The sequence below is a fragment of the Pelobates fuscus genome, chromosome 5 (genome assembly GCF_036172605.1).
Source record: "Pelobates fuscus isolate aPelFus1 chromosome 5, aPelFus1.pri, whole genome shotgun sequence".
NCBI classification, from domain to species: domain Eukaryota; kingdom Metazoa; phylum Chordata; class Amphibia; order Anura; family Pelobatidae; genus Pelobates; species Pelobates fuscus.
In genome coordinates, this window is record NC_086321.1 from 333324588 (window position 1) to 333612945 (window position 288358).

General features: G+C 41.1%; 1 protein-coding gene across 1 annotated transcript; it reads right to left on the bottom strand.

Moving 5' to 3' along the window:
• Positions 1 to 4672: 4672 nt before the first annotated feature.
• On the bottom strand, positions 4673 to 216637 carry RALY (RALY heterogeneous nuclear ribonucleoprotein). The gene is made up of 9 exons (XM_063455725.1): positions 216525 to 216637; positions 148397 to 148470; positions 50943 to 51211; positions 37568 to 37640; positions 29629 to 29676; positions 21646 to 21806; positions 8395 to 8508; positions 6799 to 6947; positions 4673 to 5985 (listed from the first exon to the last, which is right to left on the bottom strand). The coding sequence occupies exons 3-9, from the start codon at positions 51196 to 51198 to the stop codon at positions 5977 to 5979; spliced, it is 810 nt and encodes a 269-aa protein (XP_063311795.1). The 5' UTR covers positions 51199 to 51211; positions 148397 to 148470; positions 216525 to 216637; the 3' UTR covers positions 4673 to 5976.
• Between the last annotated feature and the right edge of the window lie 71721 nt (positions 216638 to 288358).

Genomic DNA, 288358 nt, shown 5'->3' on the forward strand with positions numbered 1-288358 from the left:
TTAGAATGGATGAAATATAATGCCAACAAACATAACCGAACCGCATGCTATGTGTGTGGTGGTGCCCGGCCTCATCTGGGCACTGTACCTTTAACCCTGCCAGTAGATGAAGAAAAATGCATTTTAAGTCTTTTTGCCTACCAATATAATTTCAACAGGTCCCAATGTCAAGCATGGACAGCGGAGTATCCTCTTATAGCCAAAAATGTAAGACCTCCTCATGGTGTTACCGTATATAAAGGTAATTACACTTGCTATGTCAAACATGATGGGATTGGTAAATTTGTGGGTAACTTTCCCGCAGGTTATTGTACTACATATAGAACTGTTCCTGTACGTTTGCTGCAGCAGCACACTAGGTCACTGGGAGATATTTACTGGTTGTGTGGGGATTTACAGTTAAGATCCAGAATGGACACAGAGTGGTGGGGGGAGTGTACATTGGCCAAGGCCATTATGCCTATACACATTATTTCTGACACACACACCAACACCCATGAGTCCAGCCACACTAAGGCCAAGCGTGAAGCCCCAGTAAAAGGTAGTTTTGACCCTCACATTTACATTGATGCCATTGGGGTGCCTAGGGGGGTACCCAATGAATTTAAAGCAAGAGATGAAGTTGCTGCAGGATTTGAATCAATTTTTACCATAGTTACTGCAAACAAGAACTTAAATTGGATAAACTACATTTATTACAATCAACAGCGTTTCGTTAATTACACCAGAGATGCCCTCCAGGGATTAGCCGAACAATTGCAGGCAACATCCCAAATGGCCTTCCAAAATAGAATAGCCCTGGATATGATCCTAGCCGAAAAAGGAGGGGTATGTAAAATTTTGCCCGACACCATGACATGTTGTACCTACATCCCAGAAAACACAGGTCCTAATGGTAAAGTTACATTAGCCATAGCAAAATTAAATGACCTCTCAGAAGAATTAAAAAGGAATTCTGGGATAAAAGATCCCTGGGACAGATGGTTTGGTTGGATGACGGGTTGGAAAAAGGCTTTAATGCATATTGGTATGGCAATACTAATTTCTCTTTTTATCTTTGCTCTTCTCTTTTGTTGTGTCTTCCCCTGCCTGAGGAAAGCTCTCACGAAGACTATTGACCAAGCGGCACCCACTTTCACACTACTTGATGTTGATGACCAAGATTTCCAGGATCTCAACTCACCCTGTTTGCCGCTGCAATCCATCCCTTTTGATGATAAAGTGCGAGAGTTCTAGGAAGGGACTAGAATAGGGACAGCATCTGTCGGTGAATGGTAAAGGCCCCATGTGGAGAAGTGGTGGGTTAGCTGCCATGGGATACCCTTGGGTGTGAAGTGTTCGAGAGCCATACTGACAGATGAGCTAGCCTAGTAGGGTCAGAAAATAGGGACAGACTTGCACTTTGCATTAACACCTAGCTAGCGGCCACGGGGTTTCTGTGCCTTTGGGCTAACACGTCTTCTGGTATTAACAAATAAAGTTTTTATCTCTTAGAATCTAACATTTCATAGGGGGGACTGATGTAGAATTATTAAAAAATCTTATTGTATTTATATTGAATTGCTGCTCTAACTCTGTATTAACCTGATACTGTGACAAATCCTCCATTTTGTCCTCATAACCTGACTTCTTCATATGAAAACTACATTACATGACAGTATTTCTCAGCACATCTAATACAATAGACAAGGACAGTATTCTCCATAAGGATATGACTAACCCAGGAACTGTTGAATTTCCCCTAACTCGCAACAAAGTATAATTTAAAGGCCACGAGAACACAGTAGTAATGAAATGTTCTATTCATAAGAGACCTTGCACCTAACCACGAGATTTGACATCACCGACCGAGTAAAATGACGCTCAGGACCCCTTGTCCCCCACCCGTGTCCGAAAAAGTACCACCTCTTGGTGGGTGGACACGGAACTAACCACTTAGCTTTTGATCCAATTAATTATATTGATAGGTGGACACTAACCCAGACACTTAACAATTAATCCAATTAATGATGTTTATTCACTGATATCTTGATAATCAATGATGACGAAAATGTCTCTTAAAAGGGCCTGCGCGCCCGCTGATTCTGGACTTGCCAATAAATTTCCTCGAAGTTATTTTAACCTGAACTCCGTGTGTCAGACTGAATTACTTCAGCGTATATACGCAATTCAATTCTCTTTAATTTGGACAGGAACAGATAGACACTTAAACATTTTGGTTTACTGAAAAAGTACCATAACACAAGTAATAGAAATCTCTATAGTACTAAATATGTTGGCGATTGCTGCAGTAGCTGGTGAAAATATTCAATCCTATTTGAAGGGGCATTTTAAATACCAGAACCATCACAGCCAGAGAGGGTCCCAGGTGCCTGAAACTTGGCATATTGCTAACTGTGGAAGCTTCATTTCTTCGCTAGTGGAACCGTCCAAGTTTTTGTCATGGCAGTAGGGCCAATGATCTACTAACCCCCTTAAGGACACAACTTCAGAAATAAAAGGCCAGTATGACGGAAAATTTCCGTTATGTGTCCTTAAGGGGTCCAGTCCAGTACTGGGACCTGCTTGAGGCTTTTAAAGTGAACCTGCAACTTTAAGTGCAACAGTTCCCAGAGCAACACATATATAATTTATTGTTGTTTACTAGCTTTTTTATTGTTACTCATTTGTTGCCTCTTTGCTTCAGCGCTGCAATTCTCAGAAAATCCATGGATTACACTGTTGTAACATCCACCATCCAGTTCCACAGTTCTGCCACCTCTGATAAGTGGTTTACTCTGTTTGGTAGTGTTAGGCAGTCTTACCTAATGATGACAGCTAGGGATCGACCAATTATTGGTCTGGCCGATATTCAGCATTTTCAGCAATATCGGTACCAGCCTCAGCCTATAATGATACAGATATTGCTGATAACGCGAACACCGTTTTCAGCTCTTCTCTCCATTGCAGAAAGAGACGGTAGCGTGTGCTGTGTCCCAGCAGCTCCCAATTCAGTGTTATGCCCTCAAGCAGCCTCCACAAAGCCTCTGGACCACCTGTAATGTCCCCCTGGCCACAGGTAAAAGGCAGGGAGGGGCAATAATATTAATATTTAGAATTATAAAAAATATATATAATCAATAAATACTTTTTAAAATTTGTATTAAAAAGAAAAAAAAAGCTTTTAGCCCACAAAAAGGATTAGCCACACAATCCTACCACACACACACACACACACACACACACACACACACACACACACACACTCTCAAATACTCTCTCTCTCTCTCTCTAATGGCAGATTTGTGTAGAATTAGTTTTTTTCTTTTTTCAAAACTGTATATGTACAGAATATTGTTACCAGTTATCTGCCCGAAAGGCCACTGATAATAAGTCTCGTCCTAAAAAAGAAATATCTGATATCTGATATCATAGAGAATGCTTGCTGAAAAGGGATCAGAAGAACCATCTGTAGAGGGTGTTTGTCGGCTCTCCTCTGTCAGTCAATCCTCCGTTTAGCCCAATATGCAATCCTGCATACAGATTTCACGAATGCTGATTGATGGATTCGTGCCCATCAAGATCCAGGTGTTTGTTTGTCTGGAGCTCCTGTAATTTCTGATGTCAGCCCTAGAATCGGAGAACAGCTCTAGCGGCATGTTGGCACCGTAGCAAGTGTTTATTGTTCTTAGAGTGCCCCTTTAAAACACATTTTTCAGAGCTTGGAAAGCTTTACAGAACATGTATTTTAAGTGTTGCTAAATAAATCTGAACAACTAATTAACTTGACTGAATATGAGGCCTAAAAACATGTCCTACTCATAGACTGAGCCCAGGTTCCGTACATGGCATTAGGTTTAAAGCACTTCTGTAATTTTACCTTATATAGTTATTCCCTAAACTGTGAATTGTAACAAATTCAAAGTCAATGTCATAATTGTGTCAAAAACAGTCAAACTGAAAGCATTGGATATTCTAATCTGGTATTCTGGCATAACATTTGAAATTCACTTTGAATTGCCAAAAATTGCACTTAGGAACACTATAGACACCCAAACAACTACAGCTTAATGTATTTGTTCTGGTGTGTATAGCCTGTCCCTGCAGCCTAATTAATAGAAACACTCTCTTTACAGAGAAAAAGGCAGTGTTTACATTACTGGCTAGTTACACCTCTAGTGGTAGTCATTCAGACGGCCACTAGAGGTGCTTCCTGGGTCAGTTCTGTACACTGTGCAGCACTGACATTCAGCGTTTCCACGCTCTGCATGTAGACAATGAATGCTTCAATGCATCTCTACGAGGAGATGCTAATTGTGCAGGGTGGCTTTTTGACGCTTTTCCTATAGAAAAAGAATTGGATTGACTAAGGATGCCAAATTTGATGAACTCAGCCAAGGAGGCGGAGCAGCCGCGATAAGACCTGTCACGGCGCTGGAAAAAAAAAAAAACTAAATTTTTAAAGGCGGGGGGGGGGGGGGGGGAGGGGGGCAGGGGCCAAGGACCTAAACAATGTTTTTTTTCAACTGCAGTGTCAGGAATGCATGTAGTACATCTTCCTTGGAGTCTCAGTGGATCTTCATTGCACGTTGAAAGGCAGTCCCGCTACAGTGCTTTATGTGGTTCACAAAAGCTCAACTTTGAGTATTCTCTACTAAAAACTGTCAATCATGCACCAATAAAACTGCGACTGTGCTTTTTCAGGTTTTTATTTTACAGGATCATACATATATATACAAGACCAAATGGCACAGATTTAACACGCTTTTCAAGAGTAGACACAATATATATTTTTTTTAACACAAATATATACTGTAGATCAGTATGTTCGTGTCCCCCTCCTCCTGAGTTTAGTGAAACATCCTCTCATTTTTGTTTGTTATATAACTCACATCCCACAGCACTATATAGACCCATATACTTAGCCATACATTTGTTTGTATTGAAATACAGTATTTAAAAAAGTTAGAAAACATTTTTTTCTTTTTATTTTAACTTCCCTTCTTAATTACATCCCTTGTATTTACAGGCAGCAGCTCGTTACGGCTTTGATTTTCTTTACGTGACGGACAGATTCTGACGAATAAAGTTGAGAAAAGTGAATGCGCGGTGTGGTCCATTTACAGAGTTTTTTTGTTTTGTTTTTTTTAATCTAGACATTACTTTAATCATCTTCACAAGCTATCGGGTGGCAAACTGCTCAATTAGTTTTAATAGATCAGAGAATTTTTTCAAAGATGTACTTCGAAAAGCAAAAACACATAATATACTTACAAGTGTAAAAATCTGTTCTGATGACTGCAACATCTGGCCGGCTACGGTATGATGCTGCTGCGTTTTGATTTTAGAGAGAGGGGTCACCCGAATGTATGGAGCCCTTCGATGTTTAACATCAAAAGTTTGCCAATTTTCAACTTTGGACATTGTGTAATACTATCACTGCACACGTATAATGGCACAAAATTAATAGCTTTACATAGAATGCCTTAGTCCATAGAGCCATTATCAATATGCAAGTTAGGATTTTTACATATATCACTTGATTCTTTATTTCGCACACCAGATAGCCATAGACCTGTTGTTGGCAGAGTTAAAATACCATTAACAGAATCTATCCATTACTGTGCCTCGTCCATGTTATGACATGGAGAAAGGATTTTAAAGAAATGTAAATTCAGTTATTTCCCCCCCGCCCCCCACGTTTTTACCTCCCAGCGCTTAAATACAGGCTTGTTAATGCCACGCCACATTATTCCACGTCTTCCTCCTCTTGTTCTTTAGAACGTAGGTATAAATGTGGCTTTCCTATTCACACTGGTCCCCGGTGGTCTCTGTTGCAGAATGGTACGTAATTACTTCAATTTTACAGACTGTTGAAAAACAAAATACTGTTCTGGTGTGTTTTCCATTGAAAAGGGAGGCAGGTTGTAATCCTTGGATTGAAGCTGTCCATGTGTAGATGCGTGGGCCCTCATCCCTTTGCAGTTTATACACCCTCTAATTAAGCTAAGGAAGAAAAAAAAGAAAGGAAAATAGAAAGGTGTGTTTATTAAACTGTAATGTACTTTACACCGTTTAATCAGGATGGTTGCGGAGGTAGGATGCTAATGTGGAATAGACTGTGCTACCCATAATCCTTTCAGTGCCAAATGGGGGGCTTTAAATTGCTCGGTGATGAGATGTATTCATTGGGGAAAAAGATATAGCAAAGGATCAATTCATGTTATGTTTAATGATTAAGATGCACCTGCACAAATTATTTCTTGAAGGGAGGGAAATACATTTTACACCCCCAGAGTTTTCTTAGAAACCTTTTCATCCATTCAAGGTAGGGTTGAGATGATTAACACAGTGTCAAGTGACTTGGGGAAAAATTTAGAGTGGAGTTTGGCAAATCAAATTTTTCAGGCTTGTACCTAAGGATGTATCAGCCTGAGCACTAATCACGGCAAAAGTCTACTGATGATTCATTGTGAATAAATGTTACTAAATACAATTGGACAATTTGACTATTTTTTGTACATGCCGGGGGACAGGCCATTAGCCCTTTAGGTATATATGGTGGGATGGATGTGATGTTATTCACTTAGCATTGTATTTTCTGGTTGTTAACAGAATTTGCCTTGAATATAGGCAACCTGCAGCGAGGGAGCATTCTCGCTGGAATCTCCCTTTAAAAGACTGACGTGGGTAGCAACTTTGCGAGGTGGTCACACAAAAATATCTCAGAATTTTAATTTGTGAACAAAAATCTTTACACTACATCAATCACAAAATCTCTATCTCAAGGCATGCTTCCCTCAGTACATCCAGACATACCAGGACATCTGTGCAGTCATCTTGCGTTAAATCCTCTCCTTCATCCCCGTTGAGTGGCTCATCTGTGTTTGTGTCTCCTGCCTCTGACGTGCTGTCTTCTTGTGAAAACTCACTTCGACTGCAGTCTGATTTCTTCCTCGCTGCTATAGCTGTCAGGGAATCAGACACAAGTCAAATTAAGTGTTTTTCCACAATTCTTTAGTTATCCGTCTGGCAATTGTCTTTAATATATTTTGTATATCAGATCTACAAAGAATTATTAACTCAAACAGGAGGTACATTTTCAAGTATTTAAAAGGAGTCAACAGAAAGAAAGAAAAAAACAACAACATAAAATAGAAATTATTGGTCCTGCCTCACTCAGCAAGTATCTCGGATTTGTTTGTTGTTGACGGTAATACTTTAACAGGTACCCCGTTATGCAAAAAACTGGGATAACATTCACTTTCTTCCAAAGAATTAACATTTTTTCAATGTACAATTCCTTTGTCAGTTCCTTGTTTAGGGAAGGAACTCAATGAGACCTACACAGCAGTTCTTGTTAAATGGAAGGTACCCCATTCTCTTTTAAGAATGTTTTATATTACTTTTTGTTTTTCAATGGGTTAAAAAAAGAGTTTCTGTATGTGCATGTTCACAGAGAAATAGAAATTGCCAGGATTGCAGAAGAAGCATATTCTGAATTGCTGCAAAGCTGTACATTATTTGTACATACATTTTGAATAAGCCAACACATGTTTGTACAAAGTATAAACAGTACAGACATTATGTGATAAATCTCAAAATAAAATGAGACAATATCAGAACGAATATAGAGAAGAGTAAGCATAGCAAGTCATGGAAACTCGTGCCTGGTATGTTCCATTCAAAATTTCACTCACATAAGCTATTCTTTTTGAAAAGATCTTGATGCTAAGAAGGGTCTTAAATTTTATATACGGTAGATTTTTAATCGATAAATAGGAATTTACAATTTCAAGTGCCTTTTTTTAGTTTTGATGGATATAATAGAAATATGGATCACCAACCTTTAACAACAGTGCCTATTAATATTATTTTTTTTTAAAGGGTTACTCCAACCATGATTTGAAGTGTCCGTGGTCCATATCTATATGCATTGTTTCCACTTGAAACACTGCAATCACTGAATTATCAGCACGTGTGTAGAGGGTTAGTTGCACCCCAAGCACATGTGATCCAGGCTTCCTAATGTTTATTCTGTGCATATTTTAAGGCTGTTGTCAGCACCCTGGCAACAGATGTGATATTCTTGTCCCTTATGGGCAGGGCACCTGCGTGGAGAAGATTGCTCTCTCCTCTCTCCCAACCACTGTGCACTCCCTCCATTGACAAAATAGGCAGTAGCGGCCTGGAAAGTGGCGACTGGAACGTTGCCCTGTGCTTGATTCCAGGTAAGTTTAAACCTATTTTGTAACAAAAAATGGGGGATGGGCAATTGGTATAGTGCCCAACATGACACTATGAGCTTGACATGTCTCCACTGCCAGTACTTTGATTAAATATAGTATTAATACACATGATGCACGATGTCTTGTCCTGTGTCAGGCTAAATATTCCACCACGTATTTCACCAACCTGACACTGTTTTTTGTTCATCTGTTATCTGCTCCAACCTTCCGAGCAAGGCGTCAATGTTGGACTTGATCTGTGTGAGTTCGGATTTAATGGCCTGGATCTCATTGCTTCTCACTAGAAACAGAAGAGTGAAAAATAAGAAGGCTTGATTTGTTGGCTATTTTTTATGCCTTTTTTTTAAGCAAAAAATAAAAAAATTAAGAAAAAGTTAGTCAAACAGTTATGCAGATATGCTTAATAAGTATAGATTCTTCATATGACCGTTGATTAATGGTGAGATAACAAGGAACCTCTTGTTACATAGCAATGAAATGACTAGTTACATCAATCCACAGATAATATTGAATTAGTCTTTTATTAGACAGTATACTCAAGTTTACTCAATTTTTTTTGCTTTAAAAAAAAAAATGAAATGGGGGGCGGGGCCTGACCGGGTAGCTGAGCAGACACGCTTTCTGCGAGCTCCCGAGCCTGAGCCCGATTTTCGGCGATAAACTAAAGAAACCTTACCCGAATCGGATCCTCCAACACAGAAACCGGCACTATGCAAGCTGGGGCACCGAATGACACCCTACAAGCCGGTAAACAAGCTAAGATTCCGAATAACCAATGTGTGAGCGCTAAAATCCCATGCAGAAAATATGGCAGCGTTCACAAATACAATGCACAAGAGATTGTGAAAAGCAAAACAATAGTTACCAAAAAGAACGCGCTAAAATAATCTGTAAATATAAAGAAACAAATAATGGTGCAGACCATCTGGTAATAATAGTATGGGGAAAAGGTGTTATATGTAATAAACTCACATGTCCCAGAGCCCTATCACCCCTGGCTCTGGGTTTGAAATGCTCCTTGGGAGAGGGGATATTCCCACACTGCAGGATAGTCAGGAGGATATGTCCACTGATAATTCCGTTGTGCTGTATGTAAAAGGAAAGAAGGGCAGGACCTCCAATTGAATAGTATCACAATTCGTTTTATTGTATAAAAAAGGTTAAAAACCCTTACTTTGGATGTGGTGGGTACAAACTCGCAGAGTCACCCACATAAAAGCATAAAACACATGTATTCGAAAAAACGCTTCCTGGTTATGGTCCGGTCACGTGATCGCTTCCGGGTCCGCCCTCCAATGACGTCCGTGTGACGCGTTTCGCCCGCCTCCACAGGCTTCTTCCGACAACGTCATGGGGTTTCAGTCTTCCTTTTAAGTCCATAGTGCCGCCCTTCTCTCGCCTCATTGGTCGGGGGGCGTGGTTTCACACGATCTTTTTCAATCATTCAATTGCACACTAATAAACTTCATAGACTTAACCCCTTCCAGCACCCACACTAAAATGGTTATATTCAGTGTCACATAAGAAATGGAATCATCTAAGTGATGTTAATCCCAATTATTTCTAATGTATATATAGACCTTATCTAAATTATTCTACATAATGATTTATCAAAGAGACATCTTCTTACTTCATTAAATTATATTTTTAAGTATACACAATGGATATTATACGAGGGTAATTGATAAAAATTCTATACAAACAATACAACAGAGATCAATTCTAGACAGCAGGAAAAACCTTAACTTTTCCCATATCCCTTAAGATAGACAGTGCAGATATATTATGCTCATTTCTAAAGTATACAGTTCTTATACTAAATACAGGCTGACATTATTGCAGAGTACCTGCTGATTGAAAAAGGGGGGGGAGAGGTTGGAAAAAACAGCCATTATAATTTATTTACAAAAAATGACATTACAATTTATTTACAAGAAATGACAAATTTCAAATTCTCCATTTAAACCCCTAGGGAACAACGATTTCAATTTAAACACCCACCTCATTTCTTGTTTCGACAATTTATTGTCTAGATTTTCACCCCTCCAATTTCTACCAACTCTCTCTATCCCAATAAATTGTAATTTGGTAACATCTCCCTGATGTTTGTGAATAAAATGGGAGGATAGGGGGTGCTCCTTAAAACCTCTTTTTATGTTACGCACATGCTCCTCGATACGAGTGTGCACTTGCCGGGTAGTTTTGCCGACATAGTGCATATTGCACGGGCATGTGAGGACATAAATACAGTTTGTGGTGTGACAAGTTATCAGTTGTTTCACACTATATACTTGTTGTGTATTGCCCCCTATTAGTTCTTTTTTGACACACTTAGTGGCTCCCGTGGTTCTGCACGCCAAGCAGTATCCGCATTGGAAAAAACCCACATCTTTATTGAGGAAGTTCTTATTTAAATTTTCTTGTCTAAAGCTGCTCTTTACCAGATGGTTCTTGATACTCGGTACTCCCCTGTAGATGATCCTTGGTTTTTTCGAGATTATCTTGTCTAACAGGGGGTCCTCTTTTAAGACAAACCAATATTTATTGATTATATTTTTTAAATCCTTATTCTTCCCTGAATAATCAAAAATTAGGGAAACTTCATTCTTGTTACTATTCTTTTTATTTTCAATCTTTTTACTTGATTTGTCTAGTAGCTTTTTCCTATCTATTTTCCCCACTTCCTTATGTGCCTTGTCCAATAGAGTCCTAGGGTAGTTTTTAGCCGTGAACTGTTCTACTAACTTGTCAATCTGACTCTCGCAAGTTTCTCCACTTGTGCAGTTTCTTTTTAACCTTAACATCTGCCCTTTGGGGATGTTGTCCAGCCACGGGCCATAATGGCAGCTGTCATAAAAAATGAAACTATTAACGTCCACCTTCTTGAAGAAGGTTTCAGTACATATTTGGTTGTGGGAAATAAAAATTCGTAAATCCAAGAAATTAACCTGACTATCACTATGGTCCATAGTGAGTTGAATCCCCCATGAATTGGAGTTTAAATGTGTCAAAAAGGCTGTAAGCTCTTCTGCAGAGCCCCTCCAGATCCAGAACAGATCGTCGATGTAACGGCGATAGGTGACCAGGTTCTGCACCCAGCCATGACCACCATATATAAAGGATTCCTCCCAATATGACATAAAAAGGTTTGCATAGCTGGGTGCGAACCTAGTCCCCATCGCCGTCCCAAGGATCTGTAGGTAGAAAGAGTCCAGGAAATAAAAATAGTTATTAGTCAGAATAAGATGGATACCCTCCAAAATAAATGTCTGTTGGTCCGGGGATAAATTTGAAGCCGACAGAAAAAATTGGACGGCCTCCATACCCTTAGAATGTGGGATAATCGAATAGAGTGATGACACATCCGCCGTTACAAGGATGTCACCATCCTTCCACTCGACTTCCTCCAATATTTGGAGAATTTGACTAGTGTCCCTTAAATAGGCTCTTGTTCCCTTCACTAGGGGTTGTAGACATAAGTCAATATACTCCGACAAGGGGGCTGACACCGAACCTATCCCAGAGATAATGGGCCTCCCTGGTGGTCTAGTTTCATGTTTATGGATTTTCGGTAGAAAATAGTATACAGGTATCTTGGGATAGATGACAACCAAATAGTCATATTCTGTTTTAGAGATAACTCCCATTGATAAACCTTTGTTCAGAAAATCCATAAACATGTCTTTTTTCTCATGAGTGGGGTCACCTTTCAATTTTTCATACGTAATGCCGTCATTGAGTTGTCTCAATAATTCCTCCACATAGTATTCCCTGTCCATAAGGACGATGCCACCCCCCTTGTCGGCCGGTTTGATAATCACGTCTTTGTTCTCTCTTAAATCAGCCAAAGCTTGCTGTTCTTCCTTATTCAAATTCATTCTATTCCTATTTATTCTTTTGATACGTTCCACCTCTCGCATCACTAGTTCCTCAAAAGCATCCATTGACTTAGTCTTACAGCCCTTCGGAAAAAAGGTGGATTTCTTTTTAAGTGAGGTGAGATTGGGCTCCTTTAATTGCACATCTCCATTTAATCCCTCAGTAGTGTCCACCTTCTCCAGAAAGAAGCGTTTCAAACATAATTTTCTAACGAACTTCTTCAAATCTATATAGACTGAGAAATGATCCATATTCGCAGTAGGGCAGAATTTTATCCCCCTAGCCAATACTCTATTCTGCATAGTATTTAGTGTAAGTTTCGAAAGATTGTATATTCCCTTGATGTCTATATCCTTCCCCTTTTTCCTTCTCTGTATCTTATTTCCCCCTCTTGTTCCTCTCTTTCTATTCTCTTTCTATTCTTCTTTTTAGTGGAGAACTTGGGAGGTTTAATTTTATTCTCTCTTTTCTTTTGTGTTCCCAATCTAAAAAATCCTTTGGAGGGACCCGGGAGGGACATCCAAAGGATTTTTTAGATTGGGAACACAAAAGAAAAGAGAGAATAAAATTAAACCTCCCAAGTTCTCCACTAAAAAGAAGAATAGAAAGAGAGGAACAAGAGGGGGAAATAAGATACAGAGAAGGAAAAAGGGGAAGGATATAGACATCAAGGGAATATACAATCTTTCGAAACTTACACTAAATACTATGCAGAATAGAGTATTGGCTAGGGGGATAAAATTCTGCCCTACTGCGAATATGGATCATTTCTCAGTCTATATAGATTTGAAGAAGTTCGTTAGAAAATTATGTTTGAAACGCTTCTTTCTGGAGAAGGTGGACACTACTGAGGGATTAAATGGAGATGTGCAATTAAAGGAGCCCAATCTCACCTCACTTAAAAAGAAATCCACCTTTTTTCCGAAGGGCTGTAAGACTAAGTCAATGGATGCTTTTGAGGAACTAGTGATGCGAGAGGTGGAACGTATCAAAAGAATAAATAGGAATAGAATGAATTTGAATAAGGAAGAACAGCAAGCTTTGGCTGATTTAAGAGAGAACAAAGACGTGATTATCAAACCGGCCGACAAGGGGGGTGGCATCGTCCTTATGGACAGGGAATACTATGTGGAGGAATCATTGAGACAACTCAATGACGGCATTACGTATGAAAAATTGAAAGGTGACCCCACTCATGAGAAAAAAAGACATGTTTATGGATTTTCTGAACAAAGGTTTATCAATGGGAGTTATCTCTAAAACAGAATATGACTATTTGGTTGTCATCTATCCCAAGATACCTGTATACTATTTTCTACCGAAAATCCATAAACATGAAACTAGACCACCAGGGAGGCCCATTATCTCTGGGATAGGTTCGGTGTCAGCCCCCTTGTCGGAGTATATTGACTTATGTCTACAACCCCTAGTGAAGGGAACAAGAGCCTATTTAAGGGACACTAGTCAAATTCTCCAAATATTGGAGGAAGTCGAGTGGAAGGATGGTGACATCCTTGTAACGGCGGATGTGTCATCACTCTATTCGATTATCCCACATTCTAAGGGTATGGAGGCCGTCCAATTTTTTCTGTCGGCTTCAAATTTATCCCCGGACCAACAGACATTTATTTTGGAGGGTATCCATCTTATTCTGACTAATAACTATTTTTATTTCCTGGACTCTTTCTACCTACAGATCCTTGGGACGGCGATGGGGACTAGGTTCGCACCCAGCTATGCAAACCTTTTTATGTCATATTGGGAGGAATCCTTTATATATGGTGGTCATGGCTGGGTGCAGAACCTGGTCACCTATCGCCGTTACATCGACGATCTGTTCTGGATCTGGAGGGGCTCTGCAGAAGAGCTTACAGCCTTTTTGACACATTTAAACTCCAATTCATGGGGGATTCAACTCACTATGGACCATAGTGATAGTCAGGTTAATTTCTTGGATTTACGAATTTTTATTTCCCACAACCAAATATGTACTGAAACCTTCTTCAAGAAGGTGGACGTTAATAGTTTCATTTTTTATGACAGCTGCCATTATGGCCCGTGGCTGGACAACATCCCCAAAGGGCAGATGTTAAGGTTAAAAAGAAACTGCACAAGTGGAGAAACTTGCGAGAGTCAGATTGACAAGTTAGTAGAACAGTTCACGGCTAAAAACTACCCTAGGACTCTATTGGACAAGGCACATAAGGAAGTGGGGAAAATAGATAGGAAAAAGCTACTAGACAAATCAAGTAAAAAGATTGAAAATAAAAAGAATAGTAACAAGAATGAAGTTTCCCTAATTTTTGATTATTCAGGGAAGAATAAGGATTTAAAAAATATAATCAATAAATATTGGTTTGTCTTAAAAGAGGACCCCCTGTTAGACAAGATAATCTCGAAAAAACCAAGGATCATCTACAGGGGAGTACCGAGTATCAAGAACCATCTGGTAAAGAGCAGCTTTAGACAAGAAAATTTAAATAAGAACTTCCTCAATAAAGATGTGGGTTTTTTCCAATGCGGATACTGCTTGGCGTGCAGAACCACGGGAGCCACTAAGTGTGTCAAAAAAGAACTAATAGGGGGCAATACACAACAAGTATATAGTGTGAAACAACTGATAACTTGTCACACCACAAACTGTATTTATGTCCTCACATGCCCGTGCAATATGCACTATGTCGGCAAAACTACCCGGCAAGTGCACACTCGTATCGAGGAGCATGTGCGTAACATAAAAAGAGGTTTTAAGGAGCACCCCCTATCCTCCCATTTTATTCACAAACATCAGGGAGATGTTACCAAATTACAATTTATTGGGATAGAGAGAGTTGGTAGAAATTGGAGGGGTGAAAATCTAGACAATAAATTGTCGAAACAAGAAATGAGGTGGGTGTTTAAATTGAAATCGTTGTTCCCTAGGGGTTTAAATGGAGAATTTGAAATTTGTCATTTCTTGTAAATAAATTGTAATGTCATTTTTTGTAAATAAATTATAATGGCTGTTTTTTCCAACCTCTCCCCCCCCTTTTTCAATCAGCAGGTACTCTGCAATAATGTCAGCCTGTATTTAGTATAAGAACTGTATACTTTAGAAATGAGCATAATATATCTGCACTGTCTATCTTAAGGGATATGGGAAAAGTTAAGGTTTTTCCTGCTGTCTAGAATTGATCTCTGTTGTATTGTTTGTATAGAATTTTTATCAATTACCCTCGTATAATATCCATTGTGTATACTTAAAAATATAATTTAATGAAGTAAGAAGATGTCTCTTTGATAAATCATTATGTAGAATAATTTAGATAAGGTCTATATATACATTAGAAATAATTGGGATTAACATCACTTAGATGATTCCATTTCTTATGTGACACTGAATATAACCATTTTAGTGTGGGTGCTGGAAGGGGTTAAGTCTATGAAGTTTATTAGTGTGCAATTGAATGATTGAAAAAGATCGTGTGAAACCACGCCCCCCGACCAATGAGGCGAGAGAAGGGCGGCACTATGGACTTAAAAGGAAGACTGAAACCCCATGACGTTGTCGGAAGAAGCCTGTGGAGGCGGGCGAAACGCGTCACACGGACGTCATTGGAGGGCGGACCCGGAAGCGATCACGTGACCGGACCATAACCAGGAAGCGTTTTTTCGAATACATGTGTTTTATGCTTTTATGTGGGTGACTCTGCGAGTTTGTACCCACCACATCCAAAGTAAGGGTTTTTAACCTTTTTTATACAATAAAACGAATTGTGATACTATTCAATTGGAGGTCCTGCCCTTCTTTCCTTTTACATACAGCACAACGGAATTATCAGTGGACATATCCTCCTGACTATCCTGCAGTGTGGGAATATCCCCTCTCCCAAGGAGCATTTCAAACCCAGAGCCAGGGGTGATAGGGCTCTGGGACATGTGAGTTTATTACATATAACACCTTTTCCCCATACTATTATTACCAGATGGTCTGCACCATTATTTGTTTCTTTATATTTACAGATTATTTTAGCGCGTTCTTTTTGGTAACTATTGTTAAGCTAAGATTCCGGGCCGGGAACTTGGGGCCTACAAAGCATGGTGGACGGGAGGAACGACCGCTCTCCCGACCCGCCAAAACAATCGGCACCCGCAGCATCAGGCCTCTCAACCCCCCCCCCCAGGACCAGAGGGGGTTATCCTGGTCCACACCAGCGTACACCCGAAGCCTAAAGTGAGCGCAAGGGGTAAGAACAGCAAAGAGCGAGCCTCGAGCACTCACAACTGGGAGCAGCAAGGAGAAGCCAGACGGAGCGTGTCCAAGATGGCCGCCCGCCATGAATCACAGAGGGGAATCACGAACGAGGATGTGCAGCCCTCCTCTCTAGAGGCCCTCGACAGGCTCTGCTTGGCCTTTTACAAACTACAGTGCAGCAGGGGCATGCCCAGTCTTCAAGCGGTACGGGCGGTAGCCATGTGGATTCGACCGCTGACCCGCCGACGCTATTATGGCGCTCCGCTGCAGGTACTCGAAGCGGGCGTTCGCCCACACAAGCACGGACAAGAGACTAGGACAGAGACAACCCACCCCAAATTGGGCACCCAAACTTCCTCACACGCCTGCTGTAAGGTGCAAGCCGTACCACCCGAAAGCCCCAAGCACACCCCCGACCAGCTGACCAACAGGCGGCTACCTGGGACAGAAGCGGCACAACAAACACCGCCGGCATCACCCACCCGCCGCACAGCCACTGAAACGGACCCGCAGGGAAGAGGCGCTCAGTCACCAACCATGCACCTAACTAGCAACCACCTCATACCGCTGCAGGGACCAAAGATACCACAGCGGACCAGCACCTCCCCAGCACGAAGTCACTCTCCCTGGCTATCCGGACACTACACATCGGGCATAGGCTGAACTGTCCACACAACCTGTCAGCCACACGGACTAGAGCCATATAAGCTCCCCAGTTCCTTACCACCAGTGGCACTCTCTTATACTATATGATTGCCTTTTTTCCCCATGTTCTTTCTTTGAATTACATACTGCCTATTTTAACGTAATATTGTTGCCTGGACTACACTTAATCCTCAATTTCTGCTACTGGTAAATATAGCTTGTCTAGCTAGGCATATTTGCTCTTGTCAATTAAGGTGGTTTACTAAATCTAATCGCATAAGCTACCCTTTGGCTGTTAATCAATGCCAGAAGTTTCGTTCATCTTAAATAAGCGCACAAAGTTCAACATATACTGCGTAATTGTTTAGCTCTAACTTTTAATTGCATGCCATTTTGTACTGCTCTCTAGGCACTAGCATAGATAGCGGCTAAAATTGCCTAAGCCTATAAGAAAGCTTGAACTGGCTAGCTCGGTGACTTGCAGCCCCCTGGTGGCCAATATTAAGCAGCGCGGAGAAATCTGCACCTGACACCCTGTCATATAAGCCTGAAACTTAACAACTGTATCATACTCATTCAATTAAGCATATATAGCTTAGCCATACGGTTTATTAACATGTACTTAACTTGATATACCTAAAAACTCAAACGTGCTGTTAACTTTATCATGACTTAGTACATCATTACTGTTTAACTTTCTTACATAAAAAATGTATGCATACTTATCGTGCCACAATACTGTTACCATATGTTTATATAACTTGAGCCTGCCAATGCTGTTGTGGCAACACAGGCACTGTTGTACATACCTGCATACCAAAAATAAAGAATTAAAAAAAAAATTAAAAAAATGAAATAAATCTGGAATGAAAAAGTAAAAAAATATCATATAAAACAAACAAACAAAAACGAGCAGCCCAAAATTAAAGTTCCTAAAATGTCAGCACTTGCCGATCAAAATATTGCAGCTGTACAATCCTTCCCAGACTAGGAAGAGGCTCCACCAATCAGGACTGTCTCATTCTGGTCTATGGGCTTCAATCTTATTGCATATACCCCATGTGGCAGAACATACTGCAAAATTTGTATATTTTATCTTTTATCTGTTTGGGAGTTATGGTATCCAAACACTCAACATTCGACTCCCAAAGGAAGACCACCCTGGTACCAAATTAGAAAGTTCTTACCTAGTAACTTAAGTGCGAAATCGCAAAGGAATTAATTAATTAATGCTTCCCCTGGGTGGCTGCCATTTCGTGTAACCAAATGCACGTGGTCGGCACAAGAGTGGCATTTTGTCTCCTGAACGTGGGCAGCGGCACTTGGTCGTCGAGTGCTTGGAACTCTTATCGGCTATACCTCTGCCCGTTCTATTTCCAGACAAACTATGCAAATGACATTCGGGAGATGGGAACTACCAACTGGGGGGAGCATTCACGTGGTTTTCGCACAGGAATCCCCGAACAGAGGTCAAAATTTTACCACGGTGGCAATACAATTCTACTGAACGGATCTGAGTGATACTTGGTCAGGTTGTACACTCAGATCAGAGCTATGTGAGGATATAGGGAGTTTCTAGTTAAGATGAGGGTACTTTTGGCGTACTGTATATTTTGTATAGGTGTTTCTGTACCCAAGAGATAATTAAATTATAGTTTTTCTCACTCACTTATCTCTCCGGCACAAAGGACCCTGGGAAGGAAAACCCTATTATGTTGTATTGGAGACCCCATGTTAGGGGTCTGTGCATAAAAACCATGTGTGGCCTGAATAAAATCTGTTGACTCCCAGAACTATGTTTCGTCTGGTTACTGGGATAATGGATGCTTGCATGTTTAATGGTTCCAGTCTGGCTGAGAGGAGGAATTAGTGGAGGTAACCAGTCAGATTACCTGGTGTTCGCTACAACCCCTGGCCTACAGAATTTTATAGGATTTGTAGTTTATTCCACTAGTCACAGATCCACTTATCACATAGGATGGTGGATTAATATCAGCCTTTTTCATCCTTTTTGCAGCCTGGTTCACAATTTTGTACAGCAACTCTGTATGTGCTGTGTTTCAGGGAGATTCCAAGAACCATGACCACCTCAAGTCACTGAAGTAGTCATGGTGCTTGGAGTAACTAGGCTTGTGCATTTAGTTTTAAACTAACCATGTTTTGTCCGAATTCCTAACTTCACATGGACGTATCACAAAACAAATGAAACAGGCAATGGATGAGCCATTTCTTTATTTGGAGTGATGTGCGTGGCGCAAGGAAAAGGGGGAGAGAATGGAGAAGAAGCGTTTCTTTAAAGAAAAATAAGCAGCTTAGTTTGCCATGACGGACAAGTGCTCATCCGAAAGATAAGGGCTACATCTCCTGTCCAATCAAGAGGTGAAAAAACATAAAATAAGAGATTATTGGTTCTTAGAGGACAATAACAAAATCTTATTTTTTATTTAAAATTCAAGCGAGAAGTGACCACTAAAGTGAATTGAAAAAGGAGCAGTAAAAAAACAGACAAAACTCTATAATTGCAAGCAGGTTTCTGCTAGGCCAGGTAAATTTATGTAGTTTTACATTGCTGTATATTGATAGGTGCATTTTCACACCATTTTTATTTGTATAGTTTTACCCGAAACAATTGCACGGATTAAAGTATAAAGAGTAAAATGTCACACAGAAAAAACTTGGTTAGTCCAAACCAATTTTCTAGTACTAACTAATCATGCTGATACAGGCAGTAAGGAACTAAAAATATATCTACAGAACATAAAACTGTAGAAAATTTAAATGTGAATGGCAAAAGTTAGGCTAAGACAGGAACATTTTACAGCTTGGCTATTTTTAGGCTGAATTTTGCCATTCGAATTTCAATTTGCTACAATTTAGGGTTTGCCAAATCAAACCTTTCAAACAAGTTTGATCAAACAGTAGATGAGAATTCACAGAATTATTGAGCAGCGATTCCCAACCTATTGCTTCGGCACACCCACTATTCAGGTTTTAACCACTTCCCTATTTTGTTCCTGTGGGGATCTGGAAAAAACCTGGACGACTGCTTTGAGGACTGGTTTGCGTTATGCTGAGGACTGGTTTGTGTTGCGTTGAGAACTGGTTTGCATTATGTTGAGGACTGGTTTGCGTTACGTTGAGGACTGGTTTGAGAACCATTGCATAGGACACAGAGAAACAGAAGAATCAGATGTTTAGAGCACGCATGAAGGAATGAAGATATTGGTGAAGTATGCTGGAACTCGGTAAAATGATTGGGAACGTTGACAGAGGAGGACACATGAAGGAAATGGTTCCGTAGTTCTTGCATGTGTCCCCATCTTTCACCTCTTAGGTATAATCATCTTCCATGTTTCTTACAAGATTTCTCACTTACTGGAGAAGTTGTTCAAACAAATGCAGGAACTGGTAGCACAAAAGGTCAAAGCCAGCTTCAGTAAATAAAGGGTGGGTCACGCCACCAGCTAATGGGGGAAAATACAGCTCAGACCTACAGAGAGTGAAAGGATAATTGCAACATCTTCTTTAATGGAGAGCACGGATTGATCATGTATGCAGGAATTGAGGAGTCACATATACAGTGAGTGAAAGAATGAGAGGCAAAGAGGGGCAGATCAAAGTAAAAAGGTAAAAGCAACATCAGAGATGAAGAACAGAAAATTAAAGTTAATGGCTATAAGTCAAAGGAAAACGATACTTAGAGATACATTGCAATAATTTAGGCCATCTTTATTTCTCTCTACTTTCTTGCCTTTTAACTTTTATCCTTTCATCCCTCTCAATCCTTTACTTTTCTTAGGCTCTCTTTCGGCGTGAAAATATGCAATCTATGAAGTTATATGCTAATGCAATGTTTTACAAATTTGAAATATAGGTTTGGTAGGATAAGGAATAGATTCATAACGGAATCAATCTGACATTACAACAAGGGTCTACAATTGTAACTTAGAACACCACCACCCCTCAATACAAGGGTAACACTGCTTGCAACATATAAAACGAATGGTACCCGAGTAGGCTGGCACAGACAAAAAAATACATCTGAGTGACAGGTATAGCAGAACGAAAGGATAAGTGAGACTGGTGCAAATAGAGAGACTAGAAAGATTGGCTTGGAGGGAGGGGAGAATAAGGGAACGGGTACATTGAAGGACAACTGGCAACTCAAAACTAATCAATTTCCTTTCAAAACTTAATGAAAGGATTATTATATTAAAAATAGTTTTGAGTTGACAGTCGCCCTTTAAGAAGAGTGGTGGCTTGCGTAGACAGAAGAATACAAAACAAGGTAGAGTCAAGGGAGGCTAGAGAAGACTGGCATAGATAGACAATATATGGCTAATTGATTTTTTGGCATAATATGTCTGGCAAAGGGGAGCATATGAGTTAACAGAAGGAGATGGAAATGTCACATATGTTGACAGAACATACAAAAAGGGAATCTCTATCTATTTTTTGAAGGACTGTTATTTCCCGCTTTTTCAGATTGTCCCCTTTTTTCCATAAAAGGTGAAATGTCTAGACAAGGCGATATAAAATGTCCCTGGATATCACGTTGAGAGCGACCAGAAAAATCAATAATATAAAGATGGTTCATTTACTAAATAATTTTGAGCAGTGTACGTTCTGGAAATGTTATTAGGCAAATCTATGACTCACGTTTTAGTCTGGCCGCATTCCCTGTGATTGCCGCTGACCTAGCAAGCAATTTGACTGGAAGTGTTGTTTTTACTCGACGCACTAATGGCACAGTGACACGTGGACGTTTAGTTGGCACGGCCCGCGGTGCAGGAGAAACTCTGCCACGATACTCAAACAGCCTGAAAAGAGACAGAATTATCCAATTAAATTGAAGCCATTTCTACATGCTGGAAAAAAGTCTAGAACTCTAAAATACTCTTTGTTACAGTAATACATTTTGAGACATGATCCCATTGTGGTTTTGCAAAATTTAGGTCAAAATAGTGTAGCTGGAAAAATTCTCCAAGTTGTATTGGAGAATTACAAAATGTGTAATTTACATGTTAATTACATGTTAATTTACAGAATGACCAACTGATATACTATTATATATGTCACAAACTCTTTTATGATGTCATACATCTACATCATAGTGATGTCATAGTACATTCTTCCATAGTTTCTGATGAGCTACATGCTACATGTGTAGACTATGACAAGATAAGCAGACACTGCCTCCTGTCCAGGCTGCTCTGGTAAAGATTCATTATAAGGGATCTAGTAAAATAATAAAGCAACACTATACTGTAGTTCCAAGAATACAAAGCTGTATTCCTGGCACTACCGATTCCTCTGTCTCCCCCCTCCCTCGCAACCACCCCCGATCCCCAGTAAATAAAGGGTTAAAAACGTAACTTATCCCAGCACCGATGTCCCTCCGATGTTTTGTCAAACAATATTGCTTGACTATATTTAATAACCAGGAAATAATTCTGAGAAATGTAATTTAAGATTTGTACTGAAGCTGGATTATGTAGATATATTTGTGTGTATTTTTGTAAATGATTTGTTTGAAATTGTGACAGTGGGGACGTAAAGCCTTCTTGCATTTGTAAGTTGAGTGACAATAAACTAATTAAAATAAGCAAACAGAACATATAACCAAAATAATAGCAATAAAATTACAGAGAGATATTAGAGTGCTTGAGTTTGTTTGGAAGCTCAGGTCACCACATCCGACCCTCTAGGGGTTTCGGGGTTCCAAGCATGCTGAGTGAATGGTGATTGTGAGTTTGGTATGTTTTGAGGGAGTCCCAATGCTTGGAGGACATCCTGGTTGACAGCCGTAGAGTGAAGCCGTTCTTACAGTGAGAGAGCTCGGTATGGACCACCTGTAGGCTATGCCTGCATCTCACAATTAAAGGGCTTAGAGTCCTTCTCCATTGCAGAGTGTTCCTCGACAGATCTTAGAAGAAGGTAAGCCGAGCGGACTCAAAGTCATAGGGAGTCTTACCCCGCACAGCAGCTAGGATTTGAGACTTATCTGAGAGCAATTGGCACCTGATGTTCACGTCCCGGGAAGCAGAGGTGGGAGCTTGTGAGGATTTATTAATACTAAAAAAACCATAAATCCTGACTTTTTTAGCTTGGACTTGGACAATCTGAGATTGTGCAGACCTCGTCAGGATCTGACCTGATGGCAAGCTTGTAGGCTGCGGGGCATTGCAGCATGATGCCAATGTCTGCATTCTCCAACCCATAGTTGTGGTGTGTGGTAGCCAATAACCGGAATCTCGGGAGGCCAAGCTGAACTCCGTAATGGGGGTTCTGGAGATTGAAGGCCAAGGTAGGCCCATCTGGCCAAATAGGAAATGCATCGTCTGGTGGCACATTGCATGGAGAGTTAAAGGCAAAAGGTTTCCTGAGCTGGAAGCCTAAATCTGTCCAATTCTGTGGTGTCTTTTTTTCTTTAATTTGTAGGGGCACAAGTGAATTGTGTTTTCTTCATTATCATTGATTTGCTGGAAATGGTCTACTCTGGTCTGGAGGCGCTGCGTAGAAGAAACTGGAACCTATGCCACTCTACTCGACTGTTTTGAGATTAAGTAGAGGGCATTAGTTTGGCGACCTATTCTTCAACTGTAACATTAGTTCAGTAACTCATTCTACAACTGTAATGTAATATATTGAAATACATTCTGCAAACAAACCTTCATTAGTCCCTTCCTCATTTCAAAGAGGCATCCATTGCACCGGGGAAGTCTGTGCTGCTACAGTAACCAATTTATTGCAGGCAGTTGCCTGGGGCCTGACAAATATGATGTGCCTGTAAGAACCAATGGGGACCCATTTAAAGGCAAATAGAACTGTATATTTTATTCATGGCGTCATTTTGAATGTATGGGTATGTACAATGCCTGATGGAAAATAAATGTGCATTTATGCCTCATTGTTTGCAGAAACTATTGTCTACATATTGATTCAATCCAGTATAATAGAAAGGGCCCTGGTACAATATTTTTTGGGGCGCCAATATCGAAAGGATGGAAAAAAAGGTAGATCCCCATCTGTCATACAACTGCCGCAATGCTTTGCCAACTGGGGATCTATCATTTGCCAATCTTCGCAGGGTTGTATTTAGCACTGAGCAGTGTTTGCAAGCATGTTTTTGTATGGAGTATGTCTGTGTGAATGTACGGGTGTATTTATGTGTAGTGTTGTGTGTTTTTATGTACTGTCTCCATTTGAAAACAATGGTTTACTTGTGTGTACGGTTTGACTTTTAATGTAGAAGTGTGTCTGTAGTGTTGACGTTTGAATGCAGGGGTGTATTTGTGTACAGTGTTCGAGTCTGAAGGCTGAGATGTATGCACATATAAATATACACACACACACAAACACATACATACACACACACACATTCAGACACATAGATTCACATACAGATTCAAACATTGGCACACATACAGATACACAGGTACATAGATGCAGATGCACAACACACATTGACACACATACAGATACACAGATGCACAGATACACATGCAGATTCACACAGACAAACACTCACACGCATGCAGATACAAAGACACATACTAATACACATGCAGGTACACATACATACACACTAATACACATGCACACAGGCACACACTGACACGCATGCAGATACACACACACAATGACACACATGCAGATACAAACAACGACACACATACAGATACACAGGGGCACACATTGTCAAACATAGACACACAGATAGATACACAGACACACATGCAAAATGTACACATTTTAAGCCACCGTCCTCTTAACTACACAGTGGGTGCAGAAGGGTGGCTTCCCTAGGCTCCACTAGTCTGGCTGAGGCTGATGCTCTACCAATCTGTGCTCCCCTCCTCTCTGCCTTTTGAGATTATCGGGCCCAGTCGCACTGTTAAAGAGCCGCAGAACACGACAAGGCCCCTGAAAACACTTTGCCATCAGAAGGCCGTAGATGCATGGGCCACCCGATGGTCCCCCTGAGCGTGCGGGCCCCGGTGCAGCTACACCAGCGGTGGTTCCACAGCTGATTCAATCAAAAATAGCAAATTATCAGTTTGTTATCTTTATGGGGAAGTAAGAGTCTTTCTCAACAGTGCCATATAACTCTCAGTGTTGCCATGTTATTCTCATGTGATCCCACAGAGAAACATTGTTGTGGTTGTTAACTTGAATATGTGAATTGAATAAGAGGATTCTTATTCCTGTATTCTTTGCCTTGCAGTATCCTTAAGTGGCCAGTTGGGAGAGCTGTGGCTCTAAAGAACTTAGCTAGCTTCCACATCAAGAAATCTATTTGCATGATATATTTGTACATGCAGGGAAGGGTTAACACTATATATATATATATTGTATTTCAGATATAAACCCTGCCATTATGTCGTTATTTAGACTATTGCATACATTTAGCAATTGGAGGTATTTCTATCATCCTTAACACAGTACTGTCTTCTTTTCCTATACCCCCCCCCCCCCCTTTTTTCCCCTTCTCTTTTCCTTTTTAGCTATTATAAAACACAGGTTTAACCTTTATTTCATCCACTTCCACTAAATCACTCCCATTCCCTAACCTTACCCCTATACATCCCTATATTAACCCCAATGTCCTTTATTTTATTTTATTCTTTACTTTACCTACCCTATCGTTTTTCCTATCTTTGTTTGGAGAAAGAGCCCATTCATTTCTTTGACTGAACTACAATAATTGTCAATTTCTTTATGCGCCCATTTGGCTAGTCCCCTTTCTCCTTATTTGATTGCGCCTTCTGTCGAGCATGGAAGGAGGGTATGTGGGAGAACTTTATATGTATCATGCTACATGTCCCTCGATCCCCTTCCCCTACTCCAGTCTATAAACCTGGATAGCAAACCATCTTTGATCAATTTATTTTCATAATTCTAATATTTCTATCCAAATATCCCAGTTTTCTATATGCGTGTAATGTATTTTCTAAGCTCACTAAGATACCTTTTTACATTTTTGCTTGCCATATTACTTGTATCACTTCTCAGACGGATGGAATTTTTAAAGTGCTATCAATAATTTGGCTGCTGTTGTGATGTGTCTTCACAGTATATTGTCCGCATGACACCCACTTTAAACTCACTGTATCAGTCAAAATTACCCAGTTTAAGATTTCCCAGTTCTGGTGCAAAATCTGCCAAACTGCTGATGATAAGTGAGTAGGTCATTCCTTGCTCGGATAAACTCTTTATGGACCAGGTTGTGATGACGGCAACTAACGTTATTAGTCCTTAAGAGGTTAAAATTCCAAAGTCACTACAGAGATGCATATGAGCACTTTGAATGCCATGGAATTGTACAACACATTACTGTACATGTCTCTGTCTTAACAGATTCTATTTTGTTTAATGAATTCTAACTATCATGTGTATCCCGTGTGCTACTCTGGTGTATGCCAGTTTCTAAAGCAATGGTTCCCATTATAATTTTCAAACAACTACAAGCACTTTCTGACTATTATAAAAATAACATGTAAACAGACTCAGAAAATTCGTAACCATCTAGAACCCGCATAGAACAGTCTAAAGCAGGAATTCTAAACGTAATACTATAAGCGGCAGGAATAAAAAGCTATATTTCTGGCACTATCGCTCCCCCCGCCAGCCGCCAACCCCCTCCCTCGCACCCCCCAGCCCCCAACTGGGTAAATAAAGGCCTAAAAAAACTTTATTTTACTTACCCTTTATTTGCTTACGATGTCCCTCGCGCTGGATGGTGGTTCCACCCTCTCCACTGTCCTGTGATGAGTGGGCTCTAATGTGCATGCGCAGCAAATTCTGCACGCGCATTTGATCTCCCCACAGGAAAGCATTGATTCAATGCTTTATTATGGGGAAAAATCTGACGCTGGGTATCCTCATGCAGAGCGTGAGGACGCCCTGCGTCATTTACTGGACCAAAGGTCTGTATCGTTTCAGGAAGCCCTCTAGTGGCTGTCTAGTAGACACCCACTGTGGGCAGACTTAGAGCTGCAATGAAAACATTGCAGTTCTCTGGAACTGTAATGTTTTACATTGGAGCACTAAGTGCAAAAGGGACACGGCAGTGTCTCTTTAGCCTTTTCGTGACATGGATCCTATTTACATACATACAGAGGCGACTCTCTAATTAGGTGGTTTATCTATCGCTCCCCCCGCCAGCCGCCAACCCCCTCCCTCGCACCCCCCAGCCCCCAACTGGGTAAATAAAGGCCTAAAAAAACTTTATTTTACTTACCCTTTATTTGCTTACGATGTCCCTCGCGCTGGATGGTGGTTCCACCCTCTCCACTGTCCTGTGATGAGTGGGCTCTAATGTGCATGCGCAGCAAATTCTGCACGCGCATTTGATCTCCCCACAGGAAAGCATTGATTCAATGCTTTATTATGGGGAAAAATCTGACGCTGGGTATCCTCATGCAGAGCGTGAGGACGCCCTGCGTTATTTACTGGACCAAAGGTCTGTATCGTTTCAGGAAGCCCTCTAGTGGCTGTCTAGTAGACACCCACTGTGGGCAGACTTAGAGCTGCAATGAAAACATTGCAGTTCTCTGGAACTGTAATGTTTTACATTGGAGCACTAAGTGCAAAAGGGACACGGCAGTGTCTCTTTAGCCTTTTCGTGACATGGATCCTATTTACATACATACAGAGGCGACTCTCTAATTAGGTGGTTTAGGCAGCCGCCTAAGGCCTTGCGCTGGCTAGGGTAGACTGTGTTGGGTCCTATGCCGCTGGGTGTGAGGCCCTTCCTGTCTGCCCGGCCAGCAATCGCAGACACCGGTCTGCAGCTCCGCAGTGTGCAGAGCTGCAGACCATGTGTCTCGCGAGAACTGGCCAAACAGAGCGTTGCTGCAGGTTTCCACGCCAACGCTCTGACGGATCTAGCGTGATACATTGTCTGCAGCTCTGCGGAGCTGCAGACCGGATATAACGGCCACCAGACCACCAGGGAGCCCACCAGACCACCAGGGAGCCCACACTGGACCACCAGAGAATAACAAAAGGTATTTAGTCCCCCCCTCTCCCTAATACCCCCCTCCCTCACACCATCAACCCCCTCTCCCTCTAACCATCACCCCCCTTCCTCTCACATCACCCCCCACACCATCACCTCCCTCTCACCATCACCCCTCTCTCCCACTCACCATCAACCCCCTCTCCCTTTCACCATCACCCCCGCTCCCTCTCACCATCACCCCCGCTCCCTCTCACCATCACCCCCGCTCCCTCTCTCACACCATTACCCTCCCTCACTCACACCATCACCCTCTCACACACAGGATCCCACACACACACACAGTATCACCCCCCTCACACACACTGCCTCCCCAAACACACTGTTAGCATCCCCTCACATTGTCACCTCCCCACAAATTGTCACACTTTCTTACACTGTTCAACCCCCCCACACACTGTCAGCCTCTTCATGAATCCACACTCACATTAACCACTCCTAATCCTGTTAATCTCACCCCCTCCAAACTCACCTGCCCTCACTCTGCCACACTAACCCTGTCACATTAACCCCCCTTAATCCTGTCACACTCATCCCTCCTACCATGCCACAATAGCCCTGACACACTTACCTCCACTCGCCCTGCCACACTCCCTCATCAAACCATGTCATACTCCCTGTCCCTCATTCTCTCTCACAACCCCTCCCCACACCCTGTCCATTTACCCCCTTCGCCCTGTCACACTCTCCCTGCCACCGGTACCCCTTTACTCACCTTGTCACAGTCACCATCTGAAGACATTCATCATACACACACAGTCAGGAAACATAGCTTTGCAATAAACACAATGCACAAAGGCTACAGGCAGCCCCCTCCTCCCCCCCCCCCCCATACACACAACACGCTTCAAGCAGATACCCCATACACATACGGTCCCAGACAAAAACGCAAACATGCTCACAGAGACATACATTCACAGACACAAAGATCCTCTCTGTCAGACACACTCTCAGGCACATACACAGGTAAACTGTGCATCAATGTGTATATGTGACAGTGTGCATGTATTGCAACTCTATTTTTTTTTCACTTTTTTGTTAGTGGGGCCTCATGTTTGCTTTCAATTTGCTTTCCTTTTGTCATACTGAACACCAAAACTATATCTCTTCAGGCATTTTTAAAACAGTCTGTTTGATCATCTTGGTTGCCATAATTGGGTCCAACGCATTATTTTTGCCCGTAAAGATGCAGTTCTGCCAAGGTATTTTTACTAAACAATGTGTTGTGAGTTAACTGCAAGTGTAACAATGGTGATGTTATCACTTTAATGTTTGTACGGCATTTTATATATATATATATATATATATTTGTTCATAGAAATTGATTATTTTTTCCATTGAATTACACTGCACCACATTTCTCTCATATACGTGTGTATATCTGTCTATCTTAACAATTTTTCTATCTGTATCCTTTCTGGGTTTGTTAGAATGAGCGACGGCATTAATCCATATCCCGGCTCTCCCGCTGTGCAGCCTGACAATGTGAAGATATGATTCCATTTGCGTGAGCCTCTGATTTCTCTCCCCCACTGCCCACTCCCCTGCAGTTACAATGCAATTCACACTGAGAAGAAGAGTAAAAATAGGTCCCAGTGCATAAGGGCGGTTTCACTCACCTCTCGTAGAAGTCATCTCGGTAGTAATCAAAGTCAAGTTCGTAACCACTGCAAGTAAAATACATTGTTAGATTGTAAGCAAACCAGGTCAATTCGTCTTTTTTTAGCTCATTTAGCTTTTTTATATGGAAGATATATAATATTTATTTTTAGCCATCATTTCTTTTTAAATTAACAATGATACTAAATACCATTTTTTTCCCCACTGAAACGCCTAGCCCTATACAAGCATATCATCAATATCCATGATTGATTTTCAGTAATTTATTAACCATACGCAAACTGATCCAGGTTTTTAGTAAGCGCTAAAATGGGGGCAAGTAGGGGAGGAAATTGTAGTACTATATTATGGTGTGCCTGGGTGACCGTTCTAGGTATTTACCGCTCTACCAACAAAAGCCTAATGTTTCCCTACATTTATTGCTTGTACAACATTATACATCAGCACTACATGTTGAAACTTTATAAATACATTTATCCATAATTTCATCACGCCTCTCCCCCATTTAAAGCTCAAAGTAAGAGCTCTTGTAGCAGATTTATCTAACACATGTGTGCAATTTAAAAAGTGCATTTTGTTTGTATTCAGTCTATTAACCCCTTAAGGACCAAACTTCTGGAATAAAAGGGAATCATGATATGCCACACATGTCATGTGTCCTTAAGGGGTTAAAGGGACACTATAGTCACCTGAACAACTTTAGCTTAATGAAGCAGTTTTGGTGTATAGAACATGCCCCTGCAGCCTCACTGCTCAATTCGTTGCCATTTAGGAGTTAAATCCCTTTGTTTATGAACCCTAGTCACACCTCCCTGCATGTGACTTGCACAGCCTTCCATAAACACTTCCTGTAAAGAGAGCCATATTTAGGCTTTCTTTATTGCAAGTTCTGTTTAATTAAGATGTTCTTATCCCCTGCTATGTTAATAGCTTGCTAGACCCTGCAAGAGCCTCCTGTATTTGATTAAAGTTCAATTTAGAGATTGAGATACAATTATTTAAGGTAAATTACATCTGTTTCAAAGTGAAACCAGTTTTTTTTTTCATGCAATCATAGCCAGGGGAGGTGTGGCTAGGGCTGCATAGACAGAAACAAAGTGATTTAACTCCTAAATGACAGTGAATTGAGCAGTGAAATTGCAGGGGAAAAACTGCTTTATTTAGCTAAAGTAATTTAGGTGACTATAGTGTTCCTTTAAGCTGGTCTTAAAGATCCACTGAACTTAGATTCTTAAAATGACAAACACATTTAAAGGTACATGGCATTTCTTTTTCTGTATATAGAAGTTTCCACACCTTACAATTAAACAACAAGTTGCCCTGGAGACTGACACCCATTGTTCTTGGAGTGTTGACGTTGGATTAAGATTCCTTTGACCAAGGAGGTACTACCAATGGTCCCTGTGCCAATCTAACCCTCTGATGGTAGATGAAGGATAGGAGAGATTCTTAAATGATCACCTACCGTCAGTTTATATACTAATCATTTCTAGAAGAATTGTGCCTTGTCTATCCATATAAAGGCACCGCACTACGCGTTTTCTGTCTGCATAAGGGGGTTCTGTATTCATCATCTACTCTCTTTTTAATTGATGTAGAAGTGAGGTTTAGCCAATTATTCAAAGTCCTTTTACATAAATATTTTATTTCCGAGGCGACTGAGATTACATTATTTTTTAAACCACCTATAGTTTTACATAAATGAGGGGCAATTGGTGGCTGACCATCCCCTGTTGTTTTTTTTTAATAGAGATGGATTTGGGGAACAGACCAGTCACTTTCTGTCTACATAAAAAAAAAAAAAAAAATACAGAGAACGAGCAGGGGGTGACGGACCGGTGGCACAAACGTTACGCGGCTGGAAATCACTAAGGGAACAGCCACACATCTCGCCAACACCCAGCCCCCTTCTACCGGTGACGCACAATAGCAGAATAGGTGGAGGCTTGCCAGCTAGGGTGTGGAGCTTCCTGGGCGATGGAGACTATCTTCCCATACGAAGGGCCCTAGAGGATGGTGGGCTCCGAGATCTGGATGCGTTGCTGGAGGGTAGACCGTGGACCGCACTAACTACACTCCGATACATGCAACTAAAACAATGCTATACTACCCTCACACATAGAGAACGACTAAATAGGGAGCTAACGTGGTTCGAGGAGCTCTGTGAGCAAGGCTCTGGACTGGATCACGCAGTATCCATACTATACCAACATCTAGTCACGAATGGCTGCATGGACAATAACACATTCCGAAGGCAGTGAGAGGAATCGCTCGGTAGAACATTCACACCACCACAATGGGACAAAGCACTCCTGTGGCAACATAAGAGCTCAATGAGCTCCCACTACCAGGAGGTTAACTATAAATTGATTTCCTTCTGGTATAGAACACCAACCGTGATACACCGAATCTTCCCAACAACCCCACCAACGTGCTGGAGATGCCAAACAGAAAGAGGTACACTGCTACATATCTGGTGGGAATGCAGCGACATAGCCCCGTACTGGGAAATGATAAAAAAGAGATAACCAGGGTACTGGGAGAAGTCCCAGACTGGTCTGCGGAATTCGCACTCCTGCATATCTCTCAACAACCTATATCGAGCTACAAAAAATTGATCATGCGCTATCTGCTGAACGCAGCTAAAGCCTCCATACCGGCATACTGGAAACAGACGGAGATCCCGACGAAGGAGGAGTGGGTCAGGCGAGTGGAGGACATTCAGGGTGCGGAGGCGCTCCATGCCTCCCTGACGGGCAGGGAAACCAAACACGTGGAAGCGTGGCAACCCTGGTTTATGTATATTTCCCAATACCCGCGGAATGGGGGGAAGCCCGGGGGCGGCGCACGGGCTCCAACTCCCCCTTAGCATGGACCATACACTGCTCCCCCTAGCCCTATCTCCTCTTCTTCTCCCTCTATCTCCCTCCCATACCTACCCCTGCTCCCCTCACACTCATACTTTGAATAGGAAAGACTGAGGAAAATCTGACGTAGAAAAGTGAGAACTACCTCCCACCGAAAAAGCGCCACATCACATAACTGACGCAACAAATATACAATTCAGCCAGCAGAACCCTCCCACCACCAGTGGGCACATATCATACACACATATAACGCACAGATCGCAAAAAGCAGTAGGGAAGATGCATGAAAGCCTTGGAACGCCACCTTTGACCATTCTAGATATCACTTACATAACTCCCCAAATGAAAGCAACAACCGCTTCCCCATTAGACCGAATTAAAGGGAACACATATCAAATTGGCACATAATAAATTAACGGGGATGACAAAACGCTAAATATTGGCAGCGCAAGCTCCGAACCCAAAGCATAACTAGCAGATAAGGCAGGATCGCAAATTGAGAACGAACACTAGTTTCAGAGATAGATGCCCTGTGCCCCTCGGAGAGGTACGGAATGAGGGATGTGGAAAAGGTTCGGCTAACAAGCCAAAAGAACCAGGGGATCAAATTACAGCTTTGATCCTCGACCTAGTCAGGAATCTTAACATGATGTGAATAGTATCCTCAAACTGATGATATGTTGGAGACCTGCGTGTCCCAAATTGCAAATCTTCTTAACAGTATTGACTGTTTGAACAAATTTTCAATAAAAACAGATTTACAAAAAAAAAATATATACAGAATGACCCATTGAAAAACTGATTTTGGCACAGAGAGTCTGACCTATTTTTCTTCTCTCAACTACTGGTGCACAAGAGTGGACTATGGTACTATAATGGTTCTTTTATTTTACATCACCTCCTATCCCTCTAGCAGATTTTGGGAATCAGGGGGCACAAAAATAACAAAAAAAACAAAGCTTGATTAGTTGTTTCCTACATTACTTCTGCAAAAAATTAAATTGTATGTAATTCAAGGTATTCACAGAATTTAGGAACAAATTCGATAGCTTTATTTGAAAATCAATATTACAATACATCAAACATATCAACGGACAAACAAAAAGTGATAAGGCTAGAAAGTAATATACGTGCAGTATCACCACATCAATAGCCTACCAGAGCAATACGGCAAATCTAAGCTCTGAGACTTCTAGCTGCCAGCAGAGAAATAGTTAAAAACCATTGGCAGCTCGACGCTTAATTATGTGGCCACTGACCCAGTACTGGCTAGCCAGCGGCCACATGGAAATACCAAAAATAAACAAATAAAAATATTATGGGGGTCAATAAGACCACCTTATTACTATCATGAAGGTATCCAGAATTCAGGATTTTTATTTGGCCTGTTCTATTACTGAAGAACAAAAGAGTTAGAAGAAAGATGACTTATGATGGTAGATATAATATATTTTTTATTTGTACAGGTTTTAGATTTTTTTTTGCCTCCTCCTCATTGTTATTAGGGTGAGGCTGAGGGGGTAGATAAGGACTTTTAGGGGGTGGTTAGGAGATTGGGGACTTTATTTTTATTTGGGGGTGGACAATGGCATGTCCACCTTCCCTACATTAAATTTAATTAAAGCCCCCACCTGCCTACATAATATAAGGAACTTGTAACCCAAGGTTAAATGTATCTGGTACCCTGGTAAGTTGAATATAAAATGCAATGAGAGGATATTAGAGAGGTTAAACAGACCAAATTGTGTTGCTCAAATTAAACTCTAGAACCAAGTAGTGTGGGTCTCAGTTTGAGTTGGCCCTACGTCATAAATTATCCTGAGAGTGGGGGAGAGATGGCCTTGAAGTCATTCGATGTCATGCTAACTTAAATTTTTTTACCAGTTTTTAAGTATATAGCTAGATTGTATGTTGATGTACTTGGTTTTTCAATAAATTAGATGCCATATGTATTGGTATTTATAATTGAAACATAACTAAAGTATGGCATTTCTGACTGCTGAGGGTATTCGAGAAAGAAAGGAGTAACCGCGTCCGCGTTCAGCATTGTGATAATGCTAAGCTCTCGTGAAGACACCATGATTTATATTCAAAGCTGCAAGATTTTATGACTTAATGGGATTGGATTTTTGTGTAGCAGGCCCATGATAAATCCTTAATATGAGAAATCCAATAATTATTTTAATTGCTTCTAAAATTACTGAAAACTGCTACTGATTCCATTTTATACTTTCTTTATATCTAATTGGTTTTAAAAGATAATTATGGTACGTTAACCTTCTTTGTCATGAGGGTCCTACTGAGCCCCTGTGTACATCAGAGATTTAATTTGCTTGAGTACTTTTTTGAATGTTTAAATGTTGGTTTTAATACCCGATTTAGTCGGTAAAAGGGAAATATGAATTAGTTAAAAGTGTTTCTAAGAACATCAGACTTTTAAGGATTTGGCCAAAAAATAATTGTGATTCACCGTTCAGTTGAATTATCATCTTCGAGATTTTTGGCTCATTAATTTAACCTTTTTTCTACATGACATGCATTTTATTTAAACACTGTAATTATTTTTCAAGACCTTAGTGTTACTGCCTTCTAACCAATTTTCTGTGCCTTGGGTAGCAGATATGTAAATATAACAGTGAGGTATATAGAACGAGCAAAAATCAATGTATATGTATCTACAAAGTTCCTACATGTGATTCCTACATGCAAAATATATATTCATGGACGCCTTGCGTCCATGCATTGACACGCCACATTCACACATTTATACAGTACAAACAAGCAGCAGCACGGTAGGGGGTTTATTCACTAAATACTGAATAAATTCTAGCTTGATGCGTTGCAATTGAAAATCAGTTTGCAAATTTTATGCGAAATAGCTAATTAAAGACAAAAGCCTGCAGCTCATTTTCAGTCATAGTTTGGCTATTTTAGTCAACATTTCGCATTTTAGGTGGAATTTCACTAGAATTCTGTGTTTAGTGTATAACCCCCTACATTCTTACATGGACACACTAACTAAGTGTGGTATGCAGGTACCTGCATGTAGTAGCACACAATATTACTAGTGATATAAACTACAATCATTTATTTACACACTACAGGAAAGATGTAATACATTTTTTTTGCAATTCAATTTTTTATTTTCTCAGAACTGTTAACACAATTTTGTACTCGCAATATGTTTAAGACTGTTGCCTGGGGGTGTTGCTTTATCTGAAAATTGTTTGTTACGGTTGTTATTCTAAATCAACATTAACACGCTTATTAACTATCTCTTTTAATGCAGTGATTGTTTTTGTGTGTGGGTGGTGGGTGTTGCGTATAAATGGTTAAGGGGTGAATTTAACAATCTGCATTCAGGGACTTGATATATAATGTGCCATGTGTGATACAGTGTTTTAATTAATTTCTAAGTTCTAAGAAGTTTAATCACTGTTTACAAATAAGCACTTGGCCTGGTTTTGGACTTTCGTTCATCTCAGACTGCCTGCAGAGTTGAAAGCAGATCAAGTTAAAAGGAACATTTTCCATATTTATTTTGTAATTTATTTCTACAGAAAGTCTGTGTTGCAAGATTAATTTAACAAAATCTCCGGCTTAAAATGGTTTCGTGTTGGTATAAATAACCTACTTAATCATATCTATTTAATCAGGCACATTTCTATAAAATAAGTGAAAACTGTGGATTTTACCTTACTTTGATCACAATGCACAGGATTATTTTTTTTTTTACTTTTTTTGAAACATCAAAAACAGACATACAAATGTAAGCAGGCGCCAATTAGTATACACCGGCGGCATGTTAAAGCAACAGTGTCACCATCTGGGGACTTTACCGAATTTGAAAAGACCCCCATCGGTGACATAGCCGCTGCCGGACCAGTGGCAGGGGGTTCAGATAAAAGTGAGATTTACTTACCAAAACCTGACATCTTCCTATGTCTGCTCTTCTTCCGCTCCTGGCTCTTCAGTGCCAGGAACCAACATTATTGCTGTACTCTTGTGCATAGGCAAGAGTATAGCATTAAAGGGACACTATACCAAAACAACTTTAGCTTAATGAAGCAGTTTTGGTGTATATATCATGCCCCTGCATTCTCACTGCTCATTTCTTTGCCATTTAGAAGTTAAATTTTTTTTTTTATGTACCCTAGTCACACCTCCCTACATGTGACTTGCATAGCCTTCCTAAACACTTCCTGTAAAGAGTCATCTACAATTTATCCTTCCTTTATCGTAAGTTGTGTTTTAAATTAGATTTTTTATCCCCTGCTATGTTAATAGCTTGCTAGAGCCTCTTGTATGTGATTAAAGTTAAATTTACAGAGAAAGAGATACAGTTGTTTAAGGTAAATTACATCTGACTGAAAGTGAAACCAGTTTTTATTTCATGCAGGCTGTGTCAATCAGAGCCAGGGGAGGTGTGACAAGGGCTGCATAAACAGAAACAAAGTGATTTAACTCCTAAATGGCAGTGAATTGAGCAGTGAAACTCGAGAAGCATGGTCTACACACCAAAACTGATTCATTAAGCTAAAGTTGTTTAGGTGACTATAGTGTTCCTTTAAGGTTTGAGACAGCGGGATGCTGCCAATTCCATGTAGCCATCACTGGTGTCGCCTGTTAGGATTGACTCTGTAGCTCTGCCCAGAGTCTAAGGAAGTCAGGCAGAGGAGAAATACAGAGACAAAGTAGTCCCTATTTATACTTGTATATCTCTTGACTGAGTTGGAATTTCAAATTGTATCTTTATGAAATATACATTTTTCAGTGGAGGGGAGTGCAGTGCCGCTTCACTGACATCTCAGAACATACAGATTCAGAAGTGGCCCTTTTGGCAGTAAAATAGGGTCAACATTAAAAACATATCAACCAGGATTGGGGTAGTGTTTTTTTTGAGGCAGAGTTATTTCCTCCACTATAAACAAAAGCTGGAGATGTCCCAGGCAGCACTGTCCCCGCTATAAGCACTGTTTTGACGCCCGCCATTTTAGATGGCTGATGCTATACAAACTTTTTATTTAATATTTATATTGACTGATATCATTCTTTGAAGAACAGTTCTTACCTGTACAGAGCAGCTGCGGCTCGCTTTAACCCTTTGGGCCTGTTGGGTTTTGGTTCCCCTGCCATGTTAATATCTGCCAAGAAAAACAATACCAGTTAGTGTGATGTAAAGGTTTATCCAACCAGTACGCTGTTCAACACATGTTCGATAAGAAATATGAACTCTTGAAGTGTATTTTATAATTGTGTATTCATTGGAAAAGATGGAAGTAAACACTCAAAGCACCAGTTTTACTACAGCTTGCTCTACTGTTTATGGTGTTACTGAACTGTCTCGGAAAACATATCTTTAAAATTTGTTTTCGTAAATTCGTAATATACTATATTATTTCAGCCACTTGAAATCTCCTGACTTTTTCATAGCAGGAGTATTCCAAGTTATACTATTGCAAGCTGAAACATTTTACTTTAATTGCATTTGGACCAGCATTTAATGGTACACTGGATTTCCCTATTTTGTTATTTTATTGATCATTTATCTTTTTTCACTGTTTGGTTGATATACCTTTTATATGCATACCGACTCCTGGTGGAAGGTTCGAGTATTCACTCTCTTTTCGATACTTTTTATCTTTGTGCAAAAAATTTTGGGGTCAAAGTCAAATGCCTTTTAATCCACATCCGGACGAATTAATTTGTTTGTGTTTACCTGTGGTGTATTACTTAATAAATAAGGCATCACAAGTAAATCTCGCATTGCTCGCTTCGTCAGGATATGGTTTAAAAGGCATTTGATTCTAATGAACTGGCGTCAACTAAGTTTTGAACAAGTCTACGGTACATACACAGCACGTGTCCCTGCCTCCATAAGAGCACTATGCTTGACTGCCATATACGATGTGAGTAAGTAGACAGTGGAATCAAGACAGTAGAAATAAAGATGACTATCATAGAAACAGTGACGATTTAAAGTGGATCTGTCATGACTGCTTTACCTTTATATTAAAGTGCTAAATATATAATTTATCTTAAAATAAATTATATAGTTTATTGTTTTTGGAGTTGTCATCTCAATACTTATCTCCTTTCTAGTGCTGGTAATGGAGCCATGATCCACAGCTTGTGAATTTTACACTAATGTAACATCCACCCCTGCTTCCCTCTTAAAGGGACACTTCAAACCCCTAACACACTTTGGCTTACTGAAAAGCTTAACGTGTGAAGAGTGTGTTCTCTTTATTTCATTTTGTAAAAAGTGCAGAATTCAATAGAAATTACATTGCACTTTTATAAATTATACTGGTCACACCCCCTTGTATTTCAAGCAGACAACAGGTTCTGTTACTTCCTGGTTTCATTAGTTCAGTGGAGCTAAACTAAAGAAGCAGCAACTGCTCGGTGGCAAAGACTTCTCATTGAGCTGCATTGGAAAGTCTGTGATTGGACAGCCACAGGAAGCCTGGGCGGGGCTAGAAGGGGAAGGCTTGCAAAGGCAGAACTGCAACTTTTGCAAGCTGTTTTTAGATTAACATCAATAAAAAAAAAATATGAATAATTAAATGCATTTAAGTTTTATTTTAGGATATATCTACTAAACAATATTTTTTATATATATTTTGTATTTGGGCAATGGAGTGTCCCTTTAATAGGGATGTGCATGGGCAAAAAATTTGGTTCGGCCATTCCGAAATTGTACTTCGGCAATTCAGGACTTCGGCACTTCGGTGCGGTTTGGCACTTCTGAAATTCGGGAGTTCGCCAATTCTGCACTTCGGATTGGTTGGGCACTTCCGAAATTTGGGACTTCGGCAATTCCCTAACCCTAACTCTACCCCTACCCCTATCTCTACCCCTAACCCTAAACTTACCCCTAACCCTACCATTAAAACCCTACCCCTAACCTAACCCTACCCCTACCCCTAGCCCTAAACCTACTAGAGTTATGGGTAGGGTTAGGGATAGGGTTGGGGTTAGGGTTAGGGTTACATTCCTGTCATCATTACCTTAATTCTCCATCCCTCTCCTGTTTTGCTACTTTTCAGAAATCCGAAGCACTTCGGCACTTCTGAAATTTGACACTTCGGAAATTCGGCAATTCAGACATTTGGAAGCATCCGAATGGCGGAATTTAAATTCGGACTGAAATGAATTGCACGTCTACCCTTTAAGTTTCTCTCCTAAACTACTGGACCCAATTTAATAAAAGCAGGGAGGGCATCCCCATAATGTTTAATTAAATCAGAATGGCGTCATCTTCTCTTCATTCCTTTTAATTGTGCACTGTGAACAAATGTAATTACATGCTCACACTGCTGTCTTTGGGAACTTTTCATTTTGGGGACACCAGAGAAAGAAACAAGACGGGAATCCCAAATTGGACTGTTGCGCCAGATCCCAATAATTCGGAAGGCATGAAAAAATGACAACACAGAAGAAAATCCACACATTTAACTTCCTGTACATAACACCTATAAGTGACATTTTATATTTACTATGAGTAAAATAATCATAATAATATATACATATATGCAGTATAAATATTTTAAATTAGCGCTGTTCACCTCCAGCAGAAATCCTTCAAAGCAGAAATAATTCCCGCAACAGAACAGTCACCCATGCTTTTAAAGCATTCAATCAAACAAGAATTGCCTTACGCATGTTTTGCAGTGATTTTTTTCTCGCCACAATGCAAACATAACCAGTCAACGGCAACATTTCCTGTAAAGAGACACAGCGGAAACCACCCATTCTTTGCTGTAAATGTAAGTTATCTGCTTGTACACAATGAAAAATGTGCATCATTTAAAACGATTGATTTACACAAGAAAAGCAGATAAAGGTTTTGGTCCACAAATGGACCTTTGTTAAATATATACCTTTGTATAACTACAACCTTTGTTCATTATATACCTAAATATATAAACACATTACGCATCCTTTCACAGATAGTACATACACACAATGTTCTTTTGGTGCACAATGCAACATTTCCTTGGCAAAGTGCATTAAGCTTATGTGTAGCGCAAGTGATATTTATGAAGCTTAAATGTGCTATCTAAATCACCGTAAAAGAAAACTCCAAGCACCATAAGCACTACAGCCCACTGTAGTGGTTACAGTGCCAGAAGTACTAGGGTGCACTCACAGAGTACATAGTCAAACCATTTAAGACAACTTACATAAAGTCTTTTGGACACCCACTGTCTCCTGTACTATCAAAATTAATGATGGGCCTCATGCCTGTAGTGCTTGGAGTGATTCTTTAAATCCCCACATGCTGATGTAGGGGATATGGTGCTATTTAAGCCACAGCCACTCTCCTCCAGTCCTAAGTCAAATCACCTGGGGTCTTCAAGGTGCATATAGCTAAGTTTGGGGATGCTTGGCACGTGAATGGGGTGAGTTGGGCTAGGGGGCTTAATTGCAGGGACCACCTTCTCTTGGTAGGGAGAAGATTGATTGTCAGATGAATGAGGGGGGTCTGCATTTGGGATAGAGTTTGTCATGGAAAATCCTGGGTGGGTGCACTGAGTCTAGATGCCAGAAGGTGTGGGCACCGCCATGAGCAGGCCAATGGCCTGTCACAGGTGGTCAAGAAAGTACCATGCTATGATGCTTAGAGCCAAAAAAATATTTCACTTCAGCCCTGGCATCACTAAATTGAGTGCAAGGGAGCAGTGAGGAACTGGAAGATTGCTGGAGCCACTGGACTGCATGGAGAAGATCCCCACTGAATGACATGGAGAGGACACACACCAGATCTCTTAAAGGTAGAGACCCTGGATGGGCCTAAAAAAATATAACCACAAGAAATAAAACTAGTTTGTGAATGTGTGTGCAACAATGTGTAAGTATCTTTCAGTGAGTGTGTCTCTCAGTCTGTTTGTGTCAGTGAGTGTGTTTCAAATCAGTTAGAGCGTATGTAAGCTTGTCTGTCAGTGAGCGTCTGTCATTGATAGTGTGTGTCACTGTGTCTGCAAGTGGGTATGTGTGTGTCTGTCAGTGAGTGTGTGTCTCTTTCAGTGAATGTGTATGACTGCATCATATCATGACTGTATCATAGAGTCTCACAGTAATGCACAATGTGTATGACTGTATCATATCATGACTGTATCATAGAGTCTCACAGTAATGTGTACTGTATATAATTGTATCATAGAGTCTCACAGTAATGTGTAGTGTGTATGACTGTATCATATAGTCTCACAGTAATATGTAGTGTGGATAACTGTATCATAGAGTCTCACAGTAATGTGTAGTGTGTATGACTGTATCATAGAGTCTCACAGTAATGTGTAGTGTGTATGACTGTATCATAGAGTCTCACAGTAATGTGTAGTGTGTATGACTGTATCATAGAGTCTCGCAGTAATGTGTACTGTGTATAACTGTATCATAGAGTCTCACAGTAATGTGTAGTGTGTATGACTGTATCATAGAGTCTCACAGTAATGTGTAGTGTGTATGACTGTATCATAGAGTCTCGCAGTAATGTGTACTGTGTATAACTGTATCATAGAGTCTCACAGTAATTTGTACTGTGTCTGTGTATAACTGTATCATAGAGTCTAACAGTGATGTGTAGTGTGTATAACTGTATCAGAGTCTCACAGTAATGTGTAGTGTGGATAACTATCATAGAGTCTCACAGTAATGTGTAGTGTGTATGACTGTATCATAGAGTCTCGCAGTAATGTGTACTGTGTATAACTGTATCATAGAGTCTCACAGTAATGTGTACTGTGTCTGTGTATAACTGTATCAGAGTCTTACAGTAATGTGTAGTGTGTATGACTGTATCAAAGAGTCTCACAGTAATGTGTACTGTGTATAACTGTATCATAGAGTCTCACAGTAATGTGTAGTGTGTATGACTGTATCATAGAGTCTCACAGTATTGTGTAGTGTGTATAACTGTATCATAGAGTCTTACAGTAATATGTGGTGTGTATCTCTGTATCATAGAGTCTTACAGTAATGTGTACTGTGTATAACTGTATCATAGAGTCTCACAGTAATGTGTAGTGTGTATGACTGTATCATAGAGTCTCACAGTATTGTGTAGTGTGTATAACTGTATCATAGAGTCTTACAGTAATGTGTGGTGTGTATGACTGTATCATAGAGTCTCACAGTAATGTGTAGTGTGTGTGACTGTATCATATCCTGGACATGATGGGACACCATAGCAATTCTGATACATCCCAACTTTTGTCCCAATCAGATAGTTTTGATGCATATTAAAGAGGCGACTGCTACAGCTGGGTGTATTAGTGATGAACCTCACTTCAAGTTACGAGGATTGTCAAACCACCCATGTCATGGGCTAGAAACTCTGAGGTACCCTCTAAACAGGACTCACTGATTACCCCTCTTTCACTTCCTACTAGCAGGTAGATACTGTCTACATTATAAGTGGCAGCAGCTGCTGGGAATATGATGTCATATCGCCACACCTTTCACACAGTGTAGTGTCCTGATAGAGCGTTATCGTACTGTAATTTTAATGCTGCTCAGCCGCACTACTAAAGAGAGATAGGGGAGGAAAATAATAATATTTTTATATATTTTTATTTTCCGTCCTACCGCTCTCTGGGTCCACACTCTTTTTTCCCCCTCTCCTCACCAGATCAGATTGCAAGCATGTACTCTGAGCCTGTTAGATGGTCCAATCAAAGGTTTGTCTATGAGAAGTCTTTGATTGGACCTCGTGTGAAGTAGTTGTGGGAGAAGGGGACGTGGTAATTAAGGTTGTGATTGAAACTAATGTTCCAATCTCCTGATTGGCCTTATGTATCAGAATCCACTGCACCACACCTTGATGCACCAGAGCCTGTGCGAGTGGCTCTATTCCACTCGTTACTTGTGAGCTGCCCCCTGTAGGACTTATATGCAATTTCTATTTTGTTTGATGTATTAGATGGTTTGCACTATATGCTCTTTGGTTTTTCTTAAAGGCACAATGCAGTTTATATGAATTGACTTATTGAAACCCCTAAAAGATATTAAGTATATTTGTGTGCAAAATATTTTACTTTTATTTTGTTCTTTAAATGGAGTTATTTTGACTCCACTCTTTTATGGTTTTTATTGTGGTTCTATAATTATCAAGGTAATTTTGCATGTTAATCAGCACTTTAACACTATTTATATGTAATTAATTATTTCATGTTTTACAGCTAATTGCATTAGAAGCACTTTGTCTTTTGGTCTCCAGAAAAATTAGCTGTAGCACTTAGCGCCTGTAAATTACACTTTTAGTGCTTGGAGAATTTCTTCTGTATTTTTTTTTTTTTTTTTTAATATAGTTATCATGGCTTTTAGAGTGGGGGGAACCTAAAGAATATTGCCCAATAGGGCATCATTCATTAAAAACTATGATGCATAAAGGAGGGTTGTAGTAACTCTTTAACCCTTGCATTAATTTGGCTTTGTTTTTTTCAATTCAATTTAAAATTTGTCACAATTCACTCTTTAGTGAATAAGTCCTTGTTTAAACTCACCTTGATCTTCGTCTGCTAGCCATCTCTACTCTGTACTACACAGTGACTGTGTAACAATATACATTATTCAGTGTCTATTTGCCTGATTGTGTCTGCAGTACTGACCTTGTTGCGGCCTATCTGATCTATGAGCTCCTATCCGTGTCCTGCAAATCATACCGTTGGGCTGACAGTCTGTTCTATAACAGTAATCTTAGCTCAGCTGTCTGTGCCAGCCCCTGGTGAACCCACCGTATATTAAACTGGGTACTGCCAGGATGTTGAGGGCAAAACGGAGACAGATTTAATGCATCCTCAGGATGATGTTTTGATAATTTACTTGACTGTCTAGCACAGCGGTATTCTCGACTAAGTACCACTATCGACGTCTGTTTGTATAATTTGCTAAGATGCATTTCACTGCTTTCCAAGAGTCTAGGGCCTTTCTGAGCAGCTGGGTGCTGAGATTCACAGGGATTACAGTGTCCTGATTTTACAAAGAAAGGTCTTATGTAATGTAAAAAGTATAAGAAATTAAAGTGTTACTCTAAGCATCATAACCACTACAGCATGCTGTAGTGGTTATGATGGGATGAGTAGCCTGGCCCAGTTGCCCAGTAATGGGGCAAACTGTTTAGCAACAGCTTATTCCCTTACCTGGTTACCACCAGATTTCGGGCCCAGTCACACACTTTTGGCATCTACAGACGCCGGAAGCCGTGGCCCTTGCCCTTCGTTAAACGGAAGGCATCAGCTGACGTCTCTCACCAGTGAATAAGAAATATGCACAGAATTGACAATAGCCAGCCTTGAACTTTCGTTCTGGGTTGGCTGATGAAACTCCAATGATGCTTCCGGAAGTGTAGTTAAATCTCCAACAGCTGTTGGACTCCTGAGTACAACATCAAGAGATTAAAAGGACACTATAGACAACCAGACCATGTTATGTCAATGAAGTGGTCTGGGTGCTATGTCCCTGTAGTTTTGTGTAAAACATTGCTGTTCCGCATGTTTAAATGCCCATAGTGGCTGTCACTCAGAAAGCCACAAGAGGTGCTACTGATGAAATAGAGTAAAACTCGACTATTTCCATCAGATCGTCTCATAGGCGTTTTGCCGTGCAAGAGCATTAGCCTCCCAGTGATTTCCTATAAGAAAGTAGTGGATTGGCTAAGATCATCGAGGGTGGGATGGTAGCACGGGGAAAACGTAATACTGCATTTTAACTCCTTACAAGGGGAGACCGTGGACCGAAACATTTAATATTTGTATTCCTAATGCTATAGTGTTCCTTTATTAAATAAAAATCATAGTTCAAGACCGGTTTTACAATATCATTTCCAAACATCCACCGCATTACCAGCACAAAAATAGTTTGGGAAATGTAGATTGTGATTGTGTTGATAACTGTTGAGCAATAACTTTAAAATGGGACACCCTTTAAAAAAAAAAAAATTAAAACACTAAACGGATTAATCACTAAAGTAAGAACTGACAGGAATTCAAAGTGAATTTAAAATTTGAGGACAAAATAGCTAAATTGAAAAAAATATTCCTTGGAACGTTGAGGTCCCAACAATTCTCTCACTTTGGTAAACAACCTTTGTAGTCTGATCATACTATATGTTTACATGCGATACACAAACACTACAGACTGTAACAGATAGACACCATGCCAGCTGATGACATCACACACATCAAATGTGTGACATCACAAAGGTAGGGCAAGTGTAACACAGCAGTGACAAGATTGTAAGGCAATTTGCAGCAGATTTTAAAGAGCTCACATTAAGCAACTGAAGACCTAATCTGAGGAGGCACACACAACAATCAATTTAGTGTTAACATGAGCAGCATGAAAAATATTTGGCACTGTGAGGTAGGTTTAATTACTTGAAAACATGAAACATGAAAACACACTCCTGGTATGTGGAGCCATCACATTCATAAATATGCGAGGCATTCTAGGGGGGAGCCACAAGAGAGAGCTTTATATGTGTGTGCTTAATGGACTGTGGAACTTCTGCGTGGAGAGGTGAGTATCTATGAGGACATTATACTGCACCATGAAGACGGAGCTTGTATGGTCTATTACAGTGCTGTAATAGACCATACAAGCTCCGTCTTCATGGTGCTCCACATACCAGGAGTGTGTTTTCATGTTCCTAGAGGGAACAAGAACCCACCATGTGTATATATATATGGAAGTCATATTCTGGCGAGCAGGGCGACGACCATAGATGGAGGTGATCACCACAGCACTTGTCACCTGTTTGACAAGTGTTCCATATGTGGCATAAGGGTGTATGAAATGATGAACTTCTGCAAGGCTATCATCTAGTAATAGCATCCCTCAGGCATGCTCCCACCATAGTGGCCACAATGTCCTCCTAGTCAAATCCTAGCAATGAACAAAGGGGTGATGACTAGGTGTGACCCTGTGGCAACCAATAATAGGTATGCTTCATTAGCCATGCTTTACTAGACATTACCTAAATGAGAGACAAGTATCCTCTGATTTCATCTGTCAATGTGGATATCGCTTTAAGCACTATCACATCGGCACGATGCTGGCGAGCAACCACTTCTTCGTTGGTTCTTTAACTGACTATAATATGTATTTTCTTCTAATTATTAGAAGAGTGAGCTATCCACTCATTCTAGCTGCTCACTGTCTGACATATCCCCCTCAAGCGATAGAAGTTGTTCGGACCCCGATCAGTTAGGGGCAGATACCCCTCTGAAAATCCTTCATGTGACAAAAAGCTTAGTGAGCCGTTTACTTTATTTTTCATCAGCTCATTTACTGATAACTTCACTGAACGGATTACTATCAGACAGTGAGAACCGGCGAGTAATTTTTTCAATGCCGGCATGACTCCGCCCCTGTTACTCCCATGTGGGCGGTAACAACACTGAGTGACAATGTATCCAGCAATCCGCAGCTCGGCGCCAAAAGGCAGTACACGCCCACTGCCCAGATTGGCTGTTCGAGTCATCTGACTCGCTATTTAAACGCTGTAGGTTCAGGTACATGCCTTACCATTGACAAAGGCGCTTTAGGAGCGCCGAAACGCGCGTTAGGTCCTATGTTTTTCTTGTTTCACTACACAGTTTGATGTGATCACCAGGGGGTGGGAAGCTTTTGGTACTAGAGCTAGTCTTTAGCTCGTGGCAATCTCATTCATTGCAGTGTAGAAATCATTTTTCTCTTGACAGCTCATCCTACTAGCTCTGTATCACACAGGAGAAAGGAGTTTGATCCAGCCGATATTATGTGACTCTGCAGCACCTATAGTAACATCACTGTGTGATTTAGGAGGCAGCCCTTATGCGTTGAGTGAGTGCAATATAGCAATCTTTTTTCCTCTGTGCACAATCTCACACAGATCAGTGTGCACTCTCTAGCATAACCTGGCAGCTCGCATTAAGTTTAAGCCATTACGGTTACTCTGCTGCAGTCCTAGCTTCAGCTTCAGCTTTGCAACATTTTCAGAGATCTATATTATGGGATCGAGTACACTCTGTTGCAGAATATAAGAGACACAATTCTCTCTTTCTCCTCATACTCTGTTATTCCTGATATTCAGCTACCACAGAGTCCTATATATGTTACTGTCTGGTGCTGTTTTTTAGCCCTAGCATTTACATATATCTAGCCTCCATATATAGACTCTATATCTACAGAGGCTCACTCGATATTTGTTTTAGCAGGGCTACCCTCTAGAGGCATCTTTTCAGTCCCCTGTATAGACAATCTATATTTTTCTATAGACCCTGTCTTACTTTAGCTCCCTCCCCCACAGTCTGGGTGTATAGTTGTTAAGGTGTAGTAAGTTTCCTTTTCTCTATATATTTTATTGGGATCATATATATATTTTTTATGATGCCCGCAATAAAGTTTATTATCTCTTAAGGTCCTCTCATCAGACACAATCGCCACTGCAGTACTACTTTCTAGTGTCCCTGAAGCCGTTCCAGCTTGGGTTCACATTTCCTCTTTCTGTATATATACAAGGGTTATGCCCTACTAGTACTGCAGACACACTCTAGTTCCCACTTTTGGGAACCTCAGCACTTCTGTGCCCCCCCTTTTATACTAATTAATGACACAAATTCAGGAATTATGAGGAGGTCTCATTACACAAAACTTGCAATAGCAGCAGAGGTCATAGGTATAACAACTTTCCCGATACTAAAACCAAACAGGTTGTAGTTTTAAATAATAGCAAGGAAAGAGATTCTGTCAATTAAGTTTCTACAACTGGCCATAAAGCTTGAATGTCCATACTACTGGTGGCACAGTAGTGTAGGGTTCATGGCTGGACTCTCCCCTGTCTTGTATACTTCAAGGCTGGAGAATGTCCCAAACACAGAAGGCCAAATCAGAGTGAACAGGTCAAAGAGTAAAGACACTGTGTTGACGTAACTCATATTTTGGATATTTTCCAAAAGAAATATCCAGTATATATTTTTTGCTCATGAGTCCCTTATACAAATTAAAAAGGATTAATAATACTATATACAATTGTACGATTTTTTTCACTCAAATATCTTAAAGAACAAGTGTATGTCATGTCTTAAAACATTAACCCCTTCTGTGCGGGAAAGGTTGCACAAACTTCCAAGACAATTGTTGTGTTTTTTCCAATTCAAGGAAGCAGTTAAACTTACACACAACGAGAAGGGATTTTTTAATTTAATTTTTATTTTTTTATTATTTTTATGTGTCAGAGACATTCGCAAGTGCAGTAAGGCAGTGTGATCTAAAATGCAAAATGAAAGGAAAAATTATGCACAAATAAATATGACTTCAATTTATAAATAATGCCTGTCATTTTCCACTTTCCTTTTAACATTCTTTTTGTTCCCATGACATATCTTCCATCTCTTTGTCCCCAGGGAACAAACCATTTACATATAAAAAGTGCATTAAAAGACTGATGCTCTGGGTACCTTCATGTGTTTAACTACAACCCCAATAAGCATGACATACAGCACTATTTGCCACATTCTGCTATACCTGCAGGGTCCACACCTGCCCCAAACCACAGCATTGGTTTTAACTACTGCTTTTAAGTACCTTCTGTGATCCAGGCAAGATTTAGATCAAATGCTCGGCTGGAATCCTCAGAAATAAAAGGACTTTTCTGTCTTAGCTTCATATGTGTGTTCTGTCTATAAGTGAGGATTAGTTCATAGCTTAAAGAGAAACATTCACATAGGTGATTATGGAATTTTTAATTAACAATAAACTAAAGCTATTAATTGTTAATGTGTTTTTATTAAATTTGGGTTTTAAATGCATGTGGATGAAACAAAATGCCATAGATCATTATATACTACATATATATATATATATATATATATATATATATATATATATATATATATATATATATATATATATATATATATATATAATGTCCAATGTTACCCAGCACACACACTCAAAAATATGAAAAAATGCCGGGTGCATAAGAGCCATAGCCAAAAACTACTATAATTTGTAATAAATGAGGGCTTGCACTCACGGTCTGTAGATAAGTAAAACAATTCTTGTTTATTTCAATTCGATTAAAACATGGTTGCTGCCATCAACGTTTCAGCCACTCCTGTGGCTTTCATCAGGATCAATTCAGCATACAAAAAAAAAAAAAAAAGTGGCTGAAACGTTGATGGCAGCAACCATGTTTTAATCGAATTGAAATAAACAAGAATTGTTTTACTTATCTACAGACCGTGAGTGCAAGCCCTCATTTATTACAAATTATATATATATATATATATATATAATATATATATATATATATATATATATATATAAATTCAGTCATTTCCCATGATATCTCCTGCTTTCCTACATGTGCACATTTGAACTATTTAACAAATTGGACTTGTGGGACGTGTACTTGAGTGCTTAAATTCAGGACTACAAAGGATATTCAGCTTGCGAAAACTGCTTTAACTGATAACAGGAAACTCTCCATGGCCCAATTCGTAAAAGACAAATCTGCATTTTTAGGAATGGGTTTACCCTGTAAAGGTGTCAGCCAGGAGGGCTGCCTTCCTCACTCTGCTTAAATGAAAGTGATCCATAGGGATGCATTAGTCTAAAGCTTACCTATGAGAAGCATTAGACTAGGTGATCAACACATTTAGGGCAACTGTTGCGTATGCTCCATTTACCCTCCATTACGCTACAAGAGGCAGGCAGAGAGCATCTAAAGTGGTTAAGGAACACCCTAGACCAGTGGTGTATCCTGGTTTTGTGCTGCCATAGGCATCACTCTGCGGCGCGCGAGGGAGCTGAGCAGAGAGTTCATTAATCAGTGCTTCCTCACCGGCGCCGCCCGCCCGACTGGATTTTTAGTTAGCCGCGAGGCTGACAAGACATTTGCCCTAGGCATTTGGGGGCGGCTTTTTTTGCCGCCCCCTGGAAAATGCTGCCCAAGGCAAATGTCTTGTTTGCCTCGCGGCTAATACGTCCCTGCCCTATACATTAGAATTGAACATAGTTTTTTTTTTTTTAACAAATTAGGACCATCCACACTCACAGCTCATTATAGTGGTTTTGGTGGCAGGAGTCCCCTGGCACTTACCCATTGTAAGGAGTCAAAACGTTTTTGAACAGTTTGACTTCTTAAATGGAGTCCTCCTGGCGCCACTCCATAGTTTCTTGAGAGCCGTAAGTTCCTCAGCAGGAACTTCCATTATCCCTCCTGAATGGACTATTTCTGCCAGTGCTCTCACTCCTGGCACCATAAACACTACAGCAAAATGTAGTGGTTATGGTGCCTGGAGCATTCTTTTTATTTTCACCTTTTTGGCCAATATAGCCAAACATTTCCGATTTGGCTATTTTGAGTTAGATTTTGACATTTTTTGTCAGCATGGAGGGGGGTTCCTTTAAGTATTGAATTAATTCTTGAGCATATATATGATGCTACTTACCCAATGTCTGTCCAGCCAGTACTCGACCGTTCTCACCAAGGACAGCCCCCCGCGCATGCCTCTCATTCAAATATTGTACAAACGCATATCCCTTGTGCACTGAGCAGCCGACCACCCGTCCATATTTAGAGAAAATTGATTCTACATCACTCTTCTTCACAACCGCTGTGTTTAGATTCCCAATGAACACTCGAGAATTCAGTGATTTTGGATCATTTTTGTTGGTGATGTTGCTGGTAGCTGCTTTCAGGGACATTTTCCCCCTGTGGCTGGAGACAAACAATGAATAGGTGTTATGCAGCACTGACATTAATAACAGGAATACAACTAGAAGTCAAGATATACAGCATTAAATAATGGAAGAGACAGAATCTCGTCTGGTATTGAGTGATAGAAGAACGGATTCTTTGTTGGAACCCAAAAATATGCCAGTGATATACGGAACAACGACAAAGAGAATAAATGTAGCTTGCAACAGGTTAGATGGAAGGTCATAGACTTGAGTTCAAAGGGCAATAACTGGTATATAGAAATTGGCAGTAGGGATTTCTTTTATGCATTAGTTATTTAGTCATTCAATTTTTAAAAATGAGAATAAAACATGAAACAAAAACACACACGCACAAGCTAAAACATTTATTTTAGACAAAAAACCTTGAAAACTATTTAATTTTACAACAAACGCACTGGAAGCTCTTTCGCCAGTTATTGCTATAACATTAGTCAAGGCTGCCCTCTTCTGAGATTGATTTAAAGGGGATTGTCGCTTTTCAGAATATATATATATATATATACTTGTCAAACATTTTAAAATCTCTGTTCTTTTTTGTCATTAAAATAATCAACAAAAAACAAGCACAAAACAAAAAACACCCACACCTAAAAACCAAAACCCACAGTCTTTACACCTCTCAATTAGCATAGAGAGCTCTTATATCTTCATGAAGGTGTGGAACCAATGGTTGGGAGAGAACCTAGTGGAGAAGGTTCCTTGGGTACCTTGGCTGTTCCAGGACTGAACTTGATTGTCAACTTATAAATATTTAAAGGGTCACTGTAATCATAACTGCTACAATCTGTTGTTGTTTTATGGTGCTAGGAGGCTGTACGACACTGATTAGCAGAGGGTGTCACCTCTGAGCTAATTAATATAGTCCAAATTTGAATGAAACAAGCATGTAAATTCAACATTCTATATATGAGAACTGGAGATGATTGTGCCCACTGATTCCTACCAAAGGCTGCACATTTAATACACATTTAAAATTTGTCAATTGAAAAAAAAGGTTATATCGGCTTTGCAATGTTTTATCAAATTGTGTAATTTCCAGAGAAGTGATGGTTCCATTTTAGTGTCAAAGTTTTGTGTCTAGTGGCATAACTAGTTGAAGGTTCAGTATTTGCCAAAATATGACAACCATGTTTAATTGTATAAAATTGACAATTTTATACATTTATGTATAACTTTGAGACACTGTATTATTCTGTAAAGCAAACCAAACTTCATCGCATGTATGAAAGATCAGATTTCACACAATTTATTTCACTTTATTTTGTTCTTCAAGAATGTGGGTATGAAACCAGTGCTGACCTAAGTCTACAACTCAACTTGACCATTATTTATTGTCAGTATCGAGGCAGTCCACCCAAGTAAATAATGAGCAATAGATTTGGGTCAAAAAGATAAAAAGCGACAAATTCCATAGGAAAATGAATATATATATATATGATGTTAAGAAGTCTAATGCTAATGTTTTCCATGTAAGCTGTTTTGTCCAAGCTGCTGACTGCCTCACCACTTTATTTTATTGTAATTTTATGATGATGAATCATATCAAACTGGTAGCAATGACGTGCATTTATGAATTTACACCATTTCCATGTAATTTGGTGGCCTATTGAAACCTGAATCATTGAGGTTTATTTGCCCTTTTGTGTTTGTTTGCAGCTCTTAAATCAATTTGAGTATATTTTCTGATATTTTGTTCTGGCTATGGCTCCCAACTATGGCTAGTTCTCTGATATAGTGTATTTCTGGAATTCTCAGTGCAACTAGCTTTCAGTTTTTGTGTCTTTCTAGAACACTGACAATGGCTAGGACTACATTATAATTTTTTGTGCTTACTATACATTCTTTTCTTCCTTGGAGGTGTTCTGTTAAGACCAGTTGCTCTAAAGTCCCGTAATATGCCTCTCTGTTTTCATCATCCGAATCTTTTTTCCTGCTAAGGTTCTGGCCTTTTGATTTGCTTGTTAAGGTTGTTCCAGATTTGTCAACTGCTCATTTGTCCCAATGACAGTGAATTATATTGAGGGCCAGGAACAGATACAGGACAGTAATGTGGGGGGAACATTGGTAACATAAAAAGGGGGGAAGAGGAGGGCACAACCCCCGAGATAGCTCCAGTGGGTACCCAGAAAATATATGAAAATATTAATATTTCTTCTCGTTACCGAGTGGCATCGAAATGACAGTCCTGAAAGTGATTATGCACACTCAGGATGCTTCAGGAAAATATTAATAATTTTATATATTTTCTGGGTACATGCTGGGGCTATCTTAGGGGGTATGTTTTAAAATAAGCTATTCTAGCCTTGATATTGCCATTCAGATATATCTTACTAAAATTTGTTGTTTAGTAATTAGCCCTGTCAATGCAGTAATAGTGCAGAACGCAGTATATACTCACAACATCAAGATCAGCTGTTAAATGGTTAGGAGTTGAAAGTTGAATTTATCTGCAAGATCCTCTAAGGCACGCAAGAGAGATATTTGTTTTAAACAACCATATCTTCTTTCAAGATAAATTGGTGTAAGAAATGTATTTGGAGACTTTCCAAATAACGTGTATGCTATTCATATATAGCATAAGATGTTGATTTAGGTCAAGTTTACCTCAATTTCAAGCACAATTAAAAATATGTACTAAATATAAATGAATCCTCAGGTTTCTCATTTCACCTTCATTAAAATGTCTCATTATTATCACAAAGATGATTAAAAGAATGTTTCCATTCTACATTAACAAATACGCCAACACAATGGCACTTTAAATGCTCTCAGTTGTCTGACACCAACGCGTTTTATGCAACTGGAATGCCAGCTTTGTCTATTTTAATGGCACTTAATGTATTGTTATTTTTTTTTTTAACTTCTGCATACACTATGTTAATTTCATTTTTTTATTATAGTAAATTCTTATTTTTTTTACACACCTATCCTCAAAGTATTTTAGATTTCCCCCTTAATGCCAGGAACGCCCCCTAAGTCCGCCTTAATGCTACATTAACATTACCCCTTCCCTACCCCTTAGTTCCGCTCAGTCTACAGTTTGGGGTATACCTATGTACTCTGTGCCATTACAGAATCATGTATAGCAGTGTACATGGTACTTTAATGACACACAGATTATGCATGGTGCAATGACACCACGTACTTTTTCATGCAGCATAATTATAGTTTTACTTGAATGCAATCAAATATTTTTAAGTCAATATTTTAAATCTGCTCTCCTTTATTTCCTTTGTGAAACTAAATGGACCAAAAAGGTCACCCAGACGACATCATCTCGAATAAATTGTCTAGGTGCAGTGGTCCTGCCATTTTAACCCTGCAATGTAAAACATTGCATTTTTGTACAAACTTGGTCCATGGAATCGAATGCTGCAAATAGGCCCACCTGGCCATCATTATTTATTGCCATAGTTTCATTTTTCTTTTCTTTTTTTTGTCAATCTTTATTTAAGATTTTTTTTTTTTTTGATCAAGGGAAATCCTACATGTTTATTTATGTGCGAAATTAAATAAACTTTACACTTGGACAAAGAACTGAAAACTTTATGGAAATGATGCAAACTTTTGGATGGCAGGAACAACCTAAGACCCCCACAAATAAAAACTAGCATGTAGCTGGTAACAAGAGATAAAAAAATAGCATGTAGCTGGTAACAAGAGATAAAAAAAAAATAGCATGTAGCTGGTAACAAGAGATTCAAAAATATATCTGTTACAACACTCCCAAGAAAGCTAAATTGTATCCCATGTGTGGACATGCGTGGACATGACGCAATAGCAGACCTAATGACACTCAAAAACACGAGGATACAGCTACTTTGACGAATCTGCCCAGAGGCAAATATGCCACCCAGGGATACTGCTGTGGACATCCAGGTCACCACTGAAGTCTCTATGGTAACAATAAATATTTGCTAGCTGTCTGGCTACAACAGTGTATAGATGATAAAAGCAAAGGTATTCAAGCAAGGCCTTGCCGTTTTTGCAATATAGCTTATTTGAGGTTTTGTAATACACAATTCTGTGAGATTGTCTCCAACACCAAAAAGAGCCGCAGTCAAATGCAATACAATAAATAATTTGTTGTTCAAAAATAATATTATAGGAAGCTGTTACCTTTTGTGAGTTTAGCTGAAGATATGCTTGAAGCACAGAAAATTCATCACCGACAAAAGAGACTCAGAGACAGTTTTCTGATTTAAAAGCCGTCTGGTTATTTAAATCCCCATGATCAGTCCAATTAACTCAGTGCCAGGCTCACTTGTACTGGAGAGTAGAGGTGTGTCGGTGGGGAAAACCAAAACATGTGTAGATGTCAAGGGGCCAAGAGGCTTAAATTAAATACTTCGGGTTAAGGGGGAAGACATTTACCTTTTGTTTCAATGTTTTGCCCTATTGAACTATAGAACAATGACAGACGAGTGAGAGAAAGGTCACTTGAAGTCATATTCTGTCATGCAATTTATCCATTCTAATTTCAGTGTACTTGTCATAAAAAAAATTATGCTGGTACGAAAACCCAGAGACCATGTTTTTGTTATATTTTTCCAACTTGTTATCTTGAGAAAACAACTTGTTATCTTGACATAAACTTGTTTTGTTGACAAACCAGGTATCATTTTTGAGAATGTGGAGCTACTGATTGGCTTAATTTAATTTATTTACACTAATTTAAAAATAAACAAATGTTTTCATTTACTTAACTAGGAATCATGGCAATTTGACAAGACAACTGCAAGATGACAGCACCAGTCAGAGCACCATAACTACTGCAGCTCACAGTAGCGGTTATGGTGCCAAGAGTGCTCTGACTCTCTCATCATAATTAACTTGCCAAACTCTTTTCGCATTGTTTGACACTTACCTAGTTCCTGCTGAGTATTAGCACTGCTCCAGGTGAGCGGGATAACTCAATGTTGGCGTTCATTCATTGAGAAGAGTGAAACCGAGGTAAATGTCAGACCATGATAGTATGGTTTCACAAATTACAGTGGGATAGTGCCGTTGCCCTCCTGACACCATATTCACTACAGTGAGCTGTAGGTGTTATGGTACTTTAATTGTTCCTTTAATGGTAAAATTACAGATTTGTAAAGGATTGGAGACTAGGATAATTTCCAGTTTGCCATTTTTATGCTGATATTTGCAATTCCTTTATTGATTTTCCACAATTCTCAGTGACTTAAGTGAATAAACTGCTACAGTTTCATGCAAGATTTCCCACGCGTTGATAAACACCATTTACTGATTTAGAAGGGGGATATGTTTTGCACAGTCTTACCGCCTGATATTTCTTTGTAATTAAATATTAAAACATCTCTTAATGGAAAGCTAAAAGAACAACAATGAAAATTATTTTTTATAAACGCTGAAGAATATTTAAGATTTGGGAGCTGTCTTGATTTAAGTCAGTTATAAATTAGGTATTAAAAACCTACTCATTGAACTGATGACTTGTTAAATGAAAATCATTTCCTGACAAGAGGTAAAGCATTTTAAAATGAATTACTAAATCACGCAATTATGGGATTTTAACTGATGAATGAGCGTGAGACATTGATCTGCATAATGTCTGCACTTTATTAGCACTAAGAAATCCAAATTGATAGGCACCTTTATACATTGCAAACTCATTTGTACATATAGTACATTTAGTAAATCAGACATGTGTGAAAGAAAAAAAATAAAACAAAGTCAATATATATGAAGGAGCCCTGTTGCTGATGTCTTAGCCATGACTAGGTTCCCTAATGCCCTCTGGATCAAACATTCCTCAAGGTCTTGGAGCCACTTATCATGTGTTATGTACATTGATAAAACCATCAGGTAATAAATGATCCTCCACTTTATAACCCCTTCTTCCCACCCTCTCCTTTCCCCCTTTTTATGTCTTTCCCCTTCTTCTTATTCTCTTTATTATCTCTGTTTTTCTCTTGCCTTCCCTTAGCAGTTCATCTTTGGGAGCCATCTTCTGATGTACTTGTGGATGCTCCGTGTTTCATCCAGGACTGTGGCTTTGATACTCATCAGGCCCCAACCTCCTTCCTGGTATATAGTTTCTGGATGATGGATTTCAGGTGGAATCCTCCATTCATAGTGAGTAGGTTCCTGGTCTATACCGCATTTATGTTCACTTGTGTTATAATCCTGGAATGGGCTTCTAGAGTTGTTTTCCACACCATCGAGTTCTTGATGAAGACTCTTAGTGTCTTGCTGACCTTGTATAAAGCCATGCATTCCAGTATATTTATATGTGCCATCGTGTCATAGGCTTTATTGTAGTCAATCCAGGCTGTGCACAGATTGGTCTAGCTGGTCTTAGAATCCTTCGTGACTGATTGGTCTACCAGCAGTTGGTGTTTGATCTTCTAGTGTTTGCAATCCCTTTTTGAGTATTGCTTATGTACTGACTCCTATGCCCAACGATCCTGAAGACTATGATGCCTAACTGGACCTTCCATGTTGTGGGAAGGCAAGTGTTTAGATGATGTTGTTCCCTTGTGAGGGTGCTTCATGACCAGTATTGTTCCACCTTGTGTTAGTCAGTCAGGGTGGGAGCCTGTTGCTAACAGCTGATTCATTTGTGCTGCTAGGTATTCATGCAGAATTGATCCTGAAGGTGTGGATCATATCAGGTCCTGGAGCTGACCAACTCTTCATCAGGGCTATTTGCTGTTGGATGTCTCCCACTGTGATGGTGACTGGTTCATCTCGGGTAGCATGCAGTGGTCTGCTATTCATTCTAGTAGCTACTGAGCCCACATGTTCGTCTAGTACTGTTCAGTCTCTGTTCTAGGCAGGGCTGGTGCAAGGATTTTTGCCGCCCTAGGCAAAAATAAATTTGCCGCCCCCCCCCATATGTCCTGCCCACCATGTGACATCACAATGCCCCGCTCATATGCTCTGCCATATGGGCCAACGTCAGTCTGCACAAAGTGTCTTTTATCTGAAAAGACAGTGTGTTTACATTAAAAAGCCTACAGGCACAGGCTATAGACACCAGAACCACTACATTAAGCTGTAGTGCTTCTGGTAACTATAGTATCCATTTAATGTGAGGTAAATTAGAGATTAGTGCCACTAATAATATATTGGATTGCCTACTTACCACCAGATGAGGACAATAGGCTGATGATGGGCTCAGTCTGGCTCCACAGGTGTGGTGTAGAACAGGAAGCAGCGCCATTTTTTGGGGCCCCTTACACAGCTCAAGGTCTGGGCCCCCAGGGCTTGACCGTGAGTATGCCTACAATGCCCACACATAAATCCACCTACATGGCCCACCCATGAGTTCTCTCACAGGTAGTGGAGTGTATGTGTGTAGGGGATGTTTTATGTGTTATTGTAGAGGATGTAATGTGTGTGTTCTTATAGAATGTAGTGTATAGGGATACCAATTTGTGTAAGGGATGTAGTGTGTGTATAGTGGATGCAGTGTGTGTTTGCGTGTAAGGAATGCATTGTATGTTTCTGTGTGTGTGTGTGTGTAAGGGATGCAAGGTGTGTTTCTGTGTATGTAATTGAATGCAGTGTGTGTCTGTAAGAGATGCATTTTGTTTCTGTGTGTAAGAGAATGAGTGTTTGTGTGAGCGTAAGGGATGCATTGTGTGTTTCGGGTGTGTCTGTGTGTAAGGATGCATTGTATGTTTCTGTGTGTGTGTGTGGGGATGAATTGTGTATGTGTGTAGTGTAAAAGAGAGGGTTTGTGGGGTAGGATAGGGACTGAGAGGGGAGCAGCTCTTTATTTATTTTTTTTAAATGTCATAGTGCTCTCCCCTCCTGTCAATTAGTGATTTCCCCTTCCCTCCTGTCCCTCAGTGTTCTCCCTTGGCCCCCTGTCCCTCTGCAGTCCCCCCTTGGTGGTCTTCTCACTCCCCCCTCCCCCTCTTAGTGATTCTCACTCCCCCTCTTAGTGGTCCTCCCTCCCTCCCACAGTGGTCCTCCCTCCCCCCTTTGGTGGTCCTTCCCCTCTTCCCCCCTTACTGGTCCTCCCTCTGGCAAACCCCTAGTGGACCTTCCCCCCTCCTCCCTCAGTGGTCCTTACTCCCCCCATCTTCCCCAGTGGTCCTTACTGCCCCCCTCCTCCCCCAGTGTTCCTTAGTGCCCCCCCTCCTCGCCCAGTGATCCTTAGTTTCCCCTCCCCCTCCTCCCCCAGTGGTCCTTAGTCCCCTCCCCCCTTAGTGGTCCTTAGTCCCCCCCTCTTCCCCAGTGGTCCTTAGTCCCCCCTCCTTCTCCTTCTCCCCCAGTGGTCCTTAGTTCCCCCCGCCTCATCCCCCAGTGATCCTTAGTGTCCCCTCCCCCTCCTCCCCCAGTGGTCCTTAGTCCCCCCCCCCTCCTCCCCCAGTGATCCTTAGTGTCCCCTCCACCCCCCTTGTGGTCCTTAGTCCCCTCCACCCCCTTGTGGTCCTTAGCTTAGGTTTCCCTCCCCCTCCCCCCCCAGTGGTCCTAAGTGTCCCCCTCCCTCCTCCCCCAGTGGTCCTTACCCTCCTGCCAATGTAGCGTGGCCGGGCGGCGCGGAACGCGGGACAGGAACCTTTGTTTCCTGTACCCGGCCGCCGGCGGACTGAAAGGAAGTGAGCACTTCCTGTCAGTCCGCCGGCGGCCGATACAGGAAACAGAGGTACCTGTCCCGCGTTCCGCGCCGCCCGGCCACGCTACATTGAGAGACCGGCAGGAGGGAGCGCTCTGCGCTTCCCTCCTGCCGGTCACTCAAATCCGGCCGCCCCCACACAGCAGTGCTGCGCCGCCTGGGGCTTGTTAAAGCGCTCAGGCGGCGCAGCATGAGGAGACGCACCGGTGATGGCCGGGTGCAGGGATCCGGCGCCCCCTGCTAAGTTGCGCCCTAGGCGGCTGCCTAGGTCGCCTTACAGGTGGCGCCGGCCCTGGTTCTAGGTGTGTCCTGGGTGGATATTTTGTGGCTACCCTGCAGTTGTGAACACAACTTGATGTTTTTTTGGTAAACAGGGCATTTATTTTTTAGCCTCTTCTTCTCTGGTTTATCTGCTCAGTCCAGTTGCCAGTGTTGTCAGCTTTTACTTAGCTGTTTGCAGTGCCTCCGATATGAGCATACCCTTCCATTTCCTCGGTAACCAGGATTTATCCTTGATCTCTCCATCTCTGTGAAGTTGATTCAGCTTACTACCTTCCTAACGTGTTGCCTTTACTGCATATTGGCTTCAAGTCTTAGTCTCCTTGGTGGGCATTGTTTCTCCTTCAGACTGATCCTGTGGTCAAATATTTGGAGAAGCCCTGATCCTGTGGCACACATGAGCATATCCCTCAACCAACACTATCACTGAATAGATATATAAAATCACCTATAGACCTTGCACTTGAGGACTTCAAATACAGCTTGCCCAGTGCAACGTTAAGCAGATAATCACCTTCTAAACAAACAGCACACTTTTCACATTTCAGTTAGACTGGTATTATTTATATATTACAGTCTCGGACTTGCATTATTGAGTAATGTTAGCTCAGGTTACGACAGTTTTCCTTTAATTTAATAATAAAGTAGCACTTATGATAGTTAGCAGATTGGCTTGAACAATGCATGCTTATCCTTTGAATAAAAAAGCACCTGTTGCCATAGATACGGGCTGCATCACTGTAAGACCCTTCTTTTATCGGATGGGAGGCAACTTCAAAATTCAGAATGCAGAAGATCTCTGATGTCCTTTGTTATGCCAGTAAAAGCAGCAGACAGAAGACGAGTAGCCTCCATAATGCTCTCCCTTGAGTATTAGTCCAAGGTTTTGTCTAAAGCCAGCTTGCGTGTGCCTCTCATGCCTGGGCAGGCACACTGAGCAGAAGGAATCAGATAAATGCTTCAGAACATTTACTGTAAGAGGCAAATGATTCTCAAAGAAGCAATGCCTACATGTGTAATCAGATATTTAGTCTGACTGTCTGCTGTGGTATGGTGTTGGTGAAATACTCTTGAATCTGATCCAGACTGCATCAAAGGGGAACTTTTACCACTCCGGAATTTCAAGATATTTACCTATTGCCTATATTTAACAAATATGTTTTTGTGAGGTGTGAGAAATAAAATCACAATGATGCATTCATTTAGATTATTTATGTAGACTTCATTTACATACTTTATTCTATCTAGAGACTGCATTTTTTTTTTCTTTCAAATTTGACTTTTATTGTTTTTTTTTCAAATGAAAAAGGGAGGGGAGATGGGGTACAGAAAGAAAGAAGGGTGGGGGGGGAGGAAAGGGAGACAACAAATCATAGGACTACATGTCCTTTTTATGCATGTTCCGACATAACAAGGTGTTTTCGTGACAAAATAGCAACATATCAAGGTTGTGCATGATGATTCTTTGGCTCAAGATTACAGAATATTTCCACCAAATAAGTTAGTAGTAAAGAACACAGTGGGTTTGACAAGGTTTAACAATTAGCCCTGATTGTACCACCTACAGATCAATCAGTAAATCTTCACTAGGTTCATTTGTTAATTAGTAAGTTGTGTAACAGAAAAATAATAATAATAATAATAATAATAATAATACTAATAGTAGATTTAAATTAAGATCGAGTTGAACTAATCCAAACTTTTAGGTAGCTAAGTCTTGTATGTCGTGTTGTGTCGGGTCGTGTGGGACATAACATGGCAAGGTACTATTTTGTTCCTGTGTTTGTCTGGATGGTGTGTACATATCTGTCTCATATTGTGCCTGTCAGTAGTATAGGTTGTGTCGCTTAGCGGTGAAGGCCGTCACAAGTTGGCCTGGGTGTGTCAAGTTGGTAGAACGTAGGTATTGCGTATTGTTATCTTCTCGTCATGGGGGTCTTCTCTGATCCTTTGTCTTTTTGTTCGGTATCTCTTTGTTCAGAAGTGTAAGCCAAGGTAGCCATATACTTTCTATTCGTTTTGCTGAGATGTGGGAGACTGCTGAAAGCAGTTCGTATCTATAGAACTGGTAAATTTTGTCAGACAATTCTTTATGTGACAGGCAATATGTTGTTTTCCAGTGCCCAGCTAGAAGGTTCCTTGTCGCTAGAATGATAATTGTAATTACTTTGTTTGCTGCAGAGTTCCATGTAGTTGGAAGAAGTAGTAGAAGGCTTTCCCGTGGGGTAAGATGTTGCGTTTTGGGCAGTATGGTTGTTATGAGCTTTTGAGTTCTATCCCACAGGGGTCTAATCCTCTTGCAGTCCCACCACAGGTGCATCATAGTTCCTATATGTGACCCGCATCTCCAACATGTGGGGGTTGCATTAGGGAATATCTGCTGCAGGCGCTGTGGGGTGAGGTACCATCTATAGACCATTTTTCTGTGCGCTTCTACATGTGAGAAGCATGAAGTGTTACCCTTGAGTGCATTAAGTGCTTGTAGCCATTCTTCGTCTGAGAGACCAGACAAGCCATCCTTTTCCCATTGGGACACATAGGTGAAGGACTTGGGAGGTAGAATGTGTAAAAGAGTTTTGTAGCATAGGGATAGAGATTTGGGTTTAGTGGGGGCCGAGCGACATCTCTCAATCAGGGACGTAGCAATATTTGCCTTTGATTCTGATGTTTGGGTTTGGAGGGTTAATTTATCTTGGACAATACTTTTCAATTGGAGGTATGGGAAGATGAAGGAGCTCGGTAGGTTATATTTTTCTTGTAACTCCGGGAAAGCGAGGATCCCGGTTCGAGAGCACACATCTCCAACATAATAGATGCCGTGTGTTGTCCATGTCTTTAGTGAGAGCCATGGCGATATTTCTTCTATTGCCGCTAGAGGGGCATGTACGCTATATTTCCCTTTGTCGACCTTGATGGTTAGGAATTTATCCCAAATTTTCATTGTTAGAGACGTGGTAGGGTACCATGGTAACCCTTTTTTCCTATATATCTTCGGTGTCCACAGAACTGTCGTCAAGGATGACGCATTAATTCTGTCTCTCTCCATATCTACCCACTGGAAAACTTGTGGAGTTGTGTGGAGGCGTATTGCTGATTCGAGAATGGCAGCTTCATAGTATGTGCTTATCTTTGGTAGGCCTAAGCCCCCTTCTGACTGAGGGTTTTGAAGTAAGGAAAGAGGCAACCTAGGTTTTTTGCTATTCCATATAAACCTGTTCCAGGTAACTTGGAGTGTCTTAAAGAAACTTGTCGGGACTTGCAGAGGGAGCATTCGAAATATGTACAGGATTTTCGGTAGCAGCACCATTTTAATAGTGTGAAGTCTGCCTAGCCACGATAGCTTGACCTGTCTCCATTTCTGAAAGCTAGAGATGCAGGTGTGTTGGAGAGGACTATAGTTTAAGGACACCATTGTCTGTTTGTGGAGAGCTAGTTTTACCCCCAGGTATGTAATATGTTTCTGCCGCCAGTCAAAGCGGAATGTGGTGTGTAAATGTTGTATACGTGTTGTAGGTATGTGCAATGGTAAGGCTTGTGTTTTAGCAGTATTTAGTTTGTAGTATGAGATGTGTCCAAATTCGTGTAGCAAGGACATAAGTTTAGGTAAAGATGCCTCCGGATTGCTCAGGGTTAACAGGATGTCATCTGCAAACATGGTCATACGGTATTCAGTATCTTTGATTCGGATGCCAGTGATGGTTGGGTCTTGTCTGATCTTAGTGGCTAGAGGCTCCAGTGCTAGTATGTAAAGGAGGGGGGATAAGGGGCACCCTTGACGAGTTCCATTTGTCAAGATAAAGGGCGCGGAGAGGAAGCCTGAATGGGACACTTGAGCAGACGGGCCATTGTACAGTGCCATGATCCCTTGGATTAGCTTCGGTGGAAAGCTGTATTTAGTCAACACCGAAGACATATATCCCCAGTGCAATCTATCAAATGCCTTTTCGGCATCTAAGGCCAGCAAAAGGCTTTCTATGCTTTCATCTTCTATGTGGGAGAGTATGTTCAGCAGTTTTCTGGTATTATCCGACCCCTGTCTGCCTTTTATAAACCCAGATTGGTCGTTGTATATCAATCTCGGGAGTATTGGTGCTAACCTGCTCGCTATTAAGTTGGCATATATTTTAGTGTCACAATTTAAAAGAGAGATGGGTCGAAAATTGGCACAATGGGTGGGGGGTTTCCCTGGTTTCGGCAATGTGGAAATGTGTGCCCTCAGCATCTCCGCGGGCATAGTGCCCATTTGGAAGCACCGATTGAAGAGGTTGGTCATGTGTGGTGCTAAAATGTGTTTGAATGTATGGTAGTATAGATTAGTAAAGCCATCCGGCCCGGGTGATTTTTGTTTTGGTAGGTGGTTGATTATGTCTAGTATTTCTTGAGTTTGAAACGGTTGTGTCAACATGTGGCATTCTTCTGTCGAGAGTGTGGGGAGATGGACATCTTGAAGATAATTAACTATATCAGTCTGGTTGGGGGAATGTGTGTCGCTATTGTGGGCTAAATTATAGAGATCGCTATAGTATCTACCGAATTCTTCTACAACATCTTGCGGATTAGTGAGCTTTTGTCCCTTCTTGTAATGTATAAATGCTATTTTAGATTGTATCATTCGCGATTTTAGTTGGGCTGCTAGAATTTTGCCTGCTCTATTGCCTTCCTTAAAAAATTTCTGTTTCAGTTTAGTCAGAAAATAGGTTTTTTTTTTCGCTAGCTCCATGTCTCCGAGTTTTGCCTGTAGCTGGAGGATTCGTTTCGTCATAGTGTGTGATGGTGAAGCTTTGTTCGTGCGGGTGAGTTCTGCAAGGTCGGTGACCGTATCTGTGTAAGCTTTTATACGTTGCCTTTTGTTATAACTGGCTTGTTTGATGAGTTGGCCCCGAAGGACCGCTTTGTGTGCCTGCCAAAGTATGTCTACTTCTATGTCTGCCGTTTTATTCGTGGCGAAGTAGGTCTCCATGTCTCCTGTAATCTGCGTTACAAATGAATGGTCCCTAAGGAGTGTATCATTAAGGCGCCATGACCTGTTGCCAGATATTGGGTACTGAGTCATGTACGATATTGTGATCGGAGCGTGGTCAGACCAGGTGGTGACACCGATGTCTGCTTTGTTAATCTGTGCCATTTGTGTTGTTGGGATAAGGAAGCGATCGATTCTCGAGTACGTATTATGGACCAGGGAGTGGTGTGTGTAATCTCTCCCTAGGGGGCTAGAGACTGCATTTTGAGATTTTTAAAACTTATTGTACTTTTACACTTTTTGTATTTTCTACATATTGTTTTCTATTTTTTATTTCTTGTATTTTATGATTGTTTTCTCTATCTGCTATTTTGTGTTTTTGTGCTTTTATATGCTTGTGTTCGTGTTTTTGTTATGGTTTTAGTAGTATTCTAATCTTTTATACTATTTACTGCAATTTATAATTTTATTTTATTTCATTTTATTGTCATTCTCTAAATACTTGCTCCTGGCAACTCTTTAAGTTTCTAATTTACATTAACTAATTGATAAATCCATGCTGCTGCTTTTAGTTCTGTCCTCGATTGAAATAATTGGTATAAACTCTGCCTTATGCACCTGGTAGTCAGCATAGAGAGAGGAGGAGAAATTTCCTCTTAAACCTTCTCCAATTCCTCACGTGCCCTGGGTGTTCATAGGCTGAAGTGGATTGTGATGTCAGCTTTTTATTAATCGACATAAACTTAAAAGCAGTTATAAACGATTGTCAGTGTTTTATTTAATAATGCAACTTGCACAGAAATGATGATTCTCCTTTAAGTGAAACTTCAGGGAGCAGGAATGAGAGTCTGCCACTTCACATTCCGTTGTGTAGTATTGTTGGCAAATTTAATCCATCTGTCATGCGTCAGTGCTAAAGGGACCTGGCTTTTTCCCGACTAATGTCTGAAATTACTACAATTTGTAATGATACTGAATTGTTTTCTGTCACAATGTGTGCTCTACATAATACATTTGTAAATAATGTGCTAACAAAATAAGTGCGTTTTAATTTCCTCTTAAAACTGTTTATGTCATGGTTTAGAGCTCATTTTTAATGGGGTGAAGCAGGGGGATACACACTAAATCAAAATGTGAAAGACTAATACCTGTTGCTGATGTTTTTTCTGAGAAAAGCGAGAAGCACATTTTTTTCCTGCATTATAAAATCCTCTGTAATGTCTACTCGCAGGCATAGGCAACCTTCGGCACTGCAGATGTTTTAGACTACATCTCCCATGATGCTTTGCCAGCATTATGTGTGTAAGAGCATTATGGGGGATGTAGTCCACAACATCTGCCGAAGGTTGCCTATCCCTGGACTCTACTGCATCAGAAAAAGCTGTAGTCCAATGCCCTGGAATATCTTGGTGGGGGCACTGCCACTGGGACAAGGGCCCTCCATGCCCTATCACAGGTTAGGGCATGGGGGTTCCATTAGGTTCCAGTGTCTAGCAGAGCTCCTTTGCAATACAATTCATAGTACTTTTTCAGTATATTTGTATCACAGAAGTCCATAGGAATGATATCTATGTGTGATAACTATAACAAATACGTACCGTTATAACACAATTCTTCTTTTTACTGCACTACCAAAAAGAAAATCTGGATCTAAATCTAGAATTTGTCTTCTGGGTCTGCCCCTTCAGCTCAATGTACATCTAGATGTGTCCTCTTACAAAATAAGTCATGTAAAGGTTCTCATAGATTCTCTTAACCAATGAGGAACCAAATTAATCTCTTATTTATTGCATTTTTCTTCCAGTTGAACCCTTATGTGTAGGATTTAGCATGCATGAATGCTTGTGTCCTGAACTCCGCACTTGAGAATTATTAAAGTTAAAGTGGACTGTGGTATACAGGTCGGGAATGTTTTTTTATTTTTCTAAATCATTTTTTTTTCTTTCCATTGTAATCCCTTTGAAGCATCTAATGATGATTTGGCTGTTTGATAATAACCAGGTGGAAAGACCAAAGATCTCAGTTCAAACTTCAAGGTCTACGGGGGCATTTCAAAATGACGTTTATTACACATTTCTCTGCTATTAATGAACATTCCATATTCCTTGGGTCTTAACAAGCTGATAATGAGCTGTTGAATCAAAGAAAAAGGAATGATATTTATTTAATCCTTACACAAGGTATCTCAGAACTCAATGTTACTAATCGTCAAACCTTTTGTTAGGTTGAGGAGCATTATACATAGGTCTGATGTCAAACACAAAGAAGTTCCAACCATCAACTTTAAAGGGACGATTCAGCTGTATTCCTTACACTATAGTTCCCTCTAGTCCCCCCTCTCTCCTCTACCTCCTCCCCCCCCCCAGGGCCGGCGCTACCATTAAGGCGGACTAGGCAGTCGCCTAGGGCGCCCCTTAGGAAGGGGCGCCGCCAGGAGCGCCGGCCCCCCTAATGCTGCAGCCGCCCGAGCGCTCTGCAGAGAGCCTCAGGCAGCTGCAGCTTCGCCCGGGCTGGTGCGTCCATGAGGGCGCACCGCCCGGGCGCAGCATGAAGAGAGGAGCTGACAGGAGGGAAGCGCTCAGCGCTCCCTCCTGTCACTCCCTCACTGTAGCGTGGCCAGCCCTGTATGATCCGCCGGTACAGGGAGCATTTGTCTCCTGTACCCGGACGGACTAACAGGAAGTGAACACTGAGTGTTCACTTCCTTTTAGTCCGGCCGGGTACAGGAAACAAATGCTCCCTGTACCCGCGGACAGTACAGAGCTCGGCCACGCTACAACATAGGTAGGGGAGGGTGGGGGGAATAAGGGGGGGGAAAGAAATAAATGGAGAGGGAGGGAGGGGGGGGGGAATAAAGGGAGGGGAGATAAATAAATGGAGAGGGAGGGAGGGGGGAAATAAATGGAGAGGGAGGGAGGGGGGAAATAAATGGAGAGGGGGGAAATAAATGGAGAGGGAGGGAGGGAGGGGGGGGGAAATAAATGGAGAGGGAGGGGGGGGGAATAAATGGAGAGAGAGTGGGGGGGAGGAGAAATAAATGGAGAGGGAGGGAGGGGGGGGAAATAAATGGAGAGAGAGTGGGGGGGAGGAGAAATAAATGGAGAGGGAGGGGGGGGGGAAATAAATGGAGAGGGAGGGGGAGGAGAAATAAATGGAGAGAGTGGGGGGGAGGAGAAATAAATGGAGAGGGAGGGGGGGAGAAATAAATGGAGAGGGAGGGGGGAGACATAAATGGACAGGGAGGGGGGGGGAATAAATGGACAGGGAGAATAAATGGACAGGGAGGGGGGGAATAAATGGACAGGGAGGGGGGGAATAAATGGACAGGGAGAATAAATGGACAGGGAGGGGGGGGAATAAATGGACAGGGGGGAATAAATGGACAGGGAGGGGGGGAATAAATGGACAGGGAGGGGGGGGATAAGTGGACAGGGAGGGAGGGGAAGGGTGGACAGGGAGGGGGGGATACATGGACAGGGAGGGTGGGGGAATAAATGGACAGGCAGGGTGGGGGAATAAATTGAAAGGGAGGGGAAATAAATTGACAAGGTGGGGGGAAGTAATTGACAGGGAGTGGAATTGACGGGGTTAGGAGGGGGAATGAGAGTGGGGAGGGGAGAAGAGAGTGACAAGGGAGGGGGGAGAAGAGAGGGACACGCAGGGGAGAAGAGAGTGACAAGGGAGGGGGGAGAAGAGAGGGACAAGAGGGTGGAGAAGAGAGGGACAAGAGGGTGGAGAAGAGAGGGACAAGGGGGGGAGAAGAGAGGGACAAGGGGGGGAGAGAAGAGAGGGACAAGGGGGGGAGAGAAGAGAGGGACAAGGGGGGGAGAGAAGAGAGGGACAAGGGGGGGAGAGAAGAGAGGGACAAGGGGGGAGAGAGAAGAGAGTGACGAGGGAGGGAGAGGGGGAGAAGAGAGTGACAAGGGAGGAGGGAGAGATCGACGTCCATCACACACACACAATGCACCCCTTGCACACAGAAAAACACACAATGCATTACACACACAGACACACACACACAAGCAATTCAACCCTTACATACAATGCATCCCTTACACACACAGAAACACACAATGCATTCCTTACACACACTCAATGCACCCCTTACAGACGCACAAACTGCATCCCGTACATACACAGAAACACACATTGCAGCCCTTACACATACAAACACAGATTCACACAATGCATTCCTTACACACATATCAGGACATCCCCTACTCCTGTGAACAAACTATTTGGTGGAACATGAAGGTGGACCCTGGGGCCCAGACCATGAGCTGTGTAAAGGGCCTTTAAAAAAAATGGAGCTGCTTTCCGTTCTCCCAGAACACAAACAGCCTCCAGAGAGCCTGTTATACACTAGACGAGAGGAGCCAGACTGCAGCTAGAGCCCATCACCATCCTCATCTGATTGTAAGTAGGCAATCTAGTATATTATTCGTGGCACTAATCTCTAATTTACCTCACATTAAAGGGACACTTTAGTCCCCAGAACCACTGCAGCTTAATGTAGTGGTTCTGGTGTCTATAGCCTGTCCCTGCAGGCCTTTTAATGTAAACACGGCGGCACTGCAGCACTTGCGTTAGTTAACATGGGGCATTGTGATGTCATATGGGGGGGGGGGGGGGCGGCAAACTTTACTTTTGCCTAGGGCGGCAAAAATCCTTGCACCGGCCCTGCCCCCCCCCCCCAGCACTGTAAGGGATAAAGAACACTTACTGCACTCACCCGATTAAGAAGATCAGCGTTGGGTCGGTGCTCCACCTCTTCCAACGTCTCCTGATGGGGGGAGGAGTGCTAATGAGCACAGTAAACGCATTAGGCCCACTCCATAGGAAAGCATTGATGTAATGCTTTCCTACAGGGTTGCTGGATGTCCTCATGCGTCAGTTAGGCGACCAAAAGTCACCTAGCAAGCAGGATGTGCCTTTAATGGCTGTCTGATAGTGGCTGTCAGCCACTAGAGCAAGTCTCAAGCCTGCAAGGTAATTATTGCAGTTTCTCTAAAACTGCAAGGATTTACATTGCAGCACTAAGGGGGACCAGGGCACCCAGGCCACTTTAATGAGCTGAAGTTGTCTGGGTGCCTATTTTTTAAACTTTTTTATTTTTTATTTTTAGTGCTAATTTCTCTCTAAATCCACTTAGTAACACCTCTTAGATGTCAGTCAGCCAGGAAGGTTTCCTGCCTCACTTATTTGAACTGTGGCTCATAGCATGTGGTCTGTGTCAATTGATGCACATATGCTGTGTGTTGCTATACTTCCTTCTGAGAAGCATCTGAGTGGACACAAGTCATCAGTAATAATGACTTCACAGGAGGCGGATCGGTACTCCCAACACTGGGGGGAAAAAAAGTTACGTTTGCTTTATTTATTATTTTTTAAAACCTTTAAATGGGTGTCCCGGTAATCTAAATACAAATAACAGTATTTTTTTTAAAAAAATTACATATTTCCTTTAATACTATTACCACTCTTCACTTATAATTGTCACGCCATTTGCTTGATGACCCATTCAAATGGGAAAAAATAACTCCATGACCTATTCTTTATATGAAATATAATAAATAATTTTAAAAAATCTTCATTAATTTAATTCTATCCATTGTCGTAAGGATATAATTTGCTTATGGCAGTGCTACTACAATTAACCCATTACTGTAGCTAGTTTCCTGGAGGCCTGATGAATAAGATATGCTTGACCCTATCAATGAGGACTCACTGAAATTGGGAACTATTTTTGGATCTTGACCATGTTGGTTAAGATGGTTTAGCAGCTACCTACCTTCAATGTGATGGAAACAGTAACGCCTATGTTTCTAATACAGGTAAAGTCATACAGTATTGACATAATAGAATCAGATAAAGCATTTGAGTATTGGAGTGTATTTCATAAGCTATCCTCAGGGTGAATATGGTAGGGTACAACTATTATATGCGCAGGTTATAGACCGTAGCAGACCCTGGAACTCCGGAGAGTGGAATCGAAAATAAATCAAATCTCACCCGTTTTTAATGTGATCTAGGGGCTAGTTGTGCGGGATTTTGCACAGTTTTATAATCCATGAATTCTCTGGAAACTATATGCCCAGTTCAGCTTGATTTCACATGGCTTGTACCTAGCTTCATATGCTTTTTCCTCGCCATTAATCCATTATCCGATAATAAAAGCCTTCTTTATTTCTTCACGTTTTTACTAATTTTACACGTTACACACATAGCAAATTAAAGTACAGAAAGTAGGAAAAAATTACTCAAATTAAGCAGCTTGTGCTCTGTGGGGATGAAATACCATTCCTTAACCCCTTAAGGACCAAACTTCTGGAATAAAAGGGAATCATGACGTGTCACACACGTCATGTGTCCTTAAGGGGTTAAAGGGATACTCAACTGCCCAAGTACAAAATAGATAGCAATTACCGTTTAGTAGATATGCCCCCAATAAAAACATGCATGCATTTAATTATGTATTTTCTCATTGGGGTTATATTTAAAATCTGCTTGCAAAACCTGCAATTCTCTTGTCTGCTGCCTTTGCAAGCCCTCCCCTTTTAACCCCTCCCAGACTTACTGTGGCTGCCCAATCCCAATACAGCTCAGGGAAAAGTCTTTGTAAGTCAGGTGCCCTGGGCAATTGCTGTCTCTTGAGGTCAGCTGCACTGCGCTAATGAAACCAGGAAGTAATACTACCCGTTGTCTACTTGAAAGCCAAGAGGTGTAACCAGGCTAATTTATAAAAGAGTCAATTTCTATTGAAATCTGTACTATTAGCAAAATGGAAAAAAGACGACATATTTTTCACACATAAAGCTTTTCAGCAAGTTTAAGTTGTTTAGGGGTCTAGAGTGACCCTTTAATGTATTTGTGCTTTTAGCTACAAGTCAGGTCTTAAAAGTTACTTATCACTGCAAGATATAGTATACCCTCTGGGGGTGAATTTCTACTCGCCAGGGCTAAATTTACACTCACCAATGGCTAGTGGTTAGTGGAAATTCTGACCTCTTTTAGAATATAGATTTATTTATAAAAAGTCTTCATTTTGCCCCAGAAATCTCCAAGTGTATTTGGAGAAGAATTGTGTATAATATTGTGTCAGAAAACCATGGCTGAGTTTAAAAGGTGGATTTATTTAAAAAAAAAAAAATGCTTTTTCTAGCAATCCATACAAATGTGTTTCAGTAAGTAATCAAAATTCAGTCCTTAATTATTGGTCAGGAATATGACATTTCTTCCTACATAAGTTGTAATACTAGCTCAGTAATTTACCAACTCTTGCGCACAGCATGTCAGATACGTGGGTAAAACTTAGCACAAATAAAAGAAAGTATGAGGGAGTATTTGAATAACATTGATAATAGACTTGTGCAAAATGCGTTTTTCCCCCTTGCTTTCAAGACGTGAGATGCTTTCGATTTTTACCTTACATACTAGAGTACCACAAGGGTTAAATAAAGAGTGGGATGTGACTTACCGTCTTTCTATTAAGCTTGGATAAAAGTGTTTGTCGGTATTGTTAATTAAGACGCTACTGTAATACTAGGTCACTTGAGCTTGTTTTCTGCAAAGTGTTTCAATGTTTTATTTCCGATGTGGCATACAACAATGTACCACTGCTAAATAGTAAGCTAAAATTGTTTGCTATAGTGGGTTTAATTTCAGTACAGTTTAATGACTAAAGCTTACACGTTTGAGACTGCATTGGATTTAGTTAATTTCAGAGGAGTGCATATATGATTTCACTTGTATTACCCAATTCCTGTTAGCCTTCGGTATGTACACACACTTTGAAGGACAGTCTCCATTTTGAAAAACTACATACAGGTGCATAAAAAGCGTAGAGAGGTTATATTCCCAACTCACGGAGCCCAAGCAATTTAAAGTGCAATTTCCCTTTCTTCCCTCCATTTTGTACTTTACTTTGTTATTTTGTGGAACACTCACAATTTTGCAAAAATACAAGATATTATTTTATTACCAATGAAGAATTAATATGTTCATGTCTGTGAGTCTGTGACAGGGGTGGACTTGCCCAGAAAGCGACACCTTGTGTCACTGGGATTTAGGATTGATAGTGTGTTGGGACTTAACAAGTAAGTAGTTATAATCTTGTGCTATACCACAAGTCAACCGACTGAACTAGCATCATTGCAAAGGAACAAATCTTTCCTCAACTAAAACTTCCTGTCTGGCGATTAATGCACATTAGTGGTAATCTCACCCCTAATCCCTTTCATTCTCTTTTAAATTGCCAACTGTTTACCCAGCAGGGAGTGCAGTCAGGCTGATATTGCTGGCTTGACTAGCAATGGTTTGACAGCCTATCCCCATTTGAAAGGCCTTGGAAGGAGAGGCTGAAGGGGCACAAATTGACTCTGATGTAGGAGCACAGAACTACACAACTAATTTATTTATTAAATATTTTACTAGAAAGGATACACTGAGATTTCTCTAATTGTCAAGTATGTTACCCGACCCTACCACAATGCTGCTCTGAAATTTTTTATTAGTAGTTAATTTTACAGGAAGGATGTTAATGAATAAAGAGAGGTGTTTTTGGTCCACTCTCCCTATTTCCCTAGTTATCTCTTTTATAAACATATTGATTTGTAATAATTTGCATAATTTAGTGTTTGCACATACTGTTTGGATTAACTGGACCTTGTTTGCATTTAGATTTTTTTTGATACGATGACTCTTAATCTTGACCAAGCTTTTATGATCCTGCCCATATTTCCCCCAGATATGTTTATTTACAAAGCCTGGGCACTTAAATGAAAGGTTAATTAAATAAACACCACAAAGACAATGATTTCTATATTACTTTTTATTTTTAAATACCCCCCCCCCCCCCCACTGTACTGCTGTATACTTGTACATAAATTACAAATATTGAAGTATCTAGGGCTAATAGCTAATAAACATACCGTATATACTCGAGTATAAGACGACCCGAATATAAGCCGAGGCCCCTAATTTTACCCAAAAAAACTGGGAAAACTTATTGACTCGAGTATAAGACTAAGGTGGAAAATGCAGCAGCTACTGGTAAATTTCTAAATAAAATTAGATCCTAAAAAAGTTATATTAACTGAATATTTATTTACAGTGTGTGTATATAATGAATGCAGTGTGTGTGTGTATGAATGCAGTGTGTATATGAATGCTGTGTGTGTATGCAGTGTGTGTATGAATGCAGTGTGTATATAATGAATGGAGTGCAGTGCGTGTATATGAGTGCAGTGCGTGTATATGAGTGCAGTGTGTGTATAATGAATGCAGTGCAGTGTGTGTATGAGTGCAGTGTGTATGCAGTGTGTATGAGTGCAGTGTGTGAGTGCAGTGTGTATATAATGAATGCAGTGTGTATGTATGAATGCAGTGCAGTGTGTGTATATGAGTGCAGTGTGTGTGTATGAGTGCAGTGTGTGTGTATGAGTGCAGTGTGTATGCAGTGTGTATATAATGAGTGCAGTGTGTGTATATGAGTGCAGTGTGTATATAATGAATGCAGTGCAGTGTGTGTATGAGTGCAGTGTGTATGCAGTGTGTATGCAGTGTGTGTATGAATGCAGTGTGTGTATATGAGTGCAGTGTGTGAGTGCAGTGTGTATATAATGAATTGAGTGCAGTGTGTGTATGAGTGCAGTGTGAATGCAGTGTGTGTATCTGTGTATGTATGCAGTGTGTATGAATGCAGTGCAGTGTGTGTGAGTGCAGTGTGTGTGTGTGTGTGTGTGTGTGTGTGAGTGCAGAGCATTGGTGGGGGTGGGCATTTTATTAATTATTATTGTAATATATATATATTTTTTAATGTTATTATTTTTTTTTTTTTTTATTATTATTTTTTTTTTCGTCCCCCCTCCCTGCTTGTTAGCTGGCCAGGGAGGGGGGCTCTCACTCCCTGGTGGTCCAGTGGATGGGCTGTAGGAGGGGGGCTGTCAGGAAGCTGTAACTTACCTTCACCGCAGCTCCTGTCAGCTCCCTTCTCTCTCCTCCGTCCGTACAGCTCCCAGGTCAGCTTCCTCTGCAACTCTCGCGGCCGCGCGGAGCGTTGCCACGGTAACCCGTGGCAACGCTCTGACCCCGCGGCTCTCGCGAGATTTGCAGAGGGAGCTGACCTGGGAGCTGTACGGACGGAGGAGAGAGAAGGGAGCTGACAGGAGCTGCGGTGAAGGTAAGTTACAGCTTCCTGACAGCCCCCGGTCCTTGTCTGTATTATGGCAATGAAAATTGCCATAATACAGACAACTGACTCGAGTATAAGACGAGTGAGTGTTTTTCAGCACAAAAAATGTGCTGAAAAACTCGTCTTATACTCGAGTATATACGGTATATTGTTTTAAATATCTGGCTCTACGGATAATAGTTACACTCTTATCACTTGGGCACTAGTTAGTTGATTAGACACTATTAAATTATAAATCTACTCCAAATTATTAATATATGCATTTAGATTTAAAGGAACACTATAGGCACCCAGACTACTTCAGCTCATTGAAGTGGTCTGGGTGCAGTGTCCCTATTGCACTTAGTGCTGCAATGTAAAACATTGCAACACTAAGTCTGCCTCCAGTGGCTGTCTAGCAGACTTCTGGCCCGGTAACTGACGCTGGACGTCCTCACGCTCTGCATGAGGACATCCAGCGTCAGCTATTTCCCCATAGGAGAGCATTGACTCAATGCTGTCCAATGGGGAAGACTAATATGCTGGCTGCTCACACTACGATAGTCAAGAGATGTCGGAGGAGGCAGAGCCACGACCCAGAGCTGTTGGACTCAGGTAAGTAAATAAAGGGTCCCCTGATGTTTTAAAACTACAACCTCGGTGATGCTGTGTCATCGTAATTTAGCCCCATGTAGCCAAAGCGCAGCTAAGCGAAAAAAGGCCTTGACAGGGTTTTGGAGGCGGGCATAGGAGGAAGCAAGGAAGAAAGGAAGGGAGTTATGGGTAAGTAGGCTTGGCTATTTAAATAGGCAGCCATTTTAAATCATTCACTTTTAATTACTACCTTGCCGAGTTTGTGTACACTCCTGTGTCCACTGATTTGGCTTGGTGGGCCTTTTGTTTTCTCTCCTTCTGCAGGGTCGATGGATGACATGGAGAAGCTGTTGGAGGGGATCTGGTCGGCGGCTTCAGGACGTGGAGTGGACTGGCTGTGGGCCCAACTTGGACCGGCTCTGGCAGGAGCTGCGGATCCTAAGGGCGGCAGAGGTTGGCCTGTGCGGGCCCGGAGGCCGCCGAGACGGCTGAGCCCGGGCGCGGAGTTCAGTGGGGACGGAACCAGTGGCCGCGTGGCCGCGGGACCAGGCCGCAAAGGACCCGGTAGCCGCATGGTTGAGGTCCCGCCTCCCGGCGCGCTACCGGGACATCGGAGGAGCTGTAGCCGGCGGGCGGCTGCCCAGGAGGAGGACGGCGCAGCTCCCAAATCGGGGAGGGATGCGCCTGAAGCGGGGGCCACGGAAGACATCGGGCGGCCCCCTGGAGAGATGGCGCTGGATTGTGGCCCAGGAGGGCGCCTCCTCCACCAATGACGGGGAATGGCGGGGCCGGTTCGGGAGGAGCGCATGGACGGCCCCTGGAACCGGCAAGTGCAGGGGGATCCAGCAGGTGCCCCCTTGCGTGGATAAGCACCTGAGTGCTGAGCCCGGGGTCCAGAGGCCTGCGAGGGTTGTGGTGAGTGGTCAGGCCCCTACTGGATCGGGTTCAGAAGGGCCTCGGTGGGGTGCACAAGGCAGTACAGGGATAGTAGTTGAGGGGCTAGGGCCTGTAGCCGGGGGGGTGGATGGGTTAGGGGGGTCCTTGGGCCAGGTCGGGGTAGGGGGTGGGTTGTCGTTGGGTGTGGGCAGGAGGTCTAGGTGCGCAGGGCGGTCAGGACAGGTTAGGGGTAATGGGTCTGCAGCGGGGTCAGGGGCTGGTCTGGAGGTACCGAGGGGGGGTTCTTCTAGCCGGGTTTTTTTTTCCGGGGTGGGGGGTGGGGATCATCCCGCACTGGTGAGCAGTGAGGTAGGTGTAGTCCTGGGAGGGGCTCAGGGTCGGGGTCTAGTGGTAGTAGCCCGTCACCTGTTAGGGCCCGGGGGTCCGAGGGGTTATGGGTAGGGCTCAGCGTGCTAGGTCCACATCTGGTAGCTCAGGAGGGGACAGGGTCATGACCCCCAGGCTTGGACGACGGGGGCGGGCCTCTGGTAGGAACGGGAGGAGTCGTAGTCCCAGAGGCAGGGCCACTCGGGCCTTAGGTGGGCGGAAAGGAGAGGTTGCGCGACGGGAGGCTTTGGTGTCCAGCGGGCGCTCCCAGGGTCGGGATGGGGGGCAGCTTGGAATCAGTATGCTCTGCCCAGGACTTCTTCTCCTCGTTACAGATCTCGGAGCCGCTCCGCCTCTGCAGTGGCCAGGCACCGGGTTGGCTCCCCGGTTGGAGGGTCGTTGACGGATGTTGCTCATCCTGGTCGTGGGACGGTTCACGACGCAGCCCCGGGAGCTTCAGGAACGAGGGGCTTGGCCGGTGAGTCCTGTGCTTCTCTGCAACCCAGTACGATAGTTCACACACTTCAAGCGTTTCTCCACTCACTGGGAGCGGGGGTTGACACAAGGGGCGGTGTGGGTCAGGTGTGGGCACAGGGGGCTGGGGTAGCGGGCCCTAGTGAGATTCCTTCCGCGGAGCAGAGTTCGGGTGGGGACACTGCAACAACGGTTACCGGGGCGGACGCGATGAGCAAGCGGGCTGAGTTGGCTGGGGGGGTGGTTCCTGATGCGGCCAGGCAACACGCATATGTGTCGTTTGTGGGTCCGCTGAGGATTCACCTCAAACAGGAGGTGAAGGATAAAATCTGGAAGGGCGAATTTTGCGAGATCTTTTCTCTTCTCCCTTTGGAGGATTTTATCGACCTCAAGGAGGATGATAAAAAAGATGAGAAGAAGGAGGAGGAGGAGAAAAAGAAGCGGTATCGTAAGATACCTAAGTCTTTCGGTAACTGGCTGAGGGCGTTTTGCTTGTTGGCCAGCGTTCTGGGCGAGAAATCGCCGGGCTTGTGCTCCTCCCTGTTTCGTTATTTGGACAGTATTTGGGAGGCGTACCGCACCTATGGCGGACTGGCATGGTGGTGGTAGGACGAGGTGGGATCAAATGGACCTGCCTCTCTGGATGAAGCTGATGATGGCGCAGAAGGCGCACGGCCCACGGCCGGCGCAAAGGGGCAGTCCGCCTCATCGGCCGCCTTGCACAAGGGCTTCTGCTGGCTCTTTAACGAGGGCCAGTGCAAATGGGGAAACACCTGTCGCTTTAAGCACGAGTGTTCGGGCTGCGGGGGCGCCCATGGGCTCAACCTGTGTTTCAAGAAAGGGAAGTCGGGGCACGCCGAAGTCCCTACCGCGGCTGGGGGGAGGGGGAGTTTCGCTTGCCCCGGGGCCTAACCCCGGTGAGGCTAGACGCGATGGAGACGTGGCTAAGCCGCTACGGTAATAGGGCGGAGGCCGCGGTGCTCCGGGCGGGGTTTGGACAGGGGTTCTTTATCCCTTTCCAGGACAGGGGGGGGACAGGGGTTCTGCGCAACCTTAAATCGGTGACTGAATTCCCGAGTGTAGTGCGGGAAAATCTGGGCAAAGAAGTCATGTTGGGGAGGATGGCATGACCGTTCCCGGCTCCTCCGTTGGAGGGACTGAGGGTTTCCCCACTCAGGGTGGTCCCCAAGAAGGAACAGGGGAAGTTCCGGCTCGTTCACCATCTCTCCTACCCGAAGGGGGAGTCGGTGAATTATGACATTGACAGGGACCTGTGCTCGGTCTCCTACGCATCGTTCAACAGGGCGGTCGAGCTGGTAAGGAGGGCCGGGCATGGGGCACTGATGGCTAAGGTGGATATTGAGGCAGCATTTCGGCTGCTTCCGGTCCACCCAGCGTGTCATCACCTGCTGGGGTGTTTTTTCGAAGGGGAGTACTTCGTGGATTTGTGCCTCCCAATAGGTTGTTCTATCTCATGCTCCTACTTTGAGAAATTTAGTACGTTTCTTGAATGGGTGGTTAGGGTTGAGGTGGGGAGTGGAGCAGTGGTGCACTATCTGGACGATTTTCTTTGTGTGGGGCCGGCGGACTCCCCCGCCTGCCTACACTTGCTGAGAACGGTCGAGTGGGTGGCTGGCCATTTCGGGGTCCCGCTGGCAGCGGACAAAACGGAAGGGCCGGCTACGTGCCTTAGTTTTCTTGGGCTGGAGATAGACGCTCTGCAAGGGGAGTGTCGGCTGCCGTTGGAAAAGCTGCAGAGGCTGAAAGGGGAGGTGGCAGCGGTGGCACAAGCCCACAAGGTTACCCTGCGACAGCTGCAGTCGTTGATTGGGATGCTGAATTTTGCGTGCAGGGTGATCCCAATGGACAGGGTGTTCAGCCGTAGTTTGTCGGCAGCGACGGCGGGGGTGCGATCCCCACGTCACTTCATTCGGGTATCGTCAGCCATGAGGGACGACTTGGCCATATGGGATGCCTTCCTGCGGGAGTTCAATGGGACTGTGTTTTTTAGGCAGGAGGGCGTGGGGAAGCTGGGATTGAGGGCGGATGAGTTTGGTACCACTTCTTTCGCATTGGGGCGGCCACGGAGGCAACACGGTTGGGTCTGGGGGATGACATAGTGAAGCGAATTGGGAGATGGGAGTCGGTACGGTTCCGTTTGTATGTGCGCTTGGGTTTATTGGATTAGTATGGTGGGGGGCCTTCGAGGATCCCGGGGGGCTGGATACGAAAGGTTTTTTTTACGATCTGTTTTCTTCTCTTCCCCAGGCCGTGTTGCATGGATCGTGGGCCATTCATTTGTCTTCTGGTCTTATGGGCTTTCATAGGGACCAGTTGGCAGTGCAATGGTTTGGGTACAGGGGTGTTTGTTGGAGGGAGGTCTGCGGGATGGTGATCCGGATGGTGGCAGGCGGGCAAAGGCCGGACCTGCTGGTAATCCATGCGGGGGGCAACGACTTGGGCCTCACACTGCAGCGGCGGCTGTTGAAGAGGATGAAGCAGGACCTTAACAGTTTAAGGGACCTGCTTCCTGGGGTGATGTTGGTCTGGTTGGAAATTGTCCCGAGGAGGCGATGGCGGCACGCTAGGGACCCGGAGGCTATTGACAGGTGTAGGAAGAAAGTGAATAGCTTGATGGCGGAAACTAGGGGGTGTGGTGGTACGGCACAGCGAGTTGGAAGGTTGGTTGCTGGGGTACTACCGCTTGGATGGTGTCCATCTTTCGGCAGTTGGTTGGGATCTGTTGACCCTGGGCTGGCAGGATGGAATAACCAAGGCACTTTTTCTTTGGGGTGGCGGAGCTCAGACAGCTTAAGGAGTCAAGGTCTGAGCTTGTGGCGGGATAGGGAGCTGAAGGAGAAGAAATAGTGTTACAAACTGCTATTTGTAACTGGCCCTTTAAATGGAAAATTGCCCTGCTTCCCTGGATTGTGGAGAAGCCTATTTGCCAGCCTCCTTCCTCATGACTATGGCCCCTGGAAGATTGTGCCCCTGAAAACTTATTAACTTTTATTGGGTGTGTATGGCCCTTTAAGAACCGTCTGGGGACATATTGTGACTTTGCTGAACAATGCCCCTTCAAGACTATGTCCCCAGACCTGTAAAATAACTTGCCCCTGGCTCTCTCCCACTTGGTTCAGTAAATAGGGCTTACTGAACCAAGTACCACACAGGCGGACCACCCAGAAGTTAAAGTATGCAGGCAATTTACCTCCCAGGCTGTGAGGTTACTGCAGGTTAATTGCACGTGGCGGCGGCCATCTTGGTTCATTCGAATGCGGTCAGCGGTGTATGCTAAAGATTCTGTGGAACTGATATCGGCTACACATTTTACCGAACACCGCTGACCCTTACCTTCTCCTACACTTCGTTTTTCAGCTCCAGAGACTAAGTCCCGTTCGAAATGGGACTTAGTCGTTTTTCGGCATGAAATTGACCGACCGCACAGTCGGTCATAAAGGGACCTCCAGCTAACTTTTGATCCACTGGAGGGATTTGGCAGATTTTTGGAAGTGTTTATGTTTGATGTATGCTAAGTCTGAATATGTAAGAGATTTTATGGAGATTTTATGGAGATTGAATGTATGGTTTTAAAGTTACAGTGTGTGTGTGAAAACTGTATTTTTATTGTATGTAATAATTGGTTTAACTGTTTATCTGAGGGGAGGGGATGTGTGGGTTGCACCAGATGTGTGATTGGTGATTTTATGCCTCCCCCTGGGAGTGTCCTGTTTGCATGTAACCTCAATAAAAGCCAGGCTGGGTGTTCCAGCATCTCAGACCTCTTCTGACCCTCTAACTTGCAGCCTTGACTCATGTTTGTAGGGGACAGCTATAATCACTACAGGGATTGCTATGCTCTTCATACTCCCTTAGCTACTGAGCTCTTGTAAGAGCTCTTGTTCCTGATCCTGCTTCGCTCTACAGAAGGAAGAGGTTCGCCTATTGGAACCTGGAGCCTGGTCGTAGGTCCAGGGCGCAGAGCAGACGGCGAGATACCAGCCCAGCAGCGGTGGTTCGTGGAGTCCGCAGTGCTTATGGTGGCTACGGTGCTGATGGTCCTTTGGTGAGCGCTAGGAGCATCCTTTTCTACGGTCCAACTTCCAGCCAGCCTGGAGGCAACCGTAACAAATAGGCTCCCTAGGATGAACGTCATGGAGACGTAAAACTGTGGTCATTGGTGGTTGGTAGGTTCCGAGTCCTGTCGGTGGCTCAGAACCTGGTGGGGCAGGGGTATCCGGGTATACCCCTGCCATGGTTAATTTATGTTTGGCACTTTAAGTTGGTATGTTGGAATATGTTGGTATGTATGTTATATATATATATATATATATATATAAATATATATATATATATATATATATATATATATGTGTTATTTATATGGAGTCATTGCCTTTTATATCAACAGAAGGATTCGGATGCGAGGGCGGAGTATCGGGGGCAATGACCCACGTTTATTGTTAAATTATTCTTATTATGGTTATTAATATTGTAATTAATAAATTGTTATTATTCAGGATTGTTTTAAATAAAGCTGTGGACAAATTTTCCCATATACCTGCGTGTCAGTGAGTTAGTGGGTTAGGTATGTGGGGGGGTTGTCCTGGAATCCGACTGCCCATATGGCGACTATACACCGGTCAAGCATTCTAAAGGCATGCAAAGCATCATGGGAGTTGTAGTTCTACAACATCTGGGGATCTACCTTTTGGGCACCCCTGGTGTTATAGGGATTTGGGATAGTGCGCAGTTAACTTTTTTTTTGCTTATGAATTTGAGCTGATGTACCCTGTAGCCATTGCTGCTGTCCAGAACTAGTGGGAGTTTGAGCGCAGGGCTTAATTGTGTGCTTCATGTATTTATTTAGCTTCAAAGGGATAACATCTCACAGTCCACCTCTGGTATGTGATGGGCTAATTACACTGGCCAGATGCTTAACATTATTCTAAAATCCAATATGAGTAAATAGCTAAAAAAAAAAAAAAATTATAATTGTGAAAAATGCTGGCTTTTCATCTAAGTGCAAATTCTGGGACCTGCAGAGTTAATTAGTACTGTGTCCTGTTCTTCAGTTCTTGTAACTGTGACAATAACATATGTAAATGGAATTTAGCTGATCCATTGTAGCTTCTTCACAAAGTCTCATGCAGTAAACCTTGTGGGGCATCACTATTCTCAGCAATCCCTTGTTGCCTCGCTAGCTTTGTTTGTTATTCCAGCCTTTGTGTATAAAGTAGAACAAAACCATATTTATGCTTTCTTTTGCATGGATCTGTCACGGGGTTTTAACATAATATCACCCTGCTCCTATCTATACAGAAAAAAAAAATCCTTTTTTTTTTTTTTAACATGCCCAGTTTTCACGTCGTTGTGTAAAAATAGGGATTATACTTAATGAGTTTAACTTTGTGGTAGAAATGGCTGGGCCAGGGCCAATCCCAAGGTCACGGACACCTGGGTGCAGAATTTTTGGCATTTGTTTTCCTATTACTAAAGCTTCCCTTTAATGGACTGATCACTACACTGAAAATATGCATTTCCATAGAACTTAAAAAAAAAACCAGCATTTAAGAAAAACTATAAGCACCATTACCACTACATAGTGGTTATGGTACCACGAGTGCCCTCGTGCCTCCTTGATTGTAAGTAGTCTAACCGTTTCAGGACAATTTGACTTCTTAGCTGAAGACTGTTATGTGCCACTTTGCTGTGTTTGGGGTAGTCTTTAAAATACATGATATAAATTAAAAAATACAGTGATACACTATGAAACCAAATGTAACCAAATAGAAAATAGTATATAAAAATATAGGTAAATATATATATATATATATATATATATATATATATATATATATGCATAAAAAAAATGAAAACTAAAAAGATTTTCCCATGTATTTCCCTTCCCCTGTTACTTATAACCATTTCTTATAACTAATTTCATTGCTCTGTAAAATCAATATTACCTTTTCTATTCCTATGGCCCTATCTCTTCGAGCAATTTCTCATACTACTCAACATATGCTCTTTCTTCAAATCTTACAATTGCACAACAAGATCTGAATGGTCACTTGTGATGTACTGGGTTTAAAATCCAGAATAAAACTCAGCAATGAATGCTCTACTTATAGTCAGGCAGAGACAAACGTAATTTGCCATGGTAATCAGAATAAAAGATGCACCCCATGAACCGCTCAAAGCATTGTAATAGCAGATAGATGTGCTTGCTGCATTTGCTATTGATGAGTGGATTCTCAATGGTCATCTGCATTCAAGAGCAGGATAATATAATGACATTGTAGGGGATTAGAAAGCAAAGGAGGAGGCCTGCAGCTATAGAGTTGTGCAGATAAAAATCATTGAGTACTTACAACAGATCATAGAGACTATTTGGATCACTATATTGGGTATCCTTACAAACGTCTAAATACATCTTCTCCTGTGTGCTACTTCAGTTTAACCCCTTAGGGACCAGTGATTTTTATTTTTTGTGGTCATTACAACATGGTCCTTTAAAGACTTATTGCAGGCATGGGATGTAGTGCTTATTCAGTATCAGCCCTGGTGCATCCCTGCCCAGCTAGTAGTCAGACCGTTTAGCCTGGCACCACCCCCAGCCTCCATTACAGCTCAGTGATCTCTGTCTGAGCTAATACTGGCTTTGTTTCTGGCTCTCACTCCCACCAGCAGGGAGAAGGGGAGTGGTACCCAGTGCACCCCAAATAAGAAGTCAAACCATTCTTTACAATCCTTTACTACTTACACTGTGTGGTGCCTGAGCATGCCAGCCCTGCGCAGATGTTATACTGGTTACCATGCTTGGAGTGTTCCAAGAGTTAATTCAAAATAACAATAGAAAACAAAAGTTGCAAACTTAACCTCTTAAGTGCCTGTGACATCATCATCAACAACCTCGTTTTCAGGTATCATGTTCCAACATGGAATGTTCCACTCATGGCTATGGTCATGTATAGTGTTGCTGATGCTGAATAAGCACTCCATCCCATGCCTGCAATAGGTCTTTAAAGGACCATGTTGTAATGACCACAAAAAAATATAAATCACTGGTACCTAAGGGGTTAAACTGAAGTAGCACACAGGAGAAGATGTATTTAGACGTTTGTAAGTACACACAATATATTGATCCAAATAGTCTCTATGATCTGTTGTAAGTACTCAATGATTTTTATCTGCACAACTATATAGCTGCAGGCCTCCTCATTTGCTTTCTAATCCCCTACAATGTCATTATATTATCCTGCTCTTGTAGGCAGATGACCATTGCGAATCCACTCATCAATAGCAAATGCAGCAAGCACATCTATCTGCTATTACAATGCTTTTTTATTCATATTTGTTTCATACAAGTCTCCTTAATTTTGTACTTTTCATCATCTATCATGATTGGTCTATATATCTCTCTATCCATCTTCTGTTACTGTCTATCTGTCCCTTTACCTGTCACTATCTGCCATCCTCTCGTTCCATCCATCATCACTATCTATCCATCTCTCCCTCCATTATCTGTCACTATAGTTTTTTTACTCTCCATTCATGATCTATCACTATCTGTTGACCTATCCCTTCATCCATCATTTGCCAATGTCTTATTATTTCTTCATCTATCCATTATCTATCACTGTCTGTCAATCTCTCCCTCAATTCATTATCTGTCACTGTCTGTCAATCTCTCCTTCTGTCGATCATCTGTCACTATCTATCTGTCTGTCAGTCTCTCTTTTCATCCATCATTTGTCACTATGTGTCTGTCAATTTCTCCCTCAATCCATCATCTGCCACTATCTGTCTGTCAATCTCTCCCTCAATCCATCATCTGTCACTATCTGTCCATCAATCTCTCTTTCCATCTATCATTTGTCATTATGTTTGTCAATATCTCTCTCAAGCCATCATCTATCACTATCTGTCTGTCAATCTCTCTTTCCATCTATCATTTATCACTATTAGTGATGTCCCGAACGGTTCGCTGGCGAATGGTTCCTGGCGAACATAGCGTGTTCGCGTTCGCCACGGATGGCGAACATATGCGATGTTCGGTCCGCCCCCTATTCGTCATCATTGAGTAAACTTTGACCCTGTACCTCACAGTCAGCAGACACATTCCAGCCAATCAGCAGCAGACCCTCCCTCCCAGACCCTCCCACCTCCTAGACCGCATACAATTTAGATTAATTCTGAAGCTGCATTCATTTTTTTTGTGTTTATTATACATTATCCTCCATAGTCAGTAACCTGTGTTTATTATATATTATCCCCCATAGCCAGTAACCTGTGTTTATTATACATTATCCCCCCATAGCCAGTAACCTGTGTTTATCATACATTATCCCCCCATAGCCAGTAACCTGTGTTTATTATACATTATCCTCCCCATAGCCAGTAACCTGTGTTTATTATACATTATCCCCCCTATAGCCAGTAACCTGTGTTTATTATACATTATCCCCCCACAACCAGTAACCTGTGTTTATTATACATTACCCTCCCATAGCCAGTAACCTGTGTTTATTATACATTATCATCCCCATAGCCAGTAACCTGTGTTTATTATACATTATCCCCCCATAGCCAGTAACCTGTGTTTATTATACATTATCCTCCCATAGCCAGTAACCTGTGCTTATTATACATTATCCCACCATAGCCAGTAACCTGTGTTTATTATACATTATCCCCCATAGCCAGTAACCTGTGTTTATTATACATTATCCCTCCCATAGCCAGTAACCTGTGCTTATTATACATTATCCCCCCATAGCCAGTAGCCTGTGTTTATTATACATTATCCTCCCCTAGCCAGTAACCTGTGTTTATTATACATTATCCCCCCATAGCCAGTAACATGTGTTTATTATACATTATCCCCCACAACCAGTAACCTGTGTTTATTATACATTATCCTCCCATAGCCAGTAACCTGTGTTTATTATCCATTATCCCCCACAACCAGTAACCTGTGTTTATTATACATTATCCTCCCATAGCTAGTAACCTGTGTTTATTATACATTATCCCCCCACAACCAGTAACATGTGTTTATTATACATTATCCCCCCCACAACCAGTAACCTGTGTTTATTATACATTACCTCCCCCTCCCCCCCATAGTCAGTAACCTGTGTTTATTATACATTATCCCCCATAGTAATTTATCGTTGGACCTAGGCAGCATGATGTCTTAGGCCGGCCCAGAGAGTGAGTGAGTGAATAATATAATATATATGTTCACAAACATATTAGTAATATATGTAAATCGGGTTCATGCAAAGAGGGTGAAAAGGTATTAAATAAAAACACACTTATTGCATCAAATTTACAAAGCCAAACTTTTAAAAGCTTTCCTCATTTCTTTCTCGGGATGAGGAATATATCGGTTGTAGACTGAGGATTTCAATCTGCCCAATCTTTTAATAATATGCACTGGAGTGTCAGTGTTGAAGGAGACCGAAGCTGCCCCTATTCTAAATGAAAGACCCGAGACATGGATACAACCCAATCTTAGGAGTAGTGTTCTGATGTAGAAGATTAATTTAGCCGTAGTCAGAGGGATTCAGTGGGAGTAGTGGTGAAATGTGTGTGGCATGACTGAGTGTGGGTAAGTAAGAGTCAAGTATTTTAACTGGGCACTAGTTCTAGGTGGGATAAAGTGGTATAGCGGATGGATGAGTAGTTTGGTTCGTTTTAGAGGTTTGTAGAGAAAGTATATAGTGATCATGATTTTTAGCGATATCCAATATTTTTAAGGTGGTCCCAGTGCCACCACTCATATCTGGTGTCACAATAGCTTGCATTTAAAAAAAAACAAAAACTTTTTTGACTGTAATATAATAGCAGTCAGTTTCCTTCACACGTGTGCGTTTCAGGGCCTGCCAGGGCACAGTGTCACAGCAGTGCAACTCATATCTGGTGTAGCAGTAGTGTACATTAAAAAAAAACCTAGAAATTTGACTGTGAAATAATAGCAGTCAGTTTCCTTCACACCTGTGCGTTTCAGGGCCTGCCAGGGCACAATGTGTACAGTAGTGTAACAGTAGTGTACATTTAAAAAAAAAATACAGGGGGCTTGTTGTCACCTTTAGGGGACCCTTGGTGTTGTACGTGGCTGGGTGGAGGAAGAGACCTTCAATGACATCAGTGAGGACAAGGAACGAGACATGGCTAGCTTGGTATCCAACCTTGTGCAAATGGGGAGTTTGCGGTTGTGCAAATGGACTGTTTGCGGTTGTTTGCGGTGCGTTAAACGGGGAGTTTGGTCTGTCAATGTGAAGTGGGCGTAACCCTTAAAATACCTTATCGATACAACATCATACCTAAAGCACGTTATTCCAAACCATTTAGGAATGTTAGGTGATTTATGCCCTTTATGGATTAAAACCAGACTCTGCATTAACTATGTAATTTTCCATGGGAGTTTTGCCATGGATCCCTCTCAGGCATGCCACAGTCCAGGTGTTAATCCCCTTGAAACAACTTTTCCATCACTATTGTGGCCAGAAAGAGTCCCTGTGGGTTTTAAAATTCGCCTGCCTATTGAAGTCTATGCCGGTTCGCCCATTCGCGAACATTTGCGGAAGTTCGCGTTCGCCGTTCGCGAACAGAAAATTTAATGTTCGCGACATCACTAATCACTATGTGTCTGTGAATATCTCCCTCAATCCATCATCTGCAACTATCTGTCTGTCAACCTCTCTCTCAATCCATCATCTGCCACTATCTGTCTGGCAATCTCTCTTGTCATCCATCATTTTTTCACTATGTGTCTGTCAATCTCTCCCTCAATCCACCATATATCACTATCTGTCTGTCAATCTCTCCCTCAATCTATCATCTATCACTATCTGTCTGTCAATCTTTCTTTCCATCTATCATTTGTCACTATGTGTGTCAATATCTCCCTCAAGCCACCATCTATCACTATCTGTCTGTCAATCTCTCTTTTCATCCATCATCTGCCATTATCTTTCTGGCAATCTCTCTTGTCATCCATCATTTTTTCACTATATGTCTGTCAATCTCTCCCTCAATCCACCATCTATCACTATCTGTCTGTCAATCTCTCCCTCAATCTATCATCTATCACTATCTGTCTGTCAATCTTTCTTTCCATCTATCATTTGTCACTATGTGTGTCAATCTCTCCCTCAATCCACCATCTATCACTATCTGTCTGCCAATCTCTCCTTCCATCCATAATTTATCCCTGTCTTTCAATCTCTCCCTCAATCCATCATCTTTCACTATCTGGGTGTCAATCTCTCCCTCAATCCATCATCTATCACTACCTGTCTGTCAATCTTTCTTTCTATCTATCATTTGTCACTATGTGTGTCAATATCTCCCTCAAGTCATCATCTATCACTATCTGTCTGTAAATCTCTCTTTTCACTCATCATCTGTCACTATCTGTCTGTCAATCACTCTTTTCATCCATCATTTGTCACTATGTGTCTGTGAATATCTCCCTCAATCCATTATCTATCACTATCTGTCTGTCAGTCTCTCCTTCCAGCCATCACCTGCCACTATCTGCCTGTCAATCTCTCTTTCCATCCATCATTTGTCACTATGTCACTCTCTCCCTCAATCCATTATCTATCACTATCTGTCTGTCAATATCTCCTTCCATTCATCATCTATCACTATCTATCTGTCAATCTCTCCTTCCATCCATCATCTATCACTATCTGTCTGTCAATCTCTCTTTTCATCCATTATTTGTCACTGTGTCTGTCAATATCTCCCTCAATCCATCACCTGCCACTATCTGTCTTTTAATCTCTCCTTCCAGCCATCACCAGCCACTATCTGCCTGTCAATCTCTCTTTCCATCCATCATCTGTCACTATCTGTTCTTCTCTCTCCTACTATCATCTATCACTGTCCATCACTCCCTCCCCATTTGTATTTATATAAATATCTCCTTCCATTCATCATCTATCACTATCTATCTGTCAATCTCTCCTTCCATCCATCATCTATCACTATCTGTCTGTCAATCTCTCTTTTCATCCATTATTTGTCACTATGTGTCTGTCAATATCTCCCTCAATCCATCACCTGCCACTATCTGTCTTTCAATCTCTCCTTCCAGCCATCACCAGCCACTATCTGCCTGTCAATCTCTCTTTCCATCCATCATCTGTCACTATCTGTTCTTCTCTCTCCTACTATCATCTATCACTGTCCATCACTCCCTCCCCATTTGTATTTATATAAACACTGCCTTTATTGTCTTAACTTCACACTTAAAACCGACTTTTGGTTGTGATACTGTTAACATGCTAGCATTATAGATCAGTTTACCACAATACATTTATTTGGTCAAGTGTAAACGTATTAACAAAGAAATATTCTGTTTTGTAACCTATGACCACAGGCTATTTAGATTTATTTCTAATCAAGTACACATTTTATTTTCTCTATCATTATTATTTGCCATGATAGCATTAGATGCGGCTTAAGGTTCCAGGGAGGTAAAAGGTTCTGTTAAACCTGCATTCTAGTCTCCACTTCAAAACAAATTCTACAACACAATGCTGGCTCCATTAACTAATAATAGGACTGACTGAGTCAGTGTTTCCATGGCAACCACATCTCCATAGAGGAGTGAGGCCTACAGGCTTCATCTGTTACTGTGGTGATTGAAATGGGCACTGTACCTCTGTCACCATGTGTTTTTGCGGTGATGCAATGCAATTAACAGACTGTTAGAATAATTTGGTAATTACACAACACACCAATATAGCATTTTCCTAATCTGATATGCCTAACAAGAGGAATTACTTTAAATTGGCCTTGACAACTACAATTAACAGCTCTAACCATTTCACTACGGGTACCGATATACTTGTCTAACCTACTGCACATACTAAAATCCTCTTCACATCAGTTGTATTCATTGCCATATGTCTTTAATTAATTGTTCATATCAGTCTGAATGAAGATCGACTATAAATAGCCCATTCACAGAATTCCCCCCCCCCCCCAGATATAGTCAAATATAAATATACAAAATTAAGCCCTGCGCTCAAACTCCCACTACTCCTGGGCGGCAGCAATGACTATAATACACATCAGCCTCAATACATATAGTAAAACCAAAGAAAAGTTACTTGTGCACTATTCCAAATCCCTATGCACATTTATTTAAATGTGCGCAAGTAACTCTTTTCTTTGGTTTTTATTATATAGTCAAATATGTCTTCCAGCCTTGCTTATATCAGGTGTAATAATAGTACAGGAAAAAAGGGGAGAAAAGGCTGCGCCAAGAGATACAATAAAATAAGTCCAAATAAAAATATAAAAAGGATATATATAAATATATATAAAAGTCAATATAAAAAGGAGGATAAATGTCTATGTTGCGCTGGTGTTCTCTCTTCTTATGATGCTTTGGATCCTCCCGTGATATGTAAAATATAAAAGGGAAAAGGACCAATGGTGCAGATTGTGGGGTACGTGGAAAATGAAGAATAAAGATGTAATAAACTCACATTTGTATGAGCTATAACCAGCTCAGGTGGAATGGGCGTTCTGCAGTATAATCCTTCTAGTACTGCAGAACGCCCATTCCACCTGAGCTGGTTATAGCAGGCATACATCTATGTGGTTTTCCTCACCGTGATCTTTTTGTGATTTTATGACCGAAAGCCACAGGGTACAAGACCAGAAAACATTTAACTGTAGGACATGCTGGTAAAGAAAACCCAGCATTCGTTTCACATTTTTGGGGTACAATACCCCCTCCTATAAATAAAGCCAGTGTTAGGGGAGGTAGGTTGGGTTAAAGTCACATATTTTTATTTTATTTTTGGTCTGTTTAAATTTTAGATCCGTACATTTTGATCCATGCATGGAGCTAGTGGACTATGCAGTGGATGTATAGATTAAATCATTTTTGCTGTAAGAGATACAGTTTCTAGCAATTGTAATGTGCTGTAGGATCAGTCCCAGAGAGCCATGTGTGTGGAATTACAAACTTTCCACAATGTAGCTCATGAGGTATTTATACGTGGAAAGCAACAGAATTTGTAATGCCACAAAGTTGAAGGACTTAACTCAACATTTGGAAATGAACCAACCCTTGTACAGAACAATTATGCAGGGCATCAGGAAGAGTTCGAAGCTGCAGTTGCATTAGGAAGTCCTAACCTCCAGTTAAAAGCAGGATGCTAATTAAAAATGCAAACCACAGACTGGAACCTTCCAGCCAAATATCTTAACCTTCCGGTAGGAGAGTGTAATAATTCTGTATGTATCATGTTTACAAGGATATATTACATACATTAATCATTTTTAACCCCCAGCTGATGCTGGTATTTCCTGATAGGATGGATATGTGTATTTTGGTGCCAAAAGACAGCAACTATACACAATTAACTCAGATTTTCTGGAATATTTGTGGGACATGTTGTTAAAAGAAGCTGTACATGCACACCCCCAACATTGCAAATGAACAAAGAGGGGCACGTTACATTTAAGGGGTGTGGCCAGCAGCAACGCTAACAATCTCTAAAGTTAAAATGGAATTTAGACAGGGCTGGCGCAACCATAAGGCGGTGTAGGCAGCTGCCTTAGGGCACGGCACCTCGGTTTGTGTAAGTTCCTGGTGACTGGCAGGAGGAGAATACACAGCATTGGGAGCACCGAACAGCTTTCTGTCAGACCAGGTAGAGGATACAAACCTGCTCTACTGCAGATTGTGCAGCCTTACAGCGGTAAGCAGGCACAGGAGGGGTTAAGAGACCATAAAGTAAAGAGACTCACAAAAGCGCTGTGGGGGAAAGAGATACACAGAGGGACTGCACACTCTGTAGGTCTCCGCAAGTCCTTCTGTTTCCAGACCCTCTGTATGTCTCTTTCACATCATCCCCACTGTGTGTCTTCTTCTTCCTTAGCCCCTCTTTGTGTCTCGTCCCCCCAGTCCCTCTGTGTATCTCTTTCCCCCACAGCGCTTGAGAGCACTGAACAGCTTCCTGTCAGACCAGGTAGAGGATACAAATCTTCTCTACTGCAGATCGCATAGTTTTGCAGCGGTAAGCAGGCACAGGAGGGGTTAAGAGACCATAACGTAATGGGGGAGGGGATAAGAGACTCACAAAAGCGCTGTGGGGGAAAGAGATACAGAGGGACTAGGGAGACGAGACACAAAGAGGGGCTGAGGAAGAAGAAGACTCACAGTGGGAATTAGGAGAAAGAGACAAACAGAGGGACTTGGGGAGACATACAGAGGGTCTGGAGAAGGAACAAAAGAGACACAGAGGTGCTGGGGGGTTGTAGAGTCACACAGAGGAGCTCGGGGGTGGGACATACAAAGGGGCTGCCGCTTTCTGAAACTCAATCTCTCTAAAACTGAACTCATTGTCTTTCCTCCTCCTAATACTGATCCTCATCCTTCACTCTCCCTTCAAGTTAGTGGTACCCACATTAGTCCATCCTTGCAAGTGCACTGTCTTGGCATTACACTTGATTGTGTCTTCACATTTAAGCCTCTCAACCAGTCTGTTACCAAATTCTGTAGATTCCACCTTAAAAACATAGCCCACATCCGCCCCTTTCTTACGCAAGATGCTACCAAGAAGCTTGTCTATGCTCTAGTAATCTCTCGCATGGATTATTGTAACTCTCTCCTAATAGGTCTTCCAGGAAGTTGTATTGCCCCCCCCCTACGGTCTGTAATGAATGTTGCAGCTAGACTGATTTTCCTCTCACACTTCTCCACTGTCGGTCATTACATTTGCTTCCTGTATCCTATAGAGTCAATTCAACGTAATAATCCACACCTATAAAGCACTGACCAATTCTAGCCCCTCCTATATCGCTTCACTGATCTGAGGTTGCCCCTTCTCGGTCTCTCCGCTCTGCCCATGACCTTCTCCTGTCCGCTGTACGGCCAACTCACGCTTACAGGACTTCTCACGGGTAGCTCCTTTCCTTTGGAATAGCCGACCATCAAGTTCTCCATCTTGTTTGATTGCCCTCTCCTGTCTTGTTGTGTTTTACGCCCCACCTTAGACTGTAAGCTCGTTTGAGCAGGGCCCTCTTCAATCTATTGTTCCTGTAAGTTTTTATAATTGTCTCATTTATTGTTAAAGCTCCCTCTTTGATAATATTGTAAAGCGCTACGGAATATGCTGGCGCTATATAAATACCAGTAATAATAATAATAATAATAATAATAATAAAAGGGGCTATGGGGAGAAAGACACACAGAAAGGTTGGGAAAGAAAAAAAACAGACAAAGGGGCTAGGGGGAAGTGATGCACAAAGGGGCTCGGAAGAGGTATGAGACACACAAAGGGGCCGGGGGAGAAAGGGACACACAGAGGGGCTTAGACAAGGATGAAGAGACACACTTAAGGATCTGGGGGGGGGGGGGAGACACACAGATGAGCTAGGTAATGGAAAAACACACATGTGGGCTGGTTGCAGAGAAAAAGACACAAAGAGGGGTTGGGAAGGGGAAAATGAAAAACACACAGTTGCTGGGGGAAAAAGAGACACACAAAGAGGCTGGAGGAAGTACGAGACACACAAAAGGGTGGAGTAAGACAAACAAATAAGAAAAAAGGGGGTGTAAAACACAAAAGGGGTAAGCAATTTAATAGGGGTGTTAAAGATGCATTTTAGGGGTGGTGGATCTTTGCCTGTGTAGCTGTAAACCCATGTACCAGTCCTGACTTTAGAATCTTGATTACATATGCTGATTTCTAAACTAATTTATAATAATTTAAAGACACATACTGTGGGTAGTATTGCAGAGGTGCTCTCTTATACACTCAGGCACACCCACAATATAGAGTTCCTATAAAAGGGGGACATTAGGATGAAGAAAAGAGGCAGAGCGATTTGGGTCCAAAATAGTCCAAAACGAGACTGTCCTTCCTAAATAGGGACACTTTGGAGGTATGTATATATGATGTCTAAATAATGAGTAATGCATTAATTATCCTTTAGTGCAGAGATCTGAAGTAAGCAAAGGCACTGGAGCCTTGTGCTTTAGTATTGGTGGGGTTAACTTGATCTGACAATACATGTTTAGTCAGTCACAGTTACAGCTGCCAATCTCTTGGGATCCCACTGCTGTGGCCAGAGGGCAGGTCAGGATACAGAGTGAGTTGTACTCACAATATCCCTGTAAATAATGACCTTTGAACAGACAGCATGGTACACAGTGTATGCTCTGTGGATATGGCCAAGGCATTCGAGGCTTAGAGATATGACAGGCTGGTAATTACTAGAGAACAGGCAGGGACACAATGCCAGGGCTTTGAGCTAAAGTCACTTATTAGGGGGGAGGCAAGGTAATGGATGAGGTGGAGAGGAAGCTCACAACAATAATAGCTCATACCAGGGCCTTATTTATATAATTGGTTCTATCCACAGTAATTACCGGTAAGTGCTCCAACTGTGCTATTTCAGTCATGAAAATATCATGGATGGATTTGATTTTATGTGTTTTATGGAGGAAATCACTTATGGTCCTATAATATGTGTGCTCAGAGACCTCCAAAGTGATACTCTGAATCCTAACCTGGAATAAAGAGAATAGGAATCCAGACCTGGAGAATAGGGAAATGGAAAGCTGACCCGGAGGATGGAGAAATGGAATTCTAACTTGGAGGGTAAGGAAATGGGATCCTGACGTGGACAATGGAGAAATGGAACCCGGACCTGGAGAATAGGGAAATAGAACAATGATCTGGAGGAAAGAAAAATAAAATCCTGACTTGGAGGATAAGGAAATAGAATTCTGACCTGAACAATGGAGAAGTGGAACCCAGACCTGAAGTATTGGAAAATAGAATCCTGACTTGGAGGATAAGGAAATAGAATCCTGACCTGAAAATGGAGAAGTAGAACCCATAACTGGAAGATAGGGAAATGGAACAATGATCTGGAGGATAGAGAAATTGAATCCTGATTTGGAGGATAAGGAAATGGAATTCTGACCTGGACAATGGAGAAGTGGAACCCAGGCCTGGAGGATATGGAAATAGAACAATGATCTGGAGGATAGAGAAATTAAATCCTGACTTGGAGGATAAGGAAATGGAATCCTGACCTGGACAATGGAGAAATGGAACTCGGACCTGGAGGATAGGGAAATAGAATAGAATAGAATGGAAATGAATAGAATACAATATTAATACTTAAAAATAAGGAACATACCAAACCACAACTTCCTTCAGCTTCACATTTTAAAACTCCTTTATTTTTTCTTATTAATGCCAAGCAATGTAATGTGACATGATAAGATACTTATATAACCTGATGTGTTTTACCAATAAACACAGAATTTAGTTGAATCTCACATTGGTGTTGTCTCAGTCAAGTCTCCAGGCCCGTAGTCATGGTGTGCTTATTGAAATTCCTGAAGCCGAAATATTTATCAGAGAAAGAAATTTAGCCCTAACAGGATCCAAGGTTTCGCAAGTGTAAGGTTTGTACCACCTGATGGCGGCCCTGACAACAGATACTCACGAAGGAGTGATCGAACTATGCTAAAGGTGCTACTATGTGTTCTTACTTAACCCCTTAAGGACACATGACATGTCTGACACGTCATAATTCCCTTTTATTCCAGAAGTTTGGTCCTTAAGGGGTTAAATGGATTTCTTTCCAGTGGAAAGCAAGTTTATACGTCTAACCAAAAGTTAGTAGCTCAAGAAGAAAGCAGGAATAATGCAAATACCCCAACAATATAACATTGCATAAAAATCAATATACATACAGAAAAAGAACAGAAGAGAGGATATTCACTTAAAAAAAAAAATCTAAGGTATCTGAATTGTATTACTATAATTCTCACCCACCATTGGATAAATTCACTTTTTTTTCCTTAAGGAAACTAAAGTCGTGCAGAATCTAATAAATTAAGCCAGTCATCTCTTAAGAGAATATTGTTCCTACCATTACCATTCTTAATGGTATCTGAGATTGGCTTCAAAATCTTTCCATCAGGACTGGGATTTTTTCCAGTATTTAAACTGGACTTAAATATGAGCAAGATATCGATAGACATCCCACTACTACTGTGAATTCTGCAGTCTTTGCCGCCATGGTCGGAGAAGGAAGAAAGTGGTTTATTCAGACCTGCATTGTGATTAGCTTGAAGTAATAATCAGCATATAGCACCGAAGGGAGGGTGGATACAGCACGATGCAGAAACATAAATTACATCCGGTTTTACAAGGTTTCATAGTTAAATGGGTTGAAAAACGACTCAAGTCAAGTTCGGCTTTCAATGCATCTGTTTCTGCTGTTGATCCAAAAGAAGGTGAACCTTTAAAGTGATTTCCAATTGTGCCACAAAGTAACGAAAAAATAATTTTTAACTCAAAAGCAGCAGTCAGATTTCTCTTTGGATCACTGAATATTAGCTATTATGGCCCTGAATGTCCAGAATAAAATAATAAAATAAATACAAATCTTTTTTTCTTTTTAAGATATAAGCTTGAAGTGGTTAGGTTACCTAGAGTTTTACTTTATTTATTTATTTGAAGTGGTTATGGTGCATCCCTCAGTTCTGTGTCAATCCATTCTTGTAGGCTGGAGGTATGGCTAAGGATCCTGCCTTAGGCAAGCTAAGTGATCCAGTGAAAGGATGAGAGCTGCAGCCAGCTTACTCAATGAAATGACGTTGGACATCCTCACGCTTTGCATGAGGATATCTAACGTTTTCAAATTCCCCATAGGAAAGCATTGATTCAATGTTTTCCTATGGTGTAGCTTTAATGTGCACGTGACACTCGCCTTGCATGTGGATTTGGTCCCCCCCATCGCTGTGTTATTGCAGTTCGAGGAGATATAGCCTGGTCTGTGGGAGCCTTAGAGCTGGAAAGAGGTAAGTGTAAAAAGGGGTTTTAACCCTATCATGCTCGGAGGTGGGGAGGGGGAACCTATAAGGGACAGCAACATGGCATACCTAATGCCTTCCTTTAATGAAAGTAATAGAGAGAAATGAGAATGAGAATGACCATTTTTAGATATTACTATTAAATATTAGTATTTTTTATAAAGCCAGCATCTTTGCAGGGTTATTATACAATGAGGGACATATAATAACAAGTAATTGCCAGGCATTAATAATCTTGACAAATACTGAAGAAGGCCCTGCTCTAACAAGCCCTCTGTGTATGAGAGCCAGGAATCTTTCTTCCCTGCTCTCCTACCGTAACATACCATGACATCACACGTGCATGCTCCACCAGGGTCGGCCATTGAGTATCATTAAATGCAGCGATTCTCTATGGAGGAATCTTAGGTGCATCCTGGTGAGCGCTGCACATGTTCTCTATGAGGAGCACTGTATTGGCCTGTCAAACTAAAGGCACACCTCTAGAATTACACAACCCGAGGACGATGTTGCGGTATGCAGGTATGTATGCCTAACGCTACAGGGTGCCTTTAAATGTGTCATGATGTTTAAGAGCCATTTACTTGTTATGGGCATTTTCTTCTTAACTGGTTAACTTGGGTATAAACAAGTTAATTTGAGCTTGATTTGCATTTGCTTTCTGTAATTTTTCTTTCTAAATAAGCTAAATAATTTCACACACTTGTACTAATGATGTATATAAACACTTGCAAAAAGTTTAGTGAATACAAAGGTCAGTCAGCTCCGAGAATCTTCTCTAGGTGCGTGACAAACAAAATTGCATTCTAAGAAGCCAACATATTCTTTGATCTTATGGAGCATGTTTTGCTTTATTATTAACGTAGGCTTTGAACGCATCATACTTACCGGTACATTTGGACATTACATTTAAAGGAACTGTTTGGGCACCATAACAACTTCATCAAAATAAAGTTGTTATGGTGCCAGGATGTCCCTGGCACTTCTTCACCATTATAGGTTAAACTGTTCACAACCGGCTTAAGCCCAAAGCTGTCTCTCCGGCACCATTTCTCGCTGTCACTGTCCACATCCAGTTTTCGAAAATCAGTTTGAGGGAATACAGGCAGGAGGGCTGCTGATTGTCTTAGAGCAGTCTGTTGACGCTTTAAACCAATCAGTTGCTCCCCATTCATAAACCGGTACATATGGCAATAGTCTATGGCTTCCCCAAGCTGAATTTTTTTAAACTGGATGTGGACAGGGAGAGAGAAGATTGTCAATGGAGAGGCGCCATTGGACCGACTGGCACCATAACAACTTAATTTTAATATTGTAATGAAGTTGCTTATTTTTGTTTTACAACAGAATTTGACGATTTCCTACAAACATAACATTTGGGTTTATTGCACTAGCACAAGTCTGTTAGTTAGAATTTCTATCCTTGACATTGTTTGGGGAAGGAAAACTGAAACCGTTATATACCCGTGCAATAGGACATGTGGCTAGGCAGTGCAGTAAGTTAAATAAGGTATAGAGCATTTGTATTCTTAGTAAAATTAGTAACATTAAGGTCCTAGTTTCTGTAAAAGTGGACAGTTGATTTAAAATTAGGAGACAATTATTCTACGGATGCACCTTTCAAGATATTAAAGCGTCACTGTCATCGTCTGGGGACTTTGTAGAATTTGCAAATAACCCCGACGGTGACATCGCTGCTACTGGTCCACTGGCAGGGGGGAAAGCAGGTCCTCTTCACCGCCAGGAGCTGATGTCACTGCTGTACTCTCGTACATCTGAGCGCAGGATTCTCTATAGACAGAGCCAATTTCCTGCAGCTGTCACTGAGATGGCTGGGGGATTAATACTTCTAGACAGCGGTAGCTCCTCCCAGTGTCAGGGCAGGATTAACATAGGGACTGATGGAGCTGTAGTTCCAAGCCCAGGCTCATGGAATAGGTCCATTGTTTAAAAAAAAAAATGGAAACTTGAGAGGGATGTAGGGAACAAAACTGACAATGAAATTAGTTAAGGTAAAGCTGACTTTGTGCACTATGCTAATGCTCTTGCTGCTTCAGTCTCTCTAACACTGCGGCATGTTCTCTTTCTTCTACACTCACTACATACACCTTTTCTCTGTCCCAGACTGTCTAACAGGAGCTTCTGCCTGCTAGTAAGAATGTTAGGAGAGGAGTGGACCAGTGAGTGCTAGGGCACAGTCGTTAGAAAGCATGGAGCAAGCGCTCCATGACACTTTTATGCCAAGCTCAGGGTGCTGTCTACATGGTATGCCCTTTGTTGTCCAGCCTGCGTGATTGGCAAGCAGTCGGACAAGCATTCACACCAGGCTGACCATCTAATTCTTCGGGCAGACACGCACCCTCTTTAGGCATGTTTGTCCCTTTGGGAGTTTCTGGATACATGATTTGCGTCAGTGGCCCATCCTTTTACCCCACCCATCAAAACCCTGCTTCACCAGACACTGCTTTTAGGGGATATGAATTTACTTGAGAGATGAAAGCGAGAGATTAGCATAGGGTATGTGTTTCCTTATAGCTATATCCTGTGAGTTCCCCTCCAGCACCACCTCCACCAGATACATGACGATTGGGAGGTATAACTGTTTTAGTGTTTTCTGTCGATAAGATTCTCTAATCAGGCCCATCATAATGGTCAGCACCAAGCCCAATGGACTCTTAATATGTCAGAAGTAGGAAATATACTGAGACAAAGTATGGACTACTTTGTCCCTGTATATTTCATGCCAAGGATGGAATTTTTAGTGAAGATTCTATACTTAAGAAAAAAAAACATTTTTTTCATGGAAGGGGGAAGAGGGGAAAAGGGCAGCATTAAAAAAGGCTAAAGAATGCCTGATTAAGAAGAATGTGGCATGGTGGGTATATGTGTTCCAAAATACATCAATGTATAGTTCAGTTAGGCGTTGGCTTGAGAATCAGTGGGTGAAAATAAAATTACCTATTACACTGAATTTATCCTTTGTGGCAAACCTTTTACATTTAACATACTTGTGTATGTATTTACGAGAGGTAAATGTCTTATTTGTTCCATTTGTACAGTCTTCATAGGGGGTTCACCTTAACCAGCAGTGAGTCCAGGTGCTCACCGGCAATTTAGCAACACTTATGGTAATTGCAAGTTAAACGGATTATTATCATCAGATTTAGTTGTGTAAGGAACTGCAGGCATAGATTTTCTGATTGCCTGATCTTTATCTTTAAGGTGACTTAAATCGGATTGGTCATGATTAGGAATATTAAATAATTTATTTGATTAAAAACTTCATACACATTGTGTTTTTATCTTTGAATTTTTTTTTTAAAAAAAATATTGTGAAGTTATATTAAAGTTAAAGTGGAAACGAGAGCAATTTATGAAGCACTAGTTGCCCCGGTGACAAATGCATGTAAAATCTCTTTAACCAGACAAGCATCCCTTTTATCCAAGATTTCACTTAGTGTAAGTTGAGTTGATTTTATCAGTTTCTTCTTGTGTGATCAGCAACAGATGGGCATCTTAATCACATGTAGACATGTGCAATTAGTTTCGGGCAATTCGGACATTCGGGTACTTCCGAATGTCCAAATAGATGAATTACCGAATTGTCGAAGTTCTGAAATTACCGAATTTCCGAAGTGCTGAAGTTTCCGAAGTTCCAAAGTGTTGAAGTGCCGAATTGTCGAAGTGCTGAATTTCGGAATGCCGAACCGAACCGAAAATTTTCCCCATGCACATGCCTAATCACATGTGCATATGCATAAAAATGCCAGACACACCTACCTACTTTCCAATCAAAAGCCAATATCAAGATAGTAGAAATAAAGTTACATTTTGGCATAATTTAGCAGTGCAGTGTCTGGGATTCAAACAAAAGAGATATAGGGGCTTCCATGAGTTTGGTGGAATATGGAAGGCATTGAGTTAAGCTTAGAGAACAGCATTTTTGACACTGGTTTGTAATTAAATGACATTTATCTATAATTCTAACGAACTGTACTGAACATTGTCCAAGCTATTAAATGTAATGAGAAATGAGAAAGATCTGTTTTGAGCAACTGGCCTTCTCCAATATTGAGACGTTTCTTGTCAAATTGTATTTTTTGCCATCAATGCCAATATGGAGAATTACATTTAGTTGACTTTGAATTTATGCTTCTGCCCATTTTGCTACATCTCAACACCTTAACCAAATATTAATTTAGGAGCAACTACATGTTAATTTCTAAACCCAATGGCCATACCATTTACCAAATGGGCCCTCCAACTGGTGATGCTTATTCGTTATGGATCAAGTTTGACAATACACACCCAAGATTTGGTAATTCTCAGAATCAACATTCATCCTTATTTAGGGATGACTCGCCAGCAGAATTTTATGTCTTTAGCTTCTGGAGAGCTCCCATGTTCCATTAGAACTTTTACTTAAAGTTGTAAGTTCAGTTCAAGCAGAACTGTAAAATAAGATACCCCAAAGTAGGAAGGACAAGATACTAGGAAACATAGGACAGGAGGCAAGGACAAGGTGCATATTTCATATGGCAAAGTTTGATGATCTCAGCCAAGGGAGGAAAGTGCTGGCAGGGCCCACGCATTGCTGGAAAAAGGTGAGTAAAATACCTTTTTATCAGGGGTAAGTGAAGACCGGCAACCTAAACAGCTATTTAGACCTATAGTGTGAGGAATACATGTTTGTAATTTTTGATACTATAGTGTTCCTTTAATTGACTTTCTGTGAAAGGCAGTGACATGTTAATCTAGAGTGGTGGAGGCTGCTTGAAAACTCCTGCTATGCACAGCACTATAAACACTGGTACGGGGGACACACGGCTGGGTCAGGACAAAGAACTGTATAACAGGACTGGTGCAATGGATGGCTAGACCATCATTAGATGGTTTCAGTATTATATTTGTTCATTTCATGTTTAAGCAAGAAGAATAAATTGAGATTCATCCCAAGTCTCCCCTATAAGATGATGTTTATAAAAAAATACAAAACATCCTTTTATGGAGCAATATAAACAAACTAAAAAGGCAAAGATTTACTTATTGTTTTGCTTCTTTGGAAAAGAATCAGAGATTTGTTTTTATACGAGAAGAGACGTCTGCTGCATTGTAAAAATGACAGATAGTGACAAATTCATGCCAGCCAGACTCAGTCTCTCGTACATCATGCTTAAAAAGGAAAAATAAAAGCATGCTTTTGTTTCTCATGTATTATATAAGGGGTGACACATGAACAGACTAAAGGTAGCCCTCTGCTGTTTGAACCATAACTCCCATGATGCTTTGCCAGCTTTATCAGCTGGAGATCTACATTTTGATCATTTGGTGTGACAAAATGGCAACTGTATATAAATAGCAGAGACCAGGTTATACTGAAATTAAACATGCTTGGACTGTTCAAAGCCAACGTAGGTCCTTTCAAGCCATGTAATAGTGCTTCTTTGGCTGACAGTTCATGCTATTTTTGTCATTGCACATCCCCAGTGTCTCTCACTGTGTCACCGACACCGTCATCCTGATTTAAGTCGTTCATTCCCAGTGACGGGAGTTAGAAGTTTGGCATCCTTGCCATCTTAGTGACATTTGAAGATGGCTCTTTGCCCATACTATTCTTATTTATCAGTCGTGGACACAAAGATACAAAGATAAAATGAGGTTTTCAGTGCAAATGTTAATGTAATTTCTCATGTGAGGATCACTATAGATTTATTCACTGTATCATTAACTGTTATACAAATTAGATTTAGATTTACTTTTTTACACTCACTTATTATAGATTTTATGACGTGATGTGGTTTGGTTAGCTGCTTATACTGGCTCTCACTGAAATGTTTCTTCCTACCTATAAATTGCACTGCTCATGCATATCCACCTTTAATATACTGTCATAGGTGCCCCTAGTGTCTGGATACAGTAACTACACACTAGGAATGAGCAATCTACAGGGGCAGGCTGAAGGGGACGTGACCTATGAAAAGCTTTTAAAGAACAATTAGGTGACTTTATGCAACTACTACTACTTTTTATTTTATTTCTGTATAACTACTAACTCCAAAATAATTTTATTTCTGTATAACTACTAACTCCAAAATAATTTTATTTCTGTATTCCTACTACTCTTCAGAATTTTTTATGTGATTGGAAATTTAATTAAGAATAGACCAAAGTCTATTTTTTACACAGAATAATTTACAGTGAAGCAATGTTATACACTTAAATACACCAACAAAAATGGAGCTCATAGAAAAGAGAGACATTAGGGTCGAGGGTCAGAGGTATTCGGGTCTAAAATAGGGACTCTCCTAGATATAGACATTTGGGAGATATGTTACTGCCACAGTTTGTACGGGACAAAACAAGTAGTGCATTAGCCTGTTCTCAAGATATAATTATATACTTGTATATCGATTTCAAAGGTCAGTTAGCAAACAATATAATTGACACTCTATCCATGTCCAATGTACACCAAGCTGTTAGACTGGTGCAAAAAAGAGGTAGACCTACGGACTACTTTTTTAACCTCACGAAAATGGATATACAGAAACTCCTCCCTTACCGACCGGGCTCCGTTCCTACGACCCTGTTGAAGTTAAGGGATTCCCTGCTCTGCTGCGTTCTTCTATGTTCGGGGAAATGTCCCTGAACATAGACAAACGCAACAGAGCAGGGAATCCTTCTAATCAATGTTCGGGGAAATTTCCCCAAACATAGATTTAAGGGATTCCCTACTTTGGTGCGCATGTCTGTGTTCAGGGAAATTTCCTTGAACATAGACGAACACACAAGAGCAGAGAATCCCTCTAATTCCCACGACGACTTGCACTTGCCACCCTGTGAGAGATTGGCGTAAGTGCGAGCCGTCGCAAAGAAGGAAGGTAAATCTGTCACGTCCTGCTCTGTTCTGTGAAGATGTCTGGCAATGGCTTCTGGTATCCAGTACTCTTGTTACAATTCTTGTTTAGTTTTTCTTGGTTTTTGGTTTTCTATTCTATGTCTGGTTTTCTTTATGCTGCTGGGATTTCTGGGTTCATTCCTGTAATCCATCCCTGGGATTCCCAGTCTCCAGGTTTCATTTAAATGTTTGTTTTATGTTGCCACACCCGTTTGTTTTCCATCCTTCACTCTGTTTCAGTGCTCCTGCAGGCAGCTCCTCGAGGCTTCTGCCCTTTCTTGCAGGTAAGTGCTATATATGTCTTTTGGTTGTTTTAGTATACATTAGGCAGTGTAGGACCTGCCAGATATGGGGTACATTGACGTTGTTGGCAGGCTTATGCAATGTATGATCATATAGTGTGACTAAATCCCCATAATTTCCATATGTAGTACTTAGTTATTTCTCCTCTTGTTTTGCCTATGTTAACTTGTCTTGTTTTAGTTTGTATACCCTGTCCATGTACAGTCCTGTCCAGTCTTGCCCAAGTTATGTTCATGTTTTCCTCATTTCTTGTGTGTATGTTCTGGGTTTAGCTTACTATCCTCCTCTGGTTCTGGGTTCTACTAGTTCTGTCTTGTTTTCATGTTTGGTGCCTATATCTAGTCTTGCCTTGTTTCTAGTACTGGATACAATCTTGCTGCAGAGCCTCCCTATTCAGCTCCTGGGAGGTCTGCTAATTTCCTTGCTCCTAGTTCCTGGTATCCGCTTAAACTGATTCAGGGTCTTGGTATGTGGCTGCACAAATGCTGGTGCTCAACACCAGGGGGCGTGCGGTTACCCTGCACCAGACCCTGCTAATCCACCTCCACGCTGAAGACTCCCACTTAACATCAGGCATATTGGGTCCCGGTCCATGCGCCGCCACCTGGACACTGTGTCTGGGTCCTGGGCACCGGACCGCCACCCTGACAAAATCAAAACGGACCACCTGTACATCAGATATTTTATTCATAGATGTTTTTATTATGTAGCTAGCCACTTAATGCTGTTTATTACTCTCGTATTAAAGTATTGGCCTGACAAAATGTGTTGCCTTTGGCCACTGGAAAACAGATTTTGGATTTCGATGTCGTAGCTTGTTATAACTTTCTCACTAGAATGTATAAACTCCACAGTGTTTAATAAAAGCTGATTTCCTGGCATTTCCTAAGCATCGTCCTTGTTTTGCCAGCAGCCCTGTTTATTTACGGATTTTGCACATTGCAGACTAATGCAATGCATCTCTCCAACATCATATCTGTAGGGGATGATTGCCAATCTGCAAAATCAATATTTTCCGCCTCAAAACCTATCCTAGCCCAGCAAGTTGAGCGTTAAATGTAAACATAATTCCTTCTGAAAACACCTACAATCTGCCATCTGCTGGAGGCTTGTTTGTGGCCTTAATTAAAACAAAAGCAGCCTTTGCTAAAGGTAATTACGTCCTGGCACTGATTTCCTGGCCGCGGTGTTTTTGAAGAATGTTTTTCTTTGAATTACAATCTGTCCAGGGCAAAAGGACCGATGCCAGGATTTAGAATGGGTGTTTATTTTTAATTTTTATTAATTCTATTTAGATCTGTTTTTTTTTTTTCTTTGTAGTTTAACAATGCATGACCAAACCCTAACATCGAAAATGTTAAATTAACTTCCTACCATCAAGGAACAGTCTAAGTACCAAATCCAATACAGCCCACCATAGTGGTTATGTTGCTTGGAGTACCCTCCCAAAGAAATTTGTCAAACCATTTTTAATACTCTTAGCCAGCCAAGGCACTCGTATCACTATAACCGCAGCAGCTCCCTGTAGTATTTATGGTTCCTGGAGTGTTTCTTTAAGAAAGGGGGTTATTCGCTAAATGCCAAACGTATATAAATTGAAACCCAAATTTCATAACTGCCATAGCTGAGTTTGAGCATTTTCCAGATCAACGTTTTTTTTTTTTATTAATTCTTTATTTTTGTAGTGCATGAAGGTATAACAGTGAGTGTGTGGTACCCCGACGGCATTCCACACACGTTTTAAGGACATTAATAGCATTGGGGTATTTAGGTACTGTGCACATTTTTAGTATATTAACATGAGAGGTCAACTGCATGCGCTGTAGCTTAGAGGAATGTTTAACGCGTGAAACAAGATAACAATAGAATTAGAAAGATAGGTTAAGTTATGCATCAGGATTGTCAGACATTGCTAAACAGTGGGTCCTTGAGACCTTTTAAGAGTTTTAAGTAGTAGATTTGTAACTAGCAAGATACTTTTGCAGTGTTGTTGCTTGCCTGATAAGTTATGCATGGACAAACATAGATAGACATTCTGTAGATTGACATAAAATTCAAGTTAAAGATTACTAGCAAGGGCTTCTGAGCATGTAATAAATCAGGGTAAACCATAGGTATAAGTACATATCTGTTTGCAAAATTCTGGCACGAACGGGTAAGTCCAGTTAAAGTTCAGCCGACCCCTGATACTGGGAAATGCTGGCGCTCTGTCAGGCAGTTCTTCTGGGTCTCGAGCACACATGGGGGTCCACTCTTGTCCCCAGTGGGTCGTGAAGGAGCTCTCCGCTGGTTTCGTCTCCCTGGGTGTCGTCTCGCTGTATCCCGCCCGGGTCCGTCGCCAGTTGGAAGCTGAGAGGCCTTCTGGTAAGCCTCTCGGCCTTTCTCTCGAAGGCTTGAGTGCTGGGTTTTGTCTCTTTGGCCAGAGGAATCCGGCGTAGCCGAGTGGCAGGTTAGGTGTGCAGGCTTGGTCCCATCCTGGTGCTCAGTAGGGCGATGGCCGGTGCTTGTGAGGCCTGTTAGCTTTTCCCGCTGTGAGGGGCTCTGGGGGAGGCGTCGTCTGGGGGCTCTGAGCGGGCCACTACTCAGTAGGCGCCGGGTAGCCGGGCGGATCCACGCCATTACACTCTGCAGTGCTCGTTTAAGGTTTTGTGTGGAGCCAGAGGTTGTTGCGGAGTCGGTAGAAGAATGTTAGTGTGCATTTGGGCGGTGTGGGGAGAGCGTTTCTTCTCACCGCCATCTTGTCTGCGCCTCTGTGTTCCCGTGCTTGCGGGAGTTTCGTCGCTTTGTGGATTCGCATTGTGGGGGTTACCGTCCCCAGCGAGGACCGGGATATCCCCCGCCGGTCCAGAGGGGGGGGCAGCGGGGTAACCTCCGAGTGGGACGTGTGAGCTGGACCTGTGCCGGGGGATCGGCCGCCTCCCCCTCGCCCCAGGCTCCGCTTCAGTGTAGGCCGCATGGCTGGTAAAGGTGCTCCCGTGGCTTGTCGACGTGGGACAGGTATCGCTGTGTGCCCCGTGAGGTCCTGCACCTGGTTCTGGGCATTTTGAGCCGTTAACATGGTCAGATCTCTCTGGGTATCTCGATTTGTGCTCGTTGGCAAGGGAGCCCTCACTGAGCACGTCCGGCCATCTTGGCAGTCAGGCCCCGCCCCTCCAGATCAACGGTTTTTAATTGACTACAAGCTGCTATTTAGAGAACAAACCCCGAAGTCATTGGCATTATTTAAACTGTGATTAGCAATAAAGCACATAATAAAATATCCAATCTTGTCATTAAATGGTTACATTGTAAAAAAATATGAACAACAGTGCTCCATTAGAATTAATAATGCTCTCAATAATACATTTATTTTTGTTAGTGGGTATCATTAAAGAAATGATCGAATCACATTAACTTGATAGATAGCCAGGCCAATGCTTTTTTTTAATGGAATAATTAATCAAATATTTTGCTTCATTTTCTATAATTTTAAATAAGCTGCACAAAGTTTCTTCTAGAGCTTAATGACCCCCTTTAATATCATCCTGATCCTAAAGAAAAATACTTTATGGGGTGATGGTTATCTGATTTAATGAAACCCTGAATCAACTGGATGATACTCAGTGATCGGAGATCTGGCATTTACAGGACATTGACACAAAGTAATATGCTAGATAACCAATGAATTTACAATCTCAAGGTCATAAGGGGTGGACAGAATACGGAGCAGGGAGGGCGATTTGAAGGTGATGACCATGAGCCTTAAAGAGCATTTGCAAGATGTGAAATGATCGAGGTGGTAACCGGGGAAGATGTTAAACACAAGGAGAGGCATGCTATAAAATAGGCAGAGAGTAGGGTGGGTCGGCGGGATACTGCTTGTCTAAAACGAAGGTTTGTTGATAGTAGATGGGATGTGGTGTGAGACCTCTACATAGGAATGAATATCATAACAGTTTGGTCAAAGTATGCTGTTTGGGATAGGATAGAAAAAAGAAAGGAGGAGGGCAGAGCAAGCATTTGTTGTCTAAAATAGAAGAAAAAAACAAACAGATTATATACACTATCTGCATGTACCCTAAATACCAATAAACTGCATGTACAAATAACACTGCAAAACTGTATATGCACAGAAAATTAAATTGAAAGCGCAAAGGTGACAAAAGTAACATCCAAAAAAATAAAAAATAAAATCTAATCTATATTATTCAGGAAGAACAATATGTTTTTAGTGACTGCTTAATATCATACCCCAAAGGAGATGAAGAGAATAGGATGCTGAAACGTAAAAGTGGGAGACTAGCCAAAGTCGAAACACCAGAGATACATGATGTATCAATAAATAAGCCAGGTAAAGGATTTCAAAGTTCTGAATAATTGTAAAACTACCCAGGTCATACTAAAGTAGAACAAAATAACTCAAGGGCACCTTTCAAAGCAGCAAGGTCCCTGCGAGTGTCTTGTGGTTGTGGCAACGGATGGATTAGACTTTTTTTGTTAAAGGGATACTATAGACACCTTTTTTTTACCTTCATTTTAGGGATTAATTGGCAAATTTGGATCAATTCAAACCGAGCCATAATTTTGAGTCAAACTGAATTTTTTTTAAAGCAAAATTCTTCAAAACTGAAAAATCAATTCAGAAGAATCAAATGTTTTTGCCATGCACACGTCTAGTATGTATGTCATATATTTCACATATGGACATAATTGATGGACCTAGTGGAAATTGCGTCATCAATAGATCAATTACTGATACAAGACGGTGGAAATAACTCATGGTGTCAATCAGAGCACAGGGGTCTCGAGAGAGGCGCAGAGCACACGCCTGGATAGCAGGTAACCACACAATCCATTAAAAAAAGCTAATTCACTAAAGTGAGAATTCAAAGTGAATTTCAAATTTAAGGTCAGAATAGCTAAATTGGCAATTTACTTGAAAATTGGAAAAACTCTAAGTCACCTATGCTTTCAGCTCGGCTACTACGATCTTAAAGGAACACTACAGCGTTGGGAATACAAATGTGTATTCCTAATGCTATAGTGCCCCGGTGGCCATTTAGGTTACCTTCCCCCATCCTGGTGGAAAAAAAGTAGTTTTACTTACCTTTTCTCCTATCTCCACGGTTGTTCCCATGTCCTTGGCTGAGATCATAGAGATCAGTGATCTCAGTCAATCCAATGCTTCCCCATGGAGTTTTACTCTGCTTTTTGATCAAAAGCGCCTCTAGTGGCTGTCTGGGTGAACGGCAATGTTTTCAGCTGCAGGGTTATAACGGGAGGAGGAGGGGGTGGAAGATGGCGCCCTTAACACTTCATTCAGATACCTGTATTGTCCCTTTAAGTTTGAAATAATTATCCTTTTAGTAAATAATCCAGAAAATTAGAAATTTCAGGACAAACAAGTAAGCAGTTGGAAGATCACAAAACCTTTTTTAAAAAAAGAAATATTTTTGCGGTATACAGTCTCAAATCCAGCAGTTCTAGAGCCACAGGAAAATCATTTAAAATATTGTGGTTAAAGGACCACTATAGGCACCCTGACCACTTCAGCTTAATGAAGTGGTCTGGGTGCCAGGTCCATCTAGGATTAACCCTGCCTGCTGTAAATATAGTTTCAGAGAAACTGCTATGTTTACAAATGGGTTAATCCAGCCTTTCGTGGCTGTCTCATTGATTTTCACAGTGAGAAGACGCCAGCGTCCATAGGAAAGCATTGAGAATACTTTCCTATGAGACTGGCTGAATGCGAAACGGCGGCTCTTGCCGCGCATGCGCATTCAGCCGATGACGGGAAAGGAGGAGGAGAGTCCCGGCGCCGAGGGAGCCCGACGCTGGGGAAAAGGCTCCAGCCCGGCGGGAGTGGGACCCTGAGGGTGGGGACACCCTCAGGGCACTATAGTGCCAGGAAAACGAGTATGTTTTCCTGGCACTCTAGTGGTCCTTTAAGCTATTATCTTATTCATACCATTTTCATACAAAGTGCCCATTTCTTTCTACCAATAAAAATTCCATATATTAATATGTAAAAAGCACACTTTCATACACAGGATCCCCTTCCTAACTGCCAAGGGTTGATTTACAAAACCAGCGTCACAGTTGAGTAGCATTTAACATTGAAACTCACAGACAAATTACTCATAGTATATAAGTGCTAAAGGATACAATCTATAACAGACCAGCTGCAGCTGCTTAGTTTATATGCACAGAGATTCTGTTTGTTTACACATGCCTGTAATGACGATTACATTTGAGAATTACAGTACATTGCTAATTATACAGTGATGAAGTTAACTTGGCAGAGGGGGTTTACAAATTGTTATAAAAAAAAGCATAGTTTTTCATCTCAGAGCCATTATCTATATTTGCCAATTTTTGCATATAGGCAGTCAGAAACATTTCACATTTTAAGGTGTATATTTAATGAATAAAAAAACAATAATTTTACGGTGGCTTATTAAAAGAGACTGGGAACTACAATTGTTAAATCTACGTTAACGCAGAGCTGGCTCCCAAATTAAACATTAAATTAATGGGTTACTCCAATTCTTTTTATTACAAAGGGCTTTTTGATTTGAAATGTCCTGTTGTGCATCTTTAATTAGGTCCCCCTCCTTATATAAAACATGTAAAATGAAGCAATAAAATGAGATAAAATCCAGCGACAGGTGATCCACTGCATCTCCCACAGGACCACCAGGGATTAGGTAAGAGGTAAGGTAGAGGGGATAAACTTTAGTTTATTTAGGTTTTTTAAATTTTATTTAAAGACACCCACCATCCCCCTCCACTGCTGACCCTATCACCCTTGCTACAACGCCTAACCCCTAAACCTCATCCCCACACTACATCCCCTATTCCCCTTGCTTCAGCACCTAACTACCTAACTGCTTTCTGTCCCTATTATTATCACAACCATCCCAGCTTCCCACTGACTCACAGCACACTCATCTATCTACATGGCCCTCACAGTTAGCCACACACAGCAATGCTATTCACTCATAGGTACCCACACACATCACTCACAGCTGCCACACACATCAAGCACTGCCACACACATCACTAAAAGCTACCCAAACATATCACTCAAACATATCACTCTCATATAGCTACTCACACACATCGTCACATATAACATACAAACATATACAACACTTACAGCCACCCCACACCTACACCAAACAAAGTTACCTTTCGCACACAGCCTTCTAAAAAGTACTGCCGGCCGGATGCTTTAATGTTTAATGTTCTGCGCATGCATATTTTGTATAAAAAAATTAAAAAATCACAATAAAAGCTATTTTAATTCTACGTTGTAACACTATAAAATATTTAAATGTCCAAGGAAGGGTGAAGACTTTTGTAGACGTGTATATTACATTCACACTTTGTGTCTGTACAGTAAAACCGTTCACAAGCTTCTTTTACAAGCCTGTTATCTAATTTTATGTTTGTGCTGTGGCTGAATGCAGTACGTGAGCCCCATAATTTATGTATTGTTGCCAGGGGCGGACTGACCGGTCGGGCACTTCGGACATGGTCCGAGGGCCCGGCCGGGAGGGGGGCCCGCCATCAGGGGGCCCGGCCGCCCCTTTAAATGCTGCAGCCGCCTGAGCGCTCTCTCTTAAGAGCGCTCAGGCGGCTGCAGCTTCTCACCTCCCCTCCCCGTAGCGTGGCCAAGCTGCTCTGCGTCCGCGGTGCCGGCCGGAGTGATAGGAAGGTGCACACACACTGAGTGTGCACCTTCCTGTCAGTCCGGCCGGGTACAGGAAACAGAAACTCCTGTTCCGCGCGGAACAGGAGTTTCTGTTTCCTGTACCCGGCCGGACTGACAGGAAGGTGCACACTCAGTGTGTGTGCACCTTCCTATCAATCCGGCCGGCACCGCGGACGCAGAGCAGCTCGGCCACGCTACGGGGAGGGGTTAAAAGAGAGGGGGGGGGGTTAAAAGAGAGGGAGGGGGGTTAAAAGAGAGGGGGGGTTAAAAGAGAGGGAGGGGGGGTTAAAAGAGAGGGAGGGGGGGTTAAAAGAGAGGGAGGGGGGGTTAAAAGAGAGGGGGGGGTTAAAAGAGAGGGAGGGGGGGTTAAAAGAGAGGGAGGGGGGTTGAGAGGGAGGGGGGGTTAAAAGAGAGGGAGGGGGGTTAAAAGAGAGGGAGGGGGGGTTAAAAGAGAGAGGGAGGGGGGGTTAAAAGAGAGAGGGAGGGGGGGTTAAAAGAGAGAGGGAGGGGGGTTAAAAGAGAGAGGGAGAGGGGGGGTTAAAAGAGAGGGGGGGTTAAAAGAGAGAGGGAGGGGGGGTTAAAAGAGAGAGGGAGGGGGGTTAAAAGAGAGAGGAGGGGGGGGTTAAAAGAGAGAGGGAGCGGGGGGTTAAAAGAGAGAGGGAGGGGGGGTTAAAAGAGAGAGGGGGGGTTAAAAGAGAGAGGGGGGGTTAAAAGAGAGGGAGGGGGGTTAAAAGAGAGAGGGGGGGTTGTTAAAAGAGATGGGTTAAAAGCGAGAGGGAGGGGGGTTTAAAAGAGGGAGGGGGTTAAAAGAGAGAGGGGGGTTAAAAGACAAAGGGGGGTTGTTAAAAGAGAGGGAGGGGAGGTTAAAAGACAGAGGGAGGGGAGGTTAAAAGAGAGAGAGGGGGGTTAAAAGAGAGAGAGGGGGGTTAAAAGAGAGAGAGGGGGGGTTAAAAGAGAGAGGGAGGGGGGTAAAAAGAGAGAGGGGAGTAGGGGGGGTAAGAAGAGAGGGGTAAGAAGAGAGAGAGAGGGGTAAGAAGAGAGAGGGAGGGGTGTAAGAAGAGAGAGGGAGGGGGGTAAGAAGAGAGAGGGAGGGGGTAAGAAGAGGAGGGGGGGTAAGAAGAGGGAGGGGGGTAAGAAGAGGGAGGGGGTAAGAAGAGGGGGGGTAAGAAGAGGGAGGGGGAGTAAGAAGGGAGGGGGGAGTAAGAAGGGGTAAGAAGAGGGGGAGGGGGAGTAAAAGAGGAAGGGGGGAGTAAGAAGAGGGGGGAGGGGGGTAAGAAGAGGGGAGAGTAAGAAGAGAGGGGGGGAGTAAAGGGGGTAAGAAGAGGGGAGTGGGGAGTAAAAAGAGGAAGGGGGAGTAAGAAGAGGGGGGAGGGGGTAAGAAGAGCGGGGAGGGGGTAAGAAGAGGGGGGAGGGGGTAAGAAGAGGGGGGAGGGGGTAAGAAGAGGGAGGAGTAAGAAGAGGTGGGAGTAAGAAGAGGGGGAGGGGGGAGTAAGAAGAGGGGGAGATTAAGAAGGGGGAGTAAGGAGAGGGGGAGGGGGAGAGTAAGAAGGGGGGTAAGAAGAGAGTGGGAGTAAGAAGGGGGTAAGAAGAGGGGGAGGGGGGAGTAAGAGGAGGGCAATTGCCCCCTCCCCTGTCCGCAGGCACCGTGCGGGCAGCCGGCAGGGGAGGGAGGAAGAGAGGACCCGGGAGCTCAGCCTGCAGCTCCTCTGGGTCCTTCTTGCGCGAGCACAGATCGTTGCCGCGGTTACCACGGCAACGTTACGGTTCTTGCGAGAGTAAACTCTAGCCCTGGAGCTACGGGCTAGAGTTCACTCTCAACACTGTGACCACCAGGTATTCCTGGTGGTCGCAGTGGTGAGAGTGAACTTTAGCCCCATAAACACACTGCCCCCACACACCATACACATTCACACACTGCCCCCCATACACACACACTGCCCCCACACACACCATACACATTTACACACATTGCCTCACACACACACACATACACTGCCCACCCATACACACACAGCCCCCCATACTAACATTGCCACACACATACACAGCCCCCTCGTACACACATTGCCCCACACACCCTACACATTCACACACTATACCCCCTCACACACACTGAACCTTTCACACACACTGCACCGCTTACATATTGCACCACTGCTCCTATACCCTACTACAGCCTCATATCCCAGCAGACCCCAGGTAAGTTGTCAAACTGTTCTTAAACGGTTTGACTACTTACTCTGGGAGGGGGGCCCGGCCCTCCTGGCACCATAACGACTACACAGAGTAGTAGTGGTTATTGTGCATGGATTATTTCTTTAAATAACCTACGAGTGCCCCAGTAGCCAGCAAGCCAGCCAACCCACAGGCCAGCCAGCCCACAGGCTGGCCAGTAGACAGCCAGCCAGGCTACAGGCCACCAGTTAGGCTTAAAGCCAGCAAACCCACAGCCTGCCAACCGCAGCCAGCAAGCCACAGCCTGCCAGCCAGCAAGCCACAGCCTGCCAGCCGCAGCCAGCAAGCCCACAGCCTGCCGGCAGTAGCCAGCAAGCCCACAGCCTGCCAGCAAGCCCACAGCCTGCCAGCCGCAGCCAGTAAGCCCACAGCCTTCCAGCAAGCCCACAGACTGCCAGCCAGCAACAGTAATTAAGGTAAGAGGAGCCAACTTGGCCTAGGTATCAGCTATGTTGTGTTGCTATATTGTGAATAGGAACCAGAGTGTTGGAGAGACCCCCCTCCAGGCCCCATTAGACTCCATTGTAGTCTCTAATGGGACCTGGAGGAAATTCTTTCTAACACACTCTCTAAAGGACACTGAGATAGCCTCTGCTAGAATGCTCCCCCCCCCTCCATGGCCCATTAGCCCTCAATTGTAGTCTCTACTGGGGCCTGGAGGCGACTGTTTCCAGCAAGGACACTGAGATGGCCTCTGTTAGAAAGACCCCCTTCCAAGCCTATTAGACTACATTGTAGTCTCTAAAAGGGCCTGGAGGGGATTCTTTCTAACACACTCTCTAAAGGACACTGAGATAGCCTCTGCTAGAAAGACCCCCCATGGCCCATTAGCCCTCAATTGTAGTCTCTACTGGGGCCTTGAAGGGATTTTTGCACTTTTGTTCCTTGTGTCTAAAGATTGTGTAGGGTGTGGCTGGAGGCGGGACATGGGTGGCGCTTGCTGCGGAGTATGGGTGGGGCCTGTAAGGGGGCCCTTGATTTATTTTGCCCGGGGGCCCTGAGGGTTCTCAGTCCGCCCCTGATTGTTGCCTTCCACTAAATAGGCACTGTGTAGTTATCTCTGCTGCTAATGGACATCAGTGTGATTCAGAGATAGGTACATTACCCTTCCCAGGGGAATAACTAAATATTGGTGTTGCCAAGTGAGCAATGCTCTGCCTTATCCCACCGGCACCACCCTTACAAAAATAACCCTTCATTCTATAATGTATAGTTCTAGTCTAGATGTTTGGAGGCGTGGGTAAGACTGCTCAAGCAGTTGCAAAAACAAAAGTCACAACTGTATACATAAAAAGGCTCTCCGGTGACCTGTTTGTTAGCAGGAGTGTACAAAGCACACAGGATCACCCAATGAATAAAAAATATTATTTTCAGTAAGAACTGTAAAGATATGGAACTACTGCTTAGAAAGACTACACTATTAAATTCGACTCATGTGATGTTCAATTATCTTTTGCATTTTATATCAAACATTTAGCTAGTTACATCATATCCAAGTTTAGTCCAGTCTTAGCTACCGCACTCCGTGCAAATAAGCAGAATAATTTTTTTTTTCATTTCTCTGCTATATGCTTTCTGTCTACTTAGCACCACGTTAAAAGGAAAGAGCTTATAACAATGATTGACAAAGAACTAAGATGGAAGTGTCCAGTTGTATGAGTGTGTTTTTACTATAACTTGAATTTAATTTTTTTTACACCTCAGAAATGCAAATTTGCATGCTCTAGATGGAGACACGGAACATTCCTCATCGAGATGCATTGTTTCAATATATCTTGACGAGGAAATACTGATTGACGCAGCGCAGTGTTTTGCTGCGCATGCGCACTAGCCTCCCTATATTTTCCTATGGGAAAGCATTAAATTGGCTGAGATGATCAATTCTGATTATCTCAGCTATGGAGGGGGAGCCAGGCAGGGGCAGCTGCAGCGAAACTGGTGTGATGTGGGGAAAAAAAAAAAAGAAGATTAAAAAGACCTTTCCCATGCAATGGGTGGGAACAGTTCAAACTAAATAGTTACACACTATAGTGTTCCATGAAACCTCTTATGAGCATTTTATCACAACTCAACTTAACTTTGAGGAAAAATTCCTTTTATAATTATATAAAGGGGATTGAGGTATATTTGGTCACCTAACCTGATGGAAGCCCCTGTGTTCTTGGCTCGTGGAGGGGCCTGGAGGTCAGCATCCTCACCACAGACTATCAATCCTGTCTCAAAACACTCTAAAATAACATAAGGACTATGTTTGGGGGCTATAAGGGACAACCAGGGGCTCATTCTAACCCCAGCTGGAACTGGAGGAACTCTGAAGATTGCCAGAACATCTTTACTCACCTCATGCCTGGCTAGGAGATACCCGGAGATTCTATGGGACTATTCACTGGATCGGAACCGTGCTGCGATCTAGTGACTATCACATCGCATTTCACTTGTTACCCCGCCCGCCAATCACAGAGAGCGCTGGAGAGGATGAGGCGAGGAGAAAGAACTGAGGAGAGGTGAGGAGACATCTGGAGTTGGGGCACCACCTTCCAGAGGACACCAGAACCTCTGGAAATGAGACCAGAAGCAACCACGAAACCGCATGGATCGTGGATGGCCTGCAATCTGGTGTAACTTTAAAGTACTTTTGCTTGGGCTGGATATCTCTGACCCATTTAGGACAGTGTGTAACAGAGGATGCAAGCTACCCAAAGATTCTGTGTTGGGAAAGGGAGATTTGTGTCTCGGACTCCCTAGCGCCCTGTTTGGACATGACACAGCAAGGGAGAATGATCTCATTAACAATTATCAGCTCAGATAGATTGGCGCCGGGAAGTGATTGAATTGTATTACATTGGATTGTATAGATCACCCCCTAAACCTCTTATGAGCATTTCGTCTCAACTCCATAGAAGCAGAGATTATTATTTAGAGGAAAAGATGCATTTTAATTATAAAAAGGGACGTTTGGTCACCTAACCTGCCAGTACAACTGTGTTCATATTAAAAAAAAAAAAAAAAAAAAAAAAAAATGATAGATGAAACCATATTAAATACATAATTATTTCTTAAAATCTTTTGTTTTTTTCTTTAAACTTGCTTGAAAGGAAAATAGATCTGTAAGATTGCAAGCCACAAGATGGGGTCAGATCGGAGATTATGTGCTGAACTTGTACCACACAAAATAAAACATCATACATATACGTTTCATATGCAAATACAGTCTCATTATGTAAATAAGGCACACAGGGTGTCTCGTACAGTCTTGTGGCAGGAATTGTCCCTGCTGTGATCAAGCTGCATGTGTCGGCCAAGGACGGGTGCAAATACAATATTTAGTGATTCTTTTGTGATCTGGTTTGACCCTTACAGATATTAACTCCAAATTTACTAACGTCTAATGCCTATAATCAAACACACGGGCTGTGTAAATGTCCTTCTGTAGATCCCCGTTAATAAACTAGCAGATAAGAGGGTGGAAGATGAGATGCCCAGAGTCCTAAAAATGTAACGTGCTTTAAAATATGACTAAAATTTTGTTGCCAAAAATATCTCACGACTGCTTCAGGTATTAAAGTTGTCACTTTATCTGTGTGACATTTTTGTCACAGCCTTACAAACAGAGGGTGGGGAAATGTGCAACCAGCCTTCAGCAAGTCGCCTACTCGCCGTGAAGGAGGGTTTGTTGCGTTAACGATTTTCGGCAGTGGTAAACATTCTCAGGGGCCTGTAGAGAAGGATGCCCATGGTTCAAAGGGAACTGACTCAAAGGGACACTGTAGGCACTATAATCATTTCACCTCATTGAATGCGCTGTCCCTCCATTCAGTATTAAATCATTTCTAAGCAGCTCAACACTGAATGAGGGTTCCTGGCTTCCTATAAACCTTCCCCCACTTGAGATATGGCTATGGCAAACATTATACACTTCCTTGTTGCCATACCGATTCATACTAACAATGGGCACTGTGATGGCTGAATGTGGTCAACTGTCGCTCTTAGCCAATCACAGTCTCCCGTTACTGCTCAGTGCTTTCTCATTAGCCAATGCAGCACAAAGGGGTTGGGTTGCTGAGGACTCTCATTTAATAAAACATTAAAAACGGTTTAATGATGAATGAAAACAGAGCGCATGGGCACTCAGTGAGATGAAGCAGTTATGGTGCCTTCTACTTTAACCCCTTAAGACCAGAGGGCGTACAATTACGCCCTATTTTAAGCGGCTCTAAACGCCGCCGGGCGTAATTGTACGCCCTCCGGTCTTTTGTTACTTACCCGGTCGCCGGCGATCCCACGCCGGCGATCGCGGTTGGGGGGACTCCCAAGGAGCCCCCCCGCAGCACGTCCATCCTCCTTCAGCTCCCCCGGGGCCATGTGAGAGTGAGGTCCTTGCGAGGACCTCACAATCACATGGCCGGGATAGCTGTCTGCAGCAATGCCAGCAGGGGGACTAACTGTAATGACAGTTAGTCCCCTGCTGGCTGGAAATAAAATAAATAAATGTTAAATAAGTGTAAAAAATATATATATATATATACTTAGATCATATATATATATATATATATATATATTATATTTATATGATCTAAGTATATATATACACATATACACACACATACACCGTCTAGGTGTATTTTACTATTAATATATATATATAATTATATATATATATATTAATATCAAATTACACGTAGACTGATACTGATTAAATATATATATATAATTTTTTGTTATATATATTTATATATAATATAAAAAAAATGTAAATACGTAAAAAAATTAAATAAAAAAAATCATTAAAAATAAATAATTAAAAAATATATAGATGTGTGTTATTTCGTTCTAACTGTATTGTGATATTAATATATATATTTATATCAAAATACACGTAGAACAAAATAATATATATATATCTATATACATAAATATATAGGTATATATCACTATATACGTATATACCTATATATAAACAAAACTATTTTTAAAAATTATATATATATATATATATATACATATATATACACATATGTGTGTATATATATATATATACATATATTAATTCTACACATATATTTATGTAATATTTTTACATAATTAGGTATCCTAATTAATTACAATTAGCGGGACCTGCCTGACAACCCATGCCGAAAGTATAGGGAATTTAATTTGCTAGCACTATATTTAACCCTATAACTTTCCAAGACACCATATAACCTGTACATGGGGGGTACTTTTTTACTCGGGAGACTTCGTTGAACACAAATATTAGTGTTTCAAAACAGTAAAATATATTACAACGATGATATCGCCAGTAAAAGTTAAGTTTTTTGCATTTTTCACGCACAAACAGCACTTACACGGATGATATTATTGCTGTGATACTTTTTACTGTTTTAAAACAAATATTTTTGTTCAGCGAAGTCTCCCGAGTACAACAATACCCCTCATGTACAGGTTTTATGGTGTTTTCAAAAGTTACAGCGTCAAATATAAGGCTTGTGTTTCATTTTTTTCACATTAAAATTCGCCAGATTGCTTACGTTGCCTTTGTGACCCTATGGTAGCCCAAGAATGAAAATTACCCCATATGATGGCATACCATTTGCAATAGTAGACAACCCAAGGTATTGCAAATGGGGTATGTCCAGTCTTTTTTAGTAGCCACTTAGTCACAAACACTGGCCAAAATTGGCGTTTTTTGCATTTTTCACACACAAACAAATACTAACGCTAACTTTGGCCAGTGTTTGTGACCAAATGGCTACTAAAAAAGACTGGACATACCTCATTTTCAATACCTTAGGTTGTCTACTATTGCAAATGGTATGCCATTATGGATGTAAATTTATTTCCTGGGCTACTATACAGTCTCAAAGGCAACGTAACCAATCTGGCGAATTTCAATTTCAAATGTAACACGCTATATTTGACCCTGTAACTTCCCAAAACACCATAAAAACTGTACATAGGGGTTACTGTTTTACACGTGAGACTTTGCTGAATACAAATATGTGTCTTTTATTGCAGTAAAAGCAAACAGTATTATGACATTGACAGTTAAAATGTCATGTAGAACTAAAAAAATAAAAATAAATTCTTATTTTCTCCCATTTTTTCATAATAAATTATGTTTCATAGCTAAATATTAAATGAAAGCCCTGTTTCCCCTGAATAAAATGATATATAATAATTGGGGGGTGCATTTAATATGAAAGAGGTGAATTACGGTTGGACAGACATATAGCGCAAATGGCAGGTTTTGTTTACGTTTTGTTCTGTTCACAACGTGTACATTTGGCTCAGTCCTTAAGGGGTTACAAAAAAGACAGCTGGTAAATATTTACATTTAGGCACCACATAATCTCCAGCATAAACTAACATTGTTACATATAACAAAAACATATATACTATGGTTGAATACCAGCATGTTGTTGTTTTTCCACACTTGATAAAATACACAATTGGAAAATGTTCAAGAGGCCTTTCAAATATTGAGCTATTCATCTAACTAAAGATATGAACCCAAATCTCAAACTGCAGCACAATAAAGAGATCAGGGTACAATCATCACAACAAAGATAGTGTATGTGTATATATATATATATATATATATATATATATATATTTAAAATTGTCGTATTAGATAAAGTATCAGAACATACATCACACATTTGCGTCCTATAAATTTGTATAAGAGCTGGGTTGCAAACCCTGGGAAAGTCTGTATTGCAAAGCATTTTTGACACTAGAGATAAAATAAATTAGAGCACACTTAGAGGATTAGCCATCTCATTGGAAGAATGGCTTTGAGTTTAGTAAGCAGACGATTGGATTTGTGTTCCCAAAGTAATAATTATGAGAGATAAGGTTACATAAGGTCCAGTTCTAGACTAACACATCTGTGTTGACCTATTGATGAGTGCCACATCACAATTTGTGTATGCTGAACTATGTAATAATAGAAGAATAAAATCAGCCCTCTCATCCCCCCCTCTCCACCCCCCCCCCCCCCCCCCCCCCCAATTCATCCCATGTTGCACAATTTTACAATGTTTCCAAAGAATTGTAATTGGTAAAATTCTATCAATGGTGTCTGTGAGGGACTGGAAAAGATACACTATTCTAAGCAGAGTTCTGATTTTTGACAGACAGTGTATAATTTTTGTGATTTTTTTTTTTTGTCTGAGTTTAAACACAATATTGGCCTATAATATTGTCTTTATTTGATTTAGGTAGAAGGGTAATATTTGACAATATAGGATCAGACAGAAAGAAGCCACTCTGAGCATATCCATTTATAATTTCTGAAATGTAAGAGAGTTGGTAAAAAGAAAGTTGAATAATATGCATTTACAACTGGGCTTGAGCCTTTATTAGGCTCTAGTCTAGACAATAAAATCAGCACATCAATATGAGTGTTTTGTAACTGCGGACGTTGCAAATATTCCAGGAACTGCAAAGTATTATCAATAATATTTGAGTCAGAGAACGTGTAAGTGGGGAAATCATTATATACCATTAAGAGAAAAAATCTTAGGATGAGTCCTTGATGTGTTAGTGCTATGTGCAATAATTAATTATTTGAGAGTGTACGTAGACATAGTCTCCTTGCTACAAAAGTGCCCATGATTTTGACTTTTTTATAGAATTTCTGTTTTCACCAAATTCTAGATTTGGAGACGTTGTCCTAATACAGACATTGGGTGGATTAGACCTCTATCTAAATTGTAGCTTTCACACCCTAGAGAGAGTAATGGTTATACCAGTGGCTTTCCGTTACATATAATCTGTGACCTGCTGAATACCATAATGTATGAATTGAAGCAGTAGAAGTATCATTTTACTTAAAGTACATACGTAAATCTTGTTGGAGAGAGGCAAAAAAATTAGAGTTTATGTAGCAGGGGGTATTAAGATTCCATGTTCAAGTAGTAAAGGATCTTAGTAGGTAAAAACTGTGTATGTCTGCATGGTCAGACAATGTTATTGAATTTGATTCTGATTTAATGACATCAGGGAAACATAATGTTTAAAAAAAATAATAAATTAATCAATCCAAGAACAACAGGAACGTGGATTGGAAAAAAGTAAAACCACAAGTATCAGGGTGTTGTACACACGAGGCATCAGTAAGATCAATATCTGTAATAAATTGAAATAACAATTTATCTTGGGTGTTAGGATGGTAAGACGGTACATTTTGATTTTTTTCACAGTCATTCACTAAACACTGGATTTTGTCCAAATCAACAAAATCCAGTGAAAAAGGTCGCATTCCGACCATAATGTCAATTCACATATTGACTAAAGCTAAACGCGGCCATAATTCAGTCAAACTGGGTGAATCTGCCCAGATGCATTTGTGTACAGATTAAAACCAGTGCTTTTGCATCTGAACTCTAAACAAAGTATAGGATATGGAAGATTCACAAATCAGTGATTTTAACCATAATCAGAAGTGAATGCATCCTGCAGGATGGACATTCGCAAATGATCATCCGCTTTAAGCTGAAGAAAGGCAATAGAGATATGGGTCTACCATAAACAAATAGGCAACCTCAACAAACGTACAGCAACTATAATTAAAGGGTCAAACCCATAGCAAATTTATGGCATGTTTTTTTTTTTTTTACTGAAAATGCCCTTTAAGGTATTACTGCCCTCCTTAAAATCTGAAAAAAGTTTATAACTTACATTAATCCAGCACCGTGCAAAGCTCCAGGCACTGTTTTTTCATGCCCCCTTTCAACGTCATACGGCACTTGCATGGTCCAATCACAGGCTTCTCATAGAGAAGACTGTGATTGACCAGTGTCGCTAGCAGAGTGCATGCATGTGCTCCAGGCTGGCGAGGAAGAAAGAAGGAGAGGGAGGTTGGGAGGATTATTTTTATTGAAAGTTATTTAAGTTACAAAGGGAAATGTGAGAGATCGTCCACAGGATGGTGGGAGAGTTAAGCTATCTTCCCCTTTACCTCTGACGCCAGACATTTTTTATGCACAGAATTGACTTTAGGCATCCTGGAACAGGGTTCTGGGCAGTCAATGTCACATGTGCTGGGGGCAACTAGCCTCCAACACACAATTGGCAATGTCTCAGTATGTGCAGTGTTTTAAGCAGAAACACTGCACATACTGACTCCTACCACCATGACCAATTCAAATCACTGATGTGCTCATGGTGGTTGGAGTAACTCTTTAAGACATTACTGACTTCAAACACGTGAAGGGGCTACATTAATATATGTACAAAAGTAGACATTCTCTTACCCAAATTTATAAGTGTAGAATTCCTGATCTCCATTGTGATTAGACATTTGCCAAAAGTATAAACAAAAAGAATTAAAAAAAAAATCAGAATGAGCCAACAAATAAAACATTTACCAATTCTAAGACATGAATTCTTAGTGCAAATAGGTGATCTGAGAAATTTGTAAAATCGAAATGTTCCATAGCAAAATTCTTCAACCAAGCCAGCTAGTGGCAATCAATCAATTTTTTTTTTTTTTAAATTCTTTATTTTTCCGTGCAGAGAAAATACAATACGGTCCACTATGCCACGACAGCAGAGCCAACCAAGATATACATGCAGTTGTACAGTGTCATGTCACATAAAAGAAATGCACATTTTTCCTTTTTTTAAACTCGCTATTACATTTTAGTTACTTAGCTACCCTGCACATTGCTTGTGATCAGCTTTTTTTTCAAGAGAAACTGGAAGCAGGGGGGGGGGGGGGATTGGTTATTCAGGCTAATGTTTCAGGACGTTTCAATATAGGTTTGCTTTAGATCTAGCTTACATTAGGCAAGTGAATAAATTGTAGTTATGCAGACTTATGCTTATATGGAACAATAGCTTAACGTAAGGTGAGTATTGGCAATCAATCAATTTAGGGAAAACTCTGCGTTAATGGATTGGCCGACTGAGGTCCAAGACCGCTAGTAAGAGATTGAAGCCATTCCTCTCGGATGTTATCACGTCCTGTATAAATAGTGACCACAGTCCATTCATGTTCAACGTAGACCAGAGATACAGAGTTATTCACTAAAGTAAGAATTCAAAGTCAATTTCAAATGTAAGGTTAAAATAACCAAAGTGGAAAAATGCATAATATTTTGTACCCTTTCCCACTGATGCCCAATAAAATGACGTGGAGACTTAATTATGGTTCCTGACACAGGGGTTAAGAACTACTGAACTAGACGGTAGAAATAGGCATGTCATAATACACTGATCAACAGCACAGTTAGAAATTATAGTGGATGTTCATTATAAACTTTAGGATGGATTACTGTATCAAGGTATTATCTTGCGTATTCAGTCGGGAGATACTGTAAGAGTGGGTTTTGCTAGAGGCAAGCCGAGGTATAATGTCACCTAGGTATTTTGTAAGCTGATGATTTAGAGACAGCATTAGACTACATGTACATTATTAGTAGGTTTTATTCACTAGACAAGTTTTTAATTAGAGATTATAACCCACAAGGGTTAGCGATAGCAGTCTTCTGTTCTACATATGGATTTAACAGGCTTGTTACACCCCCTTAACAGTTATATCTGTACAATTTCTTCTTTATATTGTACCTACATGGGAATTTGTAATTTCTGTAGAAATATAATACAGTAAGAGTTTCATACACTTTTTAACTTGTATGATCCTTCTTGTACCCTGTTTCCCTGAAAATAAGACACCCCCCCAAAAAGAAGCCCTAGCTTATTTTCTGGGGATGCTTGTGATATAAGCCCTACCCTGAAAATAAGCCCTAGTCGCTAGTTCTCTAATATCTGTTCGGGGAATTTTCCCCGAACATAGATTCGCAGGATTCCATTTGTGAGTAAGCTAATCTATGTTCAGGGAAGTTTCCCAGAACATAGATTTGCGGGATTCCATGCCCTAGTGTACTGGTCAATTTTCGGGGGAAGTCCCCCGAACAAGGCTGTCTTTAACACGGGGCAACTGCTCTGGGCCCAGTTACTATTGGGGGGCCCAAAACAGCTGCCCTGTGGGCCCCACTGCCCTCAACAATTTTTTTCCCCATGGGTCTGTGGACGCAACCGGCGGCACGCACACTGAGGAAGCCCACCGGTTGGCCCATCCACTAAGGGACACCCAATAGACATTTGTAAGCAGGGGCCTGGTCACACCGTGTGACACTTTAACAGCGCGACCGGGCCCCTTGCTTTTTGGCAGCGCTGGGAGGAAGTGACAGCTGCGAGTCACTTTCTCCCACTAAGGAAAGGAGACGCATGGAAGATGGACAAGGAAGGGAAGAGGGAGGCTGGGCCGAGAGAGGCATACCCTAACTACCAACAGCCTCAGCCTCCAGAGTGGACACTGGGGAAACCACTCTCCAAGGTAGGAAACTGGTGTGTTTAAAAATGTAAATTTATGTCAGTGTATATGTCTGTCTGTGTCAGTATGTCTGTCAGTATGTGTTTGTGTGTGTGTCAGTATGTCTGTGAGTGTCTGTGTGTGTGTCAGTATGTCTGTCAGTGTATGTGTCTGTGTGTGTCAGTAAGTCTGTCAGTGTATGACTCTGCGTGTGTGTGTGTTAGTATGTCTGGCAAGGGGCAGGGTCCAGGGGGCCCAAGCAAATGGTTGCCCAGGGTCTGGTCAATATTAAAGACGGCCCTGGCCCCGAACTAGTGATGTCGCAAACACAAAATTTTCGGTTCGCGAACGGTGGACGCGAACTTCCACAAACGTTCGCGAACCGACGAACCGGGCAAACCGCCATTGACTTCAATGGGCAGGCGAATTTTAAAACCCACAGGGACTCTTTCTGGCCACAATAGTGATGGAAAAGTTGTTTCAAGGGGACTAACACCTGGACTGTGGCATGTCGGAGGGGGATCTATGGCAAAACTCCCATGGAAAATTACACAGTTGATGCAGAGTCTGGTTTTAATCCATAAAGGGCATAATACACCTAACATTCCTAAATCACAATGGATATGGATTGACACCTGACATATGACATATTGACACCTTGACATATGGATTGACACTTGTCCTCAGAGCCCCTGATACACACTGACACAGAGCAGAATAGGGACTGTTCCCCCTACATAGGGTCACTTGCCAGATATGGATTGACACCTGTCCTCAGAGCCCCTGATACACACTGACACAGAGCAGAATAGGGACTGTTCCCCCTACATAGGGTCACTTGGCAGATATGGATTGACACCTGTCCTCAGAGACCCTGATACACACTGACACAGAGCAGAATAGGGACTGTTCCCCCTACATAGGGTCACATGGCAGATATGGATTGACACCTATCCTAAGGATCCCTGATACACACTGACACAGAGCAGAACAGGGACTGTTCCCCCTACATAGGGTCACTTGGCAGATATGGATTGACACCTGTCCTCAGAGACCCTGATACACACTGACACAGAGCAGAATAGGGACTGTTCCCCCTACATAGGGTCACTTAGCAGATATGGATTGACACTTATCCTAATGATCCCTGATACACACTGACACAGAGCAGAATAGGGACTGTTCCCCCTACATATGGTCACTTGGCGGATATGGATTGACACCTGTCCTCAGGGACCCTGATACACACTGACACAGAGCAGAATAGGGACTGTTCCCCCTACATAGGGTCACTTGGCAGATATGGACTGACACCTGTCCTCAGAGACCATGATACACACTGACACAGCAGAATAGAGACAGGTCCCCCTACATAGGGTCACTTGGCAGATATGGATTGACACCTGTCCTCAGAGACCATGATACACACTGACACAGAGCAGAATAGAGACTGTTCCCCCTACATAGGGTCACTTGGCAGATATGGATTGACACCTGTCCTCAGAGCCCCTGATACACACTGACACAGAGCAAAATAGGGACTGTTCCCCCTACATAGGGTCACTTGGCAGATATGGATTGACACCTGTCCTCAGAGACCCTGATACACACTGACACAGAGCAGAATAGGGACTGTTCCCCCTACATCGGGTCACTTGGCAGATATGGATTGACACCTGTCCTCAGAGACCCTGATACACACTGACACAGAGCAGAATAGGGAATATTCACTAAATGCCAAACATTGTTATACAGGGAAATATTCAGTAAATAAGGATAAGGGGTGGACCTACTGTCCTCCCGCCCGCCCCCACCCGTGAGCGGTGGGTGGGGGCCATAGGAAAAGGTTAGACAACTATAATAAAGTGATACCTACAAATCCTAGTGAGCATAGGTGTATAATAGAGGGAGAAAGGGAAAGCAGAGTAATGCTTCCTAATACCGTGGTTAGTACCCTTTGTTAAAGTAAATTGAGTAATGGACAAAAGTCTTTATTGTATCATTTATAAATAACAAAGGGATACTATACTCAATCCACCATAGTGGCTAATTGTGTAATAATGGTAATACTATTACCTATTATATAATATTGGCAGGGGCAAGGAAATTCCCTCTAAATAGATGGGTATAGGCAGAGAGTATGGAGACCGGAGTGATAAAGTGTCAATAAGGTGATATAAAGTTAAATGTATCACAGACACACAGACACCCTTTCTCTTAGCTAGTTTCCAGAAATGCTGGATAGGTAGAAGGGCTATAAAGACTCAGAGAGGTCTAAGAAGAATCCTCTAAACTAGCCCTAATCTCCTTAAACACCTTCAAGGGTGTTCTAAGCTAAAGCTCAATCTAAACGTTTAGATGACTGCCTGATTTCCCATCACAGATACTGGCTAGGAATAACACTGTGCAAGACAAAGTGTGGGTCTAAGTGCCCATAGTGCAGTAAAGTGTCCCTAGTGAAGTGAAAAAGAGAATAACGAGCTGTCGCCCAAGAGAATAACGAGCTGGCGCTGTATCAGGGACGTGTATATGGCATCGATTTTAGGAAGCGGGAGATGGAAAAAGATGCTTGGTCGGTCCTCCTACTTCAAATTTGGGGCACTGCGCGTGCACTCTAATGTGCCACCAGATAGGAGTGGTGTGTTAAGTAGTACTATTCCTATCAGTTTAATCCCTGTTATGTGCCTTTTTTTGGTTTGGTTTTTGAAGCCACAGTGCAGCACCAGAGGCCTGAAAAATTAGGCATGTACACATGCCTGAAAAATAAGGTATTGTTGCAGCCGCTGCTATAGCAGCGGCCAGAAAAATTGATGTTTGTTTCCCAGGCAGAAAGGGCCCTAAAACATTGCGGCTTGAACCCTAGTTGGTGGCAGATAAGTCACGCAAGTCAACCGGCATTCAGAGCTAAAATACAGCAGCGTGTGGACCATTTTTAGCCCAAGGCAGCTCATCTCATCAGGCCATTTTTAGTCGAATGTATTGCCCACTGTCAGTCCCTTCGGGATCCATCCCTCATTCGTCTTAATAAAGGTGAGGTAATCTAGACTTTTTTGACCTAGGCGACTTCTCTTCTCAGTGACAATACCTCCTGCTGCACTGAAGGTCCTTTCTGACAGGACACTTGAAGCGGGGCAGGCCAGAAGTTCTATCGCAAATTGGGATAGCTCAGGCCACAGGTCAAGCCTGCACACCCAGTAGTCAAGGGGTTCATCGCTCCTCAGAGTGTCGATATCTGCAGTTAAGGCGAGGTAGTCTGCTACCTGTCGGTCGAGTCGTTCTCTGAGGGTGGATCCTGAAGGGCTGTGGCGATGCGTAGGACTTAAAAAGCTCTGCATGTCCTCCATCATCAACACGTCTTTAAAGCGTCCTGTCCTTGCTGGCGCGGTCGTGGGAGGAGGAGGATGACTTTCACCTCTTCCCCTGTTAGATTCCCGTTGTGCTGTGACATCACCCTTATACGCTGTGTAAAGCATACTTTTTAATTTATTTTGCAAATGCTGCATCCTTTCCGACTTGTTGTAATTTGGTAACATTTCCGCCACTTTCTTCTTATACCGGGGGTCTAGTAGCGTGGACACCCAGTACAGGTCGTTCTCCTTCAGCCTTTTTATACGAGGGTCCCTCAACAGGCACGACAGCATGAAAGACCCCATTTGCACAAGGTTGGATGCCGAGCTACTCATTTCCCGTTCCTCCTCCTCAGTGATCTCAATGAAGGTATGTTCTTCCCCCCAGCCACGTACAACACCACAGGTACCAGATAGGTGACAACGAGCACCCTGGGATGCCTGTTGTGGTTGGTCTTCCTCCTCCTCCTCAAAGCCACATTCCTCCTCTGACTCCTCTTCCTCACAATCCTCTTCCAGTGTTGCCGCAGGTCCAGCAAGCGATGCTGATAAGGCTGTTTCTGGTGGTGATGGTGACCACAACTCTTCCTCTTCCTCTTCATGCTCATTTACGGCCTGATCTAGCACTCTTCGCAGGGCACGCTCCAGGAAGAAAACAAATGGTATGATGTCGCTGATGGTGCCTTCGGTTCGACTGACTAGGTTTGTCACCTCCTCAAAAGGACGCATGAGCCTACAGGCATTGCGCATGAGCGTCCAGTAACGTGGCAAAAAAATTCCCAGCTCCCCAGAGGCTGTCCTAGCACCCCGGTCATACAAATATTCATTAATGGCTTTTTCTTGTTGGAGCAGGCGGTCGAACATTAGGAGTGTTGAATTCCAACGTGTCGGGCTGTCGCAAATCAAGCGCCTTACTGGCATGTTGTTTTGCCGCTGGATATCTGCAAAGTGCGCCATGGCAGTGTAGGAACGCCTGAAATGGCCACACCCCTTCCTGGCCTGCTTCAGGATGCCCTGTAAGCCTGTGTACTTATGCACAAAGCGTTGTACGATCAGATTACACACATGTGCCATGCACGGCACATGTGTCAACTTGCCCAACTTCAATGCCGCCAACAAATTTGTTCCGTTGTCACAAACCACTTTGCCGATATCCAGTTGCTGCGGAGTCAGCCACTTTTCCACCTGTGCGTTCAGGGCGGACAGGAGTGCTTGTCCGGTGGGACTCTCTGCTTTCAAGCAAGTCAAACCCAAGACAGCGTGACACTGCCGTATCCGGGATGTGGAATAGTACCTGGGGAGCTGGGGGGTGCCGTTGATGTGGAGCAAGACGCAGCAGCAGAAGAGGACTCAGCCGAGGAGGTTATGGAAGAGGATGGAGTAGGAGGAGTAGAAGAGGTGGCAGGAGGCCTGCCTGCAATTCGTGGCGGTGTCACCAACTCCTCTGCAGAGCCACGCATTCTATGCTTGGCAGCCGTCAGCAGGTTTACCCAATGCGCAGTGTAGGTGATATACCTGCCCTGACCATGCTTTGCAGACCAGGTATCAGTGGTCAGATGGACCCTTGCCCCAACACTGTGTGCCAGACATGCCATTACTTCCTTTTGCACAATCGAGTACAGGTTGGGGATTTGTCACAGCCTGCTCTGATTCTGTTTCCTGGTAATGCTTCTGTTTTTGAGTGGACCTTCTTTTGTTGCTGGTGGTTCCTATGCTGGAGGCCTTTCCGGTGGGGGATCCTTACCTCCGTGGAATTCAAGAGGACTTCGTTGCAGGATCCGCTCACCATTCCTGGTCTCTGCCTTGGGAGCTGTTTGGAGCGTCCGGAGTTTGCTCCTTAAGAGGGGCGTTATGTCACGTCCTGCTCTGTTCTGTGGAGATGTCTGGCCTTGGCTTCAAGTATCCAGTACTCTTGTTACAATTCTTGTTTAGTTTTTCTTGGTTTTTGGTTTTCTATTCTATTCTATGTCTGGTTTTCTTTATGTTGGGATTTTTGGGTTAATTCCTGTAATCCATCCCTGGGATTCCCAGTCTCCAGGTTTCATTTAAATGTTTGTTTTATGTTGCCACACAGCAGGCAGCTCCTCAAGGCTTCTGCCCTTTCTTGCAGGTAAGTGCTATATATGTCTTTTTGTTGATTTAGCATATATAAGGCAGTGTAGGACCTGCCAGATATGGGGTACATTGGCGTTTTTGGCAGGCTTATGCAATGTATGATCATATAGTGTGACTAAATCCCCATGATTTCCATGTGTGAGTACTTAGTTAATTCTCCTCTTGTTTTGCCTATGTTATCTTGTCTTGTTTTAGTTTGTATCCCAGTCCATGTACAGTCCTGTCTAGTCATTCCCATGTTATGTTCATGTTTTCCTCATGTCTTGTGTATATGTTCTGGGTTTAGCTTACTATCCTTCTCTGGTTCTGGGTTCTACTAGTTCTGTCTTATTTTCATGTTTGGTGCCTATCTCTAGTCTTGCCTTGTTTCTAGTACTGGATACAATCTTGCTGCAGAGCCTCCCTATACAGCTCCTGGGAGGTCTGCTCATTTCCAAGCTCCTAGTTCCTGGTATCCGCTTAAACTGATTCAGGGTCTTGGTATGTGGCTGCACAAATGCTGGTGCTCAACACCAGGGGGCGTGCGGTTATCCTGCACCAGACCCTGCTTATCCACCTCCACACTGTGACTCCTACTTTGAACATCAGGCATACTGGGTCCTGGTCCTGCACCGCCGCCCGGACAGTGTCTGGGTCCCGGGCATCAGACCGCCACCCTGACAGGATTGCCTTTTGTGCAAAGAAATTTCGTCCGGGTACCTTCCACTGCGGTATCCCAATAGCCACAAATGTTTTGAACGCCTCAAACTCCACCAGCTTGTATGGTAAAAACTGGCGGGCTAATAGTTCAGACAAGCCAGCTGTCAGACGCTGGGCAAGGGGGTGACTTTCTGACATTGGCTTTTTACGCTCAAACATGTCCTTGACAGACACCTGACTGTGGGCAGATGAGCGGGAACTGCTCAAGGCGAGAGACGGAGTGGCGGATGGTTGAGAGGGGGCAAGGAGGACAGCAGTGGTTGACGTTGCTGAAGATGCTGGACCAGGAGGAGGATGGCGGCTTAGAGTAGGCGTGCTGCTTGTACTCATGTGTTGATCCCATAGGCGTTTGTGATGTGCGATCATGTGCCTACGCAAAGCAGTTGTACCGAGGTGGGTGTTGGACTTCCCACGACTCAGTTTCTTTTGGCACAGGTTGCAAATGGCATCGCTGTTGTCAGAGGCAGACACACAAAAAAAATGCCACACTGTTGAACTCTGCAATGACGGCATTCTGGTGGTGGACACAGCATGCGTTGATTGACGTGCTGTCGGGCTGACCCCGGGTGCCGATGCATGCTGTCTGACTGTGCCACTAGCTCCTTGCGACGACCTCCCCCTGCTTCCAACTCGTCTCCTCCTCCTCCTCCTCCTCTCTGTCTCCCCATCTGAACTTTTGCCCTGTTCTTCTTCTAGCCGAGCGGGCACCCATGTGACATCCATGGACGCATGGTCATCATCAACCGCTTCACTTGTATCTGTCAACTCAGCAAAGGAAGCAGCAGCGGGTACAACATCATCATCATCACACTGTACGTCCATGTGTGTAATGCTGCCTGACTGAGACATATCCCTGTTATCTACATCCTCATCACTCATTTCTTCAAACGGATGTGTAAATAACTCCTCTGACATACCAAGTGAAGCGGCTGTGGTGCTAGTGTTGGCGGCAGGCGGGTGAGTGGTCTTGAGAGGTGCCTGAAGCTAAGCTGGAGGAGGATGGTGCGTCAAGGTTCCGAGCAGAAGCTGTAGAAGATTGGGTATCCTGTGTTAGCCAGTCAACTATGTCCTCAGAACTTTTCAAGTTCAGGATACGTGGCCTCTGAAAACTGGGCATATTTCTAGGGCAAAAGGGAATCACAGCACCACGACCATGATGGCCCCTGCGTGGTGGCCTGCCTCTGCCTGTCTTTTTTTTTTTGGATTAGTGGTACTATGCGTGCAAGCTACTGTGAGACCAGATATTTGTGGCAACTGGCAGAGGTTGGCAGAGTACACGCTGTAGGCCTGACACCTGCTTGAAGACAACTAACTGCTATTCAATCTATAACAGTGGAAAAAGTTTTTTGGTTTTAAATGCATGCTATAGTGACACCAGATATGAGTGGCAATGTGCACTTGCAGAGGTTGGCAGAGTACACGCTGAAGGCCTGACACCCGCTTGAAGGACACTGACTGCTATTAGCTTACAGTGAAAAACTTTTATTCTTTTTAAAGGCACGCTATTGTGACACCAGATATGAGTGGCAAAGTGCACTTGCAGAGGTTGGCAGAGTACACGCTGAAGGCCTGACACCCGCTTTAAGGACACTGACTGCTATTAGCTTACAGTGAAAAACGTTTTTTCTTTTTAAAGGCACACTATAGAGACATCAGATATGAGTGGCAAAGTGCACTTGCAGAGGTTGGCAGAGTACACGCTGAAGGCCTGACACCCGCTTTAAGGACACTGACTGCTATTAGCTTACAGTGAAAAACGTTTTTTCTTTTTAAAGGCACACTATAGAGACATCAGATATGAGTGGCAAAGTGCACTTGCAGAGGTTGGCAGAGTACACGCTGAAGGCCTGACACCCGCTTTAAGGACACTGACTGCTATTAGCTTACAGTGAAAAACTTTTTTTCTTTTTAAAGGCACGCTATTGTGACACCAGATATGAGTGGCAAAGTACACTGGCAGAGGTTGGCAGAGTACACGCTGAAGGCCTGACACCCAGACACTTGCAGACAACTAACTGCTATTCAATCTATTACAGTGAAAAAAATTATTTTGTTTTTAAATGCAAGCTTAAGCTATTGTGACACCAGATATGAGTGGTGGCACTGGGCAAGTGGGCACAGTATCCACTGTGAGCCTGTCACAGAAGCTGGCAGGCTGGCAGGCAGGCAGGCAACATTACACAGAAAAAAAAAAAAAAAAGCAGACTGATGTTCTAGCCCTTACAGCAGAGATCAGATGAGTCCTTCAGGACTGTAGTGGACACTGAATACCCTAGCCTAGCTATTAATTTCCCTATCAAATGAGCAGCAGCTACACTTTCCCTCCTCTATCTAAGAATGCAGCTTCAGAATGAATCTAAAATGGATGCTGTACAGGAGGTGGGAGGGTCTAGAAGGGAGGGTCTGCTGCTAATTTGCTGGAATGTGTCTGCTGACCGTGAGGCACAGGGTAAAAGTTTACTCAATGATGACGAATAGGGGGCGGATCGAACCGCGCATGTGTTCGCCCGCCGTGGCGAACGCGAACACGCTATGTTCGCCAGGAACTATTCGCCGGCGAACAGTTCGATACATCACTACCCCGAACATAGACCTGCATTCTAGCACACGCTTACTACCGTTTTCCCCCGAAATAAGACATCCCCAGAAAATAAGCCCTAGTGTGTTTTTTCAGGGGGAAAATTAATTAAGAGCCAGTCTTATTTTTGGGGAAAGATGGTAATATGTAAAAAAAAAAAAACTGAATAATATCGTGATTATCAATCTTTTGTATTTTTTTATTTTCTCTTATTGGGTTCTTTGAAATATTGAGGATTACATCTTACATGGGAAAGATGGGATATTAGGTGTATTTTTTTTTTTGTTTTTTTTGGATTGAAAGGTTAAGAAAACTTTTTGCATGAATCATTTTATACCCAGCAAATTTTTTAGCAGGTGTACAAGATGGAGTATGCATTGTTACTCTGTCAGTTTGTTTGTCTGCTAAATGTTTTTTTTCCGTGTGGGCTGCCCTGTTTTTTTTTATTTTTGCAAAATAATGACTATTTGAAATGTTTGAAAAAGGAAATGAGGAAAGTCTTATATAGAACCAGTAGGCTGACAAAAGTTAACAAAGGATGAAGGTTTAGTCAAGCTCCACATCCTTTGTCAACTTTGTAATTGGCTGTCAAGCTCTTACACACCGCCTACCAGCGTCAAGGCACTTTCTGCAGTGTTGAGTCACCTTTGTTGTGTGTTGACATGATCTTCCAAAATACTTCAAGGTCCGACGCAAATGCCCTAGAAAGGGCAGAGATCGAGACATCAAGCAAGCAAAATACGGAAGACACAGTGTAGAAAGGCCAGCATGACTTGAAAAATGGTGAGTAACAGGGTCACACAAGAGCATCGGAGGGCTGGGAGGACCCAAAATAATACCAGGTGACAGGGAGGTGAGAAAAGGACATCACACAAACATTATATGGTAGCAATTGATTAAGAATAACGTTGCCTATATACTGTGCTGTACATGTGTAGAAAATGCTGCTTAAATTGTGCCAATTCTGTACTCTTGTACTGTTTATCCTTGTTCCCACAATACTTTTTTGTTTGTTTGTTTGCGCTGAACAACCAACAGTGCTTTTCTTTTCTTAACAAGCATGAAGTCTGACAAAAAATATAAGCTCAACCAGTCGGGCACTCTATTTTAATGACTTCCCATGTGCAATATTAATTACAAATTGTGCAAAAAGGTGCTTATTACAACACATGAAAACCACATGTACCAATATGTGACAATCAGCACATAGTGTTACTTAATTTGAAAAAATCATAACATAAAACCACAAAAGTGTAACCTATTTAACCCCTTAACGACGAGTGACGGACGAGGTCCGTCACTCAGGGGAATGCGTTAAAGGACCACTCTAGGCACCCAGACCACTTCAGCTTAATGAAGTGGTCTGGGTGCCAGGTCCAGCTAGGGTTAACTAATTTTTTTTATAAACATAGCAGTTTCAGAGAAACTGCTATGTTTATCAATTAGTTAAGCCTTCCCCTATTTCCTCTAGTGGCTGTCTCACTGACAGCCGCTAGAGGCGCTTGCGTGATTCTCACTGTGAAAATCACAGTGAGAGCACGCAAGCGTCCATAGGAAAGCATTATGAATGCTTTCCTATGTGACCGGCTGAATGCGCGCGCAGCTCTTGCCGCGCTTGCGCATTCAGCCGACGGGGAGGAACGGAGGCGGAGAGGAGGAGGAGAGCTCCCCGCCCAGCGCTGGAAAAAGGTAAGTTTTAACCCTTTTCCCCTTTCCAGAGCCGGGCGGGAGTGGGTCCCTGAGGGTGGGGGCACCCTCAGGGCACTCTAGTGCCAGGAAAACGAGTATGCTTTCCTGGCACTAGAGTGGTCCTTTAATGACGAGTGACGGACCTTGTCCGTCACCCGTTAAAATTAACCCCAGATCGCCGCAATCGCGGCGATCGTGGGGTTAATGGTGCTCCGGTCTGCCTCTGCATTAGAGGCAGAACGGGAGCACTGGATCCGGCTGTCCCAGTACATGTGCCCGCTCTGACAGCATGTCAGAGCGAGCACATGTGCTGTGTATACTCACCTTCCGCCTCCCTGCACTTCCGGGTTCAGTGTGAAGTGCAGGGAGACGGATCAGTGTTGATCCTGCCCCCTGGTGACAAAAAAATAAAGTGTATTTAAAATCCCACCCCCTTTACCCCCCCTTTACCCATTTTAATAAAAAAAATAACCCCTTCCCTGACAATTGATCACTGACTACAGTGATCAATTGGCAGGGATTACATTTTACTATGATCTGATTTTTTTTTAACCCTCAGGGGTTAAGTTTATTTTATTAATTAATTTAAATATTTTAAAATTATAAATTTAGCTAGCTGGGGAGGGTGGAAGTTAGGGGTTAACGTTAAAAGTTTAAAAATAAGCTTTAAAAAGTTAAAAAATTAAGTTAAAAAAAAAGTTTTAATAACGTTTAAGTAAAACATTAAAAAAAATAAACCCTTTACCCAGTCCAAATAAAAATTAACCCCTTCCCTGCCAGTCGATCACTGCCTACAGTGATCAAAATACAGATCACAGTAATATACTGCGATCTCATTTTTTTTTTTACCCCTGACGATTAACTTTTATTTATTTTTTAACCCTCAGGGGTTAAATGTATTTAATTAACTAGTTTAAATATTGTATAATTAAATATTTTGCTAGCTGGGGTGGGTGGGAGTTATGGGAAAATTGGGAATTTACTGTTAGTGCTGCTTACTGCTAGTTAGGGGTTAACGTAAAAAAAAGCTTAGAAAAATGTTAAATCTGTAAAAAAAAGTTTTACGAAAGTTTAGGAAACTTTAAAAAAATTAATAAGCAAAACAAAAGTTTAAAAAATAGTTTTAAAAAGTAAAAATATACATTTAATAACGCTCATTACCACTACACCTGGTACAAGCTAGCGGAAAAATGATCCCACGCTAAGGTTCAAAATATGCCTTTTGAAATACCCTGGGATGTCTTCTTTAAGAAATGGTATGGCTTTATGGGGTATTTGGATTATATAGCCTGGTAAAATGGTAAAATGGGACATGGACACAGCGTAAAAATTTAAAGTTTGAAAAAAAATGGAATGGCTGTGTCCCAAATGTGCCCCATCCGATGTCCACATATACCTTGTAAAGTTACATACGGGGGTATTTTTGTACTCAGCAGACATAGCTGAGCAATATATGAAGTATTATACAGTGGTAGTACACATATGGTTTGCAAAATATACTGTGCAAACTCACTTTGTGTGTCAAAAAGGCAGAAAAAAACGCTTATTGCCACTACACCTGGTACACGCTAGCGGAAAAATGATCCCACGCTAAGGTTCAAAATATGCCTTTTGAAATACCCTGGGGTGTCTACTTTAAGAAATGGTAGGCCTTTGTGGGGTATGAATTTAAAACCTGCGAAGATGCTTGGAAATTGCACATAGGCCCAGCGTCAAAATTCAAAGTTTGGTAAAAACTGATATGGCTTGGTCTCCTATATGGCACTGTAGCTTCACAAAATAGTGCCATAGACATACAATGGGGGTGTCCTTTTACTCAGAAGACTTAGCTGAGCATAATTTGGGGGGTTTGAACTTAGTGGCACATATGAAATATACAAAATGCCCAGCAAAAATGCAATCCGTATGTAAAAAAATGCCACAAATTATTTTTTACCACATACTTTGGCATATATTGGTGAAAAAATGGGGGCATGCTAAGGCACAATATGCACCTTATGATATACCCTGGAGTGTCTACTTTTACAAATGGTAGGCCTTTGTGGGTTTTTTTTGAACAGTCAAACTGTTATAATACCCCAAATGGAAGCATAGGCTCATTAAATCCGTCTCTCAAAATTCTACTGTGAATACTGAAAAGGACAGGTCTCCTATATGGCACTGTAGCTTCACGAAATAGTGCCAAAGACATACAATGGGGGTACCGTTGTACTCAGCAGAAGTAACTGAACACATAATAAAACTGTGTACAGGAATAGCACACACCAACTTTACAAAATACACATGAGAAGTTCTTTGTTATAAGTTTGTGTGCAAAAACCCCCAAAAAACACAATTTTACTCCAATATTTAGCAGAGGTTGGCGGTAAAATGGCTACGTAGAAAGTGTCAAAACAACCCTAGGTAAATAGCCTGTGGTGTCTACTTTATATAAATATATACTTTTGTGTGGCAATTTTGTTTTATTTTATGGCTATTAAGCTTACAAGACAAACATACCAAATTCTAAAATCGCTCCACATTAAAAGTTTATTTTACTCCTTGTGCTTTGTGACCTGTAACTACGAAAAAAGCCTTAAAATCCCAGACACATTATATATTCTGTAAATCAGAACAACTAAATGAATTTATTTTTAATTACTTTCCTTAACCTGCACTAATTGTGCACACATTATTATTGCAAAAACTGTAAAAAAAACACAAACTTTTTCATTTTTTTTTGCATTTTTCTGTATTTTTTTTATAATAAATAAGCATGTATATATATATATATATATGTATATATATATATATGTTACATCAAATTAAAGCCCTTTCTGTCCTTTAAAAAACGGTATATAATATGCGTCGGTGCAATAAATTAGTCAAATGCAAATTACAGTTGAACGCAAACAGCAAAAAATGCAAAAAATGCTGTTGTCATAAAGTGAAAGACAAGCTTCCGAAGCTCTGTCCTTAAGGGGTTAAGGCCTCATTTAATAGTTTAGACAATTTCTCAGGTAACTCACACTCTTTAGAACCCAAACGGGATGGCCCTAATTATTTTCTATGCGGTACTCTCTTTGCAGGATGACCTTCTTCTTGTATTATTTTATGGTACACTTTTCCATTATTTATTTTACAGGGACACTCTACTGGTTAATTACAAAGGGAAAACAATGTTTAGTAGATACACCCCAAGTGAAAACATGCATGCATTTAATTATGCATTTTTTCATTGGGGTTATATCTAAAACAAATTGTAAAACCTGCAGTTCTCTTGCCTGCTGCCTTTGAAAACCCTCCCCTTCTAACTCCGCCCAGACTTTCTGTGGTTGTCCAATCACAGACTTCCCAATGCAATACAATGAGAAGTCTTTGCAAGGTAGGTGATCTAGGTAAATGCATGCCTCTTCACTGAGTTAAACAAGCCAGGAAGTAACAGGACTGGGTGCTGACTGACAGAAATTGCATGTAACAAGGTTAATTTATAAAAGTGCCAATTTCTATTAAGATCTGTACTTTTTTTTAACAAAACAAATAGACATACGATTTACACATAAAGCATTTCATCCAGTTACAGTGATTTAGGGTCCAGAGTGTCCATTAAAATGCTGATTTTAAATGATCCTTTTAAAAATGATAAAGATACAAATCATAGATTTTATTTTTTATTCAAAAACGGTACACATCAGTAACGTGCAAAACTTTGTTAATAAACAACAATAGTAGGATAAAAAAAGAGGGATGGAACAGCGCTATCCAAACTGATCACAACGGGGAGGGGGAGGCTGCACACCTGAAAGGAAGGGTAACCCGCAAAACCCTTCAAAGGACTGGAAAAACAGGAAACAACAATTACAGGGTGCGCCAATAACAAAGTAAATAAATAAAATGTATAATAGGAAAAAAACAAATACCAGGGAAACAGGCAAATTAAAGTCTCTAATTCACAAGTATATTCTTCAAAAATTCTCAGGACGTCTTGGGTCAAGTTCTCATCAGCATATATGAAAGAAAAAAAAAACACACATAGGGGACCAATGGTGCAGTAATCTTAAAGGAGTATGGCTACAGACAACACTGATATTAAGAAATGCCAACTCACATTTATGGGAGCTATAACCAGCTCAAGTTAAAACAGCATACAGTGGTATTTAAACTCCCAATGGAAGGATAGTTAACTCATTCAGATCAAACGTCAATAAAAGAGGAGTAAGCTTAGGGGACAGCTAGAGAATGCTGTCTGACAACAAACCAATAATTGTATAATACCAGCTTGTTTTAGTTAGTGTTAATTTGACAATACAACCAGATGCACAAAATAAAATGGGAGTTACAGACAGATTGCATCCAATGTTATTAGAACCCATGCCCTCATAAGCTCTAGTGCAGGCTTCCCCCAACTCCGGCCCTCCAGATGAACTACAACTCCCATGATTCTCAGCCTATCTATTTCATTCATAGAATCGTGGGAGTTGTAGATCAGCAACATCTGGAGGGCTGGAGTTTGGGGAAGCCTGCTCTAGTGAATACCGTTGAGTTTCCTGAAAACAGGAAAATCTGGCCCAATATCCACTGGTAGGTAAGGAAAGTGTGTGGACAATTTGCAATAAGCAATAAAAGGGACTGTGTTGTCATACCTCCAACTGCCTCGTGACATGTGCGCTCTCGTGTCCAGCTAAAAGCAGCACGCTCTACTCCTTCCAACTCGGAAGGCCGTGCAGGACGCGATCTGCACATCATAGGTCAGGTGAGGTTGCCGGGTTACTATGGCAACAGAGTACATAGTGCAGCAGTCCCTAAAGTTACAAGACCCTGAAATACTGTGTCTTTTTATAGATTATTTGAGTCAGCTGACACTTTCAGTCAATCACAGCTGCCCATTGCTGCTCAACCTAATTTTTCCTCATTAGCACACGCAGCACAGAGGAATTGGCTTTTGGGCTTCTTTGGAGATGTTCCCAGATCAGACGACCAGGCCTTGTTTGCGGAATGTTAACTCAATGTTTGATCTGTTGCTGGCATAGAAGAAAGGCTGTGGCAAAAGTTGCCATTGTTGACAGGCTAAGCTCCATCAAGGAGCTCCCATGTCCCGGTATTCCTTTTTCCTCTTATTTATACCTGTGGTGAATTGCAGAACTCATTATAAAGCCCCCCACCTGTTATGTGATATTAAAATGGGGACGCTATAAAATTGAATTAAGTTAATTTCTCAAATTAAAATGTAACTGCAGTTTCTATTGCCATGCTAAATAGTTGTATTTATGTGTTTTCATGAATTAAATAGTTTCACAAACATTGAATTATATATGCGATAAATCCCTGCAGGCCAAGGGTTTATAAAATACAAACCAAACTTCCACTGAGAACCATGGTAAAACTAGGATCGGCTTTAAAATCTCAGCCATTTTCTAGCCCCATGTAGGAGCTGAATATTTACAGCAATGTAAAACCACAAGTCAATAACAACATTTTTTTTTCTTTCAATATATATTTTTATATGCATTTTTTTTATTCTAACGCATTCAAGAGTTGGGGAGTATATTTATATGCATGTATAAAACTAACATTTACTGAACCTCCTTTTGTAGGTATTGTGTTTAGTGTATTTGTGAAAACCTAGCTTCGATCTTCTCCTCAAGGACTACATTTCATTACTCATGCCATAGACATTCTTCATTAATCCAAGTTAACATTTCTTGCTATTGCAAAAAAAAAATAAAAAAAAAATAAAAAAGCTTTAACCCCTTAAGGACACACGACATGTGTGACATGTCATGATTCCCTTTTATTCCTGAAGTTTGGTCCTTAAGGGGTTAAATTGGTCTGTAATATAGGCAGAAAAACACACATATCCTTTAATTTACTGTCATTGCGTAAAACGTCCATTTTCATTACACAATGAAAAATCAATTTTACATTTGCAGAGTGGTGGGAAAGAAAGGGTTGAATCCTAATTTTAGCAAGCCAGCAACAAGATAAAAACAAGTCACGTCATTTTTTTAAATCATTTTTTCACCCTCTTGTTCAAAGTAGTATCATTACTCTCTCTCCAACCATCCTGCCCCCACCTCCTCCCCTCGGCAGATGCAATATCCCTTATTTTCAGTGATGATGGATGAGATTAGGATTCCTCATCTATCCGCTGGGCAGGTTCATTTAGACACGAGTACAGTTTTGGGAAGGCCTCGTTCTCTTTTTCCCTAGCCTCACTCTTGGTTGGACAGTCAGGTGCAATTGATTAATTTTTGTATTTATTTTTTTTTGTATATATTTTTTTCTTTGTAATTTAAAAAAAAAAGAAAATTGTATTTCCTTTGGTTGAATCAATCAATAATTTGATCATTATTACTTTCACTCTCTTAATAAGAGCCATCCCAACATGTCTATAGAGTAAAAGGTTTATGCAATTTATAAAGTATACTGGTACTATGTATTGCTTGCACATGGTAGCTCACCCTCTCAATAGCTGCTAACACTTTCATTGCCAGAGGATAAAATGAAGACAAATATATCTCACAAAAGCTTGATGTAGCGTTCACACTTCACTGCGGTTCGGGTTTCCTCTCATAACCAGATGTTCCCCTTATATCACGACCGGTATTGCCTCCATGGTAAGCATCAAACATAAAAAAAACTGCATCAATCAACAGCCAGTGTTGCTTCTACGTTGAACAACTAATCTTAAAAAACTGTAAAAGTGTGATCCCTAAAAAAATTATAAAAACAATAATAAAAATGTAAAAAATAAAATTAAAATATATATATATATTGTGCCAGGTTGCACCAAGAGTGTATTTTTCTTATGTAAACTATCGAATAGAGAAGACATGGGTATCTGTGAGTAATCTCTTTTGTCAGGATAATATCCTATGCCCGGGATAGGCAACTTTTGGCACTCCAGATGTTGTGGACCACATCTCCCACAATGCTTTGCCAGCATTATAGCTGTGAGAGCTTTATTGGAGATGTAGTCCACAACATCTGGAGTGCCAAAGGTTGCCTACCCCTGTCCTAGGCCATAGAATGCGTACATAAATACTACACAGAATTCAACAAAATAGTGGACAAGCCACTGCTCGGAGCTGAAGAACTTGATTGACTGCTCAGTTCTGACATCAATTCCAGTCATTACCTTTGAGATGAATTTAAATACCAGATCACGTCAAACAACACCAGGGGTTAAATGGAACCATATTCCAATAGTAACGCATCAATATATAGTTTATGGTTTGTTTTCTCCAGGAGATTGAGGATTGTTGTGGCAATAAGGAAGAATAAACTCCAAATGAATGCCCACGAGTTTGAAACGAATGGTTTAACAAGCAGATGTCCACATTTTCCTGGACACTTGCCTATTCTTTAATAAAACAGTCATATATTGCTCTGATTTCCATATGTTCTATTCCCTGTTGCCCCCCATTCCTTATTTCACTTTGTTCTCCTGGAATCTCCTCCAAGAAGTCGGTGTTAAAAATAACATGACGGAATTCTTATTTCTTTACATCTTTGTCAGCGGTTGTAGCCAATTAGGGCAGCCAGGATTGTAATCTAAGAGCTCAGATTAATTATTAGTGTGCATGGCTTCACTCCACCATGCAGTCTGCGAGCTTCACCCAAGAAGAGATTAGCATCAATCACCCTGCACTTTAGTAATTCAGGATTCTATATATATAATTCTAGGTAGAGATCAATCCCAAAAAATGGTGGCATGTTTAAAAAATATTGCTCCTGTAAAATAATGCCAATAAATACCATGCTGAGTAAGAGTGTGGGACAACATACCTATACCTATCTATGCCAGCCTCTATAACACCTGTTTTCTGGAGCCAGCAATAGTGCCAAGGCAAAAATTAATTCTCACGGTAGTAACATATCCGAAAGCAATACTAGCACCATCATTAAAAAATAATGGGACTATTAACCAGGTTTGAACATCAAACCCCAAAACCATGTGACATATAAAGTATATAAGATATTGATACAATTATGCAAATATCTATATACATATATTAGTGACCAGTTTGCATATCTGTACAATATATATAGGGAAGATAATGGACACAATATTAAACTAAAATTCATTCTAGCATAGTGCTATTTTCAAACAAATCTCACAAGAATGAAGTTCCGAGCCTATACCCTAAAGGAATCACACAGAATTGCCAAGACACAAACCATATTTAAAGTGGTTTTAAGGTGGGTTTTGTTAAGCGAATCGTGGAAGTAAGATGTGATAATGGTAACTGGGTAATATGAACAGAAGGTCCTGTTTCCCTATATTAGCAGCCCGCACGTGATAATTAGGTAAAGGAGTAGCAGATTGCAAGTACGGCTCCATAAATAATGAAGGGGTGGGTGCTTGTGGAGCAAATGGGTATGTTTGCGCCTTGGTGAATAAATTAGGATTCTGGATTTCAGGAGGAAATAAATATCTTGCTGAACAACATATTTAATGATGTTAATGACATTATTTATTTTCTTTTTTTGATTTGAGTTTCTATTGAAATGGGATGAAGAATACATTAACAGAGAGTAGAAAATAGGCGATCTTAAATGTTTTGAGGTGTAATTTTCAGAGAAGTTGCAGTTATTACGGTGCAATGAGCCAATATCTGTGGGTACTGTCCCTGGGTTCAGTCAATGTCTTTTAACTTAGTGGCTTGGCAAAAACTCAGGCTACCTCGCCACCCATAGGTCGGCACCTCGTCTGTTGCACGCATAATTTGGATGTGAACTTTTGTATTATGCATTTAAGCTTAAACAGCAATGATTGGCTGCGTGGACTTAGCCCAGCTCTCCCAAGCTATTATATAACTGCTGTCCTATTTTGAATGGCTGAAGATGGATAATGCTGAAGATAAGGTGGGTGAAGGTCTCTCAATAAAAAAGGTGCTCTCCCACCCCTATTAAGCAATTCAAAAAGGTTTTGCAAAAATCTGGATTGGTAGCACCCAAAAACGTCTTGCACTGTAATAATTACAAAAATCTATGGTGTGTATGTTACTAAGAGTGATCCTTAAAAGTACACAAATAGTATTACCCTTGGGACTGAAAGACAACTTCTCGAATTATGAGAGTACATTACGCTCTTTAGTTATGGGTTGTGAGTTATCAAAGCAAAAACAAGTGATATATTGGGGCTAAGTGATAAATGTTGAGAACCAGCTCATTGGTTCCGATGGTGATTGTGCCTAATTTACTACTTTGCCGCAGGTAAATCAATTCAAATTTAAAACCACCGTATACTTGGCAAATAGTGGAAACCCTGTACTCTTACTTGAAATCAAAAACATCTGGCTAATGAACAGCAGGAATTGCCTTCACAATTATCAAACTGCAATTTGACAAAAAAAAAAAAAAAAAAAGCCAGTTTGGCCATTTTTAGGAAAAAGTTCAAAAAATTGTAAATTCTGCATTTTTTTTCGTCCTAGGTCTCTGTATGCATAATTTGTGCAGCTGCTTAGAGCACTGATGTCAGATTAAAGCACAGCGAGGTGGATAGCAGTTCGGCTGCTCTGCTCTGCGTGTGCATTTACAGATACATTTTTGATGTTCATCGAGGCACAGTTTGTGACTCACTAGTAAAATGTGTCCCATTGCATCAATTCCAGTTCACTGCCAACCCAACCTGCGCCCAAAATCCTTTCTATGCCATTGCTGAATCAGTTCACAGACCTATGTGCTTAAGAAAACACACAGAACAAACACACCGTGTGCAGAAGGGTAACAAAGGCTCCAAAAAAAAAAAAAAATATGTGGATGATGATAGACACAAGCTTTCAAAGAAGCTCACCCAGGGACTAACATCACTTAGCCATTCAGCATGTTACGCAGCAATCAATTTGATTTCCCAGCTTGGTGCTACCCTACAGTGCTGCACTATAATAATTTCAGTTGGCACAATATGTTGGCCTATATTTTTAGCATTGTGGATGTGTACCCTGTAGGTTGTTTTTCTCTAAAGTTGTCAAAAGAAAAAGAAATCTAAAATAACAGCACATGTAATTTTAACTGTATTGTGTAGTGCTTTTAGTTATATATGGAAAGGAGAAGATTTTGAATTTAACATTTAATGAAAATTTTGCATAATTTAAATTTAGCTTAGCCTGTTTTTATGACCAGTGACAATTAATGAAGCCATCACTATCTTTTCTATATAGGTACTAGCCCACTATGGAATGTCCTGGATATAAGAATAGGCAACTTATTAAAAGTCGATTCCCTGTTGGAATAGGGATTTTAAAGCAGCACTGTCATCCCTCCCCCCCACCCCCCTGAAAAATGAGTATTTCATAGAGATAGAATCTTTATGGAATACTTGTTTATGCCTATATTGGATGTTAGCACCGAGGTGGACCCCGTCAGACCAGGATGGCAGCGACCGTGAGGGACAGTTTAAGGTAAGTAAACTCACCTTTACCTGGCCACCGGACCCCCAATGGCATTATCACCATCGGAGGACTTTGTCAAATTGGGCAAAGTTTCCAAACGGTGACAGTGCCACTTTAAATCACTTCACGAGTGTATGATGCGATAGGCTTTAATAAGCCTTAAAACGGAAACCACTCTTTCTCTGTAAAGTACAGCAGTTAATATAACATTGAAAATTACATATAACTTGTGTTAAAACCATGCTGCTCAGTTTTCCTCTAAATGTACATTCAATATTTAGCTATTGACGTTACTATGCAGTTCAGTCCAGGCACAGCCAGGGCACAGATTGCATTAAAGTAGATGAAGCAAATATATTTAGTTTTCTTCTCTCTTACTTTAACCCCTTAAGGACACATGGCGTGTGTGACATGTCATGATTCCCTTTTATTCCAGAAGTTTGGTCCTTAAGGGGTTAATGATTGACAAGTGCAAAGGGCAGACCTCATGACAATCACTGACAGGGAGCCAAGATGGTGGCATTGCGTTCCATGGTCTCAATGAAGTTGTCATGGAGCCTGGAGGTCCTGGGCGCTGTCTTACCTTAAGGGGTAAAACCGTTTATGAATGATTTTACCCCAAAGTTGTATAGATGGCATCTATCTGCTCTGCCCCTATTCTTCCGGTGAAGTCCTTGGCTTCAATGGAGAAGCCTCAGACTAGACGCAGGTGATAGGCCAAGAGTGTCAGCTGATGTTCTCAGCCTGTCACTCGTTTCCCATTGAGAAAATAGAGTGAGAAAGGTAAATCGTTAATGTTTTTGTTCATTCCCCGTATTCAATAAACTATAAATTGTTGGAAATTTATAGTGAGTTTCAGATTTCTTCCAAAATAGTTGAACTGAAAATATAGATAACAGAGAATATATTTTAATGCTGGCTACTCTGTGAATAACCCCCAGAGACCACTCTAATACTGCTGATAATAGTAGTGGATTGCTATATGTTTGGATAACGATTGTGTTGCCTAGCAACCCTTTGTATTCTTAACCAAAGGAGCCTTGTTGGCTTTGAAAAATATGAAAGATATGCTTGTATTGCCAGTAAAACTTCTTGTGTATATTACATCTGTATAGCAATTTGTTTGACTTATTTTGCACTATTTGCGTGCTGTCTGCTCCTCAGATAATATTCTGATATTTTTTTGCTGACCATGTGCGGTCGAAGACATGGGTTCCTGACATGGAGGAAGGGCTAACTACCACGATGGAGGACACGGCTCGGGTGTCTCTCACTGGAGTTTGGCAAGAGGTGGAGGTATATTTATGTGTAAGTGTATGTAAATTACTTGAGGGCATTTTTTCTTGTACATTAAAAATGGGCTTTGTTGCTCGAAACGTCTGTACTCTATTTTGTGCTTTCTCTGCATTTAGTAGAAGGTGTGGTGCTGTTTGCACCTTTGTAGCAAAACCTCCATTGAGTGCTGATGATGTCAAAACAGCACCCATGGCTCCCTGGCAGTAGTTGATAAATCTTATTGTTATGGTTGGGTTCTGCAGTTGCATAGTCCACTTTTGTTGTTGTTTTTGCACTGTTGATGATTAAAAGGAGAGACATCCTTAAAATTCCCAATTTCTTAGTTGAACTAAGGTATTTAGAGAAATGTCATACACAAATTCAATATTGGGTCTTATTCAATTAATTCATTTCTTACCTGGGATGGGATGTCTGTTAACAAACGTAGTATGGCCTACGGAGTCCAATAATGCAGCTACTGATTCCAGCCAGCTAAGGAGTGAAGAGAAGAGAATGATCTTTAGGATAATTAAGGAACACAAATTTAATTTTCTTGGAAAATCAATTGTAGTGTCTGTAGCTCTGGGCAGAAAAACAGAAATATTCATTGAGAACGGCTAAGAATCAGTGCAAGAGGTCATGACATACAGACAGAGACAAGTTAAGCTAGTTAAAGGGAAACTTTAAAAAAGGGTTTAAAATCTGTATGATGCAAACAAATACAACTTAAAATGTATACAATGTATACATGTAGAAGGATTTCATGAGCTAAGTGAATGAAATTGCTCATCATCAATATAATTATATAAGTCGTCTGAAGTATATATTTGAAGAGGTTTTGGATAGTAATGTCACTGTAATTATGATTTTCATTGAGCAGATATATAATTTGCATTGTTGGTATGTACATCAAAGCACTATCACTTTAATTGTTTCGTTTTGACACTGTGTTTTTATAATTGCATTTATCACATTAATTTTGCATTATATATGGTCACAATATTCTTACAACAGATTATTTAAACACACTTCAGCTTATTTAGCACTAGCACTATTTAGTTTGTTTCCCACATTGGAATTAGTGTAGAACCCACCAATATTGGGGTACTGTGAAGTAGTGGTGGGGGTTAACACAACATGGCCATATGGTGGAACTGAATCCCCGTATTTGTTTGCAGAGATATTTTAAGTAGCCTTAAAGAACTGAGAAAACTCAGTCATTCCCTGTTTTTTTTGGTGCATCGTCATCATCATCAAACACAATTCTAAATTGCTACTAGGGAAAAAAAAAACCATTTAGCAACAAATTTCAGGAGTCTAATAATTTATTAAATTTTACTCAGAAATATACACGAAACCCGTTGATTGCTAAAAATGTTCATGTCCTGAAATGTATAGGACAGGAAAAAAATAAATTTACCAGGCTAAATTGTGATGGGAGACAACTGTATATCAAAATTCCTATATATTTAGTACTACCAGCATCTTTTTATTTAAACCTGCACTAGATTGCATTACTAAACCTATAAAACGTTAATAAAAATTAACAAACTGCCTAGTTTCCACTACAAGTACCCTTTCAGAGCTGCAGCAGAGAGCAGCAAGTAGTCCCTAAATGCTGTTATATATCCTTCGGCCAGATGTCCTCGAACCTAGAATCCAAAATATGATGCTCTAATCTACATCACACAGGACCAGAGATGCAATACTAATCATTAACCCTAACTACCATTCTCACACTATAAAATGGTATGGTCTGATGAAACCCAATACCTGAACATGTGTAATATTAATTAAACACTCTCTCCTAAAATTCATGTTCTGCCTTAAATCCATTCCTTGTTTTGTTAGTAGCATTGGGGGTATTACCTTATCTGTACAAAAATCTAAATATCTGTACAAATAACTTAAAGGTTTACACCAAACATCATATACATCACTATAGTACATTGTAGTGGTTATGATGCAAGGAGTACCCTGGCCTGGTTTTCAGTAATTGGGCAAACCATTTAGGAACATTTTTCCTCCTTTCCTGGGTCCCTGCTGGACTCCAAAGTTTATTTCCCCTCTGGTGACGTGTATGTGGCCTCTGTATAAGCCAGTCCATTTGCCATTCATTGGGTGGCAGTGTCAGCTGACTGCTCTTAGCCAATGAACAGTACACTGTGCATGAAACTTTGCACAGAATTGACGTTAGCCAGCCCGGAACTCTTGTTTCAATCTTGCTGATGATGCTCCAATGATACTACTGGAGGTGGAGTTGCAAGCCAAGGAGTTAAACTTGGTATGAGCAACATTTCACAGCCAAACTCTGCACATATAGATTCCAGGCACCATGACCACTTCAAATCACTAAAATGGCCATGCTGCTTGGAGTAACCCTTTAAAAGATCCCAGTTCTTCTGCCCATGGACATTGACTGAAGTAAATACAAGTGACTAAAAGGTTCTGAAGTAGCTGAGTTTAGTTCCAATTTATGACACAGCAAAGCTGAGCTTAGTCCCAGGTGAACACACAACAGGACTTCCCATGTGATTTGCAGAATTAATTATAACCATTGTGACAAAAGACACCAGAGACTACTGGGATGCAATGGGGATACATGAAGGGTCTTACCAGCTACACCACAGTAAGGGAAAGAGGGAAGGCGACTTTTTATAAAGTGTTAGGGTAAACACGAAACGTGTTTAGAAGCCGCTTAGGGTATTCCTAGCCTTCATTACCTCCCCCTCCCTTATCATAAGTACTTGGACTTTGAAATGTCAATTTTATCTAGATCGCAAGTTACTTATAAGGTCTGTGTGTATTTTTTGTACCATTTTGCATATGATTCAATCACGAGAGTACTTTTAAGGATCCACTTTGTGGAGAGGATTTGGCGCGTACTAATTGCTAAGTGTGGTTCTTTTTTGGAATTGTGATCACAGAGGTAGATGGTAGGGCACTACCTGGCTCCTAGGTGTCTTGCTGACCATCACTTTTATTTTCGAAGCTGCCCATCTTCTATTTTACTCTCTGTTAGCTAGTTATGTGTTGTGCAGATCCATCAGCGAAAATAATATTTCTCACCTATCAACTTCATCCATGCTTTTGTGAGCCCAGCACCTTATAATGTAGCCACATGCAGTGACATAAAAGCAGGCAGGAAAATATAAAATTACCAGCTGCCGGCTCAAAATACGTTACTGCTTGTTTAAGCAGCATACACCAAGAACCATAGAACCAAACCACTCGTGCCTCAGGTTCCCACGCAATACAGGGAAAAAGGCGATTAAATAAGAGTCTTATTTTCTGTCAGCTTGAGCTCCTCGCTTCTGATATAAAAAAAAAAGGGGGATATTGTGGCAGAATTTAACACTTGCTAAATGTGACATACATTTTTTGCTGAAGCCTTGTATTTTCTACGTTATTCATACTTTATAAAATAACAATCCCATTACAGTTAAACCATAGCACGCAGCAAAAAATATTCTCCTTTTCTAACCCTGAGTAGTCTTAAAGTGAGGATTTCACCTATAAAGCCTATGAGAAGTCATTATTTTTTTTATATATAAAGGATCTTTGCAAACCAATCACAGCTTGCTTTGGAATTTATGTGAAATGCCATCTCAATCAATAGATATTGTGAGATTTGGCAGGGGTTACACTGTTTTAAGAGGAGCCTTCATTTTGCATAATGGGGCAATCGGTTGATAGTCAAACAGTTTCCACCTCCGCGACTTGCCACCACAGCCAATGCTTGCAATGGCAAAGTGAAGCATACATGTTCTTGAGTGATTATGCACAGTAGATGTACATATATACTATATCATGTATTAAATCTATAGATACCTGTTTGTACTCTGCCACAAAGTGCACCATTTACATGGCTCCAGGCAAATATTGCCACCAAGTGCTTAAAACCAGCAAGTAGATGGCCAAACCAAAGAGAGAGGGTTCATACAAGTCTACCTTCCCTCTTTGTCCAGGTGCCACTAGGTAAGCAGACCATAATCCAAGTGCCATTTTTTGGACACTTTTCTTTTAATTTAACACCAGCAGAACTGATATTTGGTATAAAATCTACCATAACTAACAGCATTATGTAAAAAGGATGAACACCTTAATGGAGCATATTATGAGATTGCTAAAGTGGCTGCTCCATCGTACATTTAAGAAAGACATCTCAGATTCTGGTCTCCAAGATGTTGGGGAACTCTACAATTCCCATGATTCTTTGACCATCTATTGCATTCCCAAAATTCTGCAAGTTACAGGCCTTCAGTATCTGGGGATGGGGGTAGAGTTTGAGGTATTTAATCTAGATTTATTTAATAAAAAGAAAACAAAACATCTCTACGCTGATTTGCTCATGTTTAAAAGGTCTATCCAAGCATCAAATCACAAACAGCTTAAACGTCACATGTATCTACTCAATCCTGCCCTTTGGCACATGCACTCCAGATTTTCTGGACGACAAATCCCATAATGCTGTTAAAGCCATAATGATGGCAAAGAATCCGGAGAGAAGTAGTCCACAACATCCCACGTTAATTAGCATCAAAAATAGTTTGGGCATTTGCCGTGAAAAGGTTCAGCTGATGAGAAGAATTAGTTTTCTTTCTTTTTTTTTTTTTAGTTAGTATAGACAATTTAGGCTGAAAGTGTGGAATGGAGAAATTTTTACCTTAAATAGCAAGTAGACCATTTTTAAAAGGGACAAAAGAATCAAATCTCTTATCGCATAACAAATGTATCTCTATGCAATGTTCATTATAGTAACACTCATTTCAAGAACTCATTTCTGAAATCACGGGTTGAGTGAATGAATCCACAAGATTAAGTGTGGAACATGAATGAAGGACTACATGATGAGCCCATGTGAACACAGTTTCAATGCTTTTGCTGGTGTTCAGTTTAAAGCAGGGGGCAAGCTTAAAGGAGCACTGCTGGAACTATACCAGTGCACTGTAGTGGTTATGGTGCTTGGAGTATTTATTTAATGCTCATGGCTAGATAGACTTGGTTGCGGACATCAAAGAACGAAATTCTGGTACTTACTGTCCCCCCTCCCCCCTCTATCACCATATAACACCTTGGAGACAATGGAATATATCTTCCTGAGATTAATTTGCCAATGACAAACTAATTTTAGGCTCAATTGATTGCTAATGTTGTATGTGAAATGTCAGCCGAATTTCCAATACTATTGCGGAAATTAGTTTATTTTCATACAACTAAAGGGACATTTCACATTTTAAGCTCGAGAACATTTTGGATGAGATGGTCAATTTCTCACTTCATCAGAAAATAGGGCCTTCATAGGGCTCTACGAACATGTCTGGATGTTTTATCTGTATGTCCAGCCCTGAACCTGCACATGGATAGTGTGTGGGAAGAAGGATTTATGAACTATACCACCTTAAAAGAGAAATATAGAAAACTCTATTTTTGGAAACGTTCTCTCTTTATATTGTATTGTATTGCCTTAAAATGGTGTTCTGTTCTGTATGCTTTGTATCATTTAAAAAACAACAACAAAAAAACAAAACGTATAACAAAAGTATTCCTTTTAAATGGAATAGGACACGTTTGGAGTTTTGGCTCCTTTAAAGTTTCCCTAGTATATTCCATTCAGGGCTCAAACTCCACACTCAACTAGCCGATTCATTATTGGAGAGTGAAAATTAAGTCCAGTTGAGTAGAAATTTATTTTTGATGAGTGACTGTGTACCATGGACCCTTCGGGCTTGTGGTGACATGTAAACTTTGGGCCTGGCTACTAGAATAAAAGAATGAAAATCTGAGTCTTGAACCATGAAAGCTCAATTGAACAAGCAGCAGCTACCCCACAATTGGACTCCTCAAAAGGTATGATAATCAGTTAAATTTGGAGACAAAGGCTTAAATGAGAACGGAAGAAATCCAAGGTAGGTTAAACGGTAGTGGATGGAAGACAATGGGCTACTAGATGGCAGAGATCAAGGGTTCTATTGCAGTAAGTAAAGTAATATTTAGCTTCTTCTCACATACTTCTCTCTTCATTAAAAAATTATCTTGCAAATAGCGTCCAGCAGGGCATGAAATGTGTCAAGCTATCTGGAATGCTGCCCACTGACTTGTATCACCTATGTGCCGTTCCTGTATTCTGTTTTTAATTCTCAACTCAATTAAAAACTATTACATGTACTTTTTGGTATTTTGTGTGCTCCAATATCTAATTGGGAACTGCCTCCTATATGAAAACCATTTCTCTTTGTAGTCTTGAAAACCTGCCCATTTATCAGAAAAACTGTGAATCTGCATCCTTATAGCTGAGAAACTGGCTACTGAGTCTAAATGTTAGAACCTCAAAACAACACTACATATGTCTTCTCTAGGAAGCCACCACGAGAGGTTTTGCATGCATTGTGCACTGAAATTACTATGTGCGTACTCTGAAATACCAGCACTGCATGATGTGGAGCTATGTGTCATTCCCGAACCAAACTATAACAACTCAGGAGGCCAGACTAATACTGCTCACATGTTACAGAGCTTGCTTATGTGCATTTCCCAGAGTACCGACCCCAGCAACCTTTTTTTTTTTACATTTGATATTTGTTTTTCTGACTTTGTTATTTGACTGTTTATTGACTCTAAATGTCTACCTCCTGCATTGATTATTTCTGCCAGCTTTGAGCTGAACTGTCAACTGTGATTCTGTAATGTTCTTTGGTATTGCTCTTAGGATGGCTATGCTGCTACCACTTATTGCTTAAGTGCTTCGTAAACATTTGTCAGCCTTCTAGAACACTGTTTGTGCTTAGCAGCATGCATAAATTGCTCCTGAGCTTTCTATAGGATGAAAAGAAGAAGAACCATCACGATAAGCTGAACCCCCAAGTTGGATGAAATTGACATAGAAAAGGAAAAGGATTACACCTCTCTTTCAACACACAATGAAGGATGAAATGATTGTCGGGGGTGGGGGGTTCCGTATCTTTCATGCAGAGGAAGTTTTTGGCATTTCAGACTGCCCTTGTTGGGATCAGTCTGATATGCAACTGGCTAAGGTTCTCTCTGTAATGGTACAAGTGCACTAAAATCTATATGAGATGTGAGCGGGACTAGCCGACTACAAACTGCTCGAGCTGTTGTTCTCACTCTCGTTATAGTTTACAATCTTCTATTGATGTGTCTGAGACAAAGTAGCAGGCTTTATATAAATCACTGTAATTCTACTTCACCATATTCAGAGCGAGTGGGTGCAAGGTATTCGCAGCAACACAACCTATGGAATTATGCATCATTTTCATTGTTCATGGATTGACCCTCAATTTTTTAAATATGACACCATGGACTGGTTTTGGACAGATCTTTGACTTGCCTACCATACCGGTTCTGCATGCGAGTGTAGATTTGTACCTTTACTCACTTCTTGTTTCTTTACCGCATTGCTATATAATGGTTGGACAATAACTCTAATTTGCCTCAGACAGCACTCAACTGCTGAGGAGAGTGATGAGCAATTTAAAACCAACCATTAGAAATCTACCACCTAGCTGCCCTGCTTCAACCTCGTTTGAGAATAACAATATTAGCATTTCCCAAAGCCTGCCCCAATGTTGTCAGTGAGGATGTGCATAATTTTGAGTGTTGGTCTCAATTTTGTTCACATTCTGTTTTGTTCACAAAACATTCTAAATGCCATCTTTTAAGGGCTACATATAATTAGTGTGTGTTTTTTTGTTTTTGTTTGGAAGGACTGGTTAATGCATTTACTTGGAAGTGCTACGAGTTACACATTTTCCATTGCAAGAGAAGCCTGGATGAATATGTTTCCTGCTATACCCAGACTTACTAATGTAAGAAGATTCCCCGATGGGGAATACAGACTGAATTGTATTCTTTTCATTTTCAACTGTGCCAATATAGTGGTATTAGGAAGCTATTAACAGTATGATAATTTGTCGGCATTGTGCCAACCCACCTTAGTCTCCTTTATTCTGTTAGTAATCCCTGGTGGAATCAAGTGAGCCAGCAGCAGTCTGACATTTAGTCAAAATCTGTGGAATTGTTACTAAAACCCTACAATTTTTCAATATATCATTTGTTTTCATAATTGCTTGAGCCCTTTGTGAGACATTGCATGAGCTTGTTTAGGAAAACATATGTCTCTGTGTGGGGCATAATTGCTAATGGTTGAGTAATATTAGTGACTGTCCTATTCTGAAACATAGGCATAAAAGCCAGTTTAAAAATCTGGAGGAAAGGGACTTTTTTCATTAAAGTATGTCCTAGGCATCTGGTACTAATGCTAGGGGACATCATTTCCATATAATCTAGTACCCATACTAAGGCGATAGATAGCCACATTTCTTTCCAGCATACCTCCCCCTCATCCTGAACTTTTGGGAATTTGGGGTAGATTAGAGATTGAGATCTGTGAGTCCACACCACCTTTGCTGTGGTCAGTCTGGAATCAGACATGGGAGACAACTATAATATCTGCAAATCTAAATGTTTTCTAGCAATTCATCAAGAAAAATGTTGAATTAGATCTTCATCCTTGCCAACTAAAAAGCTGACTTTTATTCCAAATTATACTATATGAGTGCAAAAATATGCACTAGAGGAACTCCATATGTACCCCCTAAAAGAAGGGGGGGGGGATGGAGGATAGGATAGGGAAATCTCAGAGAAATGGATGTTACCACACTGGATGATAACCATAACCATAATAGCCTAATAGTAAATACTCCCAAGTGGACAATACCAAAAGTCCAAAGATCCCCTCCTCTAATACCTTGGGACAGAAGTCCCTACAACCAAACTAAAACTCTAAATCCAAGCTCTGTGTAAATTTCTCAAATAGACTGCCCCTGATAAAGATAAGCATCCACTAGATAAACCCTAAATGGAGACTACATTAAAAGACAAATTCCCATTTCCGCAAAACTTAAATAAAAAGATAACAAGAGAAAAAGCAGACATGCGTTTCGGCGCTAGAATAAAGCGCCTTCATTTGGGGCTATATGATATGGGGAAAAACATATAGACCCAGATGAAGAGGAGTGGATCTTTGGACTTTTGGTATTGTCCACTTGGGGATATTTACTATTATGGTTATCATCTAGTGTGGTAACACCATTTCTCTGAGATTCCCCCATCCTATCCTCTTCCCCCCACCCCCCATTCTTTTAGGGAGTACATATGCACTTATATAGCATTATTTAGATCAGGACAGATTATCTCTCCTATGACTTTATCTCTGTCCCCCCATTTACTTCAACTTTTAATAGGGTTGTTATTCACATAACTATTGGTTAAATTCTGTAACTTTGTACTAGTGGAAACTTTGTTTCAATTGTGTCTAAAATATGCTTAAAATCCTATATAAACATTGGAGAATTATCCTCTAGATCCCTATATAATCCTTAACACATTTTGATCCTTTCCACTTTATAAGTATCCAGTTAATGTTCCCTGGATTATAGTAGACATTTAGGAGATAAGCCCCTTTGTAGCACTTTTTTATGTTTATTTTCACTTAGATTGATTATTTAAGCACAGATTTATTATTCACTATTTTAACATGGCTTATAATTAAACTAGGGATTCTCCCACCTTTATCATTATTATATTATTTATATAGCGCCGACAAATTCTGCAACGCTTTGCAGTGGGTGCACTAACAAACATGTAGTTGTAACCAGACAAGTTGGACACACAGGAATAGAGGGTTTGAGGGCCCTGCTCAATGAGCTTACATGCTAGAGGGAGTGGGGTAAAGTGACACAAAAGGTAAGGATAGTATTAGACTAGTGACAGTTGCAAGAGAGGAATCAGTCGAAAGCTATTAATAGTTTAATTGATACGCTTTTATGAAGAGGTGGGTTTTTAATGAGTTTTTGAAGGAGTGGAGACTGGGTGAGCATCTAACGGAGGAGGGAAGTGAGTTCCACAGGAACGGTTTAGCCCTCGAGAAGTCTTGAAGGCGAGCATCAGAGGTGGGAGTACGGACAGAAGATAGACGTAAGTCTTCAGCAGAGTGTAAGGGCCTAGACGGGACATACTTGTGTATTAGGGAGGCTAGATAGGTGGGAGCAGCATTTGAAAGCAAGAACCTGAATTTCAAATTGAGCCCTATAACTTACAGGAAGCCAATGTAAGGACTGACAGAAGGGTGAGGCATGGGAGGTGTGGGCAGACATGAACATGAGCATTCATTATGGACTGTAACGGCGCAAGTTGGGAGTACGTAAGACCATGGAGAAGCAGATTACAGTAGTCAAGGTGACAAAGGACAGTGGAATGGACCAGCACCTTAGTTGCATCTGGCGTTAAGTAGGGTCGGATGCGGGCAATGTTTTTGAGATGGAAGCAACAGGATTTGGCGATAGACTGAACATAGGGCTTCATGGAGAGGTCAGAATCAAAGAGAACACCTAGGAAGCGACCCTACGTGGTGGAGCTGATGGTAGCACCGTTGACTTGGAGGGAGGGAGACACAGGAGTAGCAACACTTTAGAGGGGCTTTACCTCTTTCTTTGTGATCTGGTAACCCTATCTATACAGATACCTATCTATTGATATATTTAAACCCGTTGCACCATTACCTACTTGCACGGTTCCCCATCTTTTTTGCAGCTCCATAAGTTTTGTGTAACTTAGGTTTTGTTACGGACTATGCTAATTGGGGATAGCCTGGCTTCTCTGGTTTGACTTGACTTTAACAATTCTCCATTCTAGTTACTGGTTTGTCTATCATTTATCTAATTATCTGTTAGTAGGTATTTCTGGTTTCCTTCTTGGAGGTGTTTATGTTCACCCAAACCATTCTAATGAATGGTAATACCCCCTGATATTGCTATGGCTATTATCCTATAATGAGGTCTATGCAATCAAAGCTTTTACTTTTTACAGATGAGTGAAATAAAGTCAGATATCGTACCTGCTAGCTTTAAAGTAATACTTCTCGATATTGTGAATACAGGAACATAACATGTATAGTTTAGATAGAAAATGACTTCCCTTGCACAAGGAAATAAAGTCTCCTCTTTAGTATATTCTAACTATAGTCATTACTCTTTTCTAGATTAGGGGGACAATTGATATAATTCTGCAAAGGAAGAGGACACAGCCTCATCAAGGCATTCGTTAAGAGTAGGAAAAGTGCTGAGCCCAAACTCTTAATGCAATATTAATGAGTCAAGTTATCTATATAAAACCAAATCATGCACTTCCCAAGGGATCATGTTTGAGTGAAATGCGTTGGCATCCCAATATTACTAGGCAGTGTACAGAACTCTATGCCAGTACATGCAGAAACATGCTGGTAGATTTTGAATGGTTATTGGGAGATTCCGAATAAGCTGTGGAATGGACAATATATAAAGATCTAGTTGTGAATTGCTGGCAGTCAAGGGGTCTCACTTGTGAATTGATTCTCCATGATTAGAAATGAGTGCTTGTTGAAATACGCTTCAGTAGAGTGTAAATCTTTAAAGCCACAATGTGGCTTTGAAGATAGAACATTATACATATTACACTAGTTTTTTTCTATCTTCCTATTTTTGTGCCCTTACAAAGGTGAACTAGAAATGGATTTTAAGACTTGCTGGTGTGTTAGATATAAACAATATTTCTAGAGGTGCTCCACTTTTTTCATATTTGGGAAATTCTTTAAACTGTTCACCAACTATCCTGTGCAATGTATTTCTAGAAGTATGCAGAAGACTTGGGTAAATATATTTCAGTTTATAAAAAGTTGGGCTCGATTTTTTATATTTTTTTTTAAATGTCATATGGGCACTTTGTTCTCAGCGTTCAGTAATGGACAAAACCTACATGTAACTAGACGCAATTTTACACATGGTAAGGTATTAAAGCAAATGAAATTCAGAGCTTTTTTTCATGTCTTGAATGCACTACAAAAGGTAAAAAGAGGAACAATAATGCTATTTCAAAAAGAAGGCACATGGTGATTATGAAAAGGATTGCCATGATTTCTTTTCAGCAACTCAGTTTTCTTTATAAGTGGCCTTATATGTTGCAAAATACTTTTCAGATCACTTTAGATGTCACTTTACATATAATTGAAATTTCTTGACATTGCGATTTACTTGTTTTTTTAAGTCTTTAATAGTCCAGTTTGGAATCTATTCTATAAACTAGAACATATATTTTTTTTCTAAGGAATAGAAATGCAGTGACATGCCAAACATTTATTATAATATTTCAGCTAGTTAGAACAGAGGTAAAGTCACTTAGAATTTTTAAACCACATTTTATATCCCTGTAAGACCACCCCACCAGTATGTATCCTTGGATAAGACACCTAATAAAATATAATCGTTGTATATTTTAACCCCTTAAGGACACATGACATGTGTGACATGTCATAATTCCCTTTTATTCCAGAAGTTTGGTCCTTAAGGGGTTAAGCTCATTTGAGACGGGCCTTTTTCAACAATCCCCCTTCTATACTTGTAAAGGACTATGGAATATGTTGGCCATAATATAAATACTAGAATAATATAAAACATTTTTTTTTTTATCATTTCAGACTTACGCAGTTACCTCAGTGGCCACTTGGGTCTACCTTTCCAATACTGACTAGGATCCCTCTTTGCCCCAAGAAATGTCTGAATCATTCATAGCACGGATAAGACAATTTCTGTTGACATGACAACATCACACAGTTTCTGCTGATTTTTCAGCCACACACTCATTTTGCTAACTTTAATTCTACCACATATTGAACGACCTACCAAAGGTCCTCAATGGGATTGATATCTGGTAACTGTGAAGGCTCATGTAGTATACTGAATATATATTTTATATTCATACAGCAGCTTTAGAGGTCTTGTAAGATGGTAAACAGTACTCAGGTAGCTTGTGGTATTAAACAATGCTCTGTTCGTATAAGAGAGCCTAATGTTTTCTAAAAGCCTCACATCAGAACATCCCCATCACCAGTCTGAACATTCACTTGAGAGATCCATGGATTCATGTTCTTTATGTCAACTTCTGGCCCTGGCATCTGCATTTGTTGAAGGTTTTCAGATTTGTCAGACGAGGCAAATTTCTACAAATTTTTTTTTCAACATTATTAGAATTTATGTAGAAAATGTCCAAATTCATAGAGATTGTGTCCGCGGTAGCCTCCGTTTCTTCTTCTTCGCTGAAAGAAATGGGACACGGTGTAATCTCCTTTTGCTGTTGCTCATTCACTTCAAAGTTCAGGTTCATGTTAATTCAGAGATACTCTTCTGCATAGCACGGATGTAAAACATGGTTAATATCAGTTACTGTTGCTTATCAGCTTGCGCCAAACGAGAAATTCTTCTTTGACCTTGTTAACCAGACATTTTCACCTATAGAACTTTCCTTTTCAAATGTTTATTTTTTCTTTTCAAACGTAACCTATAGAACTTTCCTGAATTTTTATTTTAAATAAATTTTCTGTCAATTCTACACTGTTATGCAAGAAAATCTCGGAAGATCAGCAATTTTTGGAATACTTAAACCACCAAGTATGGCACCAACAATCATTCCATGGTCAAAGTAATTCAGATCACATTTCCCCTCCAATTTGATGTTTGGTTTAACCCCTTAAGGACCAAACTTCCGGAATAAAAGGGAATCATGACATGTCACACATGTCATGTGTCCTTAAGGGGTTAAACTACAACTGATTCCTCTAGACACCTTAATGCATGCAGTTGTTTCCAATATGACTGACTTATTAGATATATGCACATGCACCTAATAAAATGGGAAGTGAATGTATCTTGAAACAACTAGACTGGGAGTTTATTTTTTTCTCTTTAATGGGACATCCTGTAAATTTGATTTGCAGTATTTCACATATTCAGTATTCTCCATGGGTTTATGGGTATTTGAGGATACCCATTCATAATTACCTTGTATGTTTTAAATAAATCATGCAGTATATAATCAGTGCTAATTTTGACATTTAAAGGAACACTCCAAGCATTATAAACCCTGCAGGGGTTATGGTGCCAGGAGTACCCGGGCACCATTCAAAATAAGTTGGCAAACTGTTTGGCAATGACTTCTTATCAGGGGTCTGTCACGCGCCACTGCTAGGAACTTCCACTCCCCTGCAGCTCATGCATGTCAGATGACAGTATGCGTTTGGTTTTCAGTGCCCACTTAACACACAACTACTGCGTGAGATCATTACAGGGTAGGTATTTTTGTCCATGTAAGAACACTTAAAATGACACTATAGGCAATGTGTCTGTTTCATCTAATTGAAGTGGCTAAAGTGTCTAGAGCTCCCTGGTGCTGCCCATTTTTAAAGTTTTAATGCTAAACAAGAGTTGCCAACAAAGTCCCCGTGATGAACACTTGTGCATTGATAAAGGAGCAATCCGAAAATCTGTTTACACCCTGTGTCCTTCAATAAATGATTTGTAGCAATTTTATGTGCAGCACTGCATTATGTTACGCTTTACTCTTTATTTTTTTTGGTTAGCCATATCTCCAGTAAGCGTAGAGCTGAGAGTGGCCAGTGACCCTTACTTAGTGGTAAAATATTTTGACATGTGATTGAGGGACAATATATATATATATAGGGGCATTATAGCCAATCCAGTGTGATGGAATGGTAATAGTGCCTACAGTGTTCCTTTAGGCACCTAAGGAGTTCCCTCCATCATAAAATCTAATTACATGGTGATACAGTGACATCTGACCTATCGATTGGAATGTTAGTAATCCAGGATACACCAGAGGGTTGTGCATTTGCAAGCCTCGCAGAACAAGACACTTCACAACATATTGAACTGCGCATACATAACCACAACCACAGAGACTCTCTTCAAAGCTGTACAACTACTTTAGAACAAAATAAATGGGCTCATTGTGAATTTTAGCAACATGGCATTTTTGTTTTCAGGGAATACTCCAGCCCTCTCACCACTGGTCATTATGGACATGTCGAAGAAAAAAAATGCAACCACATATGAACATCAAAGGCATTGCTGCTGTCTACAGTGACACTCAGCCAATCAGATGCTTAATTAAGCATCCTGGGAAATGTAGTTTAGAAAGATCAATGTTACCAAGGTTAACTGCCAATGATCTAAGGCATCCATTCAGATGACCTGAATTAATTGTGTGATATTAACTCATCAGAGCACGCAAGCATATCGAGGTTATTGCAGTGATGTAGTACTGAGGGCAGGGGATGTTATGGTGAGTGATATACATGAATGGACACTTGAAGGGTATTGATAAATAAGTGGTGCCTGCAACTTGCAGCTCAAGGTAATCGTACAGTACGAAGAAAGATCATCTTTCTCTGAGCCAATGCATCATTTGGGAGGGAAGATGAATGAGCAGGAAATGTCTATGGACCAGCTAGGTCCAGTGCTCTGTCACCAAACGCAAACACTAATTAATCCCAGGTGTAATCACTTGTCTGGCTCATTAATCAAACTCTCGAAGATACTGAGCATGAGAACACAATGAAAGAACTCCGGAAGTATGTGAACAGCAAAGCGGTCAAGTAAATTATACTGATGGAAGTTGTGAAAAATGGATTCTAAAACCCACGCAAACATTCTAAAATGGTGCTGTTACTCTTTTTTATCGCATTTCCTCTATATTTTAACTTTCAAAACACTACATTTGCCAACTTGGAAGGTATTAATTAATTATTTTAGGGATACTCACAACGAATGCCACATCTCTGCAATTCCCCCTTGTACCCATGCTTCAACCCTAAAAACATCAAAACAAAAGATGTATAGATAGAGTGAGCCATGGATGTGCAGAGTTAACCAGAGGTCCAAAACCCCTGGCTATGCTGTAATGTAGTTAATTACCGGTAGATATAGTCCCTAGAACAATTTCTGGTTCTTAATACAAATTCAACTACCTATAATGTAGACCTATCATTAGATATCAAGGTCCAACATAGTATCAGGTTTGGATCCAGTCTTGGTGTCTAAGCGAACATTGCATGTCTGAGAGGTAGACCTCCATGAGTGCAACTCTTCACCAGGGCCCCTTCTCTGTTTATCTGAATGTGAACTTTGTGCACACTCTTGTAGAGCAAAATAGTTTATCAGTTTCCAGACACGATAAAATAAAACATGCATATACATGAAAGTGTTTCTCCTGATTATAATATACATGTAACTAAAAAAAACAACAACGATGACACAAGGTTAAGTAAAAAGGAGCGTAATGATTCTTCTTGTTTAATCCATGTTCCTACTCGACAAAAAAAAAAAGTGCAGCACCTCTTGACTATATATCCCAATTGTTCGCAATAATATTGTATACTAAACATGTCACCGATTAAGCCTGTAATTATCTCTGCACTCAAAAAAAAAAAAAATAATAAAAAAAAAGAAAAAAGGAGCGTAATGGCTTTAGAATCCAAAGAGAAGGCTGGTTAACTAGCACATGAGGGAATTACTAGGTCATCTTGATTCTGCTTAAGGCATCAGTAAAATGTACGGAGCTGAGAAATAGGACAGTGATGGCTAACCTCGACAATCCAGAGGTTTGTGTTGTGAATGACATTTAATAGGTAGTTATACTGTAGGACAGGTGGAATAATGTAAATTAACAAAAGCATGTTTTTTAACCTTTCCTTTAAACTACACTTACATGTGGAAGGCAGTAAGATGTCCTTTTAGCCAAAAATAGACCAAGAAGTGCTTCACAAGGCCATACGTTCGTTTACAAATGTCAGCAATGTCTACTTATTTAATACTTGCGCCAAGTTATTTATTGCTACAATCAGATGAGCTATAGACACACACACATACATATTCAATGTTTCAATGTATTCAATATTTTTTTTTTTGCACAGCTGGAGTCAAAAAACCCCCTGTTCAAAAACAAAATCTCACTGTGATCAAACATTGACCTGACTTTCTAGTCACTTTGTACAGTGATTGTGAACATCCTGATATTCTTGACAATCTCAGCCAATCTAATGCTTTCCCGTTGGGAGGCTATTGCTCATGCACATCAAATGCTGCGCTGCCCCAATCAGCATTTCCTCATAGATATACATCGAATCAATCTCTCTCTATTGGAAGCATTCCGTGTTTCCATGCAGAGCATGTAGACGATGAATGTAGGTGCATCACACAGTCTTTACATTGAATTCTCACTGAAGTTGTCTGGGTGCAGTGTCGCCGCTCCCTTTAGCCTAGTTTTAGAGAAACTGGGAATATTTACATTGCAATGTTAAGACTGCCTCTACCCATTAGAGGTACTTACTGCAGTTCTTGGAGTTTAACTCCATGAAACAATGCTGGACATCCTCACACTTTGCATGAGGACTTCTAGCATTTTTAAAATACCCATAGGAAAGCATTGAGGCAATGCTTTTCTTTGGGAAAAGACTGACACGCATGCACTTTAGGTTCCCCCCATCGGCTGATGTCAGAGGGGGAGCCTGATCCAGCGCTGAGACACCTTGGTGCTGGATCGGGTGAGTATTTAAATCATTATTTACCCCTTTACAAGGCCGAAGAGAGGGACAGGCGTGGTGGGGAGGTGCGTTAGAGCTGGACACAGTGTTAGGAATATCAGCTTTGTATTCCTAACTCTATAGTGCTCCTTTAAGCTGTAGTGGTTCAGGTGACTATAGTGACTATAGTCCCTTTAAGTAAAACCATTTTCCCCCCAGAGCTTTATGTATAAAAATAACAGTTTTTCCTATATATACTTTTTATAATATAGTCAAGCATGTTTGTCATTTTTGTTGAATGACCAATTACACTGCAAGTTATTTAATCCTAATCACTTTGTGATAGGAACCCATACCTATTCCTTTTGGATTACTGTTTTTTAATGCAGCAGCTGCTTCTGCCAGCATTGTAGGAGCCCGTCCTTTTTTTATTTTTGGGACTAATACTATTTTAAAGTCTTGAGTGCTCTATTTATTTTCAATACCATGGACAGCGTCAAGCAATGCTGGTCTATTATCAGCGACAGCACATCCCAATGCCTTTCCACGTACGTAAGCAGTCAGTTTAAAGCATCTCAGAACCAACCTCAGTGGTTTTGTTTGTGCTTGCTATGCACAGCTGTGTCCAGGTACATTAGTATACAGCCCCCTGCTGATAGAGCATACATTAATGAATGCAATAGTGCTGATTCAATAATAAACCAGTGATGTAATTTAACTTGAGCTGCTATAGAATGCGGGAATAGGGTTGACTTGTGCTCTGTTTGGAGAGGTAACATGCACGGTAATATGCGCTAAAGGCCTGCCCTCCCTGATCCCATCTTGTTACCTATATTGCTTTTCTATTCCCACCTGCACCCTCGTTAGCCTGTTCTGATTCTCCTCTACCCTGCTTAGTTTGCCACTCACATGCGTCTACCTTCTATAGGATTAAACTTGAACAAATTATACTGGACAGAAACAAGAGAGAAGGGAACAAGACTGAGAAAGGAAAGATGGCGGTGGTTAGGCGAGGGGCTAGGGGTCGTGGCGAGGGAGGGAAAGCTAATAATAAAGGATAAAAATCTGGAGGAAAAGATATAGGACAAGGGTGGCTCACCCAGATATTATTGGACTATGTCCCCAAAATTTCTCTGCTTCTCACAACAATTTGACATTCCTGGCATAGGGGTAGAGATAAGGAAAATAGTCCTCTTCTAGAGCAAACTATAAATTTTGTTTCATTACTAAATCATACTCACAAGTCGCAAATTATCAGGGTTATTTACTAAAGAGAGAATTCAAAATAAATTTAACATTTAAGGTCAATATAGCCAAACTGGAAAAATTATCTAAGCCAGTTATGCTTACAGATCGGCTACTCTGGCCTTATCATTTCTCACTTTAGTGCATAACCCTGCAAATATTATATGTAGAGCGGCTCTTACTAAGTACCATAGTATTTTCATTATCTTCCAGAATCAGAAGGATTAGAATATGTGGCCCCACTCTGACACTGGATATGCCTATTTGTGGACCAGACAGTGTGCATTTTTTGATGTTTTTATCTCATAAAATATACTTGTGGCACTAATGACATAATTATGTACCCATGATCTCCTTAGGACTCTTTTAAACCATATTTGATTTTATTGCTATTTATGTCTTTATGAATTAGGCAGTGACTTTCAATAGGCCATTCATCTGTGTCCACTGAGTGCACAAAAAAAAATCACATTGGATTTTTCTGTTCACAAATGGCAAAGACAAATATCCCTCGAGGTTTTTTTATGGGGTGGGAATGAAGAAAGCATGAATGGATGTGTACTTAGAATCCAATAAGAGGCGTTTCGGCTAAGAGTAGTGCAGGACAAGAATATGTTCACATCATTTAAAAAAAATTAATAAATCCAAGAATAATTTGTAGAAAGGAGCTATCACTGAGGACTGAGAAAACAAAATATAAAATCAGCTTGCTGGTTATTCAGTTGCTAAACTACTATTATTTATTTTTATTATCATTTTCTGACATTTTATTTTTTCCATTTCAACAGCCCTTCTTGATTCCAATGTTTTCTCTTCAAAATGCAGTTCTTCCTTCCATTTCGTGAAATTGCTGATCCCTCAGGTTACATAAGCTCAGCCTTATTTTCTCTACTCTGTCCCAAAGCGATGGCACAGATAGTGTTTCCAGTGACATTTCTCTTGTAGCCAGAATCTGCAGGTGGGAAGTCTGGGCTCCATCTGACTGACTCCAGTTCTTGTTTCTCGCCGTTTGACATGACATTAATTGCTGTTAAATATTCTTATCTCCTTTACACAGTTCCCTGTGCAAAAAGGTCAGCATCTTACCACAGACAGGAGAGCTAGAGCTGCCTATCCGTCAATCCCTCTCATCTCCCTCCTTCTTCGGTGCCCACACCAAGTTAAAAGATAGTTAAGTCTAAAAGTATCAGAAGTCCTCGGACATATTAAAAGCACATTTCAAGATCTTGGTTAGTACGGCAGGGGCGTACCTAGAGCATATGGCACCCGGGGCGGGTCCTAGTTTTGGCACCCCCCCCCCCCCCCCCCCGCACTTTAAAATGTACAAAACACCCACAATTTTTTTAAATGTATGTAGCATTGAGCAGTGCTTCCATGTTTCAATGTAAGCATGCTTTTGTATGGAGTAAGTGTGAGTGAATGAATGGGTGTGTTTGTATGTAGTGTTGGCATTTTAATGCAGGCATGCTTTTGTGTGTAGTGTTGGCGAGATGCAGTGGTGTGGTTATATATAATGGTGATGTTTTAATACAGAGGTGTGTTTGTATGTAGTGTTTGCACTGGAATGCAGGGATGTGTTTGTGTGTAGTGTTGGCAAGATGCTGAGATGTGGGATTGCCATATTTAAGGACACCAAATAAGGGAGCTATCTGCTAAACAGCACCCTAATTTGGTATCTTTACATATGGAATCTCACATAAGGGCACCAATTTAGGGAATTCTCTACTAAATAGCTAAAAGATCTACATTTTAAAAGCCTTTTTCTTAATTTTAATATTTAGGTTGTTTAGTAGATAACTCACTTATTTGTTATCCTTATGTGGGATTGACATATTTAAGGACACCAAATTAGGGAGCTATCTACTAAACATATACACAACCACAGATATACACACGCATTTAGTTATTAAGAGGTCCAACCAACCTCCCTACCTTACTCTGGGAGTGACAAGCGGTTGCTGCTGGGATCTCTGTGCTCTTCCTTCACAGCTCACTTGCACGACCAGTAGTGATGCCGATGCCAGGATGACGTCATACCCCGGCTGCCGGCTTACTGCAGGGCGTACACAAGCTCCTATATGGTCCATAAAAATGTTTAATCTCACTGCCTTCCAGTATATATCTGTCCTATCTGTCTGGGGGAATGTGACAACGTGGATGTATATGTAAGTGGGTGAGTATTACGATCAGGAGAAAGGTATATGGCAGGGTGGGACAGTGTGGTGGATACTATGTCAGTGTGTGCCATTGCACACAGTGGATTGAAGGAGGTGACTGCAGGTGAGGTGGTGAGTATATGGTGTTTTATGTCACGGGTGGGAACAATGGGATTGGGTGTTATATGGAAGAGAGGATAGTATGTCAAGGCAGGGCCAGGGTGTATGGCAGGGTGTGTATTATGATACGGTGGAGGTATATAGCAAGGAGGGGATTATGGCAGTGTGGGTATTATATGACATGTTAAAGGGGTATATGCCAGGGAGGATATTATGACAAGGCAGGGGTGTATATGGCGGTGGTGTATATGGCAGAGAGGGCAGGGGTGTTGAAAGAGGGTGTGACAGAGTGACTGAGGGAGGGGGTGACAGAGTGACTGAGGGAGGGGGTGACAGGGAGACTGAGGGAGGGGGTGACAGGGAGACTGAGGGAGGGGGTGACAGGGAGACTGAGGGAGGGGGTGACAGGGAGACTGAGGGAGGGGGTGACAGGTGACTGAGGGAGGGGGTGACTGGTGACTGAGGGAGGGGGTGACTGGTGACTGAGGGGGGGTGACTGGTGACTGAGGGGGGGTGACTGGTGACTGAGGGGGGTGACTGGTGACTGAGGGAGGGGGTGACTGGTGACTGAGGGAGGGGGTGACTGGTGACTGAGGGAGGGGGTGACTGGTGGCAGAGTGAGGGGGTAACAGAGTGACTGAGGGAGGGGGTGACTGGGTGACAGGGTGACTGAGGGAGGGGGTGACAGAGTGACTGAGGAAGGGGGTGACAGGGTGACTGAGGGAGGGGTTGACAGGGTGACTGAGGGAGGGGTTGACAGGGTGACTGAGGGAGGGGTTGACAGGGTGACTGAGGGGGGGTGACAGGGTGACTGAGGGGGGTGACAGGGTGACTGAGGGGGTGATTGGTGACAGGGTGGGTGACAGGGTGACTGAGGGAGGGGGTGAGAGGGGGACTGAGGGAGGGGGTGACAGGGTGATTGAGGGGGTGACAGGGTGACTGAGGGGGGGGTGACAGGGTGATTGAGGGGGGTGAGGGGGTGACAGGGTGAGGGGGGGTGACAGGGTGACTGAGGGGGAGGGGGTGAGGGTGAATTTACAATAATAATATTAACTTACCATGATTCAGGGGCTGGCTCTCTCCATCCCAGCCCAGGCAGTGCAGGAGGTGCAGGCAGAGTGGCCGCAGGGGAGAAACCTGGCAGAATACACGCTCTGCGCCCCCTGCTGGCACACTCCATAACAGCATCCCTGGGGCTCAGTGATGACTCAGAACACAGGCTGGGAATCCCCTCCCTGTGCTCTGACTCACTCACTGAGCGCCGGAGCCGCGAGGGAGAGGACGACCAGCAGGAGGGACAGAGTGTGGCACCCCCCTACTGGATGGCACCCGGGGCGGACCGCCCCCCCCGCCCCCCCCTTAGTACGCCACTGTAGTACGGTCACAGGCTGCTATGTATATAAATGCAAGATATGAAGTCTTTAGGAAGAAAGAACAGGATCCAAAATGACATTGTATCAATCACATTTGGTTTTACAGAGAGCTTGGCAGCCATTTTAGGTAAGCACCCCCCTCTGCTCCCCCAAAAAAGGAAGAGGATGAAAATAAAGGTGCATACAATATATGCAGTAAATACATATATCTAGATGCAGAGCATGACTTGAAATGTATCTGAATTGTTTAACTGGTACATAATAATCAAACCACTGCTTATCTGCAGCTTAGGGATGGTGCAAGATGGCTGCCAAAGCAGGGAAAAATTACAATGTCCTCCTTGAGTAAATAATGCAATTTCATCTACACGTGGTGCTGTCGAAATCAAAAAGCAAATTTTTATTTCTAATTGAAATTGTCCAGAAATTCCTTTGGCACAATCACAGTAAGCAATGCACGAAGCATGTATACTGTATGGTTTCTGTGACATTAAAGGATCACTATAGGGTCAGGAACACAAACATGTATTTCTGACCCTATAGGGTTAAAACCACCATCTAGCCCCCCTGGGCCTCTCATGCCTCCATAAATATAGCAATATCTTACTGTATTCAAGCCAGAAGCTGTAACTCTGCATGCTGTTTGCATCAGTCTGCTGACATCATCAGAAGTAGTGGCCTGATCCAATCACAATGCTTTCACATAGGATTGGCTGAGACTGACAAAGAGATCAGGGGCAGAGCCAACATGATGCAAACACAGCCCTGGCCAATCAGCATCTCCTCATAGAGATGAATTGAATCAGTGAATCTCTATGAGGAAAGTTCAGTGTCTGCATGCAGAGGGAGGAGATACTGAATGTGTGGATGCATTTTAGGCAGCCATGACCCAGGAAGGATCTCTAACAGCCAGGGGAGGGCTGGCAGCCTTAGGCCTGGGGGGCAAAAAAAGTCAAGTGGCCCACAGGGACCGGCTATAGACACCAGAACCACTTCATTAAGCTAAAGTGGTTCTGGGGACTATAGTGTCCCTTTAATGTGAGGTAAATTATAGATTAGTGTCACTAATAATATACTAGATTGCCTACTTACAACCAGATGAGGATGATGATGGGCTGCAGTTTGGCTCCACTGGTCTGGTGTAGAACAGGATCTCTGGAGGCTGTCTGCAACTGTGGTCACAAAATTCAATGTTCTGGGAGAATTGGAAGCAGCTCAATTTTTTGGGGCCCCTTACACAGCTCAAAGTCTGGGCCCCAGGGCCTGACGGTGAGAATGCCCATAAGGCCCACTAATAAGTCCTCTTATATGTTCCACCCACCCATGAGTTCGCTCACAGGTAGTGGAGTGTGTAGGGGATGTGTTATGTTATATGTTATTGTAGAGGATCTAATATGTGTGTTTCTGGTATGTAGTGTATAGGGATACCAGTTTGTGTAGGCGATGCAGTGTGTTTGTGTGTAGTGGAAGCAGTGTGTATTTGTGTATAAGAGATGTATTGTGTGTTTCTGGTTGTGTGTAAGGGATGCATTGTGTGAATCTGTGTATGTAACGGATGCAGTGTGTGTCTGTATGTGTGTGCATTGAGTGTGTGTAAGAGATGAATTGTGTTTCTGTGTGTATGTAAGAAAAGCAGTGTGTGTGTTTGCATGTGTGTGTAAGGGTTTGCATTGTGTGTTTCTGTGTATGTGTGCAGAGGATGCATTGTCCTTGTCCCCTCCCTGTGTTCTTCTTACCCGCCCTCATCCCTGTGTCCTCCTCACCACCACCCTCCCTGTGTTCTTCTCAGTCCCCCCATTCTCCTCATCTCCCCTTCTCCTCACCCTTACTCTCCCCCTCCTCCGTGTGTTCTTCTTACTCCCCCCCTGTGTTCTTCTTACCCCCACCTGTGTTCTTCTTACTTCCCCCCGTGTTCTTCTTACCCCCCGTTCTTCTTAACCCCCTTGTTCTTCTTACTCCCCCCGTTCTTCTTACTCCCCCACCTGTTCTTCTTACTCCCCCTTCTTCTTCTTCTTACTCCCCCTTCTGCTTCTTACTCCCCCCACCTGTTCTTCTTACCCCCCTGTTCTTCTGACTTCCCCCCTTCTTCTTCTTCTTCTAACTCCCCCCACCTGTTCTTCTTACTCCCCCCGTTTCTCACCTCCCCTTCCCTCTAGCGTGGCCGAGCTCCTCTCCGGTCCGTGGTACCCGGCCGGAGTGATAGGAAGGTGCACACTCAGTGTGCACTTCCTGTCAGTCCGGCCGGGTACAGGAAACAGAAACTCCGCGCGGTACAGGAGTTTCTGTTTCCTGTACCCACCTGAACTGACAGGAAGTGCACACTGAGTGTGCACCTTCCTATCACTCCGGCTGAGCACCGCGGACCAGAGAGGAGTTCGGCCACGCTACGAAACTCCATTATCTACTGTGCACAAGAGCATGTTTTGTGCGTATCTGCAGAGGAACCGTAGCTCTCCCTTACCCCTCTGAACCACAGAGCAGCATTTTGTCCCTTTAGATGTCTCGTTGCCTCCTACCAGAACATCAGGGTTTAGTTATCCTTCCATTTTAATAAAAATGTTGTTTGCATTTTAAAGTGAATTTGTCATTCTGGGAATTGCATTAACTTTAACATCTCCCAATAAATGGAAGCAGGAGGGAGAGATAGTGACTGAATGTATCAATGTGTATCTGTGTGTCAATGTATCTGTATTTATGTGTGTGTCAATGTGAGTATATCAGTGTGTATCTGCTTGTCAATGTGTGTATAATTGTGTGTGTGTGTATCTCTTTGAGTGTATCTGTGTGTGGGTGTGTCTGTGTATATATCTGTATTGGCAGTGTGTACATATCTGTGTTGTAAGGCACATTTGTATGTGCGTGTTTGTTTTATTGTATTTGTCTAGGCAAATACATTCCTACATGCAAACACCAACACTACAAAAAAATACACCCCTGCATTCAAACTTCATTCGTTCTGCCAATGGTTTATAAGAGTAATTCTCTTAATTGCATGAAATAACAGCATTTATCCAACAAAAGAGTTTACAACAATATATACACATATATATTTTGTGAGCTTTTACTTAAAATTAAACTTTCTTATGACAGAAAATAAATTCACAGTCACTAGCACATGTCGGTCACACAGGGACTCGTAAACAGATCACTTATGCTATATATCTGTATGTGTAAGAAGTTGAGAGTGTGAATAGAGAGGGCTGAAATTCCTCTTGGGATTTCGTTTGTGCGAAGGCGTATTGAAGCTCTGCTATTGTATGCCCGCTCAATATATTTATAACAGATGAATATACAATGATAGAGATGTCCTACCAGGACAAGCACACAGTATATTGGTTGCTAGAGTGAGCCTTTGCAGATATTTATTTATATATTACTATTATTATCTTTGATCTTTGATATGCAGTACTTAGTTCATACTTGTGCAAAAGCATGTTTTTGCTTCCTGTTTAAGAGGATACTTATGAGAAAAATATATTTATGCATTTACTTGTAGTTTAGAGAAGTTTAGTGTTGCAAAAAGAGAACTCTTTTTTTTTTTTTTTTTTTTTAAATGTACGTTCTAAGAATTATAACACACCATCAATACACCAAGCTATTTTGCATAGCTGCTCTAATTACATACAAGAGTTAAAATGCATAACCCATATATCTCTGTCGGGAAGAGATATATGGGTTATATTCAGCACTCTCAAGAAAAACAATATGGAAGAATGTTGACTAAAAATCCTCAGCCTGCTGATTCTGGTGATTATATTTTGTATTTTTGTATTTTATATATTTTTTAAAAACCAATGAGTGCCAACTCGGTGTCCCTTTAATTGTGGTTAGCATTTTACTATGAAGACTTCCTTCCCCTTAAAAAAAAGTAAATCTAAAATTTAAGGTCAAAGTAGCCAAACTGGAGAAATTCTCAGCTATGCTTGCAGTTCGGCTGCTCTGGCCTTAAATTTGAAATCCACTTTGAATTCTCACTTTTTTTTAAATAGCCCTGTTGATGTAAAAAAAAAAAAAAGGAAATTTCAATTAAAAATGAAAATATAGGGAGGAAAAAATGAAAATGTTATGAGGTCTGTTATCTAGCACATACAATATTACGGGACAATCAGTTTTGGGGTTACCTGAATTATCTTTGATTCTCTGAAATGTATCTCTGTGATCTGGTCTTAACCAACCAAGGGTTACTATACACATATTCCCTGCAGTTTCAGGAACTTCTATTAACAATTTATTCTACCAGGAAAAATACATTGAGAATTCTCTCGTTTGCAAGTGTGTCCTAAGACCAAAATTATCATTAAGACTACCTAAATAATAATAATAATGTTACAAAAAATACATAGATCATAGCACAAGTTCATCCAATCTACCTGCGTAAAATAATTATTATAATTGAGGATATTGTTTGCAATGCACCTACATTTTGCGGTTATGAAAAATGCATAGGACAGGGATGCTTTGGTTCAAAGTTTACTCTGGCAAATATATTTTTCATAAATGCCTTGGATGAAAGCAGAGGTCTGTGCTCACATGATGCATGATGTTCTTTGCTGCACAGATGTGATTAGACTGCAGAAAGACCGGCACGTGTGTGAATTTGTGTCCACATATTAATGTCAATTTGCAATTCAATTCCGGAGAAGCAAAACAATCCACCTTTTCTGCCTTTAGCTCAGCTAAATGTGTTCATGGAAAATCGAATGGATTACACAATAGCTTAACAGAAGAAAGGGTTTATAGAAGAATATTATTAGTGCTGCCAGGACGTGACCCATCGCTTGTGTCTACACCCATATACAGGTCATGGAATCCCGTAGACATCCATCCAGTTCTAGTTGACCTCTACAAGTTGGCCTAGAAACCTGGGAGTTGCAATGAAACAATCGCTAGAGCACAACCTGATGCCTGTCCCTTGCACATACAATCAGTTGATGCAGAATAGGATAACGGGGATTGACCAAATTTGTGTCCAAGAAAAAATATCTAAATGAAAATGAGAGGAAGCTTGACTACAATTTGAGTGGGCTCATCTTATACTTATATACAGTTACTTGATTAATTCATTTTTTCCATCAAGCAGGTCCAGCTTAGTCCCCAGGTGCCCAGGTCGAATTCCTTCAGCCTTCACTGAGGGCTTGACTCAGGAGATCAAATTGAGTTAGACTTGTCACACTTATAGTAAATTCTAAACCAACATAAGATGGTGTCACATTCTCTCGAGTGTATCATCCATTTTTACATTGGCATCGGATTGCTCAACTACCAAGCTACTTTGAGGAGGACTACCTGTCTTTTATTTATGAATACTCAAGGTGATAATTCTTATATTTTCACCAAGGATAATAACAACTCGTTTCTAATTATTAAATTGACAAAACCATGTCTATTTTCTTTATGTAAGATAGCAATACATTTAATGCCTAGTAGTATCCATTTTCTGCCAGTAATGTCTGTTAAAGTGGAGTACTTTATTTAATTATTATTTAATAATATTACAATTTAAAAAAATAGTGCCTATGCCTTTACAAATTTACGATGAATGCAAAAAAAAAAAAGAGAAGATAGTTGTCGAACAAGTCAACATGAACAGAAAGCAGAGAATAAAAGGAGCCTTCTTGAACAAGCTTACAATCTAAGTGGAAATGCAACGTATCAGAGGGGAAGAGAGATAATCAGTTATGACACTTGTATCTAGAAAAACTTGTGGAACATAAAAGAATTGTCTCACAATTGAACAATGTGGAATTACTAGTTATATGAGGAGAAATGGAAGGAATCATGTAAGGAGAGAAATTAACTAAGAAGATAATAAGCTTTTCACTATAGATGAGTTCTTAAGGTTTGTTTAAAATGTACTGAGATTAGGGCAGTGAGAAGGTGAAACATCAAAATTTGGCGAGGGCATCCCAACTGTTAGATGCAAAAGATGGGAGTAAAATGTTTGAGGTAGATACTAGAGTTTAGAGGAGCTGGGATAGACACCAGCTAGATATATGAAAATTGTGTATGAGTTAAAAGAAGTAGAAGGAAGTACTAAGAGAGCAATGCATTACATCGAGGGACACTGTCTATACAAACAACAGCTATGTTTCCCTCTAGAAAGTTTTCTTTGGAAGCCCCAATGGACGAGTATCACAATGTGTAGGGTAGATGGTAGTAGAAGATGTCATAGCAGGATTAACCATAAGGCGACCGACCTAATGCTGCTGTCTAGAGGTCAGGGATTAGACAGGGACCCTGGCAGCATGATGATACTTGACCAAGTTTAGCCCAATTTAACATTCCTATGGGGACTGAAGGGATGACTCTAAACTGGAAACATGCATAGGACCCTGAGGAATCTTAATCCTTCTCTGGGAGGTGTCAGATGATAGCAAGCAGAAAGGGAGATATCAATAGGAGAGAATAAGAGATGATGAATTAGCAAGGTACGTGATTATATGTGTTAACAAGCAGGAGTTACAGCAGATGGAGTGTAAGCTGCAGGAGCCACCAATCGTGCCACTTGGAATCCTGCAATAATTTGATTATTTTTATGATACAATGTGACAGTATTATCCCTACATAATGCATTTAGCCCTCCTCCTGGCGCTGTGAATTAGAAATCCCCCCACACTAAGGCAGTACCTGGCTGGTCGAGAGGGGGACCCTGCCATCTGTGCTAGAAGTTTTCTTATCCTCTTAAACCCCTTAGTGCCGGCAGATAACAATCCATACGAAACCCTAGCGAATGCTAATACTGGCGCCATGTTTTATGCGGCCCGCAAATTTCCAGGCAACTGATCGCAATCTGCGTGGATACAAGTAATTACAGAAATGTAATTACTTTGCCGTGCAGCTAACGAGCACACTGGAACTAATTGCCGCGCTGCTCTGGTAATTGGAATTGTGCAGCTAATTGCACTTACTCACTGTGCCATTTTTTAACTCTTCAGCTCCCAGATCATTCACTGGGTAGCAAATAGGTTCCCTCTAAGCACTCTAGAGAATAGTACGTTTAGTTTTGCAGTATGTACCTGTCGTTCCCTATGCAAGTCAAATGTTGTGGTACAATATTTAATGGTTTCATTACTGAGCTACTCTCAAAAAACAGGGTTTACAGGTTGATTTGACATTCAAGACATTTATTTACTCAGTGAAGTGGATTGAAATCTCTCTATGATAACCTGTGTATTATCTCTTGTAAATACGAATGTTGAGCTTTACATGAAATATGCATTTCATATAGGCATTTTATATACAATCACTGATTAGGACTGAGACGTTGTCAATCTCTTAAGGATTTAACATGTCACCTTTGGTGGAAACGTGTGATCTCTCATCAGTGTTTTATGCGACCTCTATGCAAATTTCTGTACCACTTATAGCTGATTAAGTAAGCAAGATAAGCTGGCTTCTCTAATTAAACAATAGTCGTTATTTAATGCAAGAGGGGTGATCGCTATGGCGATGCCGTGAGCAAAATCAGAATGTTTAAAAAACAGTATGCCACGTGGTTATATGAATATGGAATGTACACAATTAAAATTAAACAATATAAACAGATTGAAAATCTGCACAAGAATTGTCTACCTGAACTGCAATGGACTGATCCTATCACTGTTTAATACCTGTTTAGGATTAGAGATTATTAAATTAAAACACCATCAAGACACTTGATCTTTGATGTACCTTTATGCTGTATACTGTACTGTCAAATATCTGCCACTTCAGCTAGAGACTATTTCATATAACCACTACCTTTTCACATTTCCCCAGAGCTCGCCTCTATCCTGTTTTTTTTGACGATTGACCTTTTCTCAGGGGTTGAACATGCCATAAGCGATGTACTAGTATGCCTTCGGGCGCCAGTAACCGAGCACTACAGCAGTTGAAGATAACATTTATTCATGCATTTACCAAGTTCTTTTTTTCCTGTGTTCAAAAAACTCATTAACCATTTCTTATAGAAACATAGAAACATAGAATGTGACGGCAGATAAGAACCATTCGGCCCATCTAGTCTGCCCAATTTTCTAAATACTTTCATTAGTCCCTGGCCTTATCTTATAGTTAGGATAGCCTTATGCCTATCCCACGCATGCTTAAACTCCTTTACTGTGTTAACCTCTACCACTTCAGCTGGAAGGCTATTCCATGCATCCACTACCCTCTCAGTAAAGTAATACTTCCTGATATTATTTTTAAACCTTTGTCCCTCTATTTTAAGACTATGTCCTCTTGTTGTGGTAGTTTTTCTTCTTTCAAATATAGTCTCCTCCTTTACTGTGTTGATTCCCTTTATGTATTTAAATGTTTCTATCATATCCCCCTGTCTCATCTTTCCTCCAAGCTATACATGTTAAGATCCTTTAACCTTTCTTGGTAAGTTTTTAGCATTTCCTGCTGCTCTATTACATTGTCTGCCTACCTTTAAGTCATCAGAAATAATCACCCCTAAATCCCTTTCCTCAGATGTTGAGGTTAGGACTCTATCAAATATTCTGTACTCTGCCCTTGGGTTTTTACGTCCAAAATGCATTATCTTGCACTTATCCACATTTAATGTCAGTTGCCACAACTCTGACCATTTTTCTAGTTTACCTAAATCATTAGCCATTTGACTTATCCCTCCTGGAACATCAACCCTGTTACATATCTTAGTATCATCAGCAAAAAGACATACCTTACCATCAAGACCTTCTGCAATATCACTAATAAAATATTAAAGAGAATGGGTCCAAGTACAGATCCCTGAGGTACCCCACTGGTGACAAACCCAAGCTTCGAATATACTCCATTGACTACAACCCTCTGTTGCCTGTCACTCAGCCACTGCCTTACCCATTCAACAATATTGGAATCCAAACTTAAATATTGCAGTTTATTGATAAGCCTTCTATGTGCAACAGTGTCAAACGCCTTACTGAAATCTAGGTAAGCAATGTCTACTGCACCACCCTGATCTATAATTTTAGTTACCCAATCAAAAAAATCAATAAGATTAGTTTTGGCATAATAAATAAATAAATGTATATGTATATATATATATATATATATATATATATATATATATATATATACACTTAAATCTATCAATAATCTTAAAGTGGATCAAACCCAAAACACTTTAATTAGAATATAGAATACAAATGTCTAGGTAGACTAAAAAAAAATCCATTATAAAGATTTTATTATTGGATATAATAAATTTTAAACACCTTCAAAGGGCATACAAATGGTTTAGTGAACACTCTGGCACGCCAATTTACTAGAGCCTGATGTTACAGTTGCCATTGTTAAGAAACGTCAAAAATAAATTACTAGCTAGCGCAACTTTGCTATGATGTCTATTAGTAGATAGTTCTGAACACACACACCGCAGTATTTATTCAATTTTATAAATTATATATAGTTGCACACTGCGACAAAATGTTGCTGTTTGCCGCAATAGATTTACATGATTTCACCTGTGATTTTCCCAGCATCGTCCAAAAAAATGAGCTTTCACTGAGAAAATAACTGAGCTGACTAAGTTGAGTTATCAACAAGAGGAATATAGAAACATAGAATGTGACGGCAGATATTCGGCCCATCTAGTCTGCCCAATTTTCTAAATACTTTCATTAGTCCCTGGCCTTATCTTATAGTTAGGATAGCATTATGCCTCTCCCACGCATGCTTAAACTCCTTTACTGTGTGAACCTCTACCACTTCAGCTGGAAGGCTATTCCATGCATCCACTACCCTCTCATGAGAGCCATGATAATAAATATCAAGAACGTTTAAACTGACTTTCGGCCATACTCATTATAACTCTTTAGACAGCTTGGTAGATTGAGCTGTTGGATTTTATCTATCTAATCTAACAGCTAATTTATAGACACTAGCATTACTCAACTTTACAGTGCTTATTTTATTGACCAGAAAATGGTTAAAGGTGGAGCTCATCTTGCCGAGGATTAAGGTTCTCATAGGCCCTACAGCTAGTGCATTATAGGACCACAATAGGCACCATAACAATTTCAATGCAATGATCCTGGTTGAAGCCTCAAACAAAGAAGTAGAGTTGAAGAGCAGAGTTATTGGTCACCATCTTCCAGAGTTTTGGGGTTAAACCATTTGTAAGATTGCGCCCACGACTTTCTCGCACCATGAAGACTTCATTGCAATGAAGTTGTTATGGTTCCAAAGCACGAAGACCCAGCCCACATTTTGACTTCAACTCCACATATCAATAATTTCTTAGAATGTTTCAAAAATATAGTTTATATTGGAATGGAGCTGAAAATGTATTAGAAAATATATTAAAATGTGAACATTAGTTTCATTGGTAAGAAATATACAGTTCAGCCAAAATTTTGAAAAGTATTTTTTTTCCATAAAAAAATACAGATTTTTTTGTTACGGGACGTTTTCTTCTGGTTTTAAGTTATCCGACCAAAGTTGTTTTTACGTCGCATAGTAATGAATTCTTGTGTCATGTCTTCATTGGCCAATAAAATTGAGATAAAACTGCATTGTCGTCCGTCAGCAACTCATAAAAATACTTTTTTAAAACTTCAAGAACCCATGTGGTGCATTGTGTGTGCAACCCTAACTTGTTATCAGCAAATTAGCTGAAAAGAACATAATTGTATAAATATAAAATAAAAGATGTCTGCAGTCACAGAGAGAAAAATGAGCAACAAATAATTTGAATCATTATGTTAAAAAAAAAATATCTTTTATCCACTTTTGTTTATAATTGTCTGTGTTGCACAACAACATTTATCTCGGTGCGAGCTATTTTGGTAGTGAGTCTTGAATTTTTGTTTCTAACTTTTTTATTCAACCTTTTTATTCAAAATAAAAACGTATACATTTTCAAATGTAGATAATTTGGTGTATAGTTTCCATGGCAACATGACCTCAGCAGGTCAGAACATAGCAACTGATCTCTGGCTGAGAAAAGGGGTGTGCTATGAATTCTTTATTGTGTGGTAGAATTGAAGCAATTAATCGGACCCGTGTTGACCTATAAAGTGGTTCCTTCCCTGTGTCTACATCCTACATACACTTCCTATATTAACTCTATATCTGCCAAAGCTCACTCTATCTCTGTTAACTCTATCTCTGCAGAGTTAACATAAATGATGTAACAATAATATACTTAATATAGTGTTACTCTTGCATCCTAGGAGTATGAGCACAAAAAGTATATTGGAATTGGTTGTAATTGGTGTTTGCAAGTGCAAATATATAATCAGCCAATCACATGGAAGCAATTCAAAGCATAAAAACAAGCAGACATGATCAAGAGGTCCAGTTGTTGTTTAAACCAGAAACAGAAGAGGGATGAAATGAAGCCCATGGAGAAAGCACTGCTTAGGGAATAGGGCCCTGACAGGGCTAGGAGGCAGGCTAGGGGCGGGAGCAATAGTGGGGAATGGTGGGTCAGTGTTTGGGGGTGGTTGGCTGATATAAAGGGTCGGCCATTTTGTGATCCCTCACTCTAATTTCTTACCATGCAAAGTTGGCCCCTGCCTCCCTTTGTAGACGTTTTTTTGGTCACAGCGGCGGGGTGGGGTAAGAAACATTAAGGAAAAATGGGCCTTTGTTAATATAGGAGTAAGGAGAGTTGATTGGTTAAAAGGGTACATTGTTCATACATGTTTTGGTAGGTTTCCAGTCCGTTGGTGGCTCCGAACCTCGGTGGTGTAGGGGTATCTGGGTATACCCCTATCAGGTGAAATTGATCAATGTTGGCACTTTACATGTTATATTTATATGGTTGTTATATATTGGGAAATGTATTATGTTGTGGGTCATTGCCTTGATTTAAATATGGGAGAGATGATATAATGTTGGGGGGGTGGCAGGTAATGACCTTTATATATAATTGTAAACCATATAATTTCTAATTAGTGGGGTAATAGCTGCTTGATCCAAGGAGACATCTGACTGCTATTTTGGGGTCAAGAAGGAATTTTTTCCTAGTTTGTTGCAAAATTGGAAGCGCTTCAGACTGGGTTTTTTGCCTTCTTTTGGATCAACAGCAAAAGCAGATGTGAGGAAGGCTGAACTTGATAGACGCTAGTCTCTTTTCAGCTATATAACTATGTAACTATGTAATAAGTTATTATTATTATTATTATTATTATTGTCTTTATTAACATTAAAGATGTTGACATTTTTTACCCATACCTATGAGTGTCGGTGTCTTATTGGGTGGGTTGGGTTTAGGTTCATGTATCCCTTCCCTGCCCATTTGGCACTATGCACCTGTCAAGTGAATTTGACTGTGGAATGATTATCGGTGCCAGAAGTTGTGGTTTGAGTATCCCTGAAGCTAACAATTCCTTCGGATTGTCACACTAACAAACACAAACACACAGACACACACACAAATACACACACACAGAAACATCTGTAAATAAAAAAAAATACGTGTAACTACTGCTATGCAGAAGAGCATCTCTATACTCTAGAACAATACGCATCAAACCTTAAAGTAGATGGGCTACAGCACCAGGTGATCGTGCTGGGTTCTTCTCCTGTTATCTAAAAGCAGCACACTGAGGCAACAGCAAACACAGACACAAAAATAAACAATACAACACTGGAAATACTTTGCCTGGTCCAGGGCCGTCTTTAATATTGACTGGATCCTGGGCATAGCATTTGCTTGGGCCCCCTGGACCCTGTGCCCCCTCCCCAGGCGTACAATCACGTCCTCCATCCCAATGCAGTGGCGGACCTAAAGTAGAGAGGTGCAAGAATTTTTTTGGGCCTCCCTATCGCACGGGTGATTAAAAGGTAGATTCCCATCTGTCGTGCAACTCCAGAAATACATTGACAGCTGGGGCTCTACCATTTACCCAAGTTTGCAGGTTTGTAGTTAGCACTAAGCTGTTTTTGTGTGTTTGAATGTAAACAGGTTTTTGTATGGAATATGTTTGTATGTGGTGTTGGCGTGACTGCAAGCATGTATTTATGTGTAATGTTGTTTTTTGAATGCTCGGTGCATTTACATATCATTTTGATGTGTAACACAGAAGTAGTTTGAAGTTTGAATGCAGGGGTGTATTTGTGTGTAGTATTAGTGTGTGAATGCTGAGATGTATGCACATATACACACACACAGATATATATATACACACTGAAACACATGCAGACACACAGATATATACACTGGCACACATGTAGATACACATGTAGATATACAGACACATATATACACACTGACACGCAGATACAAAACCTAACACATGCACAAACACATAAACACACACATAGATACCCTGAAACACACAAAGTCAACATACAGATACACACACAGACTTCATACAGATACACATGCATATGTACACACTAACACATACAGCCAGATATACTGGCACATATAGAGACAAACTAACAGACACACGCATACAGACATACTGACACACACACTGAGAGACATACTGACACACACACACACACTGACAGACATATTGACACGCACACTGACAAACATGCTGACACACACAGACATACTGGCACACACAGACATACTGACACACAGATATACTGACACACACACACAGACATACCGACACACAAAGATATACTGACACACACACAGACATACACATACACACACACACTGACAGACATACTGACACACACACGATAGACATACTGACACACACACAGATATACTGCCACACACACAAACATACTGACATACACACAGACATACTGACACACACAAAATTTAAACCCACCCTCCAGTTTCATACCATGGAGGCTGGCTTAACTGCTGGTGGTTGAATGTGTTGGGAGTTGGGGTTTGGCTCTCTCGGCCAGCCCCCCTCCACTCTGTCTACTCTTCTTTCTCTTTGTAGAAGGAAGGGACACGCGGCTGAAAAGCAAGGGGCTCGGTCACGCACTAGGGCGGTTTAACAGTGCCCCTTTGTGCATGGGCCTCCTTAGTGTGCGGCTAACAAGTCGTGGGGGGAAAAAAGGTTGAGACCAGCAGGGCCCAAGGTGCAGCTGCTTCCTGTTTGCCCCGCATTAAAGATGGCCCTGGCCTGGTCTGACGAATCTCAATTTCTACTGCATCAGGCAGATGGCAGGGTCAGAATTCAATATAATCAACACCATACTACAGATTCAATGCTGCTGATGGTGTAATTGTGTCGGAAATGTATTCTTGGCAAATATTAAAGGAATGCTATCATAAGGAATACTAACCTGTATTCCTAATGTTATAGTGCCCCTGTCACTAATTAAATACAGACCCCTCTCCCCCTCCGTCTGCCATAAAAATGGTGCTGCTCACCTCTTCATTTCTCACAATGTCCTCCACGATGGTCCAATCCAATGTTCCTCATAGAGAAGCTTTGGGGACCTTATGTATTGAGAGTTCCATGCACGCATTCAAGCTTCCACATAGGAAAGCACTGAAAACAATGGGATTCCAAATCATATGACGGATGTTTATTGGGTCAGTGCAGTGGAAGAGTCTCTAGTGACTGTCAGTATGACAGCCACTAAATGTGGATTTAGCACTGCAATGTAAACATGTGTTCTCTACAGTTACCAGTTCTTAATCCAATAGAGTACCTTTGTAATGTGGTGCAATGGGAGATTAACATGATGAATGTGCAGCCAACGAGTCTACAGCCACTGCATGATGCCACCAAATCACCATAGAATAGAACGTCTAAGGAATATTTCCAGCTTCTTGTTTAATCCGTACCATAAAGAATTCAGTCTGGTCTGGGTAAAATGGGACAAACCCAATATTAGAAAGATGTACTTATTATATGGGTGTCAGGATATAAGAGGATTCTAATCAAGATATAGGTGAGCAACCTTCCAAAGGCACAGTAGAAATGATAGAAATGTGTATTAAGTGGCTTTTAAGTGTAAATGTGTTGGATGGAATTAGGAAGTACCATAGCTAATATTAACACAACTCAGGCCAGGATGAATAACACAACAACTAGAGATTATTAGCTTTCACTACAGGACAGGCAAAACTTAGAGTCAGGAACTTAGCCGTGTCTGGTAGACAGGATGGATGTTAGGAATAAGACTAAACTGGTGGTCAAGAACATAGCCGGGTCTACACACAAAGATACAGAGATCGACATGCTCAGGGTAAGAACCTAGCCAGGTCCGGAACGGTGAATCAAGAACATCAGTACGACTCACTTATGAGCAATGCAAAACCACAACAAAGATTACAGGGGTTTATATAGGCCTAGGTCCTTATGTCACGTTTACGTCATTATTATGCATGCGCACTGCATTAAACAAGACTCCAAGACGAAAAAACAGGTATGTTAGTTTGGAGCAATCTAGTAAAACAATGCTGCATTGATACTGCTGGGATCATGACTAAATTGACACGATTGCATCAAAATTGGATTGAGATTGCTGAATTGACACAACTGTGTCAAAACTAGAGTCAGATCTACTTATCTGGGTTCACGGCTGTAATAACACAGAATGGGTGAATCTCCTTACATCCTTACAAAGGGCCACCCAGCACCTATTTATATCTGTCTATTCATCTGTCTGTCTTTAGCATTATATGTGTATTTATCTCATTTCCAAGCTATAGTTATATCGGCCTGATTGTGTACCTATCTCCGCCATGGCTATCTCTATTTGTCTATCTGTCTATCTATCTCTCTCCCTAGTTGTAGCTACATCTTTGTGAATGTCTCCAAAGCTATATCTTCTTTTCTGCTTGTGTATCTATCTTAAACAAAATAGCATTAGGTAACCTCCTTCCTTAATAGGTAACGGAGATTCCTTTTTGTTTAGTAAAAGTTTATTTTACAAATGAAAAATATAATCCTTCCTATCTAAAGTTTCTATCATATTTTGTAGCTTACATATTGTTCATGAATAGCAACTAAAAATTTAATTTCTTTCTCTGTGCAATAAGAATGATCACATTAACACTGTTGAGTCAATTTCAACGCTCTGAAATGAAAGTACTCTAATATAAGCATTTTCATTTTAAAACAAAATACCACGCGTTGGAAAGACAGTATATTAGATTGTCTAACAAAAAATAAATCCCAAACGTATTTTTGTCCTTTAGCACTTCCACACTTTTTCGCTCTGCTCTCTACCTGGGCTGCAGTACTCCCTTGTGTCTACATCATATTTACACTTCTAGGGTGATCCAATGATCTTCTCCCCTGGATGCCTTTACCTAGGTTCTGGTAGGCGTGTGCTATTGTATTTTATCACGAAAAAATGATATATATATATATATATATATATATACACTGAACAAAATTATAAACGCAACACTTTTGTTTTTTGAGCTGAACTCAAAGACCTTTTTCTATGTACACAAAAGGCCTATTTCTCTCAAATAGTGTTCACAAATCTGTCACAAGTCTGTTTTAGTGAGCACTTACCGAGATAATCCATCTACTTCACAGGTGTGGCATATCAAGGTGCTGATTAGACAGCATGATTATTGCAAAGGTGTGCCTTAGGCTGGCCACAATAAAAGGCCACTCTAAAATGTGCAGTTTTACTGTATTGGGGGCATCCAGGGGGGTCCGAAAACTAGTCAGTATCTGGTGTGACCACCATTTGCTTCACGCAGTGCAACACATCTCCATTGCATAAAGTTGATCAGGTTGTTGATTGTGGCCTGTGGAATGTTGGTCCACTCCTCTTCAATGGCTGTGCGAAGTTGTTGGATATTGGCAGAACCTGGAACACGCTGTCGTATTCAGAGCATCCCAAACATGCTCAATGGGTGACATGTGCGGTAAATATGCTGGCCATGCAAGAACTGGGATGTTTTCAGCTTCCAGGAATTGTGTACAGATCATTGCAACATGCGGCCGTGCATTATCATGCTGCAACATGAGGTGATGGTCGTAGATGAATGGCACAACAATGGGCTTCAGGATCTCATCACGGTATTTCTGTGCATTCAAAATGCCATCCATAAAATGCACCTGTGTTCGCTGTCCATAACATACGCCTGCCTATACCATAACCTCACCGCCACCATGGGCCACTCGATCCACAATGTTGACATCAGCAAACTGCTCACCCACACAACGCCATACATGCTGTCTGCCATCTGCCCTGTACAGTGAAAACCGGGATTCATCCGTGAAGAGAACACCTCTCAAAAGTGCCAGATGCCATCGAATGGGAACATTTGCCCACTCAAGTCGGTTACGACGACGAACTGCAGTCAGGTCAAGACCCTGATGAGGACAACTAGTATGCAGCTGAGTTTCCCTAAGACTGTTTCTGGCAGTTTGTGCAGAAATTCTTTGGTTATGCAAACCGATTGTTGTAGCAGCTGTGCGGGTGGCTGGTCTCAGACGATCTTGGAGGTGAAGATGCTGGATGTGGAGGTCCTGGGCTGGTGTGGTTACACATGGTCTGCGGTTGTGAGGCCAGTTGGATGTACTGCCAAATTCTCTGAAATTCTCAGAAATGAACATTCAATTCACGGGCAACAACTCTGGTGGACATTCCTGCAGTCAGCATGCCAATGGCACGCTCCCTCAAAACTTGCGACATCTGTGGCATTGTGCTGTATGATAAAACTATACATTTTTGAGTGGCCTTTTATTGTGGCCAGCATAAGGTACACCTTTGCAATAATCATGCTGTCTAATCAGCATCTTGATATGCCACACATGTGAGGTGAATGGATTATCTCAGCAAAGGAGAAGTACTCACTAACTCAGATTAAGACATATTTGTGAACAATGTCTGAGAGAAATAGGCCTCTTGTGTACATAGAAAAGGTCTTAGATCTTTGAGTTCAGCTCATGAAAAATGGGGGCAAAAACAAAAGTGCTGTGTTTATAATTTTGTTCAGTGTATATATATATATTGTGATAAGCACTTACAATATGGTTATAGTAATATTCACCTCTTATTGATTTACTTGTCATGCGATTCTTTTTTACTTTGTACACTTTGAAAAACCTCTTTAAAAAAATATTGGGGAAAAAAAAAACAGCAAATTTAATGAATCAGCAACCACATTGCAAAATGTTAACCAAAACAGGAGAGTCTGAAATGTGAACTAATGTCTGCTTTATTTTTGGAATTTGTGAACATGTTTACATTCTAGTTGTCCATAAATCACAATGTATTGTTTAGTTAAAAAAAAACTTATGTATTTTAAGGCACTTGTATGCATAGAAAAATATATCCTTAAGGGGGTGTAACAGCCTATAGCTGGGGGATGTTATGAACACCACTACTCCATAGTTCAGTGGGTGTAAGGGTTAAAAAACACAATTTTTCTACATTAGGCACAAAAGAACGATAATAAATCCATCTTAAAACTACCCACACTTGTCTCTAGAATCAAAAGCTGCCACCACCAATGCAATTTACACATGGGGCTGCTTAAGGTACCCCACCAAATCAGATTTAAAAACTCACAAAATTGAATTTAGATAAATATCTATGCAATCAAAACTACTATTAAATAAGTCTCTTCAAGCGAAGTGATTCTTACATCAGACAAAGGCAGAATGTCATAAAGGAACATTTATTACAAACAAAAACTGTCACGGTGCAAACATAAAAAAAAAAAATGATCACCAACAATTTAATTACTCCAGCATACAGATGAAAATAAAAAAGAGGGGAAATTAACCGAAAATCATCGTAACTTACTTATTAGATTTTGGTTCTCTGCAAGCACAAAGGTCGTTTGCATTCCATAGATTTTATACCCTTTGCGCCCATTTTGAGTTTCCAATCTTACCCCGAATGAGGTACAGGGCAGGTGTGACTGTTGGAATTCTAGATTGAGGACAACTCCCATATCGTCTTTAGCAGATTTAAAAACAAATTTATTCAAAAGATTTTTAAAAAGTATTCCTATATTTTGTTTTACATCTGGTACTGAGATATTTTTTTCATATGTAGAATTTTCATATTTACCCAAATTGCTTAAGCTACATTGGTCATTTTTAGACTTTTTGTAGGAAATACCCTCAGCGTTCTGAATAACGGGAGGAATTATTATTCTTTCCCAGATTATTAGTAATGTATTTTTATGCCTCTTAGCAGAGAGCATGGCTTATGACTCCGAACTATCAATTAGCATATCAAAAGGACTGCTAAGCATTGCAGCCAAAAGGTGTGCAGCCAGTAGGTGTGGGGAAGAGTACATACGAATATCCTTTGGGTGCAAACTTTCAGAGCTGACCAGGGGTATGCAGGAAGGAGCCTCATTCACAACCCTTCTCCTGTGAACTGACAAATGTCATCAATTCCTCTAGGAGTCAAATTTAAGCTTACAATGCTGTAAACAGCCATACCACCTCTAATGGGTGACCCTTTCATGCACCTACTTCACACATCACATTTATTAATAATATTTCTACATGGAAGCAATAAATCATGCACTCTTGGCATGACGGGGATGAGGGGGTGACCAGATCTGACTTATTACTAAGGACGCCTGTGGAATATGTATGCTGTAAACAGCACAAAATCTACCACAGCTCTGCAGATTGCCACGTAGCCAAAATGTAAACTTATATGTGTTTTTTTGGGCTACAGCTCCGCATAGGCTCAGAAACAGAATGGTCAAAAGCTGCATTTGTTTATTATGATTCTCAGAAGGAATACCAAAGTTAATCAGCACTCATCTATAGGTTCCTTTGGGAGAGAAATATTTGACTGCAACCCCGTAAGATATTTTAATGAGGAAGAAGGAGGATGATGACCCTGAAACAGACAACACATGTTCCTCTACTGAATGATTACAGATCAATAAAATACAAAAAGAATAAAAATGACACTTAAATCTGCTATAAGAAGGAACTACATGCCACTGCTATGCATTTGAAAGATATCAAATGTATGTATTTTAAAGTATCCAACATAAAAGTGTCCATTATTTCTTTATGATAGATAGCCTTTAAATCTTTGACTTTCGCACTGCTTTGGTGATCAGTGATCTTTTGTGGAGCATCGTGTCAGAAATATCAGACTTGGTTTGTTCAGGAATCAAACAAAAAGACAGTGCTTGCAGGCCGGAGGATCACATCAGAGACGCCTCAGAAGCATTTAGGTATCACAGCATGTCATGCTTTTAGGATTAACTGTTTTTTAACATTATTGGAAAACAAAACAAAACCACTAATAGATGTTATTATCGTTGCCGTCTTTGACAAATGTTGTTATTGTACTGGGACATAGCTGGTTATATTGACATCGTCCTTTTTTTTTTTTTTTTTTTAATTCCTAACTACCTCGCTCTAGATCAAAAGAGCTCTTGGCTCTGGAACAAGACTGGTTTTTGAAACTGATGTCAGGAGACAGCAGGATGCACATTGTGTGGGAGACGTAAACTCTCTATGTCAGGCCCTACGGGGTGTCTGAGACATGGTAAAGCATTCTGGGAAGTGGCAATGGAGGTAAGGGGGGTGGGCGTGCTCTGCCAAAAATACATTTATTTGCTGCAGGATAAGAGTTGATTGTTTGAGTAACAAAAAAGAAAAGAAAGGAAATGGATGGATATGTTAAACCACAATTACCCACAATTTTAGTAACAGAAGCCATGTACAGACTAGGTTCTATATTGCTAAATAGTACATGTATGTAATATGTATGTGTGTATGTTAAGCAGTGACGATTAAACATATCTCCCAATCTATTCACCACATAACAGCAGAAAAATATTTTAATTGTGTCATTAAGACAACAAACTCTCAACCAATCAGTAGCACCTCCTTGTGTCACATGGCAACATGATAGAATTAATGAGTCCCGGGGGAAAAAAGACAGAAAAAAAAAGGAAGAATTGTTTATAAGTGGGGTTTGGGCGTTCAAATAGTTATCATTGTATTCTAAACACTAGACATGCACATTTGTTGCACTCATCCTTCAACAAATCGATTCATCCTAAATAGAAACCTTTTCGATTGGTTTTTAAACCGATAGCTCAGTCTGAAAACAAATTAAAAAGGGGTTCTATGCTGGATGAATTGATTCGTTGTCAAAAGAATCGATTCATTTAAGAAAGACTGCAACGAATGCACAGGTCTACTAAATAATGTATTTAACTATATGTAAAGTGGTAGATTCTTGATATTAATATTGACAGGGGCTGTAGACCACAGAGTGGTTTACTGACTGACCTCCAAATCTGGAATCTGAATGGCAAAAAATTAGGCTAAAGTAGACAAGCTGTCACAATAGCTGAGTTGAGACTTTTTCTAAATCCATTATATTAGCCTACATTCTGCCGTTTGGATATTAATTCACTACATGTTTAGTGAATAAAGCCTGCAGTGAATAAGTTTAGTGAATAAAGCCTGCAGATTGTAGGGTCATCGAAGAGTCAAAGCTAGCTTTAGGTAGGTGCAGAAATGTAATTTTATCTATATATTATGCTGGCAAATCTTATGCAAATATTCTGTGGCACGTGGCGCAAAGAATGCATAACTAATGTATTCTCTCCCCTGACTGCATTTTTCAAAGACTGACATCACAGAGGAGGAATAATTTCATACGAAACATGCAAATCCTATGTCAAATAGTTACGATAACTTATCACACAAGCCCACAGATAAGGCAAAATTATAATACACATAAAATCCGTCATTTTTATATTTAGATACCATTAAATAAGTTAATTACATATTCTGAATTATGTAAAGTAGGAAAAGCGAGGGGTTTCTTAAACATGATATTTCATTAGAAAATGTTTTGGTCTGGGCTGTTTTAAACCTGTCACCTTGTTTGTATTAAAAAAATGATATAAGACACGAAGACTAATTTAAAAATGTACAAACCTATTGCTGCCACTTGAGCTGCAAATTAATACATCACATGTTATTAAAACGCAAACCCCCTTTTACCTGTTTCCTTTCTTAGTGCTGCTATTTTCTAGGGACTCCGTTATATGGTTTATATGAGAGAATCGGAGATTCACAGCAATAAAACTCTTGGTAATGCATCATTAAGCTACAGTAAATGTGTTTAGAAATTAGTTTGGGTAAATAAAAAGCTTTGCTCTTGTTCAAAGAGGCCTTTTCTGTTCATAAATGGCTATTAGTATATCATGGAGTCACTAAAAATCTTCCAGGATGGCTCTGCTCCCTGTCAACAGCTCCAGACACCCCCACTAAAACAAAAATGGGATTCTTTGGCATTTTGAAATATTGGGAGATGAGGAATTAAGGCCTGGGCTGGCCATAGGGCAAACTGGGCAAAAGCCAGTTGGCAGCAATGGCCATGAATCATACCTCCCAACAATCTTGATTTGGGAATCGGAACCGTGTGGTCCCCAGCCTTGAGGACCCTGCAAAGATCACTGCTGAAGTCCTTCCTAGGAAGACTGTTTACCTTTAAAATGTTGCTAGGTCCGTTTGTTAATGATGGCTTAGTCACATTAAAAATGTTTTGTAGTCGCTGCCTCTTTTATAGTTTTTGATGGATTTATTGCTTGATGTGGGTCTTCAAGGTGGCACCAACACACATGGTGAGAGCTGAGTGCTGGTCTTACAGAGTTTGTTTCCTCCACACGTAACAACACAAACCAGTTCCTTCCCCACCAAACTTCAACACCACAACCAGCTTCCCCTCTACACACATTACCACAACCAGTCTTCCCCAAATATGCAACATCACAAGCAGCTTCAATACACACATGCAACACAAGAAGCCTCCTTAGACATTATACTACATATACTATTACTATAACCTATATACTACTATTCTACAAACAGTTTTCCCATAAACATGCACCACCACAAATAGGCTCTACACACACCATCACAAACTGCCTCCCTACACATACAGCACAGGAAGCTTCCCCACACGCACAATACCCTGTTGTGGCCCTGGCCCTCTTCTGTCTTCTGCTGACCATTCACTAGCAAATGCAGCAAAGTATGTCATTACATTTGCTTGTGCTTTATCAAACAAACACAGAACATTTTCTCCATTTTTCACATAGGCAGGGTATATGTGTTACTGATGTTCTTACGAGATTCTTCCAACTGGCTCTACAGATCGCACTCCTTCCAATAGTTTGCTCTGTCTTTAAATGCCCAGGCCAAATATGTGTCTCAGCCTAACCTTGATGGGATATATCCGAAAAGACCAATTCAGAGACTGCATGAAAAGGTATTGTCTCATAATTGTCTCCTAAGTTTCCAGGTTATAGAAAAGAGCTTTGTGCTTAAAGAAACCCTATTGTGTCAGTAATACAAACATGTATTACAAATATTGTGTAGTACAAATATTCCTAACACTAAAGGTGTAAAAAACATTTTAGGTCCCTGGCTCCCCTTGGATGACAATAAAAAAAGTTATTGAACTTACCTTAATACCAGCGCAGGTCTGGTCACAGCTGGCCCCACCCCACTCCGCCTCCTTGGCTGAGATCATCAAACTTGATGATCTCAGCCAATCCAATGCTTTCCCATTGTAAAGCATTGATAGATTATTGCGCATGCATGGCACAATGCTGAGCTGCGCCAAGCAGCATCTTCTCATAGAGATGAATTGAATCAATGCATCTCAATTAGGGAACGTTCAGCGTCTTCATGCAGGGAGTGGAGACGCTGAACATCAGTGCTGCACATTGTGCAGCACTGATCCAGGAAGCACCTCTAGTGCCTGTCTGAGTGACTGCCACTAGATGCATCCCTAGGCAGTAATGTAAACACTGCCTTTTCTCTGAAAAAGCAAAGGAGACTGCAGAGATATAGAAAAGGGTTCTATGACTGTATTACACCCTTACAACAGCATAACAGCAATGTGTGTCTTAAGTGTTAACACAGTCACAGAGGTGATACACCAGTGAGACGCTCCAGGGGTGCCTCGGGGCTTAACCCCCAATGTATGAAAAAGAGAAAAGGGGGGGCGGGGCCTGGCCAGCATGGCGGATGGTCGCAACTCACAGGAGCTCTCAAGCACAATGCTCACCCAAGCGACGAATCGAGACCGCTGCGGCTCACAACCGGACCCAAAAAGGGTTCTACCAGTGAGACGCTCCAGGGGTGCCTCGGGGCTTAAACCCCAATGTATGAAAAAGAGAAGGGGGGGGGGGCCTGGCCAGCATGGCGGGTGGTCGCAACCCACAGGAGCTCTCAAGCACAATGCTCACCCAAGCGACGAATCGAGACTCCTGCGGCTTACAACCGGACCCAAAAAGGGTTCTACCCGCCACAGACGACGACTGGAGTGTTCTGGTCCGGAAAAACGGAATGCCGGCTGCCAAAAGCATTAACGAGCAGTTGCGGCCTAGCGAGGGTTACGGCGGGAGTGGCGGACGACCTCCTGTCCCGGACTCCCTCTCCCAGCAGGACCACACAGAGCAGGACATCCCGGTCCGTACTCCACTGCCTATAGAGTTGATCTCCCCACTGGAGCCCTCTGACTTGCTAAGGCGAACCTTAACAAGCACCAGAAACTCCGGTGGTTGCGGCCTACCAGGCAAGATGCCTACCTTACAAGTTAACACCGCCAAGCGGGCTCCCAGCCAGGAACCTATGGATGCAGAGCCATGGCTAATAGAATTTGATAAAATCTGCGCCCGATTCTGGGCCAAGATGGCGGGGAGGCAAGCGGGGAGGAAACTGGTGGAAAGGCAAGCGGAGGCACAAGCCCTGAGAGAGCACCCACCAAGAACACACTCCCGACCACGAGGTACTGCTCACAGGGGGAAGCGAACGGGAAAATGGCGTCGCCGGCAGCAACCCCCCCAGCCAACACGTGGGGCCTGAGCGACTACGACCACGGCAAACAGCCCTCACACGGAGGAACAGGCTGCCAACGCGCAAACACGCCTCCAAGATGCAGCTCCAAACGAGAATCAAGGTCAGGGTCATGAGAGACTCCCGAGACAGCCACCTAAACCATATTAAGGCAAACCCGAGAAACAAACTTTATCCACAAGCGAACAGCAAAAACCGCAGTGGAATCGGCTGATGGACCGGAGCTCTCACCAGATGGGCTGCCTTGATCTCCCACAGCCCACAGGTACCTCCTTGTACAGGACTCTTTCCACACGGAACTCTGGACTTAACATGATAACGTCACAGTTACTAGATATTAAAGCAATTTGTTGTTTTCAGGCTATGATCATCTGAAAGCAGGGAGAGCTCAGATTTGCATGATTTAGTTGTTATATGTTTATTGCTAGGTCTTAGCTTGTCATAGTGGATTTTGTTTCTGTTAGCTAAGAGATCTAAGCAAATAATAGAAATTTCTTTTAATTTACAACCAACAATGTAATAGAACAGAACTAAGTTTCACAAGCTGCCAACTGCCAGTAAATGCTTTAATACAATCCTGCCATGCCAGTTAAACAATAACGATGTCACACTTTTGTTTTACAATCAACAAATATTGGCAAAGGGCCAAGACTGTCACCTTCTGTTTCTACCGGTGAGATGCAGGTTTTTAGCAGGATCACATTGCAGTTAAAAGCCAGATTGAATATCTTACCGACACATGCCTAGACTTAACCCCACCTAGACAGTTACCTAGCTTGAACGTATCGCGCTTTTATTGTTGTTTTATATAAATTTAAAAATATGTGCAGCTGACACTGATGCCATGCTTGTTTTCCTCTACTGTACTAACTGTCGTGGCAGTGCAAGTAATTGTGTTACTTCATTTTGCGCACATCAAAAATAAAGAATTAAAAAAAGAAAAGAAAAAGAGAAAAGGAAAAAAGAATAAGCCAAATAGTGAGGAGAGTACTCCCTAGATATATACCAGTATCTAAAGTAATGGTGTGATCTCTGTGGTGGAGGCAAATGTTACCAAAACTTAACTTATAAGCAAAATGGCTATATACATAAATTCCTTAGCCTTGTAAGGCTATTCCTATATTAGATGAGACAGGTCTACCACACAGTATGCATGATTGGCTTAATTATTGGTAAAAAGTAGGTCCTGTGTATGGTAGATTCTGTATGTATATTAGTCAGATTTGAGCAAAGATCATCACAGTATGTGCATCAAAATAATATACAAAGTAATCATGCCAATAGTATCGATAATACCAGCATGTGTTACTTCTGATGTTGTGATGGTAATTGCAGTTACCATCACAACATCAGAAGTAACACATGCTAGTATACATTTTGCTTATAAGTTAAGTTTGTTTTTGTTACATTTGTCTCCACCACAGAGATCACACCATTACTTTAGCTACTGGTAAATCCAGGGAGCCCTCTCCTCACTTATGTGAGAAGATTTGGGCTTATTCTTTTTTTCCTTTTTTCGACAGAAGGGATATTCTGTAGACACCAGAACACATATTGAGCTGTAGTTGTTCTGGTGACTATAGTGTCCCTTTAAGAAATTGATGTCAGTTAGCCTACACAGCAAGGGCTAAAGTTTTGCAGTTTTATTTATGAACTTTTTTGTAGGCTTTGGGGCCTACAATTATTAGACTAAACTATTCTGTTCAAACATGGATAGCTTCGTATCCAAAGTCAGATTGACTTTCTGAATTCCCAATTGAGGGCTCTTTGCTAAATATGTTTCATTTTATTTCACACAGTGATTAGTGAATTAATGAAAGGGCCTTGACAGGGGTTAGGAGGCGGGCACAGGAGGAAGGAAGCAGGGATTGAAGTTGTGGGTAAGTGGGTTTGGCTATTTAAATAGGTAGCCATTTTAGGGGAGTCATTTTAATTTCCTGCCTGGTCGAGTTTGTCCCACTCACCCTCCCTGGGGTTGGATTCTCCGGAGTTATCCCGTTTTGTCACAGCGGCAGGATAGGGAGCTGAAGGAGAGGAAATAGGCTCCCCATGAGGAATATAATGGAAATGGAAAATTGTGGTCATTGGTGGTTGGTAGGTTTCGAGTCCTGTCGGTGGCTCAGAACCTGGTGGGCTAGGGGTATCTGGGTATACCCCTGATGTGGTTAATTTATGTTTGGCACTTTAACCCCTTAAGGACACATGACATGTGTGACATGTCATGATTCCCTTTTATTGCAGAAGTTTGGTCCTTAAGGAGTTAAATTGATTCATGTTGGAATAATGTTGGTAAATGTTATATATATATATATATATATATATATATATATATATGTGTTTTCCATATTGGGGTCATTGCCTTTTATATTAACAGAAGGATACAGGTGCGAGGGTGGAGTATGGGGGGCAATGACCCATGTTTATATGTTAAGTTATTATTATTATTATAATTATTATTATATTTGTTATTATATTAAGATTGTTTAATAAAAGCTGATATGGCTCATATGGCGACTATACTCCGGTCATGTTTACTAATATACTGTCAGGTGAAAATTGAAACTGCTTATGTTGTCCAACATTGAAAGAGCAGACACGTGTTGGCACACGTCCATAGAAAATCTAAATTTCTGTTGAGAACACCTAGTTATGTAGCTCCTGACAAATAATTAAAGTGGATCTGTTACTTCAACATGAGCCCAGTTAGTGGTGGCATCCATCTTGAATTTAATAGAATGGCTACTCTTGTCTGTTAATTATTCCAAATGTCTGTTCTGAGCAGATACATGCTTCTGGCAACTTCGTAAGGCAGATTTGGAAAATGTAAAGAGATGGATTCAGCAAAAGAAAGACAAAAATAATGTGGTATTAATAATTATGACAGAGCACTGTAGGGGCAGCATAATCCATAATTAATTACAACGTGATCTATTAAACGTCATTGTTTTAAAATTAAATAGTATTTACAGGGGGAGATTTATTAGGGTAAGACAGGAGCTGTTCTGGGTGCACAGTCCTAGGTATAGAGTAACATTCTTTTGCTTTTAATAATTATTGCTCCTTATTTAGAACCTGTGTTTGTCTTGATATATCTTTCCCGGTATATTCTGTTTCTAAAGGTACATTTAAAGATGCCAACATCTCAAAGGTGACAGACTGATTTTCTCATTCACTTGACCTCCTTTTATCTAAATTTTTACAAAATGTGTCAGCATCACCAATTGCAGCAAATCCCGACTACGTAAGAGATCTTTAACCTACTTCATTCCCATGAATGAAATTCGTAACACCAATTTGTTTACTCTTTGCAAAGCAATAAAGAAATCTGGAAGAAAATATATCTGGCTGAGAATTCCTGTGTTTGCAACAACTGGAATGTCAAAGACTGTAACTGATATACATTATCCTAGTGCACGGATTCAAATATATAGGTAACACATTGAAAGTGATCACACAAGTATCTCAAGTAAAATTAATTGATCTCCTTTTTTAGTAAACCGATCCTTTAAAAAACCAACTGCGTTTTATAAAATGATATAAAAATCCAAGTCTAACGTAATAAAATAACGCAATAACAATAATGCAACACTGTAATATGATTTTGCGTGACATGTTTCTCAAAATTGAAAATCTCAGGGCAATGATCAAATCATAAATATGGTAGGACACACTAAACTAAGAGAAAGGTGTGTCAAGCCAAAGTACGGGTACTAACGCCCTACTGACAACATATGGCAATACAGTACTCCTGCACTCCCCCTGATGAGCCTCGTAACAAAGGCGAAACGCGCGTCGGGTTGGAGTCTGACACCTAGTATTGGTTTCGGGTCCGACATTTACCCGTTTCCCAAAGGTTACTCTCATTCCGCGGACATTACATTCCTCACCTCCCGGTTTACAAGTACCAATCACTTCGGCTGCATTATCAAGTAGCAACCCGGGTACTCTGTTCATCCATACGGGACGGTTACCAGCCACCCTATTGCACAAGAACCGTGTGCAACTATCCTAGTACACAAGAACTCTGTGCATTTATTAGGGTACTATTTACTTTCTCAAAGGGACGTCTAGTGCAAACACGTATTACACACCCTCCTCTCTTGCTTCCCTCCTACCTCTTTACTGTACTTGGTACCCAAGAAGGCACCATTCTACCTTTTTTGCCTCACCTTCTCAGCTTATTACAATTACACTGACTAGGGGGATGACCAGTACTTGACGGTAGGACGAGAGATATACCACTACGAGTTATCACTACTAATCGCCCGACGGTGGCAATTATCTCTAAGAATAGTGATTACACTCCATACGGGTCTCTATATCTGCACCTTGAAGGAGATGTGCCTTGATCCGACGTTTTTTAGTTGGATCACGGCCCCCTCCCCCTCCCTTTCTCCCTCACACTATCGATATCCAGTTACTTTTGTCTCCTCTACCATGCCAGCTACCGACTATTACCTCTAGTTGGGGACCTATACTTGGGTACTGTTTGATACCCGGACTACTATATCGCACTCAGTACTACCGTTCCCCCTTTTACGTTACCTGTATAGCCGGTCAGTGCTCACGGTTAGAGTTGGACCTGTGACATGGTCCAGTTACCGCATTATATCACTGCACTTTGCAAGAGCCCTATTCACGGACGTATTCCGTTACTGGACACATATCGATATTTTGTGTCAACACTATTGCCACTACGACACATTGACTACTTTACTCCACAGCATTACTTGACAGATTTGTCACTTGGGTATTTTAGTTATCACACATACCTACTATTAGCAAACCTTCTCGCATGGTCTACCTGCTCATAGTTGACATAGTGCAGGAGTACTGTATTGCCATATGTCGTCAGTAGGGCGTTAGTACCCGTACTTTGGCTTGACACACCTTTCTCTTAGTTTAGTGTGTCCTACCATATTTATTTTTCCACCTTTTTCGTTTTTTGTCTATCCTTACCCTACTCCAATAAAGGTTATTTTTAACTGTTTTTCCTACATCGTATTGCATATTTTAAGATACACCTTACAGGACAGATTGTTCTTTTCTTTGTCTCAAACTCACTATTAGGGTTACCCCCTGCTCTGTCCTTCGTGATCAATTTGGCCACCCCAATTTTTTTCAATGATCAAATCATGGTTTGATGTACAGATCCCCAAATAAACATTTTTCTTTGGCGTTTCTTAAGTGTCCATTTTTCCCTCTACAGCGTTCGATTTTGCTAAATAAAACACATTGGGATTTATTTACTAAACTGGATTAGAATGGATTGACAATAAAATAGAAAATAATGTGAGAAAAATCTCAGACGTGGATGACATGGTTTCCCCCACCCCCCCCCATGTCAACACTTTTATCCATAATGTTTTGAGTCTGTTGTGAATTCACTACAACTCTAAGTTTTGATAATAAAATCTTTTGTTCTACGTTTACTATAAACAAGAACCACTGAATTCGTAGCTAACACAGATCATGTTTGTGGTTATCAAACGTCTTCAAAGTAACAGTTTCTCCAATGCCGGATACACCAGAGGTTTTAAAGAGAAATCTATGTTTTTGGTAGTTATGTGGGACAGGACCTTTAAATTCTTAAATCAACCATGCTGGGAGAAAAGGAACTTCAGAGAATACTGCCAGGATTTTTCTTATTGAAATGTAAAAGCCCCAGGCTAATAGTGAATTCATATATAAAGAACGTGGGCTATGAAACCAAGCTTGAGAAGATTATTTTTACCAGTCATTGTCTCTCTAGGGATTTTTTTTTCTGGACCATAAATCTGATAAGCATGTGCCACCACATATCTGGCTCTGTATATGTATATTGACATGCGTCTTCCTGCTTTCTCTTCTGGCATGCATAGACAATGTACGTGAATGTAAAGCAGCCTAGCTTAACCCCTTAAGGACCAAACTTCTGGAATAAAAGGGAATCATGACATGTCACACACGTCATGTGTCCTTAAGGGGTTAAAGGGACACTATAGGCACTGTAACTGCTTCAGTATTATTGAAGTGGTTATAGTGTCTGCAGTCCCTGGCACCATCCTTGCTCATCCTGATAAAAAAGTTAAATTTTCCCAAAAATAGAATAGTATACATCATTTAAAATATATATATATATATATATATATATATATATATATATATATCATTAAGTTTTATTAAACGTAATAAACTTAAAAAAAAAACAAAGAAGTGAGCATGTGATGACCTCCCGTTGTTGAAGAACGATTCCCAAGACACGTTGCTAGGCTAAAGCTTTGGACTTGTAGTTCAACAACAGCTGGAAGCTGTTGGCCAATTCACTTCTACATGTCACACTGACAATCTGAGCTGAGAACACAGAGGGGATTTATTGACTATTTGGGGAATTGTGGAGAAACCGATATAACGGAAGTAAGCTATTTTTCCAGCTTAACTATTTTGGCCGAAAGTGTGCAATTTCCTTGTCAATTCTCCACATTCCCTGGGCTGAATAACCTCAGAATCAAATTTAATACTAGGTTTTAAAATAGGTGAAATTCAGACCTGGGATCTAAGCAACAGAAAAAAAGGTCACTCCGCTTAGGGTATTGGATGTATCAATGAAACTTAGTAGAACATGGTAACTTGTAGCAAAAAAAAAAAAAAAAATCCAAAACACATTATAAGACATTAATAGTAAAATTGATTACTAATAACAAATATAATAAAAAAGGACATTTTAGATCAATATTTTGATGACTTATTTTGGAAAGGATTTTTCTTCATCCTCCCCGATCATTGTAAGTTCACAAAGCTTTTATTCTATAGGCCTTTATATAATTTATATGCTTGTATGCTTTTATTTTGAGCAGTTAGATTGAATTAAAGAATGGGGTGGTCTCTTTATATTGCTGTGGTGGCCTTTTTTTTTTAAATATCCCACATTTAAAAAAAATGGGATAATTTCCCTTTAACATATTGAGAATTTTGACAGCCCACACCTAAATCTGAGAGTCACTGTTTCATGGTGGAACTTGAGCATTGCTCTTCAAGTACAATAGTCCTGGAGTCATGTGATAGTCTACATCAGGGGTTCCCAACCCAGTCCTCAAGTACCACCTACCAGTCCAGGATTTCTTTCTCTCTAAAAACACCTTAGACACAACTGGGTAATCCATAAAACCTGGACTGGGAGGAGGTACTTAAGGACTAGGTTTGGGAACCACTGCTCTACATGTATCACCACGTAGTATTAATATTATGGAAATCAGACATCTGATTTATATTATTTAGATTTATATAATTTTATATAGGATTAAAGCCACCATCTAGCCACCCTGGTCCCCTCATGCCTCCCTAAAATAGTAACATCTTACTTGTATTCAAGCCTGAAGCTGTTACTCTGCCTGATGCAATCACAATGCTTCCCCATAGGATTGGCTGAGACTGACAAGGAGGCAGATCAGAGGCAGAGCCAGCCCAATTCAAACACAGCCCTGGCCAATGAAGTTATCACTAGGATGTAATGTAAACACTGCATTTTCTCTGAAAAGACAGTGTTTACAGCAAAAAGCCTGAAGGTAATGATTCTACTCACCAGAACAAATTCAATAAGTTGTACTTGTTCTGGTGACTATAGTGCCCCTTTATTTGCATCAAGAGTTGTTAATAAAATATTGGGGTACACTTCTTTAAGCAGATAGTACTTCCCTTATGAAACATGGTGGCTTCATTGCCAATGCATCATCAAAGGATATGAATGACATCTGTCACTCTGTTCCTATTTAATTCTAGTAAGCATGAGGCCCATTAATCAGAGAAATAATCAGAGTAACTACAAAGCAAGTGCTATAGTTGGTGTGATGACAAACACGAGAACCGCTTGTAGTATGGGTCTCCAGCTACTCTCCTGTCAGTCAATCTTTGGCATAGCCCTGTATGCATAGAAATGATGGACAAGTGATGGGCGGGACCATATTTTTTATAGACTTATTAGGAAAATGCATTTTGTGTGCACCATGACAATTCCACTTTAAATGCTACAGAGGGGGGCATTATTAAATAGTATCATAAAACACATTTTAGAATGGAATTAAATGTACCAATAAACACCAATAAGAATGATATACAAAAACCCTAGAAATCCATAATAAGGCACAGAAAATGCAAATAATTTTTTTTTTAAAAAAGCTGAAAATTATCAGTGTATTACAGACATGACCTATCACGAAGGGTGTCACAGCAAAGTGAATGCAGAAGTGACAAGAATTTTGTAAATTTTGACCACAATAACCAAAAGAAAAAAAACTAACTATTTTGCTTTCTGCAAAGTCCCTTTAAAAGGTCATATTGCCGCATGGGGTCTGGTGGCTGGGGGACATGGAAAGGTGAGATTTATTTATCTAAACTTGTCCCTCACAGGTAACGCCATCCTCTTCCTGCCCCTCTTCTGCAGCTCCTAGTGCTTCAGCTGCCATGAGTCGACGTCAGCACTGTACTCTTGTGCATGCGCAAGAGCACATCACCATGGTTTATGGAGCATCCTGCGAGACTGTGGGATCCACCACAGAAAGAGCTTAATCTCCCTACAGCTAGTCCCTAGTGACAGCTGGGGGAAATTACAAGACTTGACAGGGATAGCTCTGCTTTGTATCAAGCTTTGTCAGGTGTAGGAAAAATATTGAGACAATGTAGCCCCTACTTTGTCTCAGTATGTCTTTTGACCGGGTTGGAATTTCAGTGTAATTTTTCACACAGTCAATCTAAGTATTTCATAAAGATTCTATCTTTATGGAATACTCATTTTGGAGGGAGGGGTGACAGTGCCCCTTTAACCCCTTAAGGACACATGACGTGTGTGACACGTCATGATTCCCTTTTATTCCAGAAGTTTGCATTGAATATGATCTTTCAACCACCTGTGACAATCAAAATGCAAAAATGCTAATAACAACATTCTAACCACAACAGAATAATAAAACAATCTAATCACAATCCCCTAACTACAATAAATTTAAATATAACTGCTGCATTCTAACTACAACAATTCTAATCACAAGATTTTAACCACAACATTTATGAAAAACAACATAATACACACACTACAGTGCAATCTGGGTCCAATTCGTGTATGTTTTAATTCTCTTTTACATGAACAATTCCAGGGGTTGACATTGTAGGAAGATTTAATTATGTTTATTTGTTAAATGATGGACAATTTCCATCTAATTTGTGTGGCTACACCCACTTTGAAAGCAAACCCTGGTGGTTCTATATCTCTACGATGGCTGGAGGTTACAAAATATCAGGAGTTAATAACTCTATCCGCTGGGATGATCAACAATTTGGTTCAAGGTCACCAAGGCTTTCAGCCCTGACTGACCCAGTCCTTGTCAATACTGTTTCTAAGCACTAAGTATCTAATCACTGTCAGATGTAATGAGCGTGCTGCCACTGACTGAGAGGTTTTGAAATGCAAGGTCCGCATAAACTGAACAAAGCCAGAGAGTGACTGCTACCCAGGGAGGTTGACATGAGACACCTGCTAAAAAGAGAGAGACAGTAGTCAAAAAAATGAGACTGCTTGTCTGGCAGATAGAAACTGTATTCGATGAGACAACCAACCGATGAAAGAGACAACAGTCAAAAAAGAGGCAGAAGAGACGCAGTATATAGAATGAGTGATATTCAAGAAGACAATAAAAGGTCACCCACTCAAAAAGACACCGCGCTTGTCCAGGAAGAGGATATTTTCAGGAGATATAGACAATAATCCATAAATAAAGGAATCTGTCTTCTAAGAAGACTTAGCTATGGAATAGACCAAACACATGATGGATTTCTATGAAACAAGCCTATGTCAAGTACTAATGTTCAGTGTATATCTCTCTCTAATATCTACTCAAACATAACAGTTGTCAGTTATGTAAGAGACAGTCACAGAGAGAGAACTTGGAATTGAAGTCAATGTTTATTTATGGAGAAATTTATACAAAAATGGTATAAAATGCTCAGTGAAATAGAACATCTTGACATGGAGGGGACATTGGGGAGAAAGTGACTTCCGGTGATCGAGGGGGTTATCCAATAAAAGAGGCCGATATCTGTCTTCGACTCATAAACAGAGGCTGACCACCACTAAAGATTATTCTAGCTAGAGAGAAGGGTCCATCACACCTCATGATGCACGGTGAGAGGGAGAGACAGCCAACTAACGAGTGAGATTGTACTCCAGGTTCTTGCAATCTCTGTTGTGACCAGAATGGATTGGCTGTCACTACCTCAAGGCATCCAGCAAGGAAATCACTTCTATCTCCCCATCTAGACAACGCTATTGATCAGCCAATTCCCGGCACTCGACAGCAGAGGGATAATCAATAGGAAGCCTATCTGGTCTGAGTTATAAGGTCCATTTTAGAGTCAGAAGCTCACACAGACAAACCACAGCTACTCCCCCCACTTAACCTCTTCCAGATACGCGCACAATAGATTATAAGAGTGTGGCCTATGGCTAACACAGCAAATAAGGTCACAGCAAAGAAAAACACTTCAATTTAATAAATACACTACGTTACGGAAGCCTGTGATTTCCACTCTGGAGCAAAATTAATCTCCAAATTCCCGTATCAATTCTGGCTAGTTCATTAACTCTTCACTTACTATGCAGAACAATGTAACCGGACAAGATTCAAAATTACAAAACGCTGCTTAGCACCTAAACATCTACGGTACTGCTTTTCCCTGCTAGCCAGAGGGTAGCAGTTTTGGACTGCAACTTCCACCGTGCTTAGTGAGCCACAACTGGCTGAGCATGATGAGATTTACAGAACTATACAGTTACTGTTCCTTTTAGTAAAAGTTAGAAGCTACGATCATGATCACCGATAGATACCCCATCCTAATAATATCCCAAGGTATTAAATGTCAGGCAAGAGCTACCTGACCATTTCCAAGCTAGAAAGCCATCTTTTATCTATCTATTCTTTTATCTATCTGGTCATTAAAAGGACACTGCCAATACGAATATCACTGTTTTATTAATATTACATTTTCTTATCTTTGTATTTAAAAAACTATTTGTTTGTGATGTGTGGAAAAAACAACAACTTAAAAGCAGAAATCCACACTTAATTTTACTATAACCGGGCGCCTCCATCTTAGCTCCTTGTCAATCATGTCAATCTTGTCAGTGTTCTAAGATCTCTTCATTGGACCTGGCAGGCTGCATAAAGAAAAATGCTAGAGTAGAGCAGAAAGTAAACAATGTTCATGTTTCTCCTCCATATGTGAAATGTTTGTCATGGCTTTGCCTTGTTTGAAATGGATTATGATGCAATTTGCCAAATCTTTAAAATAAATTTAAGGGAAAACAGAACATTTTAGGGAAAAAAAAAAGGCTAAAACAAGTTCTAGGTGAATTTGAATATTGTATTCAATGGTGTAAATTTCAGAGAAGTTATATTTCCCCTTTAACAGTACTACGCCTACCATACTACACATAACATCAACTCTCTGGATAGCTGAGTATACTGGGAGTTATAGATATAGACCCCTGCTACTGTTTTTTAATTGGTTTCCTATAAATGTCAATTTTTTTCTAGTCTCAACAGTCACACTAATTGCTTTCTTAGTGCATTAACATGAAGTCTAGTACAATAGCCCATATATGTCTTAGTGCTAAATTCTCTGATCTCTAATTCCCTTTTGTCAACATACGTGTGCTGTACAAAGAAATAAAGATGTTTCATCTCACGTATTAAAGCATCCTCATCGATTTTTGACAGTCAACTGACCATGCGGGTGTTTCATGACTTTTATAGGTTCCAATATTCCTACCTGTGCCACTCAAGTGGTCCATAGTCGTACAAATCAAAAAATATTTTTTTATATAGTAGGTAAGCTTAGAATTACACAGCTTGTTACTGCATTTCAAAGAAAGGCTGTAGAGGTATTTATGGAGGCCATATGGCTGTCACCATTATGAAAATGGAAATTGCTGCATGCTTTCTGAATGATTTATAGATAAGTAGTAGTCACGGCAGAATCTTTATGATAGTCTATTAAAGGGTTATTGTGATGACTGTCATTTAGGAAGTCCCCAAGTATGACCATGATCATTTTTTCACCATAGCACTAAGTGACTCATTAAATAATCATTTGTATACTAAAATCATTTATAATCTTATATAAAATAGTATAAATAAAAGTAAACTCCCAGACGGTGTAAAGGTGGTCAAGTTCAGTTAAAAACCCACGACCCACTCATCAAGTTCATATGAATTGATGGAGACGAGACTCATAGGAGTGTTGTAGAATATAACAGGCAGAACTAATAGATAAGGAGTCTTCCTTTTGTGATTTCAGTCTGGAGACTGGTTTATGCTCTTAAAATGCAGAGCAAACAGTTCAGGCCTCCACCATGCTTTTATGATAAGATTAAAGGGAATATTTTATGAATAATTAAAGATCTGCACTTTACAACCTACAATTTAGATCCAGGTCCAGCACACAGTCCAATTTAGAGCATGGATTTAACTGGCATCCGTTTTACCAAGAAAGCACTCTGTTTGTTAGAGACAAGGCACTTTCTAGTGCATCTAAAGATCTCTACTGGAAAACAAGACTCAATAGACTTAAACAAGGCACTCTAGGCACCAAACAACATCATCTAAATTAAGTTGTTATGGTGCTGAAAGGTCCCCAGAGGCATGTTCTTGAATAGTTTAACCACAAATTTGCCTCCAATGGCGATGTTCACTCCACCCACTGTCATCCGGTTTGTGAATTTTCAGATTTAGGAAGCGTTGATTGCCGCCGGGGAGGGGCGCCGCTGATTAGCTGAGCGTGGTCAGCTGGCGCTCTTAGCCAATCAGTGACTTCTCATTTACAAAACTGGCTTGTTAAGAAATGTACCTTTTGAAAGTTTGAGGAGTCACTGATTGGCTAAGAGGATCAGCTGACCGCCCTAAGCCAATCAGCAAAGCCCCTGCACATAGGGATTACACACTTCTGAATCAGAAACCAGAAACCAGATGCTGCCGGGGGAGAGAATGGACATCATCACTGAAGGCAACTTTCAAGAACAGTTTACCCCTTGAGGTAAGAGTGCCTCCAGAGTCTTCTGGCACCATAGCATTCAGATGAAGTTGTTTTGGTGCCTGGAGTGTCCCTTTAATTACAGATAGTCTTAAAACTACTTATTATCTACTAACATTGATAGAGACTTTTGCGTCATGATACCTCTCAATTATTGGAATGTGATGTATCTGGGACTTACAGAAAGTTAATTACATTTTGTAGAAGGTGCAAAATGTCATGGCCTGGTTAGGAATTGGCTGGATATACACGTGTCACTTGACACTCAACCACCATTCTTCACCGTGCTTTCACGTAAAGTGGTGAATATATTTCAAAGTTGGCTTGCAGCCTTTGAAACTTCTTCAGATGCTACATGAAGGTGGTCCCGTGCATTCAAGTAAAATACAACTGAATGTACAAAGTTCTCAATTAAAGGAACACTCCAAGTACCATAACCACATAGTGCCAGAAGTGGCCTGATACCCCTCATTTGTAATGAGTCATACTGTTTTAGAACAGAACGACTTCTTACCTGGTGTTCTCCAGGTGCTCCTCCCCTCCTCCTATACAGGTCGGTGAGGGCCAGAAGCTCCTGATTAGCTCTCCTTAGCTCTGCAGTATGCTGTAGTGGTTATGGTGTTTGCAGTGTTCCTTTAATAACACTGTGGTTTTAGGCTTTTAGCTGCAAAGTTAAAAACTCAATGGAATCATTGTCCCTTGCTCAAGTAGAAATCTTAAAATTTATACAAAGATGTGAAGACCCATCTCTTTACTCACGCATTTGATTAATGCCCATCAGCATATTTCTAAACTTTAATTTAAACTTATTTCACATAAAACTGTAAAATGCCCCGGGTCTAGTGCAAACACACTAGTAAGAGCCTTTGTGTTATTAGTTACACATATGCAGTGAATACACTTTGTTCTCTTTGAGAAATGAATTAAAAACTAACTTTATATCTGTTGTGAGTGCAACATCGTAATGTGCCAGAACATGTACATAACAGGACTTGTAAGACACTTGATGGCCTCAGACAAGCAGACCTTTGCAGTAATGCGCAGGAGAGCGCAGGTAACTTGTTTTTCTTTGGTCTTTGCAGTAATGTCCTGGCAGTTACTCTTGACTACAACGCAGCTCAGTAGCTGATAGACTACATTATAAATATAAATCAGTGTTGATGGAAGCATCACTATATTATGTCACTGTTATAGGAGGACAGAACTCTCACTGCCTTAAGTACAATTTAGTCCTAGTACTGATCACTGTAATAATTAGTACAGTTTGTCCTAGTAGGTTCTGATTCCCTAACCTCATATGTTCGGACTGTCAAAATAACAGGATTTACTTAATCCTGGTCTTTAACAGGTTAAACAGATCAATGAGAAGCGTTGTTCCTTCGTGGGGCTAAATTCCTAAAGAAGTCATTGTAATTAGCAAAAAAGACTGTTATCAAGAGAAAAAAGAACCTAGGAATGTCATTAGTACAATTAAGTCTTTATAAGGACTGATCTCTCAAATAGGTCATTGTAATTAGTACACCTCAATTGTTTGGGGCATTGATCACATAAACAAGTTACTGGTACATAGTAACATAGTTACATAGCTGAAAAGAGACTTGCGTCCATCAAGTTCAGCCTTCCTCACATATGTTTTTTCTGTTGATCCAAAAGAAGGCAACAAAAACCCAGTCTGAAGCGCTTCCAAGTTAGCAACAAACCAGGAAAAAAATCCTTTTTGATCCCAAAATGGCAGTCAAATATCTCCTTGGATCAAGCAGCTATTACCCCACTAATTAGAAATTATATCCCTGTATGGTATGTTTTTGCAAGTATTTATGCAATTGCTGTTTAAACATCTGTATGGACTCCGATAAAACCACCTCTTCAGGCAGATAATTCAATATCCTTATTGCTCTTACTGAAAAAAAACTTTTCTTTGCCTTAGATGAAATCTCCTTTCTTCCAGCCTAAATGCGTGACCTTGTGTCCTATGTATAGCCCTGTTTATGAATAGATTTCCAGATAATGGTTTGTACTGGCCCTGAATATATTTGTATAATATTATAATATCCCCGCTAAGGCGCCGTTATTCCAAACGAAAGAGATTTACATTTGTTAACCTTCTTCGAAACTAAAATGCTCCATTCCTTTTTTCAATTTTGTAGCTCATCTCTGCATTTTTTCTAGTTTCTTTTTAAGAACAGGTGCCCAAAACTGCACAGCATATTCAAGGTGTGGTCTTACCAGCAATTTATAAAGAGGCCAAATTATAATTTCATCTAAAAAATGTATGCCCCTTTTTAAACATTTCAAAACCTTATTGGCCTTAGCAACTGCAGATTGACATTGCATATTGCTGCCTAAATTGTTGTCCATAACAATCCCAAATCCTTCTTGTGTGTGGTTATCCCTAATTCACTAACATTTAGGGTGTAAGTTGTTTTTGCATTCTTGACCCTGAAGTGCATAACTTTGCATTTCTCTACATTAAATTTCATCTGCCATTTTAGTGCCCAGTCCACCAAGGTATCCAAATCCCTCTGCAGCAAAGCAATATCCTGCTCACATTTTATTACTTTACAAAGTGTTGTGTCATCTGCAAACACTATTCTATTTCTTTTAGTTTGAAGATTAACCTATTTTGTACTGTCGTGAGTACAATTTTCTGGGAAGGACACATTCCTTTACCATGTCACTGTCATTTGTACACTTGAGCCCCTCTAGGGTCTCAACCCTCTAAACAGATCTCAATGGTTCAAATGTAGCAATAGGAGTGTATGATCTTTAGCCCCAAGTCTGTAGAATGGGGCCAGATCACTCTGCTCCTTCGCGTCCTATGAAGATCCGAGGCTTCAATCAGGAAGTTGCTGATAGGCAGAGCCTATTGAGAAAAATTGAATGAAAAAGATACACAGTGATGCCCAGCCCAAGGCTTCCTGACTGAAGCCTCAGATCTGCATAGAAAGGGAACAGACTGGCTATCAGATGCTCTATTGCAGACCCTGTAAGACAACGCCTGGGACCTCCTCAAATTATATATTCATTGAGATGATATTGTTATGGTGCCTGGACTGATCCTTTAGGTAGGACTAATCAGCTCACCATCATCAGAATACATTATATTCAGAAGAAAAGAGCCAATAAATGTGTAAACGCTATTAGTACACTAGTCTCTGGTAGGAAGCCAATTGCTTGTAATGGTAGCAATTTGTTTAAATCACTGCAGCTATGTGTCCCCCATTAAGTGACATATGTCACAAAAGAAAAAAATAATGGAATGGCAGTCATATGGGCACCCAGGCCATTTCATTTCAATGGGTCTGGTGTGCAATTTCCCTATCTTTTAAACCCTGCAACAGGAAACATTGCCACTTAGTAGATATGACAATGTTTACATTGCAGGGTTAACGTGCCTCAACTTGCTGTCAATCGGATGGTTTCATAGAGACCATTTGATTGGAGCAGTGTGGTGTTCACTTCTAACACGGATACACATTTACCTCCCAATGCTACCCTATGGCAGAACTGGATTTGCTATAAGGCCACCAAAGCCACGGTCTCAGGATGGCGAACAGGAGAACATTCTTCTGCCGGGGTGGGGGAGAGTCAGACGGGGAGATCTCTTTGTGTGGCCCTTTACTCTAATCTAGGCCCTGCCCGATTTTCATCGCCGGCCAGGCACACGCACTATAGCAGTTATCCCCTCACAAAGACACTACTCTACACACATACTCTACATCCTTAATTTTCTTCCAAAATACTTTCCCTTTCCCCCAAATACACTTTACTTTAATTTTCCCCCAAAATACACCCTACTTTCCCTATCCTCCCAAACAAACTTTTCTGCCCCTATCTTCAACAACACACACACATTAAAGCCATTATCCTCCCAACACACACTATAGAACATATCACCCTAAACACACACTATCGCCCATATTTACATCGACACACAAATAGTACATCGCGAACAGCCCACACACTATAGAACATATAACCCTAAACGCACACTATCGCCCATATTTATATGGACACACAAATAGTACATCGCGAACAGCCCCATCCACACACACAATCCCACAACAGTCATTCTTCCACATATGCAATCCTACACGCATTGTTCTCCCCACACCCGCAACCCTACAAGCATCCTCCCCACATACACAACACCACACGCAACATCTGTAGAAACAAACATCACAAGTAGCTGACCCTCAAAATGCAACACAGCAAGCAGTCACATCCACACATGCAACCCCACAAGCAGTATCCCAACATACACACAAAACCACAAAAAAAACTCCACATACATGCAAATACAAACAAACCCACTTTCAGCCCTGTCCCACTTATCATCCTACCACCTAAGAAGTCCCATTCACCATTCAATTTTACAATAAGCTAGTCACATTAACGCATCCGGTCAAATACCCCAACTATATAGATATATAGGGCATGGTTGGGGAGGGACTTTGAGGAACCTGTCCTTGGGTCAGCAAGAAGGATTAGGGGGCCCTGCCCATGGGGAAACGTTGGATTGCCTGAGATCATCAACATTGATGATCTCAGCCACAGAGGCGGAGCAACATCGAGGAGACAGGCATGGCTAAAAGGTAAGTAGTTATCAATTTCCAAACCCTCCCACGGCAGGGACACATACCATACTAGGTAGATTAAAGCAATAGCGTTAGGAATACATGTTTAAATTCCTAACGCCATAGTGTTCCTTTAAATGCATAGCCCATTTAGCTCCCACTGAAAACAACAGAATCATCCTGATTGGTTAAGCTCTTTCCTGGTCTCGGCAGAGCTCACTGAGGAAGCTGAAAAACCTAGCGATTTGCACAAGAGCACAGACTTCAAAGCAGGTTATCTTTTTTATTTTCATTTAAATAATATATATATATATATATATATATATATATATGTATGTATGATGTAATACATTTAAATATAGGATCACCTCCAACTTGGAGTGTCCCTTTAAACATATTGTTGTTAGTAAACATTGATCGTAGGAGTGACTGATCTATATCTAACATTTCACCCTCACTAGTACACGTCCCCATAAACATGTCACTAGTTCAGTAATGATCAACTAAGGAACAGACTGATTAGACTGTCAAAAAGGTGACCAATGGGCTTTACTTCACACTTCTGACATTGAAAAGGTCAGCCGTGCCATAAATAACTTTTCACAGTATCGCTAGCACATTTTGGCCCTTAGACAATACTGATGAAATCTCATGAATGTATCACAGATTATAAAAAAAGAACAATCATTAACAAGTATATACAGTCACTGTACACTACACTGTGATGACTGATGTGTTGAAAGCTCAGACCCACAACTTCACTTTTGATAAATCTCAGTAAACTGTTCAGTCTCAGATTGTTATTTAGCCTCCCGAGGTTTAATGGGTTAATTAGTTAATGGGATAAAGGAGTAAATCTAATGACAATGACCTAATTATAATTTATAGTGCTTTAAGTGACCTAATGATGTCACTTGAGGATGGCATGTTTCACATAATGATAGGTTTTCATGAATATTCAAACTAATGCAATGTTTTAAAGTTTATTAGAATGGCACGTTTAATAGTATAATGCTAAGACCATGTTTAATAGATTAAAGACATCGCCATGTTTTCTGGCTTACATGGCAATATGAACCAATGACAATTCCACGTCCAATGCTTTAATTTGTCAGTTTCATGTAAGAGCAAAGTTTTCTAATGATAGCACCATGCCTAAATATCTGATTCTGTAAATAAGGTCAGTAAAGTGATACATGTCTGTGAGATGTGTAATGGGCTAAAGCAGGCTTCCCCCAAACTCTGGCCCTCCAGATGTTGCTGAACTACAATCCCCATGATTCTCAGCCTATCTATTTCATTCAGAGAATCATGGGAGTTGTAGTTCAGCAACACCTGGAGGGCCGGAGTTTGGGGAAGCCTGGGCTATAGAGTTAATGTAGGAGTGAAACAAACTAATGTCATGCTTAATGGGTTAAAGAGTGGGTTCCCCAAAAAAGAGCAACTTGATTTACTAACAGTGATTGGTTCTGCTGGTTAAAGAGACAGTCTCATTCAGGAGTAGTCTAATGACAGCAGCGTGTTTAATGATTTCATGGATCAGATACATGTAAAAACAATGCAATGTAATTATTATGACACTTTTAATATTTGAAGTGCCACATTGATGAGTTATCTGGCACCTGGAAGGTTAAGGGGCTACGATGTCATTCCTGTTTTGGATCCAGTCGATAGAATGAGCAATGGCAACTACAAATGACTTAATGGACGAAATAAGGAGTGTATTATGACAATACCACATTTATTTTAGCATTCATCAGAATATGGCATTTAAAATGTCACCAGCATAATTAGACAGAAATCATAAGGCTCCCAGCCCTAACATAAGCCATTAATCCGCCAACATCCAAATCACCACTAAAACAGTGTTAAAATGATATGGCGCCAAAATGACACTTCGCCATTTTAGAGTTGCAAATGTAATAAGATACCTTACGTAGCAAAGTGACTAGACTAATGAAATGTAGTTAAGCGCAAAGTACTGTTCATTAGATCCAAGCAAGCTTTTGTATTCGCATATATAACTGAACTTTATTTTTTTATTTTTTTACATATAGAAATATGTTCGTTTTAGATTTACGGGACAAAGGTTTGTTTTTAAGTGGTAATCCATTAGAAATTACAGAAACCTGAAACTATAATAATGCCTGCTGTCTGCCTCTGTTTTATTCCTCCCACTTTCTTAATTGGTGCTCAGACAGGAGAAGGTTTAAAAACAAATATAAAAAAAATGAGCAACATAAATCCAATTACCGCCTCACTGGGACGGAACTAGCAAGATCTGACAACCAGGGTTGCTTCTATCCATATGTGTCTGTGTGTATATATATATGTGTATGTGTGAGTGTGTATTTGTGTGTGTCAGTTGCACAGTTCAGTCCGCACAAGCAGATAAAAAGAGAATTTGAAAGAAAATGAACGTTATTAACCCATTAAGCGCTTTCAAGGGTTTTACAAAGCAGATAAAATACCCCGGTTTAACAAGGCAATAAGAGGCTTTAGAGGAAAGAGCTGTTACCGTGAGACATACAGATAAGAAACACAATAAGGATTTCACCAAACTGAATTATTTCCTGAATTCCTCCCGTCACTCTCACTAGCTGTGATACAGATCACAGTCTATGATAGTGTGTCTAACCTTGGCTCACGAGGTGTGTGTGCGAACTACATTTGCCACTGTGGTCAGATGGTCTTTGGGATGCCTCAGCATCATGGGAAATGTAGTTTGCAAACACCTGGAGTTCGAACGTTAGGAATCACTGTTCTATCTATATCTTTGAGGTAAAATCCTCTTCTCGCATCTAACAATGTCTGGGAGATTCATGTAAAAAAAAAAAAAAAAAAGAACCTTGTGCTCTCTTTTTTTTATACCTGGTGTGTCTCAGAATACCATTGCTGTCTAATCCAGCTGTGGTTTAACTATTTTAGAATTAGGGTTGATGTTGTGCCCTTTTCTGGCACTCAAGCGGTTAAAATACATGCACAATCTCCTTTGGTAAATGATAATGTATTGATGTATGTCTTGCTATTTGAATTATTTGAAATTTTTAGAGCTATGTACAAATTATCCTAAATATCCACTTCTCAGTAAACCAATGTTGTTACCCTGTCCTAAAAGAGATGCACTGCATATCACAGTAAAGGCCTCTCTGGTGCCTTCAGGGTTAATCAGAAAGGTTGGGATTTAGCACACGTAAATAAAGGCTATATATGTATAATTTATGTGCATATCTACACACATTAAATACCAGTGCAATGTAGTGTATTCCTGATATACTGTATACAATATTTTTTTTTTGTGGCATTTAGTGTGTAGTGCAATATGTAATATGTGGTTTTATGAATATCACATGCAAATATACATGAATAAATACATATTGTTTTATTTAAATACATATTATTTTATTTTGCCATGATTTTTCATACATGCAGTTGCGTATAAAAATATTTACGTATGTAAAAACACACACATGTGTTTGATGTGCGTTGTGTATATATATATATGTTATATATATCTCAATGCATTTAAGGCATATTTTAGATATAGGTATTTGTTGGCAATATTTTTTAGGAATTTTTTTTTCTGCCCAAAAAAATGATAATCCATTCCTTTAAAACAAGAATAAAAATATTAAGAAAAAACAAAACAAAAACAAAACAAGACCATCAACAGTTATTCATTCAAAAATAAAAAACAGGATAAAAAAAAAAAAATGATGCCCGAAATGATGCAGATTTTTCTAAGGATGAAGAAAAAAAAATAGATTTAAGAAGCGTACAAAGTTGCAACATTGGTATACAGAATAAAGCAGTAATAGCTGTAGATTTTTAGAAGATATAAAAAAAAAGAAGAAAGAAGGTTAAAAAGCGAAAAAAGTACTCACCAAACAAGAAAATGGCAGAGGTAAAAAGGTCACAAGAGAAGAAGGGTAGGAGAGAAGGTAGGTAGGAGTCGTATGGGGCAGATGCTGAGAGATACAATGTATCAGCTGCTGTACCAGACTGGATACAAAGTAACAGCATCAAGGGACTGGAAGCTGCATACTACCCACTGGTCCAAACCAATGCCAAAAACAGGGTAGTCTTGAAACGACAGGTTCCCTAACCTTTCTACAACAAAACCTGTGTATCTCTTTATTCGTGTTCCTAGACCAATAATATCTGCAGATGATTGTTTAGTGATAACATGGGTGAATTTCAGCCAGTTTGAGATAAAGCTGGTTAGCTATTCCTAACCCCACAACCTCTCTCCACTACAGCTATGGAAGAGTCCAGTTGATGCCTTATTAAATAGCTGGAGCTGTATAATGTTGAGCTTCAGATTGAAAAGGAGGGGGAGAGAGGTGGATCTGCTTGTGTGAGCTGTCTGTGCATGATTAATCAAGTCGAAATAACACTATTTATATGCTGCTTGGACTGCAATTTGTGAATATGTATAGATACATAGATGATATTTACACTTAACATTTACACCAATAAATAATTATATATTTAGTATGTTTGTTTATTTACAATATTTATTGTATGTGTTCCTTAAACAGTTTTTAGGCCAGATGTGTATATCGATAGAGATTATGAATAGAATAGTTAGATAGATCACCCCGATAGGTCTGATTTGATTAGATTGATACAGTCTGGGATACAGTGTTTCATATAGAAAACATACCAAAAGGCATTCCTAACTTATACCTGTCTATTAACCTTTGTAATTAGTATTATACAAAGGGATGCTAGCAGGAATCAGTGGGCCCCTTACGAAACCAGTTTTTGCAGGTCCCCTCCGGCACACATTTTTATGCACACAGATGCAAACTCACAGACACATGCTCATTCCCAGACACAATCACACATGGATATGCTCCCCCCCCCCCACACTCTCTCAAAGATACACACTCTCGCCATGTATATGCCTGCAAATATATATTTGCAGACATATACGTGGATTGCACACACCAGGACTCAGATTATACATCCCAGATATTCATCCCAGTTCCAACACTGCCATATGCAACCCAGGGCTTTTAAGTCTTTCGCTGATATTGTCAAGAATTTTGTAACTCTATTTAAAGGTTCATCTCCGTTTAAGACCATGCCAAATGCTCATTAAAGATCAATGACGGGGTTCCCCTAGCAATGAAGGATGCCTTGGAAAAAGAGCCTTGTGGTATATATTTTACTTAGCTATCTCACCTTAAATGCTATCAAACCTGTATTCGTAATACTATAGTGTCCTTGTCCCTAACTTATAAGGTCCTTCCCAACCGCCTGTAGATGAAAGCGTTAAATCCCCTTTTTTAACTTACCTTTTTCCAGTGCCAGCGCTCCTTCGATGTTGTCTAGGTCTCACCTCCTGCAACGTCACAGAGATGGTGGGGTGGGACCTAAAGCGCATGCACATCACTTACAACCTACGCATTAAAGATTTCCCATAGAAAAGCATTAAACCAATGTTTTCCTATAGAGACTTTGAAGATGTTAGGTTTACTCATGCTAAGCATGCTGACGTCCAACATCATTCCATAAAGTAAAACTCTGTGTGTGGGCAGAAAGTGCCTCTAGAGGATGTCGGGACGATTTCATGCTCATGCATGACAAATCAATGCTTCATTGGTTTTTTGAACTGTAGTGCCTACGTTTGGGATGACTATTGGATATTATTTGTTGGTTTCGTTATATATGGCATGATACTAGTTTTTTCCCTGAATTTATACATTTGTGCTTTTACAAACTTTTGAGTGAATCACTGCTTATACCAGGGTTTCCCAAATTGTGGGATGACCCATGCATTCAGGGCCGCCGGCGACCTAGGAGACTGATTAGTCGGTCCCTGACTGCAGGTCCGACACCAGGAGGGGGGCCGGCGGCTTGGCCTATATGCTGCCGGGCCACCTCCAATATGAGTCTGCCCAGCACCTCCGGTCTGCAGATCCGCCTGGTGCAGAACTCCAGATCGCAGGTAGTGGTCTCGCGAACACCCAGAGCGTTACCATGGCAACACTCTGGGTGCTCGTGAGACTTCTGTCACATGGTCTGCAGCTCTGCACCTGGCGGAGCTGCAGACCGGAGGGGTAACCCACTTGGCTACCAGGGAATTTAATTATATTGAAAACAAAGGTAGGCCACAGTCCTCCACACCCTGCCACCAACCCCCCTCAACACTGTAACCCCTACTCTCCCTGTCCCTCTCCCCACACTGTAACTGCTTATTTACCTGCCCCTCTCACCACACTGTAACCCAGTTTCTCCCTGCCCTCCTCCCCACACTGTAACCCCTTCTCTCCCTGCGCCTTCCCCACACTGTAACCCCTTCTCTCCCTGCCCCACTCCCCACACTATAACACCTTCTCTCCCTGCCCCCCTCCCCACACTGTAACCCCTTCTCTCCCTGCGCCTTCCCCACACTGTAACCCCTTCTCTCCCTGCCCCACTCCCCACACTATAACACCTTCTCTCCCTGCCCCCTCCCCACATTGTAACCCCTTCTCTCCCTGCGCCTTCCCCACACTGTAACCCCTTTTATATTGAAAACAAAGGTAGGCCACAGTCCTCCACACCCTGCCACCAACCCCCCTCAACACTGTAACCCCTACTCTCCCTGTCCCTCTCCCCACACTGTAACTGCTTATTTACCTGCCCCTCTCACCACACTGTAACCCAGTCTCTCCCTGCCCTCCTCCCCACACTGTAACCCCTTCTCTCCCTGCGCCTTCCCCACACTGTAACCCCTTCTCTCCCTGCCCCACTCCCCACACTATAACACCTTCTCTCCCTGCCCCCCTCCCCACACTGTAACCCCTTCTCTCCCTGCGCCTTCCCCACACTGTAACCCCTTCTCTCCCTGCCCCACTCCCCACACTATAACACCTTCTCTCCCTGCCCCCTCCCCACACTGTAACCCCTACTCTCCCTGCCCCCCTCCCCGCACTGTAACCCCTTCTCTCCCTGCCCCCCTCCCCACACTGTAACCCATTCTCTCCCTGCCCCACTCCCCACACTATAACCCCTTCTCTCCCTGCCCCCCCACACTAACCCCTTCTCTCCCTGCCCCCCCCACACTAACCCCTTCTCTCCCTGCCCCCCACACTAACCCCTTCTCTCCCTTCTCCCCTCCCCACACTGTAACCCCTTCTCACTGCCCCCAAAGTAACTCTTTCTTTCCAGCCCCCCACACTGTAACCCTTTCACTCCCTGCTCCCCACTGTAACCCTTTCTCACCCTGCCCTCTTACTGCCCCCACACTGTTACCAGCACACACACACTTCCTCCAACATTGCCACCCTCACCTCCTGTCTCTGTGTGTATGTGTATCTGTGGGTCCTTTTGTGTCAGTGTATTGTGTGTCAGCGTGTATCTGTGTACATGGGTTTCTTTGTATTTGTGTGTAGAAAACTAGGTGTCATTGTGTGTGTGTCAGTGTGTGCACTGCACACAAATGCACACCTGCATTCAAACACCAACATTCACACACATACTCCAAAAAAAACATACTTACATTCAAACACACATTGTGTATATGTATATTTTATATACACAATATACACACACTGCATCCACTACACACACACCGCAATCAAACGCAAGCATTATATACAAATACACCCCTGTATTAAAACACTAAAATTACATACAAACACCAACACTACACACAAAAATCACACCTGCATTTAACGTCCAGCACCACATTCAAACACCCCTGCATTCAGACGCAAACATTACAAACAAGTACACCACTACATTCCAATGGCAACAGTATATACAAATACACCCATACATGCACACATATACTTAATACAAAAATTTGCTTACATTCAAACGCTCAAACACTGCTCACAAATATAACCCTGCAACGATGGGCAAATGGTAAATTCCCAGTTGGCATAGCATTGTTGAAGTTCTCCGACAGATGGGGATCTACCTTTTGGCCACACTTGCACTAGAGGGGGGCCCCAGAAAACATGCTTGCACCAGGGCCCTCTCTTCTTTAGTTCCACCACATGGATAATCAACATAAGGTGTCTGGATGAGCGGGACACATCACTTCTAATCCTGACTGAGTCTGTGAGCAAGCAGTTGTATGCTTCTAAAACTGATTGCCATGATATGCCAAGTTTCTGCCTCTTAAACTGCCATGATATCTCAGAATTATGCCTCTAAAACTGCCAATTATATGCATTTAAAACTGATTTCCATGGTGTGCCATTTGTTTGCCTCTAAAGCTGATTGCCATTGTGTGCCAATTGTATGCATCTAAAGCTGATTGCCATGGTGTGCCAATTGTATGCATCTAACGCTGATTGCCATGGTGTGCCAATTATATGCTTCTAAAGCTGCCATGATGTGCAAACTTTATGCATCTAAGACTGTTTGCCATGGTGTGCCAATTGTTTGCCTCTAAAGCGGATTGCCATGGTGAGCCAATTGTATGCCTCTAAAGCGGATTGCCATGGTGAGCCAATTGTATGCCTCTAAAGCGGATTGCCATGGTGAGCCAATTGTATGCCTCTAAAGCGGATTGCCATGGTGAGCCAATTGTATGCCTCTAAAGCGGATTGCCATGATGTTCATATTTAAAATATGCCTTAAAAGCAAGTGGGTCTCAAAGAATTACCTTTTTCAAACATTTGGGAAGCCCTGGCTTAGACAGTTTGTATTAGAAGCTGCATACACCTAGGAAGAGAAGGAGAAGTGAGGCTATCTAAGCGCCTGTTATAGATGTACCAGTATGATACCATTTAATAAGAATTTACATAATGCCTATTACTAGCATGATTTCCATTTAAATATACCGAGCAATATAAATCGAGCATTGGGAGATTTTCTGTGTCAGGTAGAGAGTGCGCTATTTAAAAAAAAAAAAAAAAAAAACACAACATAATTTTTTTTTTTCTTCTTTAGAAATTTTGCACCCCTAAGAATATTGTACCCAAAGCAACATCCCCTATGGCACCTTCAAATTAAGTGACTGGTGACACTGCACCCAGACCACTTCAATCAGATGACTTGGTCTGGGTGCCTATAATGTCCCTTTAAATAGGACTGCTAATGGCAATAGTTAAAAGGTACATTGGCGTAGATGCATTTTTCCGCCCTCCCCCTCTAAAATGAACATCTTCACCTATGTACCTCTTCACCAGACCCTCTCTACTCCCCGTCCATTAGTGTTCCTTTCCCCTCCCCCCTCTTTTCCCTGTCCCTTGGTGTTTCTCTCCCCTCCCCTCTCTGTCCCTTGGTGCACCCCCCACCCTCTTAGTGGTCACACTCCCCTTCCTGGTGTGCCTCCTACCTCTCTTGTAGCGTTGCGGAGCAGATCCTCTACAGGAGCTTCAGTTTTCTGTACCCGGCTGGACTGAAAGGAAGTGCTCTCTCAGTGAGCACCTCCTGTCAGTCTGGCCAGGTACATGAAACAGAAGCTCCTGTACCGCGCTCTGCTCCGCCACGCTACACTCAGTGGTGTATACACACTAACAGCCACACACACTCAATGACAAACACACAGACGTCACTGACAGACACATACTCACTGATCTGACACACACTCGTTCATTGACAGACACACACTGATTGACAGAAACAGACTCAATGACAAACATACTCTCACTGATTTGACATACACTAACAAACACAGACTGATAGACACACACTCATACACAGACAGACACACTCATACACTGACATGCACACACATTCATACAATCACTCACAGACACACACACATTCACAGACACACTCACACATACACTTACACACACACACACACACACACACACACACACACACACACACACACTCACAAGCACATACACACACACACTCACCCATACACTTACAGACACACACACACTCACACATACACTTACAGACACACACACTCACAGACAAACACACACACACACTTACAGACACACACACTCAAACAAAAACACATACACACACACTTACAGACACACACACACACTCACAGACAAACACATACATACATGCACAGACACATACACACACACGCATACACAGACACACACACTCACAGACAAACACATACACACACATACACTTACAGACACACACACACACCGACAAACACATACATTTGCAGACACACATACTCAGAGACAAATACACATTCACACATACACTTTCAGACACACACAAATTATTAATAATTGGAGAGCTAGCGTGGATCTGTCCCTGGGGTCCAGTGGGGCTTCAGTGCGGCGGGCGGCAGTGTTCTAATCAGATGCGGTGAGGGAGCTCTAACCTCTCTGCTCTGCTCCCTCGCGGGCTGTCTACTGATGACAGCGGTCCGTGACAAAACCCCGCTCAACTTCGAGGCAGCACAACTCACATTCTACCAGGACGTCACCCGTACCACCATGCTCTGGCGCCGATCGATGGGACCTGTGACTACCCAACTACGCAAAGTGGGTATTGAATATCGATGGGCTCTGCCGCGCACCCTGCTAATCTTCAAAGACGGGTGCACAAAGAGACTTTCTACACTTAAGGACGCAACCGACTACTTACAGACCATAGGACTCCCCACAACAGACGCGGAAACAACGACCACCTCTAGCTCACACGTCTGGGACCCTACGAGAACGGTGCCCTTTACACCGAGAAGTTACGAACACCCAACGGCTCCAACCTGAACGAAATATGCTCGCCAATTAGAAGCTGCTCTACCACCTTAAGTTTTAAACACACAGCTTACTAATTATAGACTCAGCGAATTTGTACTGTTATGCTATGCCTTGTTAGGTGTTAGTTGAATACATGTTTTGACCCATAAAGTTAATTGTGACCTACTCCACGACACACAAGCGGCAATCGCATATCGACACAATCCTAGGCTCCACACACGAGAACACTGGAGCAACTCTAGGGACACACTCCATACACTGACAGGTAGGGAGACCCCAGAGTTGACGCCCCCACACACTAGACGATCCCAACCGAGAACAACCTTAAACAGATGACATAGACGCAGACACTCGACTTCTACCCAATCGACAACCACGTAAATCCTTCACTATGCTGGATAGTAGAGGACCGACAGCCCGGCTGGGCACACGACAAATAGATAGTACACACTCATCACCTCCCAGCACATAACCGAACAATTACACACATTAGACTTGTTAATTATAAAAAGAGGCCGACAACTCACGGAGATAATTGGAAAATGTAATGTGATATCCTTACACAGTATGATTTTTATTGTCTCCCCCTCTCTATTCTGTACCCGATTACTTTTATGCCTCAATAAAAGAAAGATTGACAAAAAAAAAAAATAGAAGAAGATTGTTAGTCATCACTGGCCTTTAGTTTAACTGTAGTCAGTGACTGAATAAAGAAAAACCCTAGACATTGATATTTCGGAAAAGAAACGTGCATCGTTCCGAATTATTTATGAAGTTTATATTACTAAAGAGAAGTGTTGCTTGGAAAACAGTTTTACATTTTGTCTCCTTTTATATCTTTGTTTATGTCTTTCGTTCCTTATTGTATGTGTTTATCTATCTCTTTACCGACATCTTCTCATATAAATATATATACATTTTTTATTCTATCTTTGCTATCTTTTCATTCCTCTCTCAATCTCTCCAGTACGTGCCTGTTTCTGATGCCTCTCTGATCTTATAATCGATGCCTTTGGGTGTGATTTGCTCTCCTGAGGCTAAACTCCCCAATAGGCCAATTAAATATATGCCTGGGGCCACCTCTCAAACATCAACATAAATATGTAAACTTTTTGATAATTTGCTGCAAAGTATTATATTTATATTTATAAAATATTTTACCAGGAAAGATACATTGAGATTTCTCTCGTTTTCAAGTATGTCCTGGGTCCACAAATCATTGCATTGTTACATTAGGGTACAATAAAATACAAAAACAATATTAATACACAATATATACAAAATTTAACATAGAACAGTTAGGAAATATATAATCAACCATGACACATGCATTCTGTTTTGATATTTGTAGAGAGGGATCTCTTAAAGGACTTTAGGCTTAGGGAAGATTTTAAATTGTGCGTGAGGTTGTTCCACAATTGCGGCGCTCTGTAGGAGAAGGAGTATCGGGCTGGAAAGATGAAGGGTGCGTCTGGATTCCAGCGACAGCCAGTTTAGTTCTTTTAGCATGTCACAATGGTGAGTCCTGTAATTACATTGTAGCACAAATTGGCAGAACAAGTTACACAATGTGTTGAGTTTATTAATGTGGGATTGCGATGTAGATGCATATACTACATCCCCATAATCAATGATTGGCATCAGCATTTGCTGTACAATCTTTTCCTTTACTGTAGGGCTTAGGCAGGATTTGCTTCTGTACAGGGCACCTAGTTTTGGATAAAGTTTAGATGCAAGCTTTTCTATGTGCAGGCAAAAAGATAGATTGGGGTCTAATATCATACCCAAGTTGAAAGAGTGGACTGCGGTCAGTGTGCCATTTGAATTTGTTTTGATGGATAGGTGGGAATTGTGTAATTTAGGTACTGTTCCAAAGATCATTGTGACAGTTTTGTCAGTGTTCAGGATGACCCAATTTATTTAATTCTGACAACCAGCAGCATTTCAGGTTTTTAACTGCATCACCCATCACCCCCAGCCAGCGTGATGATGTAACATGGGTTGTAATGTACAATTAATGGAAGGGATGCATATTTAGATAAACCATAGCACTTAAAAATATACTCCAAGCACCAACACTACTTTTATGCATAGATTTATAGCTTTTTTTTCCCCAGGATTCAGAATTACAATTCCTGTATTGTACCTCGCTTTCTTAAGTACTTTTGCAACAGGAAAAGGGTAGACTGGTCCCCATGATGGGATGCAGACCAGTCCCGCTACATTATTTCGAAACTGGTCTAGAATCTAGATGAATATTCTTGATCTTGGGTAGAACATTTGCTTAAGGATAGAGTACAACGAGTTGTCATTAATGGTAAATTTTCAAACTGGACAAAAGTGGTAAGTGGTGTCCCTCAGGGTTATGTTTTGGGACCGCTTCTATTTAACATATTTATAAATGATCTTGAAATAGGTTTTAGTGTTTGCAGATGACACAAAACTTTGTAAGGTGATAAAATGTGAGCAGGATATTGTTTTGCTGCAGAGGGATTTAGATAGTCTGGGGGACTGGGCTCTAAAATGGCAGATACAATGTCATTTAGAGAAATGCAAAGTTATGCACTTTAGGGTAAAGAATGCAAGTAACTTACACCCTAAATGGTAGTGATTTAGGGGTAACCACACACGAGAAGGATTTAGGAATTGTTATAGCCAACAAATTAGGCAGCAATATGCAATGTCAATCTGCAGTTGCTAAGGCCAGTAAGGTTTTGTCAAATAGGGGCATAAATTATCGGGATAAAAATATAATTTTGCCTCTTTATAAATCGCTGGTAAGACCACACCTTGAATATGCTGTGCAATTTTGGGCACCAGTTCTAAAAAGTGCAGAGACGGGCTACATAATAGATAAAAGGAATGGAGCATTTTAGTTATGAAGAAAAGTTACAAAAAATTGAAATCCCTTTTTATGTCTCTTTCTTACCCCAGCCCCTTTCTGTGTCACATTCTTACCCAAGTCCCTTTATGTGTCTTATACTTATCCCAGCCCCTTTCGCTGTCTCTTTCTTACCCCAGCCTCTTTCTTTGCCTCCTCCACCACAATCCCTCGATGTGGCTCTTTTTTCCCCTCAGTCTGTTTTGTGTGTCCCTCCCCTCCAGATCCCTTTGTGTGTCTTTCCTCCCAACCCACAGGCACACAGGCATCATTTTCAGGCACACAATCAAAGTCATACAGGTACACTGTCATACAAACACAGACATAATCATTAAAAAAAGGTAAGTCTTTGAATAAGGGGAATTAACCCTAAACGTACCAGGAGATCTTCTATCCAAAAAGGGGAAACAGCAAATAAAAAATAAGAAATGAAATAAACTTATTTTAAATCCATGTATTGAATACAAGCTGGAGCAATTAGATATAACAGTATATGATAATTCCGGCAACAATGTGTTTATGCGTTCAGCTGGACTGAGATACTGTCTGTTATACTGAATCTGTGTAATAGCGAACAAACACCAAAATATGATCTATTGGTTAACTGTGTTAACTACTGCTCAGACACTAAGTAACTTGTAAGAATCTGTAATGTTGGAGATAAGTAACCCCTAGTGCTTTAGCTTCAAAAACAATCCGTTGTTTTCAGTAAAAAACTTCAAAATTTATTTTCACAACATCATCAATGGAAAAAATATCATTCAATGAAAAAACGTAGTACATAGTATATCTAGAAAGTGTACATAAAAAAAGTCTGTGGGTATAGTTACAGAGTCCTTTGGGATAGGCAAATTCCAAATGGAGTGGTTCCTCGCTGAACCTCTGGCCGGTCAAGAGGTAACGGTGGGAAAAAAACCGGGAAGATAGGTTTGAAAATCTTCTCGTGCGTCTCACTCTATGTTGGTCTGCTTCTTCCTGGATCTCTGTACAGTTGCGGCTGGTGCCGAAAATGCCTTACGCGTTTCGTGACTGATGTCACTTCATCAGAGGCTTGTAGTCTTAAGAGAGCAGTCAATGTTCTTATATACCATCCATTTATTGGAATATCTTGTGCAGCTTTGGACTCTCTAGAAACAATCAATCACTTTATCTGTGATCCTTACACTGTTTGGGATAACAGAAAATAAACCTTAATGAATGAGTATAGACAGAAAGGGGGGAAGCAGAAAATGTTATATACTGCAATACATAGTGTGGAAAGTTAGTCTATACGTAAATGTATAACTGGGGAACGGTTTATGATACAAGATCACACCGTTTGAAATCGGAATGTGCCTAAATACAGCATATAGCATATAAACTTTCAAGTGTAATAAGTTACACTGGCTCTATGAGGATACTATAGGAGTGAAGTCTGCATGTATACATAAACGATACAAATTAATAGTCGAGCAAACTTCCTCCAAATTATAAACGGTTGCAGAAAATTTAAGGGAGGAATTTTCCAGTGTGATTACAAGTTGTATCAAGGTAATAACAGAATACTTGATTACTGTTAATTTGTTTATCTAGATAGGGATAGTCTTAATCTAGAAAAAGGTGTCACTGACTACCAGTTACTCCTACTTTGGACTGGAAACATTCATACATGCTATCGTACAGAAATGATAATGATAAGACATAGTAATAGATAACAGATAAACACTTATAGAGGGTAAACTATTCTGGGAATATAGTAGATCTATAAATATAAAGTCCCGCTGAAATGGATTGCGGTGGAAATGTATCAAAAAAATAGATCTAAAATGAATCATTTCAAATGGACATAGAAATGGAAGTGAATTTAAAAATGAAAATAAAAATACAAATATATAAAATAACCTCTCCCTACACACACACACTGAATATATCTGTGGAAAAGAAGGAAGAAATATATAATGCATGAAATAGATGAAATGATATAAGACGAAATGAAATGGAAATAGGGCAACTCTGAAAGTGAAAATACAAATCAATATCAATAAAGATAAAAAATAAATCCAAATAAAATTAAATTAAAATTAGAAATAGAAATAGAAATCAAAATAAAAATAAAAATAAAGATAGAAATAAAAATCAAAATCAAAATCAAAATAAAAATAAAAATAAATATAAAAGTAAAAATAATATAAAAGTAAAAATAATAATAATAATAAAAATGAAAATGAAAATACAAATAAAAATAAAAATAAAAATAAGAATAAAAATAAAGATCAAAATAAAAATAAAAATAAAAATAAATATAAATAAAAATAAAAATAAATAAAATAGAAATAAAAATAAAATACCATTAAAAATAAAAATAAAAATGCAAATAAAAATAAAAGTAAATATAAAAATAAATATAAATAAAAATAAAAATAAAAATAAATGTAAACATAAACCTGAAAAATGAAAATAAGAATGGAAATAGGAATAAGAATGAAAATGGAAATGAAAATAAAGTGAAAATAAAATTAATTAGTAAAATTAGATAAAAAAACATGGAACAATAGAAATAAATCAAACAGGTTGAGATATCGGAAAATTGAAGTTGAATCGATAAATGGATATAGTCACAAGAGGTGGTCCATCTTGGTGACACCCAACAATGGGTGATTTATATTCCAGTGTGTGACAAGATGAGTGATATCTTAAAAGACATAGCCAAAAAAATCTACAACTGTCTTGTAAAGGTTGCTTATAGAAAGGCATTCAGCTCAAAATCTTTGTTTAGGCCTTTCGGTTCTAGTGTGTCTAAATTAAAAATCCATTTCGCTTCCACTTTGTCCAGTTCTTTTTCTAAGTTACCTCCTCTCCAGTGGACCTCGACTTTCTCAATTACTAGGAATTCGAGGCCGATGGGATCGCTGTGGTGGTGTTCGCTAAAGTGTCTTGATAGATTATGGTTCTGAAATCCTCTTTTAATATTTCTAATATGTTCATATAGACGGATCTTAAATTTTCTTTTTGTCCTACCTACATACTGTTTGTTGCATGGGCAACTGAGTAGGTAGATGACCCCTATAGAGTCACAGTTTAGCATTGTCTTTATCTTGAAGGTCTCTTTTGTTTCTTTATGATGGAACTCTTTTATAGTATGTCTTATGTCAGTATTGAGTTTGCAGCCTATGCATTTGCCGCAATGAGTGAATCCACATTCTGTATCTTTGCAGGTTTTCTTCATGTTCTTGACTGTAGGGGCTAACAACGTCTTGAGATTGGGAGCCTTAGAGTATATCATTCTTGGTTTCCCTCCTAGAATTTTCTCCAGACTCGGATCACCTTTCAAAATGGTCCAATTTTTATTAAAGATCTTTTTAATTTGGGATGCTTGATTGCTGTAATTCGTGATAAAAGCAGGTTGTGAAAAGGAGTCAGTTGAGTATTTTTTCTTTGTACTCAAGATCGCTTCTCTTGGTAGATCAAGAGCTTGTTGAGATGCTCTATCAAGTAAGTCTGTAGGGTACCCCTTGGCTGCAAATCTCTTTGTCATTTCTTCCATCTGTATCTTGGCTACGTTTTTTTCGGAGCAGTTGCGTCTAATTCTTCTGTATTGGTTAAACGGTATATTATCCAGCCATGTCTTCCTATGGTAGCTGTTAGCCGGAATAAAGCTATTGCAGTCGACTGATTTCTTGAAAGTTTTTGTGTGGATCATATTCTCTTTTATATAGATGTCTAGATCAAGGAACTCAACATGATCATTAGACTGATTGAAGGTAAATTTTAGATGATATGGATTATGGTTCAGATATTCCTTGAATAGATTCAGCGAGGCTAAATCCCCCTTCCATATAAAGATGACGTCATCTATGTATCTTTGCCAGAGGACCAGACTTGCGCCAAACTGGGATGGGGACCAGATGAATTCGTCCTCCCATTTTCCCATAAATAGGTTGGCATAGCTTGGCGCAAATCTGGTCCCCATAGCTGTACCTTCAATTTGGAGATAGAATTGATCGTTTGCCCAGAAGAAGTTGTGGCTAAGAATAAACCCCACACATCTAACCAAGAAGTCGATCTGGTCGTTTTGTAGTTCAGTGTAGGTCGCCAGGGAATATTGGATGGCCTCGCAGCCTTGTAAATGCTCGATCACAGTGTATAGTGATGTCACATCAGCTGTAACGAGGGTACATCCATCCTGCCATGTGGTCTTTGACAAAATGTTGATAATTTGTGTAGTGTCTCTTAGATATGACTTTAACATGGTTACTGGCTTTTGAAGAAATTGATCGACATACTCGGAAAGGTTAGATGTCAAAGATCCTATGCCCGAAATTATGGGTCTTCCTGGGGGGTTGTCTAGCCTTTTATGGATTTTAGGGAGGTGATAATACACCGCCAATCTTGGATGTTCACATTTGACATAATCAAATTCTTTTTTGTCTAGGATCCCCCTAGATCTGCCATCTTCTAACAGGATAAATAATTCTTTTTTATAGTCCTCACAGGGATCTTCTGGTAAAATTGCATAGGTTGTGGAATCACTTAATAATCTTTCACTTTCAGTTTTATAGTCACAAAGATTCATGACTACTAGGCCCCCGCCTTTGTCTGCTGGTCTAATTATTATTCGATCATCCTCCATAAGAGTCTTCATAGCTTTTCTCTCCTTTTTCGTCAAATTGTCTCTAATGATCGGTTTCTCTTTTAGAGCTCTCAGATCTTTAACCATCTGTTTCTCAAAAACCTTTATATGATCATTTTTGACTTGTTGGGGATAGAAGGTTGATCTCGGATGTAGCTCAGTATGTGAATAAGATGAGTGATGTTCTTTAGTTTCAAAGGTGCACTCGTTGAAAATTTTTTTGATAGTTAACTTCCTCACAAATTTGTGCAACTCTATGAACATGTTGAATTTAGAATTGTTGGAGTTTGGAGCAAACTTTAGTCCTTTTTGTAGTAGTTGTAATTCCTCTCCGGTTAGTACCCTATCTGATAAGTTGAAAACTCCTATGGGTTCCGTCTGTCCGGACTCTGGAGTTTTCCTACGTGTTCTTCTTCTTGTTCTCTTCTTATTCTTTTTCTTAGAATCGGAGAGTGATTTGGATCTCTTTCTTGCCAGGCTCGTTTGGGGGAGAACAATCTCTCCCTCTGCTGGCCTAAAAAATCGGTCAGAATAGGGTGATTGGAGGCATGTGGATTAAGAGAGGAGCTGGCTGCTGTGATACCGGATTTGTGGCTGTTTGGCTTAGAATCACACCTCTTGTCCATTCTTCTAGGAGAAGGCGGCCTTCTAGTAGGTGAGTCATCCTGATTTCTAGTTACATTCCTCGAATGTTGCACGTGGTCCCCATACTCTTTCCTTCGATGGTTCTCTACTTTTCTCTGTGGTGTGCGATGGTTATAGTACCTTCCCTGTTGGAAATTTCTGTGAAGTCTGTGGGGTTGGTACCTTTGTTGTGGTTCAAATGGAGCTCTTGAAGACCCGTGCTGTGGTACATAGACGCTCCTCCTTTGTACCACAAAGACCACATGGCAGGATGGATGTACCCTCGTTACAGCTGATGTGACATCACTATACACTGTGATCGAGCATTTACAAGGCTGCGAGGCCATCCAATATTCCCTGGCGACCTACACTGAACTACAAAACGACCAGATCGACTTCTTGGTTAGATGTGTGGGGTTTATTCTTAGCCACAACTTCTTCTGGGCAAACGATCAATTCTATCTCCAAATTGAAGGTACAGCTATGGGGACCAGATTTGCGCCAAGCTATGCCAACCTATTTATGGGAAAATGGGAGGACGAATTCATCTGGTCCCCATCCCAGTTTGGCGCAAGTCTGGTCCTCTGGCAAAGATACATAGATGACGTCATCTTTATATGGAAGGGGGATTTAGCCTCGCTGAATCTATTCAAGGAATATCTGAACCATAATCCATATCATCTAAAATTTACCTTCAATCAGTCTAATGATCATGTTGAGTTCCTTGATCTAGACATCTATATAAAAGAGAATATGATCCACACAAAAACTTTCAAGAAATCAGTCGACTGCAATAGCTTTATTCCGGCTAACAGCTACCATAGGAAGACATGGCTGGATAATATACCGTTTAACCAATACAGAAGAATTAGACGCAACTGCTCCGAAAAAAACGTAGCCAAGATACAGATGGAAGAAATGACAAAGAGATTTGCAGCCAAGGGGTACCCTACAGACTTACTTGATAGAGCATCTCAACAAGCTCTTGATCTACCAAGAGAAGCGATCTTGAGTACAAAGAAAAAATACTCAACTGACTCCTTTTCACAACCTGCTTTTATCACGAATTACAGCAATCAAGCATCCCAAATTAAAAAGATCTTTAATAAAAATTGGACCATTTTGAAAGGTGATCCGAGTCTGGAGAAAATTCTGGGAGGGAAACCAAGAATGATATACTCTAAGGCTCCCAATCTCAAGACGTTGTTAGCCCCTACAGTCAAGAACATGAAGAAAACCTGCAAAGATACAGAATGTGGATTCACTCATTGCGGCAAATGCATAGGCTGCAAACTCAATACTGACATAAGACATACTATAAAAGAGTTCCATCATAAAGAAACAAAAGAGACCTTCAAGATAAAGACAATGCTAAACTGTGACTCTATAGGGGTCATCTACCTACTCAGTTGCCCATGCAACAAACAGTATGTAGGTAGGACAAAAAGAAAATTTAAGATCCGTCTATATGAACATATTAGAAATATTAAAAGAGGATTTCAGAACCATAATCTATCAAGACACTTTAGCGAACACCACCACAGCGATCCCATCGGCCTCGAATTCCTAGTAATTGAGAAAGTCGAGGTCCACTGGAGAGGAGGTAACTTAGAAAAAGAACTGGACAAAGTGGAAGCGAAATGGATTTTTAATTTAGACACACTAGAACCGAAAGGCCTAAACAAAGATTTTGAGCTGAATGCCTTTCTATAAGCAACCTTTACAAGACAGTTGTAGATTTTTTTGGCTATGTCTTTTAAGATATCACTCATCTTGTCACACACTGGAATATAAGTCACCCATTGTTGGGTGTCACCAAGATGGACCACCTCTTGTGACTATATCCATTTATCGATTCAACTTCAATTTTCCGATATCTCAACCTGTTTGATTTATTTCTATTGTTCCATGTTTTTTTATCTAATTTTACTAATTAATTTTATTTTCACTTTATTTTCATTTCCATTTTCATTCTTATTCCTATTTTCATTCTTATTTTCATTTTTCAGGTTTATGTTTACATTTATTTTTATTTTTATTTTTATTTATATTTATTTTTATATTTACTTTTATTTTTATTTGCATTTTTATTTTTATTTTTAATGGTATTTTATTTTTATTTCTATTTTATTTATTTTTATTTTTATTTATATTTATTTTTATTTTTATTTTTATTTTTATTTTGATCTTTATTTTTATTCTTATTTTTATTTTTATTTTTATTTGTATTTTCATTTTCATTTTTATTATTATTATTATTTTTACTTTTATATTATTTTTACTTTTATATTTATTTTTATTTTTATTTTGATTTTGATTTTTATTTTTATTTCTATCTTTATTTTTATTTTGATTTTGATTTCTATTTCTATTTCTAATTTTAATTTAATTTTATTTGGATTTATTTTTTATCTTTATTGATATTGATTTGTATTTTCACTTTCAGAGTTGCCCTATTTCCATTTCATTTCGTCTTATATCATTTCATCTATTTCATGCATTATATATTTCTTCCTTCTTTTCCACAGATATATTCAGTGTGTGTGTGTAGGGAGAGGTTATTTTATATATTTGTATTTTTATTTTCATTTTTAAATTCACTTCCATTTCTATGTCCATTTGAAATGATTCATTTTAGATCTATTTTTTTGATACATTTCCACCGCAATCCATTTCAGCGGGACTTTATATTTATAGATCTACTATATTCCCAGAATAGTTTACCCTCTATAAGTGTTTATCTGTTATCTATTACTATGTCTTATCATTATCATTTCTGTACGATAGCATGTATGAATGTTTCCAGTCCAAAGTAGGAGTAACTGGTAGTCAGTGACACCTTTTTCTAGATTAAGACTATCCCTATCTAGATAAACAAATTAACAGTAATCAAGTATTCTGTTATTACCTTGATACAACTTGTAATCACACTGGAAAATTCCTCCCTTAAATTTTCTGCAACCGTTTATAATTTGGAGGAAGTTTGCTCGACTATTAATTTGTATCGTTTATGTATACATGCAGACTTCACTCCTATAGTATCCTCATAGAGCCAGTGTAACTAATTACACTTGAAAGTTTATATGCTATATGCTGTATTTAGGCACATTCCGATTTCAAACGGTGTGATCTTGTATCATAAACCGTTCCCCAGTTATACATTTACGTATAGACTAACTTTCCACACTATGTATTGCAGTATATAACATTTTCTGCTTCCCCCCTTTCTGTCTATACTCATTCATTAAGGTTTATTTTCTGTTATCCCAAACAGTGTAAGGATCACAGATAAAGTGATTGATTGTTTCTAGAGAGTCCAAAGCTGCACAAGATATTCCAATAAATGGATGGTATATAAGAACATTGACTGCTCTCTTAAGACTACAAGCCTCTGATGAAGTGACATCAGTCACGAAACGCGTAAGGCATTTTCGGCACCAGCCGCAACTGTACAGAGATCCAGGAAGAAGCAGACCAACATAGAGTGAGACGCACGAGAAGATTTTCAAACCTATCTTCCCGGTTTTTTTCCCACCGTTACCTCTTGACCGGCCAGAGGTTCAGCGAGGAACCACTCCATTTGGAATTTGCCTATCCCAAAGGACTCTGTAACTATACCCACAGACTTTTTTTATGTACACTTTCTAGATATACTATGTACTACGTTTTTTCATTGAATGATATTTTTTCCATTGATGATGTTGTGAAAATAAATTTTGAAGTTTTTTACTGAAAACAACGGATTGTTTTTGAAGCTAAAGCACTAGGGGTTACTTATCTCCAACATTACAGATTCTTACAAGTTACTTAGTGTCTGAGCAGTAGTTAACACAGTTAACCAATAGATCATATTTTGGTGTTTGTTCGCTATTACACAGATTCAGTATAACAGACAGTATCTCAGTCCAGCTGAACGCATAAACACATTGTTGCCGGAATTATCATATACTGTTATATCTAATTGCTCCAGCTTGTATTCAATACATGGATTTAAAATAAGTTTATTTCATTTCTTATTTTTTATTTGCTGTTTCCCCTTTTTGGATAGAAGATCTCCTGGTACGTTTAGGGTTAATTCCCCTTATTCAAAGTTTTACCATTTCAGAGCTCTAATGGGGAGCTCATTTACCAGTTGAGGACTTCTTCCTATCATATTCTTATATTTTGAAACTCAATTGAATTAACCATTTTTTCCACTCATCCAGGGTAAAAAAAGGTAAGTGCCAGCGCTACATTAGACTACATTAGACTTAGATTTCTAGCTGAACTGCAAACAGCAATCATGACCGGACCTTAAAGGAGACACAGAACAAGCTACATAGCGTAATTCTGCGTTTATTGATAAAAACCAGTCAGTACAATATCGAAACCCCCTTCCCCCGAAAAGGACCCTTACATTTAATAGTTGTGGAACTTGTTAAGGTATTGCCAAAATACAAAACTGCAACAATGTTGCTATTAGAAAAAGGGGATAGTTTTTCATATTTTATATATATATATATATATATATATATATATATATATATATATGTACATACAAAGTATGCAAATACAATATATATATAAAAAATATAACAATGAAAAAAATACAAATACACACATAAATTCAAAGCACATGCCTTAAAAGAAAAAAGAAAAAATAAGCTTGTTTATTGTGGTTGCTTGGAAACAAGTTCCACAACTATTAAATGTAAGGGTCCTTTTCGGGGGAAGGGGGTTTCTATATTGTACCAACTGTTTTTTATCAATAAACGCAGAATTACGCTATGTAGCTTGTTCTGTGTCTCCTTTAAGGTCCGTTCGTGATTGCTGTTTGCAGTTCAGCTAGAAATCCTTGAAGTTTCTCTGTGTGACACTCAATATCCCCCCATCAAGCATCCCAGGAACCCGGAACATTTAAAGTTTTTTATTCTGAAGTTGGGACACTTATGATTGTGGCACATGCCATTGACTTTTTATTCTTCTCTATATTATTCTAAGATCAATGGACAAATCAGATGGTATCAATTGATTGATTTTTATTGTAATAATTGACGCATATACAGTCTTGGTGAATCCACATAGTATAAGTAGACTTGCCAAATAGTTAATTGGTTTGAGTCTAATGTAGTGCTGGCACTTACCTTTTTTTCATTGAATAGTCGTTTTGGGTTTATGAGAGAATCCTCTACGTGCTTCAGCCGCTCAATATAGACTAAAAGCCATTTTGTATTATTTACTTTTAATACTTATACCTCAGTTTGCGCTCTCTAATTTTACAACACAGACATAATCATACAGAGACACACATACACAGAGATTTACAGTCAGAGACATACATACACACAGGTAGAGACATACAGACACAGTCACACAGAGACATACAGACAGAGACATACACACATACAGAGACATACATGCATACAGAGACATGAAGGCATACAGCACCATACATACATACGGAGAAATACATGCATACAGAGACATACATGCATGCAAAAGCATACCCCTTAATACAGACACATACATACATACATACAGGCATACAGAGACATCCAGAAACATACATACAGAGACATAAAGGCATACAGACACATACATACAGAGATTCAGGCATGCAGAGACATACATACATACAGATGCATAACATCATACAGACACATACATACATACATACAGGCATACAGACACATGAGACAAAGACATACAGACACATACATAGGTGGGGGGGCTTATGTGGGATGGTGATAGTGGCAGGGGGCAACATTTGGGGAGGGTGACAGTGTGGATTGGCAGTGTGTGGGAGGGTGACAGTATTTGGAAAGGGTGACAGTGGGGAGGGAGAGGCTGTGTGCGAGGGTGACTGTATGGGGGCTGGAGTGACCTTCACTTAAATACTATTTCCCATTTTCCCATATCCCATATTCCCATATCCCATATTCCGTGGACTAAAAGGGACACCTCTTATCTTTTTGGGATCTCACCATTTGTAGAAAGATCACACACTGGGGCATGATCTCCTCTCTCCCAGCCTGCCACAGGCCCGCCATCAGGGCATGACAACCGCAACGGTTGTCATGGGCCCGGCGGTCCTGGGGGGCCCGTACTGCTCAGGTCGTCCGGGACCCACATTCAGTGGGTACATACCGGGTCGCAGGGGGCCCTGCGACCCCGGTATGTACCCACTGGGCCAGCCTCTTCTCCTGGGGGGCCCAGGAGAAGAGGCTCTCCTCTGAGTGCTTCCTCTTCAGCTCCCTCGCGCACCGTACTGATGCCGGAGCCGGAAGATGACATCATCTTCCGCTCCGGCATCAGTACGCGGCGTGCGAGGGAGCTGAAGAGGAAGCACTCAGCGCGCCCGACTGGGGTCAGGGAGGAAATTTGAGTGAGTGGGGGTGGGGGAGAGGGAGGGAGGAAATTTGAGTGAGTGGGGGTGGGGGGGGAGAGGGAGGAAATTTGAGTGGGTGGGGGGAGAGGGAGGAAATTTGAGTGGGTGGGGGGGGAGAGGGAGGAAATTTGAGTGAGTGGGGGTGGGGGGAGAGGGAGGAAATTTGAGTGAGTGGGGGTGGGGGGGAGAGGGAAGATATTTGAGTGAGTGGGGGTGGGGGGAGAGGGAGGAAATTTGAGTGAGTGGGGGTGGGGGGGAGAGGGAGGAAATTTGAGTGAGTGGGGGTGGGGGGGAGAGGGAGGACATTTGAGTGAGTGGGGGTGGGGGGGAGAGGGAAGAAATTTGAGTGAGTGGGGGTGGGGGGAGAGGGAGGGAGGAAATTTGAGTGAGTGTGGTGGGGGGAGAGGGAGGGAGGAAATTTGAGTGAGTGAGTGGGGGGGAGGGAGGGAGGAAATTTGCATGAGTGGGGGGAGAGGGAGGGAAGGGAGGAAATTTGAGTGAGTGGGGGTGGGGGGTTGAGGGAGGGAGGAAATTTGAATGAGTGGGGGGGGCAGAGGGAGGGAAGGGAGGAAATTTGAGTGAGTGGGGGGGAGAGGGAAGAAATTTGAGTGAGTGGGGGGAGAGGGAAGAAATTTGAGTGAGTGGGGGGAGAGGGAGGGAGGGAATTTGAATGAGTGGGGGGGAGAGGGAGGGAAGGGAGGAAATTTGAGGGAGTGAGGGGGGGAGAGGGAGGGAGGAAATTTGAGGGAGTGGGGGGGAGAGGGAGGGAGGAAATTTTTGGGGGGAGGAGAGGAAGGGAGGAAATTTGAAGGGGGGAGAGGAAGGAAATTTGAGGGAGGGGAGGGAGAGGTAGGAATTTGAGGGGGAGAGAGGAAGGGAGGAAATTTGAGGGAGGGGGAGAGGAAGGGAGGAAATTTGAGGGAGGGGAAGAGGAAGGGAGGACATTTGAGGGGGGAGAGGAAGGGAGGAAATTTGAGGGGGGGAGGAAGGAAATTTGAGGGAGGGGGAGAGGAAGGGAGGAAATTTGAGGGAGGGGGAGAGGAAGGGAGGAAATTTTAGGGGGGAGAGGAAGGAAATTTGAGGGAGGGGGGAGAGGAAGGAAATTTGAGGGGGGAGGGAGGAAGGAAATTTGAGGGGGGGGAGGAAGGAAATTGGAGGGGGGAGAGGAAGGAAATTGGAGGGGGGAGGAAGGAAATTGGAGGGGGGAGAAGGAAGGAAATGAGAGGGAGGGGGAGAAGAAGGAAATTGGAGGGGGAGAAGGAAATTGGAGGGGGGAGAAGGAAGGAAATGAGAGGGAGGGGGAGAAGAAGGAAATTGGAGGGGGAGAAGGCAATGAGAGGGAGGGGGAGAAGAAGGAAATTGGAGAGGGGGGGAGAAGAAGGAAATTGACGGGGGTAGGGGGAGAGATTGACATCCATCACACACACACAATGCACCCCTTGCACACAGAAAAACACACAATGCATTACACACATACACACATACACAAGCAATGCATCCCTTACACACAGCAACACACAATGCACCCCTTCCACACACTCAGTGCATCCCTTACAGACACACACACTGCATCCCATACATACACAAACTCACCTTGCAGCCCTTACACATACAAACACAGATTCACACAATGCATTCCTTACACACATCAGGACATCCCCCCCCCCCCCACACACACACACACCCCTGTGAACAAACTCATTGGTGGAACATGAAGGTGGACCCTGGGACCCAGACCTTGAGCTGTGTAAAGGGCCCTCAAGAAATGGAGCTGCTTCCCGTTCTCCCAGAACATTGATTTTTGTGACCACAGTTACAAACCGCCTCCAGAGAGCCTGTTCTACACCAGACCAGTGGAGCCAGACGGCAGCTGAAGCCCATCATCATCCTCATCTGGTTGTAAGTAGGCAATCTAGTATATTATTCGTGGCACTAATCTCTAATTTACCTCACATTAAAGGGACACTATAGTCCCCAGAACCACTGCAGCTTAATGTAGTGGTTCTGGTGTCTATAGCCTGTCCCTGCAGGCCTTTTATTGTAAACATGGCGGCACTGCAGCACTGTGTTAGTTAACATGGCAGATCATATGGGTGGGGCACTGTGATGTCACATGGGGGGCGTCAAACTTTACTTTTGCCTAGGGCAGCAAAAATCCTTGCACCGGCCCTGCAGACACTGCATCCCTGTGGGCGGACTTGGGAGGGGGGGGGGGGGACTCGGGTGCAGGCGCCGGGGGGCCCAGACCTTGAGCTGTGTCAGGGGCCCCAAAATTTCTGATGGCAGCCCTGGCCTGCCATGAGGTTTACTGCAATCTCCTCTCCCCAGTCTGCCTGTCAGGATGTGAGATCTCCTCTCTCGCAGCCTCCCACGCGATGCTCTCAGTCGACCCTCCAATAAGGAGGCAAAGGGGGGGCGTGAGGAACAAGAAAGCTGATACTGACAGCCGCTCAGCTGCCATTTAAACTGTCCAGGATTCAGTGTGCGAAAGTCCATTCCGCCATTACAGAAAGTTTTTTGCGTACCCCCAGCAGAGTTGAATTCAAAATTGTACCCCTGGGGCATACCATGTGTTGGGAATCCCTGATCTAAGGCAAATAAAATATTTTTTTTACAGAACTATAAGGATGTGGAATTCTCTGCCTGAAGAGGTGGTTTTATCAGAGTCCGTACAGATGTTTAAACAGCAATTGGATAAATACTTGCAAAAACATAACATACAGGGATATAATTTCTAATGAGTGGGGTAATAGCTGCTTGATACAAGGAGTCATTTTGGGATCAAGAAGGAATTTTTTCCTAGTTTGTTGCAAAATTGGAAGTGCATCAGACTGGGTTTTTTGCCTTCTTTTAGATCAACAGCAAAAACAGGAAGGCTGAACTTGATGGACGCAAGTCTCTTTTCATCTATGTACCTATGTAATTGTCCATTCCTTCTCTACTGGCACCAGAGGCTTCCACTGTGATGCTTCAGAGTAAGGTTTTGTCCTTTACTCACAAAACAGACAGAGTGCCAAAAACAGGATCCGGCCTGGGTGCCAAATGCTCTAGGTACACCCCTGTGTATACCTGTGCTTAACTCTCCTGAATTTTTTACCAAAGTATCTCAAAACACTGAACTGGAAAAAAGAGCTGTAGTGGAGATTTTGTTTTCCAATTTGCCTATTATGGTCTAAAATGTGAAATTCTTTTAAAAAATCCTGACAATTCACAGAGGCAACTACTGCAATTCATGCCAATTTATGGCTGACAAGAATAATCGACTGCACACTGAAAAAATATTAAATAATCCTTACAACAGTATTGAAAATAAATAGCATATTTGTTCTCCTATAATTTATTATCTGGAGGTCGTAGGAGGACTTAAAGTAATTGTGTTTTTTTTTTATATTTTTTATTTACTCTAAGAATAATTTCTACAGAGAAAATAGATAGAAATAAAAGATGACAAACAAATGTAAACCGGGCCTCTCTGTTCAACTTCCTACGGTTTTCATTTGTTTTACATAAGGTGTATTAAAAAAGAAAACACATTTGTCAATGTTTCCCTCATATCCCTGTACTGAAAGAGACACAGACATTCAGAATACAGTGGGACCCCGGTTAACAAATTTAATGCGTTCTCCGGGACGTTTCTTATTGCGAAACATTTGTAAACCGAAACGCGGTTTCCAATCGGAATGCATTGAAAACCAATTAATCCGTTCTGGAGGTCAGAAAAAAGTCAAAATTAGCTGGCATGGAAACCAACCCACAATGCAGAACACACAATAAAAGGCATGCAAACAACAAAGCTCAGTTTTTCACAGCTCCACAGTTTTCCACAGCTTGAGAAATGCACCAAAAAGTTCCAAAACAACTGCAAACTATTTCCAGAATGGCTCCAAAACTCGATGCAAAGGCCGCTCCAACACTTCCACACTCGATGCCACGTGCTACCCACAGGCTCCAGAATGCAGGAAGCGGTGCTATAAACCTCCCAGGTGCAATGCATCATGGGGAAACCTTTATTTGTATTGCAATTTTTTTTTTATTTACAATGGATTTTCATTTGTAAACCGAAAATTTGGTTAACCGAGGAGTTTGTAAACCGAGGTCCCACTGTATGTGTTTAGTAATACTGCCTAGTCTTGAAACCAAATATGGTAGCTTGGCCGAGCGTCATAGGAAACTAAGTCTACAAACTTTTTAAGCCATCCCTCGAACTAGTAAATATTTAAATCAGGACTACCCAAAAGGTAGCTCCTCAGATGTTATTAAACTACAACTCCCATGATGCTTCGCATGCCTTCAGCAAGCCTTTAGAGTGACAAAGCATCATGGAAGCTGTAGTTTTAAAAAAACATCTGGGGATCTACCTTTTGGGAATCTCTGGTTTAAATCAATCAAACCCCATTTAAATCCAGAGATAGCTGAAATAGCTGACACCTGAACTCAGAGAGAACTGAGACTAGATTGTAAGAATTCCAAAATCGGAAAGAGAAGGTGATGACACATCAACATATGTAGGTTACACCAGTCAGATAAAACAGACCAAATGCTATAATAGGTCTTATTAGTAGAGAGGCATCTTGTTTGCAGATGTGTAGCCACAACAGTTGAAGAAAAATATTGGGCTTTTAACGCTTCCTGCTCAGTGTCCATTGAGACAGAAGAAGGGTTTCTGGGGACTGGTGCAGGACCGAACCATGAGCCAGAAGATCCAGAATGGATGTTAACCTCCATGGGGGAACAATCGACAGCCTGTACAGAACAGGAAATCATGGCCACCTGGCCCTTCTACCGTCTCTGTGATTATCTTTGTAAGGAAACCTGGTATATTTAATCCTCATTCGGTAGTTCCCTCCCGAACCGCCATAACATCAGTGAATATAGCTCTCTGTTCGGTAGATGAAGTAGATGAAATCCATACGAATACAAATAGCTTTATAAGATAATTCCCTTAATAAAGCATACGAATCCCCAAACATCAGCCGAAGTCAAGGAGAAGGGTACAACAGAACTGGCTTTAATGACCACACACAGGCTTTTATGCAAGTCCCCATGCAAGGGGACATCCCACAGGGAGGGACACAGTATAACCAATCAGTTAAGGTAAAATTGTAAAACACACCCAGCACAAACAAACAATTCCCTCCCCTAGTCCTGGAGATAATCAAGTCTGATAAAGTAATAACTTGATTATCTCCAGGCAAAAAAAATCACAATTTCCCCCAATATTCAGAACACCCTTTTATGCATGGGGTATCCCCACAAATAATATGTCACGTAATGGCCCCCGATCTGTGTGACCAGCATATTCAAATTTTACCCAGATCGGTTCAGAGGTTCTCAAAAAGTGTGGAAGTCATTTGTGACCGGCTAACCGTGAGCTGGCTGCCCCAAATAGTTCCAGGAGATTGGGTGGTTTTGCCGGTCTATTCAGTAAAGGGGTAAAAAACGAACAATTCCACAAATGGATTCCCCTGGCTCTTAGCAGCGATTGTTCCCCTCATTCGAATGCACAAAAGTACCGAATAGCGCTCTTCTAGCTATTCGGGAAATAGAGATCCAGCGTTCGCTTGTTTGAGACCGGTGTTCGGGAAGTCGAGTGTCCGATTTTAGTTCCAGACACTCGACGACCAAGTCCCGCTGCCTTTGTTCGCCTGAAAAAAGATGGCCGCGGTTTTCTCAGCCATGAGGCGTTCGGTAGTACGAATGCTGGCCGCACAGATAGAGGGTTCAATTGAAGCAGTCTTTGAAGTTTAATGAGCCAGGGGGTGGTCTTTGTTCGGTAGTTAGATCTACCGAATGAATAGGGAAGAAATATTGTATATAGAGAGTGATTTCTTCACAATCTTCTTCAAGACGTGCCAAATTAGGGGAAATGGAAGAAAAATCTGTGCACAATTCTAGAGAGTGGGATTGAGAAGAATGCTGGAACTTGGTGAATTAAAGCTACAGCCATCAGGTCCACATCCGGTCTTACCCATATATTTACAATTCTCCTGAATATTGTGGGGGGAAAAAACATGCAAAAATAGATTTTTTTTTTTTTTACATTCTTTCTTTTTCTTTTTCAGACAGGTAACATAGCAAAAAAGATTTTATTGAATTCACTATAAGAAAGGAGTGAATATAGACTATATTTATATATACATATATACAGAAAGTTTAAACCATTTTTTTAACATGTTAAAGTTATGTAGAAAAAAATCCACAAAGAAACAAAAAAGTTGTACTGACCTGGGGCTAGAGACCACATTTATGTGGCAAACACAAACACAATGACACGCGGAGGGAGACAAAATGACATCATGCGTTGAACGCAGAAGTTCACACACAGCCCGAGATACAAACAAGCAGGTCTCCCACGTTCGCTTGTCCTATAGCAGCTGCTATCGCTTGATTTTAAATATATTTTTAATTGCGCACATGGGTGTTCGGTATATAACAAGACATAAGACCTGAGCATATTGTAGAGATCCCCTTGAGAAAGGCATTGAACCAAAACGTTAGGGGTAATTGTGGTCTCTAGCACCAGGTCAGTACATCTTTTGGTTTCTTGGTGGGTTTTTATATAGATAAGTCTACATGTACTTTAACCTGGTTTGTACTTTCTCCTTTAAGAGATCCCTCTCTACATACCTCAAAACAGAATGCACCTGTCATGGTTGATTATATATTTCCTACCTGTTCTATGTTAAATGTTGTACTTATTGTGTATTAATATTGGTTTTGTATTTTATTGTACCCAAATGTAACAATGCAATGATTTGTGGACCCAGGGCATACTTGAAAACGAGAGAAATCTCAATGTATCTTTCCTGGTAAAATATTTGATAAATATATAAATAAATAAATAATGTATATATAAATATAGTGTATTATATCATTTGAACTTTATTTAAGTCGTCTTTTTGACAATAACGAGTTCAATTAAATCTATTTGTGCAGTAAATGGTGTGCTATAGGTTTTTTTAATTTTCTTGTTCTATGGTTTTCCTAATGTGGTAATAGCATAACCCCATTTAGCACCCAACAAAAGCTTTATCTATATTTCTGTTAACCCACTGCAGAACTGCAGAGAGACCCAAAAGACGCTTTTGAGCCCACTCAATTATAGGAGAAATCTCTTGAAGCAGACGCCAACTGTTTCATACTCAGATACACACATACATAGAGATTCACACCCAAATACAACAATTACTCATGCACACAAATGCACATAGGTACTCAAGTCTGACACACACACACACACACACACAAGAAAAGCAAGCACCCACAGGGAAGAGATGAAAATAATCCCCGACACACAGACACAGGTGACAAGTAGTGAGTGAAAAAAACCTATACAGAGCAGCCAGATGAACAGTACAGTGTATGTTTTACATGTTATATTGTCCAATGGGCCTTCAGCGTCCTTTGCTACCAGGGTCATACCACTTTTGAGGTAAGGTATGCCTTTCTTGCTTAATGTCTTGGCCATCCTTTTCATCAACTCTGCCACAGAGTCATATGGAACCAATGGGAAAGTTGCTGAAGTCGTGTATGTAACCAGACCCGGAGTGGCCATCAGACCCTGCATGTAACTTTAAAACACTTTTGTCTACAGGGTGCTTACAGTGAGATTAAACTAGCATTACTGCTGGCAACTGCAATGCTCCCTCTTCACCTTCCCTTATCCAAATGTCAACTTGCAGATCTAAAAAAAAAAAAACATATATCATTATTGGTCCCTCTCCATCAAGTGCTAGTGCAGACTGAGGACACCATATTTATGACAGTGATCTCAACTGCTAGAACAGAAGAGTGGAAATCTGGGGCATTGAGGATACATATCTGCTAATCTTCTTCTTAAATCACCAGGCTACATGCTTTTGTGCCCTCCACTAGTTGTCTTTAGCAGGGAATTTTAGAAAATCAGCAAATCCAGTCCCTCTGCAATAATGCAGAGAGGCAGAATGGAGCCCTAGCACAGAAATGTATTTACAAAATAGAGTAGGGGATCATCTGCTAAATACAGATCAAATGGAAAAACATAGCGTTTAACTGTGTGAGAGTAAATGAAGATGTATGATTTACAATTGGCCACTCACAAATTATAAGATGCAAAAAAGCCTTGAGTGTAATCCTTTTCTTCTGTGTTCATCTTCATACTCCCATCAGTAATTTAGAATATTTGCTCAAAAGAGAAAATCTATGGAGAGAATAAAGTGCAATTCCAGAGTAAAGTAAAAAAGAAATTTAATAACTGACATATGAGTTAAAAACAATAAGCATATCACCACTGGGCGTCCTACGCGTTTCGTCCTAAGATGGGACTTCCTCAGGGACTTGGTGCATCAATGACACCAAAAAAGTGTATAAAAACATCCCCCCCCCTCCAAGAGTTCATTATTCAATAATTCCCGGCCGGTGTTGCTTCTCTGTTCGGGCGGCACTTCCTGCTTGGACGGGATGTCGTCATCACGCACGCCCCTTGCGTTCCAAACGTGCGTTCCACATACCCGGAAGTGGGTGACGATCATAGGTTTTCAATTCTCTCGGAGACATATGAGTAAATAAAGGCATATGAGGGGGAAAAGATTAAGAAGACTCTGGATAGCACAATATATTTTATGGATATAAGAATATATCCCTTATCATTCTATTGGAAACCACAAAGAATAATAAATGTATACACGAATAAAAATATAAACTATATACTGTATATGAACTATATACATATATATAATCCTAATCGATAAAATGAAATAAAAAGAAACACAATAAAGCAAATATATACATTAGAACTAATACATTCTAAATGGAGAAGGAAATCTGAAATAGAGAATGTAATACTCCATTTATTTACATATTCCATATATACTAATTTTTACATTCCCCATTATGAGAATGTGTACAAGACAAGCCAATAGACCGACAGACAACCAAATATCATCACTTTCCTTTCCTTATAATATTAGTGATTAGGTGAGGTGGAACCCATTTTTCTATGTATATATACATTGAACACTCCTCCCCTTCATCTCATTTCTTACAGTACTTAAATATTTTCCCACCAATATAACTTTCTCTTTTGGAATTTCTAAATAGCCCAACCGTTAATAAAAATGCCAATGATAGATTGTACTTTGTGTATGAGATTGTCCTTTTAGGATATCTTAATTGACACCCCGATCAAAATGTTAGCAAGAAATGCATGAAAAAATGAAATTAGGTGGCCGACTGCTGAACCTAATGGACGCACATTAATCCTCCTGCTCCGGACTCATATACAATCCACCGCAATCGGAGAACTTAGAAGAAGATGAGTAACCATAAAAAAAACCCAACTAATCAAGGTCAATCGGGGAAAACACCGATAGCAAAATCGGGCTCCTTAACCAGATATTTTAAGGAAAACTCTGACCGTTCAACGGAGGCCGCGGCCGCAGCCTCGAGTACTCTCGAAACGGAACTTAGCTCAGACTCTATGCCACCACGCAGCCCCAGCTACTCTGAAAGCTCTCAGCAAGCTGACAACCACGACAACCAAGACAACATAGATTTAAAACAAGTAGTTAAAAACTTACCATCGTTAGCTGATATTCAACGCATGTTCAACAAAATGGAGGCGTCCTTCCAAACCAAAATGGAAGCGATAGGCACCGACGTCCAACAGCTAAACCTTAGAGTATCAGACCTGGAAGAAGAAAGAGACATGATGCAAATGCAAATTGCAAACATTGCGACAACACTCGATTCACAAGTAATGAACTGGGCTTCTACTCAACGCCACATCGATGACCTCGATAATAGAAGTCGGAGAAACAACCTCCGGATCAGAGGTATGCCAGAAACACAAGGGGAGAATATTATGGAACTCCTCACAGAGCTCTTTAATCTAATAATGGGCGACCCTACGGGCAATCCAATTCTATTTGATAGAGCCCACAGATCTTTGCGACCTAGAAGCTTGTCACAAGACAGCCCGAGAGATATTATATGTAGGCTACACTACTTTAATGTCAAAGATAATATCATTAAAGCTCTAAGAGACACAAATCAACCTCTTCTATTTCACGGAAGCACAATCCAAATATACCCAGACCTATCGTGGTGCACACTCCAGGCTAGAAGGGCCCTCAAACCCATCACAGAGCTATTACAGAAGAGAAATATAAGATACCGATGGGGATTCCCTTTCGCCTTGATAGTATCTAACAAGGGTAATATTCACTCTATTACAACATTCTTTGATATACCTCCATTCCTCCAAGCATTAGAATTACCGAGTACACCAGTGGTGAATTGGAATAACCCTCCACCTAACCAAGACTCCATGATGCCGCTCTCCCAGAGACAAAGATGGGCTACTCCAGCGAGGAAAAGACGCACAGACCGAAGATTCCAGTCCCCTAGCCAGAGGCAACAAAAATTCAACGAAGGCACACCGCAGAGGCAAAACACCAAAGACAATCTCCCATGATAATCTGCTGATAATTACACACGAGACTTTTATGAACTTTTGAGTAGGTGAAATCTGCTCATACTCAGCCGTTTTCATAAGTCTCTAATTTACTGGAATCAAGCATTCATCCATCCTTTGATTTATTAAATCCATGCTGAATTTCGTTAAAGCTCTACTGTAACAGGTCGTATATCGATATAACTAAGCTTGCTTTCTTTGCATAATTAGCTCTTGGTTAAAATATAATAACAATATTAGTCATGTTTAAACCTACTTATCTTGTACTAATAGACGGCAACTAATATAATCTAATGCTAACAATCGTGATATGTATATATTTTAGAAACCAAACCTCTTACATCCACTACGTCTTTATCCAAATGTCATTTATATAACCCATTTATACATTCCTGCAATTTCACCTATATAGATGATATCATAATATCTTAGACTTTCTAGATAACTACTACTCAATCACGATTGAGACAAACATATGTGTCAATAATTACCAATAACCTCCGAAATATGTAATAACCTACCTAATTGAACCGAGATTATTCCATCAGTTACTTACAAACCATAACATAACAAAACTCTTTATTTACTGATACCTCTAAACATCAGAAAAGACATACAACCTCCATACTCTCAATCACCAGCTAGAGATTTTGTAAGAACTTACTGACTGTAAAATATGTCACTCTTAAACAGACATCTCAACTTAATTGCACATACCTATATTGCTGGCAATTTAGACACTTTCTAATTCTCCATCACAACATACTAAGCTCTGAGATTGTAACTTGAGTCCCCAGCCTCAGATCTAGTCCGCAACCCCATTAACGCTTGGTTCTATCTTTAGCGTCGAGATAGAACTGAATTTCCCTTAGGGGAAAAATTCTAAACCCCCTGTATATTATACCCTCTCTCTCCTCCTTTGTTTCTCCTCTCACCTTTCTCTCTCTCTCTCCTACCTCTTTTTATCTTTATCTCCCCTCTCCCTGACCCTGATCACCCCCCCACACTTCACTTTCCTCCTGAACCTATAGTTTCAGGACAATCACACCTAGCGAGTATCCTTAATTCTCTCAGGATTTGACAAGCATATTCAACCTCTGTTTCTACAAAGGGTCTCACTATTTTTAACTATTGTTAAATGTTTCATTATTTTCTATACATTGTTTGATATTGTTGTTTACATTGCTATTGATAATTGGTTATATCACTTAACCATTCCCGTTAATTACTGTAATAGTAGACTTCTATACTAATACCTGACTCTTCAGATCTATTCACAGGTGCTGTAAGACCAAGAAATACTTCCCTTTCATAACTTCACAAAAAACCCTTAACTTTAAAACTCCTTTTTAAAACAAAACAATTATCCCTCTACCCCCTTTACATCTCCCCATCAAGAGAGGCCAAACACCAACCTTTGCCTTCCATCTAATCGAAATATATTCCACCATACAGACCCACTTATATCTCTTACTTACACACTCAAATATCCCTATCAACCCGACCACCAAGTCAATTTATTCATATCTCATCATCCAAGGCGATTATGACTACTATCACTATCCACACTCAAAACGAACTCCCCCGAAAAAAGATCCCTCGCTCTTACTGACTTCAAAAGATATAAAGCACACGTAGTTTTTATACAAGAAACTCACTTCAGAAAAGACTCTGCTCCCAAACTACGTAATAAGGACTTTCCTCTAGGATATTATAGTCATTTTTCAGAAGCGAAATCCAAAGGGGTGGCAATTCTCATAAGTCAACACCTACAATTCTCCTTTCAAGAACAACTAGTTGAAGATTCTGGAAGATATATATTCGTCAAAAGGCAAAATAGGTAATACACAAATCACACTGGCTAACATCTACTTGCCAAATAAAAAACAAAATCACACTCTCCAAAAAATCTTACATAAACTCTCCACTTTTCGAGAAGGAATCCTCATTATGGGAGGAGACATGAATATAGCGCTAGATGAATCATTAGACACCACCTCAAGCTCTAGGGAATATCAATCCCAACCACGTTCCCTCATTAAAAAATCCTTATACGAGGCACAACTATATGACAGTTGGAGATCCAACTCCTACTACTTCTATTCCCCACCTGCAGGCACCTACTCCCGAATCGATACTATTTTTTTGCAACATAGATATCTCCCACTAATTAAAGAAGCCAAATATGGCCCAATTACATGGTCAGACCATGCTCCCATGACACTTACTCTTACCCTACCAACCAACTCAACTCCATTCTTCCAATGGAAACTTAACGACATACTCCTAAATGACAAAACAACCCTAAACAAGATACGAGAAGCGGCATCAAATTATTTCTCAGAAAACAACACCACTGATACCTCCCCCATCATGACTTGGGAAGCCCACAAGGCAGTTCTTCGAGGAGAACTTATTAAATCAGCAGCTGCTCTCAAGAAACAGAAGGAAAAACAGATAGAAAATCTCACAAGAGACATCACTAACCTAGAAAGCAAACATAAATCCAATCTTTCCCTAGATGAATACAAAAAGCTCTTAGGCAAAAGAACAGAATTAGCATCTATCCTACATCTTCAAGCGAAAAGGAAACTATCCTTAACAAAAAGCACATATTACTCCCAAAGTGGCAAAGCAGGCAAACTTTTATCTAAATCTATTCAACTAGAAAGACAATCGACATTCATCTCTGAAATTAAGAAACGAGACGGAACCAAAACGTGTCACATGATATACTTTCTGCTTTTCACGAATTCTATACTCAACTTTATAATCTCACTAACATTAAGCCAACTTCTGAAGAAATAATAGAATTTCTTAAACCTAGGATTACACGCACGATACCCTTAAACGAAATTGCATTTCTAGATAGCCCAATAACTGAGGAAGAATTCAGAACGACAGTCAAATCTCTACCATTGGGCAAAAGCCCAGGCCCTGATGGATATACCGGGAAATATTACAAAGAACTATTGTCCATATTAGCACAACCATTTGTTAAAGCTTATAATATGTCTCAATTATCATCTTCTATCCCAAGCTCGGCACTTGAAGCAACTATCGCTATTATCCCCAAACCTGGGAAAGATAAAACTCTTTGTGGGAACTACAGACCTATTTCACTTATCAATATAGACCTGAAGATACTGACCAAAATCATGGCCACAAGACTCAAACCAATTATGCCAACAATAATACACCCAGATCAAGCGGGCTTTATACTTGGAAGAGAAGCCAAAAACAATACCACGAAAATCATAAATATTTTCCACTGGGCCCAAACTCATAACATCAAAAGCGCACTTTTAGCCATCGATGCCGAAAAGGCTTTTGACAGAGTCAACTGGTCTCTACTAAAACACACACTGAATTTTCTCAACTTTGGCCCTAGATGGTCAGAATGGATAGACACTATCTATTCAAAACCCACTGCGAAACTGAGAATCAACGGCCAGCTATCACACTCAGTAGCGATTTCAAATGGCACAAGACAAGGATGCCCCCTATCACCACTCTTATTTATTTTAGTACTAGAACCCTTCCTCCAGGGCATCCGTGATAATAACCTAATAAAGGGAATTCAGATCAAAAATCAAACCTATAAAGTCACAGCTTTCGCAGACGATCTTCTTTTCACAATGTCTGATCCTCATAGAACTATTCCCATCATCATCAACGAGATGCAACTCTATGGGAAGATCTCATTTTTTCAAGCCAATCTCAACAAATGCGATCTGATGCCAATCTCTCTACCAGATACATTGAGTAAGGAGATCAAATCCAAATTTGCTTTTCAATGGTCTCCTATCTCCATTAAATATCTAGGCATACACATACCTAACAAATTGGACTCCACTTACTCCTTAAATTTCCCGCCTCTAATTGATTCTATCACGAAAAAATGAAATTAAAAAAGAGGAGTGCAATCCAGAATGTTTCTCTTTGTGAAAGTTTCTTGGTCAAATCTCCTCCCCTCCAGTAGGGATCCACATGCTCAATGCCCACAAAGGAAAAATTTTGGCAACAAAATTGGTTGCAAGAATTACAATGCAGAGGTACTATATGTTTAATCGATTTTTTTCTAATATTATTTTGATGTTCCAATATTCTTTCTTTGAGTTTTCTACAAGTTCTTCCCACATATTGTTTCCCGCATGGGCATTGTAGCATGTAGACTACATTTTTGGTATTGCAATTTATGTTAGATTTTATTTTGAATCTCTCTCCTGTTGTGAAACTCGTGAATTCTTTCTTTTGTGTCTATTTTTGATTTTTACATGCTTTACAAGTATTACAAGGGGGCATATACAGTATATAGTTTATATTTTTATTTGTGCATACATTTATTATTCTTTGTGGTTTCCAATAGAATGATAAGGGATATATTCTTATATCCATAAAATATATTGTGCTATCCAGAGTCTTCTTAATCTTTTCCCCCTCATATGCCTTTATTTACTCATATGTCTCCGAGAGAATTGAAAACCTATGATCGTCACCCACTTCCGGGTATGTGGAACGCACGTTTGGAACGCAAGGGGCGTGCGTGATGACGACATCCCGTCCAAGCAGGAAGTGCCGCCCGAACAGAGAAGCAACACCGGCCGGGAATTATTGAATAATGAACTCTTGGAGGGGATATATAAGAACTGGCGGGGAGGGGGATGTTTTTATACACTTTTTTGGTGTCATTGATGCACCAAGTCCCTGAGGAAGTCCCATCTTAGGACGAAACGCGTAGGACGCCCAGTGGTGATATGCTTATTGTTTTTAACTGATATGTCAGTTATTAAATTTCTTTTTTACTTTACTCTGGAATTGCACTTTATTCTCTCCATATATTTTCTCTTTTGAGCAAATATTCTAAATTACTGATGGGAGTATGAAGATGAACACAGAAGAAAAGGATTACACTCAAGGCTTTTTTGCATCTTATAATTTGTGAGTGGCCAATTGTAAATCATACATCTTCATTTACTCTCACACAGTTAAACGCTATGTTTTTCCATTTGATCTGTATTTAGCAGATGATCCCCTACTCTATTTTGTATGTATGCTGAAGACAAGAGGTCTTTGGGGACCTTTTCTGGATACTTCACCTAACACAGGGAAGTTCCATTTTTTCACTATTTTCACTGGGGTTCTGTTCACACATTTTGTTTGTTTGCACAGAAATGTATGCAAGCTGATAACCAGTGCTGAATCAAAGGGGGAGGAATGTGGGGCTTTTAAGAGTTGTACAGTGCAATATAAAATCAAATAAAATGTAATGTATGAGCAAACAGAGGAGCCATTCAACCTTTGTTGTCAGTGTAGGGATGGCAAATGTCATTATGCTTATGAAGAAAGAAAAAAAGGTCAAAGAAGCAAGGCTATATAGGAATTGCCTATTGTATGTGTATTTTCACATCTTTAATGCTAAGCAGCCCATTTCATGCACATCATCTGTGATTACAATGTTTTTAAAGCATGGGGCATATTCTATGGTTTTCATCCAAATCTGTTTTTCTATTTCATATCATGTACCTGCATCTTTAAAAGATATTCAATTAGCTAGCCACAGACCGCAGTCCTGACCTTTTAGGTCTTATCAGTGACAGATCTCTAGATATACTCATTCTATGCCCTTTGCTAATGTGTGTGTTGGGCCTTTAAAATAATGTGGTCCCCTATTATTTTATAATGAGGGACTTTAACTAAAAATAATAAGATGTGGGCAGTGTATGTTTTTGTTAGTATATATTGCTATGTCTAAATATAATGAAAGATATAGATCATATTCACATATTCAGAGTCAGACACACTAAATATAGGCTTACAATTTCAAATCCTATGTTACTAGCCAGGTCTAAAAAGTTACCTGTCACTGCAAGCCTGGACATCATTTTCACTTGGAATTAGTTAATTGCAGTGTGTATGTATATATAAAGAGACACACACAAGTTAAAGGAATACTCCAAGTACCATAACCACTACACCCTGCTGTAGTGGTTATGGTTCCAGGAATTCCCTTGCACACTACTACAGTAATATAGTAATTCACTGAACATCAGATTTTTTTGGAATGGCCAAAATCCAGTTAAAATTGACAAATTTCTTTTGCAATAGCCTATTTTACTAGCGAGGTGAAAAGGGGCACTATAGAGTTAGGAACACAAACGTATATTCCTGACAGTATGTTTCTAATAATACTGTTTAGGTGGTCGCAGGGCCGGTGCAAGGATTTTTGCCGCCCTAGGCAAAATAAAAATGTGCCGACCCCCCCATGTGACATCACAATGCCCCACCCATATGATCTGCCATATGAACTAACGCCAGTGCTGCACACAGTGTGTGTTTACATTAAAAAGCCTGCAGGGACACGCTATAGACACCGGAACCACTTCATTAAGCTGCAGTGGTTCTGGGGACTATAGTGTCCCTTTAATGTGAGGTTAATTAGAGATTAGTGTCACTAATGATATACTAGATTGCCTACTTACAACCAGATGAAGATGGTGATGGGCACTGGCTGCAGTTTGGCTCCACTGGTCTGGTGTAGAACCGGATCTCTGGAGGCTGTTTGTAACTGCGGAAAAATACAAACAGTATGTATGTATATGGTACCTCCAAATAAGTACCAATAGTATCAGAATAAACTTATACTTATCTCATATAGTAATAACAGCCTCTCAAGGTCGTGGCCCAGTTCCCGACCTTTTACAACATATATAGACACAAAAAAGGGATGAGATACGGCTGTATAAAATCTAAAACAGGAACAGAAACAGAAAAAGAAACATAGTGTGATACAGCAAAGTGAGGGACAATGCGCTAATACAGTGTTGCACTCACGAGATCCAGGTGAATAAATCGCCAAAATGAGAGCCTGCCCAAATTGATTTGGGTGGCTATGCGTCTCCACTCTCCACTGGAACTCCAAGCGGACCAAAGATGGAATGAGACTTCAATAGAGGTAGGTTTGATGGATATGCAGATTTATTAATTATAAAAAGGCTATCAATTGGTAGCCGTATTTTAAATAAAGTAAAAACAAAGTAAAAACAAAAACAAGGTCCTACGCGTTTCGTTCCTATACAAAGGAACTTCCTCAGGGACCAAAATACAATTCCATAAAATCAGTCAGTACAAAAATTGCATACAACCTTATCCCCCCAATAAGTCTCTATAAATAGGCCTAAGCCTTCAGTTCATTGGTAGATCCAGTGGGAGTTACCCTTGATTGTTGACCCGGTTCAGATGTGGAGTGTCCATCCGGTTGGTTCTGGTGTGGAGAAGGTGTTCCGACGGATAATTCTGGCGCCAGCCGATGAAACCGGAAACCGGAAGTAACATTCCGTTTGTACTTCCGCGTTCCATTGCCCTATGCGTTCCAACTCATAAACGAAAAACAGTTAGATAGGTCGCCATCTAGAGGTCTCCCAGAATATAACAATTATGATATTACTGCACAGTGTGATCTGTTTATAGCAGGCGGACTTCTTTTAACAGAGGATAATTGTAATCTGGATAATTAGATTTAAATGGTACAGAACTTTCAAAACAATATATTTTCAATCTACTACCCTCCTGTTGCAATTCAATATTGAGAGTTCTCAATTTGTCCTTTATCAGTACAGTACATCTGAGAAACAATCTGATTCCGTTTATTTTATCGGTATTATGGAACCCTCTAAAATGATATTGATATGAGACTAAACTGATCCATCACATAAATCATCTTATAGTTTCATTGTGTGAAGAAAATGATAATAATAATAATACATAGTGACGTCATATTTAATAGACAATTGGCAATTTAGTAGATGCTGATCATAATTCCTATTATACTAATCAAAAAATATTAAAGAATGTATTTACAAAATATATACACCTGTGAAAACACCTTAATATGAGCATTATCATCAAATACATTTAGGTGTCAACCCATAATGTGTGAATTTATTTAGTGTTATATATCTATATGTTTAATGTATTGGAGGAGTTTGAATCATAATCTCCATATTACAAAGTGCTCCTAGTGGTGTATCCTAAAGATCGAGTAATAATCTTATATTAATACTTTCTGTGAATCTGTTCCTTAAATTGTAATAGTGTGAATTTATCTCACGGGATACAAATCTCTTAGCCCTTATATAAAGGAGGGCAAGAAAAATTGTAGACCCAAAGAAAAAAAGAGAAAAAAAAGGAGGAAAGAATGAGGGAAAAGGGAGAAAATCCCTCCCATCCAGGCACCGTCGTAGGATGACCCAAAAGCTGAGACCAGATTTAATCCAGGAAACATATGAGATCTATGTCATGATTAAGTCCTTTGGGGTGAAGAGTCTGTAGTTTATGAATCCAAAAGGTTTCACGTTGTGATAATTTTTTGAGTCTATCTCCTCCCCTCCAGTAAGGTGATACTCTCTCAATTCCCACACACTTAAAATTGGAAAAAGAAAAGTGGGGACATGTATTACAGTGGGTAGGTACAGAGTGAGTCTCAAGCTTCTTTTTTATATTATTAAGATGTTCCATGAATCTGATCTTGAGAACCCTCTTGGTACGACCCACATATTGCTTGCCACACGGACACTGCAGTAAATAAACTACAAAGTCCGTGTGGCAACCAATATCACTTTTGATGTTAAACTCTTCTCCCGTGCTGTAGCTACAGAAAAGGTTTGTTCTGGGTACAAGGCTGGTGGTACAAGCCTTGCACATGTGACATCCCCTAAAGAATCCCGATGTCTCAGGAGCTTTTTGGTTTTTAAGTTTGAGGGCATAGCTGGGGGCTAACATGTTTTTGAAGTTCCTATTCTTTTTATAAATGACTGTGGGTAATTGTGGTAAGGTGGTCCCCAATACTGGATCCTGTAATAGGATCGGCCAATGTTGTTGTAGGCATCTTTTAATTTTGTTGTAATCGGTATTGTATTGGGTTAGAAAAGCTAATGAAAATTTTTTCTCATCCTTAGGCATATCGATCTGGGGCTTGTCCCCTAGTAGCTTGTTTCTATTGACTTGTTTGGCTAACCGGATCTCTCTCTCCAGAGTATTCTTTTTGTAGCCTTTCTCTATTAGTTTATTTTTGACATGTGTAGATTGAATGTTAAAATCCTGGCTGTCGGAGCAATTGCGCCTTAAGCGTGTGAATTGGCTTTTCGCAATGCCCCTAAGCCAGGGTTTATGATGGCAACTTTGCCGATGAACAAACCCATTCCCGTCAGTGGGTTTGAAAAAGCACTTGGTTTTGATCTCTCCCTTATCGAGGAACAAGGTGAGGTCCAAAAAATGGATCACATCTTTGTTCCAGACAGGGGACAGTACCAAGTTGTAAGTATTGGAATTAAGAAAATTGACAAAATCCTGAAATAAAGAAGAGGAACCTCGCCAGATAATAATTACGTCATCTATATACCGCCGCCAGAGCACCAGGTTCTCCCTCCAGTCATGACCCGACCATACGTACAGATCTTCCCAACGTCTCATGTAGGTGTTGGCATAACTGGGGGCGAACCTGGTGCCCATGGCGGTCCCCGTGGTTTGTAAATAAAATTCACCATTAAAATAAAAGTAATTGTGCTTTAAAATAAAATTAACCGCACTCAAAAGAAATTGCTGGAGATTAGGTGCTAGATTGGTGTCCTGTGTCATGAAGTGATTTAATGCCTCCACTCCCAATTCGTGATTAATCACTGTGTAAAGCGAGGTCACGTCCAGCGTGGCCCAGCTGTACTCAGCATGCCACTCAATGGACTCCAATTCCTGCAAAAAAGATTTGGTGTCCTTAATATAGGACAATGCTCCTTGAGCATATTTTTGCAAGAAGGAGTCCGCAAACGCTGACAGATTTGCCGTGAGTGAATTCACACCGCTGATTATTGGGCGACCTGGGGGGTTGGGTAATCTTTTGTGTGTCTTGGGAAGAAAATAAAAAATAGGAATAACTGGATTTTTTCTGAACAGAAAATCAAAATTCTTTTGTGAAATGACGTCTTTATTCATGGCTTCCTCTAAAAGATTCTTTAGTTTATGGTTGAAAAGTAAAGTGGGATCACTATTCAGGGTAACATATGTTGTTTTGTCTCCCAAAATATTGGAGGCTTCCTCCAGATAGTAGTCAGTAGTCATAAGAACGATCCCCCCCCCTTTATCAGCCTCTTTTATTACAATGTCATCTCTTTCCATTAGGTTTTTTAGAACTCTATTTTCCCTATGTGTGAGGTTATAGTCACGTGGTTTATGCCTGGTTGTAAGAGTATGAAACTCCTTTTCAACCATATGTTCAAATGTCTCCAGATAGGGTCCTTTACTGGGGACTGGAAAAAAGTGTGATTTTGGTTTGAATTTCTGATGGATAGTGATCTCATCATTCGTACCCACTTCGGTGCCTGGATGGGAAGGGTTTAACAAAAAATGCCTTTTGACCGTCAAAGAACGTATGTATTTCTTGAGGTCAATATATAAATTAAAATCATTAGCTGCCTGATTGGGAGCGAACTTCATTCCCTTTGAAAGTAGATTAATTTCCTCATTGGACAATGGTATATCCGTCAAATTAAAAATACCTTTTTCTTTTTCCCTATCTTTTTGTTTGAGATTATGGGATTTTGGGGAAATTTCACTTAGTCCTCCGTTCGTACCCTTTTTGAAGGAGTCTCTAGTTGGAGAGCGGAGAACCTGTTGGGATGTTCCCATGTGTTTGCCCTGGGTTGAAAATAATTCGTAATGGTCTTTTCTTTGGGACCTTTTAAACGTCCCTGAAAATTTTGTTCCCTTTCATTGGGCTGTGGATGGTTACCCCAATGGTTAGTGAAATTTCTAGTGTTCTGTGTACGAGATTTGGTAATATCATTTCTTTCAGGAGATGTTCTCCCAGATAGCTGACGTGAGGGTTTTTCCCTGGGGGGTGTTCTAAACCTTCTGTTAGTGATTCCCTGATGTGAGGGGTTAGGGCCTTTGGAGCCAATGTGTGCTCCTGTTGGTGTACTAGACCTTCCCCTATTAAAGGGGGCTCTGGGTCTAATACTTCTATTTACGGTGGAACGTGTTTGTTTCCGAGATAATCGATTTAAGGTGGAAAACATACCAGATCTCTTGTCTTCCTTATCCCTCATATATTTTTTATTTTTAGTATCGGTTATGCGTTCATCCAACTTTTTGACATTATTTTGTAAATACTCCTCCCTTTCTTTATACTCTCTGCTTTCAGGATCTATAGATGGATTAGTTTCAAGGAGAATTAATTCATTTTCCAATTTTTGTTGGGATTCTCTAGAATGTTTAATGATTAATTGGATAAGTTGGAATGAGCAATTAGTAAGAATTTCATCCCACTCTTGTAAAAATAGGGGATCATCCAGCCCAAAGGCGGGTGTCTTGTCTAGTCTAAGACCACGTGGTATTAGACCTTCCTTTAAATAATTGTCTAAAAAGGCAACCTCCCACCATTTTTTTGTTTCCATACTCAGTAATTTTTCCTTTTTTCTGAAATACTCATCTAGCCCTTTAAAGGGCTGGGGTTTTTCCCACTCCTGGAATAATGCCTCAAACTTTTTTTTCCTATTTTGATGCAAGTTTGATAAAAAATTGACATTGGTGGCCATTTCACAGGAGATATCTCTATGCTAAAACTGGGTCAAATGCAGAAAAATACAAACAGTATGTATGTATATGGTACCTCCAAATAAGTACCAATAGTATCAGAATAAACTTATACTTATCTCATATAGTAATAACAGCCTCTCAAGGTCGTGGCCCAGTTCCCGACCTTTTACAACATATATAGACACAAAAAAGGGATGAGGGGTGAGGAGGCATTTGGGCAGGCTCTCATTTTGGCGATTTATTCACCTGGATCTCGTGAGTGCAACACTGTATTAGCGCATTGTCCCTCACTTTGCTGTATCACACTATGTTTCTTTTTCTGTTTCTGTTCCTGTTTTAGATTTTATACAGCCGTATCTCATCCCTTTTTTGTGTCTATATATGTTTGTAACTGCGGTCACAAAATTCAATGTTCTGGGAGAACAGGAAGCAGCTCAAGGTCTGGGCCCCAGGGCCTGACGGTGAGTATGCCCATAAGGCCCATCCATAAGTCCACCTATATGTTCCACCCATTAAATTCGCTCACAGGGAGTGTAGTGTGTAGGGGATGTGTTATGTGTTATTGTAGAGGATCTAATATGTGTGCTTATGGAATGTAGTGTATAGGCATACCAGTTTGTGTAGGTGATGCAGTGTGTTTGTGTGTAGTGGAAGCAGTGTGTGTTTGTGGTTGTGTGTAAGGGATTCATTGTGTGAATCTGTGTTTGTATGCATAAGGGATGCAAGGTGTGTGTCTGTAAGTGTGTGCATTAAGTGTGTGTAAGAAATGCATTGTTTCTGTGTGCAGTGGCGTACACATGACCCATGGGGCCCCGGTGCGAAAATTGATCCGTGGGCCCCCCCCCTCGCGCTTACTCTGCGCGGGCCGGGGCAGCAACACATGGCGGCGGGCACCTGGTCGCAGGGGTTGCGACCGCGGTATGTACGCCACTGCATGCAGATGCACACACACTTAAAGGACCACTACAGACACCCAGATCACATCAGCTCAATGAAGTGGTCTGGGTGTCAGGTCCCTCTAGTTTTAACCCTGCAGCTGAAAGCATAGCAGTTTCAGAGAAACTGTTATGTTTCACTGAGGGTTAATCCAGCCTCTAGTGGCTGTCTCACTGACAGCCGCTAGAGGCGCTTCCGCCATTTTAAGACACTGAACGTCCATAGGAAAGCATTGAGTAATGCTTTCCTATGGGCGGTTTGAATGCGTGCGCGGCTCTTGCCGTGCATGCGCATTCGGAGCTGAGAGGCGGAGGGATCCCCAGCGCCATGGGAGTCCGGCGCTGGAGAAAGGTAAGTGCTGAAGACACACACACACTCTCACGAACAAATGCATACACACTAGCTAACAGACACACACATTTACTGACAAAGACACACTCAGCGGCAGACATACATACACACTCACTTACAAAACATACACTCTCACTGACAAACACACACTCACTAACAGACATCAAACAGACTCACTAACACACACACACTCAGTAACAGACACACACAGTAAAACACTCACTGACACTCACTAGCAGACACACACTCTAACACAAACACCAACACTCACACTAACACACACACACACACTAACGCTCACACACTAACACACACACACGCTCACACACACTAACACACACACTAACACTCACTCACACACACACACACACACACTAACACTCACTCACACACACACACTAATACACACACACTAACACACACACACTAACGCTCACACACTAACACACTAACACTCACACTCACACACACTAACACTCACACACTAACACACACACACTAACACTCACTCACACACACACACACACACACACACACACACACACACACTAACACTCACACACACTAACACACACACACACTAACACACTCACACACTAACACTCACACACACTAACACTCACACACACTTACACTTACACATGTTTTTTTTTAATTTAATCCCCCCAGCCTCCTTACCTTTTGGAGTGCTGAGGGGATTCCCTGGGGTCCAGTGGTGCTGCTGGGCTCCTGGGGGGGGGGCGGTCACCCGGCGGGCTGGCTGGTCCTGCGGGCGCGCGAGGGAGCACTCTCCCCTGAGTGCTTCCTCTTCAGCTCCCTCGCGCGCCGCGTACTGATACCGGCGCCGGAAGATGACGTCATCTTCCGGCTCGTATCAGTGCGGTGCGCGAGGGAGCTGAAGAGGAAGCACTCAGGGGAGAGTGCTCCCTCGCGCACCAGCCGGCCGCCGGGTGTAAGCAGGGCCAGCCTCGGGGGGCCCGGAGGTGGCCGGCTCCTGGGCCCCCCAGGAGAAGAGGCTGGCCCAGAGCGTACATACCGGGTCGCAGGGGCGGCCGGGCCCCCTGGTGGGCCGGGCCCGGTCGCAGCCGCGACCCCTGCGACCCTGGTATGTACGCCACTGTCTGTGTGTATGTAAGAGAAGCAGTGTGTGTGTGTGTGTTTGCATGTGTGTGTAAGGGATACATTGTGTGTTTCTGTGTATGTATAGGGATGCATTGTGTGTGTGTGCGTGTAGTGTGAAAGAGCTCTCCCTTCTGTCCCTTAGAGCTCTCCCCTGCCCCTTAGTGGTCTCTCCTCTCCCCCCACCCTCCCCTGGGGGTCTCTTCTCACACCCACCCACCCTCCCTGTGTTTTCCTCACCTCCCCTTCTCCTCATCTCCACTTCTCCTCACCCCCTCTCCTGTGTTCTTCTCACCTCCCCCCGTGTCTTCTCACCTCCCCCCATGTTCTCCTCACCTCCCCTTCTCCTAACCCCCCTCTCCCTGTGTTCTTCTCACTCCCCCCTCCCTGTGTTCTTTTCACTCCCCCCTCCCTGTGTTCTTCTCGCCTCCCCCTCTCCTCACCCCTCTCCCTGTGTTCTTCTTACTCCCCCCTCCCTGTGTTCTTCTTACTCCCCCTCCCATCTACTTCTTACCCCCTCCCCCTTTCTTCTTACTCCCCCCTCCCCCTTTCTTCTTACTCCCCCTTTCTTCTTACTCCCCCCTCCACTTGTCTTCTTCTTACTCCCCCCACCCCTCTTCTTCTTACTCCCCCCACCCCTCTTCTTCTTACTCCCCCCACCCCTCTTCATACTCCCCCTCCCCCCTTCTTAGCCCCCTCCACTGGTCTTCTTCTTACTCCCCCCCTCCACTTGTCTTCTTCTTACTCCCTCCTCCCTTGTATTTTTCTTACTCCCCCCTCCCTTGTTTTCTTCTTACTCCCCCCTCCCTTGTTTCCTTCTTACTCCCCCACCTTCCCTCTTCTTCTTACCCCCCCCCCCCCAGTTCTCCTCCTAACCTCACGTCCCCTTCCTGTAGCGTGGCCAAGCTCCTCTCCGGTCCGCGGTACAGGAGTTTCAGTTTCCTGTACCCGGCCGGACTAACAGGAAGTGGAAGTCACGGACCGGAGAGGAGCTCGGCCACGCTACAGGGAAGGGGAGGTGAGGCAGTGCGGCAGCCGCCTGAGCGCTCTCTATAGAGCGCCCAGGTGGCTGCAACATTTAAAGGGCCGGCGATGGGGGCGCAGGGCGCCCCCTCCTATATGGCGCCCTAGGCGGCTGCCTAGTTCGCCTTATAGGAAGCGCCAGCCCTGGGTGGTCGATTCCCCCACCTTTTTCCAGTGTCATGCGCTGCTCCTTGCATCTGGCCCTGCCCCCCCCCCCCCACCTTTTTGGCTGATATAATCAGAATTGATGATCTCAAACTCCCTGTCAACTTTAGCAGATGTCCTGTTAGCCTCATGTCATGAGGGATCCAAGAAATGGCCAGCTGGCTACTTAAGGGCCCCGTGTGACTATTGCAGGACTGGCAGAAAGAGAGCCTTGCTCTTGCTCTCCCAAAGGTAGGGAGGCTGGTTGGACTTAAAAAAAATAAATAACAATTTCTGAGTTTATGAGGAAATGTATATGAGTGTGTCCTTATTAGTGTGTGTGTCTGTCAGTGAATGTGTTTGTGTTTGTCAGTGAATGTGTATGTCTGTCAGTGAGTGTGTGTCAGTGAGTATATGTGTCTGTCAGTGAGTGTATGTAGAACTGTATCCAGCACAATGCACATCCACAAATGATTGTTCACTTGCTTTTTGCAAGCGTTTGAAGAACTATTTGCACTGCCAATGGGCAAATATTTGAAAAAAAACTTTTGTGGCACGCGGATTAATTATTTGTTGGCTGGCATAAGTGAGGATTTTATGCCTCCACCTGCCATGTATATTTACTAAGCAGTAAGCAACCATTAATGCCCAGTCACTAGAAAGACCCCATCCTACAGGGATGATGCAAAGAACAATTTAACTTAGGAACCTGGAATGTTAGAACTATGAACCAATGCAAAATGCATGTGATCAAACATGAGATGACAAGATTAAACATCGATATCCTGGGAATTAGTGAACTCAAATGGACTAGAATGGGACATTTCAGATCAGACAACCATCACATCTTCTACTGTGGTCAAAAATCCCGCAGAAGAAATGAAGTAGCCATCATAGTAAATCATCGGGTAGGCAAAGCAGTGCTTGGCTACAACCCAATAAATGACAGAATTATTTCAATTCAAATTGAAGGCAACCCATTTAACATCACAGTGATCCAAGTTTATGCTGAAGAGGCTGACATTGTCCAGTTCTATGAAGATATTCAACACATGATAGATATAACACCAATGAAAGATGTTACTATCCTCATAGGAGACAGGAATGCTAAAGTAGAGAACCAAAAGACACCTAGAATAACTGGCAAGTATGGCCTTGGAGTTCAAAATGAAGCAGGTCAGAGATTAGTAGAATTCTGTCAAGATAATTCTCTGGTCATAGCAAACACCCTTTTCCAACAGTCTCCGATATGACTCTACACATGGACATCACCAGATGGACAATATAGAAATCATATTGACTATATACTTTGCAGCCCAAGATGGAGGAGCTCTATACAGTCAGCAAAAACAAGACCTGGACCATGAGCTTCTTATTGCAAAGTTCAGAATTAAGCTGAAGAAAAGAGGGAAAAACATCAGACCAATCAGATATGACATAAATAATACCCCTTGTGAATATACAGTGGAAGTAAAGAATAGATATGAGGGACTAGACATGGACGATAGAATGAGTTTGTTTTCCTGGCACTATAGTGGTCCTTTAAGTAAAATATTTAAAGGATATGGAATTAAGACAAGTTATTCAAAAGCAAAAGAGTTAGTTAAAAATGAAATAATACCTGAGATCCCCTCGCCCTTTAGAAAACGGGAACAGGACTGTCAGATATCTACACAGTTTAAGGATTGGGGAACAGCCTTTATGAAACTGAAAAAATCAATACATTGTCTAAATTTATTGGAAACAAAAGTTAAAATGTTATATAGATGGTATCTAGTTCCTACTAGATTAATCAGGATCTCTCAAACTAATCCTGCTATAAGTTGGAGATGTATACAATCAGAGGGTAATATGGAACATATTTGGTGAAGCCTTTGACTGTGTGGATCACAAAAACATGTGGCAAGTTCTTAAAGAGGAATCTGTATGTGGACCAAAAAGCCACAGTCAAAACTGAACATGGGACAACAGAATGGTTCAAGATCGGGAAAGGAGTGCGACAAGGTTGTATATTGTCACCTTAGTTATTCAACTGATATGCGGAATACATAATGTGTAAGGCTGGGCTGGATGAATCCAAACCTAGAATCAAGATTGCTGGAAGAAAAATCAACAACCTCAGATACGCGGATGATACTTCTTTGATGGCTGAAAGTGAGGAAGAACTAAAGGATCTATTGATGAGTGTAGTAGAGAGTGCAAAAGCTGGCTTGCTGCTCAATGTTAAAAAGATCAAGATTGTGGCAAACAGCAATCTCAGTTCCTGGCAAATAGATGGGGAAGAAGTGGAGGCAGTGACATATTTTATATTCCTGGGATCCAAGATCTCTTCAGATGGTGACTGCAGTCATGAAATTAAAAGCTGTTTGCTTCTGGGGAGGAAAGCTATGGCAAGCTTGGACAAGCTGGTAAAAACTAAAGATATTACACTATCAACAAACGTTCCCATAGTCAGAACTATGGTATTCCAAGTAGTAACATACGGATGTGAGAGCTGGACTATAAAGAAGGCTGAGCATTGTGGAATTGATGCCTTTGAACTGTGGTGTTGGCGAAAACTGCTTAGAATTCCTTAGATTGCAAGAAGATCCAATAAATCCGTACTACAGGAAATCAAGACAAACTGTTCACTGGAAGCTATGATCATGAGGCTAAAGCTCAAATATATCGGCCATATAATGAAAAGGCAGGATTCTCTAGATGACTCTGATGCTGGGAAAGATTGAAGGGGACGGCAGAGACGGAGATGGATAGATGAGGTCCTTGAAGCCACGAACATGAAGTTGTTGGAGCTCAGAGGGGCAGTGACTGACAGATGTACCTGGCGTGATATGGTCCATATGGTAACGGAGAGTCGGACACGACTGAATGACTAAACACACAAGCAACCATTAATGCCCAGTCACTAGAAAGACCCCATCTTACAGGGATGTTACCCGTAAAACAACGGGGGATCTGGTTCAAGCAGATCACTATTCAAGTGGTGGGGGCAATTCAATTAAAAATATAAAATAAAAGGGGAGCACATAATTGCTTTTTTAAGCAAATCTTTTTTCTTATTTATATAGAAACATTACATAGATTTAAGCTGTAACTTGCTATGCAATCCACCAAAAGTACAACTAAGATTTGTTGAGTGCACGTGTCTTATATTCTATTGCTGCACTGCTCTATAATGCCTCTTATAGAGAAAAAAATAGAATCCACTGATCCTCTATACGAGAAACCAGGAGGAGGACGCGCACTCTACCGGCTGATTGACAGCTGGCAGAGTGCAACATTGACAGTTTATAAAATTGTAGATTCCACTTGAAATCAGTACTTTTAAGAAGTAAAAAGGAGAGGACATTCTGTTAACCCCTACAGCACTTCAGCAAGCTAAAGTGTTTTAGGAATTTCGATTGTTCTTTGAAGATAAAAACAAAGCAAAAACAAATTATGAATTTGCTTCAGTTTGAAGATGATGATCCCTACAATTGCTCCTTTGGATCTTAGTAACTCCTGCCAGTCCTCCTGGTGTCACAGAACACTTTAGTAGCTTTTGTGGTAGCAGCAGAATTATTGAGGGTGCTTCTGGCATGAAGATGTGTGCATGGTCCTTGCCTGACCAGACAATCCAGACAATTCAGGCAAATTATACCTGAATCCACGTTCAAGTGCTTCTTGGATCTTCACATGTACACCATCCACAACTTTGACCATGGTATCCATTAATTTCCACTGATGTCCTCTGTAATTCACCCTGACATCTGGCGTGTAATGGTGAATCCTGTACAATATTTGGATCTTTGGAGACTTGCAGCAGGTCATATTCGTATCAGCCCATAGTGTGTATTTGGACCTCACCTGTCTCATCAAAGTCCTTGAAGTGGAACACAGTGCCAGCAAAATGGTCAAATGAAACGTCTCTTTCACTACCCTTTTGAGCATAGTTTAGCTTTTATTAGTAGTATACTGAGGGAGGTTGTCTTCCTTGGATGACTGCACACAGCACCTTCTGCACGTACTCATTATGGCATGGGAGAGCAAGATAGCGGCAGATGATCTCAACAATGCTCCTTCTCTCCAATCACTCTCTCTGTCTCCACCACATTCTATTCTATCTTCTCTTTTTCTTTCAGTTCTCACTCTGCCTGTCTTAAGGAACGTTTCAAACTCCATCACTACTTCAAAACACTGAAGTGGATTGTGTGCCAGGAGTGCGCAGGCTACCCCAATGTGAGCAGTCAAACTATTTGCTACTGGTGTGACTCCTTAGATGGAGTCTGCCGTGCACCATTCCCTGCCTCTCATCTTTGGGTGCGCAGAGCCTGGAAGCTCCTACAAGGGCCTGTTAATTGGTTGAGTGTCAGCTGAGCAGAGCTTCCAGCAGTTACAGATGCAGGGGCAGCGCCTGGTAAACCCTAAGCAAGAGGCCGAGCTGTTAGCAAATTGTTCCACTACTTACAATTGTAGAGTGCCTGGGCATTCCTGCCACCATAACCATTATAGCCACTTTTTCATGAAACCATGCATCTTTTAAATTCACATGGACCCTCCTTTTTAAAAGGAACACTCCAGACCCCTGCTCTCTAGCTTGCTGAAAAGCTTACCGTGTGAAGAGCGTGTTCTATTTTTCTCATTTTGCAAAAAGTGCAGATTTCAATAGAAATGTACACTTTTATAAATTAACCTGGTTACACTCCCCTGGGTTTCAATCAGGTAAGTCCTGTTACTTCCTGGTTTGTTTAGCTCAGTGTGGCTAAATTCAAGAGGCAGCAATTTCTCAGAGCATCTGCCTTACAAAGACTTCTCATTGAGCTGCATTTGGAAATCTGTGATTGGTCAGTGACAGAAAGTCTGGGTGGGGCTAAAAGGTAAGGACTTACAAAGGCTGCAGACAAGAGATGTGCAGTTTTTGCAAGCTTTTTTTTTCGATATAATCCCAAATGGAAAATACATAATTAAATACATGCACGTTTTTATTAGGGTATATATACTAAATAGTGATTTTTATTTATTGTGTATTTGAGCAGGAGAGTGTCCCTTTCACCCTGCATCTATTCTTCATACTGGCCATATTTTCCAGCCCGGTAAACCTACAAAGAAAACCATTTTACTGGCAGTTATATTCTATATAGGGCTACCAGATTTAACACATTTTCCTGGGTCCATAGCACTTTCACATGGTGAGAGATCAGGGATGTTTTAGCCGCGAGGCAAACAAAGGCATTTGCCTTGGGTGGCATTTTCCAGGGCGCGGCAAAAAAATGCCGCCCCCAAATGCCCAGGGCAAATGCCTTGTTAGCCTTGCGGCTAACAGACATGCCAGACTGGCTGCTGGGGGGGCGGAGGCTGGTGAGAGAGCACTTCCTCTGAGCTGTCTGCTCAGCTCCCTCGCGTGCCGCAGAGTGATGCCGGAATCCGGAAGATGACGTCATATTCCGGCTCCCAGCCTCACTCTGCGGCGCGCGAGGGAGCTGAGCAGAGTGCTCAGGGGAAGTGCTCCCTCGCCATTAGCCCGCACGCCCAACAGATAGCCCGCCAGTGCAGCCCGCCCAGCAGCCACTGGACTACCAGGGATAAGGAGACCCCCCCCCCAGCATTCCCAAAGGTAAGGAGGTTGGGGGGAGGTTAAATTAAAAAAATATACATGAAACCGACGGCGCGAGTATGTATAAACGGGGCCTTCACCGACCCCTTCCCTATACGGAATGGGACTAGACAGGGTTGTCCCCTCTCACCCCTCCTTTTCGTACTGGCCCTAGAACCGTTCTTAAACTCAATCCGGAACAACCCACTCATACCGGGGCTAGAGATAGGGAAGAGGAAACATTCGGTAGCGGCATATGCAGACGATTTATTATTTTTTGTTACCAGGCCAGAAACTGCTATGTCGGCAATCCTGACGGAATTCGATACATACGGAGAGCTATTGAACTTTAAGATTAATTTCTCCAAATCCACTATACTCAACGTATAAATCCCAACTCGCGCAGGGCGACGGACATAAAACGGGAACTCCCATTTCAATGGTCAGACACCCACCTGAAATACCTGGGGGTAACGATCATGAAAGATCTCACCCAGTTATATACAGCCAACTTTCAACCGCTCCTAAACACCATCCAGAAAGACCTGAAAGAATGGACGCAGGTTCGGCTCTCGGGGTTCGGAAGGGTAGGGGTTCTTAAAATGAATATCTTGCCACGGGTGCTGTACCTGTTCCAAGCTGTTCCCTGCGCCATCCCGGAGACCTTCTTTGTATCACTAAGGACTATGACCCTTAAGTTCGCCTGGCAGAAACTAAAAGCTAGGATAAAACACGACACACTCACACTGCCAAAAGAAAAAGGAGGGCTAGCCCTCCCAGATTTTAAAGGGTACTACAATGCCTCGCATATCCAACGGGTAGTAGAATGGACTAAACCAGGAGTGACCAAACCCTGGAAAGCTGTAGAGGCAGCACAAGTAGGCAGACCCATCTCGATCCTCCCCTGGTTAGACCACCAACAGGCCAGACGACTGGCGGTCCCACACCCCCTCATCAGAGCGACTTTACAAGTGTGGCATAAGGTGGCCACACCGCTGTCACTCACCACCACACCATCCCCACTACTCCCGTTGACCCACAACGAGGCCTTCCCCCCGGGAGAGGAACCAAAGACGTTGACACGTCTCCTGGGACGTGAGACCCCGAGACTATGCCACGCGACTGCCAACGGCCACCTCAAGTCCCTCGAAGACATAACAGGAAACTCAAACAACCCATTCATGCTACAGTTCAGATACCGGCAATTGCAAATGTTCACACAACCATTACTCCAAATACACAACACCACCAGGCCACTGACAGCATTTGAGGGATTATGCATGGAACCAGACCCCCTTGCAAAAGGCCTCTCCACACTCTATGACATACTCAGGCGAATGAAGAGACAGCCACCCCCGAGCTTCATGGGAAAATGGGAAGTAGCGCTAGGAACAACTTTCACTCCGGCCCAATGGGACAAGATATGCACTCTCACACTACACTGCGCACCATCCAGCGGGACACAGGAGACGGCTTACAAAATACTGACACTCTGGTACCGCACCCCATACCAAACACACATGTACGACCCCACGACGGACGACACATGCTGGAGATGCAACAGCCAAACGGGTACTTACCTCCACATATGGTGGGAATGTCCACTCATTCAACCATACTGGGAAAACATACACAAAATCATTAAGAGATTCACAGACACACCACCGCTAAAAGACCCTGCTACATTCCTTATCCATCACACCACAATAAAAGCGTCAACATATAAGAAGTCCCTCACAATTAGAATACTCAATGTGGCTAAAAGTCTCATCCCCATATATTGGAAAAAACAGTCCGCACCCTCAATAGGAACATGGTACCAACGCATGGAGGAACTCAGGGCACTGGAAGAGCTTTCCCTAATGGCAGAGGGGAGGACTCAGACATACCAGACGATATGGACGCACTGAATCTTGACTACCGGACGCCCGGACTTCCAGGACATGCTAAACTAATGTCACGTTTAAACATTTGTTATGAAGGAACACAACTGCAGATTTCGTATAGTTGAATATTTATTAACGAAAGTAAAAGGTAAAGACTTTAATTCCAATTTACAGGTAGCTTTAAGTAGTAAACGATAACTGAAGTCCACAATTACAGGCACTGTAGCTTTAAGTAGTAAATGATAACTGAAGTCCACAGTTACAGGCACTGTAGCTTTAAGGAGTAAATGATAACTGAAGTCCACAGTTACAGGCACTGTAGCTTTAAGGAGTAAACGGTAGTAAATTGCAGACACTGAATCAATAAAGAGTCTCTTAGCAGAGTAAACGGTTTAGGTGATAAGTAATTACAATAGCTGTTCCATACTTTAACTGAAGCAAGACAGATGCAGATAACTGATATGAAGTATGAGTTGAAGTTAGCTGTAACGGGATTGTTTTTACCGTAGGACTTTTGGAGACAGGTAATAACAGCTTTTAGATGCAACTCTTATCACATTGGTTTTACTTAGCTTCCGGCACATAGAACACTGGTTCCCGAGATCTCCTCAGAGGCGTATGAAGAGTGTTTAATCTTTAGTCGTGGATGAGGAGAGGTGAAGGGAACTTTGCAGAGTCTTTCAGTCCGGTCTGGTAGCAGAGGCTTTCACCATGAAGTTGTAGCTGGGTTGTGAGTAAGGAACGTAGTTCAATAATCCAGCCTTGATCAGCTGGTGCAGTCAGATTAAATAGGCAGACCGTGTCATAAAGGGGTGTGGCTAGGCTCCGTGGAACCAGGAAGTAAGAGGATACCATAGTTAAGGCATTACAGTACCCCCTCTCTAATGAGCAACCTCTGGGTGCTATTGATTTGGCTTAGAAGGTTTATGCTTGTGAAATTTGGAAATCAATTTATTAGCATGAACAACAGAGGAGTTTTCCCATGTATCTTCATCAACACCATATCCTTTCCATCTGATGAGGTATTGTAAGGAGCCACGATGGATCCTTGAATCCAGTATACTTTGAATTTCGTATTCTTCTTCACCCTGGACCAATATGGGATCAGGAGAAGTAGTGACATTTCTTTGGAAAGGATCAGGATGATGAGGCTTCAACAAGGACAATTGATTGGATCTTTGGCATACAGAACAAGATTTGACATAAGATTCGATAGTTTGGTCTTGACAAGGCCACCAACAGTATCTTTTAGACAATTCAAGGGTCCTTTTCATACCTGGATGACCTGCCAGAGGAGAATCATGAATAAATTCAAGTACTTTAATTCTGAAAGAGGGAGGTACATAAATCCGGTCTTTAAAATAGTAGAGACCGTTTTTCTTGGATAATTTCATTGATTTAGGAAGTTCAAGAGCATCTTCACTGAGACCTTTAATGTCGTCAATAAGAGAAGATAAGATTCCAATGACTTTAGGCAAAGGAGGTTCTTGAGGAGTTTTGTGTTGAGAAAGGACAGCTCCAATTGCAAATTCCGAAGCATCCGTTTCAAGGACATAAGGATATGAAGGATTTGGAAGTTGAAGGATAGGAGCTGTTGTAAACTTTCTCTTTAATTCACCAATGACTGTAGGAGGAGGAGACTCCAGTTCGGTGTCAGAACAACATGAGGTTTTAGCTGGTTCTTTCGTAGACTGAAGAATTGGAATTTGCTGTAAACATGTTTCTTTACAATAATGTGAGTTAAAGGTGATAGAGAAAGGAGACCATGAAATTTGAGGGTTGTGGTTCCTTAACCAATTGATCCCTATTATAACGGGATAGAGAGGTGATGGAATAACATCAAATACTAGAAATTCAGTATGAATATGATTGGTGGTTACCTTTAGAGGGATGGTTTCATGAAGAATCGGTCCCGAGGAGATAAAGGAGCCGTCAATCACTTTAACAGGAACAGAAATGGCTTTTTGAACACAAGGAATTTTATTCTTTGTTACAAAGGTTGAATCGATGAATACTCCATTTGCACCGGAATCGATAACAGCCTTGGTTATAATTCTTTTATTGTCCCACTGTAATACAAGAACGATAGGGGACATTTGAGTATTTGCTGTAGAGGGAAGTACACTTAGGATGGAAGAGGCATGAGACTGCCTTCTGCCTTTTATCCGTTTCAATGAAGGACAATCAGAGACTAAATGAACTTGAGAGGCACAATACATGCATAGGTTTAATTGACGTCTTCGATTTTTCTCTTCAGGAGTGAGGGGACTTCTTATTATCCCTATTTCCATGGGTTCACTTGGTAAAGAAGTTTTTGCTGGAGCTTTTGAGGGAGTAAAAGGTTTTCGGTCTTTAGAATGAAAAAGGGCTTTTTCTGCCTTTCTTTCTCTTAATCTTCTGTCAATGCTGATTGATAAGTGAATTAGAGCGTTCAAAGTAGTAGGGAGTTCTGTTCTAGATAATTCATCTTTTACAGCTTCCGATAAACCAATTCGAAACTGGTTGCGCAATGTGATGTCATTCCATTGCGTTTCTATAGCCCATCTTTTGAATTCAGCAATGTAATCTTCAACGGGTCTATTTCTTTGCTGTAGTGTTCTGATTGTTAAATCAGCTGTAGCTTGTTTGTTAGGATCTTCATAGAGAAGAGACATGGCTTCAAAAAATTCATCCAGTGAGCCTAAGATGGGGTCATCATTGTCCAAAAAGGTATGGGCCCAGAACATAGGTTCACCTCTTAGAAAGGAAATAACTGAAAAAACCTTAGATCTTTCTGTGGGATAAGCTCTAGGTTTTAAAGCAATCAATAGTTTGCAGGAATAAAAAAACTCCTTATATTTGGAACGATCACCATAGAATTTTTCAGGGTTACATACAGCAGGATCGCTAGCCGAGAGCAGAGTAGTATGAGGAGTACGAGTTTGTAATTCTCTGACATAAGTGAGAAGTCTCTCGTTAGTGACTTGCAGGTCTTGCACACCTTGGGTTAGTGTATCAACTCTTTGATTCAGCGTAGTTATAGTAGAATCGAAATCTGCTGGATCCATTACAATGGCTGGATTATTCTGTCACGTTTAAACATTTGTTATGAAGGAACACAACTGCAGATTTCGTATAGTTGAATATTTATTAACGAAAGTAAAAGGTAAAGACTTTAATTCCAATTTACAGGTAGCTTTAAGTAGTAAACGATAACTGAAGTCCACAATTACAGGCACTGTAGCTTTAAGTAGTAAATGATAACTGAAGTCCACAGTTACAGGCACTGTAGCTTTAAGGAGTAAATGATAACTGAAGTCCACAGTTACAGGCACTGTAGCTTTAAGGAGTAAACGGTAGTAAATTGCAGACACTGAATCAATAAAGAGTCTCTTAGTAGAGTAAACGGTTTAGGTGATAAGTAATTACAATAGCTGTTCCATACTTTAACTGAAGCAAGACAGATGCAGATAACTGATATGAAGTATGAGTTGAAGTTAGCTGTAACGGGATTGTTTTTACCGAAGGACTTTTGGAGACAGGTAATAACAGCTTTTAGATGCAACTCTTATCACATTGGTTTTACTTAGCTTCCGGCACATAGAACACTGGTTCCCGAGATCTCCTCAGAGGCGTATGAAGAGTGTTTAATCTTTAGTCGTGGATGAGGAGAGGTGAAGGGAACTTTGCAGAGTCTTTCAGTCCGGTCTGGTAGCAGAGGCTTTCACCATGAAGTTGTAGCTGGGTTGTGAGTAAGGAACGTAGTTCAATAATCCAGCCTTGATCAGCTGGTGCAGTCAGATTAAATAGGCAGACCGTGTCATAAAGGGGTGTGGCTAGGCTCCGTGGAACCAGGAAGTAAGAGGATACCATAGTTAAGGCATTACAACTAACCATGCACACACAGACTAGACTGCTGACGAAACTGGAGAGATACGGCATTCCCATCCCCCCTCCCTCCCCCTTTTATTCCCTCCCTTCGCCCCCTCCCCCCGCGGGCCAGAGGGCGGGAGCGCGCAAACGATAGGAGAAAGTGGCGAGCCACCGCGGACAGACAGGCCCAAGCACGGCTCACAGAATATATTAGGCACAGGGAGGTAGCCAAATGACGAAAGGGGTGCCCCAACACCTTAGTATTAGAGGGGAGGAGAGAAACAGATAGACAATCCCGAGACCACATACTAAGAGACCACTTACAAGAGATAGCTGGACAACGAAAAAGGTCCACGGGATGTACACCGGCTAATATAACCATAGCCACCAGAAAACCCAAAGAGAGGAGACACTCGGTATATCTCCTTCCCCCTCACATGGAATGAGGCACCTACCCATAACAGGGGAAACCCCAAACGAGACCCCCAAGGTGATCACTAGCTACGGGTATAATACTCACACTAGGAACCTGAAGCCATATCTATCATATCACGGAACGATGAGGACCTGCGAGTCCGCTATGGTTGCCACTTGTAAACTTATGGATGTCTTGTATGACTATAAAACATCTCTTTCTGATTGGACCTGCGAGTCCACCCTGTTGGTTTAACTTTTGAAATACTTAAAAACGAATAAAAATATATTCACACAAAAAAAATATATACATATGTGTTAATGTTAGTGTGTGTGTGTGTCTGACTGTATGTGTGTCTGTTAGTGTGTGTCTGACTGTGTGTGCGTTTGCCTGTTAGTGTGAGTGTGTGTGTCTGTTAGTGAGTGTGTGTGTGTCTGCTAGTGAGTGTGTGTGCAGGTTAGTGTGTGTGTGTGTGTGTCTGTTAGTGTGTGTGTGTCTGAGTGTGTGTGTCTGTTAGATTGTGTGTGTGTCTGACTGTGTGTGTGTCTGACTGTGTGTGTGTGCCTGTTAGTGTGAGTGTGTGTGTCTGTTAGTGAGTGTGTGTGTGTCTGCTAGTGAGTGTGTGTGCCTGTTAGTGTGTGTGTGTGTGTCTGCTAGTGAGTGAGTGTGTGTCTGTTAGTGTGTGTGTGTGTGTGTGTCTGACTGTGTGTGTGTGTGTTAGTGTGTGTCTGTTAGTGAGTGTGTTTCTCTTAGCTAGTGTATGCGTATCTGTCAGTGAATGTGTGTGTATTTAGAAGGCGGGAAGGGTTGGGCAGGGGTGGCGCAGGGGGGGGGGGGGCTCAAAACTAGGATACACCACTGTGAGAGATGGATACATGAAAATGCTGATCTACAGTTTGCAGAAATGATATGCTGCAGTTGAAGGGTTGACAAAATTCTGGACAAATATTATCCACTTTCCTCATGCTCAGTACATGAAAAGTGCTCCCCTGAATTATGTATAACTCATATTCTTCAGGATTCCTCAATGATTCCTGACTGTTCCTGCTGCAGCATTTCATGGGCGCACACTACAAGACAGCATTTTATTCTGTACTGCTCATCACTAAGCGTTATGAGTCCAGGGAAACATGGTGCATCTGCCAATCTTGAACAGGAAGGAAATCCATTATTTAATCAACAAAAAAATCCTTACACAGCTGCAGTGCATGAATTCTACATACTGCAAGGCAACACTTTTCATGTCCCACCATCAGATACCTCAGATCCCATATTCTGTGTATCCAGGACAATGGTGCATGCAATATGAGGGTCACAAATACAGCATCCTCTCAGAATGTATATATAAGTGTGCAGCTTCATTAAAGCAATGGCTTTTCCTGGATTTAACTACTTATGTGCCAGTAGAGAGAGCTGCCAAGCTCACCTCCATTGTCTTAAAAGAATAAATAATTGTCTTCACTGTATGGATTTCTGAGTTATTATTCTTTTCAGTTTATTCATGTGCTTCCTAATCATTCTTTTTTGCCCCTCTTTCTGCAATCACATATTCCTACCATCCACCTCCACGTCTCTCCCCTGCCTTTAATCTATCTTGCCTGGCCATCTTCTTGCAAGCGGGGAGAAAGGAAAAACACACATTACAGCTTCATTAAACTCTCTTATTACCATCATATGCAGGGCCTGTGCTTAACAATCATTGCTATAACAGTATCCAGCAATGTATGAAATAGTAATGCTTTGTGTTCAGCCAAGACGGGATTGTCAGTATTGGTAAACCCAATTATAGGATCACCTGTTCACTGGGCATATGAGGAGATCCTGACAGTTTGGTCTGCTGGTTGGTCCTTAAATGGACACGGTAGTCACCAGAACAACTACAGCTTAATGTCTCTGCAGGCTTTTTAATGTAAACACTTCCTTTTTAGAGAAAAGGCAGTGTTTACATTTCAGCCTAGTAACACCTCTAGAGGCAGTCACTCAGATGGCCATTTTAGGTGTTTCCTGGGTCAGTTCTGCACACTGCACGGAGACACTGAACTTTCCTCATAGAGATGCATTGATTTAATGAGATGCTGTTGGCGCAGTGCAACATTTTTGCCGTGCATGCATGCACAATAGCCTCCCAATGGTTTCTTATGGGAAAGCATTGGATTGACTGAGATTGTCAAATCTGATGACGTAGGTGGAGCGAGGCAGGGCCAAAAGGTAAAAAAGGTTATCAAACTCACCTTTTTAAAGTAAAGAGAGGGGGTTGAGAGTCATTATACCACTATAGTGTCTGGAATACATGTTTGTGTTCCTGACACTATTGTGATCCTTTAGAGTTATACTTTGCAAACTTGCTATTGGTAATGCTTATTTTGTGTTACAGGCACAGTAATGTGTTTTGCAAATTCAGAGAACTATAGTTTATATTATTTTGTAATTTCTTTTTTTTTTTATTAATTTGTATTGATAAGAAAGGAGATACAGGATAATTTGCAGGAATATGACATACATTAAGGTTGCATTATATTATAGTAGTGTGGTTTACAAAGTAACATTTGTGTCAATATTGTATATAAATATATAATCATAGCAATAGTAGGTTTACTATGTATAATGCTTCTTTTTAAAGTGAGAATGGTACGTCAATAAATTATCCGAGTATACAATTCATTGAGTAAAAAATAAGGTAAAGTATATACATTTAAATAAATGTTAAATAAATTTAGGTAAGAGCTTATGTTATATATTCTATCCTAGATTTAAGATAAGACCAGGGACTAATGAAAGTATGTCGAAAATTGGTCAGACTAGATGGGCCGGTTCTTAACTGTCGTCACATTCTATGTTTCAATGTTTCTATGTAGGTGAAATTATATTAAACAAGTTTACTAAAGTAATCTAAGATTTATGTATGTGTAGTATGTATGTTCTCTATTTATTACTTACAGTAGGTCTGTTATTTTAATTTCTTAATTTTTTTTATTCGTTTTTTTGCAGTGCATATGTGGACAGTTAAACAGATTCATAACTTTTCACATGTGAGAGTTTCATAAGACATCTTAGCACTACAATATATGTGTTTTGAGTTACGTGCACCTTTTTATATTGCAATTAAACATACAATGCAGGCTAGTTGTTTTCTTTGCGAGAAACGAAAACAAGACTCTATAGTCAAATCTTTCAATAATTATGGTTGTTCTGTACAGCTCTGATGAGTTTGGAACAGCTTAACAATAGGTACTAAGAACAGTTAAGATGTGCAATGATCGCTTCTCAAATTACCTAAGGGTTATAAGGGATTAGTAAACCCTGTTATGGGGGGGGGTCGCTTTGCATCAGTTACGTGCTGTGGCCTAGGCGGGGTCGAGTGTCGGTCAGTGCACCTGTAGAATGGGTGTCAGTAGCTAGGGACTGTCAATCAGGAACTCATGGCCTAGTATGTCCCGTTAAGGTGCCCCTAACCAAGGGGACTGCGGGGGGGGGGGGGGGGGGTGTGAAACAGTGCATCTTGCTCAAGGCATTGAGTGGTGTGTGCTGGGAAAGCGCTCTCTGTAGAGCTTACTGTGGAGCTAACTCAGGCACTTAGGTGGAAAGGAGAGATGGCGGCTTAGTGGGGTGGACATAAAACAGCTTGTGAAAGAAAACATATCAAACAATAAACCAATCGTTAACATCAGAAGGTCTGGTTCTCCATGGTATTGCGAGTTGATTCAGCCAGGTCCCCGTTTGGGTCAGCAGAGCGCCCCGTGGCACAAAAGGGATCAGACGATCAGGGTCCCATGCCCAGGCAGCCGAGGCTGTCTCGCCACCATCCATAGCGGGTTGTGCAGTGGAAGTCTGTTGTTTGGGATCCCCCTAGAAGCGCTTTAATCTCGGACAGGGTAAGCTGGTAGTAGGCCGGATGCCTGCGTTTCACTTTTCTTGGCTTCGGAGTGCGAACAAATGGCATCCGTCCGAGCTGGGAGACCCTTTCTCCCTCTATGTTCTAACAGTCTAACTAAAGAGATCTTTACCTTCCCAGCAATTGCTACAATCACATTAGATACTTTCAGATAGTTACTTCTTCTAGTCATTACTTTGTGACTAAGTATCTTTCTTTTTGACTAGCTTTGTGAAAGGCATTTACCACTTTGTATAATCTCTTGTTTGTATATTTCGTTATCCCTTGTATATATTTTCCCTATCCCTTGTATCCCTGAGATTTACGATTACTTTACCTTTTTTAACTATATCTATTAAACGTTAGATTTTAAGTGCATAGTTTATTTAGTGTCCCAGTTATTTAGGACAGATTATGTTCTCTCTTTCTTTATATTCATACACACACACTCACTCACTGACAGACACAAACACACTGAGAGGCATACACAATCACACACACTCACACTCACAGACACACACAATCACTATCCAGAGTTTAGTGAATAATCTTGTACACACATAAACCCTACTTTTCTTATTCACCAAATATTGAATTGCAGTGAAATCAAAACCGAAAATGTTTAGTGAATAAACCTCTCTGCGTTGCTCCAGCAAATATTTAGCAGCCACCGACATATATAAATCATTTAGTACAGTATTCCCTTAGCACTACGAGAGATTGGAAACAAATTGCTTTTTTTTTTTTTTTTTTTTTTTATAAACACAGGAAACAGTTATTTGTGACTCTCTCGATGCCAGTGGTGTTAAATAGTTTTTTGTCTCTATTTACATGAATCAAAATAAAGCAATATCCACAATGGAGTAATATTATATTATATTACCTATCCAAGCGTTGATACGATCGAGATGATCCTCTTGGAAGGCAGTCAACATTTTCAAACGTTCATTGACAGGTACTGATACAATGAAATAAAACAAATGTCTACAGAGTGCATGTGATGCCAATAGCCATGTAGCCAGTGAGATATTTTCCTCGGCTGAGCTAATTAACCACCGACATTCTCTGTGCTTAATTTGGAAGTGTTCTACACTCAATTTCCTAAATTCACATTGTACACAAACGAGGGCATGCATGTCAGTAAAGAATACTCCAAGCACCATAACCACATGTCTGCCAACAGTCTTGATTCTAGGACAGTTCCTATTTCTGAGTTTGGTCCTGCCTTATCGACTTTGCCCCTTACTGTCCTGTTTTGGAAAAAACAGGAAACTATTCTCAGAAACTATAGCACAATTGTATCACTAGATGGGCTTGATGCTCGGATTACTAGGAATAAAACTGTGCTTTCTACATGGTCTGCTTTTAGTGTAGGCAGCCTGGTGTACATTCACACCCGGCTGACATGTCTATTCTTCAGGTGGACCTGAGACCTTTCTCAGTGAGTCATCTGGGTGCAGGCCGGTGCAAGAATTTTTGGGTACATAGGCGAAGATGCATTTTTCCACCCCCCCCCCTCTCTAAAAATTTTCACCGATGTGCCTCCTAACGAGCCACTCTCCCCTCCTCGTCCATTAGGGGTCCCCTCCCTTCCCTGTTCCTTAGTGTTCCTCTCCCCTCCCCACTCTTTTCCCTGTCCCTTGGTGTTTCTCTCCCCTCCCCTCCCTGTCCCTTGGTGCACCCCTCATGCCTCCTACCTCTCTTGTAGCGTTGCCGAGCGGAGCAGATCCTCTACAGCAGCTTCAGTTTTCTGCACCCAGCTGGACTGAGGAAGTGAAAAAGTGCTCTCTCAGTAAGCACCTCCTCTCAGTCTGGCCGGGTACAGGAAACAGAAGCTCCTGTACCGTGCTCTGCCCCGCCACGCTACACTCAGTGGTGTATACACACTATCCCTGGGGTCCAGTGGGGCTTCAGTGCGGTGGGTGGCAGAGTTCCTGTCAGATGCGGCGAGGGAGCTCTAACCTCTCTGCTCCGCTCCTTCGCGGGCTGTCTACTGATGCCAGGAGCCGGAATATGACGTCATATTCCTGCTCCCGCGACATCAGCAAACATCGTGCGAGGGAGCAGAGAGGTTAGAGCTCCCTCGCTGCGTCCAATTAGAACACAGCCGTGCTGGGGGTCCAGTAGGTGCCTTATGGACGCGCCGGCCTTGTCTGGGTGCCACTCTCAATCCTCAATATCATCACCAAAAAGATATCAGATGTTAAGCAGGAACTTACGTTAGTTCTTCTGAGCTACGCACGGCAATCTGTTGACACTCTCAGCCAAAAGTGCTAAAACTGAGCTAAAACTTACACTGCAGATCTTAGCTAAGGAAAGCTAAAATAAGTTCCTGTGTTGATGGTAGTGGAGGTGGGTAGAGGCAACCAGTGGAACCCAGGTGAGAAGTCAAACCATTTGAAAATGCACTCTTTAGAAGGACAATCAACATAACTAACTACTTTAGCTTGCTGTAGTGCTCCATGTGATGAATGTGTCCTTTTTTCATTGTACACAAAGTGCAGATTTCAATAGTCGTTGGCACTTTTACCAATTCATTTTGTTATAAGCTAACCAGTAATACTCAGTAAAGCTAAACACTGAGGCAGGCAATGGACTAGAGCACCTGACTTGCAACACCTTCTCATTGAGCTGCATTAGGAAGTCTGTGATTGGACAGCCACAGAATGTCTGGGCAGGTTTAGAAGAGGAGGACTTGTAAAGGCTACAGACAAGAGATCTGCAGTATTTCCAAGCTGTTTTTTTCAATATAACCCAAATGAAAAAAATGCATAATCAAATGCATGTACATTTTCAGTAGGGGTGCATATATTAAATAGTGATCTTTTTATATTTGAGCAATGGTGTGTCCCTATAAACTCACATTTAATCCTGCACTGTCTCAGACTTGCTGCAGCAACTGCAACTGCTTCTCCTCTTCAGAGATCATTACTACTGATTACCTCTGCCCAATTCAATGTTTCTTATAGAGAAACACTTAGGTCTTACCGTGCATGTGCAACAATCTGCAACAATCTTAATGCTTTGCAAATCAGATGCTTCTCATATAGAATCAGTCAATCCAGTGCCTTACTGCCTTCTACAGCTTAGCATATTGTGGATGCAACCATGACGGCAAGTTAGGAGGCTAGGCTCCCAGCAGGACCCAAGGTAAGAGCCAAACCATTGCAAAATGATTTGCTTAGTTATTGGCGAATGGATCTGGGGTATTTTCTTGCATTGTAATTTGTAGTGTTTATGTTGCTTGTAGAAACGCCTTAACAAAAACTGACTGTTTTGATGCTACAATACTTAATGTTTAGTGACTGGTGACTAGTGGCACTTAATGTTTTATTGAGACATTCATAGGAGACCTTGAGTTCTAAGAAACACCTGGTTTCCATGGTAGATGATAAAAATGCCACCTATCGCAATCAGACTAAAAATTCCATCTCATCTCATCTAAAGAAAAATACAAGATAACAACTACAAGCTCTCAACATATATATATATATAATATACATGTATTCACATCTGGAGCTATGTCCCTCAAAGGTCCTCCCTGCAATACCCATGAAACATCCTACTCATTATAGATAGCCACAGGAATGTGCATTAATTACTAATGAATTACTGCAAACCTCTATCTGTGACTGCTTACCTTTCTCCCACAATAAAAATCCTCCTAGCGCTGAATAGGTCCCAAGTAACTAATACAGACTCTCTAGCTTTACATCAGAGATTGCTGAGCTATCCTGTTTTGTTTCTGGAATAAGAATTACAAATAATTGTAAGTGCAGGATTGGCTGAGAAACCTCAGCCATGTCATTGTGTCTGAAAATTGTAGCAAAAAAAGGGAGAATCAGAGTCAAGTATTTTTTTATATTAATTTTTTTCCATTTTTTTAAAGGAACACTATAGGGTCAGGAATACAAACATGTATTCCTGACCCTGTAGTGTTAAAACCACCACCTAGCCCTCCTGTTCCCCCCTTGCCCACCTACATATAGTAAAATCCTACTTTTGTTCAAGTCTGCAGGTACTGGCTCTGCCCCGGACTGCCTGCTTGGCTGACATTGTGAAAAGTGATTCTCTGAGCCAATCACAATGCTTTTCCATAGGATTGGCTGAGACTGTCAATGAGGCAGATCAGGGGCAGAGCCAGCACAAGCCATACACAGCCCGGGCCAATTAGCATCTCATCAGTGAAATGCATTGAATCGACCAAGTCTCCATGCAGAGGGGGAAGACACTGAAGCACCTCTAGTAGCCATATGAGGAGTGGCCAGTGGAGGTATCCCTAGGCTGTAATGTAAACACTGCATTTTCTCTGAAAAGTCAGTGTTTACTGCAAAAAGCCTGAAGTTAATGATTCTACTCACCAGAACAAATACAATAAGCTAAAGTTGTTCTGGTGACTATTGTGTCCCTTTAATGCATTTTAAAAGGTGGTCCGCTCTAGTCTGGAATGCCCATTCAATTTATTTTTATGCAAGTGAGTACAGAATGGGTTTACATTTTCTTGACAATCTCACACTCTCAAAGGATCCCAAGTAGCAGGCCAGCAGGTGAAACAAAAATCAATTACTGCCATACATGTTTTGATTTTTTTTTCCTATAACTTCTAAAACCTTTACTGAAATGTTATTCAATTAGCAAAACATCTTTCCCTTCCCGCTATAAAAAAGTGCGTACTTCTATTCTTGCTCTCGACAGACAGGCGCAACAGTCCTTGAGGTAACTGTTTCACTTAATTAGTAAAAATGTCTTTTGAAGTCCAATAGATTCTTTCTCCTCTTTGTCTTGCTTATTATTGATGACTTTCTAATTGCTACTTTATTAAAAAAATATGAAGAAGAAAAAAAATATATAATTATGGCACTGATAGAATGTCATTGCTTTAAGGGACATTAGGTAAGCACTTTTAAAATTGCCTATACTCATTTTTCCAGCAGGAAAATCTGAAATGAATTACAAAATAAATACTTTCCATTAATTATCCTTTTTATCTGCCAGTAGTAAACATAATTTATTGATCTTCAGGTTCCAGATTCGTATTGTCGAAGAATTTATATTGCTCCCGTTAGGCAACTTGGTAACATGGTTGTATATTAGACTGAACAATCAAGCATTTGATACGAAAACATAAGATTTGGGGAGACCAAGCAATTTATAGCACTTTGACAGCATCCAGAGGTCGCCTTTGCCCCTGCTCCCTAATTTTAGTGATTAAAAAAACAAAACAATCTGTGCATAAACGGTTTACTATATATACATATATATATATATATATATATATATATATATATATATACGTAAATAACCATGGAATATACTTCACTCATGTAATAATGCAACATCTTTGTAACTCCGTTTAACACGGTTACTCAAGTAAACACGTCAAATGTAACATGAAAATTGCAGGGCAATTTTTTCCTATTATTGTACGCTTTCTCCCTCCTATAAATAGCACTTTAGCCTAGTTGTTGATGGATTGGCTCACAGAAATTGCTTGTGATACAGTTGTATCATTTTACATCAATTAGCAGCTGCACTGTACCCAAGAGCTGAAGACTGATGCTTGAGGTTTATATGTATTCACCGCCCAAATTAAAGTGGCAGGTGTTTCTTTACTGTGCTATTGTTCACGTTACACCTAGTGTGAAATAGAATGATACAAGTCCCTGACTCGTATTTTAAAGGGTAACTCCAACCCCTTTTCTATGACCATTTTTTTTTAAATTTAGAATGCGATACTAGGGTAGTAGGGTATTAGTATTTAGATCCCCTTTAATAAACCTGCTAAATAGGCATTAAATGTACCCAGAATCCAGTGATGGGTGAAGCTCTATTGCTGGTTTCCAAACCCTGTCTGATGTCACGGCATCTTTCTTGAGGTCCAATCAAATTCTTCTCGGAGGCAGTGTAATGAAGTCAGCGTGTGGGCGTTACTGAAGAGGTTTGTCCTGCTTGGGGAGACCTTTCTAAACAGGGCGAATGAAAGAAGACTGCCGGAGAAGCCGAGGGCGGACCAGAGGTGGGTATGACACGAAGATTAACACCCACAAAGCTCTGCAGATGGCAGTACTGGAACGAAGGTGAGGTGAATTTAAAAGTAAAGCAAGATTGTAATGTATTACTGGGCTTTAGAATGGATGTACTAAATGTGAAGTCTGATATAAGTAAACCGTAAAACTTGCATGAAGCAGGAATAATGGTCAAAGAACAATCCAAGGTAAAGCAGTACAGACATCAGGGAACCAGAAACGAGGATCACAGAAAGCAGAAGATACATTTTCAAGCCAGGTCAGTTCACCAAAAGACATGGCAGAAAATAACGCGCTGTCGGGTTTGCATGAAACCACAACAGAGCAACGGAAGAAGTGTTTGTGGATCATTTTTAGACAGTAACATTTTAATTCACGCACAGCCAGAATGTGTATGCTTTTGGCAAACATATGCAATGCTAGTATCGAAACTTGTTAAATGAAGTAAGTTAATAAAACTAGAAGTGGCCATTGAAGGGTAGCTTTCGGTGTCAGTTATGATGCCATAATGTTGAAGATGCCAGAATCAATCAGCGGAGCGTCCTGGAGAAGGCAATAGATCCACTTTAAACTTATGAATTAGGAGGTGATGTGTATGTCTTGATATCAGTGTTTTTGAAGGTGAAAGGTACATGTCTCAATGTTTTAATATTAGACGTTAAGATGTATGGGTCTTGTATGTAAACTGACGAGGTAAAGTGCTCCCAGTGCAATCTGAGCTCTATATCTAGCCAGTTTCATGCTGCGTTGCCTTTCGTTGACACAAACCAATCTTTTCTCCAACTAGGTCTCACTAGGGATAGGAGAATTTTACATGCTTGAATCAGACTTTCCTTTCAGACTTGTTAACATTGTTACAAACTGCCCATCACTCCTGGCTCCGACAGCTCTATTAGCAAACAAGCCCCTTGTCTCTGCTTCAGCCTGAAGGGTTAATTACCCGACACATGTAGCAGAATCTCACTCGTCAATTTCAATCCACTCAAATCATTGTGCACGGGGAGCACCCAGGAAAGCTTCCTTCATTAGCGCAAATGTCACAGATTCCATGGAATGAATTTTTCCCTTCTTCTCTCCCGTCCTCTTCTGTTCTTCCTAATCATCTTCTGCACGAGTGATCCAAATCTTAAGGAGGAGTTTTAATTAAATCAGTCGAGCCTCCTTTCCCCTAATAGAAAAAAACAAAAAACATTTGTAAACTCTCTGTATTTTCATCCTGAGATTCCACTGCATTTGTTTTGTTTATGACAGTGAAATGATCAATTTGACATCAGACAGGAATGGAAAACTTTGAAAGGCATTGCTCGTCAGACCAGAAGTTATTCAATAAACAAGAAATCGTGGAGAATTGGGGAGAGCTTCACCATTTAGGGCAAAAATGTCGAGCTGTGTTGAATATTTTTTTTTTTTTGGCCTTAACCTTTAATCTCTCTTGACATTTGTTCTACATAATTCCCAGCTTGGAAATTATTAAAACAGAATATATAAAAATGCAACCTATTGCATTGCAAGATACTCTTTTTCACTCTGCAGGAGCATTAGTGACCAGAGTGACCTGGCTGACCAAAATTTACATTAAATCCTTTCGGTCGTGGCGTCTGCTTTTGCTTTCTATGGCACTGGGTGCCTTGCAACCCAGGCATCCCACTTGGCGCCCCACTGACTGTGGTGCTCCCCCAACTGTCCATATCTAATCAACACATCATGATTTTGGGCTTTGGTCTCGGTTTATATATATATACGTTCTAGGAATGGCAGATGGATTACTGTAGGATCTGGTAGACTTAGAGTTGTGGATAGAAGGCATATTGCACAGTCTGTTACTCTACATAATTCATTTTTGCAATTTCAGAGTGTAATGGTGTTATGGAGACAGGCTCAGGTATTAAGGATAGTGGTATTATGGAGACAGGCACTGAGGGTAGTGGTGCTGTGGAGACAGGCTCAGGCACTGAGGGTAGTGGTGTTGAGGAGACAGGCTCAGGCACTGAGGGTAGTGTTGCTGTGGAGACAGGCTCAGGCACTGAGGGTAGTGTTGCTGTGGAGACAGGCTCAGGCACTGAGGGTAGTGTTGCTGTGGAGACAGGCTCAGGCACTGAGGGTAGTGGTGTTGAGGAGACAGGTTCAGGCACTGAGGGTAGTGGTGTTGAGGAAACAGGTTCAGGCACTGAGGGTAGTGGTGTTGTGGAAACAGGCTCAGGCACTGAGGGTAGTGGTGTTGTGGAGACAGGCTTGGAGACTGTGGTGAGGCCTAATAGAAAGCAGTCGTTGTTGGGGGATTACATCATAAGAGGTGTGGAGATGGACAATGGTGGTCTTGTGAGATGTCTTCCCGGAGCTACTGCTCACAGATACTGGAGACATATTTGTAATATTGTTAAGCGAGCAAAGCAGGAAAGGGAATTGGATGTACTTGTCCATCTAGGGACAAATGACTTGACTTGCAATGAGGTTTCAGAGGTTAGTGAAGTTTTTAGTGTTTTTGCCAATGATATACGGCAGGTTGCTTCCACACTGTCATTCTCTGTAATTCTGCCTGTGCATAACACTCAGAACGACAGGCGGATGCGTATTAGGGACTTTAACTTGTGGCTTGGTGAATGGTGTCGGGAGCAAGGATTTGGCTTTATTTCTCATGGTAGCTCTGTTTGGAATGGAAATAAACTGTACAAATGTTCTCAGTGAGCAGTTCAGAGGTTTTGCTAGGATTTATTTAAACTAGGAGGGGGAGCAAAAGGGTGATAAAACAGCAATCCAATTGCCCCCAAAAACAAGGACAGAAGGTGCCTTTAGCAAGTGTGTTAAAAAAGGATAAGCTTAGAGTGATGTCTACAAATGCTCGCAGTTTAGGGAATAAGATCCATGAACTTGTGACAATAATGGCAACTGATAATCTAGATTTAGTCGCTGTTACTGAGACATGGTATAATGAGAAAAATGACTGGAACATAGCAATACCAGGGTACTCTTTATATAGAAAAGACAGGGAAGGCAAGAAAGGGGGAGGGGTGGCCCTGTATGTGAAGGATAGCATAACATCTAGCCTAATAAAAGTTAGTGAGGCGAACATAGAGTCCGTTTGGGTTAGGTTAGAATTTGGTAATCACACAGTAACTCGTGTAGGTGTGATTTATAGGCCCCCAGGACAAATAGAAGAGTTAGACAATCAACTAGTTGAGGAAATAGCTAGAATGACAATGAAGGGGGAAGTTATCATCATGGGTGACTTTAATCTTCCTGATGTGAACTGGAAAACAAAATTAGCTACTTCCAGTGATCCAGTGATCATCAGTCAGTGTGGTTTAATATAAGAACAGTGACTGAGTCACACCACACAAAAACAAAAGTTTAAAATTAGAATAT

What these genes read in the sequence shown, in the direction of transcription:
- RALY (XM_063455725.1), bottom strand. Translation starts at nt 51,198, where the DNA reads ATGTCCCTGAAAGCAGCTACCAGCAACATCACCAACAAAAATGATCCA. An exon ending in CGAGATGACTTCTACGAGAG is followed by an intron (nt 21,807 to 29,628) that starts GTGAGTGAAACC and finishes GTCTCTTTTCAG; the next exon opens with GCTGTTTGAGTATCGTGGCA. An exon ending in GAATGCGGCCAGACTAAAAC is followed by an intron (nt 8,509 to 21,645) that starts GTGAGTCATAGA and finishes TTCTGTTTCTAG; the next exon opens with TGAGAAGCAATGAGATCCAG.